This window comes from Paramormyrops kingsleyae, chromosome 6, assembly GCF_048594095.1.
Source record: "Paramormyrops kingsleyae isolate MSU_618 chromosome 6, PKINGS_0.4, whole genome shotgun sequence".
In the NCBI taxonomy this organism is placed as follows: domain Eukaryota; kingdom Metazoa; phylum Chordata; class Actinopteri; order Osteoglossiformes; family Mormyridae; genus Paramormyrops; species Paramormyrops kingsleyae.
In genome coordinates, this window is record NC_132802.1 from 32,768,592 (window position 1) to 33,001,684 (window position 233,093).

The following is a 233,093-nucleotide window of genomic DNA, read 5'->3' on the forward strand; positions in this document are numbered from 1 at the left end:
CACGGCCAAAACAAAAGCCAGAAGTACAGAGAGATCCCTTGTGTTACCTTCTGTTCTTGCCAGATGATTTAAATAAGCTGCCACAGCTTGAAGCAGGGAAGCATACACAGGAGTCGGAGAAGTCAGGCGAACACGGGGTTTATTCAGGATCGACACTCTCAGAAACACAAAACGACGTCAATGACCGGACTGGGGAAAGACTAACAAGAAAGCACTTAAATACACTGGACTAATGAGACAACTAGAAACAGCTGATAACAAGGGGATTCCACACGGGGTAGATGAGGGGACAAGGCACGCAACAGGATCAGCACGATCGAGGCATGACACAAGCTTACTGTGACACTTTTGAGTTTGGTCAAAAGCCATTTGTGAAAAATTCACGGAGGGCAATCTAAAGACAGGCCCCTGCTAGATGTTATAAAAGTTCCCCTTCATCATATGGTGGTTGACTCCTGGCACCTTTAAATGAGATTACAGTAGATTATAGATTATAATTGTTTCTTCCCATGTTCTTGTAACCCGCTACCAATGGGAGCAACCCGATTATGCAGGTAGATTACAGTGGACCAGTGTCTAGGTTTGTAGGGAGGGGTTAAGATTTGAGCGTCAAACACAATGAGTAGCAAGGGTCTTGGTTAACCTCAACTTGTATATTTACAAGACAAAAAGAAATAATACTTCAGCAACTCAAAGATATACACAATTTAAATTTAAGCCGGCATTTCAAAATAAAATGGGGAAAATGGAACACCAACACCCCAGTCGAATAGTCCTGGTTTGTGACTGTCAAGACGAGAGCTCTCTTTCCTCCTTTTTTTCCACAATAGTCTGGGTTGCACCCACAATCGGGTGAGGGTAAAATGCGGACCGTTTACAAACAGCGGATTCCGTGTTTATAAACAGACGTGTCGCAAAAGACGCACGCCGCGTAGACAGATCACGTGGCATAGAAAGAAACCCATACGACGTTACCTAATCACGGGGTGCGTTCGAGGTGTGTCTGCAGCTGACGTGACGTGGAGCGCGATCTGCCGTCGGCTGCAGGGGTGGAGTATACGCTGAACGTAAACAAATGAGTGTTCGAGGAGCTCAGCAAGGCGCAGCAGCTGCGCGTTCAGCCAGTGCAATTTTGTCATCCATATTACAGAGTACAATACGATTGTCCGAAATCCTTATTGTTGTTAATGTTTAACAATTATTTTATTGTTGGTTTTTTTGAAAAAAAAAATTTGAAAATGTTCTATATATCATTTGTTGAGCGTTCTCTAGTCGCGTATATAATTTGCATTTGGACGTCCAGCTACTGTACCATGAACGTCACAGGTTGTGGGTGCCTGTTCTGGATGAGTAAAATAAATCGTAATAAATCAATAAATAAAAATGTTTCTTTCACCAATAAAGTGTATTCTTAAGTATTTTTGTAGATCTCATATCGAAACACTTGAACTATATCTTCGTGTTGTCTGGTTTCATTTTCTCATATAAGTAAGGCTACTGTACACCTTGCAAACACTCATGTGAAATATCTACACTATTATAGAAACGTCACATTGGTTGGCACTGTACAAGTCATTATATCAGAATTAATACAAGAAAGAAAAAGAAAATTGCAAAGCAGATCTGTTACATTTAAACATGGAAGTAGCATGTAGAAATAAGTCCCCCAGGCTTGGCATATAGTAGTGGAAAAGGCTAAATTTGTATTTTACGAAAACATTTAAAAGTGTTTGGGGCAGGATTTGTAATTATCCATTTTGTCCTATACACTGTAACAATAGGGAAGCTGCCCTACATAATCTAAAAGTCCACAGAAGTGGCATGTAGAAATGAGGCCCCAGAACATGTGATATATTGCCAGGAAGGTCAGAATTTGTACTTATAATAATATGATAAAAAATATATGAAATGTTCAGCTGTACATAATCTATACATAAGTGATAGGTAAGAGGTATTTTGCTGTGCAATGTGCAAGAGGCCTGAGGTATGTGCCAATGATTTGGACAGGGTGAAGCAGTACTTAGAGGCATTGAGTATTGTCCTGATTTAGGAGCATTATGACCTGGGGGAAAAAGCTCCTCTTTAACCTTTCCGTTCTGGGATGCATTTCCCAAGACCATAGTGAAGCAACACTGTAGTAAAGTTGCGTAGTTCGAACTACAGTTCTTGAGCTGTAGTTAGAAGCTTAGTCCCGGGTAAATACATCAGCGAAGGTGGAAAATGCAGTCTAATAAGGGTATAGTCACCGTGTAAGTAAGAAATTTAATAATCTTTCATAACTAATAAGGAATAATTTAGCTCTACAATCACATATAATGTGAAGTTGTCTGAAAATGTAGTTTGAAACGTAATTGTTGTGTGGGTCTCTGGTCATAAGTATGGTAACTGTCGGTAGTGAGCAATAGGGACACCTTGCTGGGTGATGCGGGAAGAATCCTCTGTGTGACCCATCTGTACGTTGACGTCGAAATTCAACTCACCAGTGGCACTTGCACTCTCATCTAGCACATATTGTATGTTCTAGTCACTCTTTGGCTTCTTCTCATGTTTAGAAACATGTGTGAACAGTTTTGAGTCATTGTGTTTAAATGATGACTACTGTATGGTGGCTGTGCTGAACTTCTGCAGCCTGTGTTTTCTATTTTGCATCAAAGTTCACCACAGTGCAAAATGTGTTTTGATGAATGGGAATGTGTTTAGAGTTTTGCTCAAATCTGCAAATTGTGTTTAAAGTTTCACCAGAAGAGTGATTGATTCAATAAATGAGTTTTGGCAATTGGAAATTTTGTTCCAAGAATGAGGTTTAGTCTTTTAGCAATTCAGAAAAACTGTAACAGAAACATAAGGCAAGGTAAACTTTAACTTACCAAAGCTCCTTGGGGCGGTCAAACCAGATGTGTCCAGTTTATACAGATACTGCACAGTTAGGGGTAAAATGGTTATGGGCAGGGTTAATCAATTGTACAGTTGTGCTTAAAATGGGGTATAAAATCCTTCAAATACTACAAAAGTTATGTAAGAGAACTTTTGTTTTTTGTCTTGTAAACAGGTACACCTACTCTTACAGTTTTAGACTTAACAGGTTTTAAAGAATTTTATATTATATTATATTATATTATATTATATTATATTATATTATATTATATTATATTAACATGATTATAGCGAATGTCTGTCAGCCCCTTTTGACAGAAGGGCCTTTTAGCTATGTTTTCACAGAATCTGAGCCGGAAAAGTCAGATTGCTATGCCAAGAGTACAACTAATTTGAGATAATGCAAAAAACAGTGTGTGTGAAGTCATTTGAAGACTGAATTGTGTTACAGTGGAAAAAAAAACCACAACAGCACAATAAAGTGCAAGTCATTCAGGCAAAGTCAGTCAGAAGGGTGTGTGAACATGCTTGGCAAACTGGGTGATAAGTATAATGATGAATACCTGCTCACCAGTAAGTTTATGCTTATTTCCTTACAGTATCTCTTGAGGAGGCCTGCCAATGGTGTGGACAGTTTCAAAACGAAGATGGTGACTGGGTGAGGAAATTAATGTAGTCATTTGATAGATGGGAAAATATGGCTACTTGTCCTATACTGTATGTTGTTAATCCCACTGTAGATACTCTGTGATGGATGCCAGAGGTGGCAACACCGTGTCTGTACTGGCATGACCAAGAGCCAATTCAAACACATAACAAATGTTAAATGGTATTGCACAGCTTGTGAAGAGAAGTCTTCGCTATAAAAACGCAGCCACACTACAGTGGCATGCAAAAGTCTGCAACCGCTTGTTAATTTAGCATTTTTTGACCTTTTATTTTTAACCCCTTCATTGAGCCAATGCATTTATTTGAAAACAGTGTTACAGGGGACACAGTAATAAAAATCAAGTTTTTATTCTAGCTTGGCTTTACTTTTCTGAGTTTGTTTGTTAAAGTTCCCATGTCAGTCGTCTTTTTGAGTAATTTGCGTAATGTATTTCTCTCACCAAAGTTGCAAAATAAATGAGTAATAATATACAGTAGAACAGACATGCGTCAAGTTTTCTTCAGGTTCCTGTAGGTGGCCTTGAAAAGGGTCATTTTGTGTCTCAGTGATGGCTCAGTATCTTCATCACCTGCCTGCACCATGTTGGCATTGAGTGAACCAGTTTGATGAGGTGATCATGGCTGATAACATGATTCCAGGCTGCAATGAGTGACTCAATCAACTCATGTTTTGATTTTGGATGTCTCTTGGATATCTCCAAAGCCACCTTGTGCCACAAGTTCTCAATCGGATTCAGATCAGGAGATTGGGCAAGCCACTCAATTGATCGATGTTGTTCTGACGCTTCCAGTTGATCACCTGTTTGGAGCAATGGCACGGTGCATTGTCATCTTGGAACAGGAACCGGCCTTTAAACAGTTTCTGCACTGACGGCACCATACACTTTTGCAGTACTGTGATGTACTTGGTCCCACTTACCATTCCATCAAAGATGTGCAGATGTCCGACGCCACTGGCAGCTATGCAGCCCCAGACCATGACCTTCAAAGGATGCTTCACAGTGAGGTTGAGGCACTCAGGCTTGAACTCCTCTCCAGGAAACCTCCTCACATAGGTGTCGGCCTGGCTACCAAACAGGCAGAAAGTGCTTTCATTGCCGGAAAGCACCTTTTCACATGGACCTTTCACATGTCCAGCGTGAGTTCTTCCGTGTCCAGTCAACCCGGTTGCACCTTTGGACATCAGTCATCAGTGGCTTGTTGCGTGCCTTGCAACCCTGCAGACCAAACTGCGGGAACCGGCAACAAACTGTTGATGAGGTGACACTGACATAACACGGTGAGGTTAACTTGTGACTTCTCAATGGAATGCGTCAAAGTGCATGATCCTAGCATGATTTTGATGCATGTGGATGACCAGACAGGTGTCTCTGCCAACAAACTCGCTTTCTTCTCATGTACAATCTTTACAAGTGCTCTGTGACTGCAGCCGACTTTGTTAGTAATCTGGCAGCATGAAAATCCATGAAAATTTGTTGTTCCAAGGAATATTTCTTAAATAATAGTTTATTTTCATTTTTAATTCTTCATTCTGCAAATGCAGATTTGTTTGTTTAATAAATGGTGTTGTTCACAAATCTACTAAAAGTCATTTGAGAACATGGCAATTCACTACTTTTCATGGTTCAAGGGCCCATAAACATGCACTTATCTAGTTGAAGCTGGATTTGAACCAGCAACCTCTGGATTACAAGCCCACATACTTAGACTACTGAGCTATACACTTACACTGAACCAGCTTATGTTGTAACTTTTCAAGTGGAATGAATTGCAATGTACCTGACTATAATACTCATTAAGGTCAGTTTATTTACAGTTCCTACTTTCAAGAGCCAGCCAGCCAATCTAATTAATTTTTAAGTATTTCTCCTATAATATGTAATACACGTTTAAGTTAATTTCCAGGTAAGCATTTCAGGCAAGGCAGTGCTCATTGACACAGATTATAAAGTTTGTTTCACTCTGCAGCTCCTGGACCTGCCCATTCTCCTGAAGACCAATAGCTCTGATGTATATTTGCATAGAATGACAGGGTACTGCCTTTGTTTTAACCTTTCACCATGATGGTGTTGAATAGGGCAACAGTATAAATACCCCAGAGACTTTAAGTAGTGACTGCATTTTAAACAATGGATCCTAGTAGGATCTATTAGTTTATGTTCAGATGGGGGTACTTGGGTGGTATCTTGAAAGATGTATGTCCATGGAATAATGGAAAAAAAAAAAAAAAAAAAGTGTTTTCTTAATGCTTGTTTTCCTGCTGCATTCTCATAACAAGCCATCTCAGGCACAATAACTATGCACAGTTTATTTCTAGCAGCTGGAGTGAAAATTTAGTCACTAACCACCCAATTTCCCTGTACATTAAACCTCCTTACCAGGCTAGATGAAAATTAACATCACACCCAAAATAGAGCATCTGCTCAAGTACCTAATAGAGTAGGACTTGTCATGGCATTCACATAATTTAAACCAGCAATAACTCCAATTGCTGACACAGATCCCTAACCAAAAAGCTATCACTCTGGGCCAACAAATAGGTACTACTACATGGAAGAGACTTATATCTGTGGCATTCCATTTTCAGTTGCGGTGGGTTTCTAAATTTGGGCTTCCAAAAATCAAGGCTAATAAAAAAATTTAAATATTAAATGAGCAAATTGATTTGATTTGTCCTTCTATCCCACCTTGTGATCTAAAAAGCAATGAGGCTGCCACACATAATATCAGCTCTATGGAAATACAGTCCCATAGCCACTACGGGAGCTCTCACCTTCTTTCACAATTGTGTTGTGCAGTCTAACAAATGGCCCTTAAGCCATGAACAGTAGTGAATGTAGTGAATTACTATGTTCTCACATTACTTTTTGTAGTTTTGTGAACAACACCATTTATTAAACAAATAAATATGCATTGGCAGAATGAAGAATTACAAATGAAAATAAACTATTATTTAAGAAATATTCCTTGGAACAACAAATTTTCATGGATTTTCATGCTGCCAGATTACTAACAAAGTCGGGTGCAGTCACAGAGCAGTTGTAAAGATTCTACAAAAGAAGAAAGCGAGTTTGGTGGCAGACACGCCTCGGTCTGGTCATCCACATGCATCAAAATCATGCTAGGATCATGCACTTTGACGCATTCCATTGAGCAATCGCAAGTTGACCTCACCTCAGCTACTGCGTGAGTGGTCAGACAGCTGCCATGTCAGTGTCACCTCATCAACAGTTTTGTCTGCGGGGTTGCAAGGCACGCAACAAGCCACTGATGACTGATGTCCAAAGGTGCAACCGGATTGACTGGACACGGAAGAAGTCACGCTGGACATGTGAAACGTGGGAAAAGGTGCTTTTCGGCAATGAAAGCACTTTCTGCCTGTTTGGTAGCCAGACAGACACCTATGTGAGGAGGGTTCCTGGAGAGGAGTTCAAGCCTGAGTGCCTCAACCTCACTGTGAAGCATCCTTTGAAGGTCATGGTCTGGGGCTGCATGGCTGCCAGTGGCGTCGGACGTCTGCACATCGTTGACGGCATGGTCAGTGGGACCAAGTACATCACAGTACTGCAAAAGTGTATGGTGCCATCAGTGCAGCAGCTGTTTACAAGCTGGTTCCTGTTCCAAGATGACAATGCACCGTGCCATTGCTCCAAACAGGTGATCAACTGGAAGCGTCAGAACAACATCGATCAATTGAGTGGCTTGCCAAATCCCCCGATCTGAATCTCATTGAAAACTTGTGGCACAAGGTGGCTTTGGAGATATCCAAGAGACATCCAAAATCAAAACATGAGTTGATTGAGTCACTCATTGCAGCCTGGAACCATGTTATCACCCATGATCACCTCATCAAACTGGTTCACTCAAAGCCAACACGGTGCAGGCAGGTGATGGAGAACAAAGTGTGGCCCACCAGATACTGAGCCATCACAAGGACACAAAATGTCCTTTTTCAAGGCCACCTACGCGAACATGAAGAAAACTTGACGCATGTCTGTTCTACTATATAGTATTACTCATTTATTTTGCAACTTTGGCGAGAGAAGTACATTACGCAAATTACTCAAAAAGACGATTGACATGGGAACTTTAACAAACTCAGAAAAGTAAAGCCAAGCTAGAATAAAAACTTGATTTTAATACCCAACTGTGTCCCCTGTAACACTGTTTTTCAAATAAATGCATTGGCTCAATGAAGGGGTTAAAAATAAAAGGTCAAAAGTTGGAAAAAATGCTAAATTAACAAGCGGTTGCAGACTTTTGCATACCACTGTAGTGTGGCTGCGTTTTTATAGCGAACACTTCTCTTCACAAGCTGTGCAATACCATTTAACATTTGTTATGTGTTTGAATTGGCTCTTGGTCATGCCAGTACAGACACGGTGTTGCCACCTCTGGCATCCATCACAGAGTATCTACAGTGGGATTAACAACATACAGTATAGGACAAGTAGTCATATTTTCCCATCTATCAAATGACTACATCAATTTCCTCAACCAGTCACCATCTTTATTTTGAAACTGTCCACACCATTGGCAGGCCTCCTCAAGAGATACTGTAAGGAAATAAGCATGAACTTACTGGTGAGCAGGCATTCATCATTATACTTATCACCCAGTTTGCCAAGCATGTTCACACACCCTTCTGACTGACTTTGCCTGAGTCACTTGCCCTTTATTGTGCTGTTGTGGGTTTTTTTCACTGTAACACAATTCAGTCTTCAAATGACTTTTACACATACCGTGTGATGTTATCTGTCATTGCAACCACAGATCCATTCCTCTCACATTGTTTTTTGCATTATCTCAAATTAGTTCTACCCCTGATTTTTCAGACTCAGAGTCTGTGAAAACATAGCTAAAAGGCCCTTCTGTCAAAAGGGGCTGACAGACATTCGCTATAGTCATGTTAATATAATATAATATAATATAATATAAAATTCTTTAAAACCTGTTAAGTCTAAAACTGTAAGAGTAGGTGTACTTGTTTACAAGACAAAAAACAAAAGTTGTCTTACATAACTTTTGTAGTATTTGAAGGATTTTATACCCCATTTTAAGCACAACTGTACAATTGATTAACCCTGCCCATAACAGCCTTTTACCCCTAACTGTGCAGTATCTGTATAAACTGGACACATCTGGTTTGACGGCCCCAAAGAGCTTTGGTAAGTTAAAGTTTACCTTGCCTTATGTTTCTGTTACAGTTTTTCTGAATTGCTAAAAGACTAAACCTCATTCTTGGAACAAAACTTCCAATTGCCAAAACTCATTTATTGAATCAATCACTCTTTTGGTGAAACTTTAAACACAATTTGCAGATTTGAGCAAAACTCTAAACACATTCCCATTCATCAAAACACATTTTGCACTGTGGTGAACTTTGATGCAAAATAGAAAACACAGGCTGCAGAAGTTCAGCACAGCCACCATACAGTAGTCATCACTTAAACACAATGACTCAAAACTGTTCACACATGTTTCTAAACATGAGAAGAAGCCAAAGAGTGACTAGAACATACAATATGTGCTAGATGAGAGTGCAAGTGCCACTGGTGAGTTGAATTTCGACATCAACGTACAGATGGGTCACACAGAGGATTCTTCCCGCATCACCCAGCAAGGTGTCCCTATTGCTCACTACCGACAGTTACCATACTTATGACCAGAGACCCACACAACAATTACGTTTCAAACTACATTTTCAGACAACTTCACATTATATATGATCGTAGAGCTAAATTATTCCCTATTAGTTATGAAAGATTATTAAATTTTTTACTTACACGGTCACTATACCCTTCTTAGAATGCATTTTCCACCATCGCTGATGTATTTACCCGGGACTAAGCTTCTAACTACAGCTCGTGAGTTGTTCGAACTACGCAACTTAATGACTGTGTTTGCGAACGTTCGTTCGAACTATACATATGGTCTTGGGAAACGCACCCCAGAGCGGAAAGGTTAAGGAAGAGCTTTTTCCCCCAGGTCATAATGCTCCTAAATCAGGACAATACTCAATGCCTCTAGGTGCTGCTTCACCCTGTCCAAATCATTGGCACATACCTCAGGCCTCTTCCACATTGCACTTATATACCTCTTACCTATCACTTATGTATAGATTATGTACAGCTGAACATTTCATATATTTTTTATCTTATTATTTTTCTTATTTTTTCTATATTTTGTTACTCTCTTATCATGCACAGCTGCTCAGAGTGACCAGGGTTACATTCCACTACATGTTGTATGTGTACAACTGTGTACGTGACGAATAAACCTTTTGAATCTTCATTCTTCAATCTTGAATTTTCGTAAAGTACAAATCCGACCTTCCTGGCAATATATCACATGTCCCGGGGCAGGATTTCTACGTGCCACTTGAAGATTATTTATGGCAGCTTCCCCATGGTTACAGTGTACAGGGCGAAATGCACATTTAGAAATATTGCCCCGGGCACTTTCATGCATTTTCGTATAGTACAAATTGCCAGCTTTCCGGCAGTATATCACATGTCCCAGGGCAGGATTTCTACGTGCCACTTCCGTGGACTTTTAGTTGAAGATTATTTATGGCAGCTTCCCCATGGTTACATTGTACAGGGCGAAGTGCACATTTAGAAATCCTGCCCTGGGAACTTTCATGCATTTCCATATAGTACAAATTGCCAGCTTTCCGGCAGTATATCACATGTCCCAGGGCAGGATTTCTACGTAGCACTTCCGTGGACTTTTAGTTGAAGATTATTTATGGCAGCTTCCCCATGGTTACAGTGTACAGGGCGAAATGCACATTTAGAAATCCTGCCCCGGGCACTTTCATGCATTTTCGTATAGTACAAATTGCCAGCTTTCCGGCAGTATATCACATGTACCAGGGCAGGATTTCTACGTGCCACTTCCGTGGACTTTTAGTTGAAGATTATTTATGGCAGCTTCCCCATGGTTACAGTGTACAGGGCGAAATGCACATTTAGAAATCCTGCCCTGGGAACTTTCATGCATTTCCGTATAGTACAAATTGCCAGCTTTCCGGCAGTATATCACATGTCCCAGGGCAGGATTTCTACGTGCCACTTCCGTGGACTTTTAGTTGAAGATTATTTATGGCAGCTTCCCCATTGTTACATTGTACAGGGCGAAGTGCACATTTAGAAATCCTGCCCTGGGAACTTTCATGCATTTCCATATAGTACAAATTGCCAGCTTTCCGGCAGTATATCACATGTCCCAGGGCAGGATTTCTACGTAGCACTTCCGTGGACTTTTAGTTGAAGATTATTTATGGCAGCTTCCCCATGGTTACAGTGTACAGGGCGAAATGCACATTTAGAAATCCTGCCCCGGGCACTTTCATGCATTTTCGTATAGTACAAATTGCCAGCTTTCCGGCAGTATATCACATGTCCCAGGGCAGGATTTCTACGTGCCACTTCCGTGGACTTTTAGTTGAAGATTATTTATGGCAGCTTCCCCATGGTTACAGTGTACAGGGCGAAATGCACATTTAGAAATCCTGCCCTGGGAACTTTCATGCATTTCCGTATAGTACAAATTGCCAGCTTTCCGGCAGTATATCACATGTCCCAGGGCAGGATTTCTACGTGCCACTTCCGTGGACTTTTAGTTGAAGATTATTTATGGCAGCTTCCCCATGGTTACAGTGTACAGGGCGAAATGCACATTTAGAAATCCTGCCCCGGGCACTTTCATGCATTTTCGTATAGTACAAATTGCCAGCTTTCCGGCAGTATATCACATGTCCCAGGGCAGGATTTCTACGTGCCACTTCCGTGGACTTTTAGTTGAAGATTATTTATGGCAGCTTCCCCATGGTTACAGTGTACAGGGCGAAATGCACATTTAGAAATCCTGCCCCGGGCACTTTCATGCATTTTCGTATAGTACAAATTGCCAGCTTTCCGGCAGTATATCACATGTCCCAGGGCAGGATTTCTGCGTGCCACTTCCGTGGACTTTTAGTTGAAGATTATTTATGGCAGCTTCCCCATGGTTACAGTGTACAGGGCGAAATGCACATTTAGAAATCCTGCCCCGGGCATTTTCGTATAGTATAAATTGCCAGCTTTCCGGCAGTATATATCACATGTCCCAGGGCAGGATTTCTGCGTGCCACTTCCGTGGACTTTTAGTTGAAGATTATTTATGGCAGCTTCCCCATGGTTACATTGTACAGGGCGAAGTGCACATTTAGAAATCCTGCCCTGGGAACTTCCATGCATTTCCGTATAGTACAAATTGCCAGCTTTCCGGCAGTATATCACATGTCCCAGGGCAGGATTTCTACGTGCCACTTCCATGTTTCAATATAACAGATGCTTTAATTGCAATATCCTTTTTCTTTTATTTATTTCGTGTATTAATTCTGATAAAATGGCTTGTACAGTGGCAACCACGTTTCTACGTAGATATTTCACAGGAGTGCTTTCAAGCTGTACAGTATAGCTGTACTTATATGAGAAAATTTAATCAGATAACACCAAAACAGTTCAATAGTGCTTGGATGTGAGACCTACAGAAATACAGAATTACAATAAAATACTGACATGTTTGGTGAAAGACATATTTATTTATTGATTTATTATTATTTATTTTATTCGTCAGGAACAGGCATCCATGAACAGTGACGTTGGTAGCCATGGACATCCACGTCTGTCTGACGGGACAAGAGAGGGGAAAAATGCAGATTATCCTCGACCAGAGAACGCTCAACAGATAATATATAGAACATTTTCACATTTTTAACAAATTAACAATGAAATTAATGTTAACATTAAGAACAATACGATTTCAGACAACCGTATTGTACTGACTGCGCAGTTGCACCGCAATGCTGAGCTCCTCCTTTGTTTACGTCCGGCGGAATCCGCATTTTACCCTCACCCCCCACAATCCTACAAGACCGACGGGGTCGGGGTAAGAAGAATCCACAAGCACTTCTTCTTTTTAAATATTCCTCGGTGGTTGGCTCGCCATCTCCTTCCTCAAGGAGAGAATCCAAATTATGGGGCTCTTCTGGATCCCAAAAAAACCTAGCCAAGACTCCAAGTAAGCGTCCCCAGCATTTTTGTTGCAAAAAAAAATAACAATAAAATGATGTGCTTAAACTATAGTCAAATCGCAAAACTCTGCTACTCCTTTCCCGCCAGCAAACCGCTTTTCTTTCTGCGCTCTCTTTTCCTGCTTCACCCTGGGTTTTTTTCATCTTAAGGGGGCGGTACGGTGGCCGATAGAGCTCAACACGCTGCAACTTCAAGAAAACACATGCAAACATGAAAAAACACAACAAATTAAGAAAACGTCTCCATCAGTTTGACAACACAGGCGCTGCAAATACGGAAACCCGCTGCAAACACACGAACGCGCAGCAAACACAAAAAACGCGCTGCAAACACAAAAAACGTGCTGCAAACACAAAAAACGCGGTGCAAATACAAAAAACGTGCTGCAAGCACAAAAAAAGCGCTGCAAATAGCAGGCACCACAACGGAAATGTTTCAGGGGGACCTCAAAAAGTGACGAACCCATCTGGGAGCTGATTATTTGTTCAGTGGCTTTTGGTCAGAGCAGAGGTGTTGTGCGTGAACTAAAAGGTGTTTTTTTTTTTTAACAACCTTATCATACGATTCATTGGTCTTTTGGATATTAGACTAATCTGACGAATCACACACTTAACTGTGGAACGTTATTAATTTAATTGCCAATAAATATCTAAATAAATGTATGCAAATAAATGACAAAATTCTGCAGTGCTTCATTAATGGTTAAAATCAGGTCAAAATTCATTATAGATTGATGGAAAAAAATATATTTTACAATTTATTCAGACCCCTTAATAATAATGAACAACGGAATACAAATAAAGCATGCTAAAATCGGTAACATTGTTATTTTTTGTTTTTGTTTGTTTTTTCAGATCAAAATGTATTGTCCGTTCTGTGGCTTTCAGCGGCCAACTTTGCACAAATTTTGTAGCTCATGTGGGCGAAATGTTAGTTTTGTCGTGGAGAATGCCCATAAACCTGCAGGTGAGGACCAGGTGTCATGCCAGGCTGTGCCCAGAGGTAATATGAACAAATAATCAGCTCCCAGATGGGTTCGTCACTTTTTGAGGTCCCCCTGAAACATTTCCGTTGTGGTGCCTGCTATTTGCAGCGCTTTTTTTGTGTTTGCAGCACGTTTTTTGTATTTGCACCGCGTTTTTTGTGTTTGCAGCACGTTTTTTGTGTTTGCAGCGCGTTTTTTGTGTTTGCTGCGCGTTCGTGTATTTGCAGCGCCTGTGTTGTCAAACTGATGGAGACGTTTTCTTAATTTGTTGTGTTTTTTTAATGTTTGCATGTGTTTTCTTGAAGTTGCAGCGCGTTGAGCTCTCTCGGCCACCGTAGGGCGGAGCTAGAGTGTTTTTTTTAAGGGAATCGCGCCACATAAACTGTCCAACTAACAAAACCCAATAAAGCTCCCCTAAACAAAATAAAAAATATACAACTATGCACATAAACTAAAACCTCTTCCAAATGATGAATATACCCTTATCTATTTTATGCAACACAGGTTTTCCTACTGGGTTACATTCTACACTGATGAAATATTTAGCCCTGAAATCGAAATAATTCCTCACGTGACTCAGCAATTTTGAATATACTATGCACAAAAATGAGTTAACCTTAGAAGTAACACTTGCCATCCCATGTAGCCACAAAGAGCAGGTCAGGTCAGGTTGGGGAGCTTGCGCTGGTGCAGCATGTTGCCGCACCCACCACAGAGCGAAACTCCTCGGGATCCCGGGCAAGGATCCCCCAGGCAGATACACGGTCCAGTCCCACCCTCCATCTGCCACAGCCAGGTGTTACCTGGGCATCGCCTTGGCCTGGTCCAGCCACTCGGGTCCTCAGCAATGAGGATCCTGCGAGCCAGATCACCCTCAGGGAAACACGCCACATGGCCATGGTGCCGTAACTGACGCTCCCTTACAATGCAGGTAATGTGCCTCATTCGAGAGTCCTCTAGCAATCGCTCGTTCGACACAAAGTCCAACCAGCGGTACCCAAGGATTCTCCGAAGAAACATTTACATTTACAGCATTTAGCAGACGCTCTTTTCCAGAGTGACTTACAACCAGTGCTTTGTAGTCCATGAGTGTTCTTCGATTTATAAGCTAGACCTAAAATCAACAACTGTCAAGTTAGCGCTAAGTATGCTTTATATTAAAAAAACCTTGTTAGGAAAAAGGTCAGGAATTTTTTATTTTTTTTTAATAGAGAGAGTGGACAGAAAGGGGGTATTAGTCTTCTAGGTACTCCTTGAAGAGTTGTGTTTTCAGACAACGCTTGAAGACAGGAAGGGACTCGGCCGTTCTTATGGCAAGAGGAAGTTCGTTCCACCACTGAGGAGCCAGCATTGCAAAAAGTCTTGATAAATGTTGTCCTCTTTTAACCCTCTGGGGTCTAGGGGTAGGAAACACACTCTCACTGACTGGGGCATGATCACACATTTCTTCAAATATCACAAACTTAACTCATGGCAAATTATTTCTTATATATTTGTTTTGTCATTACACTCATCTTTATTTTAATGTATATTATAAATATGTCAGATAAATGTCAAATAAATATGTCACTATTTCTGGCTCCTTTCATTGAATATGTAGCAATGTGTATGAATGAGCCATTGTTGTTGTGACCACGGGTAGCGAACAGGCAGGAAGTGGGGAAGGACGAGGCAAGCAGGCGAGGATGAAGGAAAGAGGGGTTTTATTACGGTAAAGACAGGGCAGACGGCGACGAACATCAATGACGGATCTGGGGAAAACAGACTCAGACGTGGACTAAATACACAAGACAAGCCGAAAATAACAGGAAACAGGTGATCACAATGGGGTAATACGCGTAGGTAATGAGGGGGCATGCCACACACGAGGATCATACAAGCAGGTCATGACAGAACCCCCCCCCCCCCCCCCCAAAGGCGAGCACTCCGGGCACGCCTCAGGGGAGGTGACGGACGAGACGAGACTGGGGACCTGAAAAACAAAACAAAACCATCAATGAAGAACAGGGAACAAAACAGAGACACAGAACTGGCAGAGGGGCAGAAACCACGACAAGGTCTGACACAGAACGGGAAACGTGGACAGACAGACCAGGAAGGGAGACACAGGAGGAACACTGACAGGCGGAACAAAAGGGCCAGGAGTGAATGAAGGAACCAGAGGGGGATGAGGAGCAGAGACAGGAGGGACAAAGGGACGAGGAGCAAACAAGGGAGGCCAGACAGGAACGGACGGGGGACAAAGGGGAGCCCGAGGGAGCGAAGGCGGGCGACAGGCGGCGGCTGGAGGGGCCGCAGGCGACAGGGAGGCAGGAGCAGGAGGGGACCACGCAGGGGACAAGGCTGAGGGACAGACGAAGGGGACAAGGAGGGAGTTGGAGGGGGCACCAGCGAAGGCAAGGAGGGGGGGGGAGCCGCAGCAAGCGACGGTACAGCCATAGCTGGCAAAGGCGCCATCCATCGACGTGCTGGAGCAGGGGGACCGAGGCCAGGCGACGAGGCGTCAGAGGAGGACCCGCAGGTGATGGCCGACCCGGAGCCACAGGACCCGCAGGCGCCCCCCAAGCCCCAGCCAAGGCAAGTGAGGGCGAGCCAGGGGGTAGGGTGTCCTCTCCCCTTTCGGGACACTGACAGGCGGGGCTTTTGCCGGGATCGACCTTGCTGGGCGAAGGCAGAGGAAGGGTCCCACTCGAGCTCTTCCTCCTCCAAGGAGGAAGGAGCAGTGGTCGAACTGTCTGGGACCTCCTCGGGGACTGGGACCAGTGCTGGGGGGACTGGAGCAGGGATCAGGACAGGCAGAGACTAGGCCGGGGCATCAGGTGAGGGCGGAGCCTGGAAATCAGGCACAGGTAGAGCCGGAGCAGGAGCCAGGGTCTCGGGTGAAGCCGTAGCAGGAACTTCGGGGGCAGCAGCGGGTGGAGGCTCAGGCAGAGCAGCGGGCGGAGCCGACGAGACAGGCAGGACGGGCGGAGCCGCAGCAGGGGCCGCCTCGGGCAAGAGCGGCGGCAGCAGGCGGGCGGGCTGCGGGTGTCGCAGCAGGCAGAGGCGGAGCCGCAGCAGGAGCCTTGGGCGCAGCCAGAGGTGGGGCCGGCGCAGGAGCCCTGGGCGCAGCTGCAGGCAGCACCGGAACCTCAGGCGGTGCAGCAGGTGAAGGCGGTGCCGGGACCTCAGGCGTTGCTGCAGGCGGAGGAGGCGCCAGGACCTTAGGCGTAGCTGCACAGGGGCCGGAGCATCAACTGGTGAGACAGGCAGGACAGGTGTAGTGGCGGCTGCCGGCAGGCGGGCTGCGGGCGTAGTGGCAGCAGCAGGCAGGCGGGCCGCGGGCTCTGGGCCGGCAGGGGGCGCCCTAGCAGCCACCGCTGACTCGTGGCCGGCAGGGGGCGCTGCAGCAGCCACCGCCGCCTCCTGGTCAGCAGGGGGCGCCGCAGCAGCCGGAGCCTCACTGGGCGGTACAGCGGCCGCCGGAACCTCGGGCGGAGTGGCAGCCGGAGGCCAGCACAGGAGCCCCGGGTGCAGCTGCAAGCAGAGGCGGGGCTTCGGGTGCAGCAGCTGGAACCACCGACTCGTGGCCAGCAGGGGGCGCTGACAAGACGGGCAGGATGGGCAGGGCAGACGAGACAGGCAAGGCTGCAGGCAAGACAGGCGGGACAAGTAGGCAGGCTGCAGGCAAGACGGGTGGTACAGGTGGGTCAGGGATGGGAGCCATGGTTGGCATCTCATGTGCAGGCGTTGCCCCTTTAAGAGCTAGGCGTGCCTCCCTGTAGAAATAAGCCGCCAACGGCTACACTAGCCAGGAGTGAAGTGGGGGACAGAGAGGTGGTTCCCAGGAAGACGGTTGGGGCTGCCTCTGGTTTCTCTCTTGGCTTCCTCTTCTTTTTCCTCCGGCTAGCGGTTGTGGAGAGAGGTTGTGCCGTTTACGTAGGGACGGAAGGCGGGTTTACAGCCGCTGCTGTGTGTGGCGCGGCCGGCTGAATCCTCCCCTCAATCACGCGTTGCGTCAGCAGCCGGAGATTTTTGTGTAACTGTTTTAATTTATGTGCGTTCCCGGGTGGGGACATCTCCTCCAGGAGGGTCCCGCTCCGGGTGGCCAGCTCCAGCGCCTCAGGGTCGTCTCGGACCTTGGGCTGGCTGAGCCAGTAAATCACCTCCTGGAGAAATCTGACGCATTGCCGCTCGGATTACGGAGGTGAGTCTTCCTTGTGGAGATCCGTCATTCTGTTGTGACCACGGGTACCGAACAGGCAGGAAGCAGGGAAGGATGGGGCAAGCAGGCGAGGATGAAGGAAAGAGGGGTTTTATTACGGTAAAGACAGGGCAGATGGCGACAAACATCAATGACGGATCTGGGGAAAACAGACTCAGATGCGGACTAAATACACAAGATAAGCCGAAAATAACAGGAAACAGGTTATCACAATCGGGGTAATACACGTAGGTAATGAGGGGGCGTGCCACACACGAGGATCGTACGAGCCGGTCATGACAATTGTCACCTAGCCACATCCCTACCCCCCTTTTATGGCGCCGATGGGGATGTTTCTGGGTCGCATTTCAGCGTTGCGCTGTCAATCAAATTACCATGCGAATACAATCCATCACTCGCCCTGACTGTGAGTCTCCGAGGGACAGATTCAGATATGTGTAATGCTTCGATTCCTCTGTAAGCAGGACGTGGGTCACTAGACCATAGATGGTGTGTCACCTGCTCACAGATTTGTCTAACAAATGCCTCCTTATCTGCCCTCAGAGCCCTCACAGACGTCCTTCTCAGTTCCCGGTACAGACTGGAGTTGCCACTAAGTCATGGGCTGCGACTCCTCTCGATAATATTCAGAGTGCCCTGCGAGATGAAACACCTCCTTCTGGGAACACTGGCAACACCAACACAACCCTTGGCAACCTTCACGGTCTTATCACGGAAGGTCTCCCACATCACATTATAGTCAGCAGTTGCACCGAAGTCTGCAAGTTCTTCACACAAATTGTGTGCAAACTCATCAGAAACAGCTTGATCTTGGAGTCTGGCTAAGTCCAGCTTCGTTCTCCTTGTAGGTGGTAGCCTACTGGATCTAAGCTGAATTTTCAGAGTAGAAACAACAAGTCTGTGGTCAGAATTCACAAGCTGGGCACTTCTGTAGACCCTGCAGTTCTGCAGGAGCCTCTAGCATCTGCCCACGAAGATGTGGTCGATCTCCTTTGCCGCACCACCAGTATTGGAGTATCAAGTCCAATGGTGCAGCTCAGGGCATTGGAACCAGGATCCAGCGACTCGCAGTCCCTGACCTTTCGTAAAGTCAAGGAACATGGAGCCACTTTCACCATGATCTCCAGACCCATGGGGACCGACACAATCCTTGTAGCCAGCCCTGTTAGTGCCAGTGGTCGCATTGAAGTCACCTATGACCAGAGGAGTGTCACCTTGTGGGCACCCTTCAACCACCGAGCAAAGTTGCAAGTAAAATGTCTCCATGAATGAGACATCACTTACGCGGTCAGAGCATACACTGAGACAACAGAAAAGACACCCAAGGAAAGGAGTGACGTCAGACACCATCGGAAGGAGCCGATCTGCTATGGCAACAGCTACTTCCTGAGTATGGCAGCCATCAGACCGACCAGACCAAAAGTAGGTATACCCACCTACAGAGATCTGTCTACTCCCCGGCGTGCGTACCTTGGAGAGTGCTGCCACCGAAATGCAGAGTTTATGAAGCTCCACCAACAGCAGAGGAAGATGGTCATCTTGCCGGACAGACAAGACTTTCCACGCGCTCACCCGGATGGGTCATCTCAAACTGGGACCCAAGTGCCGCTACGCAGTAGATGACGCCTTAGACACAACACCAGCCCCGATCCCCAACAGGCCTGACCCTATTAGCTCTCCGACGGTTTCGACTCATACAGGGATGGGTCTCCTCAAGGCTTTCCCCCATCCCCTTCATGGTGCGTGCAGCCTTCCTGCAGGCGGCTGCAGCAGAGCTACTCCTATGGAGAGCAGAAGAGTATTGTGCTTATTTGTATCAAGCAGTTGTGAGTTGTTTTATGGTGGCTGGAGTGCCAATTCCGCCACCAACCCCCAGAAAAAAATGTTTCCCTGCAAGTTTGAGGACTACTTGCAGGGCTGGATGCAGTTTAACGTCATACTTATACAGCCTGGCTGAAACCATCGGTTTGGATCGATATTAATGCACATTGGCCCTAAATTGTAAAAACCTAATTTACATGTAATTACTTTTACGTGACTGATAAGAATCCCCTTTCCCCAACTACCCTGGTATCAGGTTAGGCTAATTGATATGTCTTCACTGTCTTCCTTCAGGCCAACAGATATGAGAGGCTTCTTTTGACAGAAACAGGAAGTTCTGCTAGAGGTGCCGCAGTGCCGCAGTGTTGGAAGGAGCTTAGAGGAGAACAAGCTCCATTTGACACATAGAAGGCATTGCTGCCTGTCTGTCAAGCATGGGTTGCAAAGGTGAGATTTCACCACGCAATCAGGTGCTATAATGCTAAAAAAGAACACCACTGTGTCAGTTGGTAGCAGTGCAGCCTCACGCCTACTGCACTGAGGGTCTGCATATTGCCCCTGTTCTGTGTGTGTTGGAGTTAATATGTTATTCCTGTATTTATGTGGGTTTCCTTCTACAGTCCAAACCCTAGGCAAATTGGCGTTTCTAAATCGCTCATAGTATATGAGGATGTCCTCTGCCTTGTGCCCTCTGCTACCTAAGATGCCTTCCAGACTCAGCACAACCATGCACTGGATAAGCAGTAAAAGAGGATGGATGAAAGGGGAAACAAAAGACTTTGTTTAATATTTATAAGAACAATATTTTTCAATGTTCTCAGAGCAACAGCCTAAACTTGGCCTGAACTACAGTATATTTTTACGCATGTGTGAATCAACAGCAGGACAACAGAAAGACTGGGATTCATAATTATCCCCCCAAACTGACTGAATCATCTCAGCATGCTGCCTCACTGCAGCAGCACCTTGGCAAAAGAGAGATCCCTGGAAACAATGGCAGGGGTGTCACTGGCAGGTGGGTGACAGGGTGGAAGCTGACAGAACAGGCAGGCAGTGGTGGGGGTGGGGGGGAAGGGGAGGGCACAGAGCTACAGACTGTCACCTTAGATGCCCAGCAAGTGACTTAGAGGAGAAGCTAGGTAGACAGGTACATACTCACCCACCCGGTCACTCCACCTTACTTTCGCCACACTTGTACATCCATAAACAGACGCGCACGCTCTGAAAGCACCAAATCCAAACAAAGGCTGGGCCCACAGTGACGACAGATAAGACAATTGTGCTCTGGCCTGGCTCCTATTTCCTTCATTTCAGACAGAAAAATAACACAGATCTGAAGAAAGTCATGCCCCTGGCCTCACAGATGGATCTCCTCCCACTGAGTGCAGGGTTCTTGCAGGTTTCAGTAAGTTAAATTTAAGACCTTTTTAAGACCTTTTAAGACCATTAAAATTTAGTAAAATTTAAGACCAACACGATGCATTACTAGAAACATTCGAATGATATCAGAAATTCTCATATTTTATGTCACATATCCTTAGCCCAACATCCACATATCATATGTGTTTACAAAGTGCGTTTTAATAAGTTAACATGTGTTTAAAGCACGTGGGAGTGGTATTTTAAGGCTTAAACTATAAAAAAGTTAATGTATATGTTAATGTATATTTCTATATCGCGGATTTTCACCTATCGCTGATGGGTCTGGAACGTAACTTCCGCAATAGGTGGTGGATCCATCAGCCATAGGTGAAAATCCGCGATATAGAAAGACCATATACATAAACTTTTTTATAGTTTAAGCCTTAAAATATATAGTGATCCCCCGCCTATCGCAGAAGTTACGTTCCAGACGCATCAGCGATAATGAAAACAACTGGAAACAGCTGATAAACACAGGGAATCCACACGGGGTTAACAAGGGGGCGTGGCACACGGGAGGAGCAGACGAGCGGGGCAGGACATAGGCCTACTGCACTTCTAATCAAATTTTTTTAGATTTTCTAAGCAATTTTTATTAAAATAAGTTTTTTTCATCTCTATTTTGCTTTTTTGTCTTGGTTTAACTTTTTAAAATCTTGTTTTTATAAAACCACATTAAATAACCCCTGTGTATGATAATAAAAACTTGCTTTGCCTTACCATAAGGAGACCGAGAAACGTTCTCCTCAAGACCACACGAACAACTAAACACTATATGCTGGAAACTAAGACATTCACAAGGTAACTCCATGAAAAGCTCTGTAAAAGGAGAAATGTGTTTATTTTATAAGATGACATTGAACCAACTGGCTAGTAGTTGCCTTTTAACTGAAAAAATTCACTCCAGTCATAAGAGAAAAAAAGTTACTAACGCACTACATCAAAACATTTACATTGCAATAATGTATGGCATGAAATAAACTTGTAACTATATCATTCAGTAATACAAATAATAAAACAACACACCGTTCACATTGACCTCAAGAACTAAGTTAGGGAGAGAGGAGTCAAGATGGCGGAGTGAGCGGTAGTGCTTTTTGCAGGTTCTGTTTTTTTGTATGATCAGTTTAAAATTAGTAACATCCAAGCAACAATAAGAATCTTCTAATATATGGAAGTCCAATAATGATCTCTTACAAAATGATGAATTTTGTGATCAAGTGAAGTCTCTTATATTAGAGGCTGAAAAGCTAGATTTGAATGATATTAGTCAATGGGAATGGTTCAAGTTTAGAACCAAACAAATAGCAGTTGACGCAGGTAAAAAACTCATTTAAGGAAACGAAGACAAAAAGATCTAATCGACAAAATTAATTCACTAACAAGGAATGCACAATTGTCCCTAGGTAACATTACTGAATTGAAGTCACTGCAGTCCCAATTAGATGACATGTTTATAAAAAAGCCAAATGGAGCGTATGTTCAATCAAGAGCTAGATCAGGGGTGTCAAACATACAGCCCTCGGGCCGAATACGGCCCACTATGGTGTCCAATACGGCCCGCGGGATGATTTGAACAATAGTATTAAATATCAAATCTTTTTTATTATCATTATTATTAGTAGTAGTAGTATTAAAAAGGAATAAGAGTGTTAATGAACAGTTTCTGAGGACTTGTTAAATGCAGTTTTACAGAATATAGTGTATTTGTTGTAATTTGATGCACTATGATTAAAAAAAAATAATAATAAATTCGGCCCGCACATGGTCACATTTTCTTCTCATCCGGCCCTCACCCTAAAATGAGTTTGACACCCCTGAGCTAGATGGATCGAAAAGGAAGAAAAAAGTTCAACCTATTTCTTTGGTCTTGAAAAACAAAGACAAACCAAGAAAAAAATCAGCAAACTTATGACAAATGAGACTATAATTGAAGACCAGAAGTTAGTCAAAGAAGAAATTCATCTCTTCTATAGTAACTTATATAAATCAAATTTCAACTAATCAGATTGCGACCTTTTATTTAAAATAGTTGACAAAAATATAAAAAAATGGAATTTTGTTGACAAACATATACTGGAAGAAGAATTAACTGAAATAGAAATTGAAAATGCATTAAAACAAATGAAAAATCACCTGGGATAGATGGTTTAAGAGCTGAATTTTTAAAACATTTTTGGCCAGATATAAAAAAGCTACTATATAACGCGCTTTTGGAATGTAGTAAGAAAGGATGTTTGTCCCCTACTATGAAAACAGGACTAATAACCTTATTACCAAAACCACACAAACATCCATTGCAGCTAGACAACTGTAGACCAATAACCTTACTATGTAATGATTATAAACTTCTGGCTTTAGTGTATGTGAATTATTTAAAGCATATAATTGGGAAATTTATCGGAGAGCATCAATCAGCTTTTATTAAAGGAAGATATATTCAAAATCACATTAGACTGATCCTAGATATGATTGATTACCAATCATACATACAACCAGATAGCCTTGTTTATACATTTTTTCAAAGCCTTTGATACTGTGGAACACGGTTTTATGTTTACGGTACTCAAAAAACTCGGATTTGGAGAAGGGTTCTGTGAGATTACAAAAATGTTTTTATCTATAGCTACATCTCCCTCAACCCTGGAATGACACCAAATATTAAGATGTCACGTGGTATTAGACAAGGTTGCCCTATTTCGCCAAAACTATTCATTTTATATACACAAATCCTAGCATATCTAATCTTAAACCACCATCACTTTAAAGGAATCGCTATTTTTGATTATGAATTTAAAATAAGTGAATTTGCAGATGACACAGTAATTTTTGTTAAAGATAAATCATTAATTGAAAAAGCATTAGATATAATTTCAGTCTTTTCTAAAGCTTCAGGATTATGTCTAAACCTAAAGAAATGTGAAAAACTCTCTCTTCATCCATGTGCTGAGACAGATATAGGCTCCATCCCGGTCAAAACTGAAATAAAATATTTAGGTTTAATAAAGATAGAAATAAGAGAGAACAACTAAACATAGAAGAAAAAATAGACAGCATGAAAACCATTGGCTCATGAGAGATCACTCTATTATTGGCAGAATCTTATTAACAAAAGCAGAAGGGTTATCAAAATTAGTATATCCCTGTAAATCTCTTTATGCCCCCCCCCCCAAATGATTAAAAAGGTAAATTCAATTTTTAATTTCATATGGAAGAATAAGACACACTACCTTAAAAAGTCTGTGATGGTTAAAGATTACAAATATGGTGGGTTAAAAGCTGCTGATTTTGAAGCTATGGTTTGTGTATTAAAGATAAACTGGATAAAAGCCTTTTTAACTCAACCAAATTCTATATGGTTTCACATGCCAAAATATATTTTTCAAAATTTAGGAGGATTAAAGTTTTTGTCAAGATGCGACTTCGAAATATCTAAATTACCAATCAAACTATCTGACTTCCATAAACAAATACTGCTCTATTGGAAAATGATGTTCACTCACAACTTTACACCGCATAGCTCCACCTTGTGGAATAATAGAACCATAGTAATTAACAGAAAGACTTTATTTAAACAAGAATGGTATGACAAAAAAATCCTATATGTGACGGATTTGATGGATGAAAATGGTAATTTGTTACAAGTTAATTCTTTTGTCGAAAAGTTTAATCTTAAATGCTCTTATAGAGAATTTAATCAAATCATTAGAGCTATTCCACTTCCTTGAAATACATGATTAAAAATATCCTCACTAATTCAAACGTGTTTATTAAACTTCCTGAGTTAAAAATTGGTGAATTGAAATTTGGTTAACGAAAATGTAATAACAAAGTAATTGGAAGTATGGTTAAAGAAAAACTATTCTATATTGATAAATCAACAAAAACAAAGATTTCTGATAGTGAAATTGCATTAACAAAGTCCTATCTTAAATGACCAATCGCACCGAAGGTGAAAGAAGTTCAGTTCAAATTAATACATGATATCTATCCTGCTGCTGAAACTCAAGGAAAAGATTCAATTTTGAAGTTAACCAGTGTGTCTTTTGTATGACTGAACGTGAAACAATTGAACACCTTTTCTTCTCTTGTCCAATCATAATGGGTTTTTTTTTATCTATGGTTAAATATTGGGATTAATGATGTTTGCTATAACAAATTTAAAGTGTTGATATACATGGATGGTCTGCCAAAAAAGATATCCAAAATGGTGAACATTATTTTAGTAATGGGAAAATACCATATACATAAGAATAAATGGACAAACGGTAAGCCTAACATAAACTATTTTAAAAATGAAATTAAACAATATAAAACATCTCTAAAAGTGCTATTGGAAAATAACCAGTCTATAAATGAGCTGTATGAAATAATGTCTGAGTCTCTTGCTTTTTTTACAGTCCAGTGTATCAATTATGCGTGGACCATTATGTTAAGATGTCAACCCCTGTAAAGTTTTTTTTTTTTTAGTTTATTTTATTTTATTGTCATGTTGTAAAGGTTCTAAATGTAAGCCTTTTTTTTCCTCAAACAAGTTCTTTTGAAATTGATGTAATTCTTAATTCATTTTGAAATAAAAATCTTGAAGAAAAAAAAAAAAGAACTAAGTTAGCGCTTGATTCCCCTGCACTTCCCGTTGTGGCTGAGAGTGCACCTGACGTCAGTGGCTGAAAATGCACGTTCTGCAGTTTGCCCTTCTCAAACTGTTTGCCTAGCTGCAGTGATCACGCAATGGGATTTGTAGTTTTATTACCACGCAGACACCGGTGCAGACCAGAAAACACAACCAACGGATTAGTTTTACAGCGTTTTACTATTTTATTTTCTGCGCACAACGCTATTTGGGAAGGAACAGAGGTAAGAATATTAAGACTTGGGTAAATTAAATTTAAGACCTAGGATGGAAATATGGGCATTTTAAAGACATTTTTAGGCCTTAAATTTAACTTTCTGAATTTTAGACTTTTTAAGACCCTGCGGGAACAGTGTTGCTGTTATCTGGGCCCAACCTTGATAGAAGAGCTGCACAGAGCATAGGGCTGTTCCAAGGTTGGCTACACTGGCATACAGGTTTTGTCTGAAGTAATATATCAGGATGCAGCTTGTGATTCTTGTCGTCTAGCAGGAAGTTGGCTGGGTCTCATCTTGTCTCTCAAAGCTCAGTCCCCATGAGATGGACCCGGGGAGCACTAAATTACAGGCTCACATCGGAGAAGGAAGCAACAGTGCGGCTGCCAAGCAAACCCACCCCATGGCCCTGTGACTCCCGGACTCGACGGCTCTCTTCCTGCCAACACCAGCAGATGCTTCTCTGGAATCTTTAGCTGTTTAAAATCTGAATCGTGTGTATGTGATAGCTTAGGTAACCTGATGTCCTCTTAGTGAACCTTTACAGTGTATTCAGTTATGCACTGGAGGCCAGGTTTAAAACCCCCAAAACAAAATAAGTATTAATTCGTGCATTCATTATTTTTGTAGATACACTAAACATTTACAGGCTAAAGTATCCCAACCCATTGGGTCTGCCCCTGCCTCAAAATGAGTTATCCACTCTCTGTGACATAACCCAATGAATGCTGGGCAGCTGTCGTAGAAACACATGTGTCCCTCATAAGCGTCTTTAAATGTGGTCATGGAGATGAAAGCAGAAGAGATACACTGGAGGTCCAGTATTTGTGTCTCAATGCTTGCTGTTACAGAGAACGTCCTGATTTTTTATTCATTCTCACTGGACTTCAGTAGCCAATCATTCAATCTTCTTTGATTCATGTTATATTAATAGTTTACCTAACCCTTCCTCGGGTCTGTACTTATAGGTTCAGATGCTCAGATGTCAACCCTGTGGCTGATTTACTGGTCGACAGAGGAAGAGGGACCATGATCAATGCGTACAAGCTGAACAGACAGAGCTTGACCTTAATAGGAAAGCTGATGGCAGCCCCCCCATCTGAGGCCAGCCCTGTCCCCAAGCCGCCTCATAGCCTGACCTTTCTGTTTGGCTCATTTCTCACTCTGACACTTTAATCAGAGCCCAATCACCCCTCCCCCCACCACCTCTGTCATACGTCACTGCTGACAGGTGGGCGCTGTTCAGACTGTATATCCACTCACAACAAGTGCAACCTGTGAGATGATGTGCTCCAGTTCCTATTAAGACCTATATCAGACCCAGAAAAGCATACTTACTATGTTGGCCACTATACATACACACAACCATAATCCTCGTTTAGCAACCAAGTTCCATTCCAACGTCCATGTCATTAAACAAAATAGTTCCTTGTCATGACGGCGTGGCATGGTGCAGGCAGGAAAAGAAGGTGACAATCCACTGGTGGCTCACAGGACAAAGGGGTTTAGGGAACTGAATACTGGGGAAGGCAGAAAGTGAACAAATGAGGGAAAACAAGAACTAACTACAAAAATATCTAAAAAGGTAACAATAAAGGGAAAAGAGCAACACGGGGAGCAAAACTAGAAAACCCAAACAAAGCATCAACACAACACATTCTGCCACAAACTAACACAATGACCAACTGGGAAAGTGACCTAAGATAAATATGTACACAAACTAGACTGAGCTAATGAGGACACAGGAGAAAAGTTTTAACTTAACAACCAATCAAAACAGAACACAATACAAGCAACAGGTGAAACTTAAGAACTGGGAGAGCTCACAGAACTGAGAAAGTTAAACTACAAAACACTAATAAAACACTGGAAATACAAGACTGATACAAAATACAAGTACAAAAAACAAATCCTAATACAGGGAGGGTGGACCATAGATAGGAGACCTGACAGAAAATACTAGGAAAACCAAAACCCAAAATTGCAAACAGTGGGGAACAAAAGTCAAACAAAATCCAGAACATGCAAGACTGGGATGTGCTAACCCTGAACCCATGACCCACTACGTTGTGCAGCAGTCTGGGGAACAGGAAAAACACATTAGGGAAGACTAGTAACGGCAGAAGGGAAATGCAGAATGGCCAACAATGCCTGCTGACCTAATGGGGAAGACGCTACAGACCCTGACAGTTGCTAAGTGAAAATCACAGTAGGGCTACAACTAATGATTATTTTGATAATCAATTAATCTGTCGATTACTTTTTCGATTAATAGTTGCCAACTATTTTAATAATCGATTTCAATCGATTACTTGTTGCAACCCTAAATCACAGTAATGTTGCCGTGGCCAGGACTGTGCTCATGACTTCAGCCTTCCATATTCAATTTCCTTTATAATTCATGAAATGGACTTTTTTAACAACATTTTGTACTCTCTCACTCCAGTGTGTGTTGTTGACAGGCATGCAGAATTGAGTCATAAATGTGCACATGGGTTGGAAAATGCAAATGGTCGCTAACAGGTAGTTTCTAAACAAGAAGTGGTTGTATCAATAAAACAAGCCATTTCGGTAACATATTAAGTTTATTTTGATCCTAGGCTATTAAAAGAATACTTTCCATTTATTCATTTATATTGAAAGAGTTGAAAGATATTTGATTTTATGAAACAGTTAAGTATTGTGTTGAAGGTCATCCATCCATCCATTTTCTGTAACTGCTTGTCCTATTTGGAGTCACGGGGATCTGGAGTCTATCTCGGAGGCTACAGGCACAAGCCAGGGAACAACCCATGACAAATCTCTGTAAAAGTTTTAAATCTGTAGTCTTAACCATAATATTATGAGTACCTGCATGCAATTCTTACAGTTCAAAATGAAAATGAACATGAACATATTGTAAAATTGCACCTCAAATGACACTTTTAACAAATATTAACAAACATATCTAGTACCTGCAACAAAACATTTACCATCGACTTTCCAAGTAGCCTTTGCACACACAGATACGCAAATCACCCTTGATTGTTCTTGATTGTTAAATTGTGTTTCGACTGGGTTAGACTGGCATGTAACATGTCGCTGTCAGGACAGTAACATCAAGTGCTTATGCAGTTTGAGACAAACAGCAAAATATTTCTGTGGGCTTGTCATTCCAATTTGTTTAAATTAGCCCACTGGCTCCTTTTTCACTGTTCTCCACGGGGGCAGCCATATTTTACATCACGGTCATAATGTCCAGGTAACTGATTCATGTGTTCAGAAGGATCTTTGCCTGTTAAAATACCAAGGAAGTTGTCAAGGTCCTGAAGAGGATCTGGCACAAATATCACAAAAAAAAGTTCACTTGGTAAAGAGTGAATGGATACAATTAAAAATACACTACATAAATATGTTCTCTGTATTATGCCTAAAAGTCAGATACAGTGTGTGCTTTTAATTCAGTCTGCAACAGTAGCAAATGAATGATCAATTTCCCACATGCCTGTTAGAGGCCAATTGCTCTTACGACTGTACTGGCAGTGTGTTTGATTGTATTACAGGCGGAGATAGATCTCCCCTACCTCATTTCGACAGTAATGACAGCACAGTTGTAGCACAGCTCCAAAAGCAGGTGCCTGAGATAAATGCACCATTATGATCCATGCTGTGTTCTCTCTCTTTCTCTCTCTCTAACATTTGGGGAACACAGCTGCCTCTGTGATAGGAAAGGGGGCAGAAGGGAAGACTCTGAGTGTCTGGGTCAGCTGTGTGAATGACAGAGCCTGAGAACAAGCCGAAGCAGCCTGATCTGCATCCACGCCAATCTCCCTGACCTTCGTCAGAGGCAAGCAGCTTGGCAGCAGAAAACTACAGAGCTGCGGAACTGGGGGAAGGGCTGGTCAGAGAATGCACTCCTGGCTGCTGGGCTGTTTCTGGCAGGTGGGGGGGGGGCTTGTATGTGTGCCGCGGTGGCCATTTATGTGGCTGCTCCCTCCGCGGATCAATAATTCAATCTCAGGTCACATAGGGAGACAAGTGGTGCTGAAGGAGAGGGTGGAGTCAAAGAAGGTGGTCCAAAAAAAACCCTAACAGTCATCTGGGACATGGAGACACTGTTTCAAGTAAATCATCTTCTATAAATAATGTTCAAGGTTATGTGGAAGAAGCAGTATTATTGGCAAGATAGAGTATAAGAGGAAAGAGACACACCATAACTGTAATATAACCTTCATCTACTCATATTGACTCCGGCGGAGCACAATGTCTTTTTAATCAAAAAACTTTTTTTTTTCCTTCACTTGAGAAATGGGACATGAAGTCTGGAGTACCAATGACATGGGGGCGTCTAAATCATCGCTGTTTAAGTGCAGCAGCCATATTCTTGCTTGACTAATGTTTTTCTTGTACATACAAACCTGTATTTCTAACCAAGCAGCCTTTTTCAATAATTTTTTTTTAAAAGTAAGAGGAACCCACACTTAAATTCTGCATTTCCTGCATCCATCCATCCAGTTTTCCCACCCATTTGTCTGAAGGTCTGAAGCCTATCCCAGTAACTATGGGTGCAAGGCAGGGCATAACCCAAGATGGGGCACCAAGCATTCTTAATACATTTTAGCAAATAGATTTTATTTTATTGCACGGGTTTCTCTTCTGTTATGTATATTTTGGATGTGTCCCAACTTACATACTTGTTTGCTATGTAGTAGGTGAAATACAGTTCAATCCTCAGTTCAGTTTAGGCAGATGGCAAACGGTGCCAGTATGACATACTGCATTCTGCAAAATTCTGAAGTGTGCAACTGATGGACATTATGCTATTCCATAAGGCCACTCCAGTATCAAAGAGCATTGCTTCCTCTGTAATTATTTTTTAAAAGATGGAGGAAATGCCATCTCTGTAAAAATTTTAATAAAAAACATGTTGACTTGAGTAAGTATTTTTTCTTGGAAGGTGTCAACAGTTTCTAACTTTCACAGGGGTTTAACTATATCATTGGTAAACATCCAAGTCAGATCATATCAAGATGGCAACCACAGTGTGTGTTCTCATGCATACATACAGTAGGACGACGTTACATACTGCATTAATGGTCAAGTACCAGGCATCTGCCGAAATTCAGTACCTGCTGTGCAAGTACACGATTTTAGATGCATCCTAAGTATTCTAGCAAATTTAGCAGATGTCAGCTCTTTATAAACAAAGCATCTGTTATCAATCTCCCTCTTCTTTGCTTCGGGCCAAACTGAAGACACACCTGTATCAGGTGACCAGGTACACCCAAGGGAAATAAGTTCCCCATTTCCATTGAACGTAAAATGTTGTTTGTTTAGGAAGCCTCTAATTTCATTCTTTTTTCACTCTGCTCTCTTTTTCTCCAGCTCTATATTTAAACACGTCCGTTTCTCTGCTGGTTATGGGACAAAGGGAGGAATTGCAGCTTCCTACTTCATATAACCACTCACTGACTATAATGAGGTAAAGGAGGTGTTTATGCAGCCAGGATTAGAGGCAGGTGAGGCACAGCCTAACCTCCCTCTGCTGTGTGGCAGAGCTTCCACCAAGAGACTTTTTTAAAATGTACCATTCTGTAAAGGCTCTTCTGCTTTTGTGTTTCACCACGTTTTTTGATGGTGTCTGGTAAACACAACAGCCAGTGAGCTACTGAAGTGGGGTCTGAAATGGACCCATTCAGGAGCACAGGCAGGGACTATGGGAACAAGGCGCAGAAACATCAGGAGCTGCTTGCTAGGTTTTCTCAGGAGCCCCAGGGCTGCCTTTGTACCTGCATTGCATGTATTGTGCTTTTGCAAGGCAATTTACTCACTCACTGGACAGCTTCAAGCAGCGACAAGCACTTTGATGGCTGTAAACACAAAGGTTTTTGAAACTGTTGCTGTGCAGATGTAATGCATGCCTTTGCTTAGTTTTCGCTCGGGGTGCCATTGATAACCTGAACAGCTCCAGCTTCAAGGCGGGGTGTGATTGATCAACTTAACCAGAAAGAGAGAGAGCTCAGGGGGATCTAACTGAGTGTATGTAATGAGGACACTGCAAAAACCAAAAGAATTGTTAAAAATATCAATGCTGAATATGTCAGCTTTTTTTCAACTTTCTCTGTTGATATGTGAGTATACGACTCATGACCTCACAAATACAAAGAACTGGTGCTAAAATGACAAGAGGTGTTTCAGGGCGAGATGAGTCACTTTTTAGTTTTCCTGTGTAGACTGTACCTGAAGGTACATTGCCACATAATCTTTCACCTGCTTCATTGTTATCCTTACAGTAATTGTTCATGTAATTGCTTTTATCTGAAATGACTTCAAATTCCACTACAGGATAATTTATTGGAGTCTCTCAGGTTAAATACTCTGCTTAATAATACTACATCAGAGACCCATCCTGGGACTTAAACCAGTAACTTTTAGGTTGCTTGGCTATGTCCCCCACACACTGAATTGCTGAACTGAACTAATGAATGAAAGTAATTCCTGCCTGCAAGCAATTTAAGGATAATTGACCTCAATTAAAAGTTAAGTTATGAATAAAAGTGAAAGAGTAGTGTAAACAATATAAATCAGTGAAGGGCTGAAATGATTTGCATCAAAACAAAGCATACCATTTCCATGTAACACCCCTGAAAAAATACCCAATTTGTGAAATGGAGCTCCTGTGTTAGCACCTGATACCAGCATGCTAATGGTAAGTTCTCACCTGAACTCCACACCTCCTCCGCAGCACACCTTGCCTCACATGCCAATTGTTGTCATGGCCGCTGGTTTGAACCCCGTGGGTATGTTTGGAGTGTGAGGCAATCAGCATTTGGCACAAGCCCGTTAAAAGGACTGTTGGCTCTCAATGAAGGCTTTTCTTTGCTTACAGTGACGAGCGAATCGCTCTCCACTAATCACTTGCACACACAGATCATGACACACTCTGTCCCCAAACTCCCAAGCCAGTGACGCACACACATCCGATGATGATGAGACGTGGATCAGTCCAAAGCCAGTCCAAACTGTTTTGCTGTACACAACTTGTTAAGGTTATCCGGCTAATCTGACAGATTGGTGATCGTTTGCCGGAACCACCAAGAAAAAGAATAATGAAGAATGATGATTCTCTTTATCTATAAATAGTACTCTTCGAACTAACAAAACGTGCATAACATCTCATCTTTTCTATAGGATAAGTGTGTGTGTGGTGGTGGTGGTGAGGGGGGGGGGTTATCACCCCTGGTGGGAATACAAAGTGGATTCCTACAAATGGTCTATGTACTGCAATTCAAACATCTATCCCACAACATGGAAGCCCAGAGCCCCAGTGCCAGTAAATTAAGATGCAGGCATCTCCATATTAACTCCCCGGGATTAAATATTCATCGTGTTCAGCAGTGAAGTGCCCAGACTTTACCAGGTTTCAGTGAGACAGACGATTCCAGTCCAGCACCAAGAGAACAGTTCCCCTGAGCAAAGGCCCAGCTGCATCTAGACACTCTATCTCAGGAAAGGGGGATGAATACCGAGCAGGACAAGCACTGACACTCCCTAGGGACAGGTACTTAGCCTCATTTGCTCCCGTGGGAAAATAACAGCTGGATGATGGGGAAACGTAAGCAGGACCAGCGTGAAGTGGCACAGAATAGGCCAAAATGGACCAAACACACCAGGAAGAAAAATCACTGAATCACTGGAATTCAGAATACCATGCTGAGGTAAAAGCTGCCTTATAAGTAGTCAGCTCCCCTGTCAAAGCCCAGTTGAAGCCAGAGCCCTACATATTATCAGCGTTACAATCTGATGGTCCCAACCAGCCCTCACAGCCAAGACAGAAACTACAGCAATCCATCCAAAAATGTCTTTTTCACCATGTAAATCTCATTCTTGTCTACTGGTATAGCAAATCAGCATTCTCCTGAGGTTTCAAGCCTCATCAGCCAGGCTTAAAATCGCTTCACAGTACTTTCACAAGTGTGTGAGTCTCAGTGCTATTTTTCATAAAAGTTCCTTCAGTGAGGATGTTTGTCTCACTGGGCAGGAGCACATGCATGGTTCATATGCATGGTCACTCAGGCATCCAGGGAGAGCCACACTGAAAGGTGGCACTGTGGCCCCCCTCAGCGGACATCAACTGAGGTCCAAAGCGGTGTCCATTTTGCATTTTTAATTAGGGATTTTGCCACTAAGGGGGACCTTCATGCAACAAACAAATGAACGCACGGATGAATGAAGGAGGAATGCTGAGAGAAGAAGAAAAAAGATGTTGTCCTTGTTGTGCTGTTTAGCTGCCCTGAATACCCCGTTCCTTTCTGTGCTGAGAAATGCCCCCCTCCCCTTGAATGACAATCAGCTCCCCCTAGCTCTCTGTCATTCAGCCCCCAGTGCAAAAAAAGGCACCATGCCATTTCACACATGCATATGAACGAAGAGGCTGAACACGGGCAGAGGCAGCGGCCTCACGCAAACACTAACATGTCTCTGCATTTATGCAGATTCAAAAAAAGATGTGGCCAACATTAACAAACACTCAACTTACCTGGGATCAGGTAAAAATCAGTCAGGGGAATGAGCACATATGTGAAAAAGTGTCATTGAAACACCATGAGTCTACAGCATGAGTCTATAGCACTGCCCATTTTTGGTGTCAGTCCAGGACAGCAGTTGTGACCCAGTAAATGGTAGTAGCAACTGGTGCCCCTGCCGAACTGTGATAATCAGGGTGACAAGCATGCAATGCTGTATGCCAGCTGGGACTGGCCACAGATAACTCACAGCCTCCAGGACACGATGAAGCAGGGGTGAACAGTCATGACTGAGGAAAGAACGCAAATTTTAAACCTCATACATAATCAACACAACAACCTCAAGACAGATTCAAATAATGGCAACTGAAAGGAAAATTGAATGCACATATACACAAATAAATGTGGGTATTTATATGCTGTACATATATCCAAACAGACGTATACCTAATGAATTACATGCCTAATGAAGCCTGCAGAGCAGGATCTCAGATCAGAGTGACCTGGTTCCGGGACAGAAAGAGAGCTTCTCGAGTCTGTGCCAGATCTCCATTAAGTCAATTAAGCATTGACCCAGTCAGTCGGGGGTCTAACAAGCCATGCAGTGATGAATCACTGAGCAGTTATATGCAATTCTATCAGTTGAACATATACAGTACTTTCCAATCAATCCTAAACCTTTTTTGGGGGTAAATTTAAGATGTTGCTACAAAAACAGATTAAAACGTTGTGATGAGGCTTGAGGCTGAGAGATTGAAGCCATAGAGGGCAGAACCCAGCAAAGACTAGCCGTGCCCTTATTTTCACCACATTTCCTTTAGTTACAGCACCGTCATCTCCCACACTTCCTCTCCTAATGCCACCGCCTTTCCCTTAGTGTCTAATTTCATGCCATTGTCAAATCAGAATTTCTTGGAGAAATTCAAGGCCAAAGGGGCCTGAACACACATGGTACTGTTACACACCATATTACCTTTCATCAGCATTTATAGTTACCAGGATAAATGAGTGTCTTGGACGTTTGTGAACCATTGTAGTATCATCTTGAATGTTGGCACAGCTTCCCATCATGCTCTGTCCTCTGCTTGTTTACAATTCCAGTTAACCATTGAGCAGGTCCCACTTTGCTCAGCTAATCCAGCAACGCTGTGTAGCTGTGGGTCCACCTTTCACTGCATAGGCCAGTGAAAACACATCAGGCGTTTCACTTCTCTCTCTTCCCACACATTCTTTCCACACTTTGACATACTTGTGCCCATCCGGCTCTCCAAGGTTTCTGAAGCGGTTTACCAATATCAAAGGGACATTTTGTTCTTAATGTAAAAAAGATTAGACATCACATGGTATTTACAACCTGATAAAACGTGAAAGAAATCGTCAAAGTAAATGAGCCATGGTCACAAACACAGAGAGAAAATCCCTTTCCTCACTAAATCTAAATTTTAATTTTAAAAACTTTTCCAAATGCCTGAACTTAATTATTGATCTGCATAAAGGAAGAAATCTTGACCAGCACTAAATTCAAGTCAAAACTTCAGGTACACAATGTACAAATCCAGATCAGGATTTTGTTTTAACCAATCAGTGGAGCACAGAGAGTCACATTAATAGACTACTGAACTGGCTGGTTGAAACAAAATCTTGGTTTAGATTTGTACTCTCTGGACTTTAACTTTCCACCTGTGCAGTCACAGTGAGGATAGCAACACAGTAATGGAATAAGTATTGGGACTGGAATTCACAAACCAACCAGCCAACAGAGCTCCCGGTTTACCTTTTTTGCCACTCCACTTCACGCCAGGTCACAGAGGTCAGAGTGTATGCCCGGGCTGCTTGACAGTCCATGTGTCTGTAGAACTGTGAAGACACATGCTTCACATTATCCTTGTACGCCGTCCCCCTCATGAAATGTCCCCCACCCCATCAGCCACACGACAACTGTTCAGTTGAACACAAGTGCAGGAAATTCCCTGCAATCTGACAGGTAGGGAAACAGACATAATCCAGTAGGGCAGGTCATGTGCATAGTTCAGATGGGCTTATAAGCCAGTACTGCCTTCTGGCTACTGGCTCTTATCTAAGGCCTAAGGTCTGCTTGCTCGTTGGCCTGCTTTCTGGAAAAAATCCATAGAAAACACCAAACAACCTCAAAAGAAAGGAGATAGGTTTGAGTCCTTTTGTCCATGTCCAAGTTTCAGGTCATTTTCCCCAGTATATGGTTAAAAATGCTTCATGCTCCACACAGAGCAAGTGCAGAACACACAACATTTTGATGCCTGTCATTTGTGTGTGATAAAAGAGAGACTTTCCAAGCTGGTCCCTGGACTTAAGAGTGTAATGAGTGTGTGATGAAGAATAAAAGGTTGTGTACCAACTGCTACCAGCATAGGATACAGCCGGCACAGAGACTACTATCTCTGCCTGCCTATCCCTCAGCTGCGGGTTACATATTAATCGAACTCTGATAACGTTTTTGATGTAGAGGCAGAGCAAGGTTCAGGCAATCACCTGCTGATATGCCTTCATGCAATTGCAATGCAATTTTATTTATATAGCGCATTATCACAACATTACATTGTCAAAATGCGCTTTACATTTCTGCCATGTAAGGACCCCCCAGTGAGTAAGCCAAAGGCAATGGTGGCAAGGAAAAACTCCCTAAGAGGAAGAAACCTTGGGAGGAACCAGACCCAAAGGGGGAGCCCATCCTCCATGGGCCGGCAGATGAGTCAAACAAAACAAGATGATATGACTAAGCTAATACAGGGGTTGAAATATCAGTCTCACTGCAGCGGCCGACCGGTGCAGGCACGGGGTGCTTGATGCATGATTGCAAGATCAACAGTGGCACAGCCGCAGGGAAGGATGGAGACTCATCGCGTGCGCCAAGGGCAGGCAGGTTGTAGGGTAGTTGCCGGAGGTGGAGGTAGTAGTCTTGCAGGCAGCAGAGGCATAAATTCTTCGATGACATGGTTCTCCAGGCAGCAAACCCCAGAAGGGGTGAAGGAGGAAGTAAGAAAATAGTGTATTAGCCAGAGCTGAGGAAACCAGAGGCAATGCAAGCAAAATGTTCGAGTGCAATATTCATCTAGGCTCCGGCAGATCTGGCTATAGCAGCATGAGAAAGAGGGAGAGACAGGCGGAACACAGGCATGGGGACTCCCTGAACATCAGCACTCTAGTTTAAGCTAGAGTGACAGCACTGACGCATCAGTTTATCCAAAGCCAATGACACCGATCCCCACCCAGCTCTTCACCTCATACTGTTAGTCTGACTGGGAGTGAGCGACTAGCTGGAACCAGAACTAGGTTTCCTATACGCTAAACTATACAAGTGCGTTTTTAATCTAGACTTGAAAAGCGAGAGTGTGCCTGAATCCCGCACATCCCCCGGGAGACCAAGAGAATGCTCTGCAGCCTGCCGCAGCCCTGTCTACTTTAGGAACTAATAGGATATCTTGCTCCTTGTGATCGAAGCAGGCGAGAAGGGTTGTAAGGAACCAGAAGATCATTAAGATACTGTGGTGCAAGGCCATTCAGAGCTTTGTAGGTTAATAGCAGTAATTTGTAGTCAATCCTAGACTTGACTGGTAGCCAGTGCAGGGAGGACAGGATAGGGCTAATGTGATCAAATTTTTTAGTTTTTGTGAGAACTCTGGCAGCTGCATTTTGTACTAACTGAAGTTTATGTAGGGATCCAGATGGACAACCCGAAAGGAGGGCATTACAGTAGTCCAATCTGGAAGTTATAAAGGCATGTATTAGTTTTTCTGCATCTTGAAAGGAAAGCATCTTCCGAAGCTTGGCTATGTTCCCTAGATGGTAAAATGCCGTGCTGGTAATGCTATTTATGTGAGCACTGAAGCAGAGGTTGGAGTCTACCAGGACACCAAGATTTCTGACCACTGTTTTAAATTGAGTAGGGAGGCCACTAGGGTTGGGGTTTACAAACTTATTGCGAGCATGCTTAGGACCGATTAAAAGAACCTCAGTTTTTTCTGTATTTAACATGAGGAAATTCCTTGCCATCCAACAATGGATGTCTAGCAGACAGTCAGCTAAAGAAGAGAGCTGGGATGCGTCACTAGGTTTGACAGATAGATACAATTGTGTATCATCAGCATAACAATGAAAATTAACACTGTAATTTCTAATGATGTTACCAAGTGGTAGCATATATAGATTGAACAGTAGTGGGCCCAACACTGATCCCTGCGGGACACCATATCTTACTTTAGTGGCTATGGATGACTCATTGTTTACATGGACAAACTGGTAATGATCAGTTAAATACGAACGAAACCACAGGAGTGCTGTCCCTTTAATGCCAATCAATGTTTCCAGCCGGTCCAAAAGAATATTATGGTCTACAGTATCGAATGCTGCAGTTAGATCCAGTAAGAATAATAGCGATATACAGCCACAGTCGGAAGCCATAAGCAAGTCGTTTATCACTTTGACTAAGGCTGTTTCTGTGCTATGATTGGGCCTGAAACCAGACTGATATAGCTCGTTAGCATTATTATTTTGAAGGAAGACAGCTGGTGAGCAACAACTTTCTCCAGAATTTTAGAAATGAAGGGAAGATTTGAGATGGGTCTATAGTTTCCTAAGTCACTAGATTCAAGATTTGGTTTCTTTAGGATAGGTCTAATAACAGCCATTTTAAAAGATTTAGGAACATATCCAAGCCTAAGAGATGAGTTTAACAAGTTTAAAAATGTAGTGCTAATCAGTGGTGCGATTTCCTTAAGTAGATTGGTGGGTATTGGGTCAACAAGGCTAGTAGTGGGTTTGCAAGAGGAAATTAACTTAAGGAGTTCTGTCTGCACTACAGGAGTGAAACATTCAAAGGTGTTATCATTAGTACTAATAACACTAGCACTAGCAGAAGATTGGTGGTTGTGTGCAGCCGTGGGCGTGCTCGTGATGGTATGTCTAATCGTGGTTATTTTATTATTAAAAAACGTAATAAAGGCATCACTCCTAAGAGCTTCTGGGACTTGTGAGTTTAACATTGAATGATTCTTTGTTAACCTAGATACAGATTCAAACAGGAATTTAGGATTGGTTTTGTTATTTTCTATTAGTTTAAAGAGATACATAGACCTAGCAGTCATTAGTGCCTGTCTATACTTAGATAGGTTCTCTTTCCAGGCAGATCTAAAAACTTCTAGTTTTGTTGACCGCCATTTGCGTTCTAGCTTTCGTGAAGCTTGTTTAAGTTCCCGTGTACGGTTAGAGTACCAGGGGGCAGGTTTCTTATCTCTATGTTTTATTTTCTTGAGTGGTGCTACATGATCAAGAGTGGAACGAAATGATTCCACCATGTTCACAGTTACCTGTTCAAGTTCATTTACACTTGACGCTTCAGAGGTAAGGTTAAAGGACTGTGGGAGCTGATCCAGAAAAGTTGCAGCGGATAATGAGGCTATGGAACGTCTAGTATTGTACCTCTGACCTGGGGCCTTAGGGGGGTTATGTTGTATTTGAAATGTTAAAAGGTAATGATCTGAAAGTAGAGGATTCTGAGGGATAATTGATATGTGTTCTACCAGGACACCATGACTAAGAATCAGGTCTAGGGTGTGGTTACAGGCATGAGTTGGCCCAATTACATTCTGATGTACACCGGCAGAGTCAAGAATGGTAGTAAATGCTTTTGTTAATGGATCACTTTCATTTTCCATATGAATATTAAAATCACCAACAATCAAGGCCTTGTCGGTAGTAACCACCAAGTTTGTTAAGAAATCTGCAAATTCCTTAAGGAAATTGTTATAGGGGCCTGGCGGTCTATACACAATAGCAATGGTGATTGGAGGTGTAGAGCTACACTTAGATGTGCTAGCAAGACTTAGAATAATAAATTCAAACGTACTAAAGCTATAACCACTATTTTCACGCACTCCTAGGTCGGTCTTAAATATTGCAGCAACCCCATCACCTTTGCGATTGGGTCGAGGATTATGCTTATAGCTATATTCAGTTGGAGTGGATTCATTTAGTGCCAAGAACTCGTTCGGTTTAAGCCAAGTCTCAGCAAGACATAGGGCACCAAGATTAAAATCAGTAATGATTTCATTTACGAGCAATGTCTTAGGAGCCAGCGATCTAATGTTCAGGAGTCCAAGTTTTAGGTTTACATTACACCTACTATCCAGAGGTGAAATAGGTCTAATTTAATTAATAGGTTTTTAAGACACGCACTACGGTGTAATGAACCCCCATGATTAAAACCGCGGGGAACAGACACAGTCTCAATAATATGAACCCTGGGTGACGACTCTAAGCGACTAGCAGGCGGTCGGTTAAACCGTTTTGCCTGCCCCCTTGGCTTGGCTCTGGTTAGTCAGCAATCTGCCTGAAGACTGTGAGCTATGCTTTTTGACAGGAGATCGGCACCAGCCCACGAGGGGTGAATACCGTCCCTCTTCAAAAGCCAAGGCCTACCCCAGAACGTCCGCCAATGGTCTATATAACGCACACCATTTATCGGGCACCATTCCGACAGCCAGCGATGCAGCGACGATAATCTGCTGTACATTTCGTCGCCACGTCTAGCAGGGATGGGGCCAGAGCATGTTACTGACGCGGACATCTTCTTCGCAAGGCTGCACACCTTTATGAAATTTGCTTTAGTGATCTCCGATTGCCTCAATCGGACATCATTAGTGCCGACGTGGATAACAATATGCGAATACTTACGTTTACTCTTAGCCAGCACTTTTAAGTTTGATAAGATGTCGGTCACTCTGGCACCAGGGAGACAATTAACTCCGGCCGCTGGTCGCTACTCTCACGTTTCTTACAACCCCTGGCATAAATTATGGAATCACCAGTCTTGGAGGATGTTCATTCAGTTGTTTTATTTTTTAGACAAAAAGCAGATCACAGACAAGACACAAAACTAAGTTAAGGTCAAATGGCAACTTTCCAGCTTTACGAAACATTAAAAGAAATCAAGAAAGAAACATATTTAGTCAGTAAGAGTTGCCTTTTTTAGACCAAGCAAAGGGAAAAAAATATGGAATCACTTAATTCCAAGGAAAAAATTATGGAATCATTGAAAATAAACAAACCAAAAAAGACCGCAACACACCCCTAGTACTTTGTTGCACCACCTCTGGCTTTTATAGCGGCTCGCAGTCTCTGAGGCATGGACTTAATGAGTGACAAACAGTACTCATCATCAATCTGGCTCCAACTGTCTCTAATTGCAGTTGCCAGATCAGTTTTGCAGGTTGGAGCTTTGACATGAACCATTTTCTTCAACTTCCACCACAGATTTTCAATTGGATTGAGATCCGGGCTATTTGCAGGCCATGACATTGACCTTATGTGTCTTTCTTCAAGGAATTTCTTTACAGTTTTTGCTCTATGACAAGATGCATTATCATCTTGAAAAATGATGTCATCATCCCCAAACATCCTTTCAATTGATGGAATAAGAAAAGTGTCCAAAATGTCAATATAAACTTGTGCATTTATTGAAGATGTAATGATTGCCATCTCCCCAATGCCTTTACCTGACATGCAGCCCCATATCATCAATGACTGAGGAAATTTGCATGTTTTCTTCAGGCAGTTGTCTTCATAAATCTCATTGGAACAGCACCAAATGAAAGTTCCAGCATCATCACCTTGCCCAATGCAGATATGCGATTCATCACTGAATATGAATTTCATCCAGTCATCCACAGTCCAAGATTGCTTTTCCTTAGCCCACTGTAACCTTGTTCTTTTATGTTTAGGTGTTAATTGTGGTTTACGTTTAGCTTTTCTGTATGTGAATCCCATTTCCTTTAGGCGATTTCTAGTTCGGTCACAGACGTTCACTCCAGTTTCTTTCCATTTGTTCCCCATTTGTTTTGTTGTGCATTTTCTGTTGTCAAGACATATTGCCTTAAGTTTTCTGTCTTGACGCTTTGATGTCTTCCTTGGTCTACCAGTATGCTTGCCTTTAACAACCTTCCCATGCTGTTTGTACTTGGTCCAGATTTTAGACACCACTGACTGGGAACAACCTACATCTTTTGCAACATCACGTGATGATTTGTCCTCTTTAAGGACTTTGATTATCCTCTCCTTTGTTTCAATTGACATCTCTCGTGTTGGAGCCATGATACATGTCAGTCCACTTGGTGCAACAGCTCTCAAGGGGTGATCACTCCTTTTTAACTACAGATTAACAAGATGATCTGGTGCAGGTGGGGAAGGAAATTGACAGGGTGATTCCATATTATTTTCCTTGGAATTGAATGATTCCATAATTATTTCCCTCTGCTTGGTCTAAAAAAGGAGACGTTTACTGAATAACTAGTTGTTTTCTTGATTTCCTTTAATGTTTTCTAAAGCTAGAAAGTTGCCATTTGAAATTCACTTAGTTTTGTGTCTTGTCTGTGATCTGCTTTTTTTCTAGAAAATCAAACAACTGAATGAACATCCTCCAAGACTGGTGATTCCATAATTTATGCCAGGGGTTGTAGCATAGAATCGCCGATTACCAGAGCGCTTTCAGCAGGTGGCTCAGTGGGTGTTTCACTGAGTGGGTCGTCACCCACTCGCCTTGCTGCGAAGGCCCTGCTGTCGGAGCGGGGGGAGACTGGCTCACTATAGCGGACATATCCGGAGCCGCCAACACTGCGTCAATAAAACTCTCACTCTCCTGAATCTCCCGTAACGTCCGGATGCGTCTCTCTAAGTCTGCGATCTTCTCCGTCAGCCTGGCAACTAGCTTACACTTATCGCAGACAAACGTACCGCTAATGACGGGAGAAGAATAACTAAACATACTGCACTCGGAGCAAACGACAGGAGCCATAGTGATATACAGTAAAACTGGTCTAAGTCGCCGTCTTGTAACTCGTCAATGTGCCTAAGTCGACGCTCAAGCAAAAGTCCCGATTTTACCTAATGATGTTTCCTTTAAAATTCATTGTGTACCTCGCCGCTTGTAAGTCGTCAAATTCCCTTAGTCGTCACCTAAATCCCGGTCCCGAAGAACACAAATGAATGGATTTTCCTACCTGTAAGTCGACACCCCAATCGCTGCATTCCCGCCGCCTGCTTCACACCGCCTGCTTGTCACCACGGCAATGTAGAAACGGGGAATCCCCACCTATCGCACTAGTCGCTCCCTGGTCTTAAGTCTCGCGTGTATAGTGCGGTGTAGTAGAGGTATGGTGTTATATTTACTAGTCGGCAAAACGGCGAGATAGACATAAGTCGCCGAAGTGTCGATTTTATAAGTCGGCAAAACGGCGAGTTATATTTACTAGTCGACAAAACGGCGAGATAGACAAAGTGTCGACTTAGGTGTATCTCGTCAATTCTCTAAGTCGTCACTTTTAAGCTGGTCCCGCGAGTGTCGATTTAGACCGGTTTTACTGTACTTACGTTTAGCAAGGAAAAACTCCGGGGGCGGAGGCGATTAATCCGTCGTGGTTTGGAAGATTATCAGGAGACTATTAAGCTTGCCAAGATTTTTCCGATTGCTTAATTCTAATTCTAAGTATTGTGGTGACACGGGATTGGGATCAGCGGTTTGGGATCAGTGTTTAGTGGTGGAGAGAATTATCAGGGGCTTGATTTGGTTGGATGATGGACACCTGGGAAAGTTTTAAGGAGAGAGGACTTTGTTGAGATGGCAGAGGAGAAATGTTAGATTCCAGGGGCAGAGAAGCTGGGGAACATTCAAGCTAGAATAAAGGATGTTTGGGGCTTGCTGGACGGACTTTTGGATGGAATGACCGGCGAGGGACGTACAGGAAGACCTTGTGTGCGGTGTATGGTTTTTTTTGTGTGTTTTTGGTGGGCATTCAGGACGAGAGAGAGAGAGAGAGCGAGAGAGAGAGTGTGTGTGTGTGTGTATGGGGAAATTAGGGAGGGTTGTTTTGATTATTCTTTTTACCAGTGTTTGGTGAGGAGTGTGGGTGGCTTATTGGGCATGTTTTCCCTATTGAGCTCAGTAACTGCTCCTCTTAGAGTGTTTGTTTGCTGTGATGGTGTTATTGAATTGGGATGAGTGTTTATGCCTAATAATGAAGTGTATTAAAGTCTAAACTATTCGATCTTTAGGCCTCCTAGGGGTGTGCAACACTGTGTGATGGTAGGTGGCGCAAGTTGCTGGCTTGGTGATTCGTAGGTTAGACAGCGTAACCATGATTTTACCGGCACTCACGTAAACCTGGTATCTTATATGAATTATATCTATTTTGCTGTAAAGAATAAAGGAAAGTTATTTATTGTATTTGGTGTGTGGGTATTTGTGTGGAATTTCGGGACGACGACCGGACCGGGTAAAAAAAGGTGGTGGCAGCCTAAAGGAAATTGCTGTTTCATTACAGTATTATTTGGGTTATAGTTTAAAAGTTCGCGTGGTAGCAACCAGTTTCGCTCATGCAGGAAACAGCACGCATGAACACGTCAACAAGGTTGACTGTCCTCACATTTTTGTGGTTTGGCCACAATCAGAGATCTAAAATGAGAAAAAAAAACATTTAGCTGATAAAGCATGAATACAGTTCCACTAGGCCATCATTTTGGCCACTGAGGGCCCAACCTTAACAGTTAGGGACTCTGTTACTGTCTCTAACTGCTCAGCTTCATTTACATTTTATTCAGCAGACTCTAGGATTTGAACCTGCGACCTTCTCACCATAGACATGGCATCCTAGCTGGCAGAGCCACACCCCACCCCCAATGGCCCAGTTTCACCAGTTAGGGGCTCCACTTCAGGTAAGCAATTAAGGCTCCAGCTTCAGCAGTTAAATGCTATGCTTCAATCACTAAGGGCCCAGCTTCAGCTGCCACTGTCTGACTTCTCAGTGAAAAGAATGGATACATTGAGGAGCATTGGAGTCGCAGCAGGAGTTTGGAGTTCAGCCACCCCAGGAAGCCAGGAGAAAAAGCAGAGAGGCCCTGCATTCCTTTCTCCTTCACACTTCTGGCCCTTCCTGAATGAAGCTCCTGTTCCTTAGGAAGCGTGTGTGTGGAACACAGGGCGGCTCCTGGCTTTGCATCTTTTATAATGGAAAAAAAGCAACAGGCATTGAACAAAGATACCCCACGTTAAAAATTCATGACAAACTTGAATAACAAAATCAAACATAATATTACGGCAGATCAGAGTACAGAGAGACTGGGAAGGCAGCAAATTTAACTAGCGGAGCAAGGGAAGCAACATGAACGGCTAAGAGGGCATGGTGCAGGCTTGTTTGCAGTGGTTATGAAATGTGCAGCGGTCCCTAAAGGTCCTTTGATGCTGTGACCTTGAGTGCTGGGCTGCAGATGTATGTATTCACTAGGGGTGTAACAATACATCGATTTGTACCGATATATCGATTCAACGGCAAATAATCCGATGCATCGATGTGACCGCATAAATATTGATACATGCGTTTTTATTTTCTGGCCTGTTCCAGTATTGTTTTCATGATCGCATACATGGTCTACACCAGGGGTGCCCAATACGTCGATTGCGATCTACTGGTTGATCGCAAAGGTAGTGTGGGTAGATCGTATGCCATAAAAAATAGAGGATTGATGACGCGTTCAACCGCGCCAGCTGCTGCATGCATCCAAAGTTTTTATTTTTTACCTTATTGCACTTTATTTTGCTTGATTTATGGGACATACTTCACTACACTAGATTTTGTTTACAGTTCCCAATAAAATATAAAATGCTAATTATATTTGCCTTTTTTAATCCATTGAAATGTAAAGGATTGTGTGAAATTTCATCATTTCGACTACTGTCCCCAGTATTGAACTGAATCGAATTGTATCGTATCACATCGTATCGTGGGAATTTCTGAGGTATCAAAAAAAAAATCAAACCGTTGGTTTAAGGAATCGATACTGTATCGTATCGCGAGGAAAGCTGTGATTTACACCCCTAGTATTCACACAACAGAGGCCGACTATCCTACGGAGCACCTCTGGGTTAGCTAAATGGGTATCTGATCATCCTCCTGTTTCAGAAACAAGTACTTTGGTGTTTATATGTTATGTAAATCTACAGACGAAACACTCAAAACAAATATAAACAATACATTTTATGGTTTTGTTACACCGGTTCTGGGGGCTCAGGCTAGTGGAGTGACTGATCTAAGCAGCCGTACCGAATGGAAAACATTTTTTTTAAAAACATACATTTCAGTGACGATGCAATGTCAGTGAGTCCAAATAAAATAACAGACAGGCAGCACTTCCTGAATTTCCGTTTATTGACAGGTCATTAAGACAAATATGCAGGAAAACTAAGACTGAAGGTCCAGTGCAGTTAATCAGGAGAACTTCAGTGTGACTCAATTAGGCCAGGACGAGCTTTTCTCCAGGAGAAGTAAGTCAGGGCATAAAAGTAGCATTTGAGAAAGCACACTTCTGTCCTAGCACACCTGCACGCACTCTCCTTGGCTGTTGGCTGACACAGGCATGTGTGTTACACGTCAGTGGGTGTAGATTCCATAAACAACATGAACACAGTTAAATAAACACAGTTTAATAAAAAAAATTAAATGCCCAGCATGGTTAACATTATATTAACGAAAGTTAAATCAGGTAAAGTCAAGCTTTTTTCATCTGTGCCAACTGTTACGTCACCGATTTCTTTCCAGTCAAACTTTCCGCCTCCCTCTCAGACTCAGTTCATTCTCAGACCCCCCCACCTTCCCCAGATGAAGCTCCACGCCTGCCACAGGGTTCGCTGCTCCTGCTGTCCACCTCCCTACTTACATCAGCTCTCTGTTTACAACATAACATGGCTCTCTCCAAGACAAAACCATTCACCAAAAAAAACAACACAACGAGAATCAAGCCAGTCTGTGAGAACAGGTATGAAGACACCGTTTATGAAAAACACCACCCTCAAAGTGTAAACACACGCACACACTGCAGCTTAAACCACTTGAACAGCCATCATCTAACCTATGAAGAGGAACCAGAAGGCAGCAGATGGCTTCACAGTATCGACTTGCCCTCGCCTGAACATCCATACTCTACCCCTTGCAGTAAGACACTAATGCTCACTTCGGTGAAGGCTTTTTAACACCCCTACTCTGAAACAACAGGTTTCTGGCATAATCTGCCCTTGCTAAAGTCACATTATTGTATTTTCACAACAGTCCTCAGCCGCCTACTTTAATGCAAAGGGTTAACAGTAAGCTCCCCGTCTCTGTGTCTGTCAGCTTGGCAGTCCCGACACGCAGCCGGAAGACAGGGTCCTCCCAGCCACCTCAGATTTATACTGTGAGAGCGAAGAGACTTAATGGAAACAGTAAATCATTTAAGCTGAGCACGAGAGAAGAGCGGAGGCAGCCGTGACCCCTGTCTGCCCGCAGACATGTACCCATCACTGACCCATTCACTGTCCAAGAAGCTGTACAATAAATAAATAGAAACAGAAATGAGAAGGTGCAGAAGTCCACTGTGCTTCCAGCCCCAGCTGGCCATCTATCTCTGAGTGGCGCGCTAGACGTTGGAGACACTGAGGGCATCGCGCGCCTGCCGGATCCCGTAGAGCCACTTGATGACACGAGCATTCCGCTCGATGACAGAGATTCCATAGGGCGTGCGCTCACTGGCCGGGGTCACCTCCTCCTCAGGGCCCTCGTGGCTGTGCCGGGACAGGGCCCCACACTCAGAACTGGGTGTGCTGACGCTGCGTAGCTTTGACACAGAGACAATGTCAGAGCTGGCACGGGCAAAGCGCTCCACCCCCATGCTGTCCACGTCCTCGGGGTCCAGGCCGCAGTAGTTGAAAAAGCGCTCAAGGTCAGCCGTGGCCCGTGAGTATCGGTCGCTCAGGTCTGACTTGGAGCGGTGCAGAGAGGGGTGGCGGCGTGGCGAGCCGCGGGAGCTGGCCGATGACAGACGTGTGAAGGCTGGGGAGGCAGGGGGCAACGTGGCATGCAGCAGCAGGGGGCTGGAAGGCAGAGGGGAGGGCAGCGTGGCTGAAGCTGTGGGCGGAGGTGGCACCTGTGGCCGGGCCACCTGCAGCTGTGGGACAAGGCGCGGCGGGGCCTGCGGTGTTCTCTGCGGTTTCCTCAGCACCGCCTGTGGCCGCACATCTACCCGGCGCACTGCCACAGTGCCCGCTGACCCACAGGGAGCGAGTGTGCCAGCCCGAAGCGCACGTGCCGGGACCACAGGAGGCCGTCGGTTCTGGTCTGCGGACAGAGGAGTGAGGGAGGAGGACGAGGAGGTAGAGGAAGAGTTGCTGTTGAGCTGGCGGTCACTAGAACTGGGCTCTGCGGGGATGGGATTGCCAGATCGGCTCTCGGACAAAGGTGTGCGGAGGGCGCTGTGCGATGCAGGCGGCTCGCAAACGTTAATGAGGTTGTTGAGGGCATCCAGGTTTAATGGCGCTGAAATTCCATGGCGACGCGGAGCCTTGCGGGTGACGGGGGTGCCGGCGCGGCACTGCAGCAGCACACTGGGAGATAGCAGTGGCTTGCGGATGGCGGGGGGCTTGACGGGCTCCTGCCGAGTGCTGGCCACCTGCTGGCTCTTCACGTACTTGGCCTTGTCCGCTTCCAGCCGCTCCACTGCACTCAACTTGCGGGCTCCAGGCTCCAGTGGCCGCCGGAAATATTCGGGCCCCTTGTTGAGGATGCGGAAAGGCATGGCGGAGGTGAAGGGGGCTCCAGCCAGGCGTCCGTCTGAGGGGCGCAAGGTTTCCACCGGCATACTTGAGGGGGACTTACTGGTCAAAAGTAGAAAGGGGACTCAGAGAAACACCTGTGTGTCCTCCTTTTCTCTCACCTCTCCCCAGTCCTGGTGCTCCTCTCCTCCTGCCTTTCTTTGCAGCCTTTAATCCTCCCTGTCTTCACTGAAAGCCTTCTTGTCCGACAGGGTCAGAAAGGGTCAAATTCCACTTCAGTCCACATCAATGGCTAAGGCACTTAAAGGTTAACGGCGGCAGTTCCCTTTAAACGCTCTGCCAGGGAGGGGGGCAGCGGTCCCTGGAGGTCAGGGTGTTTTCTAAAACCTTCATCGAGTTTCCAGACCCAGATCCGCGGTGCTGTAGGTCACCGTCTGGATGTCAAGAAGGCACCAATCCACGGTCCTGTAAACTGGAGGCAGGCTGTCTGAAAGCCCTGGAAAAAAGAAAATGAAAACTGTAAAACAAAACAGAAAGCCAGACTGTCAAACAGAATCTTCACGGCCGGCTGTGCAGTCCACATTCACAAAGCACACTGGAGCTGCGGACCGGGGACAGACGCCTGCTTTAATATTGCCTCAGACTCCTCCCCCACACATTCAAAAGCTCCAGATGCTGTGCTCGTGAACCGCCAATCGTGAGGCGCCCTGACACTCTCAACCAAAAGACAAGGGCCGGGGGGGGGAGGGGGGCTCACCATTGGTCGCCGGCTGGTGATTCCCACCAGTTACACCCCTCCCCCTACCAACAACAAACATGCTGTATTTTCATTCAAATTTAATTCTTTGAAAGGCAGAAACAGAGGGAAGAGAAATTACATGTATTTAGCTGAAATTTTTGTCATCTGTACAGATAAAAGAAACAGCAGAAACAGACAGAAACAAACATTCTGATTAAGGTGTTTACTGCTGAATCCGCTGTATCATTTCGAAAGGCGCATGCCTTATGCACTGCAGAGCCGGACACGCGATGGGGTTCAAAAGTCACTTCGATAAACAAGCCCTAAAGTTCTTTGAAAGAGCCCCAGGGACCTGTGAACGTGAGCGCTGTACATGCGGCCTGGTGCTTCACTCGGACCAGGGACTGAACTTTGGCACTCAGTGGCTGATAAGCAGACACAAGAGCCGCAATGCTCTATTCTTCATCTGTATAGAAAAAGGAAAAAAAATGCAGAAAGAGACCTGATGTCTTCCCAGAAAAAGTATCCCCCTCAAAGCACCCCCCTTTCCTGGGCTTCTCTGGAGCCTGCGGTAGCTGCAGACTTGGGCTCTCGACTTGATTTGCAGCCGCAGGTAAAAGTTTTGCACTGCCTTCCTCGCTATTACACTGTCAAACCTCTGCATTACATCAGACCCAGAGCCACTTGGATTCTCGCATTTTAATTAATCTTTTTATAGCTTGCCTGTTTCCCAAAACCAAATCCCTCCCTCCCAGGCTCACCTCATACTGAAAAAAAGTGGCAAAACAACATGAACTACATTTCATCTTCTGACTGCAGAAAACTGGCAGCTTAAAATTCAGTCTCACATCCTGGAAAATGGCCCTATTTAACCCATGATTTACGAGTGGAGGGGGTCACAGCAAGTAATACAATGCCTTGAAATGGATACACATCAGTTATAGACTTACGAATAATTTTTTCCCTGACAAAAAATAAATAAAATGGCAGGACCCCCACAGTAATCAGAGACTGATCTCTGAACAGAAACCCATGACATTGGTCTCAGTATTCTCAAATACAGCATGTGGCATCTGAACCCTATGTTACCTGCCTATGACAACACAACTGGGCAATTCTCCCCATGACAGGACCACAACTCTCACACTAAAGTAAACCGCAGAAATATAGCAAAAAGAAACTGTTCAATCAATTAAGTAACCCCTAGGAATCAACCCTAAAATGACACTCCGATCCCCCCCCCCCCCCCCCCCAACATACATACATACGTGTACATGTGTGAGACCCCACCCCACGTTTTGGAGAGTCATCCACAGAAGCTTACAATCAGACCATTAGGATAGCAGTGGGATACACCGTTCTTCTGCTGTTGACATTATGCTGGTGTATGCTACCCTTTCATTCTCTGGTGTACCTTTCCAAGACATTTGAAAAGACATTTACAGCTCTGACAAGGTGTTAACTCCCCCCCCAAACTGCCTGAACGGGGCCATTATCCTTTAAGTGCTGCCTCTCCACCATCTGTGTACGATGCCGTCCACTGAAATGTGTGAGAATTCAACACACGCCAACGACTCGTGATTTAGAGCGGCGAGGTGGTGAAGAGAGGCATTCCGCGAGTCAACAGCAAGTGGGGTGCAAAGGATGAGAAGTGGTACTCTGCTTTAGTGATCATTGAGACAAAAGTGAGTGTAGAAAACCATAGCCCAGTTTGTGTCAACAACAGTAGGAGTCTCTCAGACAGAGAATTGTGTGTGTTCTGTTATAGTTTTTTGAATACTTTTGTTAGTTGTTCATTATGTGTGTAACTATTACTTGCTTTGACCAGCTAAACTTTGGAGTTACAGGGTATTTCCAACAGCTTTACTTTGAAACTGTGTGACCACATACATACAAACAGGGACCAAATGTGTGTAATTATAGAGATTCCCCTGCTGGAAGCAATTTGCTGATCTTAAAAAAAAAATCCATACATTTCTGGCCAGGTCTGACCAAACTAGTCCTCTGCCTAGTATTCCAGTATTGTTATTTACATGGAAAAACAGGAGAGCGGGAGCAAAGTGTGCTCTCAACGGAACTAAGGGAGGGTTGTTTTCCGGAGCAGGGGCTGCGCCAGTCCCAGTCCCTGCGCCAGTCCCATCTAAACACTATCTAAACACTGACCTCTCAGCACCGATTATTGACTGGAAAAAAATTAAAACAACCAGGGCCTATAAAAGTTAAACCCAACAGAAGGACAAAAGCATAGATGGTGCAAAGTGGCAGTTTAAGGATTACACAGCACCTACACGTGGAAGAAAAAGGCACAGAACAGTGACACCCCCCCCCCCCCAAAGAAATCAGGAGAAACAGGAACCAGGCGTAAACAGTGGGACACAACAAAGGCAAACTTTCCATAATTTCTGGCATGGAAAGGGGACACAAATATTTTTGTTAATTAAAAATCCAATCTGCCTGCTGCAGAGCGCCAGTAAATTAGCAAGTTCTCCAGGACAGTACCGCTTGACTGCACGGCTCCGCCGAGCCCGCGAATTACACCACACGGTGCCGGGGCCAAAGCGAAGTTTGTTTTTGATACCGTGAGGACAGATTGACCTTGAAGTGGTCACCTACCACAGTGCAGGACGACAATGCTGACGTCCGGCCCCGCGGTGTATTCTTACAGCAACCCACTGGCACGCCAACCAATGGCGCGGTTCATGGAGCCAGGGGGCAGATTACTGGTTAAGGGACCGGAACAGTGATGGTCAGGTTGCAAGTGCATCCTACATGTTGCAAGGCATTTTATCCGAGCTGGCTGGCATCCTGCTTGTGAGTTCAATCGGCAAAATCGTTTTATATCATAAAATTCATGCCATCAAATTAAGCATATTTGAAATTTATTTTAACTAGCAGAGCTGAGATAAGAGACTTACTGAGGGTGTAAATATCATCCGTGGAATTCAAACCGAAACCCTCTGAAACAGGCTGCTCTACACCCTTGTCATGTCAGCAGATCCAGTGGGCCCCAAGGGGAGGCCTTACATACCTGCATGCAGAAAAGTACACTGAGCTTTTGGACAGCCCACCCCCTTTATAATCACACAGTCATTGAAGCGCAAACATTGTTGCTACAGTAGGCCCCCACACCCCCATCGCTGTGTGTTTAGTGCCTTCAGACATTTTTGATGTTCACATGTAACCCAAGGTGCTGGCCCTCAGAAACCCCCTTGTCAGGCCTCTATATAGGTGTAATGCCAACAGTATAATGAGAATGGGGGGACCAAAGGCACGATTAGGAGGTCCCTATGTACACCTCTAACTAAAGGATAAAGCTTTCTGTGTGTAACGGGAGAGGCCAGGAGCAACTGGCAAACTGTGTGTTTGTGCTGCCTTCCCTTTGCCTCCTTTACACTACGAGTGTGACCTAATAAATCCTCCTCATTTCGAGCCTCATGGACCCACTTGCTGCCATTAGGAGACATGGCAGCCTCCCAGTCCAGAGCAGACACTCCATCCAATACAACATGCCAGACTGACACACCTGTTTATACATACATGGATATTCCTCTCCTTTCTTGAAAGCCATGGAGGGGGGGGGGGGGGGTGTGGTTTAATCTAGGGCTGCAACTAACGATTATTTTGATAATCGATTAATCTGTCGATTACTTTTTCGATTAGTCGATTAATCGGATGGGGGGGGGGGCAAAAAACAATTTGATTTCCAGCAATTTTTAATAACCCAGTCTGTCTTTGTACAAAAGTTGTTTCCAGCAACTCACATAAAAAACAAATGTATGCTACATTAAGAGTATACAAAAAAAATAAATAATTTGTAGCAGCTGAATCAACGTAATGAAATACACAAAATCTTGTTTTATAAAGTGCAACCAGCATGGTGCTTTAGATAATGTATTCAGTACTCCAGTTTTTTAATGTAAAAGCACAGACTACCGCTGCTGCTACTAAGAATATTATTAAATAATTGTCTAATGTTATTTAATGTTGATACACATATATGACAGGGGGAGAGAGCACGCCAGCGAGTCTGTCTGCATTTATTACGGACAAATAAAGTAAACATTTATTGCGAAGAAAAAGCCTTTTCCGCATCTTATACGCTAAAAATTACTGAGCAACGCAAATAAGACGATTGGTGCCCGTGAACGGCAGGCGGCAAATTTTGTTTTAAAACGTGTCCGGTTGTTTCAGCATACTACAGTGATGAACTGTAAATAAGATAAATAATATAAGGCTATTTAGTTTGTTTAATAAAAGGACAAGATATAAACCTGTTCTATCGGAAAGGTAGCCTTAAATGACTTCTGTTGCGATCTGGAGCTATATAGAAAATGAAATTAAATAAAATTAACTTGGGGCGCCCACCTAATAGAATGGTAGGGTAAACACGTTGTGGTATACTGTATGTAGCCGCATTTCTAGCCCCATAATAGCTGATTGTGTTGACAACCACGACTTCCCCTGCGTTCATTTAAACACATGTGCGTGTGTGAAGGGACGGGGCGGGTAACGCGGCCGGCAGTAACGCAATTGGTTGCAGTTATTAGTTATCCAATCCGACAGTAAACGGCTCATTAATAAGAATATTCTCAGAGTTATGGTCTCGAAATAAAAGTCCTTGACAAGAACGAGTACAAATACGGCTGCTTCAAAGACAAGATCGAGACCTTCAAAAACTGGTCTTGAGTACTACAACATTTGATATTACTATAAATTTCTATCGTGAAGAAATGAAGCAGTGGTGTAGTGGTAACAAGAAATTTAAGGTGGGTAAACTATATGCACAGCAGTAAAAACGGTGGGTAACTATATCATTAACATTAGTGATCTTAAAAAAGGTGAGTAAAAGCTGTTTTGTAAATTTAAAAGGTGCGTAAATGGCGTTTATGTGCATTTACTTTTTTCTTTTATGGCGGTCGGCATCCAGCTTAATGGTACTTTACTGCCACCGCGGCTTTGGTTAGCTTACTGCTCCCAAATTAGGAGGTTGCCACTGTACTTATGTGTATAATAACGTAGACCCAACTAATCGATTATTAAATTAGTTGGCAACTATTTTAATAATCGATTTTAATCGATTAAATCGATTAGTTGTTGCAGCCCTAGTTTAATCACATATCACACCCATCATGATAAACAAACAGACACTTCTGGTTCCATGTATCCCTTTTGAATTATATGCGCTATTAGCCCAGTTAGCCTGCCTGGCTCAGGAAGCTCAGGACCCTGGAACAGACTGCCTAAGACAGACCAGTCAGAGAAGGTTTTAAGGCTCCATTTATAGCAGAACCACTTTAACTGCCATGTCTCGGTCCAATCTGAGAATACCCAGTGAATGTGCTTTCTGGTTGGTTCTCCACAAGCCATTGACAGTGGTCTGTGCAAAAGATTGTACCAAATTCCGAAGTAACCTCCAATAAGAGGCAGCTGACCACACAGTAAGGAGATGCACCTGAATACGGGAAGTGGACCGGTGCCAGTCCAGAGTGGGCTGAAATAGTACTTCAGAGCACTACTGACCTCTGTCCAATCAAAATGGGGTGGAGAGTGATATTAATGTCAAGAAATTGAGAGCAATAAGCCCATAAAACAGAAAAAAACATAGACCAAACAGAAACAGAAAAATAAAGACCAACTGAGGGGAAAATTCCAGAAGCTTAACTAGCCGCAAGAGCAGAAACAAACTAAACTGATAGCTGCACTGTACAAGGCACCAGGCGCCTACTCTCAGTTCGTTTAACTCACGTCAGTAATGCAGCGGGTAACCTCATTTTTACGTAAAAGAATGACACTTACAAACAGCTTATGAATGTGGCAGTTGTTTTAAGAAGGTTAAGGAAATTTGCCTTAAAGAGAGCTGAGGAGCCGCAGAAGCACATTGCGATCCCGGCTGCGCTGCTACTTACCTGGCGTTTGGGGGATTGTCAGCAGAGGATCTGAGCTTCAGGAGGAATGCCGTGTCGAGGGACTGAGTCAGAGAGAGGGGGAGAGGGAGAGGGAGAGAGAGAGCACAATGCATATTACAGCACCAAGCCTGCAATACCACTTCTCCGCCTCTCACGTCACACCAGGAAAGAGTGGCAGAGCCAGGAAGTCAGTGCATTCCCTGCAAGCACATGACCCTACTTACTCCCAGCTGTGGGATTCATGGTCCTTTCGACTACCTGGAACTATGAACTGGAGGCAAGATGAGTGGAAACGGCCCTGTGCATGAAGTACAAAGTTCCTTCCCATCTCCCCAAACACAGATCTTCCTTGCAATAAACATTCATGTATTTTTTTTCCAAATAAAATGCATGACAGGATACGTTATACACTCACCTAAAGGATTATTAGGAACACCTGTTCAATTTCTCATTAATGCAATTATCTAATCAACCAATCACATGGCAGTTGTTTCAATGCTCAAGACAATCTCCTGAACTCCAAACTGAATGTCAGAATGGGAAAGAAAGGTGATTTAATCAATTTTGAGCGTGGCATGGTTGTTGGTGCCAGACGGGCCGGTCTGAGTATTTCACAATCTGCTCAGATACTGGGATTTTCACGCACAACCATTTCTAGGGTTTACAAAGAATGGTGTGAAAAGGGAAAAAGATCCAGTATGCGGCAGTCCTGTGGGCGAAAATGCCTTGTTGATGCTAGAGGTCAGAGGAGAAGGGGACGACTGATTCAAGCTGATAGAAGAGCAACTTTGACTGAAATAACCACTCGTTACAACCGAGGTATGCAGCAAAGCATTTGTGAAGCCACAACACGCACAACCTTAAGGCGGATGGGCTACAACAGCAGAAGACCCCACTGAGTACCACTCATCTCCACTACAAATAGGAAAAGAGGCTACAATTTGCACAAGCTCACCAAAATTGGACAGTTGAAGACTGGAAAAATGTTGCCTGGTCTGATGAGTCTCGATTTCTGTTGAGACATTCAAATGGTAGAGTAAACAGAATGAGAACATGGATCCATCATGCCTTGTTACCACTGTGCCGGCTGGTGGTGGTGCTGTAATGGTGTGGGGGATGTTTTCTTAGCACACTTTAGGCCCCTTAGTGCCAATTGGGCATCGTTTAAATGCCACAGCCTACCTGAGCATTGTTTCTGACCATGTCCATCCCTTTATGACCACCATGTACCCATCCTCTGATGGCTACTTCCAGCAGGATAATGCACCATGTCACAAAGCTCGAATCATTTCAAATTGGTTTCTTGAACAGGACAATGAGTTCACTGTACTACAATGGCCCCCACTGTCACCAGATCTCAACCCAATAGAGCATCTTTGAGATGTGGTGGAACGGGAGCTTCGTGCCCTGGATGTGCATCCCACAAATCTCCATCAACTGCAAGATGCTATCCTATCAATATGGGCCAACATTTCTAAAGAATGCTTTCAGCACCTTGTTGAATCAATGCCACGTAGAATTAAGGCAGTTCTGAAGGCAAAAGGGGGTCAAACACCGTATTAGTATGGTGTTCCTAATAATCCTTTAGGTGAGTGTAAGGGTGGATGGTCTATGGCCAAACATAAACAAGTCAGTCAAAGCACCAACGGAGAGATGTGACCAGCCTGAAGAACACTAGGGAAGGTTAATCTCCAATGAATGGGTCACTAAGGTAACAGGGATTCCCAGACATATACAGATGACCATGTAAAACACACACACACACACAGTCGTGTAATCACATCTTTTTGGGGACCGCTCATTCATTTCTATAGGAAAAATGCTAATGCTAACTATGACAACCTTAACCCCTACCTAGCCCTAACCATAATCATAGGTAACCAAACATATGGAAAAAAAACAGGTATTCATCATGTTGTGGGGACATTTGGTCCCCACAAGGTAAGGTATACCTGGACTACACGCACGCACACGCACGCACACACACACACACACACACACACACACACACTACTGTGAGTACAGTCATTCACACGCCTTTTGACCAAAGTTTGACCAAAAAAAAGAGAAATTGTTTTCACATCACTTTTTAATTTACTTACTAGAGAAAAAAGAATGCAAGCAGGTAATTTTGATCCTAGCAGAAGGTGAAGCCATCGTCTTTCTCCTACTCTGACACATGAATCGCTAGGCCAGGGAGAGGGGATATTACCACTCAGAACAACAAATCACCGCAACCATCCCAGAAGACTTAGTAGTTATAACAATGTGTTACTGTGGGAAACCCTCCAGAATGTTCCAGTAGATGGCTCAACGTCTCAAATAACCACTGAATGCAGGCACCTGATGGACACAAACAATGAAGAATTAAAGACATCTTGACTGATAAACACTCACATCCCCAAATACAGCAAGATATTTACTGCTGTTTTTGATCATGTTCCTTGAAGAATATAGGCATAACACCAGGGACAAAAGTCATATATCCTGTTATATCCTTAATTAAGAACTTAATTTCCCAGAGCGGCTGGTTCCAACATGTGTCAGAAAAGCATTTCCAAGCAAGTTCTGATTTGTCCTCTATTATAGTGCACACACCTGACAGTCTTCTATTGTCACTGTATTTTATTCATCCACATGTCATGTTGCACCACTCATGTGGATCTTGAGGGACTGAGAGCCGCTATAAAAGCAAAGTGAAGCTCATCTGTTTCCTGCACCTTCAGTCCACCACGCTTGGTCAAAACCAAGTCATCTCTGGGCCACTGCATAATGAATTAGCTGCAATGTCCTTCATCGTTATATGAAAGGGTCCAGAATGTCAAAGATTCAGAAGGGAAACAAGGCTAAAGAATCACAAGAATCGCCTTCCAGATGGACCATTTGCAGAGGAACAGATAAGATAGAGACCAACTGTTATTTTTTTTATTTACCATGTAAGCGTTGAGCTCTCTGATATTGAGACAATAGAACTCAGATGTACCTCTATTTCTAACCCCGTACCCCTATACCACCATACCTCAATTGCAAGAATCTGCTGACAGCAAATGAAGTCTGGCTGTTGAAAACAAAGGCAGACTGACAGATCTGGGGTATTCTGCCAGCTGCTGGTCTACATTCGGCTGTCTCTTTAAGATAAATGCAGTGGATACTAACTAAACACTGAAACTGATGCAAATTAACCAACACCGCTTCCTCAGGATACTCTATAGACACTATATCTAGTCAATCTCCTGGCACCATACTAGACCAAAAACCGGGAATGTAGCCACTCAGGACCTCAGAAATGCCTGCAAATCTTGTCTGTAACCTGTCCTTTCATATTCCTCAATTTTAGTATGCCCTAAAGAAAGAAAAAGCTTTTAATTACTTAATACTGAGTTAATTTAAACAAAAGAAAAAAAAAACTGTTTAGAAAGTTACTGTAAGAGTATTGTAATGATAAAATGTTTTCCCCCTTGAAAGCCTAGTATGTGCAAATACCTAGTTTGACCTTTGTATTTTTCCAGATCATAAATATTGCAACAACAGGACTGTATTCACCCCTTTAAAAGGCTATTCCTTCCATAAGCATTAATATTAAAGTTATTCTTTACTGGTTCTGCTTACCTCCAGCGCACTGCACTGTAATTCAGGGCACACTTGAGAACATGTGAGGGAAGTCTATAAACCTAAACAGCGATACTGTGTCCATTGCTGAAAATGAAAGCGCTGAGAGGGAACTCTACACCCTCTAAACAGTCCTAGCCTGCTGAGCCTAAACCTGAGCCCATCTGCTGGCTTGCTGTCAGGCTGGGAGTGACTCCTCCACTCCCGTACCTTCCTTTGTGTCTACAGACCAGGGGCATGAACACCTGCACCAGAAAGTTATCACAACCAACTGAAAGGTACGCGCACCACAGACAGAGAGCATCAGACAGCCCTATTCCTAACCCCAAAAGCAGGTCTGCCTAGATTTATTTAGTAAACTATTCACACACTAGTATACAGCAGGTAGAAGGAAATATTATAGTGCTCAGTGACAGCAGTGATGCATGGTATGCAATTAGGAAAAAAGGACACAGATTTGTATGCTTTATCTTCATTTGAATATGAGTAATGAAGAATGACAAATGAAGGCGAAACAAACACATTAAAAACCTTTAACTTTGTACATATCCAGAGGAGGTCTGCCACTACAATCAATGACAGAATCAGTCCTTTCTATTTCCACATGGTTTTCTACCATGTAATGTTTGACTGGCGCTCATTTAATGACATCATCTCGTTGCGCTTCTGATCAGATGCATACCACCCGCTCTATTTGTACTTCACATGTTTGCGCATGCGCAGCATAACTTCATGGCAAATTTTAAAATGGTGCTCGTTTTGTACCACTTCATTTCACAACACTTTCATGATCCAGCCTGATCCCATTAGTATTTCTTTTCACTGCTTCAGGTTCATTTATAGGACAAAGAAGTAGATAAATGTGTGTTATTCTGTCCATTTATTTCTGAACCCACTGCTGGATTGATATAAACAGGTGCACATAACTGGTACTCAAGTATGCATTCGCTGTAAGAATACCCAAAGAAATATCCAAAGAAAATGGATTGTTTTTTTAGTCAGCGGAAACATTAACACCAGGATCTGTATCATGTTTCACAAAGCCAGATTTCTTGCTTAGCCAGATAACTTGTCAGATGTAAAGTACTCCAGTTTAACCCTAGGGTGATAGTTTTATAAAATGGACAGAAAAAGACTATTCAATCGTTAATTGTAATCATTTGTATGTCAATTTATCGTCAACTAGAATTTAATGATCGTGACAGCCCTATGTTAAGGCAATTAAACATAATTATTTATTTAAAATAAATAACCACAGTTATAAAGTTATAAAATAACCATCAACATTTTGATTAAGACACATTCAAACACCCTTTTCCTCCTTCCAAGAGCAGATTTCCCAGTCATCCATTAGTAGAAAAAAAACAGGATGCGTCTTGTACAAAATAGCATTAATCATGTGTAGCTGGAAGCCTTCTATTTCTGATAAGTGGCCTAACAACACTTCCAAAACACATTCAGTGCTACAGTGACTGGAAATTTGACCCATTAAAACAGAAAACAATCAAAAGCTCTATGTAGGCTGGACAACCCTTAGAATAGATTTTTAAAAACAAAGATTGACCTTCTTTGTTGATATTTTCTTTTTTTTCCCTCCACAACATCCTTCTGATATTCATTCATATTAAGCCAATATTTCAGCTTCCCATGCATTGGCACATTTGGCAACACGGATAAAAATACATGCTGAAGTGATGCAGGAAGCTTCAAAAAGACCACTCGCTTCATTGCTGATATCTCTCCTATTACTCTTTCCCAAAGCAGAAGGCCATCCATTCCTCAAAGAAAAAATTGTAAATACATTATGGAAAGACCAATTATCTATAACCAGGCTGAAATAAGAACATTGTGTTGGATTATGGGAACCAAGTTTGACTCAATGTCAGCCAGTTATACAGAGATACATTACATGCACGCATATTATACGCATACATATACACACACTTACATGAACAACCCAAAGGTCAAAATATTCACTTTGGGGAAATGCTATTAATGTGTCTTACAAAGCCTTTGCCAAATGCACAGTTTTTACAAAATGACAGACAACGTTAAAGCTTACCCCTGTTCTACAATGGATGCGTATCCGCTGCGGTGCGACTGCGCTGCATTCCCATTCCTTCCGAGGCCGTCCGCCAATTCTCACTGGATGCGTTTGTGGTCCGTATCTGATCCGGCGCGCCGCTGGTTTGCGAGATCACATGATCACGGGAGAATAACATTTAACATAACATTTATCTATGTTTCTATGGATAAAATTATGTGTCACTCCCATGTAGGTTACTGAACACTTTATTAGTTTACAAGTACTTCACAGTACAGGTTACTTTAATTAAAAACAAGTATTTACATAGTTAATTGGAAGATTCAACTTACCGTCAAATCCCAAAACTTCTGCAGTTTCACTCCACGGTTTCTCCTTTCTACTATTATGCTTGTAAAAGGGATGTCTGTGGTCGTACACAATTGCATGTTTCTCCACCTCCAAAATTAACTTTTCGTCGCCCATGATGTGAAGGGGAGTTGGCGCATGCGCTCTGTGTTACGTTCTTGATCCGGATCCGTCGAAAATAGATTTGATGCGCATCTCGGCGGACTGCCGGACATGTGACGGAACAGAGACATAGCGGAGACGCAACGCAGCGGATATGGTGTAAACTGATGCATTGACTTTATTGGCGGCGATTACCTGCGGCTGCCGTGTCAGAAACGCACCGCCGCGGACACGCAGACAGTGTAAAACAGGGGTTAGAGTACCACGTACTGATTGATTCATTCATTCATGAAAAAATAAAATAGTAACTAAGTTTTACTTGACACCCGTCTTGAAAGGTAAAAAGACTTCTACCCATGACTACAGAGCTGTAGTGGTTGGATATATTGTTCAGTTGATGTCAGACGCATTGAATTCAATTTTAATTTCATTAAGTCTTTGTGCAGAAATAGTGCGATCCGGTTTCAAATGGCTTTAGAGCTAAAATAGTTTATGTAAAAGTTGCAACAGATACAAAATTTTACATATTAACGTATATACATTGCCAATTATAAACCTGTTATAAAAGTATTAAATATAAAATATTAAGTAAGCTAGCCAGGTAGGAACCATCACCATCAAACCATCAAATCATTATATTTGTTCCATTGATTTTACTAAACTCACCTTTTAAACGCACAGAGTATTGTTGTACTCGTACAACTACTTTATTAATTTGAATAACTCATGAATCTTAATAACCTGGTGTTTACCGGTAAGAGTTGCGGCAAGAAAATTGAATCTCTACGCGGAGTATACCAATATTATGCCTCGTAATTTTGGTTTAAAGAAGCCAACACATTTTTAACATGTTTATCTTTAAAACTGAGGTGTTTCAAGAAAAAAAAATGTTGTAGTGTTTCCTCATGAACGGAGTATATATTGCAAGTATTGTTCAAAATCTTAAATTATCCCCCCCTAATCACAGCTGTATGTGGTACATGCACCATCTGATGATTGGTCCGTTCCCGAATTCGAAGAAGCACGAAAGAGAGCTCCATGGCAACATGTGAGACACAGAGAGCATTGAGTATACGAAACTAAACAGATGGCCTCCTGGACTATTGAATGGGAACAAGTGCTGCTTTGCAGTCTCTTAATAAATGAAATGTTTTTATGGTATTGCCTGGAAGCCAGTCTGACAAAAATGCACCTAAGAATAGCGCAAACTGTAGATCTGTCTGTGATTCTAAGTTTATGTTCCAGGTACATATTTAATCAAATCAAATTTGCACAAAAGGGTATTGTGCTTACATATTGTTTTGTGATTTTTAAAAATTATTATTTAACATGTTTTGTTAGCAACCCCCTTTAAATTTGGAGCATGTCCCTTTATCACAACCTTAAAGAAAAGATGAGAAGACTCTTATCTTAATTACTTGGAGAATTTTTGTGGAAGGTGTGCAGATACAGTACTAGATAGTGTCTAGTGAGCACTCTTTAAAGAAACAGCTTAACGGTCATATTCATGGTATTCTTACTCAGATTTTGGTAACATTGGAGTGCCAATGTATCAGGGACATGTATCGCACCAGGATTTCTTGCTTAGCTGGATAACTTGTTGGATTTAAGGTACCCCAGTTTAAATGGACTTTATATTCGTTCACTTACATTTAGCCCAGACTACCTTAAATCCAACAAGTTATCCAGCTAAGTAAGAAATTCTGCTTCATGATACAGGCCCCTGTTAGGACACTCAGCGGATCTCTCTGTCCTAATAAAAGAAAATGAGTTGAACCACATCTTACATTACAGAACACCAGCTTCATTGTGTTCTGCTGCATCGAGGAGGAAGTAACCTTATCTGTAGTGCATTCCAAGGACTCCTGTAATTACCTCGTTCCTGTGTTATCGTTTGACTGTAATTAAATCAGAGCTCTCCCAGTTGCAAAATTCTGTATCGCTCTTCAAAAGCCAAGGAAAATGCACGTAGGCATTTGTCTCTCCCTTTGTTCTATTTGAACATTTTTAGGATCACGTAAATGCACATGTCTAACCACAATTCAAAGGTTACAGAATTAGTTAATAAAATTAAGTCTTTCTCCTCAAACAAAGGGGGAAGTTTGGAGAACACTGGCTTCACCTTTTCTTTGGAAAAAATATTGTATTCTTTTCAGTCAAAACCTCAGAGTTTATCTTCATTTCCATCACTAAAACACAATAAAAATATTTGGAAAATATGTCACCTCAAAGCAAAAAAGGCAAATGTGCACTTACATGTGTGATTTAGTGTGCATCTTATGAAAGTAGTTACTTATAACTGAAGCTAAAATGATAAAGACTTTACATGTTACATTTACATACTGTACTTTTATTTTATTGTATTAATCTGTATTAGGGGTACACCGATCGATCGGCGCACCGATCGATCGGCCTCGATCACGTTAATTTGAGGGGATCAGAAATCGACCATATTCCCATGAGATCCACCGATCTTAGTTATATGCTTTTAACTCTTTGGGGTCGAGTATGTCGTCGACGACATCGCGTACTTTTCGCGTCTATTTCAGTTTATAAATATCTCGCTGAAATCTTAATGTATAATCATGAAAAAAACGCTGGCTAAATCCGTAATCTGTCTTCTTTTCAAAACGTCCATTGTCGGAAGTATTAAAGTTTTAAAAATTAGGTTAAATCGGCAAAAAAGTAAACCATGTCATCTTACTTTGTTTTACCTACATCGGGGGCGTGTAGTACCGCTCTCACCCGAAGATCGCTATTCACATTCTAAATAGCCGCATTAGCGCGTATTCAAATCGCATTCGCATGGTAATTTGATTAACAGCGCAACGGTGAAACGCGATCCAGATACATCCCCTTCAGCGCCATAAAAGGGGGTTGGGGACGTGGCCAGGTGACAATGGCTCATTCATACACATGAAAGTTGCTACATATTCAATGAAAGGAGCCAGAAATAGTTACATGAGTTAGGTTTTTCTTATTTATTTATCCAAATTAATGTTGCATCTACACCATTTAGTCATCTTCATGTAGCCAAGACTTTGGTGATCAGATATCTGGGATCAAAACAAACTGCCAGCATTGCTTACTATGTACTTTTATAATGTTTCTGCAAGTGTTCCAAACTGCATTTTGCAATGTCTATACTTTGATGTCAAATTTCAAACTTAACAAAAATCTGACATATTTACAATATATATTAAAATAAAGATGAGTGTAATGGCAAAACAAATATATAAGAAATAATTTATTTGCCATGAATTAAGTGTGATGAAATGTGTGATCATGCCCCAGTCAGTGAAAGTGTGTTTCCTACCCCTAGGCCCCAGAGGGTTAAATCAGCCTTTTCTCCCATTCCCGAGAGAGGTGCAGTGCAGGCTGCCTCCCTCCCTATTTTTTGGACAAGTGTGTCATAACAGCTATATATATATATTTTTTTTACAAAATTAGAGAAATTAAAGTCTGGAAGAAAAAATATGATTTTGTAGTTCAAACAGCAATGCTCATTTATATGTTCGTTTATATTTGAGGACACTACCTCATGTTTTGTGAGTATTCATATCAATTTACTCAATAAAAATGGAAACATTGAAGTAACTGTCTTTTAGTTATGAAAGAAACAAGATCGGCAAAAAAAAATCGAGATCGGCAGGTAAGGTTGCCTAAGGATCGGTGATCGTTGATCGGCCAGAAAACTGCAATCGATGCACCCCTAATCTGTATACTGTGTGATGATTGACATCCCATATAAAATGTCATGCTTGATTTTAATAATCTGATCAAAGCCATAATGGAATGTTCTGTAGGAAAACTGGACCGGCTCACAGATAAGTTGGTAGGTAGGACACCTGTTAACATGATATATAGGCCAAAGCCTATCGGACTCAAGGGAGTCTATAAAAAACAGAACATAGACATTTCTCGACCAACAGGTCAAAAAAACAATCATCTTTACAGGTGGCTATTGTTCCTTCAGTTTGAAGCCAGTATATTGTTTAATGTGAGAACTTTCAGTCAAAGGGGCATTTATGAGAGACAACTGAAACAATGCCAAGCCAGTGAGGGGAAGAGCAGAGTAACTGACAGCAGAACCTGTTTCACTGACATCAGCAAGGTGCACAGATTTTCACACTTCCTTCTAATGAAACAATAAATATAGTTGCGTTTCATATGAATCTGTTTATTTGTTGGCATCCATCAGGTATTCCTTCCATTGTCCTCCTAAGAAGGATTGTTATATAAGAAAAGGAGGGGGGAGTCTTTACAATCCAGCATTTATCACAGCTTGAGTGATTATTTTCCATGATAAGAGAATCTGACGCACCTCTGTGCAGATCTTAATTACTCTCTTGACTATGGCATATTCATTCTGTTTTATTTCTTGTGTACTGGCTGTTCTCAGTGGATTTTCAGTCTCTTATGGTGGCATGCACATTCATTTCCATTTCTAGTTCCTTTCCATTGCCTTTCTAGTTCCCATTTTATGTCAGGTGTGCATCACTGTCTTTTCCGGCCATAGAAAGAGTCGCATGCAAAGAGGATTATATGGGCTGTGTAGCCCTCACTATTTTCTATCTCTCTGGGACATGGGACGATTGCTTATTCTCAAAACTACAAAAAGTTTTTTATAACACTCACATGCATACACAGTATACTGTACATTTCCAGTGGCAAGTACAACCACTGTTTTTCCCATAAATCTGATAAATTAAATCTAATTAAATCAAATTAAACCTCGGTCCTGTAAAGAATAACCCATTACAGAAGATAGACAAATGAATCTAATAAAATTAACTGTAGATGAAAACCTCATAGTATGGACATCGATTTCGTCTGCTGTCTATATTCGTCTTACTCCTGCATGTTGGAGGAGCAGATTCTGGGAGGGATGGATCAGGGACTTGGAGGGCCAGACCAGCAGGCACACTTGTGCTGCTTGTTAGGGTCAAGGTCCCAGCAGCCGAAGGTCAGGTAATTATTGAGCTACGACAGATGGAGATTCACCGCCTTGCAGCCACTGCTCTTTGATGGGTAATGACAGGAGTGACACGGACCAAGACGACTTGTCAAACAAGCACCTCTGACTTCTTTTGTCAAACAGGCACCTCCGACTTGTGTTCAGTCTTTCATAGTTTCTTTTCTTTCTTTTCATCATTTCAAGGACAACAAACTATGCACAGAAGCTTCCATGATCTAGTCAACCCTAGACTGCTTGCCAAGAGGATTATGAAATAAAGTTCTGCAGAAGTATGTCACCCTTATCGGTATCACTTTCATTTCCTCTTTTCCCTACCCCATCTTCATTTCCGTCTTTCTCCAGATGGACAGCTGCTATCATTATCCTCCCATTTCAAATGATGCCCCTGAGGAAGGTTTCTTTTGGGGGGGGAGGGGGGGGAGAAGGCAGGAGAGGTTGAGAGAGGCCCTCCACAGTGACTAGACACTGTGTGTTAAAGGTCAGGCCTTCACGCTGTGGGCTCATTGTGTCACTTCCCAGCGAGGGTACAGCAGAGAATCACATCCCACCTCCGCTGAGCCCTTGGCAGCTCCCATTGTCCTGCTGCTTACCCCAACACCCGCCCCCCCCCACCCCCCCTACAGGCCACGCCCACACAGCGCACTCATTACAAGAACAATCGTCAGTAAGAAAGATGAGAGCCCAAGGGACAGGTTTTCGTGCACAATAGCAGCCAAGGAATAAGCATAGGCCCCTCCCATTGCCCCTTAACAGCCCCATTCACTGACACAGCCTGATTACTGGCACTGCTGCACTGTCACAGACTCCATACACAAAGCAATAGTGATATTAAAGAATATTCAGTCATCTCTCCACCCTATTGAAATAAGAGAGAATATGTCCCTCAATAACACAAACAGCCAACAATTTACAGCTGCAAGGTTTTACGGCCATTTCTTCCATCCTTTAAGTACCCAAGAGTTCAATATGCTTGGCTCATATTTGATTGCAGGTCTCATGATGCAGATGGTACGGTGGCCCAAAGACATTAGAAAACACAGGATTGTTCAGCTGAACAACGTTCACCTGAACGTTTCTAGCATATCATGCCTGAGAGATTGTTCAGTCAGCACACAGTCTACAGGAGAATAAGAATGGTGTGTTTCAGGGGTATATATAAAAGCACAAAATGTGGACTGATGGGAAGGCAGTCATAAAGCTAAAAGATTACCAAGCAAGTCCTTGTGTGTGGATGGCAGAAGCATTTCCACAAACAGTTAAAGCTGCATGCAAACTTGCGAAAAGGCTTTTTGCGAGACAGCGGCATGGTGACTGCAGCTTCTGGGCATGCTGCAGTGATGGAAATGAAAAACACTATCAGCTAATGGGAGAGGGTTTGTTGGGCTGGTGTGCAGCTGGCAGTGAGGGGTTAATGTGCACCGGTCTGTCAGGGTGTCTATTTATACATTAAGTATAAACAGAGCAGGAGCCGTTATTCTGTGGAACCTGTTTAGTCAGTTTTTTTGTGAAGTGCGGAACTATACTTAATCTCCTCTTTCATGGCGCATTAGCATAGCTGTGGCAGAGGGCCCCAGTCCCCTTTGTTCCTTCAGCTTCAGGCTGGCAGGTAGTAATGCACAGAGGCTGCCAGTTCGATTGTAGTACCCTAGGGCAAAGTGCATAACTTGACTTCCCACCCATTCATTGGTCTTCCATGACTGTTTCTCCAGTACAAGGGTGATTTGATTTGCTTCAATATGCTCTCAGAAAAAAGGGCAAAAAATTGTACCTTTGCTTGTCACTGGGGCTGTACCCGTGTAATTGTACCTTTTAAGGTACAGAAATGGACTCTGAGGAACATCCCAAAGGTACTATTGTACCATCAGAGTCTATTTCTGTACCTTAAAAGGTAAAATTACCTACAGCTAAGAGTACAAATGGCAAACCCTTGAGGGTACCACCCCAGTGACAAACAAAGGTACGAATTGGTACCCTTTGTCTGAGAGTGTACACACAGCTAAAGGTATAAGGAAAGGTGACTATAGAGCAACACAATGAACATTTAAAATTTTCAATTTATTAAATTTTGCAATAAATTAGACATGTTTCCCCACTTTCACTGTTTTTAAATAATATTCCTGCAAAACAAAGCTCAAAAACACATCCAAGCCTAATGGATCTCTGCAAAAAACAGTTTAAGACAACCATTACCCAGAGTCACACAGACTCAGGCCTTGCTGACATCCCTCCTTCATTATTTGGTATGATGACCAGTCATATCTAAACCCCTGAGGATTATTATTCAACCACAGACTAAATTAACCAGCACAAAGTGCTTCAGCCACACAAGAATCAACTAGTGTAAACCGGAATCTAGTTTTTGCCCCAAAAAAATGCTTGGTAAACAATTCACTAATTGCACACGATTTGCCATCCACAGCCCTGAAGGGCACAGGCTCTATCTGAAACACAAGTTACCGAAGCTAAACTAGGTAGCTTCTGACTGCTGAAGCCAGCTGTTGCCATGAGACAGGTTGGGAGGCCACTGAGAGGATACACAAAACCAACAGCTCCATCACGCACCAAAGTGCTACTGGCTCCTTCATCGAAACACCAGCCCTATGGATTCATGAAAATCTGCTTTATTTTCATCACTTTTCCAACTTTGGCCCCTTAAAACAAAGGCAGACAGAGTTATGTGTCAGCCAAGCTTTGTTCCCCAGATTAATTTGGACAGAGTTCATTTTGAGGACGGCTTCACAGTGGCCCCCACTCCTATTGTAGCCCTGGCGATAGATCATGGGCTGCGGGCTGCGTGCCGACATTAAGGGGAAGGCCCCAAATCAAATGGCAATATAGGATATGCGTTTACTGCCCTGGCAACAGCCACAAGCCAACCAAACAGACTCCTCTGAATGTTGATGCCTCCTGAAAAAGAAATGCCCGGAACCTTCTACTGTTTTATATTCCTTGGACTGTAAAGCACATTTTGACTAATCTGGCATTGCTCGCTGATTTTATTGTACTCAGCATTCAACATATGTTACATGAGCAGTCATTGAAAATGGACAGGTGAAAGGATAGATGTAATTAATAAAATCTCCACCTTTTATATCTGATAATAATAAAGGCCACAAAATTGTAAAAGCAATTTGCAGTACAGAACATCAGGACAGCCCTATACTACCCTACACATCCCTGCAGAGCCCTATATTACCCTACACATCCCTGCAGAGCCCTATACTACCCTACACATCCCTGCAGAGCAGGAGTGGAAAAAGTACGCAATTTTCATACTTAAGTAAAACTGCATTTAACACACCTAAATGTTTCTCAAGCAAGTCCTCCATTAAAAAATACTACTCAAGTAAAACTAATAAATACCTGGTTTTAAAAGCACTTAAGTACAAGGTACTGTATTGATCTTACAAAAAGCAACCTATCCTTTTAAATTCATTAAGAACAAGTTTGAATACAGTATTCAGAGAAAAGGTGAAACTTGTCGAACTTGCTGGTGCACATTAGCGGAATAACTTTATTCTGTGGGGAAAAAAAAGATCAAGATCAAGATTTAATAATGAATTATAAATATTTCACGGATGGTACCTTTAGGCCTCTAATAAGTGGTGAATGAGCTGAAGAAAATGAGGGTCTGGCTGCAGAACACTGGATGACCTCCACTAGGGTGTCCTCCACTGTGGGGCCGGAAATCACATGAGCTCCACACCTGGGCTGGACATGACGCTACTGAGAAATTGACGCTACTGAAGAATTGCTGTTCCCATCTTGTTTCCTTTAAAATTACAAAGACAGAAATTTCTCATAATTTTTTAAGCTACATGAAGGTGAGAATTTCATACAAAAATAGCAAATTAAAAATAGACTATTAAAGTCAGTGCCCGTAGATTTAAAAGAGATTATTAAAATCTTCCCGATGTACTAATATCACAGACAAAGCAAATACATATTTTAAAGGAGACGATTAAACTCAGATAATCAGGTTGCATTTATGTTATATCCAGCACTACTGTGGGGGTATCACCTCCATTCCCGAAGTTTGTGTAAGGTCATGTCTGGGCCAGATGTGGAGGTCATGTGATTTCCAACATGTTACAATTGTGTTACTCCTGTCAACTGTGCTACCCTGTATGTCAACTGTGTAACCCCTGTGTTCTCTGTCATAAATCATTTACATATTGGCTAAACTGCAATAAAAATGATGGGGGGCAATTTTAGAGAGGGAAGTCTCACACAAGGATGTTGAATAACTCTAAATTCGGTGTAATGTAGATTTATGTTGAAAAAATATTCATCCTTGATGACATTAGCCCTCAGAAAATCCATTATCAAGCTGAAATTTCACATTTTCAAATCAATGAGAGAAAATCTCAAATCACCTAACGAATAGGCTCAAGAAATTTCAAACACATTTAATCAAATGTGTAGTGTCTCATTCATGTCTTCTGTGACACAAGTTTTGTCTGTAACACAGTTGACAAAATAAATTAAATGTCCACTTTCATGTAAAAATTTCAAAAATCATTAGAGCTTAAGCTTGGCAACTAATTCATTGATCACATTATGGGGGTATATTTTGAAAACAACTTGACTATTTAGCAAAAATGTACACTGATTTCTTCACTTTTTGGTTGATATGAAATATACCCATACTTATAAAACAACTATACATATATATACAGTATACTGTCTTATTCATTCTTGCAAAGCCATACAGAGCACACCAACAGAGCTACACAACTTTAAACAGCACGCTGCAGCACCAGAAGGACCAAATCAGCCAATTACATCCTCTCTGGGATCGCAGGAATTAGACTGGTGTTCTAGCCAGCATCCAACAAAATAGAATAAGATTAAAATGAGTGTGTGAAAACTGGGACACTAAGGAATGATACAGTCCTCAGCTGGTCACCATCAACTCTCAGTTAACAGCTCATTTTTATTTTTGACCAGAAGCACAAGACTGGCACCATTACTTCATGCCCTCTTGACACAAAGGGATCCTAGTGACTCCCCTCTTTGAATGGTGAATGCTTGGGGAAGCAGTTAGTGCAGCTTAGGGGATATGTTAATGGCTTCATTTAAATTTGCAAATATATAGTTATACAACATCCAAACTGCTTATCCAATGCCTGAAGCCTATCCCAGGTAGCACATGACACAGAGCTGGGGGACATCCTGGATGGGATATCAGTCCATCACAGGACATATACATGTACACACTTACATGCATACACATACAGACAATTACACACTATGGGCAATTTAGAGAAACCAATTCACCAAATTGAATTGTTTAGAAATGCAGGAAGAAACAGAAGTACCACCCCGGTTTGCCAATCCAGCGGTACTGTCCCTGACCTCTACGCAATGTTGAGAAGGTGTATCAGCCCCACAACATCCAGAGCCTTCAGGTAGCCTGGACTAATCTCATCCACCCCCGGGGCCCAGCCACCAAGGAACTCTTTAACCACCCTGGCAACCTCAGCCCCAGTTTTGTGCTATAAAGTATTTCATCAGCTTTAATGTTAATATTCATTAGTAGCTTGAACCAGACATTTATTCCTTGAGTGGATGAGATTCATTTGTGTCCCATCTTTGTGTATTTTGACTTGATTCGCTTACCGTACTGCTGCCAAAACTTCACTTACTAGTTAGACTCTTACTACACTTACTAGTTAGACTAGCTAGAGTTAAGAAGCAATCTGTGAACAACTTGATATCTCACTGCATTTTCATGGGACATTATGAATAAATCAGGCAAAATATAAGTCATAAGTCATTTTGTTGCACTTCAAAGTTTCATTTACATGTTGTGTTTTACAAAATTTAAATACTATTTAACCATGCAATATGTACAATAATCATATAAAACAGAAATATCTATTTGATCACATTTTTAGTTTCTTTTGCATTGCTTTAAATAGGTAAAACAACATGATGACAAATGAACATACTGCATCCTTAAGACTGTGATCATAAATACATACAATAATTAATAAACTAATCTACAGAGCAGCTTATTCACCCCCCCATTGTGTACCTGACAAAACTCCCCTCTTTTCTGATTCTGATGTTGATGTTTGTAACTGATCCAGTCATAAGGGTTATTAAATAAACTGAGCCCAATACATTGTGTTCTGACTGTTTGATGTTGGAGCTGCCCATCACAAGCCTAAATATCATAATCCTTTTCCTTCATGCCTCCTTCATCGGGCATGGAGTATTAGCTGGGTTTGCTGGAGGACAAACTGACCTCATAATGCTTTTCAAGGCCTAATTCCTCCCACAATCTGCATTCTTTTTTTTCATTTTTATAAAAGAGACAAAACAAAGTGAAAAAAATGACAAATGGTATCTGTGCTGGAAGAAATTTTCAATGCTAATGTGGCATTGAGTGGGAGGCTGAACAGCACAGAGGTCCATGGGACAATGGTGTCTGTGGGGTGGGTTACATCACTGCGCTCTGAGCCTCGTTCTTTGTGAATGAATGGGGGCACGTGCTGCCTGGTGGGGGGATAGTCTGCGCCCTGTGGGTTCCGTGTCTGCCCCGTGCTTTGTGCACACAGCTGTTATCATCACGTGAAACGCCAACCATAGCCTGCCCCTCCTCACTCAGGCTCCCACCGGGACACCTCCCCATTCACACCCAAACAGATCCGCTGTAACATTCATCTGACAGGTGTCAGGGTGAGGCCAAACGCTCAGCTGGCCCCGGTCTGACGACACACCCAGTCCAAGCCCCATTCATCACTGGCCAGTGTGAACCATGCCCAATTGGGCTGTCTCCCAATCCCAAAAGTTCTGACCTGCTGACCTACTTGATGGCAATAGCCAATCGCAAGTGGCTTGTTTAACCTAACAATGCAGAATGCACCTGTTCTGGACTCTCTTAAGTGATTTTTTCCCCCGATATATGCTGAGAAACAACTCAATGACTAACATGACCAATGGGGCCCACTCAACGGAGCTGGATCGCGATGACTCTGATGTTACAGTAAAGCCTTGCGCAAAGAGCAAAGTTCACAGTTTTTGTCTGTCGCAGGCAGTCATACAACATACAGTGAAACGCTTGCGATGGCAGGTTCATCAGCTGTGTTATGTAAATAAGGAATACATTATATAGGAAATACATAGCACAGTTGGTGAATATGCCAGAAATGCTTGTTGTTATATCTAAGGTGATGCTTAGATTATGATGCTTATGAAATTATGTACGTTGCAATATATGAAATGGGGCTTCACAATGTTTATATTATATTGGGGACCCCCAGACAGTCCACATTTTTGCTCACTTCCAGTTTCCTACCAGAAAGTTCACATTTTTGCTCCCTCTCAGTTGACTGGACTGGGAGAGAGCAAAAACATGGTCTGCCAGGGGAAAGGGGTTGAGAAACACTGTATTAAAAGAAAAGAGCTAAATAAATCAGTCAGGGCTTGTTCAGATTTTTTCGGGGCATCAAACCTTAATTACAGTACCATAGGCTCGTGACACGTCTGATGTGAAGGAGTCCAACACACAATGAGCCCCAGATTATCATCCACAAAAGACACTTTAGAGTAGCAGGGATAAAAGTTTTGCTTTTATTAGTTCTGAAACAATCACACATCCATTAATTCATCTTCAATAACTGTTTATCCAGCTCAGGGTCACAAGGTTGTTATCATTAACAAAAAACATAAAACTAAGTAGAAATGTGTTTAAAATAAAAAGGAATAAATATGAACAAAATCACTGAAAACTAAAACTAAGCTGGATTTCAAGTGAAAACTTTAAATAATATAAAAATAAATACTAAATAAAAAAAATCAAAACTGCTTGACACTGCAGGGTGGTGATGAGCCTGCAGAGGTGAAGCACTCTGGGACAGGAGTCTATCAGAGGGCTAAGACACGCATACTCACATGCAGATTATGGGGCCAGAGTCCTAAATTTAGCGGTCTGAGGCTACAGGACTAACCACTAAGTCACGGTGACCCACAAACTAAACCATTCATATGTATGCCTTTTGTGTGGCCGCTGTCTTAAGCGGTGATGAAAGCGAAAGCAGACTATGCAAGATTTTTATCATGGATTTGCTCCATTCCACGGTGTATGAACTGGCATGTGTGGACATGTGGATATGCACAGCTGTATCCCGTTTCATTTATAATTTTGTTTACCTCACCCTGGCTAATGTTTGTCCCAGGGTAGACCAGATTTAGCGGTACCATTTCAGACCATTTCCCCAGCTCACACACAGCAGAAACAACTGCACTGATATTTCCAATGGTTGTGGTTTTATTTCCTTTAAGGACAATATCATTAATTTTTTACGATATTTTTTATGTTGCAGTTAAGGTCATCATTCTCAACCAGGAACCGTGCTCTTACTTAATACTTGTTGAGTGGAAGTAGCAATAAGACACCATTCATTGAGGTGTCCTCAGTGGGTACTCTTTGTTGTGTGCTTCTTAGGTTAGGCTCCAAATCCTTGGTGACCCTACAAAAGTTAAGCAGTTCTGTAAAAAAGGACTTACAAAGGACTTACACTGCCACCCACTGACCAGTAACAGTACATAAACATATAGTGTAATTTTACCAATACTACAGATTGTATTAACATACTACCTTGACCCACCATGCAACTTAAAGCCAATGAAATGAAAAAAATTCAGTATGAAAAATTTGAAAGTACTTTCAACAACCATTTCTAGGGTTTACAAAGAATGGTGTGCAAAGGGAAAAACATCCAGTATGCGGCAGTCCTGTGGGCGAAAATGCCTTGTTGATGCTAGAGGTCAGAGGAGAATGGGCCGACTGATTCAAGCTGATAGAAGAGCAACTTTGACTGAAATAACCACTCGTTACAACCGAGGTATGCAGCAAAGCATTTGTGAAGCCACAACACGCACAACCTTGAGGCGGATGGGCTACAACAGCAGAAGACCCCACCGGGTACCACTCATCTCCACTACAAATAGGAAAAAGAGGCTACAATTTGCATGAGCTCACCAAATTTGGACAGTTGAAGACTGGAAAAATGTTGCCTGGTCTGATGAGTCTCGATTTCTGTTGAGACATTCAAATGGTAGAGTCAGAATTTGGCGTAAACAGAATGAGAACATGGATCCATCATGCCATGTTACCACTGTGCAGGCTGGTGGTGGTGGTGTAATGGTGTGGGGGATGTTTTCTTGGCACACTTTAGGCCCCTTAGTGCCAATTGGGCATCGTTTAAATGCCACGGCCTACCTGAGCATTGTTTCTGACCATGTCCATCCCTGTATGACCACCATGTACCCATCCTCTGATGGCTACTTCCAGCAGGATAATGCACCATGTCACAAAGTTCAAATCATTTCAAATTGGTTTCTTGAACATGGCAATGAGTTCACTGTACTAAAATGGCCCCCACAGTCACCAGATCTCAACCCAATAGAGCATCTTTGGGATGTGGTGGAATGGGAGCTTCATGCCCTGGATGTGCATCCCACAAATCTCCATCAACTGCAAGATGCTATCCTATCAATATGGGCCAACATTTCTAAAGAATGCTTTCAGCACCTTGTTGAATCAATGCCACGTAGAATTAAGGCAGTTCTGAAGGCAAAAGGGGATCAAACACCGTATTAGTATGGTGTTCCTAATAATCCTTTAGGTGAGTGTATATACTAGTGTTTTTCATTAAAAGAAGTACTTTGTTAAAGAAGAGGAGATGTTATAAGAAAAATGTTTTCAAAAATCAATGAAGTGGTCTGGCATCCCGTCTAGGGTGTAGCCCTGCCTTGTGTGATGTGCCCCAGATCCTGTGTGACCATGCTCCGGATAATGGGTTGGAAGATACAGAACAGGGTTATGCTGACTTAAATTTCATTCAGATAATGTTCTGGATCGTTTGGCAGAAATAATGGAGTAAAGGTCTTGTGAACAAACTGTTGAAGAGTTTAATATCAGGAAAAATGCTTCAGCTGTACAATTGACTTGATGACATAAAGAGAATACTTTCCACTATCTTTGAATATAATGTCATAGGTGAGCAGTGACAGTTGCTTTATATAAAAGTCTGTCATGTACATAAATACTGCAGAAATCATGCTTGGACTCACAGGAACTCTTGAATTATAGACCTGTGTCCATAGTACCATGTCTGTCTAAAGTTCTGCAGCAAATAGACTCAGCTCAGCTTCAGTCGAACTTAGACACACACGACACACTTGAAAGATTCCAGTCTGGCTTCCATCAAGGAAGCAGCACTGAAACTGCTTTAACTAGAGTTGTAAATGATATAACAATGGTGACCGTTATCACTCTTATACCAATGGCACCCAAATATACATTTCAGGTGCACCTAATGACACCTCATCTGTTGGTTAATTGCTAAAGTGAAGTGAAGACTTGGATAAATGAATTTTTCAGTCACTTGTTGCAGAGAAGACCAAGGTTCCTTTGTTGGACATGCCTGCTATAATCTCCACACTGCGCTCTAAGGGGCTAAACTTCTGCCTCAGCAGCTCAGCTCATAATCTAAGCATCACCTTAGATATAAACATCTCATTTAAATCTCATGCTACAGCTATGTAGCATTGCCACACTACAATGTTTTCTTACTAGTCAAGACACTGATGAACTAATACATGCCTTTGTATACAGTAATTTAGACTACTGTAACATTCTATCAATGTATGTTTTCTAAAATGTTAGCAGAGTTTTTGGTTCTTCTTTTCTATTGTCTTCTGGCATTTTTCCTTTCCCTGTTCCTTGCTTCATGCACCATTTTGTCTAAATGTTGTAATAATGGATTGTCACATACACTTGTCAAGTATCTTGGGGGAACACTGTTGCAAATGGTGCTATGTGAAAACTAGAATGGGCATTTCCTGAAAAAAATGTGAATGTGACCGCACTTGCAGCATTAGTCAGCCATTGTATACCATCACCCATGCAATTACATGGATGCTAACACAAGAATAGTTTGACTGTCTGGAAAGAGGGATGAAAAAGAGGAATTTTCAATTCAATTCAATTTTATTTATATAGCGCATTATCACAACATTACATTGTCTCAATGCGCTTTACATTTCTGCCTCGTAAGGACCCCCCAGTGAGTAAGCCAAAGGCAACGGTGGCAAGGAAAAACTCCCTAAGAGGAAGAAACCTTGGGAGAAACCAGACACAAAGGGGGAGCCCATCCTCCAGGGGCCAGCAGATGAGTCAAACAAAACAAGATGATATGACTAAGCTAATACAGGGGTTGAAATATCAGTCTCAATGCAGCGGCCGACCGGTGCAGGCACGGAGTGCTTGATGCACGATGGCAGGATTAATAGTGGCACAGCCGCAGGGAAGGATGGAGAGGCATCGCGTGAGCCAAGGGCAGGCAGGTTGGAGGGTAGTTGCCGGAGGTGGAGGTTGTAGTCTTGCAGGCAGCAGAGGCATAAATTCTTCAATGACATGGTGCTCCAGGCAGCACACCCCAGAAGGGGTGAGGGAGGAAGTAAGAAAAATAGTGTATTAGCCAGAGTTGAGGAAACCAGAGGCAATGCAAGCAAAATGATCGAGTGCAATATTCGTCTAGGCTCTGGCAGATCTGGCTATAGCAGCATGAGAAAGAGGGAGAGACAGGCAGGAACACAGGCATGGGGACTCCCTGAACATCAGCACTCTAGTGTAATGCCGGTGGAATATCAAAAAGAGCAATACAAGCACACTTCTCCTTAAAGGGTGGAACATTTGAGAGGTGGAATGGAGTTTCTAGATCAGGGGTGCCCAAAGTGGGGCCCGCGGGCCAAAGCTGGCCCGCCGTACTATTTAGATTGGCCCGCCAATGAATATCTAAAATTTTAAATTATACTGTACTAAAATTTGTTTAAAAAATTCTTAAAGCAAGAATCCCAGTGTAGCTATCAGTGCGTTTACTTTTTAGTGTACGTTGGCCTAACTAATATACACTCGAACCCGGTTATGTCGCCGGCCTAGGGGGTTGCCAAAAAGCGTCGAGATAACCGATGATCGAGATAACCGAAAACCAATATGGCGGCAATATACTGTATTAAGATATGCTTGAAATGTATTTATGTGCGTTAATAAATTAGAATGTACATGCACGGGTTTTTGGCGTTCCCGTGATTTGTTTGATGACGCGATCGGCATGCTATAAAAATGCACATACATGTCGGCTAACAACAAAAGGCATATGTGCACCAACTAAAAGCGGAGATTTACAAGTATACAATAAAAACCGCCGTCGATTCTCGATACAAACCTTTAATTATATTATCCAACATTGCAAACACAAAGATCGCTCACAAAATCACAAAAAAACCTGCGGGGTGTAGTCCGTTGTTACAAAAAGCAAATCTGCAGTGTCAAAATGACATTCACAAGTCATTTCGCTCTGACAGCTCTGAAATGTAGCTATCGTACACGCAGTTAATATGGTTTCTTTACAAAGTCTAAAATGCTTTGTTGCTTTTTGCCTTTAACAGTCTGCTTGAAAACAAATGCTTCGATATAATTTATGCTGTCTAAAACAGTCCATCCCCTACAAAAGAACCATACTGTCGAATTTTTTGTAGCATTTCTATCACCTCACCGGCAGAGGGAATTGGTTCCAAATCTTCGTCCGCATCTTCTTCATCTTCGTTGTCATTGCCGCATGCAGATATGCTTGGCTTTGGTTTTGATGGGGATTTACCGAGATCGCGTTTCACCTGCGTTGTTCAGCGAATTGCCATGCGAATGCGATTTGAATACGCGCTGTTTAGCACTTGTGATACATTTTAAGAAGCCGGCGATTAGTCACGGGGATCGAGATAACCGATGTTAAGTGGCGATTTTGGCCCTCTTTGGTGCTCGAGATATTAGGGTTCGGCGACATAAAAGAATCGACATAACCGATGAGAAATGCTATTGCAATAAGGGAATTTGGCGGTTCCACTTCAAAAACGTCGACTTAATAGAGTTGGGAGGTCGAGATAAGTGGGTTCGACTGTATATTATACAGTCCTCACTCATGGTGCTTTGGTTACATTTGAAATATCTAAGACTAAAATTGAAATACAAGCAACTATAAGGGTAATGTAGAGTATATCTGTGCACATATGTACATTTCCACACTTCATAAATAGTCATATTTTAACAATTTACAAAAAGTCCCATGAGTCTTTGCTTATATTGTTGCTACTGTTCTTGTGTTGCTGTTGGACATGCACTCTTTGACATTTTGCACTACATGTGATTACAAAAGTTTAGACGTGCTCTAAATGCCTATATATGACATTTGTCATATTTTGTTTAATGTTATTTACACAGAAAGGAAGGTTAGATAACTGTTTGATAAATAAAAGTACTTTACTATTAGTGTTTGTATTTTGTGTAAAATATTACATTTGGCCCGCGGTCCTCCGATAGATTTTCATTTTGGCCCACTAAGGGAAAATGTTTGGGCACCCCTGTTCTAGATGAAAAATCATAGGAGGTAGGTTGAAGTTTGTTGAAGTTGGTTGAATACTTTTAAGTGGCACACTGGATGTCTTCAGCAAGTTTGGAGGTTTTATGTTGAAGACTGACTGAATGGGAGCAGTGTGAAAAAATTCTCCATACAAGTCTATGGGGAAATGCAATGGAAAGAGGCAAGAAAAAGAAGGATGCAGGTGCAATATCAAAAAGATAAATACAAGCACACTTGTATTTTAGAAGTGGAGTTTCTAGGTTAAAAAACTAGAAGGGATCAAAAATCATGGGAATAATAATAAAAGTAATACATAAAAAACTTCAGAACAATATGGGAATACTTGCTCAATCACATAATGAATTGAATTAAAAGAATAAACTGAAATTTTTGACTGCACATTGTGGGAATGACAAAATTATCTGGACATATGGATACGCATGTGGATGGGTAGATGGATGGCCAGATGTATAGTTTTACACATTTTAAAGTATTTGATATTGATTTTGGGAAACATTGTGGTGATAAATCTGCAGAATGTGGTTCTTGGTGCTCCCCTTTTAAAGAGGCATTGTGAGGGCAGCTCAGAGAGCCCAGCCCAGGAAGCTGAACATTAAATCTGTCCTTAAACGCTCCCCCTGTGGTCTCCACTTACTCTCCCCACCCCTCTTCACTTAAATCTACCACCAGGCCTGTGAAAAACACCACCAGACGGGAAGCATGCCAATCCACAGGGACTCTGCCCAGAGCCACGGCGCTGCTAAAACTAACCCAGAACTGGCCTCAATTCAGAACTCTCTGGCCTTTTTTCAGGGCCCATCCATTCCCTGTTCACTGGGGAGAGACAGCTCACCTCCTTTCAGACTCAGCAACAGCCCCATGGGTTGATCAAGACACCATTAAGATTTAGAATGGGACTAACAAGAAGATAGTTTCCCAGCTGTGATCCTTCAAGCTCAGCCCCCCTGCATCTCTGCCAGCAGTCACATGCCTTCGGCCTGTTTACATAGACTCCCCAAGTCTGTGAGCCCACCCTCCTTCTCCTCCTCCCCTCCATGCCTCACTTGGCCAGAGTAACAGGCTGCCTCCGCCCATAGCCTGAGAGCGAGACAGAGAAGCGGAGAAACGTGGTGAGAGCCCTCGAAGAAGGCCGGAGTTTCCCCTGCAATTCTGACAGCCAAGTGCTCCACTTTGCAGTGAGTACCTGTTGCATGCCTTGCAGGTCAGGGTCTTGGTTGTGTTGTCAAGTTTGTTTCTGCAACTGTAGCTGAGCAAAATTATTTGAAATTAAACACACCAAAAATTCATGAACAGGTTTCACTAAGGAAGATATGTTGAAAGATAGCGTTGCTTTACTTGGATCGTTTTTTAGAGTAAAGAATTATTCTTCCTTTTAGAATTCAGTGCCTGGGTCTATTTTAGTCTGTCTTGCGTCGTTTGTAACAATTACTGTCAAGTTTTACAACAAACAAAAAAGTAACTGCCATCCTTCATGACCATTTTGGAACGGTATCAATCAGTTTATTACAAACTAAAATGGTGCGTCCTGCCTCGATTGTCTTCAAAGCTTGTATATAAGTTAAAGATTCTGTGCATGGAGGTCATTAGGACAGTGCTTCATAGCTGGGGTGCCACGCAGCTGTCAAATCTGCCAGATCTTTCGCTAGAAGGACAGACAGACTTGGACCACAGTCATGTAGCCTGTTTACTATGTTTTTAAAATACCACACTCTATATGAGTGTATTTTACAATCACAATATGAGTTTTGACTGTAAAAAATAATTCAGGTATAAAATATGACATTTGTTCTTTGTGAGCCCAACTTTCCAGGAAAGTTTCTGAAAGGTAATAAAGTACTGGCTTAGATTAAATTATTTTTATGCATTGTTTAGATGGACTAGAGAAACATCCTATACAGTTAACAGATATTGTGTCATTTTATACCCTCTCATTTTTTCTCTAAATAGTCTAATTTATATCCCTTGAAATGTTACCAAAGAAATCGTATTGCAGTTTTTCTGCCACTTAGGTACATTTCTTGAATCATCCTTAACATTTGCAAAAAGTGCATTTCTCGAATTAAAACAAACTGCACCACACAATGTGTTACCTGCAAAAGCCTGTAACTTGCTCAAAATCCTTAGTTCATCCCTCAAAAGTAAATATTTATGTCATTGAACTTATTGCCATCAGAATGACAAGTCCTTGTGTCATTGATCATGAACCAGATGGTCAAAATGCTTAGCCATGCTGTTAATAGAACAGTGCGCTCTGTAAGTACTTTCCGATGTGAACTATGGCTAAGGTTTTGATAACAATGAGTGAAAATGCCCAAGGTTGTACTTTTTCTGTATGGTGTTACCTTTACTGTAACACACACACAAACATATATTTTATAAGTACACATACATATGTGTGTGCAACAGTATATGTACAGTATGTAACTATAAAGTAAATTTACTGTGTACTAGTGCTGTAGTTCTCGAGACCGGTCTTGGTCTCGAGACTGGTCTTGAGACCAATTTTTTGTGGTCTCGGTCTTCTCTTGGTCTCGACCCTATTTGGTCTCGGTCTTGTCTTGGTCTCGGACATAGCGGTCTCGATGGGATGGGGAAAAAAAGAGAAAACAGCACATCCTCACAGAACAGTATCATTATTCATTACGCGCCTCAATTCAAATGCAACCAGTCAGATGCATCTACATTGTATACATTTTCTCAATGGACACAGTGCTTCACAGTCCACACACTTCATACACATCGCATGATAGCAAAGTCGGCAAAGAAATGTTCCAAAACGTCACCACGCGTCACCATGTCACATAGTACAAAATCCTCGCGAGAGCAAGACGACTTGAGACAGACCGGGCAGCACAAACTGGAACCGCCTCCGTGACGACACAACTTTGCCCTTATTGGTTGAAGATTTTAGTCACACGCATGACGTTTGTATCCCAGGAAGTTCCAATGCGTTATCTGCTATTTCTCCCGAAAAGCACATAAAGCAGTGAGAACTGGTTTCAGTTCATTTACTGGTAAAATAAAGTTTAAATAAATTACATAAATGCTCTAACAGTACACGTAAGTTAGTGGTTTATTTATTGTTAGTTACTGTGATGTTGTGCTGCTTTATTTGTTTAATCGTCAGACATACCCATCAGACATACCGATCAGAAAGACATACCTATCAGAAAGACATACCAATCAGAAAGACATACCCATCAGACATAACTATCAGAAAGACATACCTATCAGACATACCGATCAGAAAGACATATCCATCAGACATACCTATCAAAAAGACATACCGATGAGACATGCCCATCAGAAAGACATACCTATCAGAAAGACATACCCATGAGACATACCAATCAGAAAGACATACCGATCAGACATACCAATCAGACAGACACACCTATCAGAAAGACATATGTATCAAGAAAGACATACCCATCAGAAAGACATACCAATGAAGACATAACAATCAGACATACCCATCAGACATACCGATCAGAAAGACATACCCATCAGACATACCCATCAGACATACACATCAGAAGGACATACCCATGAGACATGCCCATCAGAAAGACATACCCATCAGACAGGCCCATCAGAAAGACATACCCATGAGACATGCCCATCAGAAAGACATACCGATCAGACATACCCATCAGGAAGACATACCTATCAAACAGACATGCCCATTAGAACGACATACCTATCAGAAAGACATAACAATCAGACATACCCATCAGAAAGACATATCAATGAGACATGCCCATCAGAAAGACATACTGATCAGACATATCAATCAGACATGCCCATCAGTAAGACATACCTATCAGAAAGACATACCAATCAGAAACACATACCTATCAGAAAGACATACCCATGAGACATGCCCATCAGAAAGACATACCGATCAGACATATCCATCAGACATACCGATCAGAAAGACATACCTATCAGAAAGACGTACCTATCAGAAAGACATACCGATGAGACATGCCCATCATAAAGACATACCGATCAGACATATCCATCAGACATACCTATCAGACAGACATACCCATCAGAAAGACATACCCATGAGATATGCCCCTCAGAAAGACATACCGATCAGACATATCCATCAGACATACCTATCAGACAGACATACCCATCAGAAAGACATACCTATCAGAAAGATCGCACTCCATGTTGCGTCAGCTGCAGTCGAACGCACCCATTGCTTCTTTAAGGGGGGATGGGCAAAATTACAACGTCGTCGGTGATTGGCTGTTGTGCTGGCGTTCAGTAAACCTCTGCTCGATAGGCCAACGAGTTGTCTGTCTCAGCGCATTCTCTAAAACGGAGCAAATTTGGTTGATCGAGTTTTATAGTCTGTGTGTATCATCGTGATCGTTCTTATTTTTTATCGAAAAAAAATCGAGATCGTTTTTGTCTCCCAGCACTAATAGCATAGTTATAATTCAATTAAATTAGGTATTTCACATTCATTAGAAAGCACGGTCTTGGAGGTGCAAGTCAATCTGGAGGCTCATTCTCTTCAATTCAAAGCAGAGGATCATCACATAGCCGTATTCATAGCTTACCCGAGGCCTCTCTCCCTGGTACTTAATATGAACATCTTTCTGGTACATCCCATCTCTTTCCCTTGACGAGGTCTGATAAAATGGTTATAGGAGAGGATTGCTGAGAATATTATTTTCCATCAGGCCTCGTAACTATAACCAGTCTTGGTCTTGGTCTCGCCTTAGTGTGTCTTGGTCTTGGACTTGGTCTTGGTCTTGGTCTTTGTACCCTCAAGTCTCGGCAATGTCTTGGTCTTGATACTTTCCGGTCTCGGCAATGTCTTGGTCTCGGTTTAGGCGGTCTTGACTACAACATTACTGTGTACTATAAAATGCAAATGGAATACTGTAACATGAAGCATTGCAGTAAGTATACAAAATTACAGTACAGTGCACATTATTGGATTACATACCTGTTGTCTCTATGAAACGTATCAATGACTGAAGACACGGTTGTTCTCCCAACATGCCACTTGACTGCACTCTTCGACCAGCCACACCCATTGTAAGATCATGACTGAGGACATGGTCCACAATTGTGGCCCTTATTTCATCAGGAACGTGCCTCTGTTCTTGGCCTCTTCTACCTCTTCCTCTGTTTTGTCTCCATACCCTTCCACCATGCAGCCTTACTCCTCTTCTTCTGACCAGCTGTTGATCCTTTCCTTGTTGTTCTTCCACTGTCAAATTGTAACACTGTGTTGTGCTCTGTAAATATATGCTTGCCAACTGAAGGTTGATGAGATGCACCTCTGAGCTATTTTAGAGAACTGGTTGATCACTGGTCGATGTAATGCTTCAAACTTTCTCCTCTATTGGTGAAAGTCAAGATTCAACTGAGAGCAATTCATAAATTCAGGACACATTTGTATATATAAAAAAACTAATAGAAATGTATAGAGAATATGTTTGCGAGATTATGACAACTAGTTCAACAATTTTTCATATAATGACTTATGCAATGATCTGATGCCTATATGTTTTGGGCGGTAAGACTATTCAACAGAGTACCAGTATAATACATGTTGACAAACATCATAAATATTTGGTAATGCAGAAATCAGCAGATGATTGTACATAATCATTTGCATGATTGTGCAAAGGATTTGCAATTTGACCAAAAGAATGAGACTTTGCATTTATGACGTGCACAAGTGACTTGATGATGTGGAGGTTGTACAAGTAGTTATGAGAATTTCTGAAAAATGAACTAAGGCAACTAAGAAAAACTGTAACTTCCACAAAACAATAAAATCTGACTAGACAAAAAGCTCATTCGGAGGGTTTGAAATGTTACAGTGAGAGACAATCATAAAAACACCAGGTTTCTAGACAACTTAGAAACAAAATTACTTCCAGGCAGGAAAAAGAAGACAATGTTGTATTTGGGAAGCATTTACCCATAAACTAGGGGTGGGGAATCTGTTCCCTGGAGGGCCAGTGTGGGGGTGGGTTTTTGGAATGACCCACACATACACCGGCCCTCCATGGAACCGATTCCCCTCTACTGATGTCAGCAAAACCATGGTCATTCTGAATCATTACATTTGACATTTTCATCATTTCATCTTTTGTAATTAACTTTGCATTCAGAATGCCAATTAGTTATTTTGCCTGCATTATTTCTTGGCTTTATTTCTCAACAACAGTTGCACCCAATTAAAAGTCAAAGCCATTACAACCTCTTATATAACCGACACAAGTAAACACTTAAACATTCACAGGATGGCCATTTACAAGGTGCAGCTATGTATGTTAGGGTGACCAGATAATCCATGTCAGGGAGGACACTCTGAGCTAGGACAGGAATTGTAAATTACCATTTCAATTAAACGGACCTGGATTTCACTTGAGCACTGAGTTCTTGCTGTGTGCTGATTGGTCAGTCTCCTATAATCATGCATGTGTCACTAATGTTAATGTGAAACAGCTGGATGAGTCTTTCAGTCAAGGAAATAAACCAGTCAAAGCACAAGAAGAGCTGAACTAATTAGCCGAGCACAGGAGCCTTTCAATTTGAAAGTAGTTTGTAAAACCTGAAGTAGCTCAAAGTGTCCTCCCTGACATGGATTATCTGGTCACCCTAATGTATGTGATTATAAGAGTAGTATTATCAATCCAGTGCTTGAAGTGGGAGAAAAACAGGTGCAGGTGCTCACTTTGTTATTCAGCACCAGGTGCACATACTCCCCTTGTTAGTCAGCACCAGGTGCCAGTACTCCACTTGTTATTCAGTACCAGTACACTGAAAGTATTATCAATATTCTATAATTAAACAATACAGGATCTGTATTATCAATATTATTCTTGTAATTTAATTGATATAATTTGTAAATGGGGCAGGATGGTGGTGCAGTGGTTAGCTTTGTTGCCTCACACCTCTCCTCATGTCGTCGTGGGGTTTCCTCCGGGTGCTCCGGTTTCCCCCCACAGTCAAAAGACATGCTGAGGCTAATTGGAGTTACTAAATTGCCCATAGGTGTGCATGTGTGAGTGAATGGTGTGTGATTGTGCCCTGCGATGGGCTGGCTCCCCGTCCCGGGTTGTTTCCCGCCTCGTGCCCGTAGTTTCCGGGATGGACTCCAGACCCCCCGCGACCCAGAAGGATAAGGAAAATGGATGGAATTTGTAAAGATTTCGAATACCCTGGGTCGTACATGTTGAGAGCGCTTTAATTTTTTATTCTCGCTTAATTAACCAACCTTGCGAGATCATGAATTCAGCTACACTCGCTGTCATGCCTTTCAGATGCTGCGAATGACGGCTTGGCGCCTCGGCGGCCTTTTGTCAAGACGTGCGACGGTGGCGGCGACCGGTGGTAGTGTGAGGATGGCATCCCAGGGGCATCGTAAGCACGTGTTTTGTTATATGTATACGTACTGAGTTGCCATTGAAAAATAAACGGTATTACAGATACAAAGCACCGAGTGGAGTTGGTAAGTGCGCGTGGTTTTCCACCAAACAAATGAACGGATTAGCATGACGTACACTTTGCCAACAGAGGGCGCTGTCGGCCAAGGAACTGTATTGAAGATCCCTAATGTTGAAATGCAAGCTGTTTAGAAATAAAAAGGATCTGACAAACTATGAAAAGACAGCGAGGAATGTAGAAGTTTTTGTGGTTTGCCCACGTTGCGCGTGTTAAACTACCAACTACGGTCTTGCACACATAAACAATTTAATTGGAAAAGGCAACGCGGCTGACTCAATTTCATATCTTTTAAATATATTTTAATTTTTAATAGCATATTTGAGTGTTCACTTTTAGCCTTGGTTTGCCTTTCATGTTTGTGTCCTTGTGCCGTATAGATGTCTCCACACAAGCAGACATGTCGCTGCCTATGTACTGCGATCGCATGGACACCCCACTGCCAGAAAGACCGTATCAGGACACCCTCAGCGCAGTGGAGAAGAGCCTGAAACAAAAGGAGAAGGGGCCTTGGACCCAGCTCTCCAAGGAAGAAAAACTTGCCCGTAACATCAGCTTCCATATTCGATTCTTCCTTTCGTACCTCTGTACCTAGCTACAGGCAGTCAGCAAAACCGATTGCTTATTTTAAAAGTTGACTTCCTCCGTTTTTTTTCGTTTCTTTAACATTCCCTCCTTCCTTCTGTCTCTTCGTTCCTTCTTGTGTCACATGCTCACACAGTCTACAGGCTGATGTTCAGAAAGACCTACGCAGAGATGAAGGTGCCGTCTAATGAATGGAAGACTGTCTTTGGTGGAATCTTATTTTTTATCGGCATTACGGGCCTGGTGGTCCTCTGGCAGCGATATAACGGTGGGTAGCCGCAGAGCTGGTGTAGTTCACATCATGGCTAGTCAAAAAGCCAATCAGTGAAATCTCCATGCTCTTCATACATTTCAATACCATAAAAGCATTACAGTAAATTTATTTCAATAGTATCTCAGGGCTGTAATAAGTAAACAGTTCTACACATGATAATTTACTACAATGTTTATGGTACCCTGTGAATGATTAAGATTGGTGTCTTTGTGTTGTAGTGTTCCCTCCACGGCCTCACACGCTGGAAGATGAGTGGAAGGCCCAGCAGTTAAAGCGGATGATTGACATGAGGATCAACCCCATAGAAGGCTTATCCGCCAAATGGGACTACGACAAGGGCCAGTGGAAGTAGGGTTCGCGGTTTGGGGGGCGTTCTCTGAATTCTGGCTATGGCAGGATTAATTCTGCATGGAGTGTAATTAGTCCATCCTCCTCTCTGTCATGAATGTAACTTGTCTGTCAATTAGCACACACCTGACACACTTGATCGCTCCTCATGAATGACATGACTCCTTTTCCACACTGTCAATTTGCCATTATAGCATAAGCACATTTTCATTAACCTAAAATCAATCATACTTCCTGTGATTCTCTATCTCCCAGCTGTTAATTCATATTTACTTTACATTTAACACAAAACACTGAATTCTCCTTATATGGGTATCATTCTGTATTTCACTGTAATCTATTAAACTTGAAGGCAATCTAAAGGAATGCATCTTCATATCAGTCAAAGATCAGGCATTATATATATATACATAGATATTATATAATGTTTTACTACATTGGTAAGTAACATAAGTAAGGATGGAAAGTAAAGATGAAGTACTGAAACATTTGTTTTTTTGTTGGTTTTTTTTCCAAATTCAAAAAAGGTTTTGGGTCAGTGATCATGTTCTATCAACGCCTTTCATTAATTTAATAGCTTTTAATTTAAAAGTCATTTTATGTGTTTAATTCACAAATTCATTTTACGGTATTGCACTTCTATTAGCGGTGCACATAAGCAGCCAGGGGCATAAAATATAATTGGTTTGGAATTAATTGATGCCGTTTGACAAGTAAAGACAGAGGAACTCCTTTTGTGAAGGACGGCATCTCGAACCGTGGCAGTTAGTAAGGTTCCGATGCCTCCCCAGTGAAGAATGAACCAACCTTCTTTCAGCAGTCATTCATTTAAGGACATTTTACTGAAATTCTTGGTAACTTTTACTTTTGAAAATGTAACTCCACCTTGAAATGTCAGACCTAATCTGATTTCATGTAACAATGTTATACACCTACACTTCATATTTAGCTGCTTATAATTAAGTAGGTCAAATTATGATGTAATAAATTGATTAAAATTAAATCTGCATTGGAAGTAGCATTTGTGAGACTCATGCCCTTCAATTACATAATTACATGTCATAATTCAAAAACGTTTTTGTAGAGGAAATAGCGTAAGAAGTAAACTGTTATAAAAATCACAGTCTAAATAGCTTATATAAGTTATATAAATAACAATAAAATTTATTTCAATCTACAAATACATAAACATTTCCTATGAGTCGTTTATTTACATGGTCCTTGCATTGCAATATCTGCACAAACAACAGGCAGGTACCCATGGCTGCTTGCACCCTCACAGCAGACTTGAATGACAAGACCATCTGTATTTAGTGACAGTGTGTCACAAAATACACTTCATATTTTCAGAATATATGTGAAGTATGATGTGAAGTGATGTGATGAGATGGCCAGAAAGATGCTCAATAAAGCAAATTATAGCATTTGTCCATCCATGCATTTTCTAAGCCCAGGTATTGGATTGAATGTCTCAAATGCCTCATGCATATGCCAGGAACCAGAAAGGAAAAGGTTTGTGTCTTTGGTCCATAGGAGGATGCTGAGGGAATTCCAGGAACACATGTTGCACACTCACACTAATTTCCTGGATGGACTGAAATTCCTTTTTATGTCTTTTTCTTTAGCTTGACATTTCCTAAAGACATTTTAACAAAATCCCAAAGTTAAAAATATCCCACCCATTCATTTTCATTTATAAAATATCCCATCATTACTGTGACCCCCTGCTAATAAGCAGTTATGGAAGATAGATGGGCCTGTCCAGTCAAGGTTGTAGCAATGTCAAGGTTTATCTCAGCCAGTGCAGGGGCTACATTGTGGACACACAGTAAAGTAACATAAGTAAGGATGAAAAGTATTGCCCATAGGTGTGCATGTGTGAGTGAATGGTGTGTGAGTGTGCCCTGCGATGGGCTGGCTCCCCGTCCCGGGTTGTATCACCAACAAGAACAGCATGTCTTGATTGTTGGAGGAACTCTGAAAAAATTAACACATGAAAAAAGGAAGAACACGGGTGTCTGGGGATGGTTTTGTACCTATAAAAATAGAGTGAGAATGTGGCTCTTTGGAGCCGGTCCAGTCAAAGAGGCAGAGGAGCCACATCTGACTCCAGGATAGAGAGAGCTGGGCTTCTCTCCCTGCGCAACGTAGCTGAAAGTGAGCAGCAAGAGCCCTCCCTACAGAAGGGTCACCTGGCCACCTGTCTCTCATTTCCCTGCTGTGTTTACAGATGCTCTCATGCTGCCATTTCAACCAAAGCAGTCAGCAAGCAGGAAAAAGAAGGTAACTCTTTCTGGATGACAGAGCTTAATAAAATGTCCTGTAGAATAGAATTATTATTATTATTATTATTATTACTTTTATTTTCATTACTTTCATTTGTTAATGGAGAAGAGCTTGAAATGATCCATTCTGGTATTGGACAGCCATGCTGGGAGGCATGCCACAACTGACACAGACTCACCATGACCCACCCCTCAAAGAAAGAAAGAAACACTTTTTGAAGAATGAGACATTTTCGAAACAATGGTAATGAGGGCAATTCTCCTACAGAACTCCTGAATCGTTCAATTATGAGGATGCTGTTCGCCTGTGATCACGTGTACCGAGGTGTGCTACATTATTTCTGCTTAATTTTATTGTGATAATATACCTTCACATTCAGCTTTGCATCTGTCGCTGGGAGTATCTGGTTTATTATGTGTCATTAAGTATTGAAAGAAGCTTCTTTCACCACTATTGAAGAGCCATAATTATTTATGGCGTAATATTGCAACTACTCCTTTTAGAACCACAGCAGTGTAACTATTCAGGTAAACATGTAAGCATGTAAGGTAAGACTATAATTTATTCCAACTTATCCGGACATCCTATATCGATTCAGAGGCCGTGTAACGTATGATCCTGTCAAGTGACAGCAGGAAGTGGAACAATAAAAGTAGTATTTGTGAGAGCAAAGCCCTAAACCTCATGAAATATTCATTTCAATTCAGATATTCTAATTTGGCTTTGTGAAGTGAAGGCTACAAGGCAAAACTTGAATATGTTAAAGTTTTCAATTAATGGACACCTTCACCCATGAGGACCCAATCATGCAAATTTATTTTTATATTCATTTTATGCACTTTGGTCTGATTAGGCTCACTGAGTTCCTCTCTCAGAAACTGGTCTGTATTTACTGCAGCCGTTTAATGCTTTGTATGAGAATAGCTGTGTTTCTTACTTCTGCACCACCTGAGAGAGTAGTTTGGGTGTTTGGACATAGAGTGCATGCTACAATTTTTAGGATATCCATACACTTAGACAGCTGAAATTTAGGTATGAAATTCATGATTGGAGTAGTTTATTTTACATATGAGCAAAATAAGTGGAAACTTCCTAAAAATTACATGTAGCTGGTATGGTGACCAAACTTGCACACAATATTCTGAAAGGGTTAAGTGTCTAGAAAGGACTGCTAGCTAAAAAGCAATCAAACATGTCGACTGTTTATTGTAGGCGTTGTCAGTTCCCTGATTATAATGAATGTGCAGGGGTGTTCCATTTGATGAGTGTCCCTCTCCCTCTTTCACAGAAAAGCCAATTGTATGAAATTATCTCATACATCAGTGCAACATTTCTGGAGCAAAAGGAAAATGGTTATGCAGGAACAGAGAGAAAATGTGCGTAACTAATGCAGAAACCTTGGTGTGGGTAGTAGAAACAGGTATATATACTAGAAGATTCATGGTAACAACAAGCTAATTGCTTGGAGTTTTAATGTGAACATTTCTGGGCTTAATTTAATTGTGGCAGCTCTCATAAGATCATAAGAAACTTACAAATGAGAAGAGGCTATTCGGCCCATCGAGCTCATTTGGGGGGAACTAATAGCTCAGAGTTGTTAAATCTAGCTCTGATTAAAAGGAACCCAGGGTTTTAGCTTGCACTACACTAGTAGGAAGACTATTCCATACTCTAACTACACGCTGTGTAAAGAAGTGTTTTCTCAAATTCAGTTTAGAATGTTCTCCTGCTAATTTCCACCTATGGTCACAAGTTCTAGTATTTAAACTAATACTAAAGAATAACTTTAGTCTGTACATCCTTGCCATTGTACTATATTTAAGATTGTATATTTAGATTGTATATTTAGATTATATACTTGATTTGATAGATTGTATTTAAATATTGTAATTTTCTTTTTTCTCCTACTTCTTACCTTTTTTCTTCTATTTTTGCACAGCCAAATAAGGGTGACTCAGAGATACATTTCACTGCATGTTGTACTGTATGTGACGAATAAATCTCTTGAATCTAAAGTAGCCATTTGGCTGAACAGCATCGAGACCTGTTAGAATCTTATATACCTGGATCATGTCCCCCCTTAATCTCCTTTGCGCGAGGCTGAACAGATTCAGGTCAGCTAACCTCTCCTCATAAGACATTCCTCTAGGACCAGAAATCATTCTCGTAGCCCTACGTTGAACCTTTTCCAAGGCAGCAATGTCCTTTTTAAGGTATGGTGACCAAACTTGCACACAATATTCTAGGTGGGGTCTTACCAAGGAATTGTATAATCGTAGTATCACCTCCCTTGACTTAAACTCCACACACCTAGAGATGTAACCCAACATCCTATTGGCCTAACAGTAATGAACTATCTTACATTTGTGTGCAGTATGTGCAGCTCTCCTGAACACCTTTAATAAAAGGCCATACAGTGTCTGCCAGCTTCTGGCACTGTCACAATTATTTCATTAATTATGACTTAAAAATATAAACATGTAACATTTATGAATTTATCAGCCTGTGGAATTAGCTGCTATCTGATGCTCTTGTGTTTTTACCTCCAAATGACAGAGTATTGTATGGGGAAGACAGTTTGCAATGGACTGAAGTGAAGGGCAGGTAAGACAGCTACAACTTTATAATGTACAGCTTGTCAGGAATGCACTTCCCTAAAGAATGAATAATTCCAAGCTTTGTTACTTTTGATGAATGTACATCTATATACAATTCAATCCTAATATTGCTGTGCTTTATTTAAATACTAAATATGGCCAAAAGTAAGTGGACATCAGCTTGTCCAACATGAATTCAGTCAGCCTATTGTTGCTATAATAGCCTCTCTTCTGGGAAGCCTTTCCATTAGATGTTGGAACAGTGCTGGTGGGATTTACTGCCATTCAGGTTGGGTTTTGATATTGGACTATCAGGTCCCTGTCTGTGAGCATGTGTGGCCGATCACTTCGCAACTGAACTAGGTCCCAGACGTGTCAGCATCACTTCCCTTGCAGGTGACCAGGACAGCTCTAGTAAGGTGGAAACATGCCGAACAGACCTGTTGGAAAGATGGTGTGAAGTGGAAGGTCACTAACCACTTCTGCACAACTACCCATTGTGCTGCTATTGTTTGTTGGAGATCATTGTGTGACAGTGTGCTTAACTGTACATCTATATCAGCAAAACGTGTCACTTAAGTGTATGTCTTTAGGGATAGCTATGACTACCCGGCAAAGACACCTTCAGATATTTCATTACAAACTCAGCATACATATGGAATGGAGCATAAATGAGACGTTCAGTTGGATTGAAAGCCAAGACAGGGGAAGTTCCACATTTACTGGATACTCCGAGACAGGTAGTCAGTTTGACTCTCCCTGCCGGCCCCTGGAGGATGGGCTCCCCCTCATGAGTCTGGTCCCTCCCAAGGTTTCTTCCTTCTAGGGAGTTTTTCCTTGCCACTGTCGCCTATGGCTTACTCACTGGGGGCTTTGGGTGAGGATGCTGTAAAGCGCTTTGAGACAATGTAATGTTGTGATAATGCGCTATACAAAAATAAATTTGTTGTTGTTGTTGTGTGCTGTTGTCCAAATTGCTCATTTGTGCTGTTTAAAACTGACAGATCATTTCACAAACCCAGGGTTTCCCCAGTAAAAGAAGGATCCTGCAAGACAGGTGTCAGTTCTCAGACCAGCACCACTATCACCAGCAGACTATCGATGGTCAGCCCAGAAGCTGTTCCCAGCCAAGGATCTATTGCCACACTGTAGGCATGACCTGGAAGGATCTTCATTCTCTATGCACAGAATCCGCAACAAGCTATCAAATGTCAGATCTGGACTTGCGTTGGTCTCTCTCCCTTTTATTTATTGTAGAACAGCCTCTCTACTCTCACGGCACAGCCTAGCAGAATCTGGTAGTTAATTACATAATTTTATACCAGCTTAAAAACTGGCCACTCATTGCTCACCTCCTTGTCGTTCAGTCCCTTTTACAACGCTCACAGAACAATGCTTGCTTAATTCTGCAAAAATGTTGCAAATTATATTGGTTTCATAAAGTTCATCGACAAGCAATATTTAACATATCTAATGTCCACACAGACATTTCCTTTTTAAGTGTCATATTTTTTTGACTGACTCATTCAGTTCTGTTCTTACCAATTTGCTATTAATTGCAACCGTAGTCAATGGCTCCCAAAGGGATACTAAACATAAATGTTTAGTATTTTATGTTATTTCAAATTACTAATTAAAAAGCACCCAATCAGACTGCTTGTCAATGAACTTTTTAACTCTTTTTAACAGCTTTTAGAACTATAATTTTTAAATTAATCTGAATAATAATTTGAAATGTTTTACTTAAAACAATGGTTTCTTTCTTCGATATACAGATGGTCCTCTACTTACAAACTTTCAGACATATGAACGAATAGGACTATAAGTCCAAATTGTGTTCGCTAGGCTCTCGTTTCCTGTCTGTAAGATAGTTTTTTTTTCTGCACACCAATTCCACCTAGTACAACTTCTGGCCGCTACTCCTGCCACGCAGCCTGCGTACACCCAGCATCCCGTTCGGAATGTAACTCATTCGTGAGTAGAGGAGCGTCTGTATATTATTGTAAACAAATGAATAAAGAAATGATTTTTGTTATAAAACCAGTAATTTCGCAATATTCTTACTGAATTAAGCAAGTGTTCCAAGACTTTCTGTGACCACTGTATGCTCTAAAAATCTACCCCCCAAAACACACATTTTCCTAATTTTGAAATACACCCATCTTGTTTTATTTACAGATGAAGACAAACCCTCCAAAACCCAACCTGTTCAAAAACCATGGTGCTGAATATATTGTTTTCCTCAGATTTATTCACCTGCTACACTCAACTTCTATCCAAATAAAAAATCTTTATTTCACTCCACTAGAAGGTCCTGCCAAGAATAAAAACAAGTTAGTCACACTGAAAGAGCTATGAAACCAAATCTCCAACACCACCAACTTTTATTTTTTCGTTTTGGTTAGTTTTCCAGTCTTTGAATATGGCAAAACATATTGAACTTTAAATGTCAGATGGCCAACATCAACTGAGCAAAGGGGAAAGGAAGGAAGAAATCATTTGGTCCAAATTTTTTTTTTCCTTTTAATTTGATCGCATTGATGTATATATGAATTACATGGACTGTAGTTATAGGAAACCTCCAACTCATCCGAAGATGCTGATGGACGACTGCTCAGATGAGTTCAACTTGTGCATTCTGATCATTGAGTTAGTCCTCAGTGTACGAGGCTGCAGGAGAAATACGTAAACAGGACAATACTTGGCAAGTTCCTTCACGTTTGCTGGGGTGTCTGGGTGGTGGTGCTGACTGTCTCTCACAGGCGCTTCTGTGCAATGAGAGAGCCCACAACAACTCCAGTGATGAGCGTCATCCCAGCTAACAGCCACTTTTTGAAGTTCTCTTGGGACCTCCTGCTCTCAGCTGCTGCATCCTTCCCAAAGATTTCAGCAAAACGGTCCTAAAAACAATAAAAAAAAAAAAAAAAAGGAGGGGGGGGGTAGACAGGATGCTTACCAGCTGACCTTGCACTTTTATTCTTGGAGAAATACCCATTCGAGACCTGAATTTAACTCATTGAAGCCAGATTCTTGTAGGAATTGACTGAATCATACACTGACCAATATACAATACTTGTGGAAAGGATGTTTATGAGTTTTTAAATTTTTGCATTTTTGCATTTTTGAGGTAGCTAGGACAAAATTGGGAATTGCGTTGTTTTTTCCATTTATATGCAATTCAATTTCTTTTTGTATAGCACCTTTCACAACAGAGCTGTCCCAAGGCGTTTTACATGGATGTGTTGAGATACATTACATTTATAGTATATTTATATTGTTCATAAGAGTTACTTAGTGTTAGCTATATTTATCTGGTAAACTAGGGCACTTGATCTGGGCTGGCCCTGTTCAAAATTCAGTTTTAGCCATCATAATCAGAGTTAAATAGAGATCACAGTAAAGCTCTGCTGATGCCGATTAGTATGGGTGAGTTAGAGGAGTCAGTCTTGCCAGAACTGCCAAAATGTCTCAAACAGCAAAATGTAAAACTATTCAGGAAGTCACAAGGAACTCTGAAACATCATGCAGGAATCAATTTGCCTCTTCTGCTTTATGAAAAGTCAGTGTCCATGACTCTACCATCAGAAAAACACATAAATTGGGTAATGTGGTTGAGTAACAGCTCACCAAGAACACAAACTACAGTCAAAATCCAGTATTGGTTCTGGAACAATGTTGTAGATGTTGAAGGTGGTGAAGTACACCTACTTTCAGTTCAATTAATTTATAAGTGAAGAACCACATTTACCAGCAATATCTGGAAGCAATAATTTTCTGTACCAAAAATGATCAAATTGACATCAATTTGGAAAAAATTTGCCCCCCTCTTCCTTATGACATTACTTCAGTTCACTGAGTCCCTTAAGGTCCCATCACAAATTTCAATGGGCCTGAGATCTGGACTTTTTCAAAATCTTAATTCTTTTTTTCAACCAATCAGAGGTAGATTTTCTGGTGTCCTTGGGATCACTGTCCTGTTGCATAACCTAATTTCAGCCAGACATTAGCTGCCGGACAGGTGGCTTAACATTTGCCTTTGGTAAAAAAAAAACTCAGTGACCGCATGGTGTTCCTTGTGCTTTGGCTGCCAAATAAGTCCAACTCAATACCTTTCCACCAGTGTGCATCATAGTTGATATGAGGTGCCTGTGTTATTACACTGCATCTGGATTTTGCCAAATATGCCAAGGTACATTATAACCAAACATATCTGCTTTTGTCTCATCTGCTCAAAGGACACTGCTCCTTTGAAATCAGAAATCATCTGATTTGTTCATATACAACACTGCATACCTACACTATGCTGCCATGTTCTTTTTGGAGAAGAGGGCCTTTCTGCTGGCTACCCTTTCAACAACACCATGCTGCTTCATTAATTTCTGATCATAAAGGCATGAACTTTAACATTTAAGATGAGGGTTTCTCAGTCACTCAGTCAGTGATCTGCAAGCGTCTTTAGTGGGCCGTGAAACTGGCAGGGAAATGTAGTTTGGTCCAAAATTGGGTGGACACGCAAGAATTTTCCCGATTGGGACACCCCCACCTGGCTGGTGAAATTTACCAAGGGGACACCCCTGGTCAAAATAATATACAAAGGGGGTATATTACCATATGTAATATATCTGCTAACAGAATGAAGAATAGCCAGGCCTTGTTGGGAAGGGAAACAAAATCCTGGGGAAGGCTGAGAACTGTCTTGAATGTTCTCCATTTGTAAATAACCCATCTCCCTTTAAAATGATGGATTTCAGGTTGTTTGGAAATGGCCCAAACAACCCTTCCGAAATTGATAAGCAGCAACAAATATTTCTCTGAGGTCATTGCTGATGTTTCCCCCTCTGGCATAGTGTTAACACAAACTTCAAAGTTTCAGACTAACAAATGGGCAAAAGTTCTGCTTATATAGAGGTGCTCACACTTCCTAATGATGAACTAATCAAGTGCAATGGAATACCATCACCTAGATGTTAAGCATGTTGTTTATTCCTATGGAAGCAGGGAGGGTGTACACTTGACTTCTGCATTTTTGGCTTCCTTTTGTTAAATAACTAACACACTGAAGTCTGTTATGTGTTGTTTGTTATCGCAGACTGATTTTTCAAGCTGAAAAGGATCAAACGATTGCTATTTATTTCATGATATGTAAAACTGTTGAATTGAAAGAGGGTGTACTGTTATTTTCACATCACTGTAAATGTGGAACTTCTTGGCCAACAAGGGAACACTTATGTATGGTAAAAAAAGAAAAATAACAAATGTTGCACTACACAGTAAGAGGATAGGCAAAAGGTCAGAAAGGATGGGGGCATTTTCATGGCTTAGGGACACTCTGCTGCTTGAGGAGCTAGAGGAGATGCCATCAATGGAAAAAAATGAATGCATACTGAATGATGGACCGTCGGTCTCTGAGCTGGAACTGAAGAAAAGCTGGGTCTTGCAGGGAGATGGCAACAACATTTAGACAGCACAATATCAAGTCTACATTACAATGGTTGGAAAATTAGTTCCAACTATTTTGCACTGAACTAACAGAGATTGAGACTCAAACATCATGGTTTATAGTGAGACTTGACACAAGCAGTTCCCAATAAAACCAGAGGTGGAAATTTCAGGTTCAGAAAGTAAAAATCCAGGCCAAAATTTTCTTTCAATCAACTAGACGAGTAGAAAGTGTCACAGTTACATAGTACTCAACTGGTTGGCTGAAACAAAATTTTGGCACCTCTGGGCAAAACCTTAAAAAGTAATGAGTTTATGCAGGTTGCCAAGTGAGCCAAAAAGTCTCCACTGCACTGTGTGAGATGAAACAGTGACTTCAGGAAGAGGTGCGGCTGCAGTAATTGTATAGTTGTATATCCGGATACTGACTTTAATGGGGCAATTACCTTTTCACATAGGGACACTGTGGGTGGCAGAACTGTCTTTACTAAATAAATTACAATATTTGAGACAGGTATTTTTTTAAGCAATTCTATTAAAAGCGGTTAGTATACAACAGTGCTCACAAACAGCTTGCATCCCTTGGCAGAAGATTTGGCACATTCTCCATGCCATCGCATACGAGGGTCCGTCACAGTCCCCGCCAACGGAAGAAAGTGACATGCTGATCTTGGCAGCTGTCCCCATGCCCTGTCGTATACAGAAGGGCCCCGTAAGGCCGCGAAGTACGATGGCTTTGACTCATGCAAGCCGCCCCCGTGAGACGAGCGTGGTCGTTTCTCAGAAATCAGACGGAGGCGTTTGTGGAAGGCCGTTCCGAGAAGTGGGGTCTATGGCCACGTGGAAGCGGGGTGATAACGCGGAGAAGGGGCTTTATCGAGGCTGGAGTAAGTTTTTCTGAGATCGGCACGTCACGTCGGTCTTTGAAGAAAAGCGATCGAACTCATAACTCAAGTGTTTCTGGAATTTTCTGGTACTTCAAAAAGACATATTCAATTCTATTTATTTTTATATAGCGCCTTTCACCACAGAGTTGTCCCAAAGCACTTCACATGGTTGTGTTGTGATACACAAAACATCATTAGAGAGAGATACAGAACAAGAAAAGGAAGGAAAGAAATTAAATTAAAACATATGGCCTTCACATTAAAGTCAAGATCACGTCTGTCTACTAGTAGTCTACTTGTAAATGAGCCATCATAGTTTTGTCTTTGTCATGCGCATGTAGCTACAAGGTCATCTGATTGGTAGGTGTGGGTGCATATGAACAGAAATCATCACACAAAAGATCAGGAGTCCAGGTGGACTAAATAAAAGCGAGGGATGCAGTTTGCTGAGATACAGCCTGGCAAGCTATCATGTGCCCGACTGCAGACGTTGGCATCTGTTTGGAGCCCGTCCACCTGTAGTTTACAGCTGAGCCGGTGCCGCTCACCATGATACCTGATGGGGAAGCAGACGCGGTCAGGAGGAGTGAAATATCAGGCTGATTAAGCTAGCGGCTGAAAAACACAGGGCTTTCAGCAAAGAGGGAGACGCATGCAGCCACAGGCTGGGCTCCTCAGAGTGTGTCGTGGCCAGTGTTGGCAGCTTGTCTCCACTGCTCCTCCAGCATCCCCGGTTTTTCAAACAGAAACCACACAGCCCATCGGCATGATCAGCGCTACATCACGCTAATCATAGCACAGCTTCATATTCTTCCTTATTTTCCATGATTGTATTCAACCCACACCCCCCTTTTTGTCATGGTGGGAGGCCGTATACCGTTACTCTTGTTAATTTACAACCCCGGCAGGCTCACCTGCTTATCCGTCTGTTAGCGGGCTGAGCCGTCCCCCGCATCAGGTGAACGCCTGCCCAGACCTGCCTGCTCCGCCAAGCCCGGTCCCCGAGCCGCAAGCGCCAATGGGAGTGGCCTCATGGGGGCACGCCATGGGAGCATCTGTCTGCTGTCTGTGAGGGTGGCGGTGGCCATTCGGAGTGACCCCCCACAGAGCGGATTCACGAAACACATGCCTGGGCACATTGGCAAAAAATTAAACAAAGAAGCCCCTAGAGCTTTCAGGAGCATCGTTCATCAGCGAGTCAATCAAGCGAAAAACACAAACACAGCCCTAACCTTAAGTAACCAAACAAAATACAAAACTTTTCACATTCTGGGGTTGTTTTGGAACTTTTATAAAATTGAGCTTTGCCTTGTGAGGACGGAAAAAATGGTCCTCACATATTATTTAAACATGTCAATAATAACATTCTGAGGTTGTTTATCACATTTTTATCACATTTGGTTCCCACAACGTAATATACATATAATCCCCCCCCCGGATTGTAATTATATATTTGTGGGGACTCTCCTTTCATTTATTTGGGGGGAAACTGTAATCCCAGCATGACGACCTTAACCCCTACCCAGCCCGAACCTTAACCATAAGTAACAAAACAAAATAAGACTTTTGGCATTTTTATTATTTTGATTGCATTCTTAGCTCTTTGTCGGGACCTGAAAAATGGTTCCCACAAAGTCAAAATAACATGTTTTTATTACATTGTAGGGGACATTTGGTCCCCACAATGTAATATAAACCTAATCCACACACATTTACTTTCCTTTTACCCCCCCCCTCCAAATAACATATGTATTATGATCATGAACACAGAGGGAACTGCAGGTGGCTATGATCTAAATACAGAATTTTAACGCCAGGCGGTTCAGCATTTATATTTAAATTACTGAATGAATGCAGTTTACTTTGAGCCCAAACGAGCGTGCAGCCTACATGGCTAAAAAGCGAAGCCGCGTGGGGATGTGAAAGCCTGACGGGAAAGCCCTGCCGCCCCCACCCGCTCTTCACGCACACCTGAAGAGTCCTCCACTTGAAACGCTAACAGTGCGTCTTCAGATCTGGGTCGCCATCTGTTAGAAAGGGCATGACCCAGTCCCGGCAATCCCCATGCCCCGTAACTCGAGGCCCGCGAGCATCCCTGACGCAAGGGTGGCTCTCTGTCACAACTCCTCCGCCCGGGCACAAAACCAGGCAACCAAGCCACCCTGCCCTTTGTTCAACCTCATTCACGTCTACCAGGTGCCCAGATGACCTGTATCTATAACTGTATGGATTTTTTCCCCACTTTCCCATGTGCTGGCTCAGAAGTCAGCCACAACACCAGGTGTTTTCCAACACACCGTCTTTTACTGCTCAGTGAAACCCAGAGGGAGCTTGGGGATTTTTTCGTGCCACCAGTTTCAGGACCCGTCTTGATGTCCAGCATGAGTGTTTGCAAATTACCTGCAGATTTCAAAGTACCTTTAGGTCACAAAACAACCTGTCGCAAGCTTGAATTTCTGATAAACATACAACACGTCAGGGCAGAATGAGGGGTATAGTTAAAATAGCTGTGGTTATTTCCACGGGTGTTTCTGCAGAGATATTGGACTTTTATGTAAAAGACAGACCGTGGACCCGTCCCATCTGTAACATCCTGTTTGACAAAGGCCATGTGCGGCGCTGTGTGTCTGTCAGGTGTGTGCACAGCACTCTGCAATTCTGCAGTCATACCTGCACCTTCCTGTGTGTTTATATGGCATAGCTGCTCATCATGCGGGAGTCACTGTCACACTCAGGGCAGGCAGGCGGGGACTTTTGCAATCGACCCGGGTATCACACGCCGGGGAAACACCCTTCGGTAAACTGGAAAGGGGAGCTCTTAAACAGAGAAGCTGGAAACGGAGTTGATTTTTTGATTTGATTTGAGTTGATTTTGCTCCTCACATTCCCGATGTTAATCAGAACAAATCTTTTGTCTGCAACAAGGAGGAGCCGTACGTTGCAGTCACAGGTGGTTAATTCCCCAGGACCTGCTCCCAGCATCGCCATATCCCCGACCCTCCTGTGGGCAAGGCTGCCATCTGCCAGTCCGCAGGGAGGGAACGACACACAGAGGCGCAGGGAAGGGAGGCAGGCAGGGACAGAGGTGGAGGAGAACCTGAGGGTAACGAAGACAGAACAACAGAGTGGCTGGGGGTGTGGGGGGGGGGATGAGGAAAAGGGAGACGATGGAAACTCTGACAGCACAAAGGGATGTAATCAGGACAGCAACAGCACGGTTCACCAGGCAGGTCGCCATCACCACCGCAGCCCTTCACATCTGACCCAACAAATATGCCCAGCTGCCGGGATAATCTCATTGGCTATCGCCACATGCAGCTGGTAACTAGTCGCATGCACCCGTGTTCAGGTAGAGGAAGCTCACTTCTGATGGACAATTCAGAAGTACATCCATCCGTCTGGCTTGCGCCTCCCCGCAGCACCACCCGTTCCCGTTAGACATGCTCGCTGGGCCCAGTTCCTCCTCCACTTTCTCCCCCATCACCTCACCTGGGGAGGTGTTGCACCATCTCCACCTCTCAGGAGATGCCATTTTTAGGCACAGCAGCGAGGTAGAGGGGCCCACCTCAGCAGGAAGTGTGACCCAACACAGATACAGGCCACAGTGGGGGTGTACAGGTGCATGTGTGCAACCCGTGGGGGTTTGCGGGGGAGAGGCGTTAGCCGAGAGGCCCAAACTGCAAGTCGGTCGTTCCCCGTGGCTTTCTGACGTCAGATGGACATGCACACACGCACACTGGCGCACATGCAGCCCTGGCCTAGTGCTGTCACAGGCACGGAGAAGCTCACAAACCAAGCTATATGCCACGCTACAGCCCAGCCTGGCTCATACGCTCACATGTCAGGCAGCAAAACTGCACCCTGCCACAGATCCACCAATTATTCCTTCAGCAGCCATTGAAGCACAAAAGGGGAAAAAAAGCTCAGTTATTTGACTTTTTTTCTGAGCTGGCATGGACCAGGCACCCCCTGACCTCATAAGTAGAGTACACCCCCGTCCACCCCAGCAGTGGTATGGCCCGGCCTTGCTCTCACAGCCCGCCTTGTTTACTGAGGATAAATCTGGAATAGGCTCCGAATGAGACCATCTGCTACCTGCCATTTTCTCACACTGCCGGAGAGCGCTGCCAGGTCTCGGGAGCAGCCGCTGCCGCAGAGTCACGATTACACGGTAAAAATGGCGAGGACTGAAAAACAGGGAGCGTGACGGGGTCTTGTAAAGGATTTCAAGAAAAATTTTTAACCATCGATAATCACTGCCTGTTGAAAATAATTATGTGTTAGATTTGCTGCAAAAATCAATTGTCAGAGGAAAAACCAACATATCTTAAATCCGACTGACTATGTGTTCTGAGCGGTCCTCTGCCAAATCGCCTTATTGATCACTAAAGGGGGGCTCAGGTATGCAGGGGCCAGAATCAGCCTTGTCAATACTGATTTCTTCCCCAATGCGACAATGCAACGGAAATACAAAGTCCATTGATGGCTGCCACGGCAGCCAGGTGCCTGTCCTCAGAGATCCATCAGTGTCAGGGGTCTCCGTGGCTGCAGAGTAGATTAAGAAATGCCCTCTCTTGGAAGTACATCGCCACATGGCCCTTGCGGGCTGCTGGTCAGAGCGGACACGCAAGAGCAGCTGCCACGTAGCCCCAAGGCTCATGGCGCAATGCGGACCAACGGCGCACACGTATGCATGCGCATGTGCCCAGAAGAGATTTATTTCGTACAGGCATTCAGTGTATCCACTCATGGTCAGATCAGGAAGGTAAGTGAGCAAATGGGGGGGGGGGGGGGGAGTTAGGAAATGGCACCTACAATGCCTCCCAGGGTGTCATCCCTCATCCTATGATTAAGGGCAGCCTAATGGGGTGGGGTCCTCAATAAACGGTGTTAATGAGGGTGACTGTGACACAGATACTGGGGGGGGGGGGGGGACACACCACAGGACACCGGGAAACTGGAACAAAAGCAGTTTGTGTCTTATCAGAAACCGGGGTCATGGGAGTATTATCTCAGGCATGACAGGAATGTACTTCCTGTCAGCACAGTGACAGGAGACGCCAAATGACCTGGAAGGTCCAACTGCCCTCCTGTCACCAGAAAGCAGCTACCTGCGAGGGCCACGAATGGGCAAATGGGGGACAAAACAAGCCAAAAACAAAAACAGCAGAAACAAAACAGCAGCACGTGCAGAACAATAGCAATGTCACACTTCAGCAGATGAGCCCCCCCCCCCCCCCGGTCGCTCTTTTGACAGGGTGGGGGTCGTCTTCCATTAATAAACACAGGCCTTGTTGGCACGTCAACCAGGCCCTGTAGCACACCTGCATGGCTGTGAAGTTCACAGCTGCCAACGGCCATGCATGTGTGTGCGCATGTGCGTGGAAATGCGACGGCTTCAGTGTGTCACAGAAGACACCCACTGACAGAAAGGCCAACTGACTGAATTGTTCGGATAATCCCCCCCCCCCCGCACCACAGTGAAAGCATGAGGACAGTGACGGGCTTCCCGCCGGCAACATGGGAAAGTACCGTGCTTCTGTAGAGCACCCCACCTCCCGCCAGAATAACCAACAGGGGAAGGACACCGAGGACGTGTAGCCAACCCGGGGGGAGTCCCGCAAGCCGCAGTGCTGAGCGCCTACCTCAATCATCTCCATCCATCATAACCCATGTCTTCCTTTCCAATATCTACCACAATACCTTTCGCTTTCTCTCGCTGTCCATGTGCTTGTTATTAGGCCAGCGTGTGTGTGCATGTCAGTTTGCATGCTTTCATCACATCTGGAATAATGAGCGCTCATTCCCTCAAAGTTCTACTTCTACTACTTCTACTTCTACTTCTACTACTACTACTACTGCATTTCCACTGTACAGAGCTTTTCAAGAATCCAAAGACAAGACATGGCAAGTATTCCAAAACACATTCGGGACCTCCTGTGAGTGCACATAATCACATATATAGTAAACCCAAGTGAGTATGTGACTGGGCCCAGCATGTTGTCTGTCACCCCAAGCAAAGCCAAACCACAATAGACGAGGAACAGGAAGCACATCTCCCACCCACACAAAGAACTGAAATTCACCTCATTCAGTCTAATACTGCACAGGACGGCTGTGCTGCACCTGTGTCTGGGGCAGGACTTCTGCATCCCAAGGGATGGGGATCACAAAGCAGTTCGATCTCTGCAGACTGGCTGATGGCGGCGATTATAACGTGAGCCCCCAGACCCGCAACAGAGCCAAGAAGATGACAGGCCCCACCCTCGCTCTCAAAGACAGCTGTGAAAGAAAGGTCTCTACTCTTTTCACTAGCAGTCCGTGTATTCGCTGTAAGACTGAAATGAATAAACCAGACTTAAGGATTAACAATAGTCTGTGAACGGAACAACAGGATAGCAACCCCTGTTTGTTTCTTGGCCAACATGCGAGTTTGGCATGAGATCTGAAACCAAAAACAGCAGAGCGGGGAAGCCTCTGATGAAGGAGCAGTTTACAATCTGGCATCCTGAAAAAAAACCTCTTTCAGCTGACGTTTTCTGCCAACTGAAAACAAAGAAGAATAGGCAAAACAAATAGGAAGAATAGATAAGAGATAAAAAGCTATCCATCCAGGCCTCCATCATAATGTGCCTCGTTGTACAGATCAGTGGAGTTTTTATAAGGATAATCAATTACATTTATAAATCTTTTTCACTTGATTTTATAAAGATTTGATTTTCTTTGTCATAGAAAAATACATTTTTTTTTTTTTTACGCTGCTTGTAAGAAGACTGAGAGGAATGAAAGCTGTGGTCTTGGGATGGAGGCTCAGGTGATTAGGCTTGTTCATGTTGATTAGATATCAAAACTTTGATCTCCAGAAACTGACACGCGGGGTACCAGCCAAAAGTTTAGCTATACCCATTCAAAACCATAATCCTAAGGTCATACATAGTGGATGGAGTGTCATGGTTTGCAGCTGCTTTGCAGGTGAACAAGATCATTATCTTTGCAAATCTACAGCAAACTCAACCAGCATGGGTATCATGGAAAATTAGAAATGTATGTCATTCCCTTAAGGTCATAGCTGTTTGGGTACTCACTAATTCTTCAGTGAAAGAATGACCCAAATACCTACTCCAAATTGTGCTGCAACTATCTGGCAAAGAAGTAAAGGACAACTCAAACTAATGACCTGGCTAGCCCACTCTCCAAAGCTCAGTACCACAAAGGCACAAAGAGTCAGAGCAAAATAAACCACATGCAGGCAACAACTGTTAGAACCTCTGCAGAAGAGCTGGGAAGATATGCCGGGAGATTTTCCTCTGAAATCAAGGCAAATGGATACACACACACACACACACACACACACACACACACACACACACACACACACACACACACACACACACACACACATTATTTTTTTATGAATATCGACGCTGATCCAAACCTATTTCACAGATTGGGTATTGGCTACACATGACTGATCCACGCCCGATACTTACTTATTTAGTTTTTGGCAGTCTCTAAAAAGTCCCTATTTCGTGTTAAATCTGTCTTTTTTCATTATTGCTGCTGTTTCTCAAAGAATTTCCCCATTGTGGGATTAATAAAGTCTAATCTAATCTAATCTAATCTAAATACAATCAATCACACGACAGCTCATTCTCATTTTATGTGTTTTTGCGGCATTCAAGCTTAGCTCTAATGCTGCCACTGAGTTTTTTTGTTACACAGTGAGTGTGAGTGCAGTGACATCCGCCTGCATTGACGTCATGCGCATACCCTTCACAGTAGGGAACATGTAAGTAAATCAGATAAAAGGGTGATGATCTTCAAGTACAGTGGTATCTCAGTTCTCAAACTCATTAGAACTCGAATTTCTTAAAAGTCGAACCAACCAGTTCTAAAAAAAATTACCTAGAGCTCGATCTGAATCTCAGAAGTCAAACCATGAACGCCGACCTAAGATAACTTGTACGCGCGGGGAAATAAGTCACGCGGCACGTCTCTCAGCGGAAACAAAGGGTAAAGCTTCAGTCTCAGCCTCGCATTAGCTGTGATAGCACCGTGCATGTTTACACCAACTGAATACATATATTTAGACAGTAAAAATACATTTAGACAATGATAGTAACAGTAATTATTATTATTTAATAAAATACATTTAAAAATAAAGACTTCAGAAAGGGAAATTCCTTAAGATATGGAAGAAATGGACTGATTATGTTTCGTCTATGTAGTCTAATTTGTCTGCCTGAGATTCCCCTTTTACACATATAGATATATTGTAGTTTATTTTGTTTGTTTTTTCCTTTTTTTTTTTGTTTGTTTGGTTCATTCTTAAAAAGGAAAAACTGGTCTTGGTAAAGTTCAATTTCATTAGCGATTCTATTAGTTACAGTGTGTGGGTAAAAACATGCAACTGCAATGTTTCTAAGATTTAAGATTGCACCTCTGTAAAACCAAATGACCAAAATAAAAATGTAAATGGAAAAAAAAAAATAATAAAATAAATAAAAATAAAGATTAATTACTGGTAAGGCAGGCAAAACGCAGACGGACAATACAATGACCGGACTGGGGAAACAAACAAACACGGACTAAATACAGAGGACTAATGACAAAAACCAGAAATAGTTGATCACACGGGGATTCCACACGGGGTTAACGAGGGAGCGTGGCACACGGAAGGAGCGGACGATCGGGGCAGGACACATTGTTTGGATACATTTATTTTCTTACTTTACAAATTACCTGTTTTGATAAATGTGCTTAGATGTGTTTAGCACAGTATATGCTCTTGTTTTATTCGGTTCATTTTGTGTTTAAATGCTAAAAAAAAAAAAATATTTAGATGTAATTTTTGGGGCCGGGAACCAATTAATTGGTTTTCCCATTATTTATTACAGGGAAAATTCGTTCACAACTCGAACTTTTTAGGATTCGGTCCGGAGTTCTGAACAGATTAAATTCGAGTTCTGAGGTACCACTGTATTTTACGCTTTTAAAAAGCAACTAGTAGCAGAGCAATTTGCAATCTTTGTAAAATCCCACTAAACAAAGTGCACATGATTGTGCAAGACAGCACAACTAATATGAAACAAGCAATGGATGATTTGGGATTCGCTAGCTTGGGCTGTTTTGTGCATGCGCTACAGATTGTGATACAGGAGGGGTTGCTATTGCAATGAAATGTAGGTGACGCTGTTGCCAGTGGGAGAAAAACTGTGGGGCAATTTAAGCGTTTGTCACTTGTGTAAACTCGTTTGGAAGATATAATGAACTGCAAATGCCTCAAAAATGCTTAAAACAAGATGTACAAACAAGGTGGAACAGTACGTTGGGTATGTTTCTAGTAGTGTATGTATATATACACTCACCTAAAGGATTATTAGGAACACCTGTTAAATTTCTCATTAATGCAATTATCTAATCAACCAATCACATGGCAGTTGCTTCAATGCATTTAGGGGTGTGGTCCTGGGCAAGACAATCTCCTGAACTCCAAACTGAATGTCAGAATGGGAAAGAAAGGTGATTTAAGCAATTCTGAGCGTGGCATGGTTTTGGTGCCAGACGGGCCGGTCTGAGTATTTCACAATCTGCTCAGTTACTGGGATTTTCACGCACAACCATTTCTAGGGTTTACAAAGAATAGTGTGCAAAGGGAAAAACATCCATTATGCGGCAGTCCTGTGGGCGAAAATGCCTTGTTGATGCTAGAGGTCAGAGGAGAATGGGCCGACTGATTCAAGCTGATAGAAGAGCAACTTTGACTGAAATAACCACTCGTTACAACCGAGGTATGCAGCAAAGCATTTGTGAAGCCACAACACGCACAACCTTGAGGCGGATGGGCTACAACAGCAGAAGACCCCACCGGGTACCACTCATCTCCACTACAAATAGGAAAAAGAGGCTACGATTTGCACGAGCTCACCAAAATTGGACAGTTGAAGAATGGAAAAATGTTGCCTGGTCTGATGAGTCTCGATTTCTGTTGAGACATTCAAATGGTAGAGTCAGAATTTGGCGTAAACAGAATGAGAACATGGATCCAGCATGCCTTGTTACCACTGTGCAGGCTGGTGGTGGTGTAATGGTGTGGGGGATGTTTTCTTAGCACACTTTAGGCCCCTTAGTGCCAATTGGGCATCATTTAAATGCCACAGCCTACCTGAGCATTGTTTCTGACCATGTCCATCCCTTTATGACCACCATGTACCCATCCTCTGATGGCTACTTCCAGCAGGATAATGCACCATGTCACAAAGCTCGAATCATTTCAAATTGGTTTCTTGAACATGACAATGAGTTCACTGTACTAAAATGGCCCCCACAGTCACCAGATCTCAACCCAAGAGCATCTTTGGGATGTGGTGGAACGGGAGCTTCGTGCCCTGGATTTGCATCCCACAAATCTCCATCAACTGCAAGATGCTATCCTATCAATATGGGCCAACATTTCTAAAGAATGCTTTCAGCACCTTGTTGAATCAATGCCACGTAGAATTAAGGCAGTTCTGAAGGCGAAAGGGGGTCAAACACCATATTAGTATGGTGTTCCTAATAATCCTTTAGGTAGGTGTGTGTGTGTGTATATCCAATATATATATATGACATGTTATGATGTATTTGGTTTACACCCCAATAAACTAGATACAAGTTTGAATCACAAGACATGAAACCTCTTTCCCTGTAATAAATTTCTGCAGTTCAGCCCCAATGTATCAGTTGAGTGTTTGTATGATTCAGCTCCCATCCCATTTTTGCCAGAGGGCCTTTCTTTTGAAGCCGCTCCTTTTTGTATTTCTGTTTTTATGATTTAGTCCAACACTATCCCATTCCTGCCTCATAGTAAAAAGAGAAAGTATTGCAAACAAGTACTGCAACGAAGTCCCAATGGCATGCTTCAATTCGCCATTCCAGTTAGAGATGTTCTCAGAGGGACTTTGTCTTTTGACAGTACCCATATTATGAGCACTTACAACAGCACAAATTGACTAATACTGTGCAGCTGGGTAGGTCAGACCAAGATGATGTTCAGTTAATGACTGGGAAGGTGGGTGCACCATCAGCATGGATGTTTGGATGGCTCTGCACCATGTGTTCCCTGCTCATGTGGCATTGCCTGGGTGGCATCATTTGGCACCCTCACTCACCCATCCTCCCTGCCGCTGGATCCAGGGCTGGATGTTGCTGTCCAGGTAAACGGTCATCCAGTCAGCAATACGATCCACCAGGTGGCCCATCTCCTTCTCCACACACTCCACGCACAGGGCCCCGCCAAAGGCAAAGAGGCCCACGATGCGGCCCCAGTTGATTCCATCGCGGAACACCTCGTTCATTACACTCTCAAAGCTCTGGTAGGCCGTGACGGGTGTGATGTGAAGCTGGGAGGAGAGGTCGCTGAAGGCGCGGCTGTAGCGTAGCTCAAACTCGTTGGCAGAATCCCGCAATGCCTCCTTCACCGCCTCCAGGCCTTGTGGAGAGGGCGATGGGGAATGGAGCGGCTGCTCAGGCACTGGGGACACCTGGCTGCTGGTGCCGCCAGCAATGACCGACCCATTGACATGAGTTGCTGTTACCATAACCCCCTCGCGCCCATCGGCCTGACCCGAGCCCTCTGTCCGACCCCTGTCTTCAGGAAGCCCAAAGTGGCCATTGTAGTTCCTCTGGGACAGTTTATACGTTATGAAGTCCATCACCAGTTCTCTGTTGCTGTAAGACATTATTTCTTATTCTGTCCTCCTTTTGTTTGTAATCTTAGTCCAACTCAGGCTTCAATGACCATTCTTCTTTACCTTGTGGATTTTGAAGCAGGATTACTTCTATGGAGGGAGGGGGGTGGAGGGACTAGCACAGTGGCTCACACCCTGCAGAAAGAAAAACCCACCACAGCAATGAAAGTAAACACTGCACCACATTAGTTACCCATTGACATTATTTACCCACAGTTCAAATTAAATCTGAGGTAACCACATGCAGAAGCTCATGAATAATGCATGACTCCTATCTCTCCCCTTCTTAATGAGACCATATTCCACCTGCCAGATGGTGAGACTTTTATCACCTGCTGGGACCTTCCTTTGTAGCTTGGAAATACAGAAAAAGTCCAATCTAGGTCAACAATCATAAGGGATTTTTATACAAGCGCCATACAACTCAAGTTTTCTAATTCAGACCTGTGCACACACTATACTAAAAAACAGGAGACCACAAAAGGACGCGTGCTTGCCAGCTGTCAATTACAATAGAATTGCCTTCCTGATTCTTGGTCCGACATCACAGCAGTATTTTGTACGGAGAAACCACGCAGCCCCGGCGACCGTGATTATCAACCAGTGTAGCTTCCAATCTTTCCTAGTGCTGAAATTTAGCCTGCAAGTTTTCATAAAAAATGATATCTCCAGTAACACTCAACCACTAAAGAAGTCGACGTTCACAGTTCGAAAAAAACAAAAATATAATTTTCACAATGCGCATATTTACCATTATAACATTAAATCGTTATTTTCAAACGATTATTACTACGAAGCACAGGGTACCAGATAAGCTAGTGTTTTAGTCGATCTTCATGAAATATAACGTAAACATATACGGGTGTAAATGTCAAGGACGGAATTTTAAGTCTTCAATTTTTTTTTTTACCTTAGTTGCGACCAGACTATATAATTTTCAGGGTCCTGCGCACAGATAAGCGGTCAACTTGCCTCCGGCAGTATCCCAGGTTTAATATCAGACAATACTAACTTTCGAGGTGCTGCACTTAGACGTTTTCCTCTAATGACTGGATACAGATAAAAGGCTTCGGCTACTCGTCCACCAGTCCCCATTTATTACGCAACAGTGGCGCACGGAGGCCGGACATTAATTGGCGGCGCGTGATAGAGGCGTCTCTCTGTTCGCCAGGACGGTCATGACCGAACGTTCCGCGAGTCGAATCGCCGTCTTGACCGCGGGCGAACATCATCTCGCGGGCCATGTGATCTTTGGGAAGGAGCCGACAACGACTTCTTCGGCCACGTTACACGGCCAACTAAATAGGACGCACTCAAAGCTACCATTATTCTCCAAATCAAGTTAACTAGCCAGACATTGATACCATTATTTGGCTAGTTAATAGGATATATGTTATTCGGGGGTATAAATCCTTAAATAAAATGAGTTATACTATAATCTATGTCATTATAACTAACAGCATTACAGCTAACTACAGTTAAGAAGCTAGTCGTGTCCAGCGTAATTTTAGCCCTTGCGGGTACCTTCTACATTTTACACTTCCCGTAACAAAAAAATCACCAGTTATTAAAGTAACAGGTCATATAGTCAGTTATGTCTTATTTTATTTCAGGCTTTAGCGGCTACGTAAACAATTACTACTGTACACGTAGCTAGCTATCTCGCTAACGTTACTGCCCTTAGCGGGTTAGCAAAAAACTGAAAGAAAACGTGTGCAGTGAAACTGATCAGTGAAATGATAAATCGCAGCATAATACAGGCAGTTACTTACTGGAAAAAGTGAGCGTATACTCGTTGAACACATCACATCTTCGACCGTACGAGCGTACGACCCCTAATCGCAAATATTTGGTACTCCGACATTTCTGCTGGGGCTACTAGGGCGGCTGCTGTGCTCGGCTCTAGAATCGCATTGGCTGGCTTGGGAAACTCACTTCTCGGATGTTACGCCTACTGCTGTCAAAGACTAGGAATAACTGCAGCCAACTGAACGGCTTCCTCCTTAATAGTAAGGGTTTTTAATTTGGGAAAGGACATAGATAGTCGGCTAATTAAATATAAATCGCGAATTAAAGAAACAAAGCAAGCTACACATTATAAAAGTGTCGACTTACCACTTAGCTGCTTGACTACATACGATTCTAGTTGCCCTACAATATCTCAGACTCAGTGGTTTATGGATGACTATTTACTTGTAAACAGTTAGCTATAATTTAGCTACCGGACACAGATGAAACACGAAATGCATCTCTATGGTAACCTTTGTTATACTGTACAGAAAGGCATCCGGCTTCGTTCTGATACGCCCCCCTGCGGCCGTTACACCTAAAAAAGCTATGAATGAACGGACCTATATACCTAAAGCTAAAAAGATGTAGTACGTTGCGGCTACACACATTTTTTTTCTGGCTTAAAAACTTTAGCAAACTACAAATTACATAATCCAATTAAAATAAAAGGCACATATGAAAATCCACATGAAAAAGGCAACATTTAACGAATTTAATTTCGTGGGACATCCAGCTAGGGCAACATCAAAAACCAGTAATCCCTCCTTCCATCCATCCTAGAGTCTTGTACCCCAAAGTTCAAACATACACTTCAAACTGTTCAAACAAAAACAGAATGGATCAGAATTAGTTTATTGATTACTTGACCAAATGCCTGAATGATTACATCACGGTATCTGTATATAGTATATTTTAACTATTTTACACGAACTTTACAGTTTTCTCCATATACTGTATATATTTATATTTATATATATATATATATATATACCCCTTTTCTCGAGGAAAAAGTAAACATCCACAGATGCAAGGAAAGGAATGCTTTTCAAAATATGCACTTCATAAAATCACGTCTTTAAAAAAATGCGCGTCTTGAACTTTGCAGAGTAGCGTGGAAGGTTCAGCTAAATAAGTTTCTCCTATTCGACTAGACAATGACATATGTATCAACCGCCGAGCAGCTTCGCCTGTGTACTGTGCAGTTAAGGGTTAATGCATCCATGTCCCCATTCGAATTATACTGGGCCAAGTCCCACAAGTTGGTAATATTTAACATTCAATCGAGATAAATGAAACGCCGAGGTTACTTGGAAACAATAGAAGAATGACTGAAGGGAAATTTAGTAAATAAGTTTCATCCACCCATTGTCCAAACCGCTAAGTTTCAGTCCACCTTATACACTCACCTAAAGGATTATTAGGAACACCTGTTCAATTTCTCATTAATGCAATTATCTAATCAACCAATCACATGGCAGTTGCTTCAATGCATTTAGGGGTGTGGTCCTGGTCAAGACAATCTCCTGAACTCCAAACTGAATGTCAGAATGGGAAAGAAAGGTGATTTAAGCAATTTTGAGCGTGGCATGGTTGTTGGTGCCAGACGGGCCGGTCTGAGTATTTCACAATCTGCTCAGTTACTGGGATTTTCACGCACAACCATTTCTAGGGTTTACAAAGAATGGTGTGGAAAGGGAAAAACATCCAGTATGCGGCAGTTCTGTGGGCGAAAATGCCTTTTTGATGCTAGAGGTCAGAGGAGAATGGGCCGACTGATTCAAGCTGATAGAAGAGCAACTTTGACTGAAATAACCACTCGTTACAATCGAGGTATGCAGCAAAGCATTTGTGAAGCCACAACACGCACAACCTTGAGGCGGATGGGCTACAACAGCAGAAGACCCCACCGGGTACCACTCATCTCCACTACAAATAGGAAAAAGAGGCTACAATTTGCACGAGCTCACCAAAATTGGACAGTTGAAGACTGGAAAAATGTTGCCTGGTCTGATGAGTCTCGATTTCATTCAAATGGTAGAGTCAGAATTTGGCGTAAACAGAATGAGAACATGGATCCATCATGCCTTGTTACCACTGTGCAGGCTGGTGGTGGTGGTGTAATGGTGTGGGGGATGTTTTCTTGGCACACTTTAGGCCCCTTAGTGCCAATTGGGCATCGTTTAAATGCCACGGCCTACCTGAGCATTGTTTCTGACCATGTCCATCCCTTTATGACCACCATGTACCCATCCTCTGATGGCTACTTCCAGCAGGATAATGCACCATGTCACAAAGCTCGAATCATTTCAAATTGGTTTCTTGAACATGACAATGAGTTCACTGTACTAAAACGGCCCCCACAGTCACCAGATCTCAACCCAATAGAGCATCTTTGGGATGTGGTGGAACGGGAGCTTCGTGCCCTGGATGTGCATCCCACAAATCTCCATCAACTGCAAGATGCTATCCTATCAATATGGGCCAACATTTCTAAAGAATGCTTTCAGCACCTTGTTTAATCAATGCCACGTAGAATTAAGGCAGTTCTGAAGGCGAAAAGGGGTCAAACACTGTATTAGTATGGTGTTCCTAATAATCCTTTAGGTGAGTGTATAGCTCGACAACAAACTGCGAATCCAGTTCATCACTATCGGAACGTAAACTCACGTCTTTTAGTCCCTCAGTTTTATACGCACTCTTTACGTTTAAAACTGGGGTTATAAGACCAGATATTAAAAACTAACAAGTAGGTATCTTTAAAATGTAATAGTTCCTTTAGCCTACATCAAATGAATGTAATTTACTGGCAGAAAAAACATAACTACTCCCCTAGCGTCTACCTACAGATAAGGTGATGTGGGTGGACCCCATTTTAACATGGTGAACTTGGAACTCATTAGGTCTTAAGCCCATAAAGAGACATTTACAATAAACAGGTGGAGTTCTGGGTGTGTGTGAGAAAATGTAAAATTATATATATTTAAAGATGACTCTCCACTGCAGCAGCAGAAGCCAACTTTCAAATACTCAGATAGCTGCATGTTTTTAAACATTTTTTGTATATGAATGTTGTTTTTACATAGTTCTTTTTTTTTTTTTTTTTTACTCCAGGGAGTAACAGCATCGGTCATTGACAGACAGAGCTAAAGCTGTAACACCCCTCCCCTTCATAAAAAGTTCTATTTGCCAATCAATGAGTGTGGGCCCCCAGCATCTGGGTCAACACAAACCTAGCATGTTAGCTCCAAAAGAACAAAAGTATTAACCGCAGACAATTACCTTAAAGAACTAAGGACTGTGCAGCCCCTGAAAAAGGGGTAACTAAGCTTAAATGATGCCTGTGAAGTCAAGGTTATCATCAAAGCAGGCTAATGCCCACAGTGTAAATTCACTTAAATTGTCAGCACATTATTTCACAGAGCTGGGAGTACTGAAGTTCTTGTTAGTGTGTGACAGCAGTGTTATTGTAACCGATTCCTGTGACTGGAGGTACAAATACCCTCTTCAAGTGAAGCAAAAACAAAATAGAAGGAATCAAAAGTTGTTTTTTAACAGAAGTCCAAAGACGGCAGACCAATGACCTGTCAGAGACAAATCTCCACAACCACAGATCTACCAAAGCTTACACTTGCTAGACCTTAGCACTGTCTGTGTGTTCAGAAGACGATCCATTAGTTGTTACTCTCCCTTTAGATTTATAATTTAACATTTGAGAACACTTAATTGTTCAGTCTCAACATCACACACAAAGTCACAAACAAACATTAATAAATAAATCATTTTAAACCATGTTACTTCACTTTTGAATGTTGAATGCAGTCAAGGTAAAGGCTTGTCCACCTGTCTCACAGTGCATTTATGTGCGGCTACCTGTGGCATCCATGAGAGAAGGCAGGTATGGATAATGCTTCAGGTTGGAAGATACAATCACCGATTCTGGAATACAGACAGCCAGAGTTCAGCCTACAAGGTTGGAAAGGGCTCTTTGTCCATTTTTGCCTGCAACACCCTGGTACACTCCCCCAAGCCCACTAGGGGGTGCTGTGTTCTTCATCAGTCTTCCTAATACCAATCTGCAACTGTAGCTCCTCTCCGATCCCCACGTAGGCTTAGGGTGCTGGAGGCTGTGATGGCATGCCCTCCGAGCTGGCGATTTGGAAGACAGAGCCAATGCGTAAGAAGAATCGCCGCAGGATGGCACGGAGCTCTGGGATCAGGTCGAACTGCATCATCTCGCACAGGTGAGGGTAGTAGCAGGATGCGTGGGGCTTAAACTGACAAGACAGCACAATCAGTAAGAGCATGCAGTCACTGTACCTCGACACAGCATTCATTAAAGGGCAGTCTTACGTGAGGCATAATTACAGCCCCATTTATTTACAAAAGTATACAACTCAAATGAACCTGAATTTTCATCTACACTATACTTGTAGTTGTAAGATCAATTTTGTTGATTCTTACTCCCATGCCAGCAACTATGGGTATATGGGATGCTCCTTTTGACCGTTTAACCGTTAACCGGTAATCAGTTAAACGGTTTAAAATGTTTTTATATATATTTTAATTATTAGTAGTAGTATGAAGTTTTGTGGCATCTCAGCTGAAGATCGCTTTTCACGTTCTAAATACACTGGGTTTGAATCGGCGACTGTGATTACAGGCACACGTGGCTTAGCCCACTGAGCCATGAACACAGGTACAAGCTTTGCTACTGAAAATGGAAACATTGGCGCAAAGCTTCAGCGGCAGAGACGTATCCGTGTGCTATATTGTAGCCGATCGGTGTAAACACTACCCAGACATGTGCTCTTGTTTTATTTCGGTTACAATGGGCGTATTCACATATTTCTTTATCCAATACTAACTGTCGGATTATCATGTTGTTATCATGCGAATAGCGCAATTTGCAAGTGGGAAGGCGATCAGAGCTGCTTCGAGACGCAGACGCTTAAGTCAGTCACTCTTGTTCTTTCTATTCGTATCACGAAGCTATAAAAATATATTTAGTTTCTACCTATATATATATATATATATATATATATTTGAAAAGTAGACCGTCCAAGGTTTCTGAGGGTGTTTTTTAAATGTGTATATGATAAAACCTCGCAGAGTTATTTAAATGGTTTGGCGAAATTTCTGTCAGATCCCGCCGGCGGGACCGCCGACCCCAGAGGAATTTAATATTCTAATCTAATCAGTTAACGGTTAATGTTCGGTTAACGAACGGCGGTTGTCGGTTGGGAAAATTAATCGAAATGAGCATCCCTAATGGGTATATTCGTGGTGAGAGTAAATAGGCATTAAAACAAAGAGAAGAATCAAAAAGATAAAAACTTCATAAATAACTATAAAATGCTCAGTCTAAAGGAGATACCTAAGATTAGCTTTCGCCAAAAAAAATCCAAAAAAGCCTCAGGCTTGTCTTTACTAAAAACCTTTTTTAAAGGGTCAGTTAAATGGTAACTCAGCCTAAGGGAGTTAAAACTTATTAAAAATGTAAAAAATGTTATGTTATTTTAACACATCTGGAATTTCATACTGAGATGTGGAACTGAAGTGGAAAATACAGGACACAAAAATATACATTTTATCTTTCAATAATTGTTTTTTTCTAACAGAATGTTGCTCATTGTTCAGGGACACCAAACATAAGCATATTGGTTAGATCTTGCTGCTACATCCTTAAGTTAAAGTGCTAAGACTATAAAAATGTTTCAATGGATAAATTACAAATTAACTCAAGCTGCACTGGAAGAATGAGTCAGCTAAACATTAGCCAAGAATAAAAAATGAATTCAGTGCCACATAAAATGAGACCTATGATAAATTTAGAGGGCATCATTTATGACCAGTGCTGTCTTGCCAGGCAAGCAGGTGTCTCCTCAAGGGGGCGCTGGTGGTACCTTGTCATCTGGGAGTTTGAGAGTCCTGGTGAGCAGCAGGAGCAGCAAGCTGGTCCAGGCCTCGCGATGGCTCTCAGACGTCAGGGTGATGAAGTAGGCCAGAGCCTCGCTGCACACACTGCCAGGGGAAGGCGATTGATCACCAGCAAGCTCTGCATACAACATCCCTGACACACCTACAACCACCTCCACACACATTCACCACACTTCTGTTAAGACATGCAACGACAGTGGATTCAGTACTGAGCAGGTCCATCTAATCACCAGATTACTGACAGTTAATTACGGTTTCATTAGTTAACAATCCATCTGATGCCGTGAATGGGGAGTTCTACAAAAAAAAACACTAAACGGAAAGGAGGATTCTGTCCAGACTCCTGCTGATTATGGACAATGCTGCTCACCTGCTTCACAGTGTTGTGGCTGAACAGAAAAGCATATATGTAGTGAGTGAACGCTACCCAGAGCCCCAGTCGTATCAATACTTCGGCGAGTGGCCACACTCACAGCAGTAACCGGGTCCGAATATCTGGCCAGGCGTCGCGGAGATGCGGGTCTGAATACATGCAGAAGAGGATGCGCAGGCTGCAGGCCAGACTGCTGGTCTCCTGCTTCAGCAGGTTGGGCTTTGACTTCCCCTTGAAGCCTGGGAGAAATGGGAACACGAGCAGTCACAGGTCACACTGCTCTGCACCCAGGACCAGGGAGCAGAACAGCTTTTGTAGAGCAGCCAAAACCATGTTACTGGCCCCCTGGGCCTCAGCAATCCCAAGACTGTTGAGTGGGCTTTGTGCAAACCCAATGGCTCTCACAACTGGTTGGATATTGAGTCTAGGTCAGCAGATTAACTTTCCACATCTTCTTGACGAGTACCATGTTCATCAGCTTATCTCACTGACCCAATCTGTTTTGTACCATTATTTCTTTTACACTGTTACCTGTTCTTGTGTTGTTTTATTATCTGATCAAAGCTATCAAAAACAGGTCAAGAGGTGAACACCTGAAATGCAACTTTAACAGTGACAATAAAAACCAAGGCTGATGAAGGCGCCATGACACCCTCCTCCCCAAACATGCCTGCCCTCCAAAGTGCCGTCCTCTGCTCATTGTTTGAATTGAAGCTTTGGGCAAAGGTGTGTGATTCTAGAAGGCAGTCCAGCAGCTTGAAGAGGTGCTGGGGTGACAGCTGGCGGTACATGCCCTTATCCTCTGTGCTGCTTGGCTCTGCCTCCTCATCCAGCACGTCCCTCTGGAAGAAAGAAGTTGGGACAGGGTCCTGCTAATCCATGTCAGGGGGGGACACTGAGCTACCTCAGGTTTTACAAACTACTTTATAACTGAATGGCTCTTGTCCTTGGTTAAATAGTTAAATTCCTTTTGTGCTTTTACTGATTTGTTTCCTTAGTTGAAAGATTCATGCAGCTGTTTCACATTAGCTCTGAGTTCTTTCTCCATGCTGGTCAGTCTCCTTTAATCATGTGTCTCAAGTGTTAAAGTGAAATCCAGATCTGTTTAATTGAAATGGTAGTTTACAAACCCTATCCTAGCTCATAGTGTTCCCCTGGACATGGACTAAATGGTCACTCTAAAATGGGATGACATTGCATCAGGGACCGAAGCTGAGGGATGGACACAGTGAGTTCGTGCATGCAGCACTGGCAGTGAGCCAGCAGACTGGTGTGACCAGTTAAAAGGAAAAACAACCACCGACAGCATAACTAGAGACTAGCACTCTTGATATTAATCTCTTGGTATGTCTGCATGTGGATTAATCCCTCGTGTTAAACTGCAGTGTGTGTGTGTGTGTGTGTGTGTGTGTGTGTGTGTGTGTGTGTGTGTGTGTGTGTGTGTGTGTGTGTGTGTGTGTGTGTGTGTGTGTGTGTGTGTGTGTGTGTGTGTGTGTGTGTGCGCGCGAGTTGCAGTGGGCCAGCAATGGCGGGTACGGACCTGGGCGGCCGCCATGTTCTCCGCGTCCTCCTTCTTGCTCGTGGCAGGATAGAAGACAATGTTGTCGATGGTCTGGATTAGCTCCAGCTGCACCACACACTTGATCAGGAGGCAGGAGAATAGCTTCTGGTCTGACATTTCTGACAAAGGGACACATTTCATTTTGTGTTAACCAAACCAGCATATAAGAGAAACACAGTATTAGAAACACTTAGTGAGATGGAAGGAAACTGAGACCTATCAGAATTAATAATACTAATAATAATAATTAGTATTTGTACAAACAGGGCATTCTGGGACAGAACTCCACAGCAACCATAACCCTAACCCTCGATCTAAATCATGGGACGGTCAAGGGAGGGAGCAATAGGAATATGAGGAGCACAACTGACTGGCTTGGGATCTCCCCTTCCAGGTATCGTCGCTGGCGGTGGACATCTGACTGTGGGCGCGCTCAGATAGGGTCCGCTCGTAGCTGCTCTGAGATTGTGAGTCCAGCTCCACATCCTGCGCATGGGAGAAGAAGCAACCACGGAGGTTAGGGAGCGGGCGTCCCTGGAAAGGTGCGCTCAGTCCGAAGGGCTTTCATGCTGCATCCAGCTGCGCAAATGTGATTAAAGCCACACCAGCATGTTTGGCTCTGATGCTGATGAGAAGCATTTACACAGACGGAGTCTACTGCTATGCTGATCTACGGGGACTGTGGCAATAGACACGTTGTCGCTCCTCTGCAGTGGGGTGCAACCTTACCATGTGTTTATAGTCCCCGACTTCTTCTTCCTCACCTGCGGGCCGCCATGTCAGAAGTCTGAAGGAGAGTAAAGCTATACATGAGCTCAGCCATTTAAAGATGTGCATTCTTTTACACTGAGAGCATGTCATTAAAAGCCCAAGGAATGCCAACGGTACATTAAAGCATTAAAGAACAGTAACACACCGTTACATGCTGAGTAAGTTTCAAGATGAATACAAGTTTAATAAATGTTTATTTTGATTTAAAGAGGTGTCAAAATCATGGTGAAAGGGCAGCCCAGCAGGGGGCAGTGTGCTCACGCATGGGGGCTGGTGGACTGGAAGATCTCCAGCATGCAGGCGCAAGTGACGTCCCACACCTCTGGGCTGAACTTCTCCCCGTTCAGGATCACTAGGTTCTCCAGACAATTTGTCCCCGACCGCGCCAACTGCTCGTTATCTAGACCAACCGCACAGTCATGGTGAGACGCGTTCCCCTCCACCGCAGGGTGACACCAGTCTCTTTCCACATGGACACTCTGCTCATATTGCTCTCCACTGCTGACCGTAGGTCACATCAGAGAGCAGTTTCTATAAGTTTGCCATTAACAGCTTCCATATCAACATTCCAAGAACCATATGAACAGTCATATACTGTATTTTAGGGTGCTTTTCCACCGCACCACGCACCATACTTTTAGTACTTTAACAAAGGTGTTGGTTTTCCACTGGCGTTAAAACTGGAACCAGTGCTGAATAACATGACAAAGAAGAGGCTGGGTATTTATGTACTGAATTTGAAAATTTACTGTACTATATTATACGGTTAGACGATGTGTGGTATGTTATGTGCAGCCATATACCTGCAATTCTTACATCGCTAGTCAGATCAAGCCTTTTCATTACACTACATTACAGCACAGGGGGTTTAAGTTTCACTTTGCCATTTTTACTGTCATAAGAAGAAAAAAAAACTTAGCAATTTTAATGATTATTCTGTTTCAAGATTAGAATATGTGTTTAAAAAACAGTTTACCTCTGCTGCTTTCACATGAGCGTTGCATGCATTTTTTGAGGCAATCATAATCATTCTCATCCTTGTTGTTTAAATCACTCTAGAAGGGTTTGTGAGAAGTTTGTTGAACTCCTGTTTTACTTTATAAATACCTCAATATTTATTACAACAGAGTACCATTCTGTTCTAATATATTATACAAAATGCTTTATTTCTTATCATGCCTTCCTGATCTTGTTGTATCTGTTCTTCTGACCAGATCACAGTTTAAGCTTGGGTCTCTTCATTTGTCCACACATCCATTATTACTTTTTTCTGTTTATCAATGCTTTCTAAGTTTGCAACTTTTTTCAAGACGGTTGTATTGTGTTTCAGAGGCAGGCTATTTGCAAAACCAAATCAACAGAAAGCTTTTGCATTCCCACCCCAGAGCACCGAAGTACCAAAGAAATACCCCAGCTGGTTTGGTATTTTAGGTACTGGAACCTAAAGTAAGTCAATGGAAAAGGGAAAGTACCGTACCAAAAGTACAATATCTGGTGCGGTGGAAAAGTGCCCGTAATCAAATTAGTTTTTAAATACTACATAGGGAGAAGAGCTGTGTTGGACTCACCTTGCTGGACACACCACTGCAGCTGGTTAAATATGTCCACCAAAAGCACCTCACTGAGTGGCTCGTAGAACTGTGTGAACACGTCACAGACGGCATACAGCGCGTGGTTGCATGTCGTGGTCATCCACTCCATTTTCTGTTGAGAGACACCAGAACATCACAGGCCATCAGACCTCCTTGGGCTCGGAGAGCTGCCCTGCGCGGTCCTGCCACACCCACCAACATGCCACACCCACCAACATGCCACACCCACCAACATGCCACACCCACCAACATGCCACACCCACCAACATGCCACACCCACCTCCGTCTGCTGCTCTGGGAGCTTCATGTTGTCGAAGATGCGGAAGATGACGCGGAAGAGGTCGTGCCACCAGTGCTTCTCGAAGGTGTGACCATAGCTCTTCATGATCTCAAACATCACTGTCAGGCCCCTGCATGGAAGAATCAGGCACAGGACACAGGTCAGGGACACAGAGAGACATCACAGCAGAGTCACTCATTCAAAATCAAGCTTCATTTACCGAAAAACCACAAGGAATGTAAAACACTGAAATAAAATATGGTGTCAGTTCTTTCATGATATGGGTGGGTGATTTTCACCTATATTAGGAGTATCAAACTCCAGTCCTGGAGGGCCGGAGCCCTGTGTAGCTTAGTTCTTTCCTTGTTCCACCACAAAAGATTCAGCTCAAGAGCTGTGTGGTAATTAGCACAAGGAGATGAATCAGGTGTGTTAAATGAGGGGAAACCCAAAAATGTCCAGGGCTCCGGCCCCCCCAGGACTGGAGTTTGACACCCCCGACCTAGATCTTAGCCCAATAAACATAGAAGTGAGACTGGAGCAAGCCGCTCCTGCTTGGAAATCCAGAGCTGCTGAAGCATGTCTGTTAGCAGGAATGGTTAGAGGTTCCTCAAAGCAAGGCCTAGCAGCAATACAAAACATCTGGCTGTAGTCATGCCACTTAGAGAATGTGCCTGAGCGATCAGGTCTTAGATAAAAGTGGTACACTTAATAAATAAATCAGTGTTTGTGTGCGCTCTGGTTACAAACATCTTGATAAAGTTCTTGAGATATACATCATGAAGGCTCATAGATGGATACAGTACAGTATCTTTAATGTGTTTTATCAGGTTGCTTAGCATCACTGTTTGGGTCCCACCTGGTACGCACGTCCAGCTTGCAGCGGTTGATGATGCATGAGAGTTCAAAGAGTATGGGAAACCAGCCTCGAACCCACACCCGGTCCCCGGGGGCCACGTTCATGTCATCGCTGGTGTACTCCTGAAGGACCTGAGGCATGGGGTCAAAGTAACACCCGGCATTAGAGACCACACAGCAGACTGCTTCATCTCCATGCAGAACAGACAAGCTCTTCTTCATTCACGGCTTCACTCCCCACTAGGCTGAAGGAAGGTGTGCCCTCTACTGGTTGCAAGAGGAATTTAACAGCAACATGGGTATCAACTGGTAGACTAATGGTGTGTTCCATTTGCCCTCGGAACTTGGTTTCCGAGTTAGATTCAGAGTTTTGAAGCTGGAAGGGACGACCGAGAAATCTTGGAGCAGCACAGAGGATCCCGAGTTTAGAATCCAAGATGGCTGCGCCCTTTATCAACAGAAGTGAAAGTTGTAGTTTTATACTATTTAAAAATTACTTCTCATTTGTGGCTCATTAAATTGGTCGTGCACACAATACCGTTTATCTGTAAACGTGTTGCTACGGAGTTTTATGCGTAAAGCACCGCGCGTAATGTGTTACCAACTGATATTGCTAACAAACCAGGCTAGAACTGGATTTCATGATTAGTCAGATTATTTGTCGGATTTAAGGTAGTTCGGGCTGTACTACTACTAGTAATTGTAAATGAATGAAGAAAAAGGCCAATTAAACTGAGGTACCTTAAATCCGACAAGTTGTCCGGCTAAGCAAAAAATCTTGCTTTTTGATACGGGTCCATGGTATTGCTACTTCTTTGGCAAATGGAACGTATCCAACAGAGTTTTTAGCAGGTGACAATCTCTGCAACCAAAACTCGGATCCAAAGGCAAATCAAATAAGCAGCTGAATCATTCTGCTGGTACCTAACCATGATAGACTGACAGACAGCTGAAAAATCAAGTCTCCTCCTTTCATAGATTTACTTAACCAAACAAGAATTTAAGACAACTCTTGGCTGGCAGCCTGTCAAAATGGTGTTAACTATTTTTCAGAAAATCCTTACATTGACTTGGAAGAGTACACATATTCAAAATACTTCTGAATACTTTAATAAAACGGTTGTGATTTTGCCAGTAATCCATGTTTTTTGTGACTATTGTTAATAGCAAAACAAGCAAGTGTGTACAGCCCCTTCTCAGTTTATGATGGGGTTACATTCCAAGGAATAAATTGGAAATAAAAGGCAAATATGAATGATATGATGAATCATACCGAAAAAAAATTACCGTATTACACACTGATAAACACTGTATGACGTGTACACTCATGATCTGGAGGCATGTGGATGCTGCCATCACCCAGCAGTTTCGTACCACATGCCGCTAGCCCAAGAATAACTACATTGCCAAGCAACCTGTACATCAGGGGGAGAGAGTGAGTGTGGTGCTGACCTGCGGCCTTTCAGATACATATTTGGCGCAGTGGCGGATGAGCCGGATGGCCTCCATGCTTGTGTCTGGGAAGGCGGCATTGCACACAAATTCGGACAGGCACTTGACCGCATCCTGGAAGGAGTCGATGGCGGCGGCGAAGTGCTGCTGGAAGGTGTGTGCTGTGAAGGAGGGCAGGGAGGCTGAATTAAGACCTTTACAGCCACTTACAAATTAGAAACCAGTTAAACGCCAGAGTGCTCTGATCGCTGTGTACCGTATTTTCCGCACTATAAGGCGCACTAAAAAGTCTTTGATTTTCTTAAAAATAACAGTGCGCCTTATAATCCAGTGCGCTTTAAACATGGATTAATTTCTGTTGTGCATACTGAACTCGAAGCGATTTGAATGTTTTATTATTGAAAAGTGAGTGTATTGTGTAGTGCTTCACGTGTTATAAATTAATTTCAAGAGTTATTATGAATACGCTGACTTTTCATTTAGCGGTATAGGACCGTATTATAAGTGTTCAATTTTGAGTTATTGTTAATAGGCTGACTTTTGATTTAGCGGTATAAGACTCTTGTTTTTTTATGTGTTAAAGAGTAGTGAAGACGCTCATAAACGTTTGAACAATGTTGACAGTCATTGTGAACACGTGATGTAAAATAAATTTTCGTTGACTGGCTTATCTGACTTTTGTTTTGCTTAAAGCGCCTTAAAGTCCGGTGCGCCTTGTATGTGGAAAAAGTTTGAAAATAGACCACTGATTGACGGTGCGCCTTATAATGCAGTGCGCGTTATAGTGCGGAAAATACGGTAGGTAGTGCTTCAACAAAGACATCAGCAACCTACAGAGCCTTGTTGTGAGAGTCAAATCACAGAAGGATTCAACTCACTGACAATGTGCCCGGTGGTTTGGAAGGCGAGCTCCACGATGGTCTCGTCATGATCCGACGCGGCCTGGTGGAACACCGAGAAGATGTTCTTCCAGCCCGAGCGGATGTTTGCAGCTTGAGAGTTCACCATCTGGGCCACACAGCGGATCACCATGTCTCGGATGGTGGGTGACCTGCACACAGGTTCAAGGTTTATGCTCCTCAAAAGGTGAGAGAAATAAAGTGCTGGTCATTTCTCATTGACAGAGTGTCATGAGCCATTTTTAGGTCACTTGGGGTTCCTCTCGCCACCTGTTTTTCTTCATGATGTGTTCAAAAGGCCGCAGGAAGTCCTTCTGGAAGCGAAAGTTGGCCAGCTCTCCCTTTTCCAGGAATTTCATGGACAACTGTCGCAAAGAGTCTACTGCAAAGATGGCTACATCCTCATTGGGGTTACAGCCCACCTGTCAGAGGCCACACAAACATAGATGCACCATAAATAGGACTCTGTATTGGGGGTCAACTCTGTATGTTTATCATATGCTATGATGATGTGTGTCGTTGGGGCATAAACAGGGCATCTGAGTGCACAGGTGATAAGGACCAAGACTTTTAGGTCACCTGAGGAACACCCCAACAAATATCCCCAAAGAGAAAAAGACCCCTCAGATGAACAACTGGATCAAAAACATGTAATACAACGTCTAACATGTCAGCCTGGGTAACGGTCTGCATAGTAGCAGACATATGGCACGCTTGCTCTCTCGCGCACCTTGTTGAAATGGTCTCCAATGACCTGCCAGATGCGGGACCACTGCAGGCGGATGCGGTTCATGTTGTAGTAGGAGATCTCCACTATCTTCTGTAGGCTGAACATGCGCGGCTGGTGCGGGGACGCCAGTTCATCCATGGACACGGCACAAAGCCAGCGCACGAAGTCCACTGACATGAGAGGAATATGCCATTAAAGCCACAGGCTAGAGAAAGGGATGGACCAGATTCACTCAGAGTCAAAGTCCAGCGTGGACACTCACCCACTGCGTTCCCATCTAGCCGAGTAGAGCCAGTGAAGATCCTGAAAAACAAAATCCGGGACAAAGGTCGGAAGATTTCAGGAATGCGGGGAGATCTCTAGTATGGAGGGAGCGACAAGGGAAGAACATAAATTTACACATCCTATGGCCAGTAAACAGATGATTAAATAACAGGTATCAGCTCACGCAGGTGTGATGTACAAGGATTATGCATCTGCCTCAATGGATTATCATCCAGCCATGTCAAGGCTGCCCAACCTGTCCACAGCCACCACGACGCTCTGGGAGCTTGTCTCCCCAACGGACTCCTGGATGTGGGCCATCTGCCTCCTGTCCTGGCCCCCCACCAACGTCCCTGCAGCAGCAGCAGCAAACATGCAGACTCAGCACCACATACTCCATGTGCTAATGCTTGGAGTCACTTGGAGTTCATATGCAATGCTTAAATGGTCATTTGTTTTTGAATATCCGTTATATCACCATCGCACTGATGTGTGCTGGGGCAAAACTATTACAGCAGGAAGGTTCCTATTTAAAAATGGACTGAACTAGAATCTCTGAAACAAACAAACAAACAAACACACAAACACAAACACACACACACACACACTCCTTTTCCAGGCACGGCAATCCGATTGGGTCTACCTGCACATTACGACTACAATGGGAGCTCATGGCAAGCCTTTCACTTGATCCTCTCTTTTGAAGACATTTTGTGCTGGTATCTGTGGTATTGCAGGACCTACCGAAGCTGAGAGGCATGAACTCATCCCCTCCGACTGGAAAGCCCTTGATGCTGCCCTCCCTGTCTCGCACCATACTCGAGATATAGCGGGTCTTCACCCCCGTGCCGATCAACTGGGCCAGTTCCAGCTGGCTGATGCATCGCAGGATCTGTGAAGGGCAGAAGGAAACGTACAAAAAAGTGAAACTGTTCTAACACTTGCTCACAATGCATTTCCAATAACATAAATATAATGTTGATGCACTGGGTTAGGGATGCTAAACATTCACTTTCTAACGGTCACCACACCTCGTGCCATGAGTTCCCTAGGTAGTTGCCATCCGTGTGAGCAACGGTGATGAGGGTCTTGATGGTGTCGATGTTCTTCTGCTTCATCTCAGTGATGCTGGAGCTGGCGGTCAGCAGAGTGAAGCGGGCAAGGGCCTGGACGTATGCGTCCCTCTCCAGCTGTGGAGCACGCACACCAGCCGATGGCCCCGGTGAGCACACGCTTACTGTACATGAGAGCTGGCACGAACTAAGAAAGTTGGGGGCTGACCTGCATGCCAAAGATGCACGCGATCCTGATGGCACAGCGGATGCCTTCTAGACACAGTGATGCCACCTCCTGGTCGTCACAGTCCTGCAGGCCCACGCTGAAGGCTGCCAGCAGGGGCGTCCAGGCCAACTGGAATGCAGAGGGAAAGGGCATGGGAGTCACTGTTAGCTCCTTGCCCCTGGCAGCTGGTTGCCAGAGTGACTTCGATGCAGGTAGCAGACGTAGGCATTTGGACTGCGGGAAGTGGCTGCTGCCAAGGGCGTCTGTCCAGCTGGCATGCAGCTCGCCCCTTTAGCGGGCGGATTCTATAGGGTCACAGGGGGAATGAGTGGTGTTCCCTACCTTGAACATGGGCCTCACGTGCTCCAGATGCGTGGCACTGAAGAAGGGCGCCTGAGCGTGGCTGACTGCCTCCATCAGCGCCTTGGCCGTCTTGGCCATCTGCTCCATCTCCATGTTGTAGAGGAGCCGCCTCTGCTTCTCGCTGGCCACGCCTGTAAGGGAAGCAGAATCCGATAAGATGCATTAAACCATGTTGTAAATTGTTTATTTCTCCATCATATTCTTCTTTGGATCAGCCTATTGGTTATTTTCAGTTTATTTAAAATGCAATTCAAGTCTGCAGACCTACTTTGAGTCATTTAAAACTTGAATTTGAAATTGCGCAAATGTTTTTTAATGGAAACAATAATGCATTGTTTGATTCAATGCATTATTGTTTCCATTAAAAATTATAAAAATTCCACGATACCTTCTTTAGTGACTGAAAATGACCATACTGACAAACACCTTCAAAAACAACATATGGCAGACTGGTGCGCAAGTACTTCATCATTAAAAGAATTTGCTGTGTAATTGGGGGATAGGTGCGGTTAAAATGTTGGGGGGGGGGGGACCTTAAAAAAGGTCCTGTACACAGCTCTAGACAACAACCAAGAACCCAATGCCCTAGGGATTGGCACCACAGGTCAGGGAAACGTTCACAGACTGAGAATGAGAACACACCTAACAGCCAAAGCAGGTCTGTCAGTAGCTACAGATTTTTTTTTGGAGTTGCTTAAACCCCCACTCACTCTGCTTGCTGGACTTGGGAGTGATGGTGTACTCCTTGCTCTCCTTCATGGCAATCTTCTTGCCAGCAATCTCATCATAGATGGCTGACAGGTACTCCTCAGGGAGGTCCTTGCTGTCGTTGATACCGCGATTCATCTTGATGTACTGCTCCTTTGTCATCTTGTTCTTGACCTGCATACGGGTGGGTTTGAAAAAAGGTGCAAGGTGATGGGCGGAGGGGAGTCCAGTAATTTGGAAAAAGTGCAACAGTGAAACGAGTGAAAAAGACTTGTTGAAAGGGTTAATGTTCTTCTGCTTAATCTCGGTAATGCTGGACATATGCATGAGCTAACCTGGGCTGCGACTCAGGGCCGTGAGCTGGAGGGGGCCCTAAAACTATTTTTCTGGTTGTTATAGCAACATTGCATGCTGTAGGTAGGTCCCCAACAATGACTTTACCTCCCCCCCAAAATTTGGCCCGCTCCAATTACGGTGTATTTATTCATGAATCTGGTACCTATTTCCGTTACTGAAATAAGCCAGGCAGATGATAGAGGAGAGAATGCAAACCTGGGCGCTGTGCAGGTCAGTGGTCAGCATGATGATGGAGTAGGCCAGTACATAGGCCGTGTCAGCACTGGCGAAGAGCGTCTGCCTGCGATGGGAGGAGCACACCAGGCTGGGATCAGCTCCCACGCACACCTCACACCTGGCCGCACACGGCTTCTACGCACACACACTGCGGCCCTCACCCCTGGTTACACTCAAGGTATCTGGCAGCAAACTTCTCCATTAGCCTGTCGATCTTTTGGGCCTCGCCCGGGAGCCGAAATCCCTCCAGAAAGGCACGCAGGGCGCACACAAAGTCCCGCCCACAGAAGTCTAGCTGGTCCACATAGCAATACATCACCTCCTTGTTGAAGCGTGCATTTTCTCCTAGGAACTCACCCACCTGGGTCTGCCGGGGTCAGAAGAGATTAACCCAAGGGTAGTGTTACTGGGAGAGACATGATGCTACTGGGATTAAACCGTGGCTGACGACCTAATGGTTTCAAGTTTAACTCTATTGGTGAAGCCGATACAGCAAAATTTTGGGCCATAAACTAGTTGGAACTAACACCATGGAATGAAGTTCCTCCTCTAAGATGGCAAAAATTATATCAAGAATGGAAACAGAATGCATAAAATCTCCCCACTCTCAACCTAGTTCTGAGATGCATGCTGAAGAGAAAGAGGGAACTGCAGATACACTGAGGTCTCTTACCGTGTCGAGCCGCTCCTCTTGGTGAAGGAATTGAGCAATGTCCTCCGCCGAATCTCCCAGCATGCCCTGCTCCTGCAGGTACTGGATGCCTCGCTTTGGTTTTTTGTTGAACCTGGCAGCACGAGAAATGTAAATGGGGATGAGCTTATCAAGGCTGCCCTGTGGAACAGCCAAATATATACAGTTAAATTAAGAAACCACCACACACTTAATCATTTAATGAAGATACAGTTTGAATAACTATTCCTGCAACCACTAAACTTTTTAGTTAAATGCTTAACTGTTGATGCAGGGATTTCACATATAGATGTTCAACACAAAAAAAACATGGGAGTTAGTTATGGCTAATACTGGTCAGTCAGTCAGTCATAATCGGCAGTTTGGAAATATTTTGGTTTTCCAATAAATTACACCAGCACTGAAGAGAGTGCAGTTCATACAATCAAGACTATGTCAGCTGTTATACAGAATTCGGATATGATGAAACACATCCAATGTGCCAACTCATTCGAGACGATGTCATTCGAGTATGTGTACGTCTGGATCAAGACAAAAACAGCTTCGGCAAGTTAGTCGCCCCCTGGCATTTGAGGTGCTTTTGCCAGGAAAATCTGACAGGGTTAAAAAAATAATTACGGCTACAGGGGTGTTTGTTTATCGCTACGGATGTGTGGCTATACTTGGTAATAGAGAAAACGGGATTTAGTTCATAACGATTGTCATGATGTTATATAATGGTTTTCTATAATGCGCAAATAAGCGTCTCTTTGGGTTTCCTATTCAGACAAAATCAAGAGATGCCGTGCCTTTTATTTATAGCTGTTCCTAATTGTGTTTGTTTTTGCAGTTAATATAAATAATTTCAAAGCTTTTTTCCCTGCTGTACCAAAATTGCACCAAATGGTGAACCCAAAGTCAAAGTCTGTACTGTAATTTTGCGTACCGTTAACACCCCTAAAAGACTGTGAAAATCCTATTAACCTGTACAAATGGAACATAAATGTACTGATAATTCAGTTGTTCTGCTGGTTGGCTTACAGCTCAATGCCGTGCTCAATGATCTCCTTTTGTTGCTTGATGACCTCATACTGCTCAGGGTGGTCCATCTGTGAGATCTGCACCCCGGACGACACCGTAGAGTCCAAGGAACTGGTGCTGTCTCTGCGGGAGGCAAAATGATCGGGCAGCTTCCCCTCCAGGGCCTCTGCCTCTGGCGGGCGCTCCAGGCCTGCGACACCGAGGCACACACAGGCACACACAGGCACACAAGCGACTCAAGAACTGTAGATGGGCCATAAAAATGCATATGAAGGACAATCAACCGTGACAAAGCAAGGCAGTGAAGCACTGATAAGGAAATTTCTGGTCAATACCAATAACTGATTATTTTGAAAACTGACACCTATACAGATACCAAAACTTAGGGAGGTTCTGCTTAAATAAGTTTAAAGGGACTCTCCGCCCAAATAAATTTTAAAATGAATGACATTCCAAAAATATGAAAAAAGTATTTTTTGGTAAGAAAACACCAACTCAGTCGCAGAGGAGTCTAATTATAACAAAGAAGGGCTGATCATCAAGTCTGATCAACTGTAATCTTCCAAGTAATATCTTTTGATTTTGCACTGTCTGCACTGAATTTTCTTTTGCTATCAAATTCTTGCATTACTGACAGACTACCGTTATTCAGCAGTACTGCAGCCTTCTTTATTGGAACGGATTTGTTTTTTCAGAAACTCATTATTCTGCACTGTCTCGCCTTAAGGTGAGCAATCAAATTTGCCATTTTAAAATTACTAGTAGATCCTCATTATGAAATTTTAGCAGAGCAATGTTTGCAAAAAGTATTTCTAACGACATTAAAATAATTCTACACAGCAGACATTTTTCTATCGGTTCAGTACGCTCATGTGCAAAACAATATGGGTCACCTTTTCAAAGGGAATTATCACTGGTAAATACCGGATCACTTTTAACCATCAGGCGATGGCCGAAATTGTTGCTGTAACGACCAATACGACAGTTGGTTGATACATTTCTAATGGAAACCAAGGTAAGATTAACAGTGCGTCTTCTGAAACTCCATACAAGAACACTGCCTAAGAGACACACAAATGCACACGGAGTCCTTCTCACCAAGGTTGGCCTGTAGATTGGGGTTAACATACAGATCTCTGCTCCACTCTACCATGCACTTCAGGATGGACACCAGACATTCAAGGCCCTTCTTGCGCAAGCTCAGTTCCTGTGGGAGAGTAAACCATATTAATGATTAGTTATCATATCTTTTACTAAAACACAAAAGTAGCAATCAAATAAAATCAGGCATTAAAAATGTAATGAAGCAACGCTTCACCTGCAGTGGGGTCATCCCCAGCTCTTGGCCACTCCTGCCCTGGGCGATTTTGGACAGGTCACTGACCAGCCGCTCAAAAATGTTGGCTGCATTGAGGTCGCAGTCATAGTTGACGTAGATGTCCACAACACACTGAGCGTCTGGCCAAGCCGCAGAGCCAGGGACACAGCAGAAGACAAGTGGCATTAGTCTGAGCTCTAATGGGTATCTACCAGCCCTATTCACAAAATGCTTTTATGGTCTAAAACTGAAAGCCTTATGAACCCACTACAGATCAAATTTTAGTGGCAAGGTAAGACCTCACCTTGAATATTGTGTGCAGGTTTGGTCACCATACCTTAAAAAGGACATTTCTGCCTTGGAAAGGGTGCAACGTAGGGCTACAAGAATGATTCCTGGTCTTAGAGGAATGTCTCATGAGGAGATGTTAGCTGATCTGAATCTGTTTAGCCTTGAGCAAAGGAGACTAAGGGGGGGACATGATCCAGGTATAAAAGATTCTAACAGGTCTGGATGTTGTTCAGCCAAATGGCTATTTCAGTATTAGTTTAAATACTAGAACTCGTGGCCAAATTTCTTATGTTCTTAAGGTAATTTGTATAGAACAGTTATGAATAGAGAAATGCATTAATGAATTTCAGCAACCTTAAAGGAGGGAGCACTCATACCACCAGCAGTGTGGGATTAATTCCCACCTCCCCTCTGACTTTGCTCTCCTTGTGTTCATATTGGGTTTCCTTTGAATACTCGACTTTCCTCACACCGGTATCTCTTGCCCTGTCTGTGTGTGCGTGCACCCTGTGACAGACTCCGCTTCCAAGAATAGGATTTAGGCTTGCTATCTGCTTAGGGTAAACTGCAGGTACATCTTGGACACCTGATTACCTGCACAGATCCGAGTGAGGGTCTGAATCACCATCCACTTGTGTTCGAAAGAGCTGGATGACGTCTCTAAGATGGTCAGAAAGATCTCCCTGAAGAACACCTGCCACAAAAATGAAAGGATGACACTGATACCCTGCTCTCACTGGAAACTTAATTTAACGACAGCCGGTCTGGTGTGACACTCCCCCAGCCCCACAATGACAAGTACAAGGAGGAACACAAGGGCCATACCTCGATCTGCATCTTCAGGTGCACCTTGAAGTGTGACAGCAACGTGAGAAAGATGGCAAGCGATAGCTCGAAGACCTCGGGGACGGAGGAGACGCCGTTCTTGGAGAGCGCCACGCACAGATACTGTTTGATGGCATTGACGAACATGTCGTGCGTGCGAAAGATGGGACCAGCAGCCTGCAGCACGGACAGCAGCAGCTGGAGCGACACCACCTTGGAGCGCAGCTCATGGGACCTGGTTGGGGGGTGGGAGGGCATGTGAGCTTCACCAGCAGGCCACCAAGATAGACGTCCACCAGCCAATCACACTGACTAAATATCAGAGGTGTCCAAAAATACCCATCTGTTCCATGAATTCCTCTACTAATCGGATACCTCTTTACCTTCCTGGAATGTTATGCTGTACTTCTACAGTGGGTTGCAGCAGCTAAGCGCTAGTTCGATCTTAGCCTATGATAGACGTCAATTGCCCCTACATTTGAGTTTACGCACTACTTTAAATAATTGGTTGCACCACGCAAATAATTTCAACATAGCACTATGTTATAATGTAAATTTTACACTACCTTAACATCAGGTGTAAGGTCCCTCGTATAAAAAAAATGGTGAAAATGGCACACATGTGAACAACCAAAGAAACCTTTTTTGTTTTTAACATGTAATAGTACAACATTATCAGAGATTATTTTAATAATAATAACTTTTCTGTTGATTAACAGAAATCAATGCTGCTGGCTTGATAAAACAATGCTGCTGGCTTGATACATTAACCATAGTCTAGTGAGCAAATGTTAGCTGTCAGGCTAGAGAAATACGTTGCTCTGCCATTATTTGTTTTACGTGAACAGACCCTGTTTGACCCGTATGGATCCTCCCATATGTGAACCGCGGATTAACTGCAAAGTTTAACCATGCTGGTGTGAAAGTTTTATTGCCGCTGTGACATTTTAAACTTAAAACTATTTCCTCACAATAAGAGAGAATACCCCGCTTAAGTATAGGACATGGGGGATTTTAGATTTTATGGGAAAATGCAATAACTTGATAGTCATGTAATTTTTAGTGGAATCCGCTTCCCTCCTTCTCATGACACGTGTCGTGTGTCTAATTACAACTTCTGTTTTTCTGAGTTGACATTTTGTGACCTTGAGGAAACAATTTTGACTATAGAGATCATGAGGAAAATAAGACGTGATCTTGGAACAAAACAGAAAAAAAACAAAAAAAAAAAAATGATGTGTGTCCTCTACGGACTACGGTCCAATGCAGAGTTGCAGTGAAAAGATACATACAAAGCAGTCTTTGTTCATGTAAAGAGGCAAGTGAAAGTTCCTTGCTTTGACTTTTCTTTCAGTTCTTTAAGTATTAAATGGATGCTAATCCAAAAAGTGATCCAATCTGTGACTTAAATACCGTTAATCGAGCCATACCGTGAGTTTTGTGATCCATTGCAGCCCTAAACCAAACCCAGCAAGCGCACGTTTTACATCGCCCCGCTGATGGTGGCACATTCTGGGTTTCATTGCAGCTGTGTTTTTAAACAGATCTCACAAATGCAGGGAAAAACTGGTAGCCATGTATAACCCAGACTCAACAAACATGTGGGACAGCCAATTAGTTCCGGTAATATCATACAGCGAAATCGATTCATTGTCCACGGTGAAAACGTTATTCCGTGTGACAACATTTTTATTTAGTAGCTACTGACTATGATGTAACAAATAGGAGTGGTGCAACAGACGAACGCAGCGCTAGTTTCAAAGTAGCCAGTTTCAACGTAAGACTTAAGGTATACTTTACACCCAACTTTATGATTAAATTTACATTAAGCTGGTGCAACTCACTGCTGCTCATCAAATCATCTTATTATGCTCTTTGCCAGAGGTTGCTGTGCAGCACCTGCTCCAATACTACTTACACTTGTACCAGGGCATTCTTCGCAAGCTCAATCTAGCTGCACTTATTCCTAGCTGACTCCTTAGCACATATGTTTGTAATATGCTGTTTGTCTCATTATACGTCACTTTAGACAAAAATGTCTGCTAAATACATAAACATGAAATGTAAGTAACCATTTGAGTGAAACTGCATATGCTGGGTTCCTCACTGATCAGATAACTGACCCAAACCCTCGGTGGGGGCGTGAGACTCACTTGGGGTCCGGGGGGCCGTCGGCCAGCGGCCGCATGGACAGTTTGCAGAGGGTACGGAACACCAGGAAGGCGTCCTTCTGCAGAACATGGGAGAAGCGGATGACAGTGGGCACACCCGGCACTGCCTCCACATCCTGGGAAAGAGGGGAACATGCAGCAATGGGTTACTGGAAACAAATTCTGCCAGAAAGCGTGACACATGAAACTGCTGTTTCACTCCAAAATAAATAAATTCCCATCCACTGTGAAATCTGACCTCTGCTACTACAGTCAGGGCACCAATGCCAGGCTCCTTAGCATTAATGTCCAGGGATGCGCTAGACTGACAGCAAAGATTGCAATTTCAGAGCCTCTATGACATGTTATCTCCACAAAAAACAGCTGTAAAAATCAAGTTACCGTACCTAGCTTATAGTTTCCCACTGATGACTGATATAAAACTCAGCTGTCAGCCTAATTCTCCACCAAACACAAAAATCAGATGTGAGAGGTGAACACCTTCAAAAGTCAATAGTGTACCTGTGCACTCCAGCACTGACAATATAACCAACTGTGAACATATCAACAGCACTCTGAGATGAGCTCATAACCTTGTACCGGTGCTTGGACCTCATACTGTCATGGTTCTGTAAGGCTGGGCCTCATTATTCAGGCATTGGCAGGAGGACACGCCCACGGTGTAAGCTGCCCCCACCTGACTGCAATCCAGGCTACGTACCAGGATGTCCGAGGAGGATACGTGGGTGTGGTCTTCTGAGACGCCATTCATCTGCTGGCTGTCATTCCCACTGGGAGCGCCTGCTACTTCAGCCGGATCACACCGGGAAGGGGGCTGGAGCTCTGTCTCTGCTTCCAGGGAAACAAAGAAATAACCAATCAAAGAGCCCTTGAAATCGAATATCTGATATTTGACTCGTCGTCCTGAATAGACGTGTACAGACTGAATCTGGTCACCAGGCAGATTTCACAACAGATTCTGAAAACCAACGCAGTCGCCTTGCAGAAATGCTACAGTTTTCAACAAGCATCTCACACCTTACCTGTCTATTATTCTTCTTCTTCACTATCTTGACTTTCATTCATTGCCTTATTAATTCACATGCAGCATTTCTTTCCTGGCAGAAGTCGGGTCTGCTCACCCGGTTTGGTTTCTGGGCTGTCCTCCACCTCCACTCCTGGTTCTTGCTTCCGATCCTGATGTCGATCTGCATCATTCACCTCATGCAATTCCCCCGGCTTCTCCTCCACCGCTGGGCCGGTCCTCTGCAGATCCTTCTCTGGCTCTGCCGGAACTTTGGCTGCTTAATAGATAACGTCATTAACATAACATGAAATGGAAACCTCGTTCCTATGTGTTCCCTAGGCCACCGTCACTGCATTGACTCTACAGACTTTGCTCCCACCTGGACCCACAGAGACAGCACATGTCTGATTCTCCGCTGCTGCCTCCTCCTCACCCACGTGCATCTCCAGTCGGCCGTTAAGGGAGGGGCTTCCCTCAGAGGAGGGGGACACACCACTTTGGTCAGCAGAGCTGGCGGTGGGCGAGGGTGACACGGATAGGCGCGTGGCAGAGGTGGCAGGGGAGGTGCTCTGCTGCAGTCTTTGCCTCTCCCTCTCCATTTCCATCTCACGGGCTTCCAGCATCTAGCAAAGCCAGCAGGGAGGCTTTCAGTGAGACCTCCTCTAACGACACAGACGCACAGAGTGAGGGCAAATTGGACCAGGCGCACACTGACCGCCTGCGTCTCCATGCGGGTGAAGATGACGTTCAGCATCTGCGTGAGCGTAGCCTTGGCCGTGGTCTGGTTGATGAGGTTCCGGCTGGCCAGGTAGATGTTGTAACAGGTGCGCACCGTCAGCAGGATCGTGCCCTCGTGGATCTCGATGTGTGGAGAGGTCACAGCCGTCAGGAGCGCCTGTCCAGAAGGGTGATGTCAGAGGCAGTCGGCATTTGTACAGTGTGTATATAAGTGTTTGTATGTGTATAAATACTATATACATCTTATATATTGTTTATGTACTGTAAGATTGACTGCTTGGGACTTGAACAGCTCTTTATGACTTTTGTCTCTGAAAAGTCCACACACACACACGAGAAAGGGCCTGAAAATCACCTGCTGCAAAGGGCAGTTTTTCAACAACAGCACTAATGACACATACATCATAATTAGATTACAATTACACTGAAACCAAATATTAAACTATGTTAATATGTATTTATTCTGATTATCGAAATGAATTTCCACAATTTTGGTTATATTTCTGTATGAAAACATCTGTGTGACAAAGCTAAACTTTCCCAGCATATTAAAGTGTTGACCGATTAATTTAAGATACTAAAATACACAATAATTAAAATTATATGCAAAAGGAAGCGGTTGGCTATTGGCTGTGTAAGAGCCTTTTTTGTTACTAACTCAACTGCTGAACAAAACAATTATCAAAAGATAACATTGCCTCATCAAAGTGGACTTTGGTCCATTGCTTTGCTATCAGATATTCAGCCCACATATTCAGTGAGACAGGGCTGCACTGGGCCTTCAGGCAGCCCACAGAACCACCTGATCTATGTTGGCTACTTAAATGTGGAATCAGACTCCAAGCGGTTTGGAACAAACCACACATCAGGGGATGCAAACAAAAGGAGCTCTGAGTCATGCACGACCTGGACAGCCTAGCTGGCGTTCATTGGGGTCCTCAGCACAAAAATCAGAGGACATATTAGTCAGCAGGCTAACTGTCACATTCAATATAGGATACTGGCAACTAGGGCTAAGCAATGTCTAAAAAAATAATGTGCAATATTTTATTTTAAAAATACTGGGATAAATGATATCTAGTCATTGTTTGCTATCACCGATTACTGATATCATTGTCAAAATCACACAAGCCTTCTGCCAACTGATCAAATAAAGAAAAAGAAGCAATTCCTGGGTAACAACTAGGGATGAGCGAGTACAGCATTATCTGTATCTGTATCCGTATCTGTTAACCATATGAATTATCTGTATCTGTATCTGTACTCGGAATGGGCGGGGCCTAACCCGGAAGTGGGCGGGGTTTGACCTGGAAGTGGGTCGGGTTGTCTTTAAATGGGTGGGGCTTTAACCGGTATGTTATTTTAAGCATGCAATTGATATGGGTTGATCAGAAATTGTTATATTTATTGCTGATTAGAAAACTATTTACATGACAGCATCAGCATTGAGCTTCAGATCAGTGGTTTTGATCACGATAACAAACGAACTATATATATATATATACAGAACAAGTTTTGCAACAATGAATACAACACATGCGGTTGCAATTATGAAGTAAAATGTAATGAACAAGAGTTTTCATCTCAACATAACTTTCTTTTTTTAACTTTTAATTTTTTTATGATCAGTGTGATTTCTTTTTTTTTGGTTCTTTTTTATTTTTTTTATTTCCACACCAGGTATGTGTGAGTGTGTGTGAGTGAGTGAGTGAGTAAGAGAGAGACAGAGAGAGAGAGAAAGAGAGAGGGGGGGGAGTGTGTGTGTGTGTTTGTGTGTGTAGCTTAATTTGTAATATTAATTATACCACAACTACCTTTATTTTTTTTTATAAAATACAGCAAGAAAGTGTCAGACACTCAGTGCGTGAAGTAAAAAAAAACTGGCTAGAGCCAGCTGACGGTTTAAAAAAGAAAAAAAAGTCGCATTCTACAAACAAACCTGAAGCTGAAGAAACCCTAAACGTTAACGGAAAAAAACCCGCGATCCTGAGTGACTGAGGGAGCGACAGAGAGAGAGAGAGCGCTGTTCTCTTCTCTTCTCAGTGTTCTGTGTGTGAGTGAGCAGAGCGGGACACAGCAACACAATAAATCTGTATGTGTGTAGGGGAGGGGCGCTGTGACTAGTCTATCACAGAACGCAGACACAGTCAGCTACCCAATGAGAATTTTTATTCAATCCGAGCACAGATATTGACTTGTATTACTCGTATGATACTCGTACTCGTCAAAAGTGCTTTATCCGTACCGGATACTCGTTTCAGCCGAGTATCCGGCTCAACTCTAGTAACAACACAAGGACAAAGCAAAAGCCCACCTATCTATCCAGGCATCTCTGACGTCGAGAAAACAGCAGTAATATACCTCAGTGCACTCACGTCCTGTAAGAAGCTGCCATCGATACTCATTTTCCTCAAGGGTGTTCTTAACGCACATCTGCCACACTTCTGCTATTTGAGCAAAGGGCCTCCCAGAATTCCCCACGCACAGCTTCCGAGGAAAGTTAAAGCCTCAGATGCGGAAAATTATTTCAGCAAGCGTCTGACTTTCTGTTAGGAAGTGGCCAGATTGCCAAGAGCAACAGCTGGCTAGGGAGATAAGCTCTCACCTTGATGATCTGTAGCTGCACGCCCTCATCCGTTTGTGGACCCTGGAAGCAGTTACAGATGGTCTCGACCAGGCGGTCAATGAGCCGCTTGCCCGGAGCGATGCTGTCAGGCGCATTGCCTGTGATGTGGCCATAAGCAATCAGCTTCTGCACGGGGAAAGGACATACAGTGACATGAGTGCAGGACCAGTGATTCTGGGGGATTCTGCGACCGTGCTTGGAGGAGTCTCCATGAACAGTGGCACTGTAGTCATGCTCTGTCAACTTTTTGATAAGACTAAGTGTTTTCAGTAACTTTATAGTATTTGAAAAATTGAGGAAAAACCTCTGTGCTTATGAGAGCTTCTGTAAATGCATACACACTTATGCCTATAGATGGTTATAATTTTGCGAAGGGGTCCTGGCGCTTTTGTCCAAAGTGGCGCACAAGTGAGGTTCAGGGAGCAGAGTCAGACAGGGAGGTGTCTCTGGAGAACTGGAATTAACTGAAATCTCTCTTACGGCTACATGATTTGCTTCTGATAAGGGCCACAGAGGCACACACCACCCCATGAGTGTATCACAGATACTGACTGACAGTATAAATCAAACAGCAGCTACAAACCTGTAAACAGTCCAGAGAGGTGGTGACGATGCGTGGGGACTTAGACTGGCATGCCAGCTCAAATGGAAGCACATACTTATCCGCCTCGATATAGTTGACCCTGGGGGCAATAACAGTGCCATCTCTGGCATGTCCAGCAAGCACAAGTGAATAACACATCATTCACAAAAGACTTTGCATCATTACTACCTTTGAGCATATGCTATGTTAAGAGTTTTGTAAACAAGCCATACTATGACCACTAGGACCACTATTGTTCCTAATTTACATAAATGATATAGACACCAATATACACAGTAAACTGGTGAAATTTGCAGATGACACCAAGGTGAGTGGTGTAGCAGATACTGATCTAGCAGCAGAGAGGCTTCAACGGGATCTGGATTTAATTAGCGAATGGGCTGATACTTGGCAGATGAAATTTAACATAGACAAATGTAAGGTACTCCATGTAGGGAGCAGAAATATAAAGTACAGGTATTTTATGGGACCTACTGAAATAAAGGTAGCCGATTATGAGAAAGACCTTGGTGTGTATGTTGATGCTTCCATGTCTCATTCTCGCCAGTGCGGGGAAGCAATAAAAAAGGCCAATAGGATGTTGGGGTATATCTCCAGGTATGTGGAGTTTAAGTCAAGGGAGGTAATGCTAAGATTATACAATTCCTTGGTGAGACCTCACCTAGAATATTGTGTGCAGATTTGGTCACCATATCTTAAAAAGGACATTGCGGCCTTAGAAAAGGTGCAGCGTAGGGCCACAAGAATGATTCCTGGTCTTAGAGGAATGTCATACGAGGAAAGGTTAGTTGAGCTAAATCTGTTCAGCCTCAAGCAAAGGAGACTGAGGGGGGACATGATCCAGGTCTATAAGATTCTAACAGGTTTGGATGCTGTTCAACCAAATAGTTACTTCAGCATTAGTTCAAATACAAGAACTTGTGGCCATAGGTGGAAATTAGCGGGAGAACATTTCAAACTGGATTTAAGGAAGCACTTCTTTACACAGCGTGTAGTCAGAGTATGGAATAGTCTTCCTGATAACGTAGTGCAAGTGGAATCCTTGGGTTCCTTTAAATCAGAGCTAGATAAGATTTTAACAACTCAGAGCTATTAGTTAAGTTCTCCCCAAGCAAGCTCGATGGGCTGAATGGCCTCCTCTCGTTTGTATAGTTCTTATGAGAGTAAAAGGGCAGTTTATGAATAAGGAATATCAGTCACTAAAGTGCAACAAACAGTGCAGTGAAGTGAGCGAGAATACACTAAAATACTAAAGTACAAATACCAAAAAAGTTTCTCTTTCATAGAACAAAATAGAAAACATTTTACTTGTTTTGCAACCGAGTTGAAACAATCTCCTCTAATATTCACATTACATAAACAGAATGATTTACATTTCGACTTTTATTGTGAAAAGTACTACTAGTACAATGAAATAGATGTTTAAAACTGGAAGAGAAGTTGTCTTTAAAAAGCCAACACGCATCTTTCTTTGTATCCAAACTTACTTTTGCTTTTCCAGTTCAATTTTGATTTCATCTGTGAAGGGGGAAAAATAAATATTATCAACTATGTTTAATACACATGTGTCTCACACAATACCATGAAGTGATCTGGGGGGGGAAAAAAAATTAACAGTGAACCAACTGAGAAAAACCAGTGAGTCAACATCATTATTGTGTGCTCTGAGATTTGATAAACCCAGCAAGGCTGCAGCAGTCTGCCGCCAGCTGTGACCTAGAATCTCTTCCCCATATAACACAGGAACAGTCTTAAAAAAAAATCATTCCTATACTATAAACATTCATATCATATCCATTCAGTCAATAGTTTCCATACTTTGATGCACAGAGTTAAATTTTAAAACCATTTAACATAAGTACTTTCGGGAAAAAGAAAATACCGAATGGTAGGCAGATGAAACATCACATTTAATCGTGTCTCAAGTAGTGAAAAAAGAGGAGCCACTCTTTTTTTCGAAGCCTTATATGGCATCATACAAGCTAAAGCTTTTTGACAAAGGCAAGTATGCACAATTTCTTCAGAACAGCAATTCAGTTAAATATAAAATCATACTTTGAAAACATCTTTGTTTGGCCATTTTTCTGCCTACATGTTGATCTTGGGTTGGGGGGGCACCTTGAAACATAACAGTTAAGGTAGTGTTCCTCTACCGTCAGCTTCACCGTCACTTATCATTAGCTATCAACATGCCCATGTAAAAGAGCGAGAGCAGACTGGGTGAGAGGGATAGTTACCCATAAATGTGAGAAATATACTGAAGTAAGTGCTAATGAAATAAAGTGCAAATACTTAGGCAGAGAAGGGAGGCATGGTTATGCCAACAGGAGCCATAACTGCTATTAGAGTCCATGAATCTACAGTGTACAAGGCAGGTGGATCTACATTTGTAAGGAACATGGAGCAAACAGGCATGAACAAAAAGGACCAGAGCGTTTAAAAGTTCAGCCATATTTACACATGTAGAAAAGATAACTGACTAACAACATTAACATAACATCAAAGAAGTGTGTTTTAAACTCTAAACTCATATTTTTAAAGACAATTTTCCAGAGATAGATGCACTTTGACTAGCTTGTTAATAATGGCCACCCATTTTTGCATACCAAAAGAACCAGTAAAAAAAAAATGTCTTCATTTAAAGGGGTTATGTGGATAGCACACATTCTCAAGTAAGTGAGGGCTGAAGTTTCAATGGACAAATGTCCGTTCAAAGTATAAAAATAATCTGTACCTAAACCAGCTCCCAGTTATCAAACTTAATTCTTTGTAAGACCCATATTACACATAAAAAACTAACTATATGTACTTCAAAACAAAATGAATTAATCACATTGATAAATTCAGCATTATTTGAAAGCCTAATTGATGCATTAGGCAATAAGCTACAAGGGGAAAATATTTGAGAATTTTAAGGTATGCTCAGCTGAAGTTTTCATAAAAACAAAGGGAAAAAAATATTGTATTACTACAATAAGCAGCCTATAAAATATTCAATTTTCACAGAACAGGAAAAAAGACTTTCACTCTGATGTTTTGTTAATATGTGAGATCTGAGTAAGAACGCAACAATCAAAAATTTACAACTGATTGAAATAATTAACTACTTTAAAAAGGACACATGTCTGTGGAAATAACCATTACGATACTGTAACCAATTATTATACATCCAGAATAAACCACACAAACTGTACAATCAAGAACTGCCAGACAAATTAAAAACGCTTCCAATTTTAAATATCTGGGTGCGCCATACATAACTGAAAAGGAACACTAAATTTAGAATAACTCCGTAAAAACTAACTTTAGAATAACACGCAGACTGAGTGATATTTGAGAGGCTGATGAATAATTAGATTGCCTTGTATATATAAGAAACAAGTTTAGAGCCCGGGTTCGTGTTTTCAGTCAATCCTCGTAATCATATACCATAATAGATCGATATTTTAAAGACTGGAATAAATATGCAGCACAAACAAAATAACTAGTCAAACTAGCATTTCCCTCGAAATCTATTCTGTTAAGAAACAAAAAAGTCAAGGTAGCTGTCCTTAAACCTTCATACTGGTAAGTTGCGCTTGAAAGCTGATCATTAAAAGGTTTCGTGAATAATAAATACACTGGCTCCTATTAATATCACGGCCCACACAAAACTGTCGCCTTCTGCTGACAAGCAAGCACAGGACCAGCCTTGAGCTGTGTAAACAAACGGGAGAGCCGTTCTGCTTTGAGGGCATTTAAGGGAGGATTTAAGAGAACGTTTTTATTTTGCACAGTTAACGATTTATCTTGATGTATTTTAGAATGATAAAAAAAGTAAGAGCCGACCAAGTCAAACAGCAAACGGAAGTAAGATAGCATTGCGCAAAACGGCCAAGCGCTTCCTTCTCCGCGACTGCCACGTATGGTACACGCGTTTGGCCCGGGCGGAGGACTCTCCCCCGGCTGACAACAAACTACCGGTTCGGCCCTACACCGGCTACACGGACCGGGGTTATGACGATGACTATTCGGTGCGCTGTTAAAACAGTAGATAATTTTACGGCCGGCGATCGCGTCACTTTCTAAAATGTAGTTTATATTTTTGGTGGGCTTTAAAATATGAGGAAGGGTTCCGATCTGAAAACAGTTGATCGGCACGGCGATACAGGGGACGCGTATAAGCCTTCACGGCCTATTAGATGGACGAGTACGTCCACGTAACGTACTTAAGTTTCCAGGTTAGGTGACTGACATAACATAGAAGCTTTCGGTAGGGAAGCTCGCCGGCCCATAGCTCAGCATGGAGGCCCACACCTTCACGGTAATGTTCGTAAAGAAGAGCCAGGTAACGCGTAGTAGCTGCGATCGCCTTACCTAGCGCTACCTGGCAGGCCTTGCGCAGCTGACTGTGCTGGCTCCGCTTTACCTCCTTATCCGAAAGGATTTTCTCCAGCGCCCTGGACAGAAACATGCTCTTGGTTTTGGTACTTTCCGTCTGCTGCTGCTGCCGTGGTCGTTCGGGAGGTTGTTGCTGTTGCATCTCTCGCCGATAAATAGCCAGTCTTTGTCTCGCTCGCGCGCGCTCTCTCTCACTCTCTCAGGCCGTCATTGTTGATCAAGCACCGAGCCTAGGTAGGTGACAAGTATGGAAACAAAATCGGGGTGACGACATGGGTCGTCCTCTCTGAGCTGTCCAGCGCTCTGCTACCTCAGCACTGCGTCGCCATATTGGCCGCACGCAATGTCACGTGACATTCCAGCTCCCTCTAGTTGAGTGGCGTCGGGCGCGCGCTTTTGATTAGATAACTTCTACACACGATTCCCTGATATCGCTTCCTGTGTATACTTGTATTTTCCCCGTTATGATTACGATATGAGTATTTTTTAAAAGAAATACCCAAACTACCTTGAAGTGGAACTGGTTGCCACATTTGGTACTTCACGGTGCCAGTTCAGATTGCTCTTTAACACCCTTGGAGGGTTTTAAGTCGGGAAGCAGATGCCTTCAGTAGTGTGGCATGATCACTTTCAGAATGCTTACTACTATACTATATATACGTGTAGTACTTTAGATTCCCTTGAACTGCAACGAAAATCCCTTGCAGACCTTAAAAACAGCAATTGGTTTTATGAGAGCGCAACTGTCAGAACTAACATTAACTCCCTATACCAGGGTGCCCCAGTTCCGGTCCTGGAGGGTCAGTTTGTAGATTTACCTGCTCAGACATAAGCTACTAAACCTAATAATTAGCTGATAAGGGGTGTTTGAGCACGGAAATCACTAAACTGTGTTGTATTCCGGCCCTCCAGGCCCGGAATTTGGGAAACCTGCCGTATACGGTCAGGCGGCGATCATTTAGATTGGGTGATTTTAACATATGAACAAACCAATGAATAATTGAAAAGGTTTGAGCAATATTTTTATGCGTGCTATTTTATAATCAGAATTAAAATGAGATGCAAAGTGTTTTATACAAAAACCCTTGATCAGTTGTTTTGACAACATATTTTTAAAATATACTGACGTAATGTAGTCATGTACATTAAATGTATTAGGCCTAATAATGAAAAACAATTTAAGCACATCCTCTTCCAATTTTCCAGAATTCATCGTAATATGATATATAAGAACTCAATAAAATCAAATATTCTATATATTTTATAATTATAGGTCAATGGACAGTTTCTGCTATGACATAACCAAAATAGCATAATTTTAAAATGTTTATAGAGAACTTTTCAAATGAAAATTTCAAAAAGTTAAAATAGGAATGACATTGTTGTCATTTAGTTTTTGAAACATAAAGAGCCAACTCATACTCACTATTTAAACACAGATTTTCAAATTGTACTTAGAAATGGACAAATCTGCGCACGTCTAACTGGATGGGTGAAAGGACAGAGATGGATTTCAACTCCGCTTCAGACTGAAGCTGGATTGTGCCATAGGTCATACTTTCACTTAACAGAAGCAGTATCCGATAGCAATACTTGAATTACTGGTTGATTGCCTATTGTTTTTTTCATCATGTCTCACAATAATTAATTATCTTGTAATCGAAAGATTGCTGGTTTGAATCCCTGACCAGCAAAAGTACCACTGAGATACGCTGAGCAAGGTACTGCCCCCACGCACTGCTCCCTGGATGCTTAATTAGCTGCCCCCTGCTGTGTCATGATGTCACATATGGGTTAAATGCAGAGGATACATTTTGTTGTGTGCTGTGGTGTGTCAATGACAACTAATCACTAACAATAACCATGTACGCAGACCAACTGCATCACAACCATGATGGGTCAATCTGTTGGTTTTCCACATTGTATATACACACACACACACACACACACACATATACAGGACTGTCACAGAAAATTAGAATATTGTGATAAAGTTCTTTATTGTCCGTAATGCAATTAAAAAAACAAAAATGTCATACATTCTGGATTCATTACACATCAACTGAAATATTGCAAGCCTTTTATTGTTTTAATAGTGCTGATTATGCCATACAGCTTAGGAAAACTCAAAAATCCTATGTCAAAAAATTAGAATATCATGAAAAACTATACTAGCAGGCTATTTAACTAATCACTTGAATCGTCTAATTAACTCGAAACACCTGCAAGGGTTTCCCTGAGCCTTTAAAAACAGTCAGCTTGGTTCAGTAAACTAAATCACAAGTATGGGGAAGACTGCTGACCTGACTGCTGTCCAGAGGACCATCATTGACACTCTCCATCAGGAGGGTAAGACACAAAAAGAAATCTCCAAAAGAGCAGGCTGTTCACAGAGTGCAGTTTCAAAGCACATTCACAAAAAGTCTGTTGGAAGGAAGAAATGTGGCAGGAAACGCTGCACAACCAAGAGAGAGGACCGCAGACTTAACAGCATTGTGAAGAAGAGCCGCTTCCAGAATTTGGGTGAGCTTCAAAGACAGTGGACTGAAGCCGGAGTTCAGGTATCAAAAGCCACTGTTCACAGACGTGTCCGGGAAATGGGCTACAATAGCCGTATTCCCATGGTCAAGCCACTCCTGAACTCAAGACAACGGAAGAAGCGTCTGACCTGGGCTATGGAAAAGAAGCACTGGACAGTTGCAGAGTGGTCCAGAGTCCTGTTTTCAGATGAAAGCAAGTTTTGTATTTCATTTGGAAGTCAAGGCGCTAGAGTCTGGAGGAAGGCTGGAGAGGAGCAAAATCCAAGTTGCTTGAAATCCAGTGTGAAGTTCCCACAGTCAGCAATGGTTTGGGGAGCTGTGTCAGCTGCTGGTGTTGGTCCGTTGTGTTTCATCAAGTCCAGAGTCAATGCAGCTGTGTACCAAGAGATTTTGGAGCACTACATGCTTCCATCTGTTGAACAGCTCTATGGAGATAATGATTTCATTTTCCAGCATGATCTGGCACCTGCCCACAGTGCCAAAACCACCAGTAACTGGTGTATTGACCATGGCATCACTGTCCTCGATTGGCCTGCCAACTCCCCTGACCTGAACCCTATAGAGAATTTGTGGGGTATTGTGAAGAGGAAGCTGAAACACACCAGACCCAATAATGCAGTTGAGCTAAAGGCCGCTATTGAAGCATCCTGGGCATCCATAACACATCAGCAATGCCACAGGTTGATTGCCTCCATGCCACGCCGAATTGATGCAGTAATCCGTGCAAAAGGATTCCCAACCAAGTACTGAGTGCATTAATTGACATTTTCAAATGTTTGATTTTGTTTTGCTGTTACAAATCTTATTTTTTTACTTGGACTGAGGAAATATTCTAATTTTCTGAGATGGGATTTTTGAGTTTTCCTAAGCTGTATGGCATAATCAGCACTATTAAAACAATAAAAGGCTTGCAATATTTCAGTTGATGTGTAATGAATCCAGAATGTATGACATTTTTGTTTTTTTAATTGCATTACAGACAATAAAGAACTTTATCACAATATTCTAATTTTCTGTGACAGTCCTGTATATACATACTGTATAATACACATACATAATGTTTCAAACAATTACCATAATTAAATGTATATTTCATTAACACCCAGAATTACTGGCTTTGAATTTCATGTTTTCTTTTCTCAAGTCTGCTGAAATTGAATTATTGTTTCAAATCCCTAAATCCCTAAATTTGACTTTTTGAATTTCATGTCATCCCGTGCTTTGTTGTTACTTAAATGCCTAGTCAAATTTTACATTATTTAGGACTTCTCTTTTTTCCCTTAATAAAAAAAGGTTTAGTTTATTCATAAATAATAATAAACCTGAGGAAAAACATACCTTTGCAATACACGTATATGATTGTTACTTATTTTAACCACAAGGTGGCATAAAAGCGGTAGCAGAAGAATGTAAAGCACTATATTCTAGTACTTTCTAGGGTGCATGCTAGGGATGCTCCTTTTGACCGTTTAACCGTTAACCGAAATAATTAATTTTGACCGAATATTACTATCAGTTAAACGGTTTAAAATGTTTTTATATATATTTTAATTATTAGTAGTAGTATGAAGTTTTGTGGCATCTCAGCTGAAGATCGCTTTTCACGTTCTAAATACACTGGGTTTGAATCGGCGACTGTGATTACAGGCACACAGGCTTAGCCCACTGAGCCATGAACACAGGTACAAGCTTTGCTGCTGAAAATGGAAACATTGGCGCAAAGCTTCAGCGGCAGAGACGTATCCGTGTGCTATATTGTAGCCGATCGGTGTAAACACTACCCAGACATGTGCTCTTGTTTTATTTCGGTTACAATGGGCGTATTCACATATTTCTTTATCCAATACTAACTGTCGGATTATCATGTTGTTATCATGCGAATAGCGCAATTTGCAAGTGGGAAGGCGATCAGAGCTGCTTCGAGACGCAGACGCTTAAGTCAGTCACTCTTGTTCTTTCTATTCGTATCACGAAGCTATAAAAATATATTTAGTTTCTACCTATATATATATATATTTGAAAAGTAGACCGTCCAAGGTTTCTGAGGGTGTTTTTTAAATGTGTATATGATAAAACCTCGCAGAGTTATTTAAATGGTTTGGCGAAATTTCTGTCAGATCCCGCCGGCGGGACCGCCGACCCCAGAGGAATTTAATATTCTAATCTAATCAGTTAACGGTTAATGTTCGGTTAACGAACGGCGGTTGTCGGTTGGGAAAATTAATCGAAATGAGCATCCCTAGTGCATGCACAACATTACAGGTTAAGTACATATAAACATTATCATTATAGCAACGCTATGCATACTACATTATGCACAATTTTATAATCGACAGTTGTATACAATTTGAAAGTCAAATCAGGCAGCATTTTAATTATTAGTTTATTGTTCATCTCATAGGATTGACAAACATGTGTATCTAGATATATTTTGATTTTCATTAAAATGTAATAAAAATGTACAACATAGTGTCTTGATAAGAAAATACTGACATCCAGTACAAATCTATACCTTATATTTATATGCCAAGCAAAATTTTTTAAAAAGCAATAAAAAACTAAAAGCCCATTTTAATATATTCACCAACAGAGGACTTCTAGTAATACAGGACAATTCACAGTTCAAAACAAATATTTTGTAAATGTACAATTCATTCTATTCTCATAGTATTTCTGATTTCAGATACACCATTAACCAGAGTCACCTTGACATGTGAAATGTGTCTATCTATAGGAGTATGACTATTATATGAAAATAAAGTTGTACAACTAGCAATGGTGGTATGTTACAAATGTTATAAAATGATAGAAAATAAATAATGGAATTACATTCATAGGAGAGTATGAATAATTATGAATTCTTTGAGAATGATAGTGTTTCTTAATCACGGTTTTGCTAATGGTACCAGTCTTTCCCCAAGCCCTCTGGCTAAAAGGTAACCCACACACAGTGGTGTTCTTTTTCTGGATGGAGCAGACCTACATGTTTCGATGTCTGGGGGGGGGGGGGGGGCACAAATAGATACTGATTAACATTGAAAATGTAAGTATTAAACAATGACTAGTGTAATTCAGCACTCATTAAGATGCTTGTGTGTTCCCCAGTCACCCCAGAGTTTACAGGTATCCCCCTTTCCCTCTTGAGCGCCAGCCACCTCAGAGGTAAGGCTGAATATACAGACTGAGGATAATCAGAGTAATACCCACTACGCTGAGGTGCAGAGGTACAGAACTGAAAGGGAGACTCACATATATTTTGGGCCTTTCAGTCTGATACCCATGTCTTTAATAAGAATGACGGCCTCATTCCACTATATAAATGTTTTGAGGACCTAAGCAGGATTTCATTCACAGTCCTCACTTTTATGGTCAATTTATTTAGAAATGTATTTAATTAGAAAATCTACGCAGCTTTCGGAAATATAAATAATGCTATAGATACCTATTTTGTCACACCCAAACACTAGCTAAATGACATTTTTCATTAAAATGTATAAACTGAGAATACTGGTAGCACAAGAGTTTAAGTAGAACTGGGAAAAGCACTCTGCATTAATGATTATCGCTAAGCTTAGAAAATCTATCATTGATCTATTATTCTATTATCATCCTTAAATTTTGGGGCTAAATTTTATATTATGTTATATTATATTACGCAGAGAAAGAATAATTCTGGGTTGTTTTGAGAACAAATTAGAAACGTTGATTCACCATATAATTAAAGGAATAAAAAAAATATTGGCCCTTTGATTAGTCTAGACATACCTGGTTTTATCAGACAATTCAGGTGTTTGTCTCAACAAACTAGAGCAATTGCAAAATGTAGATTTGCTGTGTCAAATTAGATTACACAAATAACAAGGTAAACTAAAAGTTTTGCATCAAACATCTGCACAGAGGTCATACATCAGCACCAAAACATTAATATGCAGTCTAAACTTAAGAACAAGACACAAAACTAATTATGACTTCAGCTGATGCCAGTACAAAGTTCCTTCAGATAAGCTGTAAAGGGATATAGGAGGTGGATACAGGAATTCTTACAGTGTAAAATTCATATTTTACCAAGCACAGCAGTCTGTCACAGACAGGAAGTCTTTGCCTCAAGAATATCTCATGCCCCAGGAGAGTGTTCTAGTGGTAAGTTTTACTGACTGGTTTTATCAGTTCTGTGTAAAGAAAATGTTCTTTAAGTGTCCAGACCTTACCGATCAGTACAGTTCTCTAATATGTGTCCATGTGCAGGAATGGCAGTTAGCCAAACTCAGAGGTGAAGATCATCAAGCATGATTTGGGGGGGTTTTCTCTTACGCAAGCCTATGAATGTGGTCTTGCCTCATAATATTGCATTTTACAAAATTATACAATAAAGACCATTCCTACCCACATATATTTGATAATTCCATAAATGAAACCAGTTTCCAGCATTCATTATCCAGCTTTTCAGGTAACCAAGCAGAATGGTTTGCCTTTCATCAACTGGAAGGGGGGGGGTAATTGTGGTTTCTCTTGATAGGAATACAATACAACTTCACAACATTAACCTATGACCTCACCTATCAGGTGGAAAAGTGGCTCTGAATAAAAACTAGCTGAAATTCTATCAATGTAATCATGGAGACTTAATAAACTTGTGCTCCAATTCAATCATCACAAGAACAGGCAAAGGCTCAAGCATCCTTGTTGGTAAACAAATTAGTTTAACTATAAAAACTATAAAAAGTTCCAAAAGAAACAAGTCCAAGATTAAATGTCATTAAAAATTAATGACTGAATTTGTTAGATAAGGAAATTGTGATATGAAGCCTCTAGTTTAATATTAAATCCAGAGCTTTCCTAACTTTACTACTAATATTGTGAGCTTTGCTCTTATTTACTGAAGGAACATTTGGGTGCTCAGGGGAGGAGCTAAGGGACTATTAACTCACATTTTTTGCATACTATAATCAGGTGGTTGTCCTGTAAAAGTAATGCAAAGGGGTCAAGACTGTCAGTAAAAGCCTAAATAATGTTTGAAGTTGTGGAGGTTGCATTCATCGTCAGTGCCACCCCACCCCCTATTGAAAGATCATAGGAACATTCCTCAGGACAGGTCTGGCCCTTTGTGGTTTTGTACAGTGTCAAACAATGGGGGGGTTGGGGGAGGCTTGTCTCCAGTCCCAAAACATGAGTAGCGCCCCCATTACAGAATGACTGACAACATCCTCCACCCCACTTGCCTGATCAGAGTGCTATGAGGGAAGTGGTAGTGCTATGGCACGTGTTTTTCGAAAGAAGCGCCGGCGGGTGATCCTACAACGTGATGATGGTCCCGTCCTCCTCCAGGCTGCAGCAGTGTGGCGTTCTCTGCTTGATGTCCAGCACGCCCAGGGAGCTGCTGCCTGAGGGCTGCAGGCCCAGGTGCAGCTCGTAGTGAGGCAGTGAGGGCACGTCGCGTCCAGTTGAGGCCGAGGCTGAGGCCGAGAGGGGGATGGGCTGGGCCTCACCGCCAGCCTCCACTACCAGGTCCTCGTCGTCGCTCTCTAGATCCTCGGGCTGGAAGTTCTGGATGATATGCATAACAGGGGTGGCCCCAAGAGCGGCACAGCTGTGCTGGCTGGCCCCGCTATCAGAGGAGCGGCCCGAGCTGCCCGAGGCCCCACTATTGCGCACCACGTTGTTCCGCTGGTTGGCCGGTTTCACTGTGATGATCAGGTTGTGGCTATTGGCGATCATCATGTCCGTCACTTGGTCCAGCGATTTGCCAGACACCTCGATGCCATTGACCTCCAGCACCTCATCATTGACAGCCAGCAGGCCCGTGCTCTCAGCCAGGCCTCCCGGTACCATGCGAGAGATGAAGATACCAGGTGCTTTCTCCAAGCCCTGTGGCGAGACACGCACGCTGAAGCCGTCACGGATGTAGAAGCCCAGGGGCTTCTCCTGGCCATGCTTGTAGAGCCGCACACGCCGGTGGGTCTCTGGCAAAATGTCCACGTCAATGATGGAGGACACAGGCCGGAAATCCCGGGGCAGGCTGATGATCACTGGTGGCTTCTTGCGGTGGTTGTCTGGTCGTAGCAGCACAGCAGACAGCACGGTTTTCTTTCGGGTCATATAATCGGTGCCAAATGCCGAGTAGTCAGCCTCTTCTGTAGGAAAGCAGAAAACAAGGAGGAAGAGGAGTCACACTCACAGGCGAGGTTAGCAAGGGTTAAACTAGGGAACCCCAGATGAACATAGACCAGAGCCAGGAACCTTCTACCACTAACATGTGATCATATAGGTAACTAAAAACTGTAATACTGACTTCATATGAAATTTACAATACATCACTGCAGACACCCTGCAGCTACTCTGACCCCAGTGAGTCATGGACACAAGGATGAAAAATGCCTAACCAGGAAGTTTCTGAAAATCACAACCCAAATCCATAGCTAAAGTCAAGTGGCTTCACAAATTTAGCTGTGACATTGGACAAGAAAGAGGGGACTAGTCTTAGATGAAAAAAAGATCACTTTTAGTTTTAACGGAAATGCTTGAAATTTAATGGTATGAGACGGAATTTAGAAACTGTAAACTGGACAGAGTTAAATAGCAAAACAGAGGCATGGGAATTCTTCAAAAGCACATTGTTGCAAGTGCAAGAGGACTTCATACCTGTTTCCAGCAAAACTAAATCTAGGAAACGACAACCAAGGTGGTTTACTAAGGAAATTAAGAATAAAGTCAGGAGGAAAAGGGCTCTGTTCCACAGTTGGAAAATAACTAATGATTTCAAAATTAAGCAGGAGTATCTAAGTCTACAGGCAGAGTTAAAAAATAACATTAGGCTATCCAAGAGGGATGTAGAAAGAAAAATTGCATTGGAGGCTAAGGATGACAGTAAAGGTTTCTTCCAATATTTTAACTCCAAGAGAGCTCTAAAAGCTGAAATCACTAATTTGCAGGATAGTAAGGGCCTTATAATTGATAACAAATTGATATAGTAAATGAGTTTAATGATTATTTTTCAAGGGTGTTCACAGTAGAGAACACAAGTAACTTACCACCAATTAATACGAATACAGCATCGTCTATGACCAATATATGTATAACTGAGGTTGATGTGATACTAAGCCTAGCTAAACTCAAAATAAATAAATCGCAGGGCCCTGATGGCATCTTACCTATAGTCTTAAAAGAGATGAGGAATATTATTATAATAATAATAATAATTAATAATAATTGATACTTTATTGATTGTTATTTTTACGCCTCCCTCAACCTTTAGCCAACCTTTAACTTTAATATTCCAGAAATCGTTATCTGCGGGTGTGGTACCATCAGATTGGAAGCATGCTAATATAACACCCATATTCAAAAAAGGGGATAGAAGTAATCCAGCAAACTATAGGCCAATCAGTTTAACTAGCATTACTGGAAAAATAATGGAAGCTATAATTCAAGTGAAAATGGTAGATTACCTAGATGCAAATAACATTATAAAGGATAGCCAACATGGATTTAGGAGAGGTAGATCCTGCTTAACGAATCTACTTGAGTTCTTTGAGGAAGCTACAAGTGAAATTGATCACAAAAAGGCCTATGATGTGATTTACTTAGATTTCCAGAAGGCCTTTGATGTTGTCCCCCACAAACGGCTCTTGCTAAAGCTTAAAGCTGCAGGGATTTTAGGAACTGTGGCAGCTTGGATTGAAAACTGGAAGCAGCGAGTAGTTATTAGAGGCACAATGTCACAGTGGGCCTCCGTTCATAGTGGGGTACCGCAGGGTTCAATTTTAGGACCACTATTGTTCCTAATTTACATTAATGATATTAACACAAATACATACAGTAAACTGGTTAAATTTGCAGACGACACCAAGGTGGGCGGTGTAGCAGATACTGATCTAGCAGCAGAGAGGCTTCAACGGGATCTGGATTTAATTAGCGAATGGGCTGATACTTGGCAGATGAAATTTAACACAGATAAATGTAAGGTAATCCATGCAGGGAGCAGAAATATAAAGTACAGATATGTTATGGGTTCCACTGAAATAAAGGTAGCTGATTACGAGAAAGATCTCAGTATGTATGTTGATGCTTCCATGTCCCACTCTCGCCAGTGTGGGGAAGCAATAAAAAAGGCCAACAGAATGTTGGGTTATATCTCTAGGTGTGTGGAGTTTAAGTCAAGGGAGGTGATGTTACACTTATATAATTCCTTGGTAAGACCCCACCTAGAATACTGTGTGCAGGTTTGGTCACCATACCTCAAGAAGGACATTGCTGCCTTAGAAAAGGTGCAACGAAGAGCTACGAGAATGATTCCTGGTCTTAGAGGAATGTCTTACGAGGAGAGGTTAGCGGAACTGAATCTGTTCAGCCTTGAGCAAAGGAGACTAAGGGGGGATATGATTCAGGTCTATAAGATTCTAACGGGTCTGGATGCTGTTCAGCCAAATTACTATTTCAATATTAGTCTAAATACTAGAACTCGTGGCCATAAGTGGAAATTAGCGGGAGAACATTTTAAAACAAATTTGAGGAAGCACTTCTTTACACAGCGTGTAGTTAGAGTATGGAATAGTCTTCCTGCTAGTGTAGCAGAAGCTAAAACCATGGGTTTCTTTAAATCAGAGCTAGATAAGATTTTAACAACTCTGAGCTATTAGTTAAGTTCTCCCCAAACGAGCTTGATGGGCCGAATGGCCTCCTCTCCAGGGCTGTGGAGTCGGAGTCGGAGTCAAGGAGTCGGAGTCGGAGACAATTTTGGGTACCTGGAGTCGGAGTCGGAAAAAAGTTAACCGACTCCGACTCCTACTAAATTTAAATGGGAATTAAAAAAGTAAGTTGAAATGTCCCAATTCACAAACAGTCATAATGAACTACTTCTCTGCTGTAAGAATAAAGCCCAATGCATGCAGTGCATAATGTTACCACAAAACGAACATGTCAAGTAACCATGAAGCATGCTTTTCATTGACTGTTTGCTTCACTATATGGGATGTAATGCACAGGTAAGGTGCGGCACCACTTTCCATTGTGTCGTGTTCCACTGTTACAGGGAACTGTGAACCTAGCCTAAAGCCCCCCATACATTTACAGATGCACTGCCGATTTTTCGGCCGTTCAACGAGTCATCACGCGTCAAACGCCTGAAAAATCATCTGGTGTGTTCTCAGCTCCGTCGGCTCCCCTTCGCTATGCGCTAGTGAAGGGGGCCGAAGGAGCCGAGAACACAGATCTCCCTACCTGTCTCCAGCAGAGGCTCGTTCTGCTGATCAGCTGGCCGGTGAGTGACACAATGCACTAAACTTCCGGCTGGCTGACAGAGGAGACAGCCACTGCAGCAGACAGAGGCATCACATTACTTTGGATGGGGGCGGTGGTCGAGATTTTCGGCAAGCTGGATCTGCCCGTCCATGTGGACACCCGCAATCTGCGGCCGCCAATCAATTGCCGCGATTGTACACGCACATCGGTCGGTGGCAAAATCGGCCACGGATCGCTGCGTATTTGGGGGCCTAGCCAGTAGTTCTGTGGTGAAATGACATGTATGTTGCCTTCCTTTCCTTCAATGGATGTAGAAAATACATTAGCATAGTATATACATACAGAGGAGTCGGAGTCGGGGAGTCGAAGTCGGAAGATTTAGAAACTGAGGAGTCGGAGTCGGAGCATTTATCTACCGACTCCACAGCCCTGCTCCTCTCGTTTGTAAATTTCTTATGTTCTTATCTTCTTATGTTCTTAACGGAAATGCTTGAAATTCCCAGGAAACATACATATACAATACTACCTAGTTATTGCTAACAGGGTAAGGTGTTTAAGGAATCTGATCTTGTGATGAAAGAAATACATGGTTAACTCCCAAGGGGGGAATCTGCATTGTACTTGAATTCCTGCACTCATGAAGCTGTACAATACTGTAACTGGAATCCATGTTCACTCTTTAAATGTCCCACATGCTTGTGTCACTCCAATCCAGTACCGCATACATCACACACACAGACATGTACATAGGAGCAAGTACCTAGCTTAGTCAAAAGTTCAATCCTCTGGAGGCTCTCTCCTTGGCAGTCAATCATTTACCATACTGGTGGGCAGCTACTGATAATGGATGAGCCTTTGGGAACTCCTTTGCCGTGTCTCAATTTACTCCACCACCCTTCACCCCTCCACTTACATTCCCAGGTCTACCAAAGAGACATTAGGTCTCATTAAGCTGAACAAGACTTAACACCAAAAGCTCCAGAGTGACTGCAAAGGGGTCAGATAAGATCAGGCTCAGGACTGCCTCTGCATTCACCCAAAACACACTTTACCTTGTCAGGGTACACATGATTTCAAATCTAACTGCTGTGCATTGTAGGTATACAATGCTTTTTGCCCAACCTACCTGTCGCACTACCTACTCTAGAAATATTGAAAGAAGATACTAACCCTCACACAACAGAAGAACAGATCTATTATAATCAGCAAGTTTGCAGCTTTGAGCCTTTAACACCTGCAACACCAAGAGATGCATGCTGGCTGGAGGACATGATAGATATCGTACAGCAGTGCCCAATAAAGGAAACTGCATGGTCTCCAAGTCGCTCTTCATTAAACCACTGACAAAACAAAGGATCCACTGTGCCTGAGGGTTTTGAAGGGGGTGGCTGGAAGCATTTCAGAATAAAAGGAAAACCTGAATTAATTATGCAGTTTACCAAACTGTTAGAAAAACACACACTAACTCATACAAGCACATTGCACAGTACAGATAAGGCCCCAAGTGGGCCACTTAAAACACTTCATATGGATTTTTGTCAATAAACTTTTCTCCATCCCTCTTCTCATCCTTAGGCCCAATCCCAATACCCCCACTTAGCCCTATCCCTCCATTTGGCGCGTACCCATGTAGGGTAGTGTTGTCCCATTTCTTTTTAGCAGCGAGGGGTAGTGGTGTTCAGCCCTCAAGATAGATTTTTCAGATGCTGACTCAAAACCGAGTGAAAGAAGAAAATTCCCACAATGCATTGCAATACACAACAAGAAAAGAAAAGATGCCTAGCGGTGTGGGGAAAGAAGCTCATATCTTTATAAATACGCTTGCAAAAAAAATTTTTAAAATTTTAGCTGAATATCTTAGTTTAATGTAAGTGAAACGGAGTATGAGGTATTTTTCAAAAACAATTTTCTGAAAATCGCTAATTCCGTGCATAGAGACAGAGCAGTATCTCTGTAGTATTTATAGAAAAAGAACCGAGCAGGGGTGAGTTTCACAAAACCGTTGAAGAATTAAGAACATATTTTTTCCAGAGAGAGAGCATTCAAAGTCCTTTTCATGTCGTTTTTTGGCTACAACACTTTTGGGAAACTCACCCCCGATTGTTTACTGTGTTTCGTGCAATAGTCTTCTAAGTGCATTATTCTACATCGTGGAATATGTAAAAGACATTGTTCCTTGTTTATGCAAAACGTTTGCATGTTTTTATAGAAATATTGCGTGCAATATTCTTAATTTTAAATCTGCGTGCCATTGCCAAAGGAATGCTAATCCACAAATCGACAGTGTCATAATCATTCTGTAATATTCTAGGGACACGTTCAGTGGTATAATCATGTTGTAATGTTAAAGTGACTTGTCCGTGTTATAAGCATGTACTATTCCAGGGACTCCCGAGCAAACCAGGCAGCTCATAAGCAAGTGGTGTCCCGATTCCTAGGTAAAGATTTCAAGCCCTACCCCTTGTGGCTACGAGCTTTGGAGTCAGCTTCGGAAGGGAGGGCCCTCGAAATCTAGTAAGAGAGGAGAAATGGGATTGGGCCTTAATGAGATGGTGCAGGACCTCCAAGTCAAGTTACCATACACAAAGAACCCAACCAGCTATTCAGTCACCCTACTAGTTATCCATCCAAAACTACATTAGCTTCTCCTCTATGAGGACCTTCAAACACAAGTGGTCAATGTCTACTCTGAGCATCACGGGCAAACAGTGGAATTCAGATCGCTAATGATAATGTACGGTCCCCCCTTATCTGCAGTTTCGCTTTCGCCGGTTTCAGTTACCAGTTGTCAACAAAATATTAAATGGAAAATTCCAGAAATAAGCAATTCATAAGTCATAAATTGCATGCCGTTCTGAGTAGCATGATGAAATCTAACACCATCCCGCCGGGGATGTGAATCATCCCTTTGTCCAGTATATCCACGCTGTAAATGCTATGTCCCTGTTAGTCATTGTCTTGGTTATCAGATTGACTGTCACGGTATTGTAGTGCAGTATATTGATATAATTGTTCTATTTTATTATTACTTACTGTTGCTAATCCTTTAATGTGCCTAATTTATAAATTAAACTTTATCATAGGTATATATGTATAGGAAAAAAAAACATAGCATATGTAGGGACTGGGTACTTTAACTGACAGCACATGTACCACAGAAACACTGACTTGGTAGCTGGTTACTCACACAGGACACCATCCATCACCGATATAGAAGTTGAAGAGAATGAGGCCACACAAATGCAGACAGCCTTTCAGCACAGGTATGCAAACTCTAAAATCAAACAGCAACTTTTCCCTCCCGGGATCTATCAAGTAATTTGTCATCCATGGCAAATAAATTCCTCAGTTTTCACAATAAGAGCAACATGTCACCAGTAACAGACACTGGGTAAAAAATGGCTCGCTCTCTGGGAAATGTAAAAGAGCCCAAGTCCACACCTCAGCAAACAGGCTTTATGCGCACATGTGAGACCAGGCTGGGCCTCAGCATAGCTTTCCCCTTGGTTGTTGGTCCATATTTCACAGTCCTAATAGACTCCTTGCAATTTACAACAGCAAGGAATGCTAGCAGGTGATCCTGTACAATGCTGTATATGCAGGACTGCTTTAAACTGCTTCAATGAGAACAATTAACATGAAACAATGTGATCATGCAGCACTATATTTTAGCAGGGGGGATTAAAACCAGAAAAACAAGACAGCAAGGCTCAATTTCCTGGAATACAGTAGTTCTGCACTCAGGAATGCATGGATAATAATCTAACAATTAATGATATGCTTAATTCAATAAAACGTAATATATCATGTTAATATTTGACATAGTTATCATGTTTGTGCACATTCCAGAAATACTGCCAAACAAGCTCCAGGCACACATCACGCTGAGCTTCATTTTCACTAGCCTGTGCAGCTGACTGAAGCTGGAATTATACACAGAGTAAACAGAGACCCCCCACAAAAAAAAGAAGCATGGTAAACATATCCAATAAAACTTAGTTACTGGACTGAATTCCTGAAGTGTTACTATTCCTCTAGAACTGCACATATTTCCTAAGCAAAGAGAAGACTGAGAGAATGCTGCACTGATAACTAGGGCTGGCAATGTACAGTAGGGGGCAGGGGGAGGATACATCAGGAAAGAGCAGAGACCAGTAGCCAGGAGGAGGCGGGGGCAACAAGAAAAAGGAAGGGAGGCCCAGGGTCGAGCAGAAAGGCAGTACTGTAGCACCGCAGGGCAGCGCGTTCACACGTTCCAGGCATGCTCTCAGACGCACATATGTGCAACCCCAAAAACACAAACCTGGTGCTTGGGACACTTTCCACTGTGCAGGGAACCAACTGCTGGTCTATAGGGTTTCACATTACAGTGACAGAGATGCCAAAAAAGCAGGTTAGGCTGGCCCATGCTTGAATATACCCTGTGTGTGTGTGTGTGTGTGTGTGTGTGTGGTATATATATTACATTGTGGGGACCAAATGTAAAAAAAAACAAAACAATTTTGACGTTGTGGGGACTATTTACTATTTATAAAAAACCTAATATACACTCACCTAAAGGATTATTAGGAACACCATACTAATACGGTGTTTGACCCCCTTTCGCCTTCAGAGCTGCCTTAATTCTACGTGGCATTGATTCAACAAGGTGCTGAAAGCATTCTTTAGAAATGTTGACCCATATTGATAGGATAGCATCTTGCAGTTGATGGAGATTTGTGGGATGCACATCCAGGGCACGAAGCTCCCGTTCCACCACATCCCAAAGATGCTCTATTGGGTTGAGATCTGGTGACTGTGGGGGCCATTTTAGTACAGTGAACTCATTGTCATGTTCAAGAAACCAATTTGAAATGATTCAAGCTTTGTGACATGGTGCATTATCCTGCTGGAAGTAGCCATCAGAGGATGGGTACATGGTGGTCATAAAGGGATGGACATGGTCAGAAACAATGCTCAAGTAGGCCGTGGCATTTAAACGATGCCCAATTGGCACTAAGGGGCCTAAAGTGTGCTAAGAAAACATCCCCCACACCATTACACCACCACCAGCAGCCTGCACAGTGGTAACAAGGCATGATGGATCCATGTTCTCATTCTGTTTATGCCAAATTCTGACTCTACCATTTGAATGTCTCAACAGAAATCGAGACTTATTAGACCAGGCAACATTCTTCCAGTCTTCAACTGTCCAATTTTGGTGAGCTCGTGCAAATTGTAGCCTCTTTTTCCTATTTGTAGTGGAGATGAGTGGTATCCGGTGGGGTCTTCTGCTGTTGTAGCCCATCCGCCTCAAGGTTGTGCGTTTTGTGGCTTCACAAATGCTTTGCTGCATACCTCGGTTGTAACGAGTGGTTATTTCAGTCAAAGTTGCTCTTCTATCAGCTTGAATCAGCCGGCCCATTCTCCTCTGACCTCTAGCATCAACAAGGCATTTTCGCCCACAGGACTGCCACATACTGGATGTTTTTCCCTTTGCACACCATTCTTTGTAAACCCTAGAAATGGTTGTGCGTGAAAATCCCAGTAACTGAGCAGATTGTGAAATACTCAGACCGGCCCGTCTGGCACCAACAACCATGCCACGCTCAAAATTGCTTAAATCACCTTTCTTTCCCATTCTGACATTCAGTTTGGAGTTCAGGAGATTGTCTTGACCAGGACCACACCCCTAAATGCATTGAAGCAACTGCCATGTGATTGGTTGATTAGATAATTGCATTAATGAGAAATTGAACAGGTGTTCCTAATAATCCTTTAGGTGAGTGTATATTGTTTGGTTACTTATGGTTATGATTGTCATAGTTGGGATTAGGGATATGCATGCAGAAATGAGTGGACAGTCCCCACAAAGTTATGCATCTAAACGTGAGAGAGAATTAAAAACAATTAAGTCGCACAGTGTAAAGCCCATCAAGCCAGGGAAAGTCAGATGCCATCCCCGCCTGTGCCATTCACCTCTGCCCGTGCCACCCATGATGATCTAGCACAAATCCCTTCTGATCCTTTACACTCTGTATTTGTTTGCCTTTATCAAGCAGATGTCTGCACTGCATACGACGTGGAGTCCTTTTATCGGGACATTGAGCACTAGGCCACTCTACAGCTTGTGTCTCTGGCTCCACTCCTGCTGATTCTGCACTTTCCTGCATCCCCAGTCAATCACTCAGTGAGCAGCTGCTCTATACTAAAGGGTCATACAGGCTGTTGCAGCGAATAATGACCGGCATTCTATCAGACCATGGTTTCCAATTTCGCCCCAATCAGACAGGGCTCCAGCTTACCTTTGTCTGGATTTTAATGAGCAGCATGAGTGCCGGTGTGCTTGTGGCGGGGGTGGGGGGCTTAAGAATAGAGTGGCGGCCAGCATAGGCACTGTGCAGGCAGAGAGGGGAGAACAGAGGGCTCTTTGTGGGTTGCTTTTAATCTACTGGGTTATCAGCTGCATAGTGAGTTTCAAGTCAACATCCTTCACAAAAAAATATCTTGTATTAATAAATAACACTTCAGATTAGACCTGAATGGCGTGATACTGTACAGATGTTGAGCACAGTAACTACATAAAGGAAGAATAATCATTTAATTCCTTTCCCTTATCTTTGGTGGGGTTGGGGAAAGACTTTTTTCCACACTTCACAAATAAAAGACCAAAAAGAGGAGGAAACAAATACTGCAGCCAGAATTAAGTTCTAAATAAAAGGAATGCAGGTGGGAGTTGCCCTTATGGATAAGATTACTAGATTTGCTGATTCCTGATTTTCTCCAGTGTCCTAAAATACACTGAAGGCCTTATTATAAAGTATGCTTGCAGTTGGCTACATGAATATAAGAAATACATGAATCCCTAAATGCTATACAACACTTCTCTACTGATTTCTGCTTATTGAGCTTCTTTGAAACAGCTTACATTCTACATTAAGTTATTCTGCTTTATATAAATATAATCACACATTTAACAACTTCATATTTACCTAATACACGATGCAATATTCAGAAAACATACTTAAAAAGCTGTTACCAAGTTCACATTTTTATACATATGAATGTTCATTGCCATCAGTGCAGTGACAGTGACATGCTACTCTTCTGGGAATCAATATAACTGGACTCACACGTAGGTCAGAATGCTTCCTACCTCACACTGCTGCTGTAACATAATTACCTAAATATATATTGCACACTGTCCTTGTAAGACAGCTCACCAAACCCACACTGATAGCAAGACAATACAGGGTCACTGACAAGTAAAGGCCATGAAACTTAATGAGGCCCAACTCAGTAATTATTTAGTATTGTTCTTCCATAAAAGGATTTCCTATGCGTCAATGTTACTTTAAATAAATACAATTAAAATTTCATGCATGGGCTAGTACGAAATATTTTGCTTAGTACCAATAAAATATCCCAACAAGCCATGTGATCTGGCAAGATATCTGAAGTTAGCCTTTGGTAGTGGACAGGTTAAATTTTGAGTCTGGTTAAAATAAATCAGAACCTGTCACTGAAGACACAGGGCATAAAACAAGATAGAATCTTGAACAGGCTACCAGTGGATTGAAAAGAGTGAAAAATCTCAATGGATCAGCAATTATCACCTTATACAGTGCTCACAGAAAGTCTGGAGATGCTTCCTTGATGTTAAACACTGCTTGTCAATGGACTTTCAATATGAAACCAATAAATTTACAATATTTTTTCAGCATTCCAAGACTTTCTGTGAGCGCTATAACTTATTTCTCTGATTATTTTAACTCACTCAGTTCACTAAAGTAACAGAAATATTAAATGGTAAATGTGTTATAATTTATGTTGCCAGCCCATCTTAACTTGCATACCATTCCTACATAATAGAAGCTATGTAAATATTCAAAATATCAATATTCATAACATTCTTCCATCCTACGCATGGTCATATGATTCACCAGCAATTTTCCAAGTAGACAACTTCTGTAGTGCTCTTGTTAAATAAACTGAAGCAAAACTAAAGAGGTGGCACTTTACAATAAGGCTACCCATATAAAGGGTTTATGAATGGTTTATAATCTGGTTAATTAAGTTACACTTTGTAAATTATTAATAGACAATGTTAAATACGTTATAACACTATTTTCTTTTTATTAATGAGTCACTACCATTTACAAATGGCAAAAGGGAACCAACTAAAATTTACAAAACACACATAATTCATTAAATCTGTTAGGTTTAGCCTAACTAGCATGGCAACATCCCCTTCCTCACATGACCTGAGAAGAGTATAACAAATTGTGTGTGTATATCTGTATGTGAGAGTTAATGTCAGTAAAGCACAGGAGCAATACACACTTATTATAGAGTGAACCACAGCATCCAATGCAAAAGAAAATAGTGATGGAAGAGGCTCATCAATAACTATATATCAATACCCATCTGGCTGGTCCTGTCACATGACTTCTAGATGAACAAGCATTATGTTTACCAATGCTAAATGCTAATAACCCCAACAAGTGAATGGCCACCTTATACGTTACTGGCTTCATGAGGCCCTAGAGCATATGTTCAGTTCTGACATTGGTAGGGACCAAATCAGCCCTGTATCCCCCACTGCCCTAAACACACTGCTCTCCCGTGATATTGGCAAGGACATGTCCCTACCTACCATACCTAGCGGCAGTGGTGGCTTAATGGTTAGGGAAGCACACTTGTAATTGAAAGATTGCAGGTTCGAATCCCTGACCAGCAAAAGTACCATTGAGTTACCCTGTGCAAGGTACCGCCCCCAAGCACTGCTCCACAGGCACTCAATTAGCTGCCCCCTGCTATGTCACATATGGGTTAAATGCAGAGAACACATTTTGTATGCACTGTGTCAACAATGACAATTAATCTCTAAATTCTACCCATGCCCAGGCTGAGATTAAGTAATAATGCCACACACCATGACCTGGCCTGTGTTGGAAGGCAGCACAGAGCACACAGGCACAGATCCAGATAGACCAAATGTTGTACTCCCAAGCCAGTCTCTATTATTTTTTTTTTTCCCCAAGCCAGTCTCTATGACATGTAAACACACACCCTCTGCAGACAGACTCCATTCCTGTCCAATCACTAAACAGGAGCGGTCACAGAACAGCTGTGTTCCCTTATTTTATTATTATTTTTTTAACGGCAGTGGAGACCCACCCAAAACCGGTTCATCGATCACAGACCAGCACAGGAATTTCAACATTGCTCTGCCATCACTTACAAAAGTGTCTGGCATGTTATTTTGTTTGTCACATACAAGCTTCTTTAAACCATGGGCTATTTTTTAAGCTACAGACACACAAAGCTGTCTGACTCATATATACGCAAGTCGCCTGAATTTGTTTCGCATTGTCTAGCAGTGACATCACAGTGTCATAAATCCACCACCCACAGATTCCCAGGCCAGTATGGTCATCCAGAAAAGACACATCACTCCCTGGTACCAAAACTGCACTTTCAGGGGAAAAAAAAACTCAATGAATGGAACACATTTACTTGAAGAGTGAAGACAGAAAATGAAAACTGTGATCCAGTAACAGTTTTGATAAAATTAAGACTTGCAGGTTTCATCAAGTGCTTCAAAATGAGAATGCAAGACTGACAGATAGACAGTAAGATGCTTGAACTGGTAACTGGAACACACTCCATTGCACTGTATGAACCATTCTGAATCAGGTGATTTGCCAGCAACTGTGTGGCATGACCCCAAGGTCAGCCTGCCATTCTGTATTTCCACAGTTTATGATCGTGTGTGAGCGTATGTGACTTGTAATGAACTGGAATCCTATCATAGGTGTACCCCTGCCTTATGCTGCCTGCGTGGTAGGGAAGTTGAAAAAATTCAGTGCTTAATATAGGTGCCTTTGGGAAGTTATATACAGCAGGTAGCTCAAACGAGCTTGATGCAAAGAGCTTGATGGGCCGAATGGCCTCCTCTCGTTCGTAAATTTCTTATGTTCTTATGACTGTTAACTGTAACGATTTTGTAATGCTGGGAATGTTATTGAGGCAATTTAGGTTTATGCACTCGGGTCAAAGTTTGTCCCGCAACATTAGGGGACTGGTCAAAAGTTCACTTCCTTAACTGCTTTGCTCTATTGCCTTTACTGGAGAAGGTGACTGGGACCTCCAGTTTTCCTGTGTCAGATTCAAACAAGTTTTACACTATAACAGCTGAAATTAATTGTTTATTTAACAAAAAACTAAATGCTGAATTCAAAGGAAAAAAGCAACACATTTTCAGTCTCAGACGGTTAGAATTTGAAATTTCTAATTATACCAGATCTACTTAGCACCGCTGAAGCACTGTCACTGTTGAAATGTTTATGTCTTTCATTTGTTTTAGCCATTTCCCATTACTACGTATACAGGTTAGGTTCACAATAAGCTTGGAACCCAAGGGAGAACACACCCTTTTTTTTTATTATTCCCTCCTCCACCCCCCCCTCTGCGGGGGACTACTTTATCTGTATCTATTTATTTATTTATTAATTTATTTTATTATTATTATTTTTTTATTATTATTATTTATTTATTATTATATTTTTATTTACTTCCTCAAAAGAAGGAGAGGGAGGGGGGGGGGACAAAGGAGAAGGAGGGAAGAGAGAGAGAGGGAGAGAGAGGAATGGAAAGAAAACAGAAAAAAAACAAAAGAAAAAAAAAAAAACAAGAAAAAAACAAAACAGATAATCTGCTTCTATGTCTGTTTGAAAAGAGAAAGACAACATACAACATCTGTACTAATCACAACGACCATCAAACGTTAAATGTTGTTGAACAGCACACACAACCAGCCTTACAACCCATGCCCAGAAACAACAGCCGATCAAGACAGTGTGTGTCCGTGAGCATGTGTCCGTGAGCACCTGTGTGTACACCTGTGTGTCAGCGCGCTGGTGTTCCTAAGGTTTCTCCATGTAATTGTCTAGTAGTGTGACCCACCCCCCAGCCAGGGCCCCGACAGAGCCGGAAGGGCCAGGCCCCGGCAGGCAACCGCCGAGAGTGAGCCAGCACACACCAGAGCATCCAGCCCCGGACATCGAGAACCACCAACTCAACGGCAGCCGGGGGCCTCATCCACCAGCAGGGAGTGTGGCGGGGGGGAATAGAGCCTGAGATGTTATTTCAGGTGGAGTCTAAGACCCAACCTGACACATACGTATAGACAAACAGGCGTACACATACACAAGCATACGTTCCCACCCTCATGCACACATAAACAAATATTCACCCATTCGCCCAACATGAAGACACAGAAATGAACGCCGTACACACATTCACACTCCCCATATATACTCTATACTCCGAGATCTAGGCACCACCGCCCCCAGAGGGGCAATCCGCCACCAGACCTCGGAGATGGATCGGAGATGGAGAACACACCCTAGATGGGATACCAGCTCATCACAGTGCATGGGCATGCATATTTGACCAGTTACCATCGGTCCATGGACAACAGATGTAAAATAGCCATTTTGGCTAATTCTGGCACATTTACATTTTATGTTCATTAATGTGCACTGTCCATGTCAAATAAACAATAAATAAAATAAATAAACAAAGGGTCACCAATTCAGCCACAATGCCACCTTTGGATTGAGGGATGAAACTGATGGTGTGGAAATCATGCAAACTACATACATATATACACATATATATATACACATATACACTCACCTAAAGGATTATTAGGAACACCATACTAATACGGTGTTTGACCCCCTTTCACCTTCAGAACTGCCTTAATTCTACGTGGCATTGATTCAACAAGGTGCTGAAAGCATTCTTTAGAAATGTTGGCCCATATTGATAGGATAGCATCTTGCAGTTGATGGAGATTTGTGGGATGCACATCCAGGGCACGAAGCTCCCGTTCCACCACATCCCAAAGATACTCTATTGGGTTGAGATCTGGTGACTGTGGGGGCCATTGTAGTACAGTGAACTCATTGTCATGTTCAAGAAACCAATTTGAAATGATTCGAGCTTTGTGACATGGTGCATTATCCTGCTGGAAGTAGCCATCAGAGGATGGGTACATGGTGGTCATACAGGGATGGACATGGTCAGAAACAATGCTCAGGTAGGCCGTGGCATTTAAACGATGCCCAATTGGCACTAAGGGGCCTAAAGTGTGCCAAGAAAACATCCCCCACACCATTACACCACCACCACCAGCCTGCACAGTGGTAACAAGGCATGATGGATCCATGTTCTCATTCTGTTTACGCCAAATTCTGACTCTACCATTTGAATGTCTCAACAGAAATCGAGACTCATCAGACCAGGCAACATTTTTCCAGTCTTCAACTGTCCAATTTTGGTGAGCTTGTGCAAATTGTAGCCTCTTTTTCCTATTTGTAGTGGAGATGAGTGGTACCCGGTGGGGTCTTCTGCTGTTGTAGCCCATCCGCCTCAAGGTTGTGCGTGTTGTGGCTTCACAAATGCTTTGCTGCATACCTCGGTTGTAACGAGTGGTTATTTCAGTCAAAGTTGCTCTTCTATCAGCTTGAATCAGTCGGCCCATTCTCCTCTGACCTCTAGCATCAACAAGGCATTTTCGCCCACAGGACTGCCGCATACTGGATGTTTTTCCCTTTGCACACCATTCTTTGTAAACCCTAGAAATGGTTGTGCGTGAAAATCCCAGTAACTGAGCAGATTGTGAAATACTCAGACCGGCCCGTCTGGCACCAACAACCATGCCACGCTCAAAATTGCTTAAATCACCTTTCTTTCCCATTCTGACATTCAGTTTGGAGTTCAGGAGATTGTCTTGACCAGGACCACACCCCTAAATTAGGGCTGGGCAAAACGATTATTTTCCTAATCGATTAATCTAGCGATTAATTTTTCGATGCATCGATGAATCTAACGATTAATTTTTTCAATCCGATTCGATTTCGATTTGATTCGATTATCGATTATTTCCCCATTATTTGACTTGTATAGCAATTTCACATTTACTAATTTATGTATATCAATGAAAAACACAAATTTCTTAATTTGAAGACCTTTTAATGAACAAAATTGCAAAATAAAGTTGTAGTAGTCGTACCATCTTATATTAGAGATAGCATTTAACAAGAAATAAAATGTGCAAACATATATAAAATTAAGGAAAAGTTAACAAAACATTTAAAATGAATCACTTCCTTTTCGGTTAAAATAGCCCCATACTGTAGAACTGCGTGATCGGGTGGAGTGGTTTGGGTCGACCGCGACTGCCTCACTCATGTTGCCGCTACTCGCTGCCGCCATGTCTGTTTTGAAAATGACGACGCATCGACGCAGATTTTTTTACGTCGACGTATTTTACGCGTCGACGTAATCGATTACGTCGACGCGTTGTCCCAACCCTACCCTAAATGCATTGAAGCAACTGCCATGTGATTGGTTGATTAGATAATTGCATTAATGAGAAATTGAACAGGTGTTCCTAATAATCCTTTAGGTGATTGTATATATACATATATATATACATATATATACACACACACACACACACACACACACACAAAGCTGAGGTCACAACTCAATCAGGCTATCCTTGTTATACTGTACCAAATAAAATAAAAATATCAAAATGACACTGTTTCCCCCAAAACAGATCATTTATCTGAGAAACAGACTGTCATTTATCTGAGAAACAGACTGTTTACTGTAGCTCAATACAAACCTCTGCCATTTTATGCCAAATTGTTGTACAAGTAGAAATTCCACTAATGGAGTAACGAATCTTGAAAGCTAATTAATTTCATTAAAACTAAGAATCTAATACTTGCTTTAATACTTTGAAACCTCAAGAAATCGATCCCTATCATTGTACATATACATCTTACATAGATGACCTCCTGTAATTTCAGCTAATGAGGCATTTAGAATTTTGAGGAAAGAGGAGCCAATTCAATTTTACAATGACACCTCCCTGATGAGGGCATTCCTGAACAACCTGGTGTGGTGCAATAATATCTAGATTATGTTTAACGTAAGCAAATGATTTAAGGATTTGTGCTTGCACATGGGGAACAACAATTTTCAACAAACAATCTTCTCAAAATGCAGCCTTCATTTCAGAAAATACGTAAATGAAAGGGAAAAATGCTGCTGAGAAGAATTATGTTGTGTGCTGCTTTTGTTGGGATTGACACTGGTCATTTAAACCTGCAATCTAGGCAGCTGATTCTTCAAAAAAAAAAAAAAAAACAGGGAAACTATGACACAATTGAAATGTTATACAGACACATACCAAACTGACAGACCTACGTAAAGAGCTTGCACTCAAAGCACCGCACCACCAGGCACCATAAAGGGAGGGGGGGAGGGAGGGAGGGAGGGCAGGCCCGCTGTGTGTGGCAACAAACCAGCCACTCACATCTGCGCGCCTCTGAACTGCTACCATAGAAACAGGTAAACAAGCCAGGAACTGGCTGGTGACACGCCAGATATCCAGACGTTTGTCTGTTTGTGCACGTCTACATGTGTTCAGGAACGCAAACTACTTCATTGCAAACTTGCTTAACAATAATCAGCAATAAACCTCCAATGTCATAATACACCTAGATCACTACACCTACAGCAATGAAAACATATTCCTCCCATAATGTACCAAATAGTTTATGAGGCTGGGTGACACCAATGCAGGTAAACAGGACTACTTAAAGGCAATGTGCAATACCAGCAGCTTGACTAGCTGTTCACAAGCTGGTTCATCACAACATCAGAGACAAAATGAACACTATTTGTCCAGTTTGAGCTTTTCATAAGCAGACTACTTCAGTAATGCCACTGCTGTGTCTCTCAAAGCAGAGAAACAACAGCAAACAGTGATGACCTGATAACCAAATTCAGAAAAAGAAAGAAAAGAATGAAGTGTGATGGGTCAGAGAGAAATAATAGTAAGGGAAGGATGTAGGGTCACTTCTCATAGCTCTTCCATCTTATGGCATAATAATGGGGCAAGGCACATGGCATTGCAGAGTGACCCCTGTAATCCCTTCCTGACAAACTGGATTAGCATCTATAGGTCATATGGCACAATGAGGCAGCTTAAACATGCTACTCTAAACTCACTATCTTTCAGCGCTGCCAAAATATTCTAGATGAACCCTTAATTGGGTCCAGACTTTTCATGCGAAGCCAGTAAATTGTAAATAGTTGAGTAACGTTGCAGCACATAACGATTACCTGATGCTATTGCAGAAGAAAACTTAGCAGAGCATGTGATACCCCACCCCCTACAATGAATAATCTGACATCTCAACCAACCCATACTAGGACAAAGGGATAGGGATTGGTCAACTGCCCCACAAGACAGACTTTTTTTTTTTTTTGATGCACCTGATTTTACAACAATTGCAGAACATGGTCAGATACACTGGATCCTTTCCCCTATCAGTTTCTTTCATACTTAAAAAAATCATCACAAGCTTTAAACTGGGGCTGAGCTTTACTTCTCCCAAAAAACATTTATTGTACTGTGCTTATTCAAGCCAATGCTTATTGAACATGTGTCTATCTTTGTCACAGTAAATAAAAGCCGTAGGGAATAACACCTGTAATTTATTTTTTTAAGAGAGGGTAACGCAAACATGCCCCAATGTCCCCTACCTTTTCTCTGAAGGAAGAGCCGCAGAAGAGGATTGGCGGTAGAGATGGCCTTGTGGTAGTTGTCATCATTGTTGATGGGAAGCAGGTCCCCGTGGACATCTGCATACCCCACGAGCAGGTCCACGTTTGGAATGCGGTGCACATGTTGCAGCAGACCATAGAACTCATCAAACCGACCTGGTTTTGCCCGGTCAAGGGAGAACCGACGAAATTCTGCACCAAACTGCAATGCCACAGAACCAGAAATGCGGTTTCGTTAAAGGCTGTACTGGTGGACATAATACGACTGCTACTCAGGTCCTTTTATCTCCAAAACCAGACACATAACACTATCAAATGATAAGAAAATCTAGTTATGATTCAGCCCCAAAATATCTGGCTAAAGAATTAACACAGTATGTGCACTAACTCCATGAGATACCAGTCTGGTGAAACCATACCAGTGCATCATACAACAGTACTGTTTTTATACAGATCAGTCAAAACAAATTAATTGAGAGCAGTTAATTTACATACATACATACAAACCTAACCAATTGGTTGCTTGGATCAGCTACTTCGACTCAATTTACTTTTATTATTACATTCATTATTTCGATTCTAACTGAATAACATTAACTGGAGAGTGTCGTCTACTAACCTCAATGGCGTTTCACAAATGGGCCTTCAATGGAAGTCATTGTCACTTTCCTTTTTCCCCATAGTCACCTCACTATAATTTTCGCGATCGCTAGTCATCGTAGATGTGTCACAACGTGAATAAGGCACGGATTACGCCTTCAGTATGAACTTCAGTTATAGCATAACTTAAGTTATGGCACGCGGCACATAGTACGTGAATACAAAATTGGAAACAGACTTAATTAACCATTTTAGAAAAATACCGGCGATTATTTATGATGTTTTTATTGTGCTTGTAAAGCGCTAACCCAACTTTCAAAAACAAGTAAATCATATGCTTCATCAGTCAATTAGATTCAGTACATAAATATTAAGCAATTATCAATCTGACACCGTTAGGGACCAAAATGTTCCAAAGTCATTCGCTTATTTACAGCAAAACACGGGAGAACGAAGAACAAAAACCAAAGGGAGAACAGGCGAAGATTAAAGTACATCCAACCAAGAATTGGACGCGTTAACCTGCGCTGGTCATGCTTCACCGGTTAGAATAAACGAGCGAATCAGTCACGGCAAAAGGACGAAAACTTCAAGAACTTGGGTTAATTTATGAAAAGCTCTTCGGAAACTTTACGTACTGAGCTATATTAAAGGTAAGCACAATCCGGTAGTTCCAGAAATACCACACGCATGATTTACACAAGAATCAGAAAACCATTCAAGATAGTTTAGCTGTATTCATACATGTCGGCTGCATGTTATCGCGCAGCGATCGGTTGAAAGTTTATGACAGCAAGATAAGACGGCTGCGGCAGCGACACCGAGCCCGGTAGGCGCTTCTGGAACGGGGCAGCGTAGTCAACGCCTAATGGGCTGGGTGAGAGCACGGTAACGGCGAAGCGTCTACCCAAGCTACGAACCACGGTTTAAAAGGGACACACTGACGCCTTCATTTATAAAAATGTCTACAAGGAGCTATGGCAACAACGTTTGACACTTGTCGATAGTCGCCCTTGTATCACCTCAGTGGTAAGCCCAAGGCATCTGTATTTAGTCTCCTAATCAGCTAACCTTTCCGAAGGTTTTATTTCCCCAGAACGCTAACAGTACGCCGGACGTCTTCTTTCCGACTATACCAACCTTGCTCTTCACCTCCACGGCGCTCAGAGTACGGCTGCTCGACGCTCGGTGGTTTTTATTCATCTTTCACAGCCAGGACCCTCCCGCAGTTCGCTGTTGCCCTCTCCGGGGCTCCCCTCTTTCCCTCGCACTCCCCTCCTTCGCCTCAAAAGGTCTCCGGTTATGCAGTATCCGAGTTATACCTCCCAGGCCGCTTCAGCAAGTCTTCCCCCTGTTCTCGGAGTCGCCGACTGTCCAAACGGGTTATCCACATAAAACTCAGATTCACGGTGACGCCTTACGCACCCAGGAAACGCCCCCCACCCTTACGCTCAGCCTCGATTCGAGCGGGCGCGTTCCCGTCACCCTTCACGTTTCGTTACCGGCCACCAACGCGAGGATGCTCCTCCTACCCGCAGACCACAGACCCGCTTTCGCTGAGCCGAATATCTTGGAAGGTGGATTTCTGTATGCATTTGACAATCTCTGCGGTTTAAGGTTGTGTGCCTGTGGTAACATCGAAAATTTCAGACAAGCTGAATGTGTTAAAAAATGGGTTGGCCAAGCCGTCAAATGAATCAAATTAGTTCGTGACTGTCTTTGCTATTAATTAATTAGTTAATCATGATATGTAACGCATCGTTCGCGAATATGGCCAGGATAAGCGGTTGGATGGCTGTCACTGACAAATAAGCATTTGTAGTTCCTAAACAATCACAAAGCAAGCATTACAAACATTAAAGAAAAAAACACAATTTAGTGGCTAGATGAAAGATGCGTATAATGGACTAACGTACCTGTAGAACAATTTAGTGGTGACATCTTGTGGTAGTATTTGGAATATCTGTTCATTTTCTCACTGTTTGTCCAAAAGTCACAGATGGTTATCCCAAGTAGCACAGGGCATGTCAAAAGACACCCACCACGTGCAATTTGCAAACACCTGTTCTCATAACAGCAGAAGATAAGCTGAAGTTCCCGCAGGAAACCTACATAACATGAAGAGAACATGCAAACTCCACCCACACAAAGCAGGAGTTAAACCCCAAACCCTCGAGGGATGAGGCAGTAGGGCTGCCTATTGAGCCACAATGTCACCCATGTTTGGACTAAAATGACATTTCACTGGGTTTATGGAAAATAACCAATGTATTATTGATCAAAGATTCAAGTATAACATATACGGAGCGTATTGTGACAGACAGCAGGGGAAAATGAGGACTCAGATATGGAAATAGGAGACTGAGGCTTTAACTGGAGCTGATAAAAATCAGGATTGTATGGTCCAGGCAAATAGAATTCAATTCATAAGGCATAAAACGAAGATCGGTGAAACAGGTGAGGATCAGGCAAGGTGCATACAGCAATCAGGATGGAGTAAGGAAAACTTGGAATCTAGGAACAAAACTGAATCATGCACCTGAGGATAGATATTAGAGAAAATGTTCAAACTCTCACCTGAGCAATGTGTCAGAGAACATGGCAAGTCAGTTGTAGTGACAATCCCACATCGTCCACTCCACTGCGAAGGCAGCCAGATCCTGTTGATGACTCTCCATGGCAATAACTATACAAATTAACTTGAGATCCACATCCATTTAATCTTTGGGTCAAGTTCTCTTTTAATAATGATAATATAAAGGTTACAATTATCACAATGTGAGGGTTACTATAGTTTATGGCATATTAGCGGTAAAACTGTATGATCTCCTTGCCACCTACCCCTACGCCCCTGACCCCTTCGTTTAAGGGTTTTCTCTCCCCTCTTGCACCGTGACCTGTAGCTTACTCAGCCCACACTGCCACCTAGTGTCAACCACTACCACCACAACAAAATAACGAATGGCTCCCACATCAGTGGTAATCACACAATGGTCAAGGAGAGGCATGGCCACTAATAAGAATCACCAGGAATCCTGGTACACAGGCTGAGCAGGGTTTCCCTGACTGGGTGGAGTCCCAACATAGGTGTTCCCTGGAGGGCATGGTCACCGAGACAGGGAATCCCTGTCATGATGGAACTGGTCATGGAGGGAGGACTCCATAATGTGCTGCACAGGAATTGAAGGTCTGTACCCCTCCCAATCCACAAAATACTGGAAACCTCGTCCCCACCGTTGGATGTCCTGCAGACAACGGACTGTATAAGCTTCTCCCTATCAGTCATTCAATCTGCCCCAGTGGAGGTGGTGTTGCTGAGGAGGTGAGAGGACTAGTAACTTCGGGCTTGAGTAGGGAGATATTGGACATCAGGTATACCCATCACATAGTGGCTGGCAGTTACAGGTGCACCGCCAACGGACTGATCACTTTGGTCATTAGGAATGTCCCCACAAACCAGGGGTGCCAGCTTGAGTGAAAGAACCTGTAGAGGCAGATCACAAGCAGACAGTCAGATCCTTTGACCCAGTCGGTAAAGAGGGGACAGAGAATGGCATCTGCTGGCATAGCCTGCTATCTTTTGTTGCACTCAAAGCAGAGATGCCCATGCCGGACTCCAGATCTGTCTGTAGTGTCATAAAGGTGATGAACCAAGGGAATTGTGACTTCCTCCTTCAGTGGCCTGTAGTACGAAGCGGGATTACTGACTTATCAGGGTAACTTGTCGGATTTAAGGTAGTCTGGGCAAAATGTAAGTGAACGAATATGAAGTCCATTTAAAATATGGTACCTTAAATCTGACAAGTTACCCCGATAAGTCAGTAACCCCGCTTCGTAGTACAGGCCACAGGTCTGGGAACATCAGAGGGTGATATCCTAAACTGGACAGGAGTTGTGGGCAAACTCAGGGAATCCAGGTAAGATAGGAACTCCAAGTGGTAGGGGTGTGAGAAACCAAACAATGCAGCATCTTTTCAAGATCTTGATTCACCTGCTCTATTTGTCTATTAGATTGGCTGTACCCCAATTAGACAACATAGCTCCCTCGAAAAACAATACAGAAACTGCAGGTCTCTATCAGAGACAATGTCAGAAGGCAGCCTATGGTGCCAGAAGACATTCTAAATCAGACATTCTAAACCAGCTGAGTGGTCTCCATAACCGAGGTCAACCTGGGCACTGGCACAAAATGGACTGCCTTGGAAAAACAATTGATGACTGCAAGGATGACCATGAAACCCTTGGATGGGCATGATGTGTGACCAGGGTCACCATGGGATGGGAAGGGGCTGAAGCAGCTCTCAAGGGCTTATGCCGGACGCAGGTAGAGCAGGTATTACGGGTCCCAAGAGTGGTACCATGATAATAAATTTAAGTACCGTACCTGTAAACAGGTGAGTAAGACAAAGAGATCCGTTCTTCCTCCAAAGTGCATCTTATCCTCCCTTCACTGGTTACCAGTTAAGTCTCGGATTGATTATAAAATAACAAACAACAACAAATTTATTTTTGTATAGCGCATTATCACAACATTACTTTGTCCCAAAGCGCTTTACAGCATCCCCATCCAAAGCCCCCAGTGAGTAAGCCATAGGCGACAGTGGCAAGGAAAAACTCCCTAGAAGGAAGAAACCTTGGGAGGGACCAGACTCAAAGGGGGAGCCCATCCTCCAGGGGCCGGCAGGGAGAGTCAAATACAGTTAAATCTGAAACACAAACGGGGAGCAGGGGGGAGATGACAAGCCGGTGCCACCGCTCCCTCCAATCACCAGGCATCCAGAAGGCAGGGAGCATTTCATACAAGGAAGATGACACAGGCAGAACGGCGAGCTGGATGCACGGACGTCATTGGTAGTGGCGACGTCACATGTTGCAGGGTGTGCTGGACATATTGATAGATTGAGGTCTCCCCCCAGAAGAAGTAGGGGAAATGCATATACTGCTATTAACCTATAAAGCACTGAATCGCCTTGCACCAGAATAGCTTAGTGATCTGCAGACATCATACAACCCCCCAGTGCTTGCTTCGTACTCAAGGTGTGGGATATCTGTTAGTACCTAGGGTAGAAAGAGCTATGGCAGGCTGCAGAGCTTTCTCCTATAGAGCTCCTCAGCTGTGGAATGGTCTTCCACCGGATGTGCGGGTTTCAGGCTCAATCTCAATATTCAAGTCTAGACTAAAAACACACCTGTTTAGTTTAGCTTATAGGGACACTAGTTCTAGCTCTAGCTAACTCCTCACTCCCAGTTAGACCTATAGTGTGAGGTGTAGAGCTGGGTGGGGATCGGTGCCATTGGCTTTGGATAAACTGAATTGACAGTGCTGTCACTCTAGCTTCACAATCGCTTGTGGGATTGGAGTGCTGACATTTCAGGGACTCCCCATGGCTGCATTCCCACTTGCCTCTCCCTCCTACTTATGCTGCCATAGCCATATCTGCCGGAGCTTGCACATTGCACTTCAAATTGCACTCATCTAACTTTTAGCACTGCCTATAGTCTCTCCTACTTTGACTAATTGCATATTTTATTTCCCCTACTCCTCCTAGGGGGTGCTGCCTGGAGACCTCAATCTATCAAGATGCCCAGCACACCCTGCAACATGTGACGTCGCCACTACCAATGACGTCCGTGCATCCAGCTCACCATTCTGCCTGTGTCATCTCCCATGTATGACCCACTGCCTGCCTTCTGGTTGTCTGGCGACTGGAGGGAGCATTGGCACCGGCTGTCATCTCCCCCCTGCTCCCCGTTTGTGTCTGAAATTTTACTGTATTTGACTCTCCCTGCCGGCCCCTGGAGGATGGGCTCCCCTTTGAGTCTGGTCCCTCCCAAGGTTTCTTCCTTCTCGGGAGTTTTTCCTTGCCACTGTCGCCTATGGCTTACTCACTGGGGGGCTTTGGGTGGGGATGCTGTAAAGCGCTTTGAGACGATGTAATGTTGTAATAATGCGCTATACAAAAATAAATTTGTTGTTGTTGTTTTGTAGGCAGAACCAGCTGTTTGCGACCTAGTGCTTTCTGGTACAGGAGGCCATTCTCCACATACAGCTTGTTCCATTCCCATGACAGTTTCCTGGTGAGTCTATTAAACATTTTGCATTTTTCCTCCATCAGCTCTATTGTTCTCTCCTTTAAATTCAAGATCTTCCCAATGACAGGGTCTTTACGCTGTTCACTGGCCAGCTCCTTGGCACTGATTACTGGCAAGGACTCTGAGCAAATCTGCTGCTCTAAGGCTATACTGAGGGCTGCCCCCCACACCACCTCGCTCTGCTGGGCCTTCCTGCTCCCATCCCAAGTGGCACACACAGCTTCTTCAGACAGTCCTTCTGAGCATTGGCTCATGAAAGCATCAATGTCAAAGGTACAACGGGAGAGAGTGTCTGCATCGATATTCAGCTTGCCTGGTCAATACTTGATCTCAAAGTGAGAGTCTGCAAGCTCCCCTACCCAATGATGACCCACTGCATTCAGTTTGGCAGTACTCATGACATAGGTCAGAGGGTTGTTATCAGTGTAGATTATGAATTGAGGAGCGTAATACAGGTAGTCCCTAAACTTATCACAGACTGCCCACCTCAAAGCCAAAAACTCAAGTTTTCCACTTTGGAGGTGGTAATGCCATTCCGCTGATGTCAGCGTGCGGGATCTGAAACCGATCACCCTCATCCTATCATCTTGGTTTTGGTAGAGGACTGCTCCTAGGCCCAGTTGAGAAGCATCAGTGTGGAGGACAAAGGGATGGTCAAAGTTGGGGTAGGCTAGCACCGGTGGGTGCATCAGGATGTGAATGAGGTGCTCAAGGGTCAGTTGGTGTTCAGCTTTCCACTCAACAGGTGTACGTGAAGGGAGTTGGGGTCCCTTGGCCTTCCCTCTAGAGGGCTTTGGTGGCTCTACCCTGTGTTTCACCTGGAGCAGCTCATACAGTGGCCTTGCTATGCGTGAGAAGTCTTAAACATATACCCAGTAGTAGGTCAGAAAGCCTAGCAACCTCCTGATCTCCAACCATTTGTGGTGCTTTGTCCTTCACTGTCCATTCACTGCCTCTAGGTCTTTCGGATCCACCCTCACACCATCTGCAGACACCAGCAGGCCCACATACCTGACCTCTTTGCAGAATAACACACATTTCTCTGGCCTCAGTTTCACCTCATGGTGCTGCAGAGCTTGGAGGACACGGCACATCACTTCAAAATAGTCTTCAAAAGGCTTGGAGAAGCAGAGAACTTTGTCCAGGTAAGGTATGCAGCAGTCATCTCTGAGCGTGTGAAGCATGTCCTCCATTGGAAAGCTTCTGGTGCGTTGGACAATCCAAAGGGGATCCTGACGCACTCATACAGACCCCAGGGAGTCGTGAAAGCAGTCAGATGCCTCGATCCCTCGGCAATGAAACCTTGGTGGTAAGCTTTGTCTTGGTCTAAGATGGAAAACCAGCTGTAGCCTCCCAGAAGAGTCGATCAAGTCCTGTATGACTGGGTGAGGGTGTCGGTCCGGCACTATCTTTTTGTTGAGGAGTCTTTAGTCAATACATAGGCAAAATGAGCCATCCTTTTTCCTCACATATGCAATTGGTGCAGCATACGGTGACTGGGACTTTACAATCCATCTTTTCATGAGTAGCTCCTGTATGTATTCTTTGACTTCCCTGTACGGTGGCTCTGGGACTGACGCGTAAGCCCTCTGAACCAGGATATCATCTTTGAGCTGGATCAACATCTGGGGCCTGTATTATGAAGCGGGGTTACTGGCTTATCAGGGTAACTTGTCGCATTTAAGGTAGTCTGGGAAAAATATAAGTGAATGAATATGAAGTTCATTTAAACTGTGGTACCTTAAATCCGACAAGTTACCCTGATAAGCCAGTAACCCTGCTTCGTAGTACAGGCCACTGAAGAGAGGGGATACACCCAATATTATTGCTGTCTTTGGCAAATGCAGTAGACTCATACAGCATCTTCTCAAGCACCTCTTGCTGTTCAGGGCTGAGGTGGCTGAGATCAACAGGTGGATGCCACAGGTTGTGAATAGAGGCACTGGTAGCAGTTACAGTACTCACTCCAGCGCTCACTGTTCCCGGTGGTGTTGGTTCATCTGACCGTGTCTTTTCGCCAATTTCAAGAACTTTTGCAATGTGCTGGATGGAGCCTAACTGGGTTCTTTTTGGCAGAGTGATCTCATGCTTTGTATAATTGGAAACAGGAGCACTAACACCAGACCATCTGCCCAGACTGATCTCTAGTAGGCCCTCTCCAACACTAAGCCATTTGAGGTTGGTGTTCTCTTCTGCGGGTTCGTACAGGACCACTCATGTCAAAGGTAGGTGGTACTCTGCATCGTACATGTGCTGTTTTCCTAGACGGAATGGTGACATCGTCTCTGCCTACTCTTATGGTAGTCATGCTGCAGCCTGGTGGTTCTTTGGCCTGTATAAAGATGACCATGGCGTCGACCTGTTCTCTTACCCCAAGGGCTTTATGCAGAAGACCGATTACCATAGCTTGTGCATCTGTGATGGACGCCTGGCTGTTGAGCATCTCCTGTAGGACATTGGCACCAAGCATGGGCTGGGGGAGGGGGAGTTGGCTGACGAGATAGGGGACCTGCGTGGTGAGGCTGGGATTGTCATTGCCTGGGAGGTTGACTGTTAGCTCCGCCCACCCATCATATGGAATGGACTGTCCATTTACACCACATAGATTCAAGCTTTCCCCTGGGTCAAGGAGCTCTTCTAAGAGTCTTATTGGATGTTTGGGAATGAATGCCTCTTTCCAAGATCTGTCGATAATGCTTACTTGTGAACCAGATTGAAACAGCGCTGTAGACCTTGTTGCGTACATCTGGTGCAGCTGGATGTCCTAACTCTCCTTGCAACAGATGGCTGGCTGGAAGGTGGGGGTGCAGGAAGAGTTTGAGAGTTAGAGAGAGGCTGATGGTGGGCCGGTGTTTGAGCAGGTAAAGTCTTTGAGTTGGATGCCTGCATAACAGCTGTCTGTTAGTCCATAAAGGTTGCCATCATGTTGGTTAGTTTTTGCACTCAGCTGTTGTATGGACTCACTGTCTCTCTTGTCAGCAGGACGATCTCCTCCATCCCGTTGGACACTGTATGCATGAGCTGTCTTCTGGCAAGGGACTTGACCGAGTCTACGCTGGTGTTCATTCTCATCACTGAATATCTTCATAACATGGCAAAGAATTTCCTCATCAGTGATGTGGCCACTTGAAAGGATTGGTCTGAGCTGTTGCCAAATGTCTGTGTGTTTTGATCCCAGGCCTTGATAGATGGTGTGAAGAAAAACTTCCTGGATAGTTCTGGGGTCATAGTGGATGTTCATGCTTGCCTGCCTCAACTGAAAGAGAATCTTCTGTTTGAGCCCGATCATGCGGTAGATGAACTGTTTGGGAGTTTCTTGGTCATTCTGTTTTGCACACATGAGCTCCTGGAACAGTTCTGTGCCCACCTTCTCACAGAGATGAGACCTGAGGAACCCCTTGATTTCACAGATGGTGACCATCCCCCCTGAGGCCGCCTGTGACTGTGCATGGTGTAGTGGAAGTGGCACTGGCTCACCTACATTATAAAGCATGTGTGAGTCAGTGCTACTCATGCTTGTTAAGTGATTTGTTGGAGGCTGGCCTATGAAGTGACTTGGAAGGTTAATGTTTGTGCTGAGACTAGTGTGTTGTTGTGTACCATGCAGTATGGTGGTTGTGCCTGATGGAAGGGCAGTGTGTTGTGTGTTGCAGGATGATGACAGGTCAGGTGCAGTGTGAGTGTACCCTACTGCTGGTGATGTGGCAGTGCCTGTTTAAAAACATTAAGTACCTGTAAGCAGGTGAGTAAAACAAAGAGATGACACAGGCTGCTGCTTTTCTGTTCTTCATCCAAAGTGCGTCTGAGGGCAGAGCGGGCTCCGCCCCTTATGCAACCCGGAAGCATCTGCTCCACCTGTGTCACACGCTTCAGTTCCGACTAGGTTATTTTACAGCAATAATAGCTGATTTAAGAATAAACAATAGCTTGTTTCAATCCTGTTTTTATTATTATTTTTTTTTTTCTATGCGCGCCACACAGGCAGCTATGTAACTGCAGATATCCTTCAGCAATGCAGGCCACCAGAAATACTGTTTATTGACAGCTTGGGTGCGATGAATGCCAGGGTGACAGGCTAGAGGAGTGGAGTGCCCCCATTGCATGACTTGTGAATGATAGAATCAGGAACAAAACTACTCATAGGTGGATCACCCCTATGCGTTGTGAGACCAAAGGTTTTGACTAACTCCTCTATTACCTGGGATACCACTCCCACAAAACAAGGGTAGCGTCAGCTCCAGGACCTTCTTACCATTGCTGTTTTCATACAGATGAGACAGGTTTGAGATTCTTGGTGCCTGGCCTGTATCCATCCATTCATCCATCCATTTTCTGCCACTTATGTTTCTAATATGTCCTGAGTATGCCTCGGGGTCCCTTCCCAGTAGGACATGCCTGAAACACCTCCCTAGGGAGGCATCCAGGAGGCATCCTAGATAGATTCCCAAACCACCTCAGCTGGCTCCTTTTGATGCAGAGTAGCAACAGCTCTACTTTGTATTCCTCCTGAATGTCCGGGCTCCTCATCCTATCTCTAAGGTTGAACCCAGACACTCTGCGGAGGAAACTCATTTGGATGAGATGTAAAACCGAGGTTATGACTCTCTCAGATCATAAAAGATGCCTGGGCATCTTTTGAAAGAGTAGGGGTGATACTCCAATGTCCTAGCTAAAATTTCCCACTGTGACCCTATCAAATCTGTCTTCCTAATCATCCCCTGTATTGAACTGGTAAATTCTCTCCCGCCCCACCTGAGCTACTGTACTATACTGGTGCAGAATGGCTGTTGTTGCATCATCCAGATGGGTTGTACACAATGAGGGTGGTTGAAGTGGCTCCCCATTGGTTCTGTATAGTGCTTTGGGTGTTTGAAAAAGCTCTACCTGATGCAAAGTGGCACTCGTGTCCTAATTTGAGGCAGCTGGTAGTTGCATGGAACATCTGTGTCTCTTCAGTATGATGGCATCTTCCTCTTCTGCTAGTGGAGCTTCATAAAATCTCCATTCAGTGGCAGCACTGTCTGAAGTATGCAGACCGGGGAGTGGCCTGATCTCTGTAGGTGGGGACACCTATGATTGGTCTGGTCTCTCTGATTGCTGCCATATTCAGGGAGTACCTGTTGCTGTGGTGTATCAGCTCTTCCCAATGGTGTCCGAAATCACTCCTTTCAACGAACGTATTATGAGACTCAGATTAAGGCACTCAGGGTGCCTTGTCTGTTGTCTCTGTGCATGCTTTGTGGAAGTAAAATTGGACATTAGTAGGCCCAGGAGGGGAGGCATATTGGGTCTCTTATGTTTTAGGCCTTAGGCAAGAAGAGATTGTTTTGAATACTGTGTGACCTCGCTTTGTGATAGCTGCCTGCAGTTGACTCCACAGACCCTGAAGAAAGCACGGACCTTGGAGAGGCAGACAGCGGAGCAAAGGGGGGGAGAAACCACTTGCAGGAAGAGACTCTAAGCCGCCCCAACTGGTGCACAAAGAGTTATAGCTTTATAAAATAGTTGCAGTAGACAATATATAATATGTTATGCAATTGATCGCATAAGTAATCATGTTAATCATACTAATGTTAATCATACTAATCATATGTTAACCATTTGCAGTAATTCAGGGACAATACGTCAATGTGTTAATCATTAATCAATGGAACACCCAAACATTAACAGTGATTCAATGTCATATAATTAATATCTATATACATATCTCAAGTAGAGTCTAGAAGCCGAGGTCTACAGAACTGCCCAGTTTGTAATTTCTGACCACAGACTTGTGGTTGCTACTCTGAAGATTCAGCTTAGGTCTAGTAGGCTACCACCTATTAGGAGAATGAGGCTGTACCTGGCCAGACACTAAGTTCAGAGTGTTTGCTGAGGGTTGTGTTGGTGTTCCCAGTGTTTCCCGAAGGAGGTGCTTCATTTTGCAGGGCACCCTGGATAATTTTAAGAAGAATCGCAGCACATGACTTGATGGCAACTCCGGTCTATAACAGGAACTGAGGACGCTGGCTGCAAGGGCATTGAGGCCATATAAGGAGCCATTTGTTAAAGGAATATGGGTGCAAGTGACATACCACCTTTTATCTAATGACCTACGTCCTGCTTACAGAGAAATCAAAGCATTATGCATATCCAAATCTGTTCCTCAGAGAGTTGTAGTCATGGCTGGTGATGGAACGGTGCATACGGATGACACTGCAGTTGTGACCTGCTGGGCCGGCTACTATGAGCAGCTGTTAAAGACTAATTTCTGGCTAGGACATTGGACATCTTTGAGTCAATGGTTCTTGGGGGTGATCTTCCAATTACTTGTGAACCAACCATTCTCACTGAGATTGCACAGGTGGTGAATCAGTGGTTAGGTAGGGAAGGTTGCAGAGATCTGTGGTATCTAAGGTGAACTTCTCCAGGCTAGTAGTAAGGCTATTCTCCTGGCATTGCAAGCAATTTTTGCTTCCATTTGGAAGACAGGCGTCATCCCAACTGACTGAAAAATGGGACTTCTTGTCCATATCTGGAAAGGGAAGGGTGATCTTCTGAACTGTGACAACTACAAAGGGATAGCACGGCTCTTAGTGCTGGGCAAGGTCATTGCTAAGGTCATCCTAAACAAGGTCTGTGATCACTTGCTCAGCTATCAGCAAATAGAGCAGTTTGGTTTTACACATAAGAAATGTACCATCAACTGCATCCTGGGTTCTCATCAAGCGAAAACATGAATATCAGCAGGGTTTGTTTGCGGCCTTTGTCAATTTTTTAAAAGTGTTTAGCTCAGTTGAACAAGCTGCTCTGATCCCCCCACCGGTATTCTGAGTGTTGTGCAGAATGGAGAAAGAACCATTCTGGAAGAACCAAGATTCATCAGGAGTGTGTTCTTGCTCCTACTCTGTTTAATGCTTGCATGGATTGGGTGTTGGGGAGGGTCATGAGGTCCAGTGGCTGTGGGGTATCTGTTGGTGAGGAAAGGTTTACTGATGTTGACTTTGCTGAAGATGCTGTGATCTTTATGGAGTCAATGGAGGCTCCGAGATGGGCTCTCGAGAGACTGAACATGTAGTCTGTGTGTCTAGGTTTGCGAGGGTTCTGGGTCAAAACCAAGATCCAGGCCTTTAATGACCTCTTAGGCATCACTGTCAGTAGCATCTGTGGAGAGAATTTCAGATTCATCGAGAGGTTCACTTACCTTGGCAGCAATTCATGTGTCTGGTGACTAGGGATATAACAATACACTCAACTCACAATTCACGATACAATTTTCTCATGATTTTTTAACAGAATGAGCTGCAAACAAATTTATTCTAAAATATTCCTTTATGTTTCTAAACTGTACAAAATGTGTCCTCTTCTTAACAGTGAAACTGAAATTGAATAAAATTCTGTTTTAAAAAAATCCCAAATCAAAATAAATGGTTCTGTTATACTGAATTTGTGTATGTCACTGATTTGAGATGACATCATCTGTATTTGTGTTCAACTGGAGCAAGACAGAAACAGCCTCTGCAAAATCCCTGTGACATTTGAGGGGCTTTTGCCATAAAATTCAGATTGGAATAAAAAAAAAATATGGCTATTGGGGTGGTTATTGCTACAGATATGAAACTATATACGCAGCAATAGAGAACACAGGATTTAGTTCCTTATGATTGTTATGGTGTAATCTTATTTTTAAGTTTTAATTTATTTTACTTAGCCTATTAGTGTACAAATGGGCATCTCTTAAGTTTTGTTATTCAGAGAGACATGTTGCCTTATGTTTGGTTTACAACTGTTCCTAATTGTGTTTAAAGTTTTAATAGAAAAACAATTTCAAAACAAATTGTTTCTCTGCACCAAACAGTGAACCCAAAATCGAGGTGTGTAATGAACAGTAAATTTTGTGTACCATTATACCCAGACTGCTTCTGCAAACATTTGTGGAAGAATGGGTCGCCTTCAGATTAGCTCAAGAGCAGTGCATAGAGAACTTCATGGAATGGGTTTCCATAGCTGAGCAGCAGCTGCATCCAAGCCTTACATCACCAAGTGCAATGGTAAGCGTCGGATGCAGTGGTGTAAAGCACGCTACCACTGGATTTTAGAGCAGTGGAGGCATGCTCTGACGAATCACGCTTCTCTGTCTGGCAATCCAATGGACGAGTCTGGGTTTGGTGCTTGCCAGGAGAATGGTATTTGACTAACTGCATTGTGCCAAGTGTAAAGTTAGGTGGGGGCGAGGGGATTATTGTATAGGGTTGATTTTCAGGGGTTGGGTTTGGCCCCTTAGTTCCAGTGAAAGGAACTCTTAATGCTGCAGCATTCAAAGCCATTTTGGACAATTTCATGCTCCCAACTTTGTGGGAACAGTTTGGGGATGACCCCTTCCTCCTCCAACATAACTGCATATCAGTGCACAAAGCAAGATCCATAAGGACATGGGTGAGTGAGTCTGGTATGGAGGAAGCCCTGACTTCAACCCAATAGAACACCTTTAGGATGAATTAGATCAGAGACTGTGACCCAGGCCTTCTCATCCAACATCAGTGCCTGACCTCATAAATGCTCTCCTGGTCAAAAATTCCCGCACACCTAAACCTTGTAGACAGCCTTCCCAGAAGAGTTGAATCTGTTACAGCTGCAATGGGTGAGCCAACCCCATATTAAAGCCTATATATTAAGAATGGGATGTCATTAAATTTCATGTGTGTGTAAAGGTAGGTGTCCCAATACTTTTGGCAGTATAGTGTACATTACTGTGTAGAAACAATTTTAGGTTTGCAAATGTTGTGGTTTGGCAGCTGAATATGTAGCATTTTCACAGGGCTGTTGATGTTACAACACATTATTACCAACCTATTGAACATTTACACAGGCAATGGTACATGTTATCCTCACAGGAGGGAATAAAGACCAGGCTGGGCAGTCAGCACTGTGAGAAGCACAATACAGCACTTTATTGTTCTGAAATGTTTAAATGGAAAATACAAACTGAAGTGAAAAGAGCACAAATTAACATACACACAGTAAGTAATTTCAATGATAAAATGTCCACAATACTGCAGCAACGGGTGTGAGCCTTCTAGAACATAACGTGGTCTTTAAAAATTAAAATAAAAATGGTACAGCTACAGGTTTTTTGCAAGGCTGATTTTAATACAGTCTAGGCTACAAATTACATTATCTAAGGAATAATGAAATAAGTAAAACTGCCCTTTCATTTAACACAGAGATGATGCTCTTATAGCAGAATAAAAGTTACTGCAAAAGCAAATTACATTATTTTTTTAATTTGTATGTAGTATATATATATATACTACATATATAGTATATATATGTATATATATGTGTGTGTATATATATATATATAATTTTTTTTTGCAAAATACAATGTTTTGTTTAAAAAAAAAAAAAAAAGAAAAAGAAAAAACAGCAGCCACTAGAGCACTTTTTATCCACAGAAGTGGACAAAAGTAGAAGTTATGACAATCTAACTTGTGCACATAAAGAAGAGCAAATATATCATAGATACACTACAGCGATGTGATGAATCTCTTCAAACAGGTCTAAAAGACTGTACAAATATACACCAGCTATTTTCTCACTATATGAAATGAGTGATTTTCCTACTTAATCCTCTATCCTGGAAACCAAAGACCTTGCAATCAGTCAGTCATCATATTCTTGTGATGAATGAGCGGAAGATATATAAAAAAAGATTTTAAGTAAACTGTTGTATACATAAAGTAAACTGAATGGGAAACTCAGACTTATGTACTATTTAGTGCATCTTTTATTTTCTTCCTACAGCAAGTCTTAACATTGTGGTTTATTTCTTGCTGCTATTGTAGAACATTTGCTGACTTTTTTTGCTGACACATGGATTCCTATTCTACAGGATGGCTTGTTGGTCACATCCTCCTCCTCACTTCCCCTTCTGCGGTTGCTGGCTGTACCAGTTCTGAAGCCTCAGAGAGCCATCAAACTATTGGTCGTTTTACCTAAGTTCCTGCAAGGATATTATACCTGTTGGCTGCTTAGGGACACACCTCCTGATAACAGGGTACACTTTGGCTCATTGCCTCCAGCCACACCATCATTAAGCTCGTCTAGTATAGAAGTTTCTGACTTGCTGTCTAGGATTCCCTGGCTGCTGTGGTTTTTCCATGATGTGCAATGGCTCTTCTCCTTAACATGCTGGTCCTCCTCTTTGTTAATTTCTATTTTCTTCTGTCTAACCATCTGCTCAGCTGACCCATAGCCATTCTCACACGGGGACGCCTTCTCCTCCAAGGTCCTCAAGTTTGATTCTGAATCTAAAGGGTCTCTGTCTACAGCCCCTCTCTTTTTCTCTTGTTCAATGGCAAGCCCACCATCATTCATGGCATGACTGTTTCTGGCTTCCACTACTTTATCTTTCTCTTCTCCAGTGGCCATCCCCTCTTCATCTGAAAGTCTTCTGTCAATAGATGCCATAGCTTCCTCTTTTTTTTGTGACCCATTCTTAGAGTCCAGTGTTATAATTTCTGAGTGCTTTTTAGTCCTTTGCTGTAAGGTGATTTCGATTGTCGGCTTTTGGTCATTTCCATCGACATTAGGCACGGGTGCACTTTTCGATCCATTTGGCTGAGATTGGGTGCGCTTGATGGACTTCCTTGGTGTTCTTCTCAAAAGTGATGTAGCACTTTCATCCAGGCAATGACTGATGGAGTTAGTGGATCGACCAATGGATGTTTTAGATGTATGACACTCTTCCTCCTCTTTGGCTTCAAAAAACCACTCAGGGTCAAAGTTCATCTTGTGCTTGAGTCGGCTGACCTCTCGCATGTTGAAGCCTAACAGAACAGCAGCTTTCCTGGACTCACAATCCTGAGTGCACTTCCTTCGCCGGTTCACAAAGTGGCTGGAGATGTCAGATTTCCACAACCACAGGCTAGCTGCAAGCTTTTCTACTTCACGTCTTAAAGGGTAGGGCTGTCTGTTGAAGTACTCTGTGAGGAAAGCTTTCCTAGCCTCATAGGATTCATCTTCATAGCCTTTTGGGTCAAGCACCAACACCACAGCATCATCAGACTTATCAGTCAAACTTGTTGGGGAGTGGTCTTGGTCAAGTTTTCGCTTCTTCAGGAAACCTGGGTCTAAGCGTTCTATGTCACGCTTGAGTGAAGCTATACCAGATGACTGGGTTACCTTCAGAGATGCATTAGGCTTCTCTTGGCCATTCTGCATCTTTCCCACACCACGGCAGTGTACAAGGTGAAGGGTGATTGTGGAGGCTGTCATGTTGCTGGTATACACACCCAGGCAGTGGATGCACTTATAAGTCAATTTCTTCTCCACAGGGTGTACTGTCTGAATCACCTGATGCCTCTCTCTCAGGTGGTGTGCAAGTGCATCAGAAATTGGCCCCTTGAGGATGGAGAAGCATAATGGGCAGAGGGTCTTGCCTACGTCCTTCTTGTAGGGCACAGCAGCCTGTGGTACACTCTTTATGGGTACATCAAGACTATCGGGAATTTTGGGAGGTGTCTTTTTGCAATGAGTTGCTGTTGTGTTGTTTTGAGCATGGAAAGCCACGGATTCCTCTGGCGCATCACGCATGTTGTAAGTTGTAACTATCAGCTGGATGTTCTTGGGGTTGCCTTGCTGGAGAGTAAGATCAAAGGTGAGGGGGGAATCGGTGCGCGGCCCCACCACCTCATCTGCATGGACCAGCCGCATGTGTGCCACCATCTTTTCTACATCATTGAAAGTCGAACGACAATACGGGCAAGACAAGCCATGAATCAGCATATGATTGAGAAGGGTGTCACTAGGCAAATAGCGGTTGCAATACAAGCACTTGCTGGTGAAGTTGTGGATCTTCATGATGTAGTTGGCAACTGCTGGAATTTTTTCTGCCTTGTGCTCCTTCTCAAAGTGTGCACTGTACACATTCTCTGGGAAGAGCTCATTGCAGATGGTGCAGATCTTCCACTTTTGCGTATAGGATGTGCCAAGGATGGAGGTGCTCCCCTTCTTAGTGGCACCTGAAGCCACACCAGCAGCAGTGGCTTGTACCCGTGAGGACAGAGGTAATGACTTGAGTGTAGAGGAAGAAGAGGTAGAGATCCCCGACTGGAAGCTCTTGCCCTCAACTGAGCCCCCAGACCCAGGCATGCGCATGTTCCCACCAGGGAGCGGCTGTTTGACGGTTTGTGATTGTTGTGGGACAGACACCTGTGCATTGCCTGGCAAAGTGATTCTAACCTGCTGGCCACTGATGGAGAAAGCCTGTGTGGTCCCACTCTTAAACCCATATGGTCCCTGTTTTAGTTGGGTGCCTGACAGCAATCCAGCTTTTGGTAAGACCAGTCGGCTCAATTGCTGAGCAGACAGGGAGCGGGCACTGGTGGTCACCAAGGTTCCCTTTTGAGTGACTCCCAGAATGCCCTTGTCCTGAGGCTTTGGTGAGAGCAGCATGAGGGGTTTGGACCTGGGCACCACCACATTAGTGTGGCCAATCATTGCAGTCACCTGATAGCCAATGCGCTCATGGTCCTCAATGACGTGCTGGACCAATGCCTCGTAGGTGCGTGGCACAAACATGCAACGCTTGCAGTGAATAGTATCATCACGGGCACCGGGGTTTCCCCTGACAGCACCATTGACAGACTTATCACCAGGCTTTGCCACGTATGGCGCGGCCACATGTTGGAAGTGTTCCCGGTAAATGTGCTTGCGCACCACATTATACAGCGGATCACGGTAGGTGCACTTCTTGCAATAGTACACTGCCTGCTCCACACTGTCTGCTGTTTTGAGCTTGTGGCTGCCATCAAACCTCACTGCCTCCTTCAGGCCACCAGGAACTCCACCTGCTCCCTGCCGGGCTATGTTATTTGGCATGTGGAACAGCTTTATGTGTGTTTCAAGGGTCTTCTTGTTGCCATTGTAAGTGCAGTATGGGCAGTTAAGCAGAATGCGGCTTTCAAAGTCCTCACTGTGCACATTGCGGAAGTGACTCTTGTAGGCTGAGAAGAACTTAGAGGAGAAGGGACAACCGGAGCAACAGAATGGTTTTGATCTGTACTCCTATGACATAATGACAGGAGAAATAATATTAATAACTGTAATTTACAGCAAAGTATAAAGACATCCTAACTAAAATAATTTTAAAAATTCATTCACCAAGATATGCTAGGGATCAACACAGATTTTTGATTTTATGTTAATTTAATATAAAAAACAGACCTTTTCCGCATAAGCTGATTGTAGTAAACATACTGTAAATCAAAGTTTAATACATCCCAATACAACCATGAACTGTAATAGTTCAGTGGATTTACCAACTGCAAAACATTTTCAGCAGATGTCATGTTTCGTTCCAGAAATTTCACATTTCTTAATAAATGTCAGCAAAATATATTGCCTTGCTGTAATAGCATGGAATAATCAAGAACACCTATGGAAAATAAGAACAATTTAGAAGAATTAATATAATACATTAAATATATTTAATAATAACAAATTCACATGAATAAAATACTTGAAAATTTAGCAACTTTTCTTCTGTACAGGAAGAAAAGCAAGAAATTCACCTCAAATACAACCCTGTTTCCAAAAAAGTTGTGAAGCTGTGTAAAATGTAAATACAAACATAATGCAATGATTTGCAAAACTTATAAACCCATATATAATTGAAAATAAAACAAAGATAACATAAATACTGAGAAATTCTAATGTTTTATGACAAATATATGCTCAATTTGATGTTTCAAAAAAGTGGGGCCGGGGGCAACAAAACATAAATTTGTAAACAAAAATTTGGTAATACTAAAACAAAACACATGGTTGAATATCACACAAGTAATTAAGTTAATTAGCAACAGGTCAGTAAGATGATTGTGAAAGACTGTTAAGGCAAATAGTGCAAGAATCTAAGAATCATGTTCCTCAGTATAATAGCAGATACTAGCAGCACATAGGCTACAACGGGATCGTGATTTATTTAGCAACTGGGCTGATACCTGGTAGATGGAATTTTACGTAGATAAATGTAAGGTAATCCATGCAGGGTGCAGAAATATAAAGTACAGATATTCTATGGCTTATTGGTTAGGGAAGTGCACTTGTAATTGAAAGATTGCAGATTTGAATCTGGGTTCCTTTAAATCAGAGCTAGGTAAGATTTTAACAACTCTGAACTATTAGTCAAGTTCTCCCCAAACTAGCTTGATGGGCCGAATGGCCTCCTCTCGGTTGTAAATTTCAGATATTCTTATAATATTACTATATATTTGGGAATTTCATTCTCTATAGTACATAACATCATTAAAAGATTCAGAGAATCTGGAGAAACCTCTTTCTGCAAGGGAAAAGTCCTAAACCAATCCAAGATAGCCATGATCGTCAGGTCCTCAGGTGGCACTGCGTTAAAAACAGACAACTCTATAGTGGAAATCACTGCATGGGCTCAGGAACACTTCAAAATACCACTGTCTGTGAACACAAATGACAGATTAAACTTGCAACCATGCAAAGAAGAAACCATATCTAAACACGATCCAGAAACACCGCCAACTTCTCTGGGCCCAGGCTCATTTAAGATGGACTGAGGCAAAACTGTCCTGTGGTCTGATGAATTAAAATTTCAAACTCTTTCTGGAAATTTTGGACACCACATCTCCTGAGCTAAAGAGGAGGGGGACCATCCAGCTTTGAATCAGCGGACAGTTAAAAAAGCAGCATCCGTGATGGTATGGAGGTGCATTAGTCACTGGCACTATTAACGCTGAACGATATATACAGGTTTTGGAGCAACATATGCTGCCATCCAGACAATGGGTGTGTCCGAAATCGCGCACTTGCGCACTTTTAGTGCGCGATTTTAGGGCGTAGTGCGTTCACACTGGCAACTAAGTCAAAATTCAGTGCACTGAAAGTACCCGGATGGTGCACTGAAAACGGCCAGAAAACGCAGTGCAGAATGATGGATACTACTCGCACTAAACAGACGCCATTTTGACTACATAACGGAAGGTGAGGGACTTTCGGCAAGTTTTCATTGTTAAATTAAGGCGGACGACACAGACACGTAAGCCCAAGCGGAGGCAACTGCTTCATATAAATCTAAGTAACGTTAATAAAATTATTTTACTGATGTGTACTGCGGTGTGTAGCCTGTCACTCTCTGACGACAGCTATAGATAATTTGAGTTTGCGATTATATCGACACACGTAAATGTTAGCAGTTTTTTAGCCTGTTAGGCGGTAGTAGTTAGGTTATATACACGCAAATAAAACCACAAGGAAATTGATTGAAAACAAAACACGGCAGATATTTTGGAGCGCTGGAGAATCGCGATCAAATGCTAGTCCGTCACTTCCGGTAAGTGCAAAACGTTTAGGACAGCACTTACCCATGGTAGTGTGCACTACAGAAGGAAGTGCGCGGTGCGCACTACGCACTACATCTCAGTGCACTGAGGCAAGTGCGCGATTTCGGACACACCCACCGTCTTTTTCAGAGCAGGCCTTGACAATGCAAAACAATGCCAAATTGCATTCTGCACATATTACAACAGCATGACTCTGTAGTAGAAGACTGGCCTGCTGGCCTGCCTGCAGTCCAAACCTGTCATCCATTTAAAACATTTGGCGCATCATGAAACAAAAAATATGACAAATGAGACCTTGAACTGTTAAGCAGTTGAAATCCTATGCCAAATAAGAATGGAACAACATTTCTCCAACTGGTCTCCTCAGTTCCCAAACGTTTACAGAGTGTTGTTAAAAGAAAAGGTGATGCAACATAGTGGTAGCCATGCCCCTGTCCCAACTTTTTTGAAACATGTTGTTGCCATGATATTCAAATTGAGCACATACAGTATTTGTCATAAAACAAAATTTCTCAGTTTCAACAACTGATATGTTGTATTTGCTTTATTTTCAATTAAATATGGGTTTATATGATTTGCAAATCATTGCATTCTGTTTTTATTTACACTTTACTCAGTGTCCCAACTTTTTTGAAAACGGGGTTGTAGATCATGTTTAAAATCACAAATGCTTTTCAAAAGGGCCAAATGCCTGACTCACTTTGACTGAAAAAAGACAAAACTATTTTTTTCTCCACAAGAACTCAGAACTCTGTGTGTACTGCAGGGTTGTAAAAAGCTGGGGTGGACTTTCCTTTTGTGCTGATAGTGAAATATTTTGCATGGCCCTGCATTAAATTTCTCATGTTGGCATTGTCACCGGTCAGCTTCCCTGCCAAAAAGGTTCTGGTTTTTACATCGCACATTTTTCACATTTCCAGGCAACACCACACTGCAGATGCACATTCTTCCTTCACCACCCAACCTAACATACTGTATGCTTTGTTACATTTGCATCGCTGAGGCTCCTTCCATATTATAGGTTCTTGTTATTCCCACCTTTCCAGAAGCATCTTTTTTACCCTTTACTTCTCAGCATGTAAAGAGTCAAATGTAACCTTGGTTTTTGAGTGTCTTGACCCATATACAGAATGACAATTACCGTACACAGCAAGCCAGTATACATGTGTGAATATACTAATCGTGTTATTGGTGTAGCTCACATTTTAACGTGTTTAATTAGTGGGCATTTACCACATCAGCCTAAATAATGTGCACAAGAGGATTCTAAAAGAAGGATTTAAAATCAATTAATCCAGCCCCCTAGATCTACTGACAGTATCTTCTTACACAGACCCATGTTTGAGAAATTTACCAGTTTCTTATACATAAAACAGTGGTTATATTTTAACTAAAAGTTAAAAGGGTATGCATGAAAATAACTGAAATGGGCAGTCTCAGAGGAGAGTGAGTCTTTGTTCTGTCCAAGTTCAGCTAGGATCAGATGCTCTGGGTATGAGACTCACCTGGGGTTTGGTTGATGACGGATCCCACATGCACACATCTTCCCAACTAGTGTTCTTGACATAGAAGTCATTGGGGACAAATTCTTTAAAATCCTACATGATAGGGAAAATAATGAATAAACCACAGAGTAATAAACCGTTTTTTTCCCAGTGTAAACATTTAAAGCCCATATTGCAAAGTCACTTAACATCAACATTGACTTAGTGTGTCTAATAATTGCAATATCACCATTGAAAAGACACTCTGTGTGAAGATATACAATAGTATGAACAAAGAATCAAAATGAAAAATCTAAAATGAAAAGAATTAAATGGACAACTTATCAATATCCATTTTAAAATTTCTCAAGAAAAACTGATGGACAATTTGAAGCCTTTCAGATAAAAACATGCAACACTACCAAGCTTGCTTACATCAATGTGGTCTTTGCAGTACTCCAAGCCAATGTCACTGAGAACTTTTTTCACATTTCTCCTGGCTTTTCGCAAACTGCCGAGGTTATTTACTGGAAGCTGAAACATTCTTCTTACCTGTAAAGAGAGACAGATGAATCACAACCCAGTCTCTCCTAGTTACAGAAACTTTAAGCCTTACAATCATGGGTTAAACCTGTTTGCATCTAACCTCGTAAAACATGATCAATGCATATCAATTCAAGAGCCACTGAAGCACTTTTTCTAATGCATCACCATTTTACATTACCTTCTCCCTAGGAGCCAGTGGAATTTCACTTTCTTTTTAGCATGTTTCAAGACCGATTTTTAAATTTAGACTTGACAAAACTGTGGCAAAGCAGGGAAATGTGTCAAAGTTGATCAACCTCAATACATGCTTTTAAACACAATTTTTATGATTATGCATTCAGCCATTTTATATAAAAGCGGTACTAAACAACCTGTAGACTTTGGGCTGCTGTCCTAAGGCTGCCCTAACTTTGAGGAAGATTAGCAGCAAGTCACATGCTGATGAAGAGGCTCAGGAGCGCCCTTCAGACATTGGTCAGTCATTAGTGGTGCAAAGAGAAGAGACCATCTACAGCCTACCCAAAGACCATGTGCAACCTGTTGCATAGACACCAATACAGAGAATTTAGTGGTCAACTGCTGAAGAAGTGGTCTGATTGAAACTTGAAAAATGCAGCATGCATTCTTTATAACGCCAGATGGTACAACTTGGCATGAAGAAACTTCCACTGGACCTATACAGTATATCCCATCTTGCTCTCCATGAGACACATTGACTTGTTAAAAGGTTAAGCACCCAGATGGAGTGGTGGAAATTAAATGAATCTGCACTTGGTGAAAGGTCATGTGACTGTATCACAATGATTATAATATCAGATCAAATGGACAACAGAGTTGGCAGTATGGGCACACTGCTGGTCCCATGTCAATATGGTATGACACTCCCCAGGCCTGGATACATGCAGCGATATGGTGCGGAAGGGAGTTATACAGCCGTTTTATCCACTCCTATGGCAAGTTGGCCCACAGCTCTAGAAACTGGCCCTCGAGATCCTGCATATTGGCACTGGGTCTAAGTTGACACACGTGCTGTGTGTGGACGGGTGTTGTACTTGTTGAAAGACTGTACCAGGGTGCTGTCTCAGGAGGGGTAAGACATCTGGACACAGGTTGTCACTGATGTAGCGCTGTGCTGTCAGGGAACCCCGAATCACTACCAGCAATGACTTGAAGTCATACCCTATGGCTCCCCACACCATGATGCCAGGAGTAACACCAGTGTGTCTCTCCACAATATTGGCAGGATTGGTCCTCTCCCCTCAGAGCCACCGTACGCACACACTACAGTCTTTTGTGGTAATGCAGAACCGAGATTCATCACTGAACATGGTATGACGCCACTCATCATGCCTCCCGGCTATGACACCACTCCAAACAGAGCCATCTCTGTGTTGGTGTTAAGGGCAGCCAACACATGGGATGGTGAACCCATAGTCCGGCTGATGCCAGGCGTCGGGATATAGTGCAGGATGACACGGGGTGTTGTAGACAGTCCAATACCTGTGTCCAAATGGCAGGTGCAGATGTCATGGGGTTCTGTAACACTTGCCGCACAATACCATGATAACAAGATTGGTGTGGTATGTCTTGGGTGACCAGAACCTTCACAATGCATGTGGGTGCCCTCACGTGCCCATTGGTTCCAACATTGGGCAGCTGCAACATCCCCATGCCCCACATGCCAGGCAATTGCACGATGCGTCCATCCGGCCTCATGCAAACCCACAATGTGACCCCTTATCAAACTCTGTCAAGTGCTGGTAATGGTGTCTAGTGTGTCTACAAGGCATCCTCTGTGTCTGGTGACTAAACAGGCCTACTCCTTGCAAATCAAATAATTTACATACCCATCGCTGGTCTGCATGAGTACTAAATCCAATCCAACATAAATTGGACCATTACTTCTGGGTACTTAACTTTTTTTGTCACTGAGTGTATGTACAGGCGAGAGCAAGTTTTGGGGGAAAGCACAGAGTCAGTTGGCATACAGTGCCTCTGAAACAAATGGAGTTAAGGGTCTTAGTCAACTGCCCAATGGTGACATTGTTTGGGTGGCCACGGGATTAGACCAGCGACCTTCCATTCATGGGAGCAGAGTCCTATGCCACAGAGCCACACACACTCTTAGCCCCAACTGCTTAAACAGAGATTCAGCCTGCATGCTTAGTCTGAAAAATTTAAATTGTAGCAATGTGGAAGGCCCACGGCACCTAATTTTGTCTACAAGTATTTGAATATGATCCAAGCTGTCCTGTATGGAAACACAATATTTCCAAAAAAATTCTGGATAAGACAGATGGATCCCCATTTGCACCACTTGCCATTGATATCTGCATAGTTTTTTTCAGCACCAGCCCTGTAAGGTAACAGTACAGTGATATTGTGCTGAAAGGCTGGATGACTTGCTTGGATGCTGTCTCCCATCACTGGTAGATGGCGCTAGAGAACACCTCTGCCTCCCTGTTATGTAAGCTTCCCCGTTCTGCCTTTGCAGCCTCTTGCGGCAAACGCAGAATGGCGCCTCCTATTGAGTCAGGAAAGAAACTCACCATCTACGACATGTCTGCAGTGAATTTTTTTGGGTGGGGGTTGGGTCTAGCTTGTCCTGCTTAGGTTGGCTGGTATAGCACGAACATATACATATACTCTATAGCAAGTAAAGTGGAGTTGACCAAATGAAGCTGAGCTGAAAATGTTTCAAGCTTCAGCAAGTACAGAAAGAGATCTGGAATAAACTTTTTAAGCATCCAGAAATACACTACATGTTACTTACTGGTCACAAACGGAGCAAACATATTTTGCAATAATTAACCCTCCCCATTAACAAAAACCCACTGATTATGTAAAACACACTAACCACATTATATCTGCAAAACACAGTCTTTTACCAATAACACTGACATGCACTGCAAGTAAAAATAGATGGTGAAATGGTTATTAAAGGTGGCTCTGATGGTCATAAAAGGCTGAAAACATGGACATAAAGTGCACATCCTTTCTTCCACGGTCGGTATCCGCCAATGTAAACTGTAGGTATATGGAAGGACTCGTGATATTTCATTCTTACGGGGTGTACAACAGACAGTCACGCTCTGAAGGGGTACAGACAAGTTAATAATGCAAAACCTCCGACTAAGCAGAGAAAACGTCACAGTTATGCCTATCGTGCTTTGGTGTCAGTATAAAAACACCAAATCTTTTGCAAATACACCACAGCATCAATCTAGCCAGTTTATAAAGAAAACGAGTCACTTTAATCACGACTATCACAGTAGATCATTGCAATTTACTCGTCAGGGAAAAATACTATAATGAAAAAATAATAAATAACATTATATCGAGGATGTGTAACCAGCACATACGTACCGGCTTTCTCCTATCAATCTATTGACTGTAGACGGACAGCTTGATAATATATACAGCTAATGTGCTCCGATTATACACTTACTAGACATCCAGAAACATTAATATCAATATATACATCCATCGGTGAGTACAAAGGGACGGCAGATGCACTCTGCCTGTACAGGCGATTCCTTAGTAACGAATATCCCAGGCTGTATCATTCCTTCAAATCATTTAAAAGATCAGGAGTTATCCAGCGATCGGCAAGCTGTGTGAAATACTCAAGAGGACAGACATCCGCAGAGGCAGCCAGCGAGACGCATAAACAGGGCAGCCTCTGTGAAGGGTCTGGAAAGGGGACGGTAACGTTAGCTGGTTAGCGGATGGTGGCGGCTTACCTGCCGGATATATTCGGGTATTCCGCTTTGCTATCAAGGCAGAACCCCAGGTCAGGACACGTAAAAAATGAAATAAAAATGGGGAGGGGGAGATGCTAGCTGTCGCTGCCCTCGTTTATCCTCCTTCTCACGCTGGGCAGCCGGCGCTACCCGCGGAGCCCGTCTGTTCTTCGGGCGGACACAGCGCACCAAAAGAGGGAGCCCGCGTCCGCTCTCCACCCGCCCCGGACCTGTCCTTTTCTGTCTGCTCGGCTGCCGAGGATGGAGTGCCGCTGTTACTCATCTAGATGGGTGATCCCTACGATGGACAGCAATTGAGGAAAGGACTGGCACTGGGAGACAGAGTAGCACGTATAGAAGCATTCGTAAGATATTGGTTTTTAATATTATTATTTATTATAAATCATCTCCCCCCACTCCTCATCCAGGGACAATACACCCCCAGTCAGAACCTGCCCTATTCAAAATGGCGTACGTGAAAAAGCGGATATGACATAAGCGTTGGATTTGCATAAACTCATTGTGCCGTGAGAGGAATTCACTCCAAAATTCTTCACCTGTAACTATTGGTAACATCGACTTTGTGTTAGTATAGATGATGCTGTTGGATAAGGATGGTTTCAATATGCATAATAGTAATGGGATAACAAGACTGAAAAAACTACACTACACTAACCGATAGGGGGCGTCATGGCGAATTTAGAAAGCAGAGAAAAATTAAACGAACATATGTCTAAGCCGAGGTCCTTCCGCGACGGTGGCGAGGCATTATAATTCCAAGCTTTACCGCTATTTTCCTGTCGGTTGTAGATCTTATAGCATCGCACCACTGTGTGTTGGTTTTAATTAAACTGAGCCATGTGGTTACGATTTTGTAGGGCTAGTATTTTTTGTCTAATCTGAACTATGCATAATGTATAGCTACTGTATTCTTCAAACCTAGAACAGGCCTTCATTGTGCTGGTTTGGCATTATGCCATATCAGGTCATTCATTACCTGACAGTCATTTAGGTCTCAAAGTGAAAATTTGGTTGTCTTATTATCAAATATACTATTCACAACAAATTAGATCATTACAATGTATTACATGTTGTTATTTCAAAACAAAGTACAGATAGTAATGCGAAGATTGAGTGAAAAGGGTACTGTCTTTGTAATACAGTAGAACCTTCGAAGTCGAACGCCTCTTAACTCGACCAACTCGGACGTCGAACTGGCCTGTTGAAGTTTTTTCGACTTGCACCATAACCGAAATAGTGTAACTCGACCGTTCCTACTAAAACTTGTATCGGTCGAGGCGCGTTCAGACCAGTTCAGACCTCGAACGGGTGGATCGGTTGAGAAAAATGTAGCCGCAACTCAACCGAAAACCAGAACACAACAAAACAGACCTGCTAAAACCTGTACGGATCGAGAAGCGTCTGAAACAAAGGCAGATGGACCTACTGGGATGCTGATGCCTACCGCACTCAGTCTACAGAGTTCTCTACGTACGCTGTGTGTTCGGTGTGAATTTCTTGTGCTTTATCTACAGTACATTTAGTGATACAATAATCGTCATCATCATGAAAGTGAGTCGTGAAAGCAGCAAACCAAAGGCGAAAGTGGTGAAAGTAACTGTGGAGCTTAAAAACGAGATTGTAGGGAGATTTGACGGTGGTTGTCGTGTGTCTGCTTTCGCTTTGGTGTATGAGATTGTCGTATATTTCATGTTTATTGCTTTTGCGTGTGTGCTTTTTCATGTGTGCATTACTTTTATATTGATTGGTAATCCTTTTAATCATTAGTTATGTAGGTAGATAATTTCAAATAGACAATGATTTGGGGGTCTGGAACCTATCAAATTCATTTACATTATTTCTTATGGGGAAATTCGACTTTGACCTCGACCACATCGAAACTCGAACAGCCTTCTCCAACGAATTAAGTTCGTGTTACAAGATAACACTGTACTTGGTTACTAAAAATGCCTCCATTTGATTTACTTAGTCATCTGTGAATTCATGGTAAGAATGTGTTTCTACGAAACGTCTCTTTTTATTTACAGTGTCCCACAATGCAATAGAAGGTCTGGTTCCCATTTTCCAAACTCTGTGCACAGGTGAGAAGACTCTGATAACATATTTAGGACTTCTTGCAATCCTTGGCACGTTAAAATTGATTGAAAATGTACTATTTTAGTTTATGTGAACATAACTTATATTAGAAGACATTTCTGTAATGTTACAGCATGAGACCATACAGGTACAGTAAGTACAGAAAGTAGTCATAATCACACTGGCAGGCCTAATATCTGGAATTAAAAATGTGAAACATTGCATGGAGGGATAATATACTAATATACCACTAAAATCTCAAATATCCTAACAAAGTACAGGTGCAGTAATCTGCAGTGACAAAGACAGTACAGTGACATGTGAGAGCTAAAATAAGCATGCATGCAGTTATTAACCGATATTCCAACTGTGTATCCAGTACAGCGTCATAGTCAGCCTGGAATCTATCCCAGGAAGCACAATGCACAGGACATTCTTGATAGGAGGCCAGTTAGGACACACATGCAAAAGGAGATCATGTATGCATACAGAGCAGGGGAGTATTCAAACTGCCGATGCTGGGGGTGTGAGGCAGCCGTGTGACCCAGTGTTCCTCCCCATATGTAAACAAGTGTTCTAGGGAAATCTACTAGTCAGCTGGGCATGGCTTTGGAACGTCAGTTCATTCTGTTCCATGAGGAAGGATTCTTATGTTTTTTTTTTTTTTTAGTTGTACTAGCTGAAGCTGTAATTGCTGTCATCCATCCATTTTCTGTAACCACTTGTCCTATTCAGGGTCGTGGGGGGTTGGGAGCCTATCCCAGAGACTATGGGTGCAAGGCAGAGAACAACACAGGATGAGGTGCCCATCGCAGGGCACACACACACCATTCACTCCATCCACATGCCCACCTACAGCCAATTTGGGAACTCCAGTTAACCTCAGTATGTTTTTGGACTATTGGGGAAACCGGAGTACCCAGAGGAAACCCCACAATGACACGGAGAGAACATGCAAACTTCACATATACAGAACCATGGTCCCAGAGGTGTTTTTCTCCTCTACATTCAAAGTTGGATAACATTGTCCGAGTAAGACCAACACTCAGACTGGCATCAAGATTTTGGAGTTGATACAGTGTCCCCCCAACAGCAGATCAGTTGAATATGAATATCTTTAGTCACTGCACATGGAGTGGTGAAATGTCATTTAGTTGCTCTCCAGCCAGCAGTACAGCATATACAACATGCATGCACAGGGACAATAAATATAGAAACACACAATATACTGAATACGAGACAAGATATATACAGTACTGTGCGAAGGTCTTAGACAGTCAAAGAAAAATTTCAGAGCTATGTATTTGGGTAGTAAATGTCCATTTGGTCAGGAAAAAACACTCAATTTAACATTAGGACATATGCAAAAAAAATATTGACATCATAAAAACCAACAGCAATTTCTGCTATTCTTCAATAAGTTATTGATGTCTTGTTGGATGGCTACTTGGGTTCCCAAACCTCTCCTCAGGAGCACTTCAGCCATTCCATGTAGTTTTTTAAAATTTCACCAGTATATGAACACAATTCGAAGAACTAACAAGGCTCTAACTCTGTACACACATGACTTGCCCCCATCTTTCAGAATTGTTAAAACCATAAGGGATGGGCAGCAAGTTATTATTGACCCAACTGCTATTTTACCTTACAACTTCCTGTCTTTTTGGTTCCTCTCATGTCTCCCAACTTGGTCCTCGGGAGGGAGCAAAAATGTGGGCTGTCCAGGGGTTCCCAAGGACCAGGTTGAGAAACATAATTATACGTCTCCTTTTATGTGGAATTTTAATAACTTATACTGCAGTTGTCTTTCTTCTATCCGTTATGTTCTTGAATAACCATGTCGGGAAGAGGGTTGGAATAGTGACTCAGCAGGTCAAACTCAGGGTTGAGATTTCTTTTCTGCTTCCAAACCAAGTCTGCAGAGTGTGTATGTTCTCCCTGTGTCATATAGCTTTCCTCCAGCAGCTTGAAACACACACAGCCTGGTTGATTGGCATCTCTAAATTGCCCTTATGATGGACTGGCATCCCATCCTGTCCCTGTGACCCTGATCAAGATATAGTTGAATGAAAGATGCATGTATGAGGGGAGGAATGCTTTATAAAATACATAGCATTTAATGTGAGCAATAACAAAACTATGTGAGGAATGAGAAAAGAAAAACCTGGGGCAAGTACAAATCATATTTTCATAACACCTGCATTGTAGTAAATTAAACTTGAATAAATGGAGTTGTGGAGATAAGAGTACCAGAATGTTACTTGCAATTTCCATACCCAAGTGTGTACTTAAATGAAAAAAAATAAGTTGCAAGTAAACATAAAAAAATTAAAATAAAGTCTAGAACAGCACATGCATTCAGGCAAAATAAAATACACTGGTACCTCAGTTCTCAAACTCATTAAATCTTGAATTTCTTAAAAGTCGAAGCAACCAGTTTGAAAAAAAATTACCTAGAGCTCGATCTGAATCCCAGAAGTCAAACCGTGAACGCCGACCTAAGATAACTTGTACGCGCTGGGAAATGAGTCACGTGGCACGTCTCTAAGCGGAAACAAAGGGTAAAGCTTCAGTCTCAGCCTCGCATTAGCTGTGATAGCATCGTGCGTGTTTACACTAGCTGAATACATGTATTTAGACAGTAAAAATAAATTTAGACAATGATAGACTGTAACAGTAATTATTATTATATAATAAAATACATTTAAAATAAAGATTTCTTATTCATTATTTTAATATTAATAATAAACCATTAATACGTTTAATTAATAATATTGTTGTCCTGAGCTGGGACGGAACGGAGACAAAGGCGCAGACGTCAGGGTATCGGGGAATACGGGGTTTAATCACAGATAAGACAGGCAAAACGGAGATGGACAATACAATGACCGGACTGGGGAAACAAACTGAAACGCAGACGAAATACAGAGGGCTAATGAAAACAACCAGAAATGGCTGATCACATGGGGATTCCATACGGTGTTAACGAGGGGGCGTGGCACACGGAAGGCGCAGGACACGTTTTTTTTTTTGTTTTTTTTTTAAACTTTACACAAATATTTTGGATACATTTATTTTCTTACTTTACAAATTACTGATTTTGATAAATGTGCTTAGATGTGTTTAGTACAGTATATGCTCTTCATGTATTATCTGGTTCATTTTGTGTTTAAATGCTAAAAACACATATTTAGGTGTAATTTTTGGGGGCTGGGAACCAATTAATCGGTTTTCCATTATTTTTTATGAGGAAAATTCGATCACAACTCGAACTTTTTAGGATTCAATCCGGAGTTCTGAACGGATTAAATTAGAGTTCCGAGGTGCCACTGTATATGGCTGTCCAGAGGTGAAAAAATAAAATCCTGATTGTAATGCAAATATCAATTTTCACACATTCATCCATCAAATTCAAGTGTTATTAAAATACTTCACTCAACATTCCTTTCAGTTGCCATTGGACTTTCCATATTTTGGATTTTCCATAGCAGCAGAGAGGCTTCAAGGGGATCTGGATTTAATTAGCGAATTGGCTGATACTTGGCAGATGAAATTTAACACAGATTAAATTCTTCTCAGGAGCAGAAATATAAAGTACAGATATTTTATGGGTTCCACTGAAATAAAGGTAGCTGAATACGAGAAAGATCTCGGTATGTATGTTGATGCTTCCATGTCCCACTCTTGCCAGTGTGGGGAAGAAATAAAAAAAGCCAACAGAATGTTGGGTTATATCTCTAGGTGTGTGGAGTTCAAGTCAAGGGAGGTGATGTTACACTTATATAATTCCTTGGTAAGACCCCACCTAGAATACTGTGTGCAGGTTTGGTCACCATACCTCAAGAAGGACATTGCTGCCTTGGAAAAGGTGCAACGAAGAGCTACGAGAATGATTCCTGGTCTTAGAGGAATGTCTTATGAGGAGAGGTTAGCGGAACTGAATCTGTTTAGCCTTGAGCAAAGGAGACTAAGGGGGGATATGATTCAGGTCTATAAGATTCTAACGGGTCTGGATGCTGTTCAGCAAAATGACTATATTAGTCTAAATACTAGAACTCGTGGCCATAAGTGGAAATTAGCAGAAGAACATTTTAAAACAAATTTGAGGAAGCACTTCTTTACACAGCGTGTAGTTAGAGTATGGAATAGTCTTCCTGCTAGTGTAGCGGAAGCTAAAACCATGGGTTCCTTTAAATCAGAGCTAGATAAGATTTTAACAACTCTGAGCTATTAGTTAAGTTCTCCCCAAACGAGCTTGATGGGCCGAATGGCTTCCTCTCGTTTGTAAATTTCTTATGTTCTTATTTGCTTTAGGAAATAAATTCTGACACATCTCCTGGAATCTGACTCAAAACAACAAAGATCATTTCCTGTCATTGCTCCTCACTGGACTGAATGCACAGACCAGCAACCCGATTGTACGTCAGTGGGAAAAAAAAATATGAACAGACATAACCCATTTACCAGTGATTTGCCATTTTGAATGGTTTTCGATGAAAATGTATTTATTTCCTAGTGCTTTACATTAATCAATGATGGCTGCTACATTTGAAGAGGGTAATGGTATCTTTCACTGAAGTTCTTGATACAGTACAGTAACAAACAATGAAGGCTTCCCCTCCAAGACCTGCCCTCATAACTACAAAGCAGTAGCAAACTGAGCAAAGGGGTTTTTTAAAAACCTGGATCCAAAACTGTGTGACACAATGTGACATCATGTTAAGCCTAGGAAACAATCTGGACTTTTAGTCTCTGGATGTAAATTACAATACGAGCACTGATCTTCCATGTAACAAAAATGTGGAAGAACTGCAACATTTAAAATGGGTTTTGTTCATACTGGTCAACAAAGATGTGTCTTTTAGGGAAATAATGGAATTCTATTAACTTATATCTTCAAACTTCAAGCAGTCTCTCTGAAGATAATACGATTATGACCATATACTAGTGATGGTATTATGGAATTTGTGATCTTTAATGGTAAAATAGTCCACAATACATGTAACTTTGTTCATGGGTTCATGACACAGTAATGTCACAAAAGTAAAAAGTCACAAAGTAAAAAGTACAAAATAGGGTTTAAAGTCTAAGTGCAAGTCTTTAGGTACAACTATCTGAACAGTACTGTGAGAGCTTCCTGCACAGACAGAAGCTGGGATTTCTGAATCTTTCCCACACAGGCAGCATTTAACTACAGTCTCCCTCCTGTGTTATCACTGTACTGGAGCAAGAGAAGTTTGGAATGAAAACTCAATTGAACCAAATTAAGTCACCAGTGGCAATCCAGGTAAGTCTGGGTAATCAGACAAAACATCAAGTGGTAGCAAAAAGAGTTAACAACCCTTTCAGAAAGGAGACTATTTCATTTCCACCCAGTTTGGACTCTCCATAAACACGGTCCACAAATGTGATTGGAACCTGTTGCAAGGAATAAAAAAGTATGGTTAAATTTTAAGAAAAAGACTGCAGCATGCATTCCATGCTGGAAAATGCCTGATTAATTGTAAAATATTATAATTACAGAACTCTGGATACTATATTACGGAAATCAGCTAAACTACCAGATGCAATGAGTCTTACTTCTCCAATGCTGTACCCTAGTTGTCGGGCCCTGACAATCATCTCCATCTGAAAAACGTAGCCCTTGGAAACACACTTCTTCACAAGCTGCCCAAGAACCTCTTTTTTATACAACCTGTAAAACAAAAACGTAGTCTCACCACCTCACACCGCACAGCTGGGAAAGGTCATGGCCACTGCTTGACTTCCATCACTGTACACAATAACGAGGCGACAGAGCCATCACACCCTACCTGAAACTGCCAGTCAGGTCCGACGCTCCCGGCCTCAGCAGGACTTGAGTGAGAAAGTTGGCTCCTCGGCTATAGGGCAAGAGCCACTTTCACAACTCAGCACACTCAGGACAGAAGGCACACAGATTTCAGAACTGCAATTTTTCAACAGTTAAAAACCTCCTGAAAGAAAGCAGAGCAGTTGTATTCTTTTGGTTACCTAATGAGTTTTCTGCGCAGGTCCCAGCCATACACTCCTCCATCGCCACTGTATCGAGTGCCGGACACCAGGTCAAACCCTCCTTCCCTTTGCTTCCTGTAGCATGCACACAAAAGCAAGGTCTGACTGTCATGACTTGACTGCAATTACTTGACATAACTGCAGATGCTCTTCTTTTGATTGAGGGCGGATACAGTGAAATGTATTAGCAAGCACAGGAAAAAAAAAAACACGATAATAAAATCTTTAACAAGTACTGGGCATGGCAGATATGGATGACACTTACTGAATAAATTCAGGAATGAACTTGGGCTGAAAAAAGAAAATTGTTCTAGTTAACATTTCATTGAAGCTGCTCAAACAGGAGTAGTGACATTGCCAAGAACAGGGAGAAATGATAGGGACAACGTCAAAAACAATGGTTCACTGAAGGCATCAGACAGCTTACATGGTGAGAGAGGTCAGCATCCATGATGATTACAAAGTTTCCAGTGGCATGTTTGATACCATGGATGTAAGCAGTTCCTATAGACAGAATGACTCACAGTTAAAGTATGGCCAACTACATCAGGACAAATACAATTTATTCTCAAATAAAATATTAATTTTACCTATCATCTACTTAAATATTATTTAATAACCAAGTTTACGGTTACTGTAATTGCTAAATAAAATGCTACTTTCAGGGTGACGATGTGTATATAATGGCATTACTGGAAGATTCTTTAGGATTTCTTGGTTTTCCCTGTTTGGATTATTGAATGCATATATAGAAACATTTCATATACATTTTAAACTAAGGAATTAAACCAAACGCAAAACTCATTCGACATTACGCCAATAATTAATGCGGTGTTCTTACCCAACCCCAGTTTCTTTTCCCTCGGACGAAGAATCTACAAATATACACACAGACAATCAAAATTACATAATCTAAGAGCAACATCTCAAGAGAACAGGGAAAACGTCCATTTCACATTTGAAAATAGATCGGGAGTTTTTAGTGTAATTATAATGAAACACAGCTTACTTACGATCTTATCTGCACCATAAATGTTCTGCAGCTGCTCTGCCACTTCCAGCGTCCCATCTGGGCTCCTGTCATCGATAACGATGATCTCGTAGTCATAGCCACTGCAAGGCAACCGCTATGATCAACAACATATAAAAGGCCACTGAATGAAAATCTGATAATCACCTCAGTTTACTTTAGTTTTCTACGAATACGATTTACGTGCAACTGTTTTTGAATACACTGGAAAAGATTAATTATATTCCGTGACATATGAAGCCTGTAATGGCCCGAGAGTTAACAGGCACATACGAACAAGAATTATAATTAGTCTGAAATGGATACTAGTAGCCAAGGTTTATGTGTGCCTAAGATTAAACAATTAAAGTTTAAAGATATGTATTTGAGAAAATAAGTTAAGAAGTCCCTAAATGACGATTGCAAATACAATAAAGTTAATTAACACACTAAAAATATGAAGAGGCTGAGCGTTTTAACTGTGATGGGAATTCACACTCCAGATTTTTCCAATGACAGCTCATCACAAACTCCAGTACCCAAAACACAAGCAGAGGAACAGACTCCTCGAAACTGACCTTTCTCCAAAGTACTTCACCAACAGCCACACTATCAAGGGCAAATTTTCTCTCTCATTATACGTCGGTAACAACACGGAATATTTATCACTGCTTACTCGGCTTTTGCTGGTTTTCCTATTTGCCATGTTGTACTGCATAACCGGATGTGAATCTTCCTCGACGAATATGTTTTTAAGTCAAGCGAAACTGTAAAACGGCTTTGCTGCCATCTGCAGCACGGGAGGATGACCTTCAAACAACGTTCGCTCTTATAAGTATGTAGATCTAGTGGTGCAAATGTTAAAAGCTTATATCGCGTGTGCTGTAGAGCTTTTGACAATTGCATAGAAATATATTTTTTAAAGAAATGGCCTAGTACACTAGTAAACTTACGTAATATGAAAAACGGTGTAGCTCGTATAATTTAAACATCTTTTGCTCATGAATACAGCTTAACCTTCATCCTGTACAGAATCCATGATATCAAGGCAAGCAATATATGGGACAATATTGTTCCCCTTTTTAGTAGTCCTGTCAAGAAGCTTTCTTTAAAAAAACAAAAAGGTTTGCATACAGGGAATAACATAGTTGCCATGTGTTTCCCTCTTCTCTTATTTTCTGTCTGTTATTAGGACAATTCTGGAGAAGATGGGCCTGCAGGGGAGGGCCACACCCTTGCAGGCCAAAAAGAACTGGGACAATTTGGAAAAAAAATTTTTTAATGTCACAAGTTAATAAACATACATTTCCTAAAATTTTCTTTTTATCAACTGCCATTTTTGATTTCCTCTGCTGTTAGGATTGCAAGTATCCAGGGTCAGGAGAGGGATTCAGTGGGAAGGTTACTGCTGACTTGGCCCTGGGATGTCCTCATGGATGAGGTGTTGGGACAGAAGCCTTCCACTAGGCCTCCTGTTCTAATTGCTACCATCCCTGAGGACACTCTAGGGCCAAGTGCAGCACTGCAAACCCGATATAATGTAGGACAAGGTCACGAATTGAAATGACCTTCGGCCACCTGAAGGAGAGATTTCAGTGCCTGAAAAGGCTGAGGGTTGCACCTGACAGAGCATGTGACAATTGTTGCATGCTCCATCCTACACAGCATAGCCACCATCAGAAGAGGGAGGGTCCCTGAGGTGGGGGTGTAGCCTGATGATGACCTTGAGCCAGTGCACCTTGACCAGCCCAGTGGCAGAGCGGCCAGAGACCGAATTGTGGCCCGATATTTTCAAGAATGACAGCGCAGTCGTTTCACACAAATGTTAACTTTATCATCAAGACACTTTACTGCCCTTCAGCCTGTAAAGAGTACATAACCGAGTATTAATAAGTTGTACACGCATAATATATGAATGAAAGAGAGAGAGATTTGTTACCATTTGTTTTTTTAAGTATTTCTATCTGCAACTTAATTTTGGTCCTCCTCAGTTCATTAAATTCCATTTCCTGCTGGATTACTTTAGGGTTAACTACTTTTATTTCTAGACATAGGTGAAAAGTTGTAAGAATTTGCTGGCTGCTACAAAATATTGCACTGTGGTGCTTTTTGGTATTTCTGTGGGGTTTGTACAATTTATGATCAACAAATTTCCATAACTTTTCCATGAGTACGCCAGGACTCCATGCTATATTTCGAAGTTCATTTTTTGTTAAACCAATTCAGAAAAAGTTGTTATGTGATTATCATTTCACCATTGCAAACAGTAATGTGAAAACATTAGCGCAACCCATTAAATATTTAGTTCTTTATAAAGAAATATCAACATATTAGTATTAGAGCTTCTTTCAAATTGTATCTGTAGATAAAGGTGATGTAATTTCATCACCTATACAAAAACAAACAAATTCACTTATTTAACAAAGTAAATTAACTAAAATGTCAATTCCTACTGAGGAAAAAGTTAGGATACCCTGTGACCTAATAGCTAGTATTTCCCCCTTTGGCTGACAAATGCATCAAAATTAAAAAGATATTAGCAGCTTATTTATATTATATGAGTTTAATCTTCCAGCTGCTCTGTTTTCAGAGATTAGAGTTAGCTAGCTAGCAAGCATCAACAAACATTTTATGGGTGGGGAGGGACAGACATGTAGGTTGGCACAATGTCACATTAAACATAAGAAATTGTATTGTATTGCTGAATCTAAAACATGACCGTTTTCATAGGCTCCTTCATGGATAATCTTGATTTTTACTGTTGTACTCTTTTACATGTGTTTGGGGAAGATGCCACTGGAAGATTGAAGGAAATTTCACTATCCTATTCAGCTGTCTGTCAACGCATTCAAGATGTCTGATCTCGAGGATAAGCTTGTTAAGTTGAAGGACCCAGCTTGATGAATCTACTGACATCACAAACCGATCTTTAAATTTTAGGGTATTTGGGAGTATAATATAAATGTAAGGTTGGTATTTTAATCAGTTTACCCGCAGGTTCTTAAATGTATTTAAAAAGCATTTAATTGTATATTCTCAAAATAAGGTCTTGAAACTGATGAATTTCATTTTCGAGTACTAGGTTTAATTTAAAAAGGTCTTATTATGTTGGCTTGAATAAGTCAACATATAGTTCTTTTATTATGTTGGCCTGAAAAAGCCGACATGTTGTCTTTTCTCCACCCCCAATTTTCTAAACGCTTCTCCTACAGTTTTAGGAATACAGCCATCAAACTTTCCACACTTCTTCATCCCTTAGCTGTAAATTTGGGATGTGCTTTTATATGATCTTGCACCCTCCATCATTTTTGGAGGTCCTGCCAAACACCCCATTTTTCCCATTGACTTATAGAGGGAGGATTTTTAAATAGCTGCCCCTTTCACATGTTTGAAGCTAAACCCACAAAACTTGAGTCATACAGTCATGGGGTAAATACTGTCAACTAGGTTATCATTTTCTGGTCAGTTATGTCTTCCATCCTAGAAACACTTGAATTGCTGCCATGTCACATTTTAGATGGTTGTCTGTGCCAAAAGATTTGATAAAATAGGTGGAGCCCCCCACAGCCAATCAGATTTCACTCAATAAAATTTAAATTTATATAGCTGGCCTTTTCAAGCCAACATAAAGTTTGTTCACAAACTTCTCTTTCATTATTATTATTCTCTACCCCTCATTTTCAAAACACTTCTCCTCCTACAGTTTTAGGAGTACAGCCATCAAACATTCCACACTTCTTCGTCCCATAGCCATGAATTGAGGATGTGCTTTTATAAGCTCTTGCATCCTCCATCATTTTGGCAGGTCCTGGCGACACCCCCTTTTCCCCATTGACTTATATAGGGAAGATTTTTAAACTGCTGCCCTCTCACAGCTTTTAAGCTAAACCCACCAAAATAGAATGGGTCATGGGTCATACAAAATCAACTGGGGAAATTTGGTGGATGACCACAATTGAGGGTCCTCTCATGCACTCAATCAAATTTCATCCAATCAGAAAACAGGTACATTGCAGAGCATTACATCCGCGTGGCTCTGAGGAGAACGAACACCCAGAAAGCTGCAGGTCCAGACGGCATCTTTGGGCACCTGCTGCGTTGCTGCACTGACCAACTGTCAGGTGTGTTTACTTCCATTTTTAGCAAATCCCTGGTGAAGTCTGTGGTCCTCACGTGCTTCAAAAGATCCATCATCATCCCTGTGCCCAAGAACAACAAACCTTCATGCCTGAATGATTACCGGCCTGTCGCACTGACATCGTAGGTCATGAAGGTGTTCAAGAGGCTGCTGAAGAACATCATCTCCACCTCCATCCCCAGCACCGCAGATCCACTCCAGTTCATCTACCACCCCAACAGATCAACAGAGGATGCTATCTCCCATGTTCTGCACTCCAGTCTGCTGTTCATTGAGTACAGCTCAGCATTCAACACGATAGTTCCCAAAGTTGAGGGATCTAGGCCTCAACAACTGTTGGTGTATGTGGGTGTTGGACTTTCTCACTGGCAGGTCTCAGGTGGTGAGGGTGAGCAGGTGTGTCTCCAGCAGTATCACTACCAACACAGGAGCTCCACAAGGTTGTGTTCATTTTTCACTGTTGTACTCCCTCTATGCTTTGGACTGTGTGGCCACCCATAGCTCCAACACCATCGTAAAGTTTGCTGACGACACGGTGGTGTTGGGCTTCATCTCCGACAACGATGAGAAGGCCTACATGGAGGTGGAAACCTGGCACTATGGTGTCAGAAAAACTGCCTCCAGCTGAACTCCAGGTCTAATCTCCCTTCCCTGCAGGACATTTACACCAGGAGATGTAGGACCAGAGCAATTAGGACTATAAAAGACTTGTCTCACCCCAGTAACGGACTGTTTCAGCTTCTACAATCAGGCAGAAAGTTCCGCACCATAACGACCAAAACAGAAAGTAAGGAGGAGTTTTTTTTCCTCTGGCCATTCAATTCATTCATTGCACAGCAACCTGATTCTTTTTTGCAACCAATTTTTTATTATATATATATGTTTTGTTTATTATTACTGTATGTACACTCACCATAAGAAAATTTTCTTATGATACTGGAAAGTTTTGGAAAAGTCATGGAAATTTATTCTGCCAGAATTGGGGGAAACCTGATACGCCTATCTCCTGGAGAGTGTTGTTCACTTAGTTGGCTGTTACAAAGGGGTTTCTCTTCACCATGGAAATGATTCTGCGATCATCCGCCACTGTTGTCGTCCGTGGACGTCCAGGGGGGTATTCCAGAAAGCTTGGTTAACTTACCATTTGGTAAATCTTAACCTCTGGGTTGATATACCCCAAACCCGCATACCATGAGTATGTCGGTTTCAAAACACCTGAGAAGAGTAAGTTCAATCAACCTCCTATTGGTTACCCAGAGTTAATGCGCGTGCACCGTGCATACATAAAGACGTTTTCAATTGATCGCCGATTTCATGAGTCAAAATGGAAAATCAAAGTGAAAAAAAGAGAGCGGCATACTTCACAGAGGCAGAGTTGGAAGTTTTAATGCACGCATATGAGGAATTCAAGCCAATAATAATGAAAAAAGCAATACGGCTGCATCGGCTAAAGAAAGAGAGTTGGCTTGGCAAAAAATAACGGACAGAGTAAATGCGTGTGTATTAAATTGCGAATATGACATCGCCTCCCCTTTTATTATAATGCAAAATAATTAAACACGTACCCCTTCCGCATCCTTTTGACTGTTAAATCACTATGAAAGCATTTACTTTTCCTGCCATTCATTTCTTTAGGTTAAAATAACAATGTGTATCGACTAGGAATTTATGGTTTCTTATTTAATAAGGTGTAATCCTTCTGGAGCCAGAAGAACTTTGAGCCAAGTCAAAATGAAACACAAAAACATTCTGCAAAAAGGTAATATTTGATTACACGATCACTGAACTATTTATTAAACACGATTTAGTATATTCTTTCTGTCATGTAGCTAATAGAAAAAAGGCTGAAGCCCGTCTAACTGGCGGGGGCCCACCACCACCTCCCCTCACCCCATCTGAGGGCAACCAGTGGTAACCAGCATTGTACTGTCCTGTAATGATTACCTATAGTTAGTGGAAAAAAGTCATGAGTTTGATGATTTTAACAAGGCAAAAAATTAAGGATACAAAATCAAGTTACCTGCACATTGATACTATGAATAGATTTCCTATTAACATAGTCTCCCTCATTTATTGAAGGAGCTTTAATAGAAATGTAGGTGCCATCAATGCACCCAATTATGAATGAATGAATGAATGCCTTTTATTGTCACTATACATGTATTACATGTATTCCAAAATACATTTGGAAACCCTGAAATAGAAAGTCATATATGGAAGTATCAAGTGTGTGTGTGTGTGTGTGCAGGATGAATACATGTATAGATATAAATAGTATGACTACATATTAAATATGCATCATAGATTTTACTACAAAGGACAAACCTACCACTCTGTGGAATTCCTCTTTAATAACACACAGAGCTTTATGGACAGGGAACTGTACAAACGTGTATAAGAAGCGTTAAGTACCAGACATACTGTGCGAACGGCTCTACACACAGTTGCCTTTCCCACATGCTCTGCGTCGCCCATATTGTACAAAAAATGCCCTGACGCAAAAAACCGAAGTGCTATGTACAGAATGTTTTCTGTGCTAAGCGCAGACCCGCGGTTTGGGTTTGTGACATTTGCAATATGCGGTTTCAAGAGATGTTAAGTAAATTAACGATTCTTTTGAAAACTGATAACGCTTTTTCAAATAATCATTAGGAAATGAAAAGATATCAATACGCGGTCTTATAACTCTCTCCCGGCGAAAAAAACCTTGTATAATTTGTGCCTCCACGTTCACAGGATCGTCATCAAAAGGGCATGCCATGCTCAGTAACCTTCTGCAACAAACTGACCCTGGAACATAACCTGCTACTGAGCAGGTTATCTTCAGAGAGTAAGCTGCTATGGTTACGTACATACCCAGAAAGTTAACCTCCGTTTTTGGAACCGAAAGTTGAGGTTATCCACTAACTTACCCTTAAACTTACCCGGGTATGTCACATAACCTGCTTTCTGGAATACCCCCCAGGTCTTTTTGCGTTGTGGAGTTCACCAATGCTTTCTTTCTTTCTCAGGATGTACCAAACTGTGGATTTTGCCGCTCCTAATGTTGTGGCAATTTCTTGAATTGTTTTTTTCTGTTTTTGCACCCTAAGGATGGCCTGTTTCACCTGTAGCCTATACTGAGTTCCTTTGACCGCATGTTGTATGTTCACACCTCAATCTTCCAAATGCAAACAAGACACCACAAATCAACTCCAGGCCTTCTATCTGCATAATTGATAATGAAAGAACAAAGGAATTGCCCACACCTATCCATGAAATAGCTTTTAAGTGAATTGTCCAATTACTTTTGGCCCCTTTAAAAAGAGGGTGCCACATGTTAACCAGCTGAAACTCCTAAACCCTTCATTTGAATGTGGATACCCTAAAATGAAATCTGAGAGTCTGCACTTTATGTCCATGCCCATTGTATAACTTCAATTGGAATATACACTCACCTAAAGGATTATTAGGAACACCTGTTCAATTTCTCATTAATGCAATTGTCAACCAATCACATGGCAGTTGCTTCAATGCATTTAGGGGTGTGGTCCTGCTCAAGACAATCTCCTGAACTCCAAACTGAATGTCAGAATGGGAAAGAAAGGTGATTTAAGCAATTTTGAGCGTGGCATGGTTGTTGGTGCCAGACGGGCCGGTCTGAGTATTTCACAATCTGCTCAGTTACTGGGATTTTCACGCACAACCATTTCTAGGGTTTACAAAGAATGGTGTGCAAAGGGAAAAACATCCAGTATGCGGCAGTCCTGTGGGCGAAAATGCCTTGTTGATGCTAGAGGTCAGAGGAGAATGGGCCGGCTGATTCAAGCTGATAGAAGAGCAACTTTGACTGAAATAACCACTCGTTACAACTGAGGTATGCAGCAAAGCATTTGTGAAGCCACAACACGCACAACCTTGAGGCGGATGGGCTACAACAGCAGAAGACCCCACCGGGTACCACTCATCTCCACTACAAATAGGAAAAAGAGGCTACAATTTGCACGAGCTCACCAAAATTGGACAGTTGAAGACTGGAAAAATGTTGCCTAGTCTGATGAGTCTCGATTTCTGTTGAGACATTCAAATGGTAGAGTCAGAATTTGGCGTAAACAGAATGAGAACATTGATCCATCATGCCTTGTTACCACTGTGCAGGCTGCTGGTGGTGGTGTAATGGTGTGGGGGATGTTTTCTTGGCACACTTTAGGCCCCTTAGTGCCAATTGGGCATCGTTTAAATGCCACGGCCTACCTGAGCATTGTTTCTGACCATGTCCATCCCTTTATGACCACCATGTACCCATCCTCTGATGGCTACTTCCAGCAGGATAATGCACCATGTCACAAAGCTTGAATCATTTCAAATTGGTTTCTTGAACATGACAATGAGTTCACTGTACTAAGATGGCCCCCACAGTCACCAGATCTCAACCCAATAGAGCATCTTTGGGATGTGGTGGAACGGGAGCTTCGTGCCCTGGATGTGCATCCCACAAATCTCCATCAACTGCAAGATGCTATCCTATCAATATGGGTCAACATTTCTAAAGAATGCTTTCAGCACCTTGTTGAATCAATGCCACGTAGAATTAAGGCAGTTCTGAAGGCGAAAGGGGGTCAAACACCGTATTAGTATGGTGTTCCTAATAATCCTTTAGGTGAGTGTATATTAATATATATATATACAGAACCAGTTTTATTCTATCAGTATTTCTTTTGCTTTCTTTAATGTCTTGCATCTCCTGCATTGAAAATGCACATTTATTAGACTAATTTTGCAATTCTGTGCCTTATTTTATTGATTTCGTGTTTTGTGTTTTGGGGTGCCTGGCCTACCGATTCTTCAAAATTTTGATGTGTTGCTATGTATGAGGTTTTTCAACATTTTCCATGTCTGAGATGCAAACACTTTTTTTAGAGTAATTTTGCAGTCTGGTTGCATATTTGACTGATTTTCCATTTTGGGGTACCTGGGCTGCTTTCTTAATTATGATGTTATTCAACATTTTGCATCCCATACAGCCAAAATGCACATTTTTTGTTGTTTATTTTAAACAATTTGGTGGACTGTTCTGATGATTTTGTGTTTTGGGGTGCCTGGGCTGCCAAATCTTCAAAAGATTCATGTGTTGCCAAGTATGAAGTTTTTCAACATTTTTCATCCCTTAGATACAAAATGTGCATTTAAGATTAAGGTTAAGATTAAGAAGAACTTTATTTATCCCGAGGGAAATTCTTTTGTCATACACATGCTCAGTGCAGTAAGAGAGACAGAGATATACATACAATATAAGAAATAGGAATATATATATCTAAGAAAAAAGAAATACAATATATACAATAAGAATGTTACTTTACAATAATACAATAGGATAGTGCAAAATAATATCAAGTGGCTCTAAGTAGTAATGATGTATGTATCCTGAGAAAATAATAGCTTATCTGTGGTGATTTTAAAGTGTCCTAATATTGTGCAGAATATGATGCATATGATAGCATATATGATGGTGAGAAGAAAAACAAACATTGAGCTTGTTATCAGTCCTTGGGAAATCACCTACAGAGTGGGGAGGAGTTGTACAGTCTTATTGCCACCGGTACGAAGGATTTCCTGTGGCGGTCAGTTCTGCATTTTGAGGCAATCAGTCTTTTGCTGCGTGTGCTTCGCTGGTCCATCATGGAGACGTGCATAGGGTGAGAGGGGTTGTCCATAATACAAAGAAGCTTTCTCAGCATTCTCCTCTCAGACACCTCTACCAAGTTCTCCAGTCTGACACCCAGGACAGAACCAGCCTTTTTAACTAGCTTGTTCAGCCTGTTGACATCAGCTGTCTTTACTAGTCTAAGTTTGCAATCTGGTGGCCTATTTTACCGATTTTGCCTTTTGGGGTACAGGGGCTACAAATACTGTATCTGAAATTTATATTCGTTGCTAAGTATTAAGTTTTTCAAATTTTTATTCCCAAGATGTGACACATCATGTGCTTGATACAAAAATTTATTAGAGTGCGATTTGCAGGCCTATTTTGCCAATTTTGCGTTTTGTGATACTGGGCCTGCCAAATATTTGAAATTTATATTCATTGCTAAGTATGAAGTTATTCAATATTTTCTATCAGCTTGATGCAAACCATGCATGTATTATAGCAATTGTGCAATTTGCTGGCCTATTCGGTTGATTTTGTGTTTTGGGAAGTCTGGTCTACCGAGTCTTTGAATTTTTGAAGTTTTGCCAAGTATGAAGCTTTTAAAATTTTTGCAATCCCTAGATACGAAATGCACATTTTTAAGAGTAAGTTTGAGATTTGCTGGCTTATTTTGCCAATTTTGAGTTTTGTGGTCCCCGGTCTGCCGAATCTTTAGAATTTTTATGCGTGGCTAATTATGAATTTTTTTGCAATCCGTGCATGCAAAATGCATATTTGTTACACTAATTTTGCGATTTTTTGGCACATTTTGCCAATTTTGCGTTTTGGGGTATTTGGCCTACCGAGTATTGTAAGTATTTGGGTGTCTGGGCAACCGAGTCTTGTAAGTATTTTTCACGATTATTATTAGAGGCCAAGCACTGAATATGCATATGCACCTATTAAAATTGCTAGTATTTTTCACAATTATTATTATTATAAAATATTAATATATGGTAAATTGTTATATTACACATGAATGTTACATATTAAATTTATATTATTTATATTTATGTAATATTACATTTTACTTATAAATTTTTCAACATTTTTATTTCTTACCTTATTTATATTCAATGTTTTTGAAATAACAATTTATTTTTATCATTTCTATTTTTAAGTTATTTTTCAGTATTTTAATTGATTTATTCTTTAATGTTTCAATATTTTAGTTTATTGTCAATTTAGTTTTATTTTCTATTAATTTTAATTTTAGTGCTGTCAAACGATTTTTTCAGATTAATCACAGGGTCACTGTGGATTAATTTAGATTAATCACGATTAAATATCATTTTAAATCTATATTAAATCGCATTTCATTTTGCATGAGCCAACAGACTCAAGAAAAAAGGGAATATATATGCACTTAACATGTTTATTGAACATCTTGAACACGAGTCGGATGCATTCCATCTGCCACAGAAGTGCAATACCATGGACCCATATCAAAAAGCAAGATTTTTTGCTTAGCTGGACAACTTGTCGGATTTATGGTACCTCAGTTTAAATGGTCTTTATCTTTGTTCACTTACAATTAGCCCGAACTACCGTAAATCCGACAAATAATCCGACTAATCATAAAATCCAATTCTAGCCCGGTTAATTGCCATTGTTAGCAATATCAGTTGATAACACATTACGCATGGTGCTTTACATATAAAACTCTGTAGCAACACATCCGCAGATAAGTTGGACGGTATAGTGTGTGCGACCGATTTAATGAGCCACAAATGAGAAGTAGTGCTTAAACAATATAAAACTACAACTTTCCCTTCTGTTGATAAAGGGCGCAGAGATATTTCTCGGAGATCAACGACTTTGCATCTCTGGGATGCGACTTCATATTTCGCAGAGCATCACAATTTAACCCTCTGGAGTCATCGGTATCGTCGGCAATGCCGTGTATCTTTCTCGTGTATTTCAGTTCAAAACGTCCATTGTCGGAAGTATTAAAGTTTTTGAAATTAGGTTAAATCAGCAAAAAAATAAACCATGTCACCTTACTTTGTTTTACCTGCATCGGGGGTGTGTAGTACCGCTGTCACTATTCTAAATAGCCGCATGAACGCGTATTCAAATTGCATTCGCATGGTAATTTGATGAACAACGCAACGGTGAAACGCGATCCAGATACATCCTCATTGGCACCATAAAAGGGGGGGGATGTGCCCAGCTATCAATAGCTCGAGCATACACATGAAAGTTGCTACATATTCAATGAAAGGAGTCAGAAATAGTGACTAGGTTTTTCTTATTTATTTATCCAACTGAATTTTGCAACTACTTCATGTAGCCAAGACTGATCAGGGATCTGGGATCAAAACAAACAAATTTTACAAATTCATATTTTTAGTATTTATTGCGTATTCATTATTTAATTGTTTTTATTTTAATATTTATGGTTGCATTTCAGTTATGTATCATTTATACTGAATGTTCTTACTGTTGGTCATAAATACTTCAGATATGGTTTTTTGACACATTGCAGATTCTGATTCTGTAAATCTCCAGTGTCCAAGACGTTGAGGCTGGTGCCTTGGTGTCTTATTACATTGCTGATTCTGAATTTGAAGTTTAAACCATCTCAGACAATAATGGTTCTTAGCAATAATTTCATAATTAATGCAGTTAAAAAAAATATTATCAATTTACAATTTTATTTATGTATTTTAAATGCTTTTATTTATAATTAAATTATTTTTTTAAATAATCAATTTAAGCTTTTTTCATTTATTATATATCTAATTTATTTTGTTGCTTTTTTATTATTTTAAATACATTTTATTTTTATTAATTATTACTCTATTTTATTATTTTTAAATAATTAATTTACATATATTTATTTATATTTTTATTTAATTCTTGTTTTTTTAATTTATGTGTCACGTCCACAGGGGCGGGGCAGCACAGCGGCAGGCAATAATCACCTAATGACAGGTTCTATGTAAAACAGACGCGATGGCTGGGCAGATCACGAAGTATTGTTGCCATCTATGACACATACTGACATAGACACATTTGTCTATTGTCTCTCCCGCTTACCTTGCCTGTTCCGTCTAGCCCTGCTGTCTCGCCTGCCCTGCCTGCGTCCTCGATCCCGCCTCCCTGCCTGCCTGCCCTCTCCGTCCTGCCTTCCTGATCATCTCTCATCGTGTTCCCCGTCACATTGCAGATTCTGATTCTGTAAATCTCCAGTGTCCAAGACGTTGAGGCTGGTGCCTTGGTGTCTTATTACATTGCTGATTCTGAATTTGAAGTTTAAACCATCTCAGACAATAATGGTTCTTAGCATGCCTATCTAAGGCAGGAAACACACTCTGAGTGATGTTAGAGATTTTCCCCTTGAATTAGGTATCCAAAAGGTCAGTATATGAGACCAGAATGCGATTTACTTATTTTTATACATTTATTCCTGTAACTTTTTAATTATTTTTCTTATTTACTAATTAACATTTATTTTTATTTATTTTGCTATTTTCATAATTTTTTTTTTATAAATTCCCACCTAATTTCCATTAATTTATTTATTGTTATTCACTATTTATTTATTGTTATTTTGACCTTTAATTTATTTAATTTTTATTTTTTAGTTAAGTCGTTAAAACTTTTATTTTTATTCTTTTAAGCTTTATTATTTTATTTATGATGCATTTCTTTATTATTAATTTTTTCTTATTTTTAGTTATAATTAATTTATTGTGCTTTGTTTACAATTGTATTTGTTATTGATTCCTTTTTCGGTTTATTATAATGTAAAAATATTATTAATATTTAATGTCATATTTTAATTCGTGTTATTTTTACGTGTTATTTATTTTTCAGTATTTTTATTTGCTGATTTTTTATTTTTATATAATTCTTTTAAAAAATATGTGTAGATATTAAATTAGTCTTATTTGTAAAATATTTTATTAGTTTAGTTTAATTATTGCTGTTAATTCATTTTTGTTTTTAATTTTAATATTTCGTTTATTATGAATTCATTTTCATTTTAACTTTAATTTTATTTAGTATTACTTTTTTATTATTAATTTATTACTAGTTTACTTTTAATTTACTTTACAAAATATTTTTATCTATTATTAATTAATGTTTGTTTTAATTTATTTTTTGTTTTTGTTTCAAAATTACATATTTTTTTATTATGAAAATATTTCTATTTTTAAATCATTAATTAATTTATTGTTGTTTTTATTATCGATTTAAAATATATTTAATTCATTATTATCTCATATTTTTATTTATACTTTATTGTTAAATTACATTTTTAAGTAATTATTAATGCAGTTAAAAAAAATATTATCAATTTACAATTTTATTTATGTATTTTAAATGCTTTTATTTATAATTAAATTATTTTTTTAAATAATCAATTTAAGCTTTTTTCATTTATTATATATCTAATTTATTTTGTTGCTTTTTTATTATTTTAAATACATTTTATTTTTATTAATTATTACTCTATTTTATTATTTTTAAATAATTAATTTACATATATTTATTTATATTTTTATTTAATTCTTGTTTTTTTAATTTATGTGTCACGTCCACAGGGGCGGGGCAGCACAGCGGCAGGCAATAATCACCTAATGACAGGTTCTATGTAAAACAGACGCGATGGCTGGGCAGATCACGAAGTATTGTTGCCATCTATGACACATACTGACATAGACACATTTGTCTATTGTCTCTCCCGCTTACCTTGCCTGTTCCGTCTAGCCCTGCTGTCTCGCCTGCCCTGCCTGCGTCCTCGATCCCGCCTCCCTGCCTGCCTGCCCTCTCCGTCCTGCCTTCCTGATCATCTCTCATCGTGTTCCCCGTCCCTCCATCTCCTCATTCCGTCTCTCTACGTAGGACTGACCTTCCCGGCATCTGACCCTCTGCGACCAACCCGACTATTCTATTGGAATCTCCCTGTCTGCTTTGGTGTACCCAATCTTAGAAATAAAAGGCTCTCTTGCATATTGGGATTTGCCTCTTCCCTCATAGCGGAGCGTGACGTTATGTTTTTTTTTTTCAATATTTTACAATAAATTAATTTTTATAATTTTTTAAATTATTCTTTGTAAATATTTTATTTATGAACAATTTGTTTTTGGCATTTTAAATTATTAGTAATTTTTATTATTTTTTTATTCATTTATTTTAATTTATTTTGCTTTTGTTTTAAATTACTAATTTAATTTTTTGTTTGTTTCAAAATAGTCTTATTATTAATATAATTCTGATTCTTTATTAATTCATTGTTTATTTTCTTTATTTTATTCAAAATATTTAAAAATTATTTATCTTTATTTTTATTTACAATTTTTCCTTTTTTTTTAATTTCTTAATTATATATTTTATTCACTTAATGTTATAAATTAATGTTAAATAATAAACTGTCCAACAGTAACTCAATGACCAACTGTGAAAAGTCTGGGGACCGTGCCATCTACAGTTTCATAATGGCAGTAGTTTAAATTTTACTGTCAAAGTGACTGAATTCCAGTTGGCTGTTATAGTCTCTGCCCACTTTTTGGAAACCTTTTCCGCCATCATCGCCAGCTGAATAATTGTGAAACGTATGAAATGTGACAATGGCACCAGTGTTAATTTTCCCATTAACATGTGCCACCCTCTTTTTAAAGGGGCTAAAAGTAATAGGACAATTCACTTAAAAGCTATTTCTGGGACAGGTGTGGGCAATTCCTTCGTTCTTTCATTATTAGCTAAGCAGATAAAAGTCCTGGAGTTGATTTTATGTGTCTTGTTTGCATTTGGAAGATTGAGGTGTGAACATACAACATGCGGTCAAAGGAACTCAGTATGCAGGTGAAACAGGCCAAAACACAAAAAAACAATTCAAGAAATTGCCACAACATTAGGAGTGGCAAAATCCACAGTTTGGTACATCCTGAGAAAGAAAGAAAGCATTGATGAACTCAGCAACGCAAAAAGGCCTGGACGACCACGGATGACAACAGTGGTGGATGATCGCAGAATCATTTCCATGGTGAAGAGAAACCCCTTTGTAACAGCAGACTAAGTGAACACCGCTCTCCAGGAGGTAGGCGTATCAATATCCAAGTCTACCATAAAGAGAAGACTGCATGATAGCAAATACAGAGGATGTACAGTAGCTACATGGGTCCAATTAAACAATGGCCACACTTCATACAGATGTCATCTGAAGGTTTATTCACATCTCACTCTCCCTCTCTCTTCAGCAGACAGCGTGAAAACTATAATAAAGAGGTGTCAAACTCCAGTCCTGGGGGCCTGGAACCCTGCACATTTTTGGGTTTCCCCTCATTTAACACACCTGATTCAACTCCTTATGCTAATTACAACATAACTCTTGAGCTGATTAATTTGTGGTGGAACAGGGAAAGAACTAAGCTACACAGGGCTCCGGCCCCCCAGGAATGGAGTTTGATACCCCTGCTATAATATAACAAAATTAAGACAAATATTTATATCAATTACTCAGACCATACAAGTCTCTTCCTTAGCATCCCCCATCACAAGCACGCAAGCTCATTATACTCGCAATTAACCGAAAACAAGGTTCCAACGTACATGTAAATGCATACTAATTATATCACATACAACACAAACAAAGGTTAACAATTACCATGTGAGCCTCTTGGACCACATGCAGAATCAGATTCCTTTTTGAATTTTATCAGCATTAACCATTTTATTATTTTAATTGATACATTTAAATCAATTTTAAAGATCACAATGAACTTAGGTAAACTCAATTTCTAACTAAAATCAACTTTTAGAATAAACTGTCATTGGGACAGTTACAGAGGGTTCACTGCAAGATGCAAGCCACTCATAAGCCATAAGAATAGAAAAGCTAGACTTTGCAAAAAAACATCTAAAAAAAAGCCAGTACAGTTCTGGAACAGCATTCTTTGGACAGATGAAACCAAGATCAACCTGTATCAGAATGATGGAAAGAAAAAAATATGGAGAAGGGCTGGAACAGCTTATGATCCAAAGAACTCTGCTTCATCTGTAAAACATGGTGGTGGCAGTGTGATGGCTTAGGCGTGCATGGCTGCCAGTGGCACTGGGTCTTTAGTGTTTCTTGATGATGTGACACAGGATGGAAGCAGCCGAATGAATGCTGAGGTGTTCAGAGACATCATGTCTGCACAAATCCAGCCAAATTGATTGGACGGCATTTCATAATACAGATGGACAATGACCCAAAACACACAGCAAAAGCAACCCAGGACTTTATTAAAGCAAAGAAGTGGAATATTCTCGAATGGCCAAGTCAGTCACCTGACTCAACCCCATTGAGCAGGCATTTCACTTGCTAAAGACTAAACTACAGACAGACAAAGACCCTCAAACAAGCAGAAAGCTACTGCAGTAAAGGCCTGGCAGAGCATTAAAAAGGAGGAAACCCAGCATCTGGTCATGTCCATGAGTTGCCTGCAAAGGGTTTTCAACTAACAGTGGTCAGAACTCTTGGTGTCCTGGTAGACTCCAACCTCTGCTTCAGTGCTCACATAAATAGCATTACCAGTACGGCATTTTATCATCTACGGAACATAGCCAAGCTTCGGAAGTTGCTGTCCTTTCAAGATGCAGAAAAACTAATACATGCCTTTATAACTTCTAGATTGGACTACTGCAATGCCCTCCTTTCGGGTTGTCCATCTGGATCCCTACATAAACTTCAGTTAGTACAAAATGCAGCTGCCAGAGTTCTAACAAAAACTAAAAAATTTGATCACATTAGCCCTATCCTGTCTTCCCTGCACTGGCTACCGGTCAAGTTTAGGATTGACTACAAATTATTACTATTGACTTACAAAACTCTGAATGGCCTTGCACCACAATATCTCAATGATCTTCTGGTCCCTTACAACCCTTCTCGCCTGCTTCGTTCACAAGGAGCAGGATATCTATTAGTTCCTAAAGTAGACAGGGCTACGGCAGGCTGCAGAGCATTCTCTTACAGAGCTCCGCAGCTGTGGAATGGTCTCCCGGCGGATGTGCGGGATTCAGGCACACTCTCGCTTTTCAAGTCTAGATTAAAAACGCACTTGTATAGCTTAGCATATAGGAAACCTAGTTCTGGTTCCAGCTAGTCCCTCACTCCCAGTCAGACTAACAGTATGAGGTGATGAGCTGGGTGGGGATCGGTGTAATTGGCTTTGGATAAACTGAGGCGTCAGTGCTGTCACTCTAGCTTTACACTAGAGTGCTGATGTTCAGGGAGTCCCCATGCCTGTGTTCCCGCCTGTCTCTCCCTCTTTCTCATGCTGCTATACTCAGATCTGCCGGAGCCTAGACGAATATTGCACTCGATCATTTTGCTTGCACTGCCTCTGGTTTCCTCAACTCTGGCTAATACACAATTATTCTTACTTCCTCCCTCACCCCTTCTGGGGTGTGCTCCCTGGAGCACAATGTCGTTGAAGAATTTATGCCTCTGCTGCCTGCAAGACAACTACCTCCACCTCCGGCAACTACCCTCCAATCTGCCTGCCCTGGGCTCAACACGATGCCTCGCCATCCATCCTGCGGCTGTGTGTCTATTAATCCTGCCATCGTGCATCAAGCACCACGTGCCTGCACCGGTCGGCCGCTGCATTGAGACATATATTTCAACCCCTGTATTAGCTTAGTCATTTCATCTTGTCTGTATTAGCTTAGTCATTTCATCTTGTTTGTTTGACTCATCTGCCGGCCCCTGGAGGATGGGCTCCCCCTTTGGGTCTGGTTCCTCCCAAGGTTTCTTCCTCTTAGGGAGTTTTTCCTTGCCACCGTTGCCTTTGGCTTACTCAATGGGGGGTCCTTACGAGGCAGAAATGTAAAGCGCATTGAGACAATGTAATGTTGTGATAATGCGCTATATAAATAAAATTGAATTGAATTGAATAATTATTAGAATTGAACATTTTATTTGCAGTTATATTAATTTGTCCAATTACTTATGAGCCCCTGAAAGGAGGGGATTGTGTAGAAAAATTACTTTAGATTTCCACATTTTTATGCAATGTTTTTGTTCTACCCACTGAATTAAAGCTGAAAGTCTGCACTTCTGTATGTTTACAGAAGGAAAAATGAAGCTTTAAAAGAAAAAAACACCATACATACAGTACATTGAAGGTGCTTGGTTTTGTTTTGGGACTGCATCTGGCAACCAAGGCATCCTGAAGTGAAACATACTGCCCAGTGTCAGAAAGCTCACCCTCAGTCCAGGTCATGGATCCTCCAACAGGATAATGACCCAAAACATACAGATAAAAGCATCCAAGAATGGCTGAGAAAAAAACATTGGACAATTCTTAAATGGCCCTCCATGAGCCCAGATCGTAAGCCTCTTGAACATCTATGGAAAGATCTGAAAATTGCAATGTGGAGATGACACCCTTATAACCTGAGACAGCTTGAGCAGTTTACTCAGGAAGAGTGGGCCAAACTACCTGTTTGCAAATACAGACGCCACATTGTGAAGTACAGAGATTTGTTGGCAGTGATTGCTGCAAAAGGTGGTGCCACAAAATATTAAATTAAGGGTACCATCTTTTTTGTTGCTACCATTTTCATTTGTTTTATTAGGGAGACTGGGGACGGTTGCAACACTTTTTGCATTCCTCTCATTTACTCAGAGACTGTTTGGACTACACCAGCCAAATTTGTATACTATAAACTTACATCTGTCTGCTAATTACCCATAGTACTTGTAGTTAATTATATTTTACATATCCTGCACAATACTGATTTGAACTGAAGAAGTCAGATGTTGCAACCGTCCCCAACATTGGGGACGGTTGCAACACATATAAGGGACGGTTGCAACATGTTAAACATATATTAAATTTCAATAATTAACCTTTGCTTTTTCTCTGAACTTGCATAGTACTGTGTAAATCTACAATTATACAATAATATTAAAGTAGATTTTTATTCATATTGAAAGTTCTGTATTTTTATGTCACACTGGATTTTTTAAAAATGCATTTATTGTCCAAACATGGATCTGCTTTAAAACATGTAAAAAAATATTGAATACAAAGTGAATTTAAAGTCACCCCAACAATTCTACTGGCTCTCGGGATAAATCTGCCAGTTACTAGAACAATTATAATATAATTTTTACTAATATTTAAACATACCTTTATTGTACAATATTGAGAATATCAAATACAACTCAAATAAAGTTGCACAGATATTCCTAAACAGTGGTTAATCACCCCTCATATAAAGTACCCCACATCTATACTGACTAACAGTAGAAATCTGCCAGTTAGAAGAACAATTTTGGGAACTGGCTTCCAGTGAACCTTTCTACAAACAACAAGAACAAAATAATGCAACTCTTTTAGTCAGATTCACAGTTGTGGCATGTGTAAACATCACCTCCAGGTGTGCAGGCTTTATGTGCCCAGGATTTGCACATCCAGCACTGCAGCCACATTTCCCTGGATTTTGAATAACCTTCAAGACACATGATGCAGAAATTATCTTCGTCTTCAGATTCGTATTCTTCTCTGTTTCTCTTTGTTTTCTTTATACTTCTCTGCGTAGTTGTCTTTTTGTTATTCTTTTTTGCTTTCTGTGGCAGAGTTTTGTTTTTTTCCATCTCTAATGCCTCCTTCACAGGAGTGTCTGTAAGGATAGCAGTAGAGCATCGTTTCCTGCCTTTTGTACTTTGTTTTCTAGGTCCTGCTTTGGGATGTGGCCGTATAACTTCAGGTGAGAAGTCATCTGTAGGCTCACTCATCCTAGAGGTTGATGGTCTTGATGGGGATGGACAGAATGAAGGTGGCTCAGTTGGAGGTGTTCTTGTTGGAGAAGGCACAAATGCAAGTGACTCTGTTGGAGGAGACACGTTAGCAGTTGTCCCTGGAGGGACAGCAGGTGGTCCTGATGGAGGAGGTGTCCCAGAAGTAGAAGGCACAGCAGATAGGGCAAGAGGGCGATCAGTGACTACTGATGGAGCATCGTAACATTCTTGGAATATATCCCTATTAAATGGCCAAATTCCTGTGCATGTAAATCCTGCCTGCCCATTTTTAGGTGTTGCTGCCAGTGGCAGGGACACTCTGACAATGCCTGGGATATCATAAATTGTCATTGAAAATGTCATGTAGTCATGTAGTCTATTTCAATATGGCTGGTTGGCTTGGGGACGGTTGCAACAAGTTGTTGCAACTGTCCCTGACCTGCCAGCCATGACAGAACACCATATGCTAGCTATTCAAAGAGTCAGGGAAACATGCTAACAATACTTTTTAAAAGTCAACACCACAATGATTTGAACTAGGTATGTTTTAATTAATTAAAATAAAAGCTATGGACAGTAAGTCAAAAAAACAACTTGCAAAAAAAATTACTTTCATACCTTCAAAACAGTTATTTTTCAATAAATGCAGCAGCAGATGATGAAACTGTATAGTTTCTCTCTGGTGGAGAGAGGGCCTAACTGAGCATGTGCAGTATGAGTATCATCACTCTAGCATGTTTCTAATTGGAGAAATAAGACTTGTTGCAACCGTCCCTTGTTGCAACCGTCCCCAGTCTCCCTATATAAAATATTCAACTAAATCAATAATCAAAAGCAAAGTCTGATTTGTGTTAAACATGGAATAAACAGTAAGGATGCCATTAAACTTTTGTCAGTTTCAAGTTATTTCAGAGATGTGTTTTTTTATGTGTAAGGGTACCAACAAATCTGTCCATGTCTCTATGTTAACTACTCCTTATTACATGGCTCTCTGGAATGCTTGATTCTGATTGGTCAGTTGAAACATTTGCAGGTTTGTTATGTAAGGAATAATTGACGACGGGCCGTTGAATTATTAGAAAAATAATGCACATCCGAGGTGGTGATGCGGCCACGACGCGAAGCGGAGTGGCCGTTACACCTCGGGTGTGCATTATTTTTCTAATAATTCAACGGTCCGGAGTCAATTATTCCGCTTATACTACGGTTGCCACACCTCAAGACATCGATCAGATTATATATTTCAAGGG

At 42.2% G+C, this 233,093-nt stretch overlaps 7 protein-coding genes and 2 long non-coding RNA genes across 22 annotated transcripts; 1 reads left to right on the plus strand and 8 right to left on the minus strand.

The window, feature by feature from the left end:
* Nucleotides 1–28,373: 28,373 nt before the first annotated feature.
* LOC111835169 (uncharacterized) lies at nucleotides 28,374–43,758 on the minus strand. 3 transcript variants are annotated; one of them, XR_011991986.1, is made up of 4 exons: nucleotides 43,440–43,758; nucleotides 36,185–36,267; nucleotides 29,470–29,603; nucleotides 28,374–29,180 (listed from the first exon to the last, which is right to left on the minus strand). It is a non-coding gene; the product is annotated as an uncharacterized lncRNA (long non-coding RNA). The 3 variants fall into 3 exon arrangements; XR_002836177.2 differs by lacking the exon at nucleotides 43,440–43,758 and adding an exon at nucleotides 37,198–40,146; XR_002836176.1 differs by lacking the exon at nucleotides 43,440–43,758 and having other exon boundaries at nucleotides 36,185–36,349.
* A 2,864-nt stretch (nucleotides 43,759–46,622) lies between these two features.
* Nucleotides 46,623–63,338, minus strand: LOC111835166 (protein FAM110A-like). Of its 6 annotated transcripts, none has more exons than XM_023795165.2 (5): nucleotides 62,430–63,338; nucleotides 61,646–61,865; nucleotides 61,332–61,453; nucleotides 55,661–55,722; nucleotides 46,623–49,511 (listed from the first exon to the last, which is right to left on the minus strand). In XM_023795165.2, exon 5 carries the CDS (start codon nucleotides 49,099–49,101, stop codon nucleotides 47,884–47,886), a length of 1,218 nt encoding a protein of 405 aa, XP_023650933.1. In that variant the 5' UTR covers nucleotides 49,102–49,511; nucleotides 55,661–55,722; nucleotides 61,332–61,453; nucleotides 61,646–61,865; nucleotides 62,430–63,338; the 3' UTR covers nucleotides 46,623–47,883. The 6 variants fall into 6 exon arrangements, with proteins under 6 accessions (XP_023650933.1, XP_023650932.1, XP_023650934.1 ...); XM_023795164.2 differs by having other exon boundaries at nucleotides 61,646–62,032; XM_023795166.2 differs by lacking the exon at nucleotides 62,430–63,338 and adding an exon at nucleotides 52,670–52,782 and having other exon boundaries at nucleotides 61,646–62,414.
* Nucleotides 63,339–74,561: 11,223 nt separating this feature from the next.
* Nucleotides 74,562–87,498, minus strand: LOC140591698 (uncharacterized). 2 transcript variants are annotated; one of them, XR_011991989.1, is made up of 3 exons: nucleotides 85,162–87,498; nucleotides 75,734–85,073; nucleotides 74,562–75,221 (listed from the first exon to the last, which is right to left on the minus strand). It is a non-coding gene; the product is annotated as an uncharacterized lncRNA (long non-coding RNA). The 2 variants fall into 2 exon arrangements; XR_011991988.1 differs by having other exon boundaries at nucleotides 75,734–84,519; nucleotides 84,770–87,498.
* Nucleotides 81,228–89,370, plus strand: cox4i2 (cytochrome c oxidase subunit 4I2). Its single transcript, XM_023795182.2, has 5 exons — nucleotides 81,228–81,367; nucleotides 87,497–87,596; nucleotides 88,058–88,222; nucleotides 88,399–88,530; nucleotides 88,755–89,370. Exons 2-5 carry the CDS (start codon nucleotides 87,497–87,499, stop codon nucleotides 88,886–88,888), a joined length of 531 nt encoding a protein of 176 aa, XP_023650950.1. The 5' UTR covers nucleotides 81,228–81,367; the 3' UTR covers nucleotides 88,889–89,370.
* A 6,764-nt stretch (nucleotides 89,371–96,134) lies between these two features.
* Nucleotides 96,135–111,813, minus strand: bcl2l1 (BCL2 like 1). The gene is made up of 2 exons (XM_023795176.2): nucleotides 111,244–111,813; nucleotides 96,135–96,667 (listed from the first exon to the last, which is right to left on the minus strand). Exons 1-2 carry the CDS (start codon nucleotides 111,811–111,813, stop codon nucleotides 96,524–96,526), a joined length of 714 nt encoding a protein of 237 aa, XP_023650944.1. The 3' UTR covers nucleotides 96,135–96,523.
* A 17-nt stretch (nucleotides 111,814–111,830) lies between these two features.
* arfgef2 (ADP-ribosylation factor guanine nucleotide-exchange factor 2 (brefeldin A-inhibited)) lies at nucleotides 111,831–147,281 on the minus strand. Of its 5 annotated transcripts, XR_011991987.1 has the most exons (40): nucleotides 146,902–147,281; nucleotides 144,033–144,063; nucleotides 142,525–142,648; nucleotides 141,921–142,067; nucleotides 139,293–139,472; nucleotides 138,957–139,200; nucleotides 138,693–138,854; nucleotides 138,272–138,402; nucleotides 137,554–137,687; nucleotides 135,401–135,635; nucleotides 135,170–135,269; nucleotides 134,285–134,424; nucleotides 134,065–134,173; nucleotides 132,967–133,156; nucleotides 131,929–132,040; nucleotides 131,417–131,622; nucleotides 131,235–131,319; nucleotides 130,685–130,856; nucleotides 129,954–130,105; nucleotides 129,612–129,740; nucleotides 129,362–129,520; nucleotides 129,075–129,222; nucleotides 128,587–128,683; nucleotides 128,329–128,369; nucleotides 128,067–128,236; nucleotides 127,607–127,758; nucleotides 127,316–127,488; nucleotides 126,438–126,598; nucleotides 124,987–125,117; nucleotides 124,128–124,257; nucleotides 123,824–123,959; nucleotides 122,517–122,655; nucleotides 122,214–122,271; nucleotides 121,856–121,970; nucleotides 121,464–121,603; nucleotides 120,594–120,765; nucleotides 120,024–120,162; nucleotides 119,517–119,634; nucleotides 117,484–117,887; nucleotides 111,831–111,957 (listed from the first exon to the last, which is right to left on the minus strand). XR_011991987.1 is itself a non-coding variant. In XM_023795175.2 (39 exons), exons 1-39 carry the CDS (start codon nucleotides 147,065–147,067, stop codon nucleotides 117,723–117,725), a joined length of 5,469 nt encoding a protein of 1,822 aa, XP_023650943.1. In that variant the 5' UTR covers nucleotides 147,068–147,281; the 3' UTR covers nucleotides 114,450–117,722. The 5 variants fall into 5 exon arrangements, 4 of the variants coding, with proteins under 4 accessions (XP_023650943.1, XP_023650942.1, XP_023650940.1 ...); XM_023795175.2 differs by lacking the exon at nucleotides 111,831–111,957 and having other exon boundaries at nucleotides 114,450–117,887; nucleotides 142,525–142,624; XM_023795174.2 differs by lacking the exon at nucleotides 111,831–111,957 and having other exon boundaries at nucleotides 114,450–117,887; nucleotides 138,693–138,851.
* Nucleotides 147,282–151,834: 4,553 nt separating this feature from the next.
* On the minus strand, nucleotides 151,835–176,358 carry pard6b (par-6 partitioning defective 6 homolog beta (C. elegans)). The gene is made up of 3 exons (XM_023795184.2): nucleotides 176,079–176,358; nucleotides 174,318–174,540; nucleotides 151,835–155,596 (listed from the first exon to the last, which is right to left on the minus strand). Exons 1-3 carry the CDS (start codon nucleotides 176,139–176,141, stop codon nucleotides 154,758–154,760), a joined length of 1,125 nt encoding a protein of 374 aa, XP_023650952.1. The 5' UTR covers nucleotides 176,142–176,358; the 3' UTR covers nucleotides 151,835–154,757.
* Nucleotides 176,359–189,937: 13,579 nt separating this feature from the next.
* On the minus strand, nucleotides 189,938–202,631 carry adnpb (activity-dependent neuroprotector homeobox b). The gene is made up of 4 exons (XM_023795183.2): nucleotides 202,158–202,631; nucleotides 198,304–198,420; nucleotides 197,890–197,982; nucleotides 189,938–194,078 (listed from the first exon to the last, which is right to left on the minus strand). Exons 2-4 carry the CDS (start codon nucleotides 198,409–198,411, stop codon nucleotides 191,025–191,027), a joined length of 3,255 nt encoding a protein of 1,084 aa, XP_023650951.1. The 5' UTR covers nucleotides 198,412–198,420; nucleotides 202,158–202,631; the 3' UTR covers nucleotides 189,938–191,024.
* A 6,093-nt stretch (nucleotides 202,632–208,724) lies between these two features.
* Nucleotides 208,725–212,027, minus strand: dpm1 (dolichyl-phosphate mannosyltransferase subunit 1, catalytic). Of its 2 annotated transcripts, none has more exons than XM_023795169.2 (9): nucleotides 211,875–212,027; nucleotides 211,301–211,400; nucleotides 211,129–211,162; nucleotides 210,715–210,791; nucleotides 210,553–210,578; nucleotides 210,267–210,362; nucleotides 210,068–210,136; nucleotides 209,835–209,949; nucleotides 208,725–209,672 (listed from the first exon to the last, which is right to left on the minus strand). In XM_023795169.2, exons 1-9 carry the CDS (start codon nucleotides 212,012–212,014, stop codon nucleotides 209,568–209,570), a joined length of 762 nt encoding a protein of 253 aa, XP_023650937.1. In that variant the 5' UTR covers nucleotides 212,015–212,027; the 3' UTR covers nucleotides 208,725–209,567. The 2 variants fall into 2 exon arrangements, with proteins under 2 accessions (XP_023650937.1, XP_023650938.1); XM_023795170.2 differs by having other exon boundaries at nucleotides 211,301–211,414; nucleotides 211,973–212,021.
* Nucleotides 212,028–233,093: the final 21,066 nt, after the last annotated feature.

Bases quoted from the DNA above. Each gene is read 5' to 3' on its own strand.
- arfgef2 (XM_023795171.2), bottom strand. From the start codon at position 147,067: ATGCAACAGCAACAACCTCCCGAACGACCACGGCAGCAGCAGCAGACG. The intron at 132,041-132,966 runs GTAAGCCAACCA...TCGTGCTGCCAG, and splicing joins ATTGAGCACGGCATTGAGCT to GTTCAACAAAAAACCAAAGC. The intron at 131,320-131,416 runs GTGAGGGCCGCA...CTCCCATCGCAG, and splicing joins TACCTTGAGTGTAACCAGGG to GCAGACGCTCTTCGCCAGTG.
- cox4i2 (XM_023795182.2), top strand. From the start codon at position 87,497: ATGCTGCGAATGACGGCTTGGCGCCTCGGCGGCCTTTTGTCAAGACGT. The intron at 87,597-88,057 runs GTAAGCACGTGT...TGTGCCGTATAG, and splicing joins GATGGCATCCCAGGGGCATC to ATGTCTCCACACAAGCAGAC. The intron at 88,531-88,754 runs GTGGGTAGCCGC...TTTGTGTTGTAG, and splicing joins CCTCTGGCAGCGATATAACG to TGTTCCCTCCACGGCCTCAC.
- pard6b (XM_023795184.2), bottom strand. From the start codon at position 176,141: ATGAATAAAAACCACCGAGCGTCGAGCAGCCGTACTCTGAGCGCCGTG. The intron at 174,541-176,078 runs GTTGGTATAGTC...GTGGCATTGCAG, and splicing joins CCGTGGAGGTGAAGAGCAAG to TTTGGTGCAGAATTTCGTCG. The intron at 155,597-174,317 runs GTAGGGGACATT...GCTTTCCTACAG, and splicing joins GCTCTTCCTTCAGAGAAAAG to AAGAGGCTGACTACTCGGCA.
- dpm1 (XM_023795169.2), bottom strand. From the start codon at position 212,014: ATGCAGTACAACATGGCAAATAGGAAAACCAGCAAAAGCCGAGTAAGC. The intron at 211,401-211,874 runs GTCAGTTTCGAG...GTTGCCTTGCAG, and splicing joins GTGAAGTACTTTGGAGAAAG to TGGCTATGACTACGAGATCA. The intron at 210,137-210,266 runs GTAACCAAAAGA...CTTGCCCTATAG, and splicing joins CTGCGCAGAAAACTCATTAG to CCGAGGAGCCAACTTTCTCA.
- LOC111835166 (XM_023795167.2), bottom strand. From the start codon at position 49,101: ATGCCGGTGGAAACCTTGCGCCCCTCAGACGGACGCCTGGCTGGAGCC.
- bcl2l1 (XM_023795176.2), bottom strand. From the start codon at position 111,813: ATGTCTTACAGCAACAGAGAACTGGTGATGGACTTCATAACGTATAAA. The intron at 96,668-111,243 runs GTGAGTGAGGGT...TATTGTTTTTAG, and splicing joins TCCAGCGGCAGGGAGGATGG to GACCGTTTTGCTGAAATCTT.
- adnpb (XM_023795183.2), bottom strand. From the start codon at position 198,411: ATGTTTCAGCTTCCAGTAAATAACCTCGGCAGTTTGCGAAAAGCCAGG. The intron at 197,983-198,303 runs GTAAGCAAGCTT...CCTATCATGTAG, and splicing joins ACTGCAAAGACCACATTGAT to GATTTTAAAGAATTTGTCCC. The intron at 194,079-197,889 runs GTGAGTCTCATA...ATTATGTCATAG, and splicing joins CGTCATCAACCAAACCCCAG to GAGTACAGATCAAAACCATT.